General features: G+C 42.3%; 3 protein-coding genes across 6 annotated transcripts in view; 2 read left to right on the top strand and 1 right to left on the bottom strand.

Moving 5' to 3' along the window:
- The first annotated feature begins 11,003 nt into the window (after window positions 1-11,003).
- asb8 (ankyrin repeat and SOCS box containing 8) lies at window positions 11,004-53,568 on the top strand. Its single transcript, XM_039746728.1, has 4 exons — window positions 11,004-11,216; window positions 36,501-36,667; window positions 52,597-52,701; window positions 52,825-53,568. Exons 2-4 carry the CDS (start codon window positions 36,539-36,541, stop codon window positions 53,455-53,457), a joined length of 867 nt encoding a protein of 288 aa, XP_039602662.1. The 5' UTR covers window positions 11,004-11,216; window positions 36,501-36,538; the 3' UTR covers window positions 53,458-53,568.
- Window positions 53,569-57,612: 4,044 nt separating this feature from the next.
- On the top strand, window positions 57,613-237,822 carry atf7b (activating transcription factor 7b). 2 transcript variants are annotated; one of them, XM_039746726.1, is made up of 12 exons: window positions 57,613-60,014; window positions 166,301-166,362; window positions 193,171-193,267; window positions 193,351-193,481; window positions 217,083-217,280; window positions 228,134-228,291; window positions 228,426-228,525; window positions 230,606-230,722; window positions 231,118-231,267; window positions 233,282-233,470; window positions 233,571-233,676; window positions 236,605-237,822. In XM_039746726.1, exons 1-12 carry the CDS (start codon window positions 59,996-59,998, stop codon window positions 236,835-236,837), a joined length of 1,560 nt encoding a protein of 519 aa, XP_039602660.1. In that variant the 5' UTR covers window positions 57,613-59,995; the 3' UTR covers window positions 236,838-237,822. The 2 variants fall into 2 exon arrangements, with proteins under 2 accessions (XP_039602660.1, XP_039602661.1); XM_039746727.1 differs by lacking the exon at window positions 57,613-60,014 and adding an exon at window positions 97,612-97,679.
- A 35,812-nt stretch (window positions 237,823-273,634) lies between these two features.
- Window positions 273,635-276,657, bottom strand: part of gpr84 (G protein-coupled receptor 84) — an 11,717-nt gene continuing 8,694 nt past the window's right edge. For all 3 annotated transcript variants that reach the window (XM_039749896.1, XM_039749898.1, XM_039749897.1), the window contains exon 2: window positions 273,635-275,088. In XM_039749896.1, the coding sequence (XP_039605830.1) occupies window positions 273,949-275,088 (1,140 nt within the window). In that variant the 3' untranslated portion in view covers window positions 273,635-273,948. The remainder of the gene's footprint in view (window positions 275,089-276,657) is intronic.

Below are 276,657 nucleotides of genomic sequence, written 5' to 3'. Positions count from 1 at the left end.
ATGGGAAAAATTTGTTTGGTATAAGTCAAAGGATCTGGAATGGATTAAGGATGTATACTGAGGTACCACTGTGTGTGTGTGTGTGTGTGTGTGTGTGTGTGTGTGTATATATATATATGTATATATATATGTATATATATATATATATATATGTATATATATATATATATATGTATATATATATATATATATATATATATATATATATATATATATATATATATATATATATATATATATATATATATATATATATATATATATATATATATATATATATATATATATATATATATATATATATATATATATATATATACATATATATATATATATATATATATATATATATATATATATATATATATATATACACACATATATATACACATATATATATATATATATATATACATATATATATATATATATATATATATATACACATATATATATATATACACATATATATATATATATATATATATATCCTATATATATCAATCCTCGACTTTCAGCGGTTTCACTCTATACTCAGATTTTAAATGTAAGCATATCTAAATATATATCACAGATTTTTCGCTGGATCGTGGATATCTGCGGACAATGGGTCTTTTAATTTATGCTACACGCTTCCTCAGTTTGTTTGCCCTGTTGATTTCATACAAGGGACGCTATTGGCGGATGGCTTAGAAGCTACCCAATCAGAGCATGTATTACATACTAACTAAAACTCCTCAATGCTATAAGATATGCATCCCGCGCGGAGCTCGATTGTTTGCTTGTCTCTGCCTCTATCTCACCCTCTCTGACATTCTCTGCGCCTGACGGAGGAGATGTGAGCAGAGGGGCTGTTTGCACAGAGGCTGTTTGCTTAGAAGATACTGACGCTCCTCTAAAAAAATGCCGAGGCAAACTTAAAAGCACACGTATTGATTTTTTGATTGTTTTGCTTTTCTTTGCGCAAGCTCTCTCTCTTTGAAATTCTCTGCTCCTGAAGAGAAGATCTATTTGCATTCTTTTAATTGTGAGAAAGAACTGTCATCTCTGTCTTGTCATGGAGCACAGTTTAAACTTTTGACTAAAGGGTGTTATTTCATGTCTAGAGGGCTCCAATAATGTTAACAGTGTGGGAGAGTTTATAAGGGCTTAAAATATATAAAAATAACTACACAAACATATGGTTTCTACTTCGTGGATTTTCATCTATCGCGGAGGGTTCTGGAACGCAACCCCCGCGATTGAGGAGGAATTACTGTAGATAGAGAGAGAGGTATATACTGTAGGTATGACATTAAACTGCATCTGGCCCTGAGAGTGGTCCTCCAACTTGCAGGGAGAAATCATAGGGATTGGTGGCAGGATTGGCACTCCAGCCACCCAAAAAAAACATTCCACGTAGCTCTGAGATGACGAAGAGATCTCCTTTCTGCTCTCCACAGGAGTAGCTCTGCTACAAAGGGTGCTCACATTATGAAGGGGATGGAGGAGCACCATCCCCAGAAGTGTTGGAGTGCCAATAGGGGGGGTTAGACCTGTTGGGTGATCAGAACTTACGTGGTGCTAAAGCATCACTTGGTGCACAGCAGCACTCGGGTCCCAATTTGAGGTTGCCCATCCACGTAGGTGTGTGGAACGTCTTGTCTCTCTGGCTTCCCGAAGCGTGGGACTGGACCGCCTGTCTGCCATTTTACCAACCAGGATCCCGAGCTGTTTCGTCGTGTAGTTGGTGTGACAATGCACTGTATGGCCGGGTTTATACTTCACGTGATGCAACAAGTGTGCCTGTGGATGCTACTGCTACGCAAGTGGTGTACCGTTGATACTTGCGCTCATACTTTACAAAAATCTAGAAGATTACAATAGATGGGCAGTGTGAGATATCATGGTGAGAAAACAACGTAAGGCTTCCCTGTGTTGTGAATTGCCTGAAACATCCATTAAATTCTGAGGACACCCAGCCACAATATCTCTGGAATGGATGGATGTTTAATGATTACATTCATCAATCCAGGGGTACGCCTATTCCTGCAAGGCAGAAACGATCTCTGGACGGGGCATCGGCGCATACCAAGGTGAACGTAAGCATACACATACACTGGCGTCATTTTAGCGTCATGAAATCCCCAAACCTGCATGTCGGGAAAAGTGCAAACTCCAGGCAGGGAATACCAGCGACGTGACTCCTTACTGTGAGACTGCGAACCGAACAGCCAAAGTAGGCAGGGTGAAGGTCAGCTGCATGTAGGGCGACCCCCCTGTTGAGATGCTCAGACGGGGAAAGCAGGGGAGCCGCAACTAAAAAGACACGGGGCTTGTGGTGTTTTTTAAAAGACTGTCGTCCTGCATTATTTTAACCTCGTTGTTTTTAGAAGATTTGTTCTACTTAATTTTCCCCTCCACAATAACACTCGTTTTTATGGACTATTTATTTAATGACTATTTTTGAATGCACTGCACTTTATTATTTGGACCTTGTTTTTCTTGTTTTAATAAAAGCACTTTGCACTTTTTCACCATCCCCTTGCTTTGTTGTTGCCTCACTGCTTATCCGCTCATCCGTAATATTACCGACGGTGACGGGTTCAAGGGCTCCCAGAGGCAAGATGGGAGTGTGGAGCGAAGCCGCGTCGTCACATGTTGTCTGTTCTGTTAATTATTTATTTTATTTCTGTTTGTTATTCATGTTAACTGTATGTTTTTCTTTTATTCTATTATTGTAAAGCACTTTGGCCACAGCATTCCGATGTTGTTTTAAATGTGCTATATTAATAAAGTTGATATTGACATTGACTGTTGTCTTGTCACCAGTGTGACAGACTCTCCCCTTAGCCAGGTAAGCCTGCTTGCTCATTATTGTTAGAGATCGGGCCCACCACAGACGTGGTGACAGGAAACGTGACAGTGACATTAAGAGTCTTGCGCATTCGTGTCTCAGCACACATCCCTGTGGAGTCTCCAGTGTTGAAGGTAAGGGATGATGAGGTTGGGTCGCCCACACAAACTACATGGGCTCTGCTTGTCTGGAAGTTAAAGATTCAGCTGCACATTGAGGTGTTCAGACGCAGGTCCCTGAGCTTGGTGACGTTTGTGGTAAAGTGAGGTCCGCGGCTCATTGCCTTTTAAAATAATCGGCGCACTCATGGCCTGGGCGTTTTATAATTGAGGTCGGGAGCTGCTAATCTCTGGAGGTCGGGAGCTGCTAATCTCTGCAGCTCTTCCACATCCCCACCTATAAAAGGAGAGAAGTGCGGGGTGGAACGAATAGGTTGAGAGGTTAAAAGGCGGCTGAAGAGCAGTCTCGGGTAGGACTATCCGCCCACCTCGAGAAGGCAAGGGCAGCACGAACAGGGGCGTCCTGTGAAGGGAGTGTAGCTTGTGGCGCTCTAGGGGCCGATTCTCACCACTGAACAATGGCGTAGAGTAGTGGAGCGGGCATGGCGGATGACCTCACCAGGGATCCAAAGTACGAGTGTGGCTGTGTGAACAAAGAAGAAAGCCGACCCTGAATGGTCTGGCTGCGCTGGAGTGAGGCAGGGCAGCCAAGACAGCGGTCAGGGGATGGAGTTTGTGGCTGCTGAGTCTCTATAGTCTGTGTTATGGTTGAGCCGGGAAGGAGGAGGAGGTGGGCTGGGATCTGATGTGTTTTTATCCCCCACTAGCAGACCACGTGGGCTTCGCTGCGGTCGCTGGAATAATTATGTATCTATATGCGACTTATAGAGCTTCTTTATATACAACATTTTTGGTTTGTCCTCCTGGAGCCAAAATATGAAAAACGAAGTAGAAAGTAACAGTAAACTGCAACACCGCCGGGAACACCGGCACACCGCGGCTACTAAACACTCAGTAGAAACACTAAAGGAAAAAAATACTATTCAGTAAGTACTGCGTCTAGTAAACGGTAAATCAGTAAAGAAGAGAGGACTAAACACTAAGGAAAAAGAACGGCGAGACCGCGTCCGCAGCGGAGCGAAATGAAGTGAATGGGAGGGGAGATGATGACGTGACTCCCCCACCCGTCTTAACTCTCAGTCTCTCGGATCCCAACTCTCCTTTATATGTATAGATTATTCACTTGTTTTTACAGTCTATTTCTGGACGTCCACTATTTATTAGGACACCGTTTTGTCTTTTGATTCTTTTTAATAAAACCACAACACTTTTTTTTAAATTTTTTACACCATCCCCTTGCTCCATGTGTGATTTGTCCCCATCTGTCAGCTCATTCGGTCATGACGGTCGATGGCGTTGGGTTCGAGAGGCTCCCAAATGTGAAGAGGGAGCATGGAGTGGACCTGCACCGCTGTGTGAAATGCAGAACTGGAGTTCCTAAACAGCATTCACAGAGAATTCCCTGGCTTGTGGGTCAAGTACTTACTGTATGGAGGATCAAGGTGATGGCTTCCTCTGTGGATTTACAGAAGTGATAAGCAAAGTACTGCTGGGTTGTATGGGAAGGATTGCCACATTTTGGTTTACTTTCACTTTGGCACATGAAATTATAGAGTGTTGATAGTCTAAACATCACAATATTAAAGTGAATTAACTGTCTGCCTTTCTACTCTGCCACCGGGAACTAAAACGTACAAGGGGGGTACACAAAAATAACCGGAGTCTGTACCTGCCACACAATCTCGCCTTAGTTGCGAATTTCGCCGCTGGGTGTAGCATACCTAAAGTCTGCCAAGTGGCATTGCTCTGTGGTGTTCAAACGCCTTTCCGTGTCGGGTTTTTCTTGGTGCTTATTTAAATGTGTTCTGCGATTTTTGTGATGGGTGAACATAAAGAACAGCGAATCTGCGTTACATTTTGTTCTCTCTTAGGGACAACAGCTGCTGAAACCGTTGTGATGCTCCATACTGCTTCTAAAGAGGAAGTTTTAAGTAAAACGCCAGTCTACGAGTGTGTTTTTCGCGTTTCAAACGAGGGGAAATGTCACTTGAAGACCAACCGAGATCTGACTGACCTTCCACAAATAGGAGTGATGAAAATCTTGAAAATGTTCGCAATGCAATTTAGGAAGATCATCGTTGGAGTATTGAAGAGATTTCTGAATTGACTTGTCTGTGTGTGTCTTGGAGTTCTTGCCACCTTCTCTAGTTGCCTGATCTTTGCTCCGTGTGACTTTTTCTTGTTCCCACGTATGAAAAACGCTCAATGGAAAGCCTTTTTTTGTACCGTGAAAAATCGCTGCAGGCCTTGGACAATGTTCCTCTTCTGCGATTCCAACAATGTTTCCACCAGTGGGAAAACCAATGGGACAAGTGCACTCATTCACATGGAGAGTAATGTTTCAGTACGTAAAAATTATTAAAACTAAAAGTTACGGCTGTTTTTGGGAAACCCCCTCGCATTAAGGTCCGCGGGAGTGGAGGGAGCTTCAATAGAATTGATACAATAGCATGAATTTGAATAAAGTGGGGCCTTGTGGGCCTAACTACTATTACAGGTCTGAGCAAAACAGAATTAGACATTGAAAAGAATCTGTGCGTTATAGAAAAGGGGTTTAGGGTTTAAAGAACACTGTCCCCAAGAATCTTTTCTCAATAAAACACGTGGTCAGTACACACATACAGGTGCCGGTCATCAAATTAGAATATCATGACAAAGTTGATTTATTTTAGTAATTCCATTCAAAAAGTGAAACTTTTATATTAGATTCATTCATTACACACAGACTGATGTATTTCAAATGTTTATTTCTTTTAATTTTGATAACTAACTGACAACTAATGAAAGTCCCAAATTCAGTACAGTGAACCCTCGTTTATCACGGTTAATCCGTTCCAGACTCTACTGTGATAAATGAATTTTCGAAGTAGGATTCTTTATTTATAAATCGAATATTTTCGCAGTTAGAGTATAGAAAACCTGTTTACGGCCTTCTAAATACGTTTTTTAACATTATTAGAGCCCTCTAGACATGAAACAACACCCTTTAGTCACCATTACGCTCGTATTACTCAATATATTAGACAAAATAAGACATATTAGACGTTACAAATATCATATTACTAGGCGCACTCACGTTTTAAGGCGACTGACTTTTATCCTCAATTTTTGTGCGCTCCATGTGTACATCAGGCATGTAAGTGTAGGGAATGAGAACATCAAAGTGTCCATTCATAACATCTTTTTTTTTTAATCCCCTCAAGTGCCTGTCCAAAGTCGTACAATGTCAGCCCGAATCTGTACCGCTAAAGACGGAGTTTCATGCACTAAATAAGCTATAGATGAGAACAAGCAAGCACCATCTCCCCTGATATTTACTACGCGGTGAGGCATTTGTACTCCATCAACATTAATTATTTCCAGAGACATAATTTTGTCTATTTTTCCAGCGCATCGCGCATAAAAGCAAGGGAACGATGAGAGCACCAGAACTCTGCTCACATCGCGTTGCTTCGTACCTCAAGTCGCAAGTAGTAAGTTTGTAATAAGCAGAATATCACTACGCTTTGCACTCTCGGGACAGAAGGACAATCCCGAACGCTTTTATATAGTAAGAAAGAAGAAGAAGATATCGCACAGTCTGGAGTAGAAAATCATCTGTTACCTGGAAAAACGAAACTACAAATCCCATCGTGCATTGCAAAATGGACGGGGCGTGTGTGAAACTCCGCGCCTGCGTAGCACTCACGGGACGGAAGGACAATCCCGACCGCTTTTTATAGTAGATTATTGTACTGTACATTTAATTGCACACAACCACTAACCTATGAAGGCACGACCTCAGTAGGAGAGTCTTCAGGTGGTGCAGTATCTTCAGCAGGTGCGTTGTGGTCTTCAGTGAAGAAGTACTAGGAGTAGGCAGTGGGTGTCTGGGTGCGCGGCTGAAGAACATCTTGATAGGCAGTTGCTGGCGCTGTCTTTTCATATGCGTGAGGAGGCTTTTGTAGGGTATTGCCATCTTTAATCCTATCCAAGAGTTTCACCTTCATCTGGATAGTAAGCATCTTCCTCCGGCGCTTAGTTTTATTGTCAGAAGGCTTAGAAAAAGCAGCACGTTTAGGAGCCATCGTAGGGCTTAGATAAAAGTTCTCAGAAAGCGCATGCGTAGTGACGTAAGCGTGTATGAGAAAAAAATCGCGATAGAGTGAAGCCACGAAAGTCGAAGCGTGATATAGCGAGGGATCACTGCATCTCGGAAAATTAGAATATTGTGAGAAGGTTCAATACTGAAGACACTTGGTGCCACACTCACTCTAATCCGCTAATGAACTCCAAGCACCTGCTAAAGCCTTTAAATGGTCTCTCAGTCGAGTTCTGTAGGCTACACAATCACGGGGAAGGACTGCTGACTTGACAGTTGTCCAAAAGACGACCATTGACACCTCACACAAGGAGGGCAAGACACAAAAGGTCATTGCTAAAGAGGCTGGCTGTTCACAGAGCTCTGTGTCCAAGCACATTAATAGAGAGGCGAAGGGAAGGACAAGATGTGGTAGAAAAAAGTGTACAAGCAAGAGGGATAACCGCACCCTGGAGAGGACTGTGAAACAAAACTGTGAGGGAGATTCACAAAGAGTGGACTGCAGCTGGAGTCAGTGCTTCAAGAACCTCCACACACAGACGTATGCAAGACATGGGTTTCAGCTGTCGCATTCCTTGTGTCAAGCCACTCATGAACAAGAGACAGCGTCAGAAGCGTCTTGACTGGACTGCTGCTGAGTGGTCCAAAGTTATGTTCTCTGATGAAAGTCAATTTTGCATTTCCTTTGGAAATCAAGGTCCCAAAGTCTGGAGGAAGAAAGAGAGGAGAGGCACAGAATCCACGTTGCTTGAGGTCCAGTGTAAAGTTTCCACAGTCAGTGATGGTTTGGGGTGCCATGTCATCTGCTGGTGTTGGTCCATTGTGTTTTCTGAGGTCCAAGGTCAACGCAGCCGTCTACCAGGAAGTTTTAAAGCACTTCATGCTTCCTGCTGCTGACGAACTTTATGGAGATGCAGATTTCATTTTCCAACAGGACCTGGCACCTGCACACAGTGCCAAAACTACCAGTACCTGGTTTAAGGACCATGGTATCCCTGTTCTTGACTTGCCTGACCTTAACCCCATAGAAAATCTATGGGGTATTGTGAAGAGGAAGATGCAATACGCCAGACCCAACAATTCAGAAGAGCTGAAGGCCACTATCAGAGCAACATGGGCTCTCGTAACACCTGAGCAGTGCCACAGACTAATCGACTCCATGCCACGCCGCATTGCTGCAGTAATCCAGGCCAAAGGAGCCCCAACTAAATATTAAGTGCTGTACATGCTCATACTTTTCATGTTCATACCTTAAAGTTGGCCAACATTTCTAAAAATCCTTTTTTTTGCATTGGTCTTAATTGATATTCTAATTTTCCGAGATACTGAATTTGGGACTTTCATTAGTTGTCAGTTATAATCCTCAAAATTAAAAGAAATAAACATCTGAAATACATCAGTCTGTGTGTAATGAATGAATCTAATATACAAGTTTCACTTTTTGAATGGAATTACTGAAATAAATTTGCCATGATATTCTAATTTGATGACCAGCACCTGTACAGTGGACCCACTAAACCTTCAGACCCCCTTCACTTTCCGCACACTGGGTTGTAGATTTATTTCGAAATGGTTACATTTGCAATTTTTTGCCTGTCAATCTACACTCCATGAACCATAATGACAGGTTATCATAGGACGGGTTAAGACAATGTCTCGAGATCGAGCTCTTTATCTCATTTGCATGTTTGCCAAAGGTTAACTTTCATTTACGTATTTGTCTGACATCCTTATCCAAGACGACTTACAACATTTATGATATAATTCAGCGTTTCTCTGCCTTTAAGTATTTGCGACCCGAGTTTTCAGAACAGTTTTAATCGCACCTCCCCTAACACTTTTTTTTTTTAAAGGAGCCCACTAATACCAATTTATTTTTTAATTAATAATATATCATAGATGCATATTTTATTATACCAACTTAACTTTTATCAACATTTATCTAACTTCATATTTATTTTTCTAGTATCAGAATGTAATTTAAATTCATTTATTTTGGTTTCAATAGATGTATTTTTCATATTTTCGATTCTTGCTTTCTTTTTTCACATCTTGGTGCCCGCCCCACAGTTTGAGAACCACTGATATAATTGGTTACATTTCTATTGGTGTACAAATGGAGCACTGGCAGGTCAAGTGACACAGTGGCAGTAGTGGGATTCGAACCCATAACCTCAGGGTTTGAAGTCCAAAGCCTTAACCACTACCTTCTCTCAAGTTGCACATTAATCTACTAACTTCCAGTGCTGCTCAAAGCCCATTTGGAGTCCTAGGTGGGGTTGACAAATATTGCTGCTCATTGTCCATAGTAGGAAATCAGTATTATTAGACTTCAATGATCTGTGTGTCCCCCTCAATGCCTGGAGCGTGCATCCCTACAATAACACAAAGGGAGCCCCTGTGCGCATATACCATAGACTTTAGATAGATAGATAGATACTTTATTAATCCCAAGGGGAAATTCACATAATCCAGCAGCAGTATACTGATACAAAGAAACAATATTAAATTAAATAGTAATAAAAATGAAAAAATTAAAATAAAATTAATGTTCGCATTTACTCCCCCGGGTGGAATTGAAGAGTCGCATTGTGTGGGGGAGGAACGATCTCCTCAGTCTGTCAGTGGAGCAGGACGGTGACAAAAGTCTGTCGCTGAAGCTACTCCTCTGTCTGGAGATGACACTGTTCAGTGGATGCAATGGATTCTTCATGATTGATTTAAGAAACACATGTCCCTTTGTGTACAGAGCTTGTACACTTTTACCTTCATAAATGGAGCCCACTTATTATCAGCTCCATCTTAATGCATGGGCACGCTGAGCAGTTGCCCAGAGCGCCCACATTTTTTTCTGATGTCTACGTGTGTTTCGGTTTTGCAGTCAAAACAGGGGCCTATGATGCTGTTAAGATGACCCTGCACATTATTATCATAATGTGACAACTGGCTGGGGGTGGTGGTGTGCCTTCCTATGTGTACATATACCTGACAATTATCATCATACTTTTATGACCCGGCCCTTGAGGCCCCCTTAACATTTGTAAATGGTGTCATTTAGATGACGGCACCTAGTGGATTCACTGTCTCTGATAACGCTGCTCTATTTGTGAAACGACGTGAGGAGACTGTCTCAGTGAAAAGGCAAATCTCGTTTAAAAGCCCACCACACAGAGACAGTGCAATAGCAACTTCAATATTAAGAAGTGGACAAGAGAAATGTTTGAAACAGCTTGGCTTTTGGCTAAACAAACGAGCGCAAAATGAACTAAATGGCCCTCTCTTGTTGGTCAAATTCCGTTTGTCCACTTATGTTGTGTGTGTGTGGTAAAATCTCGTGGGTATGGGGGCTTAATCTGGGTAAATGTCCCTCACCTTAAGCCAGCCCTGCCAGGTTGGCTGAGTTATACTCCAGAGTTAAAAATAAACTGAATCCCACTGGCCTTTATTCTGCCATTCTATCCTGAAGTTCTTGGCGCTCAGTATCTTGCGTATCTGTCTTTTGTTTTTCCACCGACAATTTTTCAAAGCAGCACGATTTTCTTTACAAATGATGTATTGGAAATACGGCACAACTCCATAAAAGGCCACCACTTGCGCGTATTTAAACTTACGTTAACAGAAGGGGCAGAGCCATCCGCTCTACTCTCCACGCATACACATAAAGGCAAATGTAATCAATGACAATATTCTAAACTAAATTATTCCTAAAAAGTGTTCTTTTTGTGCGTCGTACATTCGCCAGTATTAAAAATAAAAGTAAGTTTGTCCCGCCTTCCAACGCCCTCATTCCGCCGCCGTATGTCAGGCCTTCCGACCGGTACGTTTCTTTTATATTGACCACGCCTACTAGTCAGCGTTGTCACGCCTATTTGAGTCCGTCATTTCCTTATTAGGACCCTCCACTCGCTTCTCTCTAAGCACGTAACGTATTCGCACAATCCGACTGGCTGTTCAAAGGCTTCACTGCTTTAGCTCCGCCTACCGTACGTAATACTCCCGCCCCTAATTCAGGCAGTCTCTAGCTTGGCGTCGCCTTCTACGAAGCGTCGTCAGAAGCTCGAGTGCGTTCCTGTTTCGGTGGTCACTGGTAATGTTTTACTGATGAAGTTGTCATCTAAACTTGTTGGCAAAGGTCCCTTGTGAAAGGAGAAAAGTCTAATACGGGGAAGACTGCAGGCAGGTTGGTGAGACGTTTATAAATATTACGTCGTTGCGTACAGTGTTGTTATCGATGTTTTTGTTTTGTGGAATTGTTAGGGGCTGTGGCATGTTTTCGTTTCATTTTATTTTTTATGCTTTCCTTTGTGAAGGTGGTGCCATAAACCAAGGTAGAAAAAAAATAGGCCAAGATAGGGGTTCCCTGAATCCTCGGAGTCTCCTCGTAGTTCACGCCGCCGTGCCGTTAGACTGTGCCGGGGTTAAACGTGGTCTGTGACCGTCTTGCAATAGTAAGAGTTTTGGGGTTGTGAGCAGGATGTCCTTGCTTGTCAATTACTACATTGTTATTCAGTATATAAAGGAAGGGATTCTTTTTATTATTTGAGGTAAACAGGAGTGCGCTTTTGACAGAGATAATTTAAACGGGGCTGATAGGATCATTTCTAAGCATTTTAAAGCATAATAGATATTGCCCTTCCGTCCTCCATAGTCATATTTGCTTGTTGTTTTTACGTTTAGATGTCACTTCTTTTTTTCTAAAATGACAAAGTTCAGGAATCGGGATGCATTGCAACTGTTAGCTAATAATTTTTGAGAGTTCAGTAGCAAACAGAAGAAGTGATTTGCACAGGGCAGCTATTAGCCTTGGCAGCCTTGCGATTTGCAGTCTAACGACTTAACTACCATGCCAGCCTACCAGTCTCTTTTTTTTTTTTTTCTTACATCCATCTAACAAATCCGCCTTATCCAGAGGAGGGTTGAGAAGGAGCTGGAGCTCATCCCAACAAGGCAGGATCAATCCGTGGACAGTGTGACAGTAGGGTGAACACATACCAAGACATCGGAGGTGTATTTAGCATCGCCAGTTCAACTAACGTGCATGTGATTGGACTGCAGGAGGAAAACCAGACCGGCACAGGGAGAACACCAGGAACATGAACCCTGGTATCCTCTTCATCCATGTTTCAAGCGTAACATTTATTACTGAACCCCACATTTCATCCCTTGCTGTTTTCCTTTTCTTGTTTCCCCATTTTGAAATTTATTTTCCACAATTTGTGGTTATGTTGTTCATTTGGTTTCCCAATTGTTGACAACTATTTATTTATTTACAAACCGGATTCCAAAAAAGTTGGGACACTACAAATCGTGACTAAAAACTGAATGCAATGATGTGGAGGTGCCAACTTCTAATATTTTATTCAGAATAGAACATGAATCACGGAACAAAAGTTTAAACTGAGAAAATGTATCATTTTAAGGGAAAAATATGTTGATTCAGAATTTCATGGTGTCAACAAATCCCAAAAAAGTTGGGACAAGGCCATTGTCACCACTGTGTGGCATCTCCCCTTCTTCTTACAACACTCAACAGACGTCTGGGGACCGAGGAGACCAGTTTCTCAAGTTTAGAAATAGGAATGCTCTCCCATTCTTGTCTAATACAGGCCTCTAACTGTTCAATCGTCTTGGGCCTTCTTTGTCGCACCTTCCTCTTTATGATGCGCCAAATGTTCTCTGTAGGTGAAAGATCTGGACGGCAGACTGGCCATTTCAGTACCCGGATCCTTCTTCTACGCAGCCATGATGTTGTGATTGATGCAGAATGTGGTCTGGCATTATCTTGTTGAAAAATGCAGGGTCTTCCCTGAAAGAGATGACGTCTGGATGGGAGCATATGTTGTTCTAGAACCTGAATATATTTTTCTGCATTGATGGTGCCTTTCCAGACATGCAAGCTGCCCATGCCACACGCACTCATGCAACCCCATACCATCAGAGATGCAGGCTTCTGAACTGAGCGTTGATAACAACTTGGGTTGTCCTTGTCCTCTTTGGTCCGGATGACATGGCGTCCCAGATTTCCAAAAGAACTTTGAATCGTGACTCGTCTGACCACAGAACAGTCTTCCATTTTGCCACACTCCATTTTAAATGATCCCTGGCCCAGTGACAACGCCTGAGCTTGTGGATCTTGCTTAGAAATGGCTTCTTCTTTGCACTGTAGAGTTTCAGCTGGCAGCGGCGGATGGCACGGTGGATTGTGTTCACTGACAATGGTTTCTGGAAGTATTCCTGAGCCCATTCTGTGATTTCCTTTACAGCAGCATTCCTGTTTGTGGTGCAGTGTCGTTTAAGGGCCCGGAGATCATGGGCATCCAGTATGGTTTTACGGCCTTGACCCTTCGCGACAGAGATTGTTCCAGATTCTCTGAATCTTCGGATGATGTTATGCACAGTTGACGATGATAGATGCAAAGTCTTTGCAATTTTTCGCTGGGTAACACCTTTCTGATATTGCTCCACTATCTTTCTGCGCAACATTGTGGGAATTGGTGATCCTCTACCCATCTTGGCTTCTGAGAGACACTGCCACTCTGAGAAGCTCTTTTTATACCCAATCATGTTGCCAATTGACCGAATTAGTGTTTATTGGTCTTCCAGCTCTTCGTTATGCTCAAATTTACCTTTTCCAGCCTCTTATTGCTACTTGTCCCAACTTTTTTGGGATTTGTTGACACCGTGAAATTTTGAATCAACATATTTTTCCTTTAAAATGATACATTTACTCGGATTAAACGTTTGATCTGTCATCTACGTTCTATTACAAATAAAATATTGACATTTGCCATCTCCACATCATTGCATTCAATGTGTCCCAACTTTTTTGGAATCCGGTTTGTATTTATTTTTGAATGTAGTGCCATTCAATTGATCGGGTGTTAATGATGGAGGCCACAAATGAAATGTTTACTCCAAAGTGGTGGCTCTGTAGCTAAGGTTCAAATCCTGTTACTGCCAGAAGGGTTCCTACACCGTTGTGTCCTTGAGATAGGCCGTTGAGCTGAAAATTGCTCCGGGAACATTGTACAATGGCTGATTCTGCACTGTGACCCCCAAGGGTCATTTGAGAAGACGGTTTGCTCTTGGGGATTAACAAAGTAGATCAAATCAAAAATTAAAAAAAGGTGAGAAAGGTAGATTGTGACCAGACTTGTCTGAAAGGGTCTTATTTCAAGTGTCACCGATCAGACGTAACTTACTGTCAGAATTGCTAGTGGGTGTTTGCCGGTTGTTCTAGCAGTAGACGTATTGCAGCTAGCAAAGTTATGACTTGACGGACGTGAATGAAGAACGCAGCATTGTGTAGACTTTTGTTTCATTGCAGATCTAAAGCTGATGTCGCATTACAAAACGTCTAGTTTTATTTAAAAAAAAAAAAAATTCTGTGTAGTGAAAAGTTAAGCAAAATGACACCATTTATTGGCTAACTAGAAAGATTACAATATGCAAGCTTTGGAGGCAAGTCAGGCCTCTTGATTACATCTTGACGGAGGATCGCAGGAATCGTCGGGTAGAGGGGTCCTTTCATCGGATTGGTGCACACTTGGCTGTGGAATGGCCAAATGGGGGAGGCAGCTTGATGGCCGAGGTCTCCAGAACTCTGAACAAATCCAAATCATATTATGTGATGTCATACTTGTAAAATTTTTATTTTTATGCTGTATTGAGGATTTGTTCTGTTCTGTGTATTGTATTGTACAGTGATCGCGCTTCGACTTTCGCAGCTTCACTCCATCGTGGATTTTAAATGTAAGCACATCTAAATATATATCACAGATTTTTCGCTGGTTCGCCGCTTTCTGCGGACAATGGGTCTTTTAATTTAGGTTACATGCTTCCTCAGTTTGTTTGCCCAGTTGATTTCATACAAGGGACGCTATTGGCGGATGGCTTAGAAGCTACCCAATCAGAGCATGTATTACATATTAACTAAAACTCCTCAATGCTATAAGATATGCTTCCCGCGTGGTGCTTGTTTGCTTCTCTCTATCTTTCTCACTCTCTCTGCCTGACAGAGGGGCTGTTTGCACAGAGGACACGGACGCTCCTCTACAAAATGGCGCTTTATCGCGGTGCTTCTGTATACTTAAAAGTACGTATTGATTTTTTGATTGACATTCTCTGCTCCTGACGGCGCTCCTTTGAAGAGAAGATATGTTTGCTTTCTTTTAATTGTGAGAAAGAACTGTCATCTCTGTCTTGTCATGGAGCACAGTTTAAACGTTTGACTAAAGGGTGTTATTTCATGTCTAGAGGGCTCTAATAATGTTAACAGGGTGGGAGAGTTTATAAGGGCTTAAAATATATAAAAATAACTACACAAACCTATGGTTTCTACTTCGCGGATTTTCACCTATCGCGGGGAGTGTGGAACGCAACTTCCGCGATCGAGGAGGGATTACTGTATTGACCCCCTTCTTTCTGACACCCACCTTACCTGAAAAGGGGTCTCTCTCTGAACTGCCTTTCCTGAGGTTTCTTCCATTTTTCTTTTCCCTACTGGGGTTGTTTTCTTGTCTTCTTAGAGAGTCGAGGCCTGTTAAAGCCCATTGCGGCACTTCTTGTGTGATACAAAAATAAATGGTATTGTATCTTGCCTGAAGAAGCTGGCATATTGTGATCTTTTAAGTTAGCCAATAAAAGGTGTCATTTTGCTTAACTTCTCACTATATCCATTATGACTAACACGAAAGAACACCCGAATACTGCAAAAAGTTCTATAAAATTGTAGGGATTTATTTAGTTTTTTTTTTTAATCACTCATTAATGTTCCTACCCAATTGTACTGTATTTGTTTTTTATTTTCTTGTAACTTTCTCTTTGACATGTTGTTCAGTACTTGGAGTTACTTTCTTTGTGTAAAAGATTAATATAGTTTGGAGGGTGGGGTTCAGATTTGACACAACTAGAAGTTACAATACAATTTATTTCTGTGTAGCCTGAAATCACACAAGAAGTGCCACAATGTGCTTTAACATGCCCTTCCTCTTGACAGCCCCACCAGCCTTGACTCTCTAAGAAGACAAGGGGGGAAAAAATGGAAGAAACCTCGGGAAAGGCAGTTCAAAGAGAGACCCCCCTCCCCTTTTTTCAAGGGCATCAATACAATAGAACAGGGGTCCTCAATCCCAGTCCCGGAGAGCCGCAGTGGCTGCAGGTTTTTGTTCTGACCTGGTTGCTTAATTAGAAAGAAATTCTTGCCAATAAAGCACTAACAAGCTATGAAATTAAATTAACTCTGCTATGTCAGGTCATTCTCATATCCTAGATTTTCTTTCCCTTTCTATCATGCAAATGATTTGAAGGCTAAAATGGACGAGTAATTCTCAGTCCTTCACTTTTTTCTCTTCATTTTTCTTCCAAGTATTTAATTTACACACGGGTGTAAATGTAAATAAGCTAAATGGAGAAGTGCTGCTCTCTCTTGTCATTTGCATGTTATTGATAATAAGGAGCAATTAAAATAGCTGTTTAAGACAGAATTAAGCAATAAGTGAAGCAGAAGTGTTACTTTAGCCATAAGTGCTTTTTATTAAGCAACTGGGTTGGAGCAAAAACCTGCAGCCACTGCAGCTCTCCAGGACCGTGATTGAGGACCCCTGCAATAGACAAAAGAGGATACAAGTAATCCTCTTCTTCTTCTTTCGGCTGCTCTTGTTAGGGGTTGCCACAGCGGATCATCGGTCCGCATATGGATTTAGCAAAATTTTGCACCGGATGGGCGTAGTGCACAGAGGCCTTGAGATACCCCTGAATCAGTCTGTCTGTGCAGCTTGTTTATTTCATCTAACACGGTGCCTGTAGTTTCAAATCAAATTTTATTGAAGTTGTTCAGTTCATTCAATATGTGTTCATTTTACAGTATGTCTGTGTGTAATAAATATTACATAAATGAATGCACTTGATTCTAGATCCTTGTACAGTAGGCTGTATTATGTCAAAATGTCCAGTGATTTTCAGCGATATCGATGAAGTGTAATTTACACTGACGTACTTTAAAGACCATTTCATACTGTGTGCTTTCCCATTCTGTCATAGTGTGTAAGATGTCAGTTTGCAAGGTTCAAAATGGCCGCATTCCTTGTTGCTGCATTATAAGCATTGTATCTTCAATTGTGCATTCATTGGTTTGCCAGCGCTCGTGCATATGGAGCCTGCTCCTACTACTAGAGCCCTGATCAGACCTGTGCGCTCTCTTTATATCCTTGTTTATCTTTTATATCTGCAGTCATGGCCAGACGTTTTGAGAATGAACCCAAGTGTTGGTTTTCACAAAGTTTGCTGCTTCCGTGTTTTCATATCTTTTTGTCAGATGTTTGTTTCTCTGGTGTACTGAAGTAGAATGACGAGCGGTTCAGAAGTTTCAAAGGCTTGTGTTGACAACTAGTAAAATACCTGTGCTTCGCAGCGGAGAAGAAGTGTGTTAAAGAAGTTATGAAAAAGAAAAGGAAAGGAAACATTTTAAAAATAACAGTCTCGTTTATACCTCGTTTCTTCTCATTAAACTTATATGTCGCAAATATCTTATTCGTCGTAGGCATGACAAACGCCAGCGTGTCTATAAAATTAATTTAAACTTACGGTTTACACCGTGTGCTTTGTTTCCGCAGTAGCTGCACTTATGAATATGCTTGTATGCGTCACTCGCTTCATATTCTTTTGCTGCCTTCTCAATTGTGTAATGCGTTTTTTGTTCAGCGCTCTTTGGAGCTCTTGGTGGTTCTCTGCGTACTGCGTTCACAGTCAGTTCACGTGAGCTGCTCGGAGTACATGCATCGAAGGTTCCCAGCTGTGCTTGTGCTCTCTTGTGCAATTTTGCGATGTCCACGGCTTTGTTTAATGTTAGCTACGACCCGGCACTTAAAAGTTTCTCTCACAGTTTCGCTGAGTTTGTGCCAAACACTAGTCTATCCCAGACCATCTCATCTTCGTTTGCATAAGCACAGTCCTTCACCCGCGAATATTTACCTTATATGGGCAGGCACTCAATTACGTGGAAGGCGTGACGATGCGGGACACAACTCTGCCTCACACAGCGACTGAGCTACAGGCTATGGCCGCTATATATGTACATGAGTAGGTTCCAGTTATGACCGTTACGGGTAGAATTTCGAAATGAAACCTGCCTAACTTTTGTAAGTAACCTGTAAGGAATGAGCCTGCCAAATTTCAGCCTTCTACCTACACGGGAAGTTGGAGAATTAGTGATGAGTCAGTGAGGGCTTTGCCTTTTATTAGTATAGATATTAGTGTAGATAACAGGAACTTTATGCCATATTTGCAGTGTTGGCCCTTCTTTCTTTATCAAGCCCTGGCAGGCTGTCCATCAACTTCATGGCCCAATCCTGACTGATGGCAGCCCATTCTTGCAGAATCGATGCTTGGAGTTTGTCAGAATGTGTGAATTTTTGTTTGTCTTGAGGATTGAGCACAAGTTTTCAATGGGGAGTTTCCTGGCCGTGGACTCCAAATTTTGATGTTTTGTTCCCCAAGCCACCTAGTTATCATTTTTCTCTTATGGTGCAGTGTTCCGTCATGCTGGAAAAGGCAGTGTTGGTCACCAAACTGTTCTTGGATGGTTGGGAAAATTCTTTATTCATGGGTTGGGATTGGGGCACCACCAGTGCAGACCTTGTGGTCAGTCCTCAAGAGGCGGGTGGACAAACAAAACACCTCAAATTCTGGCAGAATTTGGCAGATTTTTAGTTGCCATTTCACAACTTCACAACTTGCAACTGACCACCTTAAATACCTTTTACCACTCATGATTGGACACTCCTGTCTATGAAGTTCAAGGCTTAACCAGCTAATCCAACCAATTTGGTGTAACAAGTAACCAGCATTGAGCAGTGACAGGCATTCAAATCAGCACAATGACAAGGGGACCCACATTTGTGCACAGCCAGTTTTTCACATTTGATTTAATTTCATACAACTAAATACTGCGTCACTAAAAATCTTTGTTCGGAAAACACCCCAGTAGTCAGATGTTCCTAGGAAACGAAAGACATACCACTGTTATCTTTTGTGTTGAAAGGAGAGTCAATTATTATGCAGGCTGAGAGGGGGTCCCAAACTTTTTCATATGACTGTAAAGCACATTTAAAAAAAAAAAAACAGCCAATGCTGAACAAAGTGGTGTACAATAATAAATAAATAAATAACATTTTATCATTTAAATTTAAATAAGATAAACTAAAATAAATCTAAAATAATAATCTTCATTTGGATCTTGATCTTTGTTTGTCCGCGAATGAATTAGAAGAAGCAGCACTAGATGGCAGTAGAGAGACAGCTAAAACATAGGCATTGCATTAAGAATCTCCTCCAGGCTTATACTACTGAAGACTGTGGTACTCCAGTCACACTTCAAAACACAGACATTCAAACTAAACAAATTGTTGTGCTTTAAATTAACTAAAGAGATCTTCATTTAGATCTTGATCTTTGTTTGTCCGCAAATTCTATGCATGCGTAGACCACCTTCCAGTTTAGTACGTAGTTGTTACCCACGGATGTCAACAATGTGCCGGAATAACGAAAGGGGTGGTGGACAGTGTTACGCTGGTTAGCTCCTGAGGCCTGGTTAGAGAATGAGATTGCTGAAGATAAAAGGTACGTGCCTACGTAACATATGAATGAAAGAAAGACAGTGGGAAAAATGAATGACAACGTAACGGCACGTTCCGGAAATTATTATTGTTACGTTGTAACCAGCGAGTGCTGCGCGTCTCACAGTTGTATCATGGCTTGGTCACATGTCAGTGAAGTGATCTCTATTTATGCTTTAAAGAGCCTGGATACTTATGTGTCCCCCTTTTTATAACCATTGCTCCGTGTATATTGCCTTACTCTTTGGATTGCCACAAAGCAACCTGCGAGATTGGAGAGAGGTTGAGAAGATATCGTGAGAGGCAACGACAGTGTCGTGAAAACGAGACGGACTGTGAATGGACAGAAGCAGAAATGCTCCTACACCACCACATAATTACTATTCGGACAGTAATTCCGAGTAGGCCGCTCCTATCGAATCAATGTCCAAGGGTTTTCTTTTGTAATTTTGTTTCCGTTATAACAAATCATAATGCTGTGCGACGAAGGCAGCCACGTTTAAACAGGGAGCCCTTCACAGACAGTTTTTAACACGCACAACGTAGTTGGGCGCACATGGCTAGTGTAAAATAATAGCAAGAGGACAATAAAAGAAAAGGACAAAGATGTCTTGCTGACACCTTTTATTCCAAAGCCAGAGTGAAGAAGTAAGTCTTCAGTAATGACTTAAATGTGATTGGGGGACATTCTCATATACTCCAGTAAACTGTTCCACAGTGAGGGAGCAGCTACCCAAAATCCCCCAGTTCCCTCTCCGTATACCTTGATCAAGGTACCACTAGGAACAACTGGCAACAACCACTTTGGGGTGTACATTTTTAAAAAAATCTGAGAGGTCAAAGGCACCAGTCCATTTAGGCATTAAAAACTAGTAACAAAATTTTAAAATCGATTCCAAAATGAATTGGACGCCAATGAAGAGAGGCGAGTTCTGGATAAATATGTTCACGTGTGCGAGTGCAAGTTAAAAAATTGGGAGTGGTCTTTCTCGTATACTCGGATATGGGGGATGGATATTTGAGTAAACCACAAGACAATGATTACATTTCTGTATTCTGTACATTTAAAGAAACATCAACAACACATCAAATTAATAATATATTGAACAATTTATTATCAAAGTAAATTTGTAAAGACTCTGCAGCCGCATAAATTAAAAAAAAAAAAAGTACCACTTCCAGTTAGCGGAAGTAGCTCAAAAGTTGATAGATCTAAATCTAAATTTTGTACCTAATACTTGTATGCAAAATTTGGTTGACCAAAATGAAAGCGTACACCAGTTATCGTGTTTACACACACACACACACACACACAGACATAATTCCAAAAATGGTATTTTGTCTATCAGAGAGGTCTAAATCGTCGAGTTATTAAAATCTCGAAGTCGCATTTTTGGACGATTACGATAATTTCCCTGTTCCTCGTATATATGAGAAAGTAAAAACTGGCCACATCATTCTGTACCATCTGTAGGCGATGTAAAGATGCCTGATGAACACCTAGACACGCAGACTATTAGAGTAATCAAACCTAGAGGTTATTAAAGCATGAACTGCTTTTTCAAGGTAATTTTGACATAAAAAGGCCGTGACCTTTGATAAAAGTCAGGATTGATCTGTTTGTCGAATTTAAAAATTTTTCTCATAAACAATCCCCAAGTTCTTGGTATCAGGCCTGTCATATGATACCAGAGAACCAAGAGCATTGTTTAGAAGAGTTGGAATTTCCGCATTTTCCGAAAACCAATATTTCTGTTTTCTTTTCATTGAGCTGAAGAAAATGTATTGCCTTTCAGGATTCTATTTCATTTAAACACTCGTCTAACAGGTTCGCTAGACCGCCCTGTATGTAGTATTTTTGTTTTAATTGGCAAGTAAAGCCGTGTATCCTCAGCATAACAGTGAAAAGAAAAAAAAAAAACCTTTTTCCTGGAACCTAAAGGTAGCATGTAAAGAGTAACAAAAGTACAGGACCAACAGTGGAGCTGTGTGGAACACCAGAGCTAAGAGGGGCTGAGGAGGATGAAGAATCAGCAAGGCATAAAGGGAAAAATTTGGATTTGTTCAATAGGACATAAACCATTCAAGGGCAATACCATGAACCCACACTTACTGCCTCAGACGTGATAAGAGAATTGTGTGATCCACAGTATCGAATGCTGCAGTAAGATCCAACAGAATCAAGATGGCATCCTCGCCAGAGTCCATTGTTAAAAGATCATTATAAACATGACAAGCTCGAAAACCAGAGTGAAAATCATCTAAAATACCATTTTCATTAAAGAAAAAAAATCTTCAATCTCGATTAGAACGACCGTTTTAAGAATCTTAGCAAGAAAATGCAATTTAGAAATACAGCCTTATTCCAAAATGGATTAAATTCATTTTTTCCTCAGAATTCTACACACAACACCCCATAATAACAAAGTGAAAAAAGTTTACTTGAGGTTTTTGCAAATTTATTAAAATTAAAAAAAAAAAAACGAGAAAGCACATGTCCATAAGTATTCACAGCCTTTGCCATGAAGCTCCAAATTGAGCTCAGGTCCATCCTGTTTCCCCTGATCATCCTTGAGATGTTTCTGCAGCTTCATTGGAGTCCACCTGTGGTCAATTCAGTTGATGTGACATGATTTGAAAGGCACACACCTGTCTATAGAAGGTCCCACAATTGACAGTTCATGTCAGAGCACAAACCAAGCATGAAGTCAAAGGAATTGTCTGCAGACCTCCAAGAAAGGATTGTCTCGAGGCACAAATCTGGGGAAGGTTACAGAAAAATTTCTGCTGCTTTGAAGGTCCCAATGAGCTCAGGGGCCTCCATCATCCATAAGTGGAAGAAGTTCGAAACCACCAGGACTCTTCCTAGAGCTGGCCATCCATCTAAACTGAGCGACTGGGGGAGAAGGGCCTTAGTCAGGGAGGTGACCAAGAACCTGATGGTCACTCTGTCAGAGCTCCAGAGGTCCTCTGTGGAGAGAGGAGAACCTTCCAGAAGGATAACCATCTCTGCAGCAATCCACCAATCAGGCCTGTATGGTAGAGTGGCCAGACGGAAGCCACTCCCTAGTAAAAGGCACATGGCAGCCCACCTGAAGTTTGCCAAAACGCACCTGAAGGATTCTCAGACCATGAGAAACAAACTTCTCTGGTCTGATGAGACAAATTGAACTCTTTGGAAACCAGGCACCGCTCATCACCAGGCCAATACCATCCCTACAGTGAAGCATGGTGGTGGCAGCATCATGCTGTGGGGATGTTTTTCAGCGGCAGGAACTGGAAGACTAGTCAGGATAAAGGGAAAGATGACTGCAGCAATGTACAGAGACATCCTGGATGAAAACCTGCTCCAGAGCTCTTGACCTCAGACTGGGGCGACGGTTCATCTTTCAGCAGGACAACGACCCTAAGCACACAGCCAAGATATCAAAGGATTGGCTTCAGGACAACTCTGTGAATGTCCTTGAGTGGCCAACCAGAGCCCAGACTTGAATCTGAATGAACATCTCTGGAGAGATCTTAAAATGGCTGTGCACCGACGCTTCCCATCCAACCTGATGGAGTTTGAGAGGTGCTGCAAAGAGGAATGGGCTAAACTGGCCAAGGATAGGTGTGCCAAGCTTGTGGCATCATATTCAAAAAGACTTGAGGCTGGAATTGCTGCCAAAGGTGCATCGACAAAGTATTGAGCAAAGGCTGTGAATACTTATGGACATGGGATTTCTCAGTTTTTTATTTTTAATAAATTTGCAAAAACCTCAAGTAAACTTTTTTCATGTTGTCATTATGGGATGTTGTGTGTAGAATTCTGAGGAAAAAAATGAATTGAATCCATTTTGGAATAAGGCTGCAACTCAACAAAATGTGGAAAACGTGATGTGCTGTGAATACTTTCCGGATGCACTGTAGGTCTTTACATTTGGAGAGAGTAAAGTTCTGCTTGACGCTACACCACAACATGTTTAAAAGCTGCTGGGACATTAAATGAAGAGAAGCTGGCATAGGAATGATGAAGAGTAGCACTCTATCTTATTAAAAAAATACAAGGCTTTGCCTGGATTGAAAAAAAAAAATGTTATCCGGTACTTTCAGATTTATTGTCCCATATACACAGTGCAGTAAAATTCCTGTTTGCATGATAGATTGATCAACCAGCACCTCACAGCCAATATCTGAAGGTCCAAATCTTGCTTCTTAGGTTCTGTCAAATAGTGGGGAGCACAATGGTCATGGTTTCAATTCATACACAGTGTAGAAATAATAAATGAGACAGACAGTTGGGCTTCTCTCTGTTGAGGACGGTTATGGAACAAAAAAATGCAACTCTCTTAGATTTCGCTTTTGCTGGTGCTATTTTAACAGTGTTATGTCCCATATACAGTAGTTGAGCAGCTCTTGGGGCTATCATATTACGCCGTTAAGAAGTGCCCCCATTGGCTGTTCACACACAGTGCCAGTCTATCCATAATTGGGGAACCCAGTTATCTTTGTCTCATGATTCAGCACCTCCTTAATCTATTGCTACTAATAGAGGACAATTTATTTTCTTTTAATACCATAGTTTGTTGTTCTCTGTCTCTGTGTCTGTCTGTCTGTCTGTCTCTCTGCCTGCGTATCTGACGTCCACCCTCTCAGTCGTCAGTGTCTGTGTGTGTTTCTTTTTGGTCTGCCCTCTGTCTGATAGATTGATCTGCAGACTGGTCAAGAAAAGCTGTAACCTGGAGTGAACATCCTGGTCTGTTTCAGTGTCTAGTGTTCAGAGTGTACAGTCTTGATTAGTTGTAATGTGTTTTTTAAATAAAGCTGACAGAACACCTGCTTGAGAACATGTGAATATTTTGCCACTTTATAACATATATGGCATTGCCCTTGAAAAGAGAGACTTTCCAGTACCTGTATACCACACAAAGCGTGGGCTCAGGATGTTACGAGTCCAATAAGCCTGGTTTATCCTCTTATGTAGTTGGTGTTGATGTCCGTGAGTTCTTGCTGCTTTCACAATTATAATCATTGGTGGCTTGAGATGAAGGATTTCAGTCTCCTTACAATCTTTGGACGAATCCTCTCCAATTTAAATAAAAAGAAAAAAAGTAAAAACTCAATCCCATGTGATTTGCTTTCCCATTTATGATGTTTACTCATTTTTTTTTTTTGGAGGAAGTATTTGTTTTAACAGTATTTTAGAAAGAAAAGCAAGTGTTTTGGCGTATATTATATCAGATTTTATTTTTCCAATCTTCTTCATGAGATTAAAATTTCTTGGCCTGCTTCATAGCTGTATCACTTGGCATTAATATGACATCTGTGTCAAAACTATGATGTAGTATGTATTACCTTAACCCAAGACTGCAAAGTGTCAACAAAAGTGCAGAAGAAATATTTCCATAACTAGGGGTTGGAGAAAAAGAGATCCAATGCCATTTCGGTTTTATGCCTTATACCCCAATAACCTTTACTGACAACATAACAATACACTTCATAGTTGTATCACTTGGAAATTATATAAAATCAGTGTCAAAGCTATTGTATATACAATGTACTACCTTAACCCATTTTTTTTCCTCAATCACCACTAAAAAATACATGGGGTGACATAAAAAGAAAAAAACATTTGGGTATTCATTAACTTTTCTACTGTATTTATCTGGAATAAATAGTTTAAAAAAAAAATAACTCGTACCCTGCATGGCATACAGTAATCTAATGTAGTTTAACATTTTCCCCCAAACTTTGCCTTTAAGTTCCTTTTTACTTTATTTCCTTTCTAACAACTTGAAATAAATCTGAAGGACTTGAAAACAAACAGAAAGCGACAGAATCCACAAGAGCATCATGAGCTGCCCACTTTGTGTTTGCCTTGCTGCTGCACAGAGCAAGAACGGAGAACAGATGCTGCATATTTGAAACTGGGTGGAGGAAATTGCATTGGAAATACACTGTATTGCCAAAAGTATTGGGATGCCTGCCCTTACCCACACATGAACTTTAATGCCATCCCATAGGCTTTAATATGGAGTTGGCCCTAACTTTGCAGCTCTAACATCTTTAACTCTTCTGGGAAGGCTTTCTACAAGGTGCTCCCCCACACTATGCGACTCTTCAATTCCACCCGGGGGAGTAAATGTGAACATTAATTTTATTTTAATTTTTTTTATTTTTATTACTATTTAATTTAATATTGTTTCTTTGTATCAGTATACTGCTGCTGGATTATGTGAATTTCCCCTTGGGATTAATAAAGTATCTGTCTATCTATTATATAGTATCTATCTATCTATCTATCTATCTATCTATCTATCTATCTATCTATCTATCTATCTATCTATCTATCTATCTATCTATCTATCTATCTATCTATCTATCTAGTGTACGACCGAGTGTGTTTATGGGACTTTGTGACCAGGGGCCTCATGCATAACGCCATGCGTAGAATTCACACTAAAACATGGCGTAAGGACAAAAGCGGAAATGTTTGTATGTACAAAAAAATCCAGATGCATAAATCTGTGTGTTCGCCAACTTCCACGTTCTTCTGTTACATAAATCCCGGTCAGCGTGAAAAGTAACGCACATGCACGCTCCTGCTGTCCCGCCCCAACTCCTCCAAGAATTACGCCTCTTTGAATATGCAAATCAATATAAATAGCCCTTAAGATCAGCGTTCTGTGAAAAGTCAATGGCAAAAGCATGGGTTTGATAGAATTTCAGGGAATACCAAGTTGAGGCAAAATGAAAAACGTACTATTTGTTGGTTTAAACAGTGGTATAAGCAACAAAATGAAGTTGATCGAGTGACAGAGAGTGTCGGAGAAACTCGAAAGCTCAAGTTCACAAAGTCGCACAGTGCCGAAATAAAAAAGTTGTCAGATATCAAAGTTGCTGTAAAAAGGCGAGTCGTAGCCCACCGTCTGAGTGTCATATTAAAGCTAATTAGGGTACAGAGGAAAAAAGCATGAAATGTCAACTTTAATCTCGAAATTTCCACGTTAATCACATAGTTTATTTTGTCATTAAAGTAGAACATCATAAACTTCATCTTAAAATCATTTGTTTAACCGGTTTCTCAAATCCCATCGTAACTAAAGTAGCACGTTAAATGCTTTGTTTTGTATTTGATCTTCTATGTGCTCTGTGTGTGTGAATCACTATGTGCTTCTTTAACCAGCTCTCTTCCTCTAACAGGACACAGAATCCATTACATTTGTGATATTACAGCTCTCTGAATAATTTAAAATACTGAGATGTATACGTGATATCATTTTCATGATGATGGGAGTTAAAGCATGTTATCAAACATGGGAACACGGTGGCGCAGTGATTGGTCATGCCTCACGCAAGATGCGTGCTGCGCCGTGCACGACCTTTGATGAAATAATTTATTACAGCAGTCCTGTCTCTTTCAAATGTACTATCTTCCAATTCCTGTCCTTACTTTCTCCAAATACCCAATCAGCACACAATCAGATCTGTAATAGACGTTAAGCCATCTGTAAGCTTAGAATGCAGATTATTCAAAACTTTTAAGGAACATTGAAATATCTTTGTAGTACATGTTTAATTATTCCATCCACCTATCTTTCCAGTATCACGCCAGCAAGAATACAGCTCGAGGCAGGAACAATCCATGAATGGAGCGCCAGCACCCAGCTAGCGCTGCACCACCTTGTCCTCACATGTTTAATTAGTAACAATACAGATTATTTAAATGAAGTTAAAGTTTTATCTTTGGTTGGTGACTTCTGCACACCTCAGCATGCACTGTGATCTGTGATTTGATGTGGCCTACTACTTCGTGGCTGAGTTGCTGTCATTCCCAATTACTTCCACTTTGTCATAATACCATTGACCGCTGACCATGGAATATTTCAAGATATATGGGCTTATTGCACAGGTGGCATCCTATCACAGTACCATGCTTGAACCCACTGAGCCCCTGAGAGAGGCCCATTCTGTCACAAATGTTTGTAGACGCAGTCTGCATGCCGAGGGGCTCGATGTTATAAACTTGTGGCCATGGAAGTGATTGGACCACCTGAATCCATGATTTGGAGGGGGGTCCCAATACTTTTAGCAATAGAGTGTATATTAAAGAAATGTAGTCCTCAAACTAGGACCTGTTTGAGTCAGGAACCAGGCAGGAGGTAACTTGTCCATTGCATCCTTTATTTCTCTTCAGAAAATGCTGTAGAGTGACCATCATTCATCACAGTAGTCTGTCATAGAATGATCAAAAAAGAAACTGAATTTACATAACAGTACTGAATTAATCCTGACATTGAAAGCAACATTCTATGTATGAAAATGTGCTATATATATATATATATATACACACACATACACATACACAGTGGAACCTCGAGATACGAGTTTAATTCGTTCCAGCACTGATCTTAAATAGCGAATTTCTTGTATCTAGAACAAAACATCCCCATTGAAAATAATGGAAATCCAGTTAATCCGTTCCGCACCCCCAAAAATATCAACATAAAAATCAATTTTCCTAACAAATAACACTGATAAATAAGTGTGGATACACTTTGTTTGCTGAGCGTCATGTGATCATAACTGAGCTGATGGTTCGTCTCTCTCGTGCGCGTCTCCCTCTCCTTATTTCTCATGCTCGCACGCCCCTCTCTCTCTCTCTCTCTCTCTCTCTCTCTCCTCTTGAGGGTAGAGAAAAGTCAAGCAAAATGACACCTTTTATTGGCTAACTAAAAAGATTACAATATGCAGGCTTTCGAGGCAACTCGGGCCCCTTCTTCAGACGAGATGTAATCCTATTCTCCGTCTGCATGTCCGCAATATTTTTGGATACGCTTATACAGTGAACTGATACAGCGAAACAATGAAATCACAAGCGCACAAACGCGTAGATCCTCACGCTACGGGAGAACAAGGAACACTGAGTGAACTGACGGGCTGGCAGCGTCCGCTTGGGTGAATCCCCGACTCGAGGCGGATTGGGAAACGCGTCACGCATAACCACAGCCTGGCTCGTGGCTTCGTTCTACGCTGAGCCAGTGCTCGTATTTAGATCCGAATTTTTCGCTCCTACTTTCCTCTTATCTTGAATTACAGAGGTGATCGTATCTAGAGGTTCCACTGTATTTAATTTTTTTTTAATTGTGCATCTGGGCTGAAATCCTTGTTAGTTTGTCAAAATCTTGGTATGGACTTGCTCAACGTTGTCTCCAGCAGTGTTTATGGAAGGGTATCCTGCTCCTCCTTAGTGTCTCCATCCATTTGTAAACCCTTTGCTGTGTAGAAAGGCTTCTATGATGGGTGGAATTTGATTTGTTTTGAGCCAAGTTTTGTTAAACTTGACTTGCTTGTATGGAATGTCATTTGATTTTAATAACATGTTAAAAAAGTTGATCACTATTCACTTGTCTTCCTTGGCACAAAGAGAGCAGAGCAGCCATGTTTACCTTCGAGTAAAGAACAACTTCAGAACATTTCTCTTAGGCAATATGTCCGGTGGGGCTGGGTGGTCGTTTTGTTTGCAACTGCTGCAGATTTTTTTTTTTCTCTCTCTCCACCCTGGCAATCTGACCTTATCATCGAACTGTCATTTAGAAACTTGAAAAACAATTCTATATTTAAGGACTCATAGGACCCTACTTCTCTTAATTGTATATATCTTAATTATATACTGTAGGGCAGAGTGGATGGCTTTGAGGCTAGGGATCTCCACTGGCAATCGGAAGGTTGTCAGTTCAAATCCCGTAAATGCCAAAAGTGACTGCATTCCATTGGGACCTTAACCTGCCATTGCTCCGTCCTGAGTATGACATTAATCTGCATGTGGGCCCTCCAGCCTGCAGGGAAATACCTGTGGGTTGGTGTCCGAATTGGCACTCCAGCCACCATCAAAAAACCTCCCACGGGTTCCATTCCATCTGAACTGGTGTGGTGCTGAGGTGTCACCAATTGTGTGGCTGCACTCGGGTCCTAATCTGGGATCCTGAGTTGGTTTGTCATGTGGTGGGTGCGGCAATGCGCTGTATCAGCGTGTGCGCCTAACCTCTCCTCTATATGCTGTATCTTTCTTATGCAAGTGTGTAGTATTTATTTGTTTTCTATACAATTTATTCCCTATTATTGTTGCCTAAATTTCATTTATTTTTGCTTGTAACTATTTCTTTTGACATGTTGTAAAGCACTTTGAGCACATCGTTTGCATGAAAATGTGTTATAGAAAAAAAATTGTTGCTGTAGGGGAAAAACAAGATGAGTTGATCAAGGTTGAAACTTCACCACTACGACGTGACCACAGACACCCATTGTGTCCACTTGTGTGCGGGGAAAGGTGTACAGCCAACCCAAAAAAAAAAAACTATCACAAAAATATGGACAATTATTGACCTACCCAACAAGTTTAAGCATATTATAATAATGTGTTTACGCACTTTTTAACATTTAAAAAAAAAATTAGTCACACGAAACTAAACACAATCTTGCTCTAATTACAAACTACTGTATATACTCACGTATAAGTCGGGTCTTGAAACCCGAAAAATCAATCATAAAATCAGATCCCGACTTATACGCCTGTTCAAAATTGCGATGCTTATTTATTTATTTTTTTTATTTATTTTTCATCATCTTGCCTCCTCCAATCTCACACCAGTTTCTCAGACGCATCGAATTTTGTTTCATCAGGCAGTTACCAAATTCTTTCACTACTTCAACAATTAATTTAAAACCAGCTTCATATTTTCTTCAGATTGAACGCTTCATCGTAGATAAGGGATGCTTTTACGATAAAGGTGTGTGAGATACAAAAAAAGTAAAATCGGTGCAAACGTTGCTTCAGAATAGTTTGGGTATTACCGTGTGGTCACGTAGGCACGAGAGACGGAGGTAAAAAGCTTAGGGGTGATTGTTGACTGTAATCTGAATTTTAAATCGCATATTCATCAGATCACTAGGACAGCATTTTTTCACAAACATAAGTAAAGTTAGACCTCTTATATCACTGAAAGATGCTAACAAATTAGTTCACGCGTTTGTTTTCAGTAGACTAGATTACTGTAACGCACTCCTCTCAGGACCACCCAAAAAAGACAAATCGTTTGCAACGAGTGCAGAATGGAGCTGCTAGAATCCTAACTAGGAAAAGAAAATCTGAACACATCTCTCCAGTTTTGATGTCACTACACTGGTTACCTGTGTCATTCAGAATTGACTTTAAAATTCTGCTTATGGTTTATAAAGCCTTAAATAATCTGCTCCATCTTATATATCAGAATGTCTGACACGTTATATTCCAAATCGTAACCTCAGATCCTCAAATGAGTGTCTGCTTAGAATTCCAAAAGCTAAACTTAAAAGAAGTGGTGAGCCGGGCGGCCTTCTGCTGTTATGCACTTAAAATCTGGAATAGCCTGCCAATAGGAATTCATCAGGCTGATACAGTAGAGCAGTTTAAAACACTGCTGAGAACACATTACTTTAACATGGCCTTTTTATAACTTCATTTTAATCGTAATTTAACTTAATCCTGATAGTCTATATGTTCAATCTCCTCAAAATAACTATTCATGGTGGCTCTAAAATCGCTACTGACCCCTACTCTCTTTTCTGTTTCTTTTTCCGGTCTTTTGTGGTGGTGGCCTGCGCCACCACCACCTACTCAAAGCTTCATGATGCTCTAACAATGATGGACGGATTAAAAGGCAGAAGTCTACGTGACCATCATCATCATCAAGCCCTTCTGTGAGAATTCTAAATCCAAAGAGGACTGTTTCATTTATGTGAGGTAGAATGCCCAGAGGGGACTGGGCGGTCTCATGGTCTGGAATCCCTACAGATTTTATTTTTTCGAGTTTTTGTTTTTCTGTCCCCTGGCCATTGAACCTTACTCTTATTCGATGTTAATGTTGATTTATTTTGTTTTATAATTGTGTCTTTCATTTTTCTATTCTTTAATATGTAAAGCACTTTGAGCGACTGTTTGTATGAAAATGTGCTATAGAAATAAATGTTGTTGAGAGAGAGGTTAGGAGGACACGCTGATACAGCGCATTGCCGCACCCACATAGAAAATAAAGGCTGTGTGGTTACTCTCTCAAGGCGGGCGTTAGCATATCATAATACTTTGTACCAATAGAGTGAGTTTTCCACATTCGATTATACAACCGACATTATAAAATACCAGAAATTATACTGTTAAATCAAGTCCCGACTTATCCGCGAGTATATATGGTGTAATAATAGTTCCCCTATTTTCACTGTTAACTGGCCTTTTCTCAGTTTTAATGTTAATGGACTTTGTCACGATTAATTGTTGTTCATCGGGTTGAAATTTGTTTGGCTTTGCTGTGTGTTCATCCATGTAAATGGCGTGTACGTTAATGTAGATTATTGTCGGAAACTTGTGCACCGGCTCTGAGCCGGTATTCCAGCTCATCTTTGTTTAGTGTTCTTCATGAATAGTGCAAGAAAAGCCTGATGGGATAGCCACTTTATGCAAATTTCAGTCAAGTCCACATCACCAATCCCATGAAGACTAAAAACTTGAAGATGTTATATTTGTCAGTAAGATGTTAGGAGCAGAAGAGGGTCTGCCTGAGTTCCTGTCAAAGGGGGTGATGGATGTTAAGGGCTCCTGCTTGATACACCAACTCACTTCAGAAGTGTCTTTATTTGAGTTTATTTGTAGTTGGACATTTACCCTTGTAAGGGATTGTGTGTGTCTCTTTTTTTTTTCCCCAGCTTCACAAATATCTTTCCGTTTTTACTGTTTTATTTTTTATGGCTATTTGAAATGATTTTTTTTTGTCTACATGCTCTGTGGACCCTTTCATATTAATCATTATTCTACAGATGTTCACACATCTCCTTAGGCTTTCTTTCCTCGTGAGCATTTCTGTCAATGGTCCACAATGTATGCAGTGTTTGTCATGTAGAAAGTTCTCAATCGACTTCCCAGCCTCCTGAAGTACAAAGCATGTGTTTCAGAGCTGGCAATGCTTCACGCAGACATCTACTGAAAATAAAGTATGCTGAACTGCTGGCTTACTAATATATGCAAATATTGCACTTGGTATTGTGGGTAAGTTCATTTTCAGATTGATCTGGAGAATCTTCTCGGCCTTTTTCCGAGCTTGAAGTTTTATGCAACGTGCGATGAAGTTTCAGCCTTATTATAGAAGATTTTTGTCAAGTCTTATCTGTGAAGTAAGTGCGTGGTACCACCTACAGTTTGGGGGTCCAGATTTGCTTGGGCTGGCATCAGCTCTTTCTGTTTGGAATGTTTACAAGGGGTTTTTGTCAAATGTAACTTGCGTACTTCAGGACTTGTTTAGCCAGATTTTTAAAAAGGGCAAAACATGTCTGTCTTTGTATTAGACATGTGTTATGTCTTCCATGGGAAGTGCCTTCCACTGTGGAATAAATTGTAGTAAAGGTTAGATTCCTACGACTGTTGTGAAGGATGCTACCACCTTTTTGGGACATTTGCGTAATGCAAGCCTCACAATGGTTTTTGCCAGGACAAAGTTCAGCTTGTTTTCCATCCTGGACGACCCGCCGTTTTCCTTGAAGGTATTTAATAAAACTTCTTCTGCCCTTACTTCCCATCATTCCAAGCAGCCGCAGTCCATTCACCTGCAGCTTTGAGGTCCGGCAGAATTTATTTTGACTTGATGGTAAATCGCATACTCGGACACCAGTGGAAATTAAGGGGTGGAAGTGCATTTAGGACTGAAGCCAGAAAACACTTCTTTACGCAAGGGGTTGTGGGATTCTGGAGCAAACTACCGAGCCATGGAGTTAGTTGAAGCGAGAGCCACGACAACCTCTGAGACAGCTTAGCTATTAACTAAACAAATGAGCTTGATGGACTGAATGGTCTCCTCTTGTTTTGTCAGATTTCTTATTTTCTTGTAGCAGTGACTGCAGAAAGTATTCAGACCTGTTTACTTTCTTTACAGGTTATTCTGTTGTTGATTTAATTTGATAAATTTGCCAGTTTTAATTTTTAATAACCCATAAATAACAAAAGGGAAAATGTTTCCAGAAAGGTGTGCGTATTTATTAAAAATCAAACTGAAATCTCTCATTTATATACGTATTCAGACCCTTTGCTGTGGCAGTCCAGTTGTGCTCAGGTGCCTTCTGTTTTCTTTAACTCTCCTTGTGAAGTGTCTATCGCCCACAAACTGAACAGATTGCCCATTATTTACGATGGCACATGTGTACCAGTGTGCGGACGGTCCCATAATTCACACTGCATGTCGGGATGAAAACCAACACATCAAGTCTAAGAAACTCTGCAGAGCTCCCTGATCAAATTGTGGTGGGGTGTAAATCAGGGCAAGGAGGTGAAACAATTTGTAAACGTTTGAGTTTTCCCAGAAGCACAGTGACCTCAAGAATTGTGAAATGGAAGAGAGTTTGGAACCACCAGGACTCATCGTAGAGATGGCCATTTGGCCAAACTGAATAACTTAAGTAAGAAGAGCCTTCCTTCATTGTGGAGGCAGCCAAGTCTCGGCTGAGATGAGAGAACTTGTAAGAAAGACAACCATTGCAGCAGGACTCCATCTGTCAGGCATTTGTGGCAGAGTAGGTTGTCGGAACCCACTTTTAAGAGGGGTTTAACAAATGGCTTGTACTTTGAGAGCATGAGGAGAAAGATTCTCTGGGCTGATGAGACAAAAAATAAATTTCCTTTGGCAGAACTCCAAGCACTATGTCTAGTGAAGGCCAGACTCTGTTTATCACATTCCTATGGTGAAGCGTAGTGATGGCAGCATCATGCAGTGGAGGGGATGTGCAGGGACAGGGACATTTGTTCAGAACTGATTGTCCAGATACAGATAGGTCTTTGAAGAAAACCTGTTGCATGGTTCACACCCCCTCGGGCTGGGACAAAAATGAACCAAAGCATGCAGCCAAGATGACGCTGGAGTGGGCTTGTGTCTTAGTGGTCCGGACTTAAAACTCCATAGAACATGTGTGAAGGGGACTGAAGATGGCCATTTACAGATGCTTCTCATCCAGTCTTGTACAATACAATAAAATACAATACAATACAGTTTATTTTTGTATAGCCCAAAATCACACAGGAAGTGCCGCAATGGGCTTTAACAGACCCTGCCTCTTGACAGCCCCCCAGCCTTGACTCTCTGAGAAGACAAGGAAAAACTCCCAATAAAAACCTTGTAGGGAAAATGGAAGAAACCTGGAAAGGCAGTTCAAAGAGAGACCCCTTTCCAGGTAGGTTGGGCGTGCAGTGGGTGTCAAAAGTAGGGGGTCAATACAATACAATACACAGAACAGAACAATTCCTTAAGACAGCATAATAATAAAAATTTTAGAAGTACGGTTTAACAGTAGATGATATGACATAATTAGGTTTGGATATTTTTAGAGTCCTGGAGACCTCCTCCATCTAGCTGCCTCCCTATTTGGCCATGCCACGGCTGAAACGTTGTTCATGAAAGGACCCCTCTTTCCCATGATTCCTGTGATCCTCCATCAGGGATGACTTTACCATAGGCAGGCAAACAACTTAGCAGGTGGGCCGTGGCACCAATTGCCACATTTGGGTACCGAGAAAGAAACAGAATAGGTGAGGGTTAGTATCCAGTTATAACTATCATGTTACTTATGTTTTAGTGCTAATGACTAACAACAGAGATGCAGTCTGTACAGTTAATCAGCAGCTCTAGTCAGGGTGTGCTGAACTGAGGTCGTGAGTCTTCAGCTGGGATTTAAAGGCTGAGACCGAGGGGGCATCTCTTATGGAAGCAGGAAGACCACTCCACAGTTTAGGGGCCCTGTAACTAAAAGCTCGACCTCCCACTGTTATTTTATTAATCCTTGGAATCCTAAGCAGACCGGCATCTTGAGATCTTAATGTGCGCTCAGGTTTGTAAGTCATCATAAGTTCAGACAAGTAAGCCGGACCTCAGCCATTTAATGCTTTATATGTTAAAAGGAGGATTTTGAAATCTGCCCTAAACTTAACTGGGAGCCAGTGTAAAGATTTAAGAACTGGAGTTATGTGTTCATATTTTCTTATTCTTGTAATAAGTCTTGCAGCCGCATTTTGGATTAACTGGAGGCTGTATAAAGAACAGTTTGAACAGCCAGTGAACACCGCATTGCAGTAGTCAATCCTACTCTTGTGGAGCTCGCAAGGATCTGCCAGAAAGAATGAGATCAACAACCCCAATCCAGGTGTGCAAAGTTTGTAGAGAACGCTGGAATTGCTGCCAAAGGGGGCTTCTACAAAGTACTGAGTTAAGGGTCTGAATAGTTCCATAAATGAGAAATTTCAGTTTTTGAATTTTTAATAAATTTGCAGACCTTCTGGAAGGCAGGCTTTCACTTTGTCATTATGGGTTATTGAGTATAAACTGATGGGCACAAATGTAAAATTGAACCATTTTCAAATTTGAATCTACAGTGGAATGGAGTGTGCAGAAGGTGAAGTGGTCTGAATATGCACTGAATCTACTGCATGCTCAGACTGGCAGAGCAGTGCACAATGTCATTGCGTATTCGCTGATATGCAGTAATGTGGGCTTGTTACATAGTTTTGGGTGTACTACCATGCTATGAGTTAACGTTTGTGTTATTTTGTACAAAATACAAAGGGATTTAAAGCATTGATTTCCCAGTCAGTCCACTGTGTATGTACTAATGTTCTTACACTTGCACAGAATTTAAAGGATTTATTTTTCCTTTTAGTGGACCGAGTCAACAAGTTACAACATATGTTTTACTTTCATAGGCTACTAAATGTGGTGGATTCAAACAGCGCTTATTTATTGGTGTATCTTATAACCCGGTGCTTAGCTTACTACTTTTTTTTTTTTCCTCCTTTATTCTTTCAGAATCCTTCTTCAGCAGCTGAGATGTTCCACAAGCATTTATGAGTTCCAAAATGTGGTACATAATGCAGAGTATTCAGAGCAAATACTCTCTCTCTGAGCGTCTCATCCGAGCTATCACAGGCATTCGTTCTTTCCCCCATGACAATGTTGAAGAACTCATTCGACGGGTGAGTGTGTTTTTGCTGACCCTTGTCATCTTAAGTCTGTTGCTTTTCTGCTTTATATACTGGGTGAGTCAAAATTATGTTAACATTTGAATGCCGCAAACAATTTATTCACAAAACATACTTCATATAGTCATATGAAAAAGTTTGGGAACCCCTCTTAATTCTTTGGATTTTTGTTTCTCATTGGCTGAACTTCCTTTTAATATCTGACATGCCTTACGGACACAGTAGTATTTCAGCAGTGACATTACGCTTATTGGATTAACAGAAAATATGCAATACGCTTCATAACAAAATTAGACAGGTTCATAAATGTGGGCACCCCAACAGAGATATGACATCAATACTGAGATGAGCCTCCTTTTGCTCCTTTGAGCCTCTCGACGCTGTCCTCCTGCAGCCTTTGATGAGTGTCTGGACTCTGGATGGAGGTATTTCTGACCATTCTTCATTACAAAATCTCTCCAGTTCAGTTCAATTTAATGGCCGCTGAGCAAGGACTGTCTGCTCCAAATCATCCCATAGATTTTCGATGATTTTTAAGTCGGATGACTGACGGCCATTCCAAAATATTGTACTTCTCCCTCTGCATGAATGCCTTTGTAGATTTTGAAGTGTTTTTGGTCATTGTCTTGTTGGAATATCCAACCCCTGCGTAACTTCAACTTTGTGACTGATGCTTGAACATTATCCTGAAGAATTTATTGATATTGGGTTGAATTTATCCGACCCTCGACTTTAACAAGACCCCCAGTCCCTGAACTAGCCAGACAGCCCCACAGCATGATGGAACCTCCACCAAATTTGACAGCAGGTAGCAGGTGTTTTTCTTGCAATGCGGTGTTCTGTTTCTGCCATGCAAAGGAGATTTTGTTCTGACCAAATAACTCCATTTTTTTCTCATCAATTCAAAGCACTTTGTTCCAAAATTAATCTGGCTTGTCTAAATGAGCATTGGCATACAACAAGCGACTCTGTTTGTGGTGTGAGTGCAGAAAGGGCTTCTCTCTCATCACCCTGCCATACAGATGTTCTTTGTGCAAATTGCGCTGAATTGTAGAACGATGTACAGATACACCATCTGCAGCGAGATGTTCTTGCAGGTCTTTGGAGGTGATCTGTAGGTTGTCTGTAACCATTCTCACAATCCTGCTCATATGCCACTCCTGTATTTTTCTTGGCCTGCCAGACCTGCTGGGTTTAACAGCAACTGTGCCTGTGGCCTTCCATTTCCTGATTCCATTCCTTACAGTTGAAGCTGACAGTTTAAACCTCTGAGATGGCTTTTTGTAGTCTTCCCCTAAACCAGGAGACTCAACAATCTTTGTTTTCAGATCTTTGGAGAGTTGCTTTGAGGATCCCATGCTGTCTGTCACTCTTCAGAGGAGAGTCAAAGGGAAGGAAGCACAACTTGCGATTGACCACCTTAAATACCTTTTACCACTCATGACTGGACACTCATGTCTATGAAGTTCAAGGCTTAACCAGCTAATCCAACCAATTTGGTGTTACGAGTAATCAGCATTGAGCAGTGACAGGCATTCAAATCAGCACAATGACGAGGGGACCCACATTTGTGTACAGCCAGTTTTTCACATTTGATTTAATTTCATAAAACTAAATACTGCGTCACTAAAAATATGTGTTTGGAAAACACCACAGTGCTCAGATGTTCCTAGGAAATGAAAGACATACCACTGTTATCTTTATTGTTGAATGGAGAGTCAATTATTATGCAGGCTAAAAGGGGTTCCCAAACTTTTTCATATGACTGTATGTCCAAGATGATTTACAGGAATGTCTCAATCTGTTCGCCATCATGTTCAATGAGCAACAGTACCATTTAAAGCCTGGACACACTTTTTGCAGGGAATAGATGATACCACAGTCTGTATTCTGTCATTCAGGTCATTGATATCATGAACTTTCTTGCTATACACGCGCCCTTTCACCAGACCCCATAACCAGAAATCACAGGGTGTCAAATAAGAGAGTGTGGAGGCCATGGCCATGGCAATGGTCCACCATGACCTATCCATCGACTTGGAAAGGTGTGGTCAAGATAAAAATAACCCATTAGTGTTAACATAATTTTGACTCACCCTGTATTTGTAGATTTAAGTGTTTTTTTTTTTTGTTTTTTTTTTTTAATCTAAAGCTCCTTGTAGATCTCAACATACAAATTCTTTCCATAATTGTACAGGTAGAATAATGTCAGGTGAGATCATATGGTCAGAGTAGCAGTGATTTGAGCAGGCTTTGCTCACTGAAATGCATTCTTTGGCCATAGCCCCATTGTTAAGGACAGTTTAAATCTTTGCGTGTTTGACATTGTCGGATCTCAAAGCAGAGTATGAGCTCACAGTGCTGTAACAAATTTACAAATAAATTTTAGTTTTACAAAATACAAGGGGAAAAATCAAAATGCAAAGGCAGTTAATATAACGAATATAGGCTGACGCAAAATCACATTTACGATGGTTTATATGTAGTTTGAGGGCTCGCAGTGCTGTGCCTCTAGTCTAGTTGAAGCCAAGGTCAAATGAACACGGACACTCGACAGTGGGTCTGCACCATTATTAAGCAGTGTACCATGATGAGATTTCTTTGGGCAGAGGGAGTAAACTCGGTGAGATTCACCAAAGGATTTTGGCTCAGTACAGAAGTGAAAAAGGAATGACTCAATAAAAATGTTTGTGAATAGGTAGAAGGTTTTAAAGCGGGAAGAACAAGTTTAACTGATTAAGCTTGATCTGGTCTCACACGCCCACACACACTCACATTGACTTGATGCATGCCTTCCTCAGAGAGGACCAACTCTAATTATTCCTACACATCTGTATATCAGCTATGGATCTGCACATGCTATATTGTATGACGACTTGGGGTACCATAAAGTTTGAGCAAGATGGATATCCAAACAGCTAACTGATATATGCATAAACCAACTTTTGGTGAACTAAAGCATGTTTCACTCCCTCTGCCCAAAGAAATCTCACTATGGTGCGCTTTTCAACAATAGTGCAACCCTGCAGTGGTGCGTCCATATGCATTTGACTTTGACTACAAATTGATTTGACAGCAGAATGCTGCGTTGTGTGTTCAAACTACCCATAAGCCATCGCAGTTATGTTGTATTGCATCCACCTCTGTCTGTCGTAGTTACCACATACTTTTCAAATTGCCTTTACTTTACAATTTACCCTTGTACATAACATACTCACACAAATACAGATTATTGTTAAATCCATCCATCCATTGTCTAACCCACTGAATCCGAACACAGGGTCACGGGGGTCTGCTGGAGCCAATCCCAGCCAACACAGGGCACAAGGCAGGAACCAATCCTGGGTAGGGTGCCTACCCACCGCAGGACACACACACAAACACACCCACACACCAAGGCCAATTTAGAATCGCCAGTCCACCTAACCAGCATGTCTTTGGACTGTGGGAGGAAACCGGAGCGCCCGGAGGAAACCCAGTCAATTTCACATTGATTAACATAAATGAAACCTAACCCTATGATTGCCATAAATTTTATTGTTGAGGTTCATAGATGGTGGAGGAGAGGAAAAGAAAAACTCCAGTCAGCAGCATCTAGGGAGATTTATAAACCTCTGGGGTCCTTGATCAGTTAGAATAGACAAAGTAACAGATAAAATCGGACATGTCTAAATTGAGGAGACTCCGCCAAGTGGTTACCCATTGCCCTCCGAGATAAGGATTATGGTGAGGGTAATGTTTTCAGAACTGAATGATTTTAAGAGGTCTCTGTTGTGGCTGCTGGTATCTCTCTATTATATAAAAAAAAAAAAAAAATCCTGAGACAAGACGTGACTTTTTCAGAGAGAGAATTTTACGTCCTGCGAGATGAGACTTTGTGCCAAGAGATTTAACCATACCCAGGGCCAAAAATCAAAGACAAAGAGTAGAAGACAAAGTAGAACGTCATCCACCAAGCTGTCAGGATGCTGAACTCTGTCCACTACGTTTCCCCCTGCCCCTGCACCATAACAGGAGTCACTATCTACATAATACCCTGCCTCCTCTGGTATTATATAAGGACTCAAAATTACATCTGCGGCTAACTGTCTGTCTTTTTGTACATCTCATAAGCTACTCTATAATACATCTCATTTTTTACTGTAATTGGCTTTTGTACTACTGACTATTGCACATTGTACACAGGTCTACTTTACAAGTTCTGTTTTTTATCTTATGTTATACTTTTATATATTTTATTGTACTACAAAAATGAGAGAGAAACAGTATTTTGATTCTCCTGTATGTTCTGCACATACAGTGGGTACGGAAAGTATTCAGACCCCCTTCAGTGTTTCACTCTTTGTTATATTGCAGCCATTTGCTAAAATCATTTAAATTCATTTTCCCCCTCATTAATGTACACACAGCACCCCATATTCACAGACAAAAAAAAAGAATTTTTGAAATTGTTGCAGATTTATTAAAAAAGTAAAACTGAAATATCACATGGTCCTAAGTATTCAGACCCTTTGCTCAGTATTTAGTAGAAGCCCCCTTTTGAGCTGATACAGCCATGAGTCTTCTTGGGAAAGATGCAACAAGTTTTTCACACATGGATTTGGGGATCCCCTGCCATTCCTCCTTGCAGATCCTCTCCATTTCTGTCAGGTTGGATGGTAAACGTTGGTGGACGGCCATTTTTAGGTCTCTCCAGAGATGCTCAATTGTTTTAAGTCAGGGCTCTGGCTGGGCCATTCAAGAACAGTCACAGAGTTGTTGTGAAGCCACTTCTTCGTTATTTTAGCTGTGTGCTTAGGGTCATTGTCTTGTTGGAAGGTAAACCTTCGGCCCAGTCTGAGGTCCTTAGCACTCTGGAGAAGGTTTTTGTCCAGGATATCCCTGTACTTGGCCGCATTCATCTTTCCCTCGATTGAAACCAGTCGTCCTGTCCCTGCAGCTGAAAAACACCCCCACAGCATGATGCTGCCACCGCCATGCTTCACTGTGGGGACTGTATTGGACAAGTGATGAGCAGTGCCTGGTTGTCTCCACACATACCGCTTAGAATTAAGGCCAAAAAGTTCTATCTTGGTCTCATTAGACCAGACAATCTTATTTCTCACCATCTCAGGTGTCTTTTAACAAACTCCATGCGGGCTGTCATGTGTCTTGCACTGAGAAAAGGCTTCCGACAGGCCACTCTGCCATAAAGCCCTGACTGGTGGAGGGCTGCAGTGATGGTTGACTTTCTACAACTTTCTCCCATCTCCTAACTGCATCTCTGGAGCTCATCCAAAGCGATCTTTGGGTTCTTCTTTACCTCTCTCACCAAGGCTCTTCTCCCCCGGTAGCTCAGCTTGGCCGGACGGCCATCTCTAGGAAGGGTTCTGGTCGTCCCAAACGTCTTCCATTTAAGGATTATGGAGGCCACTGTGCTCTTGGCAACCTTAAGTGCAGCAGAAATTTTTTTTGTAACCTTGGCCAGATCTGTGCCTTGCCACAATTCTGTCTCTGAGCTCTTCAGGCAGTTCCTTTGACCTCATGATTCTCATTTGCTCTGACATGCATTGTGAGCTGTAAGGTCTTATATAGACAAGTGTGTGGCTTTTCTAATCAAGTCCAATCAGTAGAATCAAACACAGCTGGACTCAAATGAAGGTGATCAGAAGAAATGGAAAGCACCCGAGTTAAATATATGAGTGTCACAGCAAAGGGTCTGAATACTTAGGACCATGTGATATTTCAGTTTTTCTGTTTTAATAAATCTGCAACAATTTCAAAAATTCTTTTTTTTGTCTGTCAATATGGGGTGCTGTGTGTACATTGAGGAAAAAAATGTATTTAAATGATTTTAGCAAATGGCTGCAATATAACAAAGAGTGAAAAATTGAAGGGGTTCTGAATACTTTCTGTACCCACTGTATAGTGAATTGACAATAAAAGGCTAATTGATTTGATTGAAAAAGGTTAAAAAATGTTGCTGCAAACAAACGGAAATTATTACTCAGTGAAATAACAGAACCGAGAAAAGAGATTGAATATAGGGATATATAGGTGATATGACATATTATTCAGCTTTAAAGTTTAAGTCGGAGACTTGTAGATCGTCTAATTCGTGTTGCCATCAGGGAAAAATAGTGTTTCTTCCCAATGAAGAGGCTTTCCATGAGAAATAAAAGATTTATTTGGTGAAATTGAAATCCACAAACACTACAGGCAAAATATCCAAATCGACAATAATCTTGCTGCGTTCACATCATTTAGTGCTCAAAACGTAGATTTGCATGATTTCAGAACCATCCGCTATGAGAATAATCTGTGGTCCTGCAACAATTAAAGAAGTTTAATTTTTAAAGTAAACACAATTCAGGCAGGTTTATAATTATGATTATAGAGCAGCGATGCAACAAAGAATCGAAAGAGTTGAGCGATCAGACGTATTAGAAATTCTATAGCCAATAATGGATACAAATCCATACGTCAAAGTATCGCACTTTGCACGAAATTAATCTGAAAAGTACAAAGAAGTCTTTTTGGATATTTATAGGAGATAATTTCAAGTCACGCAAGATGAGACTTTGTGCCAAGAGATTTGAAGAGGCGTATGCACGAGAATTAAGATTTGTTGTTTGGTGAAAGTAAAATCCACATACACGAGCACAAGAGACGTGAAGTGGCTGGCAAGCGAATTAAGCAGGGGGCAAAGCCCCCTAGTTTTTAATATACATAAATGATCTTGATAAGAGAATAATCACTAGGGTGGTACACCTTAAGAGAAGGATTATGGACTCTCCACTTTTTATAACCAGACCAGGTACAGAAGTGATCAAGAAGGCTAATGGCGCTTTTCCACTGCATAGTACGGCACGACACGGTTCAGTTCAGCTCACTTTTGGGGGGTTTTCCACTGGGAACAGTACCTGGTACCGGGTCCTTTTTTTAGTACCACCTCAGCCGAGGTTCCAAGCGCGCCGAACCGTTACCAAAACGTGACGTGTAAACTGCTGGTCACTGATTGGCCGGAGAAAATCGTCATTACTGCGTCGCTGAACTTGCGACACGAGACACAACAGACCCACTAGATTTTTAGCACAGCCAGCGAAGGTTCGGACGCACCATTTTGTTTTAACCAAAAATGGCTGTTTCGTGGTCTATTGAGGAAGTACAGGCGTTCCTCTTGTTGGTAGCCGAGGAGCGGATCCAGCGAGCTGGATGGGCGCGCTGAATGAAAAGTTTTTCAGGAGGTCGCTAAGCTCTTGGGCGCACATGGCTACCATCGGACTTACAAACAGTGTAGGGACAAGTTAAAAACAATGAAGAGCGACTACAGGAGTATAAAGGACCGTGGCGCGTTTACGATGATGTCACGGCAGTAGAGGCGGCGCAACTATAACGACACGTGAATAATCCCGCCCACTCTAAAGCGGTACTAAACTGCAGTCGAAACGCAAAACCGAGCCGAGCTGTACTGAACCGTGCTGTGCTGTACTATGCAGTGGAAAAGCGCCATAATAGGATGTGGGGTTATATTTAATGAGGCGTGGAATACAAGTTAGAGGAGGTTATGATTAAGCTTTATAACAAACTAGTGAGGCCTCACCTGGAGTACTGTGTACAGTTTTGGTCTCCATATTTAAAAAAAGATACAGAAACATTAGAGAGTGTAAAGAAGAGCAACCAAGCTGATTCTAGGATTACAGGAGATGACGTATGAGGAAGAATGTATCCTTTTCCGTGTAAGCTAATGCTGATTAAGAGATGCAATGATTAAAGTGTTTAAAAATTTATGCAGTGGATTTGTTGGACTTGAAGGGATGTATTTTAACAAGAACAAGAAGAGTTTAAACTGAGCCACCTTTCATTTTTTTTTTTGATGTTCTTAGCATATGACCAGGTGTCAGACTCCCAGATATCTTTCATTGCATTTTGGAGTTGATTCTCTGGTTGAAGTCCTATCAGTTTTTTTATCCTTCCATCAGTTTTCTGGTCAATACACGGCCATGATGAATAAGAGCGTAATACATAAAGCATCAGGTATAAGACAGGAACCAACCCAGCTTTGCTATTCTATCGCAAATGTATCCAACAGCTGGTACCAGAGCTGTGAAATTAGCCAAAACATAAGGTTGAAATATTCAAATTACATACATTCAAATATATTCAAACTTGCATGTATGTTTCCTTGTGTGCTGTTTTTATACTTATTATGGTAAAGGGTGCACTGACGGCCACATCAAGGACAAACACAAACGGCAAAAAAAAAACTGGTGGTACTCGGGCAACAAAATACAAGATAAATATACAAGGCATCAAAATCCTGAACATCTAGTACTGGCGGCTGGGGGCCAGATTCCTTTTCAGGAAAGCAAGCCATAAAAGCAGCCACGAGAAAGAATTGAAATCTGTGCGAGCTATACATACTGACACCACTGCGTTATTACTATTAATAATAATAACAATAATAAATGATCAAAAAATATACCGTAATATCTGCAAATCATGGATTGCTTATGTCACTGTTGCATGGGTTCCGCTTGCAACACTCGGCTGGAATGACGTGGTGTAAATGTATTGACATGCCTCCAAACGGGCACAGGCTGAACAGTTTTAGATCAGGAGCAATAGTTAGTTAGTTAGACTGCGATAGGGCGAGAGCAGCAAGCAAAATAACAAAACAGATGAGAGGCAGCCAGGTCGAAGGTGGACTTGTTTTATTATTTTGGAAGTGTCCAGCGGGCAGCAACAGGAGTGTACAGTTCATGTCTGAGATTTAGAATAAAAAGCTAGTCCGCACCTATGGACTCGCCTGGAAAAGCAGGATCGTCGCAATACCAAATCAAGGTCTACCTGGTGTGTCTAATTTTTTTCTTTTTATCCTTTACAGAGGCTGCAATATTTTTAGAAAAGGTGGCCTGAATATTTTTCATTACACCTCATTGTTTTAGGCATTATATGTTAAATCAGCAGGCTTATAAGACGGAGGAGGCTAATTGTGGGAGAAGTGGTGTTGAGCATTTTAAAGTAAAATCTGAATTTTAGCAGTTATTTTCCATTTGCTTTAATGAGAGAATGTCTTGGCATTAAACAACAGTCAAAGATCTCTAGTTTCAGGGTGACTCGGACATATTTAGGGCAAAGGCAAAAAAAAACTGCTTCAAATACTTAAGAGTTTAAAGTACAGAGAGCACCCACCACACGGCAAACCAACTCAGGATCCAGATTAGGAGTGTCGCCATGCAATTGGTGACACCACAGCACCACACTAGTTCAGATGGAGTGGAACAATGTTAGGTTTTTTTTTATGGTGGCTGGAGTGCCAATTCTACCACCAACCCCTCAGTTTTTCCCTGCAGGTTGGGGGGGTCCTACATGTGGATGGATGCAGATTAACATCATACCCAGGACAGAGCAATGGCAGGTTAAGGTCCTTGCTCAAGGGCTCAACAGAGCAGAGTCCCTTTTGGCATTTACGGGATTTGAACCGGCAACCTTCCGATTGCCAGTGCAGATCCGTAGCCTCGGAGCCACCACTCTGCCCAGATGGAGTGGACGAAAAAAAAGTTAAGGGGTTTGGCAGTCTGCTTTGGTATGTGCCTGAGTACTTCCATCAATGAGAGATTTGTTTTTTTGTATTTCTAATAAATTTGCAAACATTTGTAAAATCTTTCCAGTTTGTCATTCTAGTATATTGAGTGTTTAATGAGATATCTTCCTCTTCTGTATTTAACATGAAATAAATGGTACAAGTGTGTATATACACTCACCTAAAGGATTATTAGGAACACCTGTTCAATTTCTCATTAATGCAATTATCTAATCAACCAATCACATGGCAGTTGCTTCAATACATTTAGGGGTGTGGTCCTGGTCAAGACAATCTCCTGAACTCCAAACTGAATGTCAGAATGGGAAAGAAAGGTGATTTAAGCAATTCTGAGCGTGGCATGGTTGTTGGTGCCAGACGGGCCGGTCTGAGTATTTCACAATCTGCTCAGTTACTGGGATTTTCACGCACAACCATTTCTAAGGTTTACAAAGAATGGTGTGAAAAGGGAAAAACATCCAGTATGCGGCAGTCCTGTGGGCGAAAATGCCTTGTTGATGCTAGAGGTCAGAGGAGAATGGGCCGACTGATTCAAGCTGATAGAAGAGCAACTTTGACTGAAATAACCACTCGTTACAACCGAGGTATGCAGCAAAGCATTTGTGAAGCCACAACACACACAACCTTGAGGCAGATGGGCTACAACAGCAGAAGACCCCACCGGGTACCACTCATCTCCACTACAAATAGGAAAAAGAGGCTACAATTTGCACGAGCTCACCAAAATTGGACAGTTGAAGACTGGAAAAATGTTGCCTGGTCTGATGAGTCTCGATTTCTGTTGAGACATTCAAATGGTAGAGTCAGAATTTGGCGTAAACAGAATGAGAACATGGATCCATCATGCCTTGTTACCACTGTGCAGGCTGGTGGTGGTGGTGTAATGGTGTGGGGGATGTTTTATTGGCACACTTTAGGCCTCTTAGTGCCGATTGGGCATCGTTTAAATGCCACGGGCTACCTGAGCATTGTTTCTGACCATGTCCATCCCTTCATGACCACCATGTACCCATCCTCTGATGGCTACTTCCAGCAGGATAATGCACCATGTCACAAAGCTCGAATCATTTCAAATTGGTTTCTTGAACATGACAATGAGTTCACTGTACTAAAATGGCCCCCACAGTCACCAGATCTCAACCCAATAGAGCATCTTTGGGATGTGGTGGAACGGGAGCTTCGTGCCCTGGATGTGCATCCCACAAATCTCCATCAACTGCAAGATGCTATCCTATCAATATGGGCCAACATTTCTAAAGAATGCTTTCAGCACCTTGTTGAATCAATGCCACGTAGAATGAAGGCAGTTCTGAAGGCGAAAGGGGGTCAAACACCGTATTAGTATGGTGGTCCTAATAATCCTTTAGGTGAGTGTATCTGTTGCATACTATGTGTACTTCATGTGTGTGTTTAGGGGTCTTGTTATTGTAAACCGTTTAGAGAAGAAGTGCAGGTACAAGTGTCATTGCACTGAGTAGACATGAAAACAAATGCCTTAACTTGAATATTCAGATTTGTACTTTATTTAGAAAAGACGTCCCACCACCCCCAAAGACCAGTATTGTGTGCACTAGTCTTCATCTCTTGAATTCTTCAACACTGCACTTGGTTTGTCCTGGGAATAAACAAAATCCAAACAAGGTGTTGCTAGGAGCTCCTCAATGCCAGCTGGGAGCAGACTCGAGGGATGTTTACAGTGTGGTCTATGGTGGGTCAAGCACCTCCACAAATCCTGATCAATTCTGAGTCTCTTGAAATTCTTACTTGGTTTTTATCCTTTTTTTTATTAAAGATGCAGCAACTTTACTTTTGTTTTTATTTATGAAATTAATAAATCTGGGGTTGAAGGCCTCATTAAAAATGGCCATATACAAGGGCATGATATATTTAAGGGTACATTTTGCAAAAACATTAGGAGGTTTCTCTTCACACAGACAACCACAGACAGTTGGAATAAGTGACCAAGTAGTGTGGGAGACAGAAGGACTTTACAATACAATACAATTTATTTTTGTGTAGCCCGAAATCGCACAAGAAGTGCCGCAGCGAGCTTTAACATCCATCCCTCCCCACCGCGCCTTGACTTTCTAAGAAGACAAGAAAACAACCCTTGTAAGGGGAAAAAATGGAAGAAAGACCCCTTTCTATTCAAAGAAAGACCCCTTTCCAGGTAGGTTGGGCATGCAGTGGGTGTCAAAAAGAAGGGGGTCAATATAATATAATATAATATAATACACAGAACACAAGTAATCGTCAATAGTGTATAAAAATAAAAATATTACAAGTATGGAGCAGAATTTAACAGTAGATGATATCACATAATGCGATTTGGATTTAGGGACTTTCAAAACTCAAACGTGATGTCATTTTAGAAAAATTAAGCAGATAGGACTGGCGAGCTTGCTTGTTTAGATTGCTCTAATGTTTTAGTGCTTAGGCCGTTACATTATCGCGTACATTAAAAACAAAAGCCATTCAAAATTGATAAGAAGTGTATCTTTTCAATTTCAAGGCACTTACTACCATTAAAATCAAGGGATGGTCAATTGCTGATTATAAAGCTTTTAGAGGGAGTAGTAGCAATACATACAGTAGAAAGCTGATCTGATATTCTCACATTTAACATTTATTTAGATACTGTGGCTGGGGGGGGGGGGATGTCTCTTGTCTGGGAAAGCCTGCGTTAATAGGGTAGCAAAAAGTGATTTATTAGGGAAAACCTTCTGTGAGTTGGAGAGCGATTTCTGAGTTTGCCCGGCCTGTCTCTCTCTCTCTCTCTTTCTCTCTCTGTCTGTCTGTCTCTCTCTCTCTCTCTCTCTTTCCCTCTGTCTCTTTCTTTTTCCTTTTTCTCTCTCTGTCTCTCTCCCTCTCTTTCTCTCTATCTCTTTCTTTCTCTCTTTGTGTCTCATTGCGTGTCCCTCTGTTTTCACTTTTATGCTGATGACACGCAGGTTTCTGCTCCTTTCTGCAATTAATTGGTTGCCAAATTGTCTTGAAGAACTAAGGCCCTGGATGGCTGACAGCTTTCTTGGTCTAAATCTAAATAAAATCGAAGTGATGATAGTTGGTCCTTCAGCCGAAGCTCAAATTGGTTGTGAACTTCTTGGCTCTTTTCATGGATTTTTTTGCAAACCTCAAGTTTGGAATCTTGGGGTTATTTTTGATAGTAATCTCTTCTTGCCTGAAGACGGGACCCGAGTTGCCTCAAAAGCTTGCATATTGCATTATTTTTAGTTAACCAATAAAAGGTGTAATTTTGCTTGACTTCTCACTACATTCATTCATGATGGCTGACACGGTACAACGCCCTAGTACTACAGCTTGATTACTGTAACTCATTGTATTCTGAGATCAGTAAATCCCTGATATTTGGGTGTAGTTGGTTCAGAATGCTGCAACTTGTTTTTTGGTTGGGGCAAAAACATTTGCCTCTGTATCTCCAAGTTTAGCCTCTTTACCCAGGCTGCCAGTTAGCTTTAGAATTGATTTTAAAATTTTGCTGCTGGTTTTGAAATGATTACATGGGTATACTCCTGACAATTTATCTGAATTGTGTTGTTATACACTTGGCCATCCAGAGAGCTTAAATCTACCAGTCAGTTTGATGGACCCCAAGAGACCACTAAAGGCAAAACTAAGGAGAAGCGGGCTTTTGTAGCTGCTGCACCTTGTCTGTGGACGTCTTTACCTTCTTACATGAAGGAGTCCCCTTCAACTAAACTGTTTAAAACTAACCTGAAGATGCATTTCTGTTCTTGCTTTCTGTGACCTTCAGTGATACTGATGGTTCCCTCCTCTTAGTCATCTGTTTGTTTTATTTTACCACCGGTTGTATTGAGTTTTATTCTATTAATTTTATGTTTATTGTATGTTTTAAGGGTGGCACGGTGGTGCAGTGGTAGCACTGCTGCCTCACAGGAGACCTGGGTTCGCTTCCCGGGTCCTCCCTGCGTGGAGGTTGTATGTTCTTCCCGTGTCTGCGTGGGTTTCCTTGCACAGTCCTAAGCCATGCATGTTAGGTGCATTGGCGATCCTAAATTGTCCCTGGTGTGTGTGTGTGTGTGTGTGTGTGTTCTGTGCTGGGCTGGCGCCCTCCCCGGGGTTTGTTTCCTGCCTTGTGCCCTGTGTTGGCTGGGATTGGCTCCAGCAGACCCCCCGTGACCCTGTGTTAGGATTTAGCGGGTTGGATAATGGATGGATGGATGGATGTTTTAGTGTAAAGCACTTTGGCTACAGCATTACTGATGTTTTAAATGTGCCCTATAAATTGACATTTGACCAATTTCTGTTACGATTAAGGATATTTAAACTTTAAATGTTTGAATTGAAGCACACATTTTATACGATCAAAAAGTATGGTGAATGTTGATGCAGAGCACAATTCAATGCCGGTTCTGACAGGTCCACCCTAGAGCCGAATTTGTGACATGTTTTAACTTCTTTGATACTGTCAGTCGTTTGAGAGCCACTGTTGAATTGAAGTGTGTTTTTCAAGTTTGTCATTTAATAGTAGATATCGAGCAATTTTTTTTTTCATATTGCAAAAAGCTCAGGAACCCCATCAGATGTTAAAATCGGTTTATAGTGACACTGCACCGACAATTAAGACTGTTGACAAGTGGTTTGATCGATTTTCGTAATGGATCTGACTTGGTTAAAAACGAGAAAAGATCAGGATGTCCTTCAACATCGATAACCGAGGAAAATGTTGAAAAGGTTTCATTCTTCATCATGCCAATGCTCCTTGTCACAGATCCCTTCTAGTACGACAGTTTCTCTCGAATTAAAAACTTTACGCTGTGTCTGCATCCACCTTATTCGCCGCATCTGGCACCGTCTGACTTCTGGCTGTTCCCTAAATTGGAAAAAATGACCATGAAAGGCAAACGATTTCAATCTATTGAGGACATCCAGGCCGCCACAACAGCCCAACTAAAGACACTCTTGAAAAGGAAACTTCCAGAACTGCTTCGCAATGTGGCAGGAGCGCTGGGATAAGTGCATTCGAAGTAGAAGAGAGGATTTTGAGGGGGACTAGTAGTTGTAAATCTTTTACTGCAATAAATGTTACTTTTTTTAACAGGGCTGTGGAGTTGGAGTCTTGAGACAATTTTGGGTACTCGAAGTCAGGGAAAAATGTATTGACTCCGACTCTTAATAAATTTTAAATTGTAATGAAAAAAAAAATCCAGCAAGTTCAAATGTCCCATTTAACAAACAGTAGTCCTAATTAAGTACTTCTCTGACGTAAGAACAAAGCCCAGTGCACAGTTGTGTTACTACTAGTGTGAAGTTCAGCTGAGCGATTACACAATCTGACATTCATATATTGTAATCTGGATTGTGGTACATTACAGAAAGGGTTTTCATTTTATTTCAGATATAATGTGTTTAACAAGTTGAGTGTAATGATGTAGGTAGGTGGAGGTGTGTGCTATGGCCTGATGTGTCTTCAGGGGTTCTCGTCTTTTGTTTAAACTGGCCAATATGGTAGAACGTCGGCTTCCTAGCCAGTTGTTCTCTGGTTAAATGACGTGTATGTTGCCTTCCTTCAGTCCAAAAATACACTAGCATATTAAATACAGAGGAGTCGGAGTCAGAAGTACTGGAAACAATTAAGGAGTTGGAGTCAAAGGATTTATTTAGGTAGATAGGTTTTCTATGGTAACTAATGTCTTATTTTTGCAGCCGGAACTGATCCTTGCTTAGTAAGTGGGTTTCCTGTAAAAATACTATTTTAGCATTTAGACCTGTTAGGTGAGAAAGAACTTTCTTTCTCTTTAATTCGTGATTCAGGCCTTTAACATTCCAGCTTACAAAGTTAACTGTCCCATCATGGAGACACTGATTCTGAGTTTTTGATGTCATTTTATAGTCTTAACTGGAAGTGAAATAGTTTAGGTCTTAATTTCCTGTTTCCCCAAGAGTTGTTGCCATGCAGCTTATTATTACGTTGATAGTTATAATTATAAAGATTGAGATGATAGATTAGGTATAGATCAATCCTGCTCTCTTTCTCTTCGTCTTATTTTGTCTTTTATTTTTCTTTTCTTCATTATGTAAAGCACTTTGAGCTACTTTTTGTATGAAAATGTGCTATAGAAATAAATGTTATCTGCCGCCTCCAGAGCCCTGTTTTTTTTTTTTTAAAACATTACTGTATTTTTTGATCACCCCTCAGGTGTCTAATATTTGATGCAACTGTTCTAGCGTTTATTATTCTATCTCGTGAAGTAAGTCGTTGCGTAACTTGAGACTACCCTGAATTAGGGCATCTTATGCTAACTCGGACTGTTTTCTGATTGTTGTTCCCCGCTTTTTGCCTCTCGTTTCATAGGGAGCTGATATCAACTGTATGCATGGCACCCTGAAGCCGCTGCACTGTGCCTGCATGGTGTCCGACGCCGACTGCGTGGAGCTTCTGCTGGAGAAAGGTGCCGAGGTATGGGGTGTTAACTAATCTCTTAAGCAAATTCTGAATGGTGAGCTCCTGTTCTCAGAAGGGTGCATTTTTGAGGTGTGCTTGTTAAAGAAATCATTTTCCTTGTCTGTCTTGCTTACCCAGGTGAATGCCCTGGACGGGTATAATCGCACGGCTTTGCATTACGCTGCGGAGAAGGATGATGGGTGCGTGGAGCTTCTGCTGGAGTATGGAGCTGATCCCAATGCCCTAGATGGTAATAAAGACACTCCACTTCATTGGGCCGCATTTAAGGACAATGCAGAGTGTGCACGGACCCTGCTAGAGAATGGAGCGGCCGCTAACAGTCGGGACTACAATGAGGACACTCCTCTGAGCTGGGCAGCCATGAAGGGCAACTTGGAGAGCGTACGCGTGCTCCTCGACTATGGAGCCCAAGTGCACGTGACAAACCTCAAGGGCCAGACGCCCATCTCGCGCCTCGTGGCACTGCTGGCTAGAGGTCTGGGCACCGAAAAGGAAGAGGCCTGCCTGGAACTGCTATACAGAGCAGCTGGACACTTTGAGCTGCGCACCAATGGAAGCCTGCCTCGGGAGGTAGTGCGGGACCCCCAGCTGTGTAGTCGGCTCATGGCTCTGTGTACATGTCCCGGCAGTCTGCGGACCTTATCCCGCCATGCAGTCCGCCAGTGTCTGGGAGTACAGTTCCTACCGGAGGCAGTCAAACAGCTGCCCTTACCCGAGACTGTCAAGGACTATTTGCTTCTGTTGAGCTGATGCCCTCTGTGGCTGACTTTGCCAGCCTGTACTCTCAGGTGGAAAATAAAAGTCTGGGAACATTTGTTCCAGTGGGCTGCTTAATAAACACTCCTCTAGCATTTTCATTCACTTTCAGACATTGATTATAGTTCAGAATGTGAGGGTTGTGTCCAAGCTGGAAACGACTAGCTGCTCATTTCACCTTTTAGTACGGCCTTCTACAACTGCACTTCTTGTGATGGCCTCGTGTGGAGAGTTCGCTGCTTTCAGTTTCTGAGTGGCATTGTGCTCATCCATCCATTGTCTGAACCTTCTTATCCAGAGCAGGATCGTGGGGAAGCTGGAGCGAATCTCCAAGAATCGGATGCAAGGCAGAACAATACAGTTACTGATTTTTATGAATATGTGCAAATGTGAGGGCACATATGGCTTTGATCTTCAACACCTTAGATTTCTTGACCACCAGTTACAACGTGAACACCGACGTCCAAGGGATTGGGAATTGAGAGTCCGTAAATCAATGGGTCTCCTTGCAGACCTGCTGGTGGATTTCAAATTCATTGTCATGCATAACGAGTGCAATGAGTGTGTGTTATGCATGTGACCGCAGAACACTAACAATAAGGTATACATATAGTGCAACTCATAGATATACACAATCGCATAACGTGTGTATGTGTATATACGCTAAATTGCCAAAAGTATTAGGATGCCTGCCCTTACCCACACATGAACTTTAATGCCATCCCATAGGCTTTAATATGGAGTTGACCCTCCCTTTGCAGCACTAACAGCTTCAGCTTCTCTCTGAAGGCTTTCCATGAGGTGTAGGACTGAGTGTGTTTATGGGAATTTGTGACCAGGAGATCATTGGTGAGGTCAGGCACTGATGTTGGGCGAGAAGGCCTCACTCGCTCACAGTCTCCCAAATGTGGTCTGTCAGGTTGAGATCTGAACTCTGTGCAGCCCACCAAACTCGCTCCTCCATGTCTTTATAGATCTTGCTTTGTGCACTGGTGTGTGTGCCCAGTCATGTTGCCATCCCCAAACTGTGCCCACAAAAATGAGAACCTGAAATTGTCCAAAAAGACTTTGTATGCTGAAGCATTAAGAGTTCCTTTCACTGGAACGAAGGGGGCCAAGCCTAACCCCACACCATAATCCCAAAAACGTTACACTTGGCACAATGCAGTCAGGCGAGTCCTGTTCTCCTTGTCAGACTCGTCCATCAGATTGCGTGATTTGTCGCTCCAGAGGACACGTCTGCACTACTTTAAAGTCCAGTGGTGGGCTTTACACCACTGCATCCAACGTTTTGCATTGCACTTGGTGATGTCAGGCTTGGCTGCAGCTGCTCGGCCATGGAGACCCATTCATCCCATGAGGCTCTCTCTCTACGCTGCACAGTTCTTGAGCTTTTGGGGGTCTGTAGCTATCGACTCTGACTTCTGTGCAGCTCAGCATGCTCTGTCTCTGCTCGGTGATTTGACATGGCCTACCACTTTGTGGCTGAGTTCCCATTGTTCCCAATGGCTTTTACTTTGTTATAATACCGCTGACTGTGGAATATTTAGTAGCGAGGACATTTCAAGAATGGACTTACTGCACAGGTGCCATCCTATCAGGGTACCAGGCTTGAACTCGCTGAGCCCCTGAGAGTGACCCACTCTGTCACAAATGTTTGTAGAAGCCGTCTGCCTGCCGAGGGGCTTGATGTTATACACCTGTGGCCATGGAAGTGAATGAATGATTTTTTTTGGGGGTCCCAATACGTTGGCAATGTATGTACAGATGTATACACACATTTGCCCAGCTGCCTAAAATGCAGTTTTCCTCCATAAACATTTTCTCATTACTGTTTTCATTACATTTTGCAGCACTTATTTGTGTAAACCGCTTTGTTTTACTGCATTAAGTAATGTGTGTGGAGTGGGGTGGTGGAGAGGAGTGCATTTGCATACTGAATTGCAAAGAAGAAAAGTCGTCGCTCGCAGGCTGACCTCCTGTGCACGCGTACGGTGGTCAAACTGGGAAGTTCCCCATGGTTAAGAGATGTTTGCCAGCAACGTCCTGTTACTCCTTACCTCTTTCTGGTAGTTTTGCTAACTCTTATGGTAGACTTTTTGAAAAAAACAAAATCCCTGATATTTGGGGTCGTCCTGCAGTAGGCAGATATTGGATTCTGTGTTGTTTTTAAATCCACCAGGGTGATCAAGCAGTTGTCATTGGCCACAGGCAGTGGCAGACCTAGACGTTTGTATAGGGAGTTGCAGGAAGTTTTTGCAGGGTGGGGAAGACATGCACAGAATCCGCTTTGGGGGCTGCACATAATATGTATAAGGGGCTTGGCAGTGAAAGTGAATATTGTATCTACACCGAAGGGAGAAAGGATTCAGACCCCTTCCTTTTCTGCACACTTTATTGTGTCAGTAGTTCAAATTCAAATGGGTACATTTTCCATTTTTGACCCATCGGTCTTATGTAACCCATAAGGACAAAGTGAAAACATTTTAGAAATAGTTGAAATTTTTTAGAAACCAAAAATCTCTTATCCCTTGAAGTATTCAGATCTTTGCCGTGGATCTCCAAATTGTGCTTGGTTACCTCCTGTTTTGCTTTTTATTCTCCTTGAAATGTTTCTAGAACTTGACTGGAGCCCACCTGTGGTAAACTGAATTGACTTGACTTCATTTTGATAGGCACATGTGTACCTGTGGATGGAAGGTCCACAATTCACACTGCATGTCAAGACAAAGAAAAAGCCATTGGAGTCCAAGGAGCCCTCTGTAGATCTCCATGATCAAATCCTGGTGAGGCATTGATCAAGGCAAAGAAAGGGCTTCGACCACAGACGTCAAAGTCCAGTCCTGGTGGGCCGCAGTGGCTGCAGGTTTTCATTCTAATCAATGGCCAGGTTTCACTGCTAATGGACTTCTTTTCCCTTCATTTTCATAGCCCTGTTTTTAAGGATTCAGTCCTCTGAATTGGTTTGTTTCTTCTTTAAATGGCAGCCAAATGGAAATGAGACGTGAAACGAGCCGACAGATGACCAGCTAAACTGGGACTTCAGACTCCAACCAGTTTCTTAGTGAGAAGCCAATTCTTACTGTTAATTAAACCCGTTATTTCATTCCATGGCTTGTTGCTGCTCTCATTCTGCTACAGCAGACATTTCCAAATCTGTTGATTTTCTGTTTTTCCTAAGAGCACCGTCAAAATGTTTTGGTGACCTGAGAGATCGGCCTTACTGAGACCTTCACCTTTCTTTATTTTCAGAAATTGTATGATTGTCACAGGTGAGCTGGTCTTGTGGCGGCGGCTCATTTTGTGTCTCATTATTGTTTGGCTGCTAATTAAGGAAAAAGAAACCACTATTGGCGCTTTTCCACTGCATAGTACGGCACGACACGGTTCAGTTCAGCTCACTTTTGGGGGGTTTTCCACTGGGAGCAGTACCTAGTACCTGGTCCTTTTTAGTACCACCTCAGCCGAGGTTCCAAGCGCGCCGAACCGTTACCAAAACGTGACGTGTAAACTCTGCTGGTCACTGATTGGCCGGAGAAAATCGTCATTACTGCGTCACTGGATATTCTTTTCTTTTAGGTACACACACGCGGAAGTTTGTGTCCCGTCTCTCCATCGCTGGACGCAGTTTGTTGCATAAGTGGATGAATGTTTCTTCAGACATTCGAAAGTTCTCCAGCCACTGAGTGTTTGTAAAACCGGGAACAATCACATCCCACCACTCTGAAGCACGGTTAAATGTCCAAACAGATGGTCTGTTGCGGCGACTTTTTGTAAAATGTGGAAGATCTGTAATATACAGAATCAGCATTTTAATGTTACACTGGCAGTTAAGTTCATTTTATGCTTTGCAACAGTGATAAAAGTTAGCTAGTGATGTGCTTTTTTTAGATGCTTACCCTTGCGCGTCGTCGAGCTAAAGTGTTGTCGTTGTCTGCGTGTTGTTGTAAAGTTCCACGGTGTCACGGCAGTAGAGGCGGCGCAACTCTAACGACACGTGAATAATCCCGGCCACTCTAAAGCGGTACTAAACTGCAGTCGAAACGCAAACCGAGCCGAACCAAGGTGAGCTGTACTGAACCGTGTCGTGCCGTACTATGCAGTGGAAAAGCGCCTTAAGGGGCCTGAGTCGAGATAATTAAAGAAGTTAATTAGCCAAAACTGGTCACTAATTAAGAAGATGGTTAGAATGAAAACCTGCAGCCACTGTGGCCCAACAGGACCAGCGTTTGACACCCCTGAGCCTTAAACCATTGATAAAGCTCTTGAGTGTTTACAGGAGCACAGTGGCCTCAAAAATTTGTGAAATTGAAGTCTGGAACCACCAGGACTCTTGGCTGTATGGCCAAATCGTGTAAATGAGCAAGAGCTCAATTGTCACACTAACAGAACTTCAAAGTCCACTCTTGAGATAGGAGAGAACGTGTTGGAATGAGGAAGCATCTCCGCATCAATGGAGAGTTTATGGTAAACTGGCTAGACGGAAGCACTCGGTTTAAAGGACTCTTGAGAGCGCGAGAGAAAAGACTCTGATCTGACAGGACAAAATATGAACTCACTGGGCAGAGCTCTAAGCACTATGTCTGCCAAAGGATAGGCCCTATTCATCACCTGCCTAATCCCATCTCTGTGGTGAGGAGCTGCAGGAACAGACAGACTGGTCAGAACTGAGGGAAGGATAAATGCAGCCAAACACAGAGACGTCTTTGAAGAAAACCTGCTCCGGAGTACATGCCATCCATCTTGGACTGTGTATAAAAGTTCAATGACCTAAAGGATGCAGCAAAGACAACACTGAAATGACTTCAGGACAAGTCTCGAGGGTGTCCTTGAGTTGCCCAGCCAGTGATCAGACTTAAACCTCATAGCACATCTGTGGAGAGACAATTCCCATCCAATCTAACGGAGCTTGACAGGATCTGCCAGGAATCTTGGGATCAACTGCCCTAATTCAGGTGTGCAAAGCTTGTAGAGACCAAGAAGACTTGAAGCTGAAGTTGCTGCCAATTACTTAATGAAGGGTCTGGATACTTGCTGTCACTACTATTACTTGTTTTTTGCCTCAAGTCTTTATCCAAGGTGACTTAAGACATTGAAGATATTTCTTTTGTTCTTCCATTTGCAGCTCAGACAGGTGAAGCAACTTGCTCGTGGTCGTTGGGTGGCAGTAGCGAAATCTGAACCCACAACCTCAGGGTTTGAGGTCCAAAGCCTTAATCACTGTACTACACTGCCTGCCTATGAAGGATGAAATTTCATTTTTTTTTTTTTTTTGAAATACATTTGCAAAGTTTTCAGAAAATAGGTTTTTACTTTGTCATGCATTATTTGGGGGGTATATGTGTCTATTTAAAATGAAATGTACAACATAGTAAAGCGTCCAGAAAGTGAAGGGGATGGTGTACTTTGTGAAGCCACTGGATGTTAGACCATAGAGGTACCTGGGGATACCATCACAGTTATTTTACCATTCCTTCCGCAATAGTTCTTTGCAGTTCTGGCTCTAAAGCCCACAAAGACCCCTCTTCCCCTCTACGATCTTCCTAAAGCCGATGAGGCGCCGCTTGTCACACGTCATCCAAGCCCAGTGCCTTTGCTTCCTCTTAGCGGTGAGCGGAGGGACTGACTGTCTGCTCAGCCACTGACTGGCACAGGCGACTGACTAAGGTACTCGCATTCAGCTCTCCCCTCTAGCAAAAACAACTCCAATCTTAACGCAAAAAGATGAGACAATTACATTTGTCAGACCCACGGAGGTTTTCTTTTCCACTTGCCCCATTTGTTTCAGATAGTATTGTTTTTAGGTGCGATCGCATATAATACTCGAAGCAACCTACTGCTCTAGCCATGTCTGTCTGAAACAACTCGGCCACTCACATAATGGGACATTTGGCACATTTTTGGCTTATGGAAATTTGTTGAGACAGTTCAATTATCGCGTCGCACACAGTTATTACAATTTCAAAATCTCAAATTTAAAAGCATTGGCGAATCTGCGAGCCCGTGATCATCCATCCATCTGCAAACAGAGAAACTGCAAATTCAGCTACGAATTCAGTTTAAATTTTACCCTGAGGGGGACCTACACCAACTTGTACGTTTTGTAAACTCTTTTTCACATCAAATAGCCGCCAGTGCCGGCGAACAGGTCTGCAATGCTAGTTATTGGAGCGCCGAAAGACTGCGCGCGCGGGAAAGAAGTCCAAGTCACTGCCTGGTGGCGCGCGCGGGAAATAAATCCAAGTCGCAGCCTGACCGAGTGCGCGCGGGACTGCAAACCTTCACCCGCAAGTCCCGCTCGACGCTCGCGGATAGGAAGCTGCAGCCCCTGGCTGCTTGCGAGCGTGAGACTGTAACCTTGTGGCTGCGAATCCAGCTCGAAAAACGCGTGGTAGGAAGTCGCTGACTGCAACCATCCATCGACACTCTCAGCTCGGCGTACGCGGATAAAACACAGCGTCACCAGGTTGTTTCTGCTTTATGAAGTCGGCCCGAAAACGAGAACGAATGCACCGGCATTTCCCTCCTCCCGATGCTTTACGTCGGATCAGGTGAGTTAATTGATTTGATCTTCTTCGCGGTAAAAATATGAAGTAAAAGAAAGTTTATACAATGCAATACAATATAATTGATATGTGTATAGCCCAAAATCACGTAATGAGTGCTGCAATGGCCTTTAACAGGCTCTGTCTCTCTAAGAAGACGAGGAAAAAACTCCCAGAAAAAAAAAAGAACTTGTAGCGGAAAATAAATGGAAGAAACCTCAGTAAAGGCAATTCAAAGAGAGACCCCTTTCCAGGTAGGTTGGGCGTGGAGTGGGTGTCAAAAAAGGGGGTCAGTAAAATACAATACACAGAACAGAACATAAGTCATCCTCAATACAATCTAATAGTGCAGCAGAAATATTACAAATACAGAGCAGAATTCAACAGATGATATCCCATAATAGGATTTTGATTTGTTCAGAGAGTGCTGGAGACCGCGGCCATGAAGCTGCTTCCCCCTATTGGCCATTCCAAGCTGAGTCAATGCTGGATCAGCCAATCCGATGAAAGGACCGCTCTACCCGACGATTCCAGGGCTCCTCCGTAATCATGATGCGACTGAATTTCCCTTTTGGCATGTAAGCCGTTAGTGAAAAATCAACATTTATTTAGTGTTAACCTTACAAGAAACCAACCTCACAGCACCATTATCAGTAGATTATGAAGACTCACTATTTCACTGTCTCTCTAAGTTGCTGGGGTGAGCAGACATCCAGGTGGCAAGGACAATCCTGGTTTCAGGCTATGCGTCCCAATAAACAACTGAACAATATCAAAAATGTCTGGGATTTAACAGGCTGTCCGTCTAATAAAACAGAGCTCTGCAGACACACAAACCTCGTCATACTGGATTTAGAACTGCGGGTACAAACCTCCATGGCAGACCCTGCATACTTCTGATAGGTAATGGATGAGTAATATGTAAAGGCGTAAACCTTTTATCAAGAACTTGTGTTAAATTTCAGCCGCATCACAAAGATGACCAAGAAGAAGACCAAAACAGAGTCCTACCATTTATTTGTTTCCAGGTCAAGCACCGTGTGGAGTCACACATTTTCTTTTCTGAAAATGCTTTTTGTTCCATTTCCTGATCCCTCTCTAAAGGATGATGAGATAAAGCAGCCATTAAACAAATGAGGATGTGTGGGTCATACACGCTCCACAGTGTCCATCAGAGTATCACATTCACCTAATATCCGCAATGGTCACTCGCCGTAATAAAAAAGTTTGTTATTTCCTAACATCCAACTTAACATAAGGACAAGGGTCTGTATGTGTGTCCTTCTGGTTGCTATGTCTTTGTTCTATGCCATTTGGTATGGGGTTCACAAAAGCAAGACTAGTCTTTGTAATGCGCCATCTGTTGAAATGACAAATGCAATACATGTTATATAGAAAAGTGTATTAAAAGCATATTTTTAAATTTGATGATTTACATTTATTGAAAGAGAATCATATATGAGTATGTATGAGAACAAGCATTATATGTCTTAATGCACGTTAGTATAGCAGGGGTTAAATCATAAAAACTGAAAAAGCTGGAAAATGTACCAATATTTCATGAGTAGAGGTCAAGTTTGAAGAGAGGGACTAATAAGGAAGCCCCCCTCTTCTCCAGGTGGCGAACATGAGCCGAGGACTAGAGATAATGGTCACGGAAACTGGACGGGTTCAAGGAGAGTAGAAGGCCTGCCAGGTAGCCATCTCTCTCTCTCTCTCTCTCTCTATATATATATATATATATATATATAGTGAAAGATAGGGGTCGCTCTCGCTCCCTTGAACCCTTGTCCAAGACGCCAGACACCAGATAAAAGTCCAAAAGTAGACTGTATTAATTCTGCACAGTGCACAAAGCACCCTCCTCTCCACAATACTCATTAAATCAATCACAAATCACTAACAATAAACTCTCCTCCACTCCCAGACGCGTTGCCACCCTTCCACCCAGCTCAGCTTGCCGTCTGGGAACTCCCACAATCCTTTTATTATCCCTGACCCGGAAGTGTTCCAATCCCCAGTCCATGTCATCTCCTATCACTTCTGGGTCAGATAAAAAGTCCCTTTTTTCACCCTGGAAGCACATCATTCCCTTTGTCCATGTGACTCGGACGTACTTCCGGGGCGTAGGGTAAATAGCCATCGTTCCTCCCTGCAGCGTCATCTAGTGACCCTCACGGTATCCAGCAGGGCTGTGGATAAAGACTCCAATGTCCATGATGCCCTGCTGGTCTTCGGGGCACCTCCCTGCTGCAGGGAGAGCTCCACCTGGTGGCTTGGGGGTATTGGCCGGGATGAACGGCCGGCCATACGCCACTATATATATATATATATATATATATATATATATATATATATATATATATATATATATATAGGGGGCGCCGCCTGTTTGCTTTGCTCGCCAACCCCCATGTTTGGTTAATCAGATATACAATTTTGAAAGCTTTGTTTTTTCTTTGGAATTGTTTCAATTTCATTATTTCCACTTTGTCTTTAAACCGTCAGTAAATACAATATTTGGAATTACCTTTTCTTCAAGATCACATTGGATTTTTATTCTGTGTTTGGACTTTCATTGTCACAACGTGACGTATAACTGCCCGTGAGTGAATATCGTTTCTTTTTCTCTAATAAATAATCCAACTTTTTCGGATGTTTGTCCCTGTGATATCCTAATTGTCATAGGAAAAGCTCTTCTAACAGGAAACTGTAAACATTTTAATACAAATGGCATATCAAGATCTCCTTTGGTGTCCAATGTTATTCACGGAATATATACTTCATTACCTGTCTTGTCGCCTGTTAAAATTTGCATCGCTTCTCCATGATCATAAATATACACCTGACCGAATTGTGGTTTCTTCGAAATTAAACTTGTCGTAGCTTTAATTGTTGCGGGACCACAGATTCTCATAGCGTACGGTCCATTATTGTGTAAATCTACGTTTTGAGCATTGAATGATGCGATTGAGAAAAGTTTATTGTAGATGCAGATATTTTGCCTATAGTGTGTGTGTGTGCCCTGCCCGGGGTTCGTTTCCTGCCGTGCGCCCTGTGCTGGCTGGGATTGGCTCCAGCAGACCCCCGTGACCCTGTGTTCGGTTGGGAAATGACGGACGGACTGACTGACTGTTTGTGGATTTCACTTTCCCCAAACATCAAATCTTTTATTTCTCACGGAAAGCCTCTTCATTGGTAAGAAACACCACATTTCCCTGATGGCAACACGAATTAGACGATCTGAAAGTCTCTGACTTAAACTTCAAAGCCTTACAGTATTTCCATACTTCTGACATATCATCCATCCATCCATTTTCTAACCCGCTGAATCTGAATACAGGGTCACGGGGGTCTGCTGGAGCCAATCCCAGCCAACACAGGGCACAAGGCAGGAACCAATCCCGGGCAGGGTGCCAACCCACCGCAGTCTGACATATCACCTGTGTCCAAATATTCAATCTCTGTTCGCCTTTCCGTTATTTCACTGAGTAATAATTTCTCTTTGTTAGCGCTAATGCGTTCTTTGCTATCATTTTTTTGGATACTTTCAAATTTTTCTGCTTACAGGTGCTGGTCATCAAATTAGAATATCACGACAAAGTTGATTTATTTCAGTAATTCCATTCAAAAATTGAAACTTGTATATTAGATTCATTCATTACACACAGACTGATGGATTTCAGATGTTTATTTCTTTTAATTTTGATGATTATAACTGACAACTAATGAAAGTCCCAAATTCAGTATCTCGGAAAATTAGAATATCAATTAAGACCAATGCAAAAAAAGGATTTTTAGAAATGCTGGCCAACTGAAAGGTATGAACATGAAAAGTATGAGCATGTACAGCACTCAATATTTAGTTGGGGCTCCTTTGGCCTGGATTACTGCAGCAATGTGGCGTGGCATGGAGTCGATCAGTCTGTGGCACTGCTCAGGTGTTATGAGAGCCCATGTTGCTCCGATAGTGGCCTTCAGCTCTTCTGAATTGTTGGGTCTGGCGTATTGCATCTTCCTCTTCACAATACCCCATAGATTTTCAATGGGGTTAAGGTCAGCGAGTTTGCTGGCCAATCAAGAACAGGGATACCATGGTCCTTAAACCAGGTACTGGTAGTTTTGGGCACTGTGTGCAGGTGCCAGGTCCTGTTGGAAAATGAAATCTGCATCTCCATAAAGTTCGTCAGCAGCAGGAAGCATGAAGTGCTCTAAAACTTCCTGGTAGATGGCTGCGTTGACCTTGGACCTCAGAAAACACAATGGACCAACACCAGCAGATGACATGGCACCCCAAACCATCACTGACTGTGGAAACTTTACACTGGACCTCAAGCAACGTGGATTCTGTGCCTCTCCTCTCTTCCTCCAGACTCTGGGACCTTGATTTCCAAAGGAAATGCAAAATTGACTTTCATCAGAGAACATAACTTTGGACCACACAGCAGCAGTCCAGTCCTTTTTGTCTTTAGTCCAGTCAAGACACTTCTGACGCTGTCTCTTGTTCATGAGTGGCTTGACACAAGGAATGCGACAGCTGAAACCCATGTCTTGCATACGTCTGTGTGTGGAGGTTCTTGAAGCTCTGACTCCAGCTGCAGTCCACTCTTTGTGAATCTCCCTCACAGTTTTGTTTCACAGTCCTCTCCAGGGTCCAAGCTTTTATCCCTCTTGCTTGTACACTTTTTCTACCACATCTTGTCCTTCCCTTCGCCTCTCTATTAATGTGCTTGGACACAGAGCTCTGTGAACAGCCAGCCTCTTTAGCAATGAACTTTTGTGTCTTGCCCTCCTTGTGCGAGGTGTCAATGGTCGTCTTTTGCACAACTGTCAAGTCAGCAGTCTTCTCCATGATTGTGTAGCCTACAGAACTCGACTGAGACACCATTTAAAGGCTTCTGCAGGTGTTTTGAGTTCATTAGCTGATTAGAGTGTGTGCACCAGGTGTCTTCAGTATTGAACCTTCTCACAATATTCTAATTTTTTGAGATACTGAATTTGGGACTTTCATTAGTTATCAGTTATAATCATCAAAATTAAAAGAAATAAACATTTGAAATACATCAGTCTGTGTGTAATGAATGAATCTAATATACGAGTTTCACTGTTTGAATGGAATTACTGAAATAAATCAACTTTGTCATGATATTCTAATTTGATGACCAGCACCTGTATATATTCTGTAACTTGCTCTGCATGTGTATCGTGCCTTCGTTTTTTTGTGTCTTTTGAATTCCAGTTTTCATTTTCTCTAACCTGCTCTGCGTGTGTTTCGCCCCCTCATTTTTGAACCTCTTTATGACGTTTTACTTTGTTTTCTACTCTTTGTCTTTTCTTTCTGGCCTCGCTTTGTCCTGCTATTTTTTCAATGACACCTGGTCCATGATGATTATTTTCCCTTTTATCAAGTAATAATGTCCGTTTTTTTGCGCTAATGCAATCTTTACTATCTTTTTTCGATACTTTCAAAGTTTTCTGCTTTCATATTCTTAATAGCTTTCTCCGCATGTGTATTGCACCATCGTTTTTTTGTTGTGCCTTTCGAATTCCACTGCTTTCATAATCTCCTCTTCTCTGCATTTTTTTCTCTCCAACACATTTGCTCTTTCTGCTTCACTTAGTCATTGACGTTTCATCTAGAACGTATTGTCCTTCTACGCTTTATATGAGCTGAGAGCACAGGATCTGTGATCTGTGTCTGCTAAAATCCTTTACACGACTGAGAGTTTTGATGACCGTTGTCTTTTCTGAAAATGGTTGTAAGTAGTGCGTGACTTGCAAGACTCTCATGTTCCACGTCCCCACGAGTCTTTCCTGCGACAATCTCTTGGCACCAAGTCTCATGTTTAAGGTCCCCTCAAGATGCTCCTTGGCCAATCTCTTTAGTCTCGCGTGTCTTTTAAGTGTCTTCTGAGAAGATCACGTCTCATCTCCTGGTCTCCCTTCCAAGATTTTTTTTAATAATAGATATCTAATAGATAATCTTGGGAGGGAGACGAGATGTGATCTTCTTGGAAGAAAATTTGACGTCCCACGAGAGACAAGGCAGTGAGACAACATTTAAAACAAGTTCACGGACATCTAACCTAGCAGTTGTTGGAATGCTTTTGGCAGACACACTTCATGTGCTCCCAGCTCTTAAAACAGCGACAAGCAGAAGACACAGCTCGCCAGCAGCAGCAAGCCAGCAGATGATCAGACCTGCTTCACCCTTCACAATGTGAGCGGCAGAGACACGACGTGGCAAAAGGACAGCTGCTGTACAGGCTTTTTAATGATCGACGTGCAGCGTGACAAAAAGAACACGCAGCTCGTCAGCAGCAGCAGAAAGACAGCATCTGATCTGACGCCATCTCCTTAGTGTGTACATATAAAAGGCAAAGCCCTCACTGACTCATCACGAATTCTTCCACTTGCCATGTAGGAGGGAAGCTGAAATTTCGCGTGCTCATTCCTTGCAGTTTACAGTAATCCCTCGCTATATCGCGCTTCGACTTTCGCGGCTTTACTCTATCGCGGATTTTAAATGTAAGCATATCTAAATATATATCACGGATTTTTCGCTGGTTCTCAGATTTTTGCGGACAATGGGTCTTTTAATTTATGCTACATGCTTCCTCAGTTTGTTTGCCCTGTTGATTTCATACAAGGGACGCTATTGGCGGATGGCTTAGAAGCTACCCAATCAGAGCATGTATTACATATTAACTAAAACTCCTCAATGCTATACGATATGCATCCCACGCGGAGCTCAATTGTTTGCTTGTCTCTGCCTCTCTCTCACCATCTCTGACATTCTCTGCGCCTGACGGAGGGGCTGTGAGCAGAGGTGCTGTTTGCACAGAGGCTGTTTGTCTAGTGGATACGAACGCACCTCTAAGAAATGCCGGGCACTTTATCGCGGTGCTTCCAAAAGCACACTTATTGATTTTTTGATTGTTTGTTTTAATCTCGCTCTCTCTCTCTCTGACGTTCTCTGCGCCTGACGGAGGAGATGTGAGTAGAGGGGCTGTTTGCTTAGAAGATACTACACGCTCCTCTAAAAAATGCCGCGGCAAACTTAAAAGCACACGTATTGATTTTTTGATTGTTTGCTTTTCTTTGCGAGCGCTCTCTCTGTCTCTCCCTCTGAAATTCTCTGCTCCTGAAGAGAAGATCTATTTGCATTCTTTTAATTGTGAGAAAGAACTGTCATCTCTGTCTTGTCATGGAGCACAGTTTAAACTTTTGACTAAAGGGTGTTATTTCATGTCTAGAGGGCTCTAATAATGTTAACAGTGTGGGAGAGTTTATAAGGGCTTAAAATATATAAAAATAACTACACAAACATATGGTTTCTACTTCGCGGATTTTCATCTATCGCGGGGGGTTCTGGAACGCATAACCCCCGCGATCGAGGAGGGATTACTGTACTTACAAAAGTTAGGTATGTTTCATGTCCTATTGCAACACTCAAGGGGGGGAAACGGGTGTACCCCATAAACTGTATATATAGATAGGGGAAACCTCTCCTCACTATTTCTGCGACTTTCAATATATGTAGGAAGCCCACATTTCCCATTCTCATCCTTTACACTGTATTTACAAATGTTAAGTATGTTTCATTTCGCGCCGTGCCCCGTAACGAACTTTCGAAAACGTCTTCTTTTTTTGCGGTTCTCACCATTATACCGTAAGGAACTTTAGGAACTGACCTCTCCTTTTGGCGGTTTCATTCCTTATTTCCGTTAACGGAGGATTTATTTCATGGCAGAGACCCACAACGGCCGCCCCTGGTCCCCCTTCCTTGTTCCGTGCACCTACCACGTGGTTGGCTCCCTGCCTATATACATTAACGACATCTAGCGCTCATGTGCCTCCTCACTCGCTTCCTTACTTTCCCCAGCTGTTTGTCGTGCTCTCTGCTCCCTTCTTCTTTACTCCATCACTTCAACAACAACAACAACATTTATTTCTATAGCACATTTTCATACAAAAAGTAGCTCAAAGTGCTTTACATAATGAAGAATAGAAAAATAAAAGACACAATAAGAAAACAAAATAAGTCAACATTAATTAACATAGAATAAGAGTAAGGTCCAATGGCCAGGGTGGACAGAAAAAACAAAAAAAAACTCCAGACGGCTGGAGAAAAAAATAAAATCTGCAGGGATTCCAGACCATGAGACCGCCCAGTCCCCTCTGGGCCTGTTATTGTTGGCCTTGCGTCATGTCGTCTTGCTGGTGACTCCTGCCTTTTTGTTTACTCCACTGCTTTACTATGTGACGGACAGCCGGGTCCCATGCCTGGCCGGGACGCCTCTGATGCATACGTCCCGGGGGAGCCATCATGGACTTTGCAATACCTCCCCCGGGGCGCTTGGGGGCACTCTCCCTGGCAATGGATTCCTCCTCAATCTCCCCCGTGGCTCCATGGGACATGGAGTCCTACACATCAGCCCGGTTGGGAGATGGGGTGGCCGCTACGGGGTGCTGCAGAGAGCCAGCCACCACACTGGACGGTTTATCAGCCCCACCTGGAGGTGCAATTAAGACCAGCTGGTCAGGCACCTGGATCACTTCCGGGTGGGGTATAAAAGGGCCTGCCTCCCAGCAATCGAGGCCAGAATCGGGAGGAAGAGGACGAGGTTGCCTGGGAGGAGTGGTGGAGCAGGAAAGTGTGGGTTTGTGTTGGTTTCTTTGTGTGTTTGTGCTTTGGACTGTGTTGGGCCGGTGGGACACGGGGAAGACGTGTGCCCACGGCTGAAGAGGAAAAAATAAAAGACCTTGAGTGTGAACACGTGCCTCTGCGTATTCTGTGCCAGGTCGGGCGCTATAAAGCGCCTTGTTTACAACTACGAAACTTACAACCGACAAAACTGCGTAACAGCACCAGGCTTCAGATCAAATCTCTGCACAAGAACCTCATTGAGGCAACTGTCTTCACTGGAGACTGGATTTATTCCTCGCATCCCTCTCATACCCTCTGACCTCCCATTCCAATTCAAATACCTCCAATTTCTAGAGAAGGGTCTGCTTCGCTATGACAATAAATAAGTCACAGTTTCAGACTCTAAAAAAGGTCGCCATTGACTTGACAAGATTGCTTCTCACATGGCATACTTAACGTTACATGCTCAAGAGTAAGCTCAGCAGACAACTTGGTCATTTTACAGCAAACATCATTTACAAAGAGATCCTTACCTTCTCATACACAACATTTACAATCAGAAATGAAACTCTTTACAATCATCAAATTCACTCTCAAAACTAAAATAAGCCTACAACAATTACATTGACAATCATGTTGCGTTATTTTTAAAATGTTTCCTTTTCTTTTTCATAAATTCTTTAATGAACTACTTCTCCACTGCGAAGCGCGGGTATTCTGCTAGTATATATACTCAGCAAAAAAAAAGAAACGTCCCTTTTTCAGGACTGTGTATTTCAACAATAATGTTTTAAAAATCCAGATAACTTTCCAGATCTTCATTGTAAAGGGTTTAAACAATGTTTTCCATGCATGTTCAATTAACCCTAATCAATTAATTAACATGCACCTGTGGAATGGTCGTTAAGACCTTAACAGCTTACAGAAAGTAGGCATTTAAGGTCACAGTTCTAAAAACGCAGGACACTAAAGAGACTTGTCTACCGACTGTGAAAGATGCCCAGGGTCCCTGCTCATCTGCGTGAACGTGCATTAGGCATGCTGCAGGGAGGCATGAGGACTGCTGATGTGGCTAGGGCAATAAATTGCCATGTCCGCACTGTGAGACGCCTAAGACAGCGCTACAGGGAGACAGGAAGGACAGCTGATCATCCTCGCAGTGGAAGACCACACGTAACAACACCTGCACAGGATCGGTACATCCGAATATCACACCTGCGTGACAGGTGGTACAGGATGGCCACAACAACTGCCCGAGTCACACCAGGAACACACAATCCCTCCATCAGTGCTCAGACTGTCCGCAATAGGCTGAGAGAGGCTGGACTGAGGGCTTGTAGGCCTGTTGTAAGGCAGGTCCTTACCAGACATCACCAGCAACAACGCCGCCTATCGGCACAAACCCACCTTCGCTGGACCAGACAGGAGTGACAAAAAGTGCTCTTCACTGATGAGTCACGGTTTTGTCTCACCAGGGGTGATGGACGGATTCGTGTTTATCGTCGAAGGAATTGAGCACGTCTGGGACCTGTTGGATCGCAGGGTGAGGGCTAGGGCCATTCCCCCCAGAAATGTCCAGGAACTTGCAGGTGCCTTGGTGGAAGAGTGGGGTAACATCTCACAGCAAGAACTGAAATCTGGTCCAGTCCATGAGGAGGAGACGCACTGCAGTACTTCAAGCAGCTGGTGGCCACGCCAGATACTGACTGGTACTTTTGATTTTGAGCCTCCCTTCATTCAGGGACACATTGTGAGACATTTTTAGTTTATGTCTTATGGTGTTGACTCTTTTAGTGTTCATACAAATATTTACACATTAAGTTTACTGAAAGTAAAAACAGTTGAAAGTCAGAGGACGTTTCTTTTTGCTGAGTATATATATATATATATATATAAATATATATATTTATATATATAAAATCCAGCATCTGCCTGTCTGCCTGTGTCTGTCCGCTTTCACAGGAGAACTACTTAACGGATTTAGAGGCGGCACGGTGGCACAGTGGGTAGTCCTTCCTGCGTGGAGTTTGCATGTTCTCCCCGTGTCTGCGTGGGTTTCCTCTCACAGTCCAATGACATGCAGGTTAGTTGCATTGGCGATCCTGAATTGTCCCAAGTGTGTGCTTGGTGTGTGTGTGTGTGCCCTGTGGTGGGCTGGCACCCTGCCCAGGGTATTGTTTCCTGCCTTGCACCCTGTGTTGGATGGGATTGGCTCCAGCAGACCCCCATGACCCTGTAGTTAGGATACAGCAGATTGGATAATGGATGGATGGAATTATTAAGGAGAAGACTGAGTAGCACATGGCAGGACTGAACAGTCAGCGTGGAGTCAGAAGAGGGAGGTCGTGTTTAACTAACATGCTGGAATTCTATGAGTAGGCAACAAAAGGACACGATCAGAGTGGAGCAGATGATGTTATAGATCTGGACTTTCACAAAGCATTTGATAAGGTGCCATGTGAGAGGCTGGGCATCCAACTGAAAGAACTGGCAGTTCAGGGTGATGTTTTTAGATGGGTGAAGAACTGGCTCAGGCTCAGGGTGATGGTGTGAGGAGGAATCTCATCAGAATTGGCTGATGTTAAGAGTGGTGACCAGCAGGGGGCAGTGAAGGGCTGCTGCTATTTTTAATATATGCAAATGATTTGGATAGGAATATAAAGAGCAAGCTGGATGATACCAAGACAGGTGGATTGGCAGATAATCGAGAATCCATTGAATCATCACAGAGGAACTTGGGCAGCAGACAGACTTGGGCAGATTTGTGGCAAATTAAAATTGTCAGTAAATGTAAAGAATTCCACATAAGAAGTAAAAATGTGAGATTTGAATACACAATAGGTGGTCAGAAAATCAAGAGTACACATTTGAGGAGGATTTAGGAGTCGTAGTGGACTCTAAGCTATCGACTGTCAGACAGTGTTCAGAAGCCATTAAGAAGGCTTACAGAATGTCAGGTTATATAGCGCCTTGATGTGTGGAGTACAAGTCACAGGAGGTTCTGCTCAAGCTTTATAACACACTGGTGAGGCCTCGTCTGGAGTACTGGGTGCAGTTTTGGTCTCCAGGATACAAAAAGGACATAACAGCAGAAGAGAAGGTCCAGAGAAGAGCAAACAGGCTGATTGAGGGCTACAGTGAGGAATCATTTTCTGTAAGGGTAAGTTAATGGCTGCAATAACAACAGCCTTGTGTCTCATAAGCAACTTGAAGAGGCTGTCAGGGTCCTGACACAAGCATGCCACCAACTACCAGATTTGATGAATGGCTTTTAGATGTGCTCCAGGCCATGTGGGAGGTCTGAAAATCAAGAGTCCACGTTATGAGAAGGATTTAGGAGTCATAGTGGACTCTAAGCTATCGACTTCTAGACAGTGTTCAGAAGTCATTAAGAAGGCTAACAGAATGTCAGGTTATATAGCGCCTTGATGTGTGGAGTACAAGTCACAGGAGGGTCTGCTCAAGCTTTATAACACACTGGTGAGGCCTCATCTGGAGTCCTGGGTGCAGTTTATGACTCCATAAAGACACAGCAGCACTGGAGAAAGTCCAGAGAAGAGCGACTCGGCTGATTGAGGGTTACAGGGGATGAGTTATGAGGAAGCATTTAAAGAGCTGAGCCTTTTACGGTGGCCCTAAAGTGCAATGCAGAAAAACAAATCAGAAAACAGAATAACAAACTGGAAACACAAACACAAATCAGAAAATGCATATATGAATTGTATGTGCAAAACCAAATCACAATATATAAAAACAAATTGAACACACAAAAGGAAAACAGAAAACGAGGAGACCTGACTGAAGTGCTTAAAATGATGAAGGGAATTAGTCCAGTGGATCGAGATGGTGACTTTAAAAAGAGTTCATCAAGAACACGGGGACACAGTTGGAAACTTGTGAAGGGGAAATTTCACACAAAATATTAGGAAGTTTGTCTTCACACAGAGAGCCACAGACACTTGGAATAAGTGACCACGTTGTGTGACAGACAGGAGGACTTTAGGGACTTTCAAAACTCAACTTGATTTTATTTTAGAAGAATTAAGTGGAGAGGACTGGTCAGCTCTGGTAACCCAGCCACAGGGGATACACAAACCAGTGTGTTCCTTCATGCCAGTCCCAAACTTGGATAAATGGGGAGGGTTACGTCAGGAAGGGCAACCGGTGTAAAATTTTGCCAAATCAATATGCGGACAACAGTACAAATTTCCATATCGGATCGGTTGAGCCCCGGGATAACAACGACCGCCGCCTGTACTGTTAGGAAGGAGGAAAAGGAAACCTGGTGGTGGAATAAGGAAAGTACAGGAGAGTATACAGAGGAAAAGGATGGCAAAGAAGAAGTGGGAAAGTCAGAGAGATGCAGAAAGTAGACAAGAGTACAAGGAGATAAGGCACAAGGTGAAGAGAGAGGTGGCGAAGGCTAAAGAAAAAGGGGATCATGAATTGTATGAGAGGTTAGAAACTAAGAAGGGAGAAGAGAACCAACTGGCTAGACAGAGGGACCGAGGTGGGAAAGATGTGCAAAAGGTAAGGGTGATAAAGTATAAAGATGGAAACGTACTCACAAGCGAGGAGAGTGTGTTGAGCAGATGGAAAGACGACTTTGAGAGGCTGATAAATTAAAACAATGAGAGAGAGAGAGAGAAGGTTGGATGAAGGATGGAGATATTGAATCAAGAAGAGCAAGGAGGAAGTAAGGACAACTATGGAGGATGAAGAATGGAAAGGCTGTTGGTCCAGATGACATACCTGTGGAAGCATGGAGGTGTTTAAGAGAGATGGCAGTGGAGTTTTTAACCGGATTGTTTAATGGAATCTTGGAAAGTGAGAGGATGGCTGAGGAGTGGAGAAGAAATGTACTGGTGCTGATATTTAAGAATAAGGGGGACGTGCAGGACTGTAGCAACTACAGGGGGGTAAAACTGATGAGCCACAGCATGAAGTTATTGGAAAGAGTAGTGGAAGCTCAGTTAAGAAGTGAGGTGATGATTAGTGAGCAGCAGGATGGTTTCATGCCAAGAAAGAGCACCACAGATGTGATGTTTGCTCTGAGGGTGTTGATGGAGGAGTAGAGAGAAGACCAGAAGGAGTTGCATTGCGTCTTTAAGTCACCCTGTCGTATGCTTTCTCCAGGTCCACAGAGAGGAGTTGTGGTATTGTATGAGGAAGTCGGGAGTGGCAGAGAAGTACGTAAGAGTGGCACAGGATATGAACGAGGGGAGTGTGACTGTGGTGAGGTCTGCGGTAGGAGCGATGGAGGTGGGATTACATCAGGGATCGGCTCTGAGCCCTTTCTTATTGGTAATGATGATGGACAGGCTGACAGATGAGATTAGTCAGGAGTCCCCATGGACTGTGATGTGTGCTGATGACATTGTGATCTGTAGAGAGAGAAGGGAGCAGGTTGAGGAGACACTGTAGAGGTGGAGATCTGCTCAAGAGAGGAGAGGAATAAAGGTCAGTAGGACCACCACAACAGAATACATGTGTGTGAATGAGAGGGAGGTTAATGGAGTGGTGAGGATGAGGGAGTAGAGTTGGTGGATGTGATGAGTTTAAATACTTGGGATCAACAGTACAGAGTGATGGGGATTGTGGAAGAGAAGTGAAGAAGAGAGTGCAGGCAGGGTGGAGTGAGTGGAGAAGAGTGTCAGGAGTGACTTGTGACAGACGGGTATCAGCAAGAGTGAAAGGGAAGGTCTACAGGATGGTAGTGAGACCAGCTGTGTTATATGGGCTGGAGACGGTGGCACTGACCAGAAAGCAGGAGACAGAGTTAAAGATGTTAAGATTTGCATTGGGTGTAACAAGGATGGACAGGATTAGAAATGAGGGCATTAGAGGGTCAGCTCAGGTGGGACGGTTGTGTGACAAAGTCAGAGAGGCGAGATTGCTTTGGTTTGGACATGTGGAGAGGAGAGATGACGGGTATACTGGGAGAAGGGTGCAAAGGATAGAGCTGACAGGGAAGAGGAGAAGAGGAAGGCCTAAGAGAAGGTTTATGGATGTGGTGAGAGAGGACATGCAGGTGATGGGTGTGACAGAACAAGATGACGAGGACAGGAAGATATGGAAGAAGATGATCCGCTGTGGTGACTCCTAACGGGAGCCCGAAAGAAAAAGAAGAAGAAGGCTGGTGAGCTCTGGTAGGCTGAATGGCCTGTTCTCATCCAGGTTGTTCTCATGTTCACTTTTTCTGTTTATCTTTGTATAAACGGTTTTGCTTTGAATTTTAACTTTTAAAATGAAGACACCCGAACTGTGGAATTATTTGCATGCATGTGTGCCCACGAGTCCCACTCCTTGTCTGAACCCCCGAGAAAGAAGCAGCTGTGGAATTTTGGGTAACCAGACGGATGCAGTTACACAGCGGTCTCTTCCATCTTATTTTCAATTTGTAATTCTGGCCATTTGCATTTTTCCTTTTCTCTCCGTGAAATAAGCCCAATCTGATAGGAAGGCCCATCTGTCAGCTTTGTTCTATCGCAGTTTGCTTCCCCTCACGCTGACCATCAAACAGCTGGCCTAGTCAGCGGTGTTGCCGGACAGCCTGGAATGTCCTGTGGGCCCCAACCTCTGTTGTTTGTGAAGATGTACGCTGAACGATGTTTTTTAACTTTGTGTTAGAGGAAGCAATAAAGCATACAGTCATTAACCCAGGAAGTGCAATCTTTAGTTGATTATTAGCTGATTATTTGGACAAAGAGAAAGCTCGGAGAGAAGGACGTGACAGCCACAAGGTGGCAGCAGAAGAGCTTTTATTAAAAATGAACGAGCAGAAGGGCCGGGCGACACTACAGAGGAGGAATGGAGACCAGCAGATATGGGAGATCAGGGGGTCGAACTCCGGGCCTGGAGGGCCGCAGTGGCTGCAGCCTTTCATTCGAACCACCTTGTGGCTGCGTTTTTCCAAAATTAACAAAGGTCAGCAGCTCTAGCATAAAAATGGGATTCAACAAAAGCCTGACATGCTGAAATGATTCCACAGACAAAATGTCTTTGTTTTTAAAAGTTTTAGTTAAAATTCAAAGTAAAACAAACAGTTCACACAAAAAAGAGAAAATTGAAATAGCAAAAGTTCTTGTTAAGAAAAGTTCAGTTCAAAGCTTAAATCTTGTCACATTTCAAATTGTTACAAATCACTTCTAAACATTTCTGAATCATTTAAGAACAGTCAGAAAACTGTATGCCTGTCCCATTTCTATGTTGACAATGGGGTCTTTAAGTCCCTGTGCACCGGGACCACCTGCTCTAAACAACAACACACGGGGCGTCTCAGTTACAGCAAGAAAGTTCAACTTACCATACAAAGTTACAGCAGTGTCTACAACTACTGTACACTACAGAAATGTATATTATAATAATACATATATTCAAATTAAACAAACACTAATATGGGTTTAACTCAAAGCTTTAATAATAATATTTAAAATACAAATACAGTGGTACCTCAGTATACATCCTTAATCCATTCCAGATCCTTTGACTTATACCAAACAAATTTTTTCCATAAGAAATAATGGGAAAATGATTAATCCGTTCCCATGAAAAAAAATCCTATTGCTATTGGCATATTATACATTGATGGGGTTATATAAAATAATTTAAACACTGCTTAATACTAAAATACATAAATACAAAAGCAATTAGATGAAATAAATGAAAATTTAACCTCACTTTACTTTTTAATAACGTCTTTGTTTTTCACAATCGTAGATACCGTCGTTCTCGGCAAACGGTATGCAGCAGCCATGTCCCGGATACGCATGCCACCTTCATACTTTTCAACAATCAATTCAAATTTCTGTGAAAAAACACAAAATCACGTTGTGATGATGCGGGTTTGCTGTTTGCTCCCATCTGCTGTTGGGGAGCCCTTGAACCCTACACCGTCGGTAATGTGCCTCACTGCTAACCTCATCGGTAACAACAAAGCAAGGGGATGGTGGAAAAAGTGCAAAGTGCTTTTATTAAAACAATCAACAAAACAAGGTGTTCAAATTAAAGTGCAGTCTCCAAAGTTCCAAAAAATAATCCATAAAAACAGAAGTGAAACGTGGAGGTTAAAAACAATAAAAAAAGTCTTCTTAAAAACAACAAAGTTAAAATACAGCAGGAAGCATTCTTTTAAAAAATAAAAAAAAAGCCAAGAAGAAGCCCGGTGCCTTTTTACCTGGCGGCCCCCTGCTTCCCAACAGGGTAGTCGCCCTACTTGCAGCTGACCTTCACTCTGCCTACTTCAGCCACTTCATGCATGCGCGCACGTACGCTCGCTCTCTCTCTCTCTCTCTCTCAACCTCCCGTCCATTCTTTCTTTCTTTCTTTTTCTTCCCCCTCCCCTTCTAGCCGACTCGCGCTTCTATTTATCAAGATAAGCAGCCCCAGGAACAACCACAAATGCGGATGGTCTCTCACCTGTGCACTTAGGTGAGAAACGCCCACATCGCGAAGCGCCCTGAGAACCGCTTCAGCCACAAAACTACCATGCCCCCTCACCAAGCTGTGAGCGCGGTGATTATTTATTTTAAAACTGGGCTTTGACAGGAGCTGTGGACCCGCTATACCACACACATGAAAATTCACAGAGAGTTATAGCGCGGGTTGTTCACTGAATGCTAGCAACTGGCGCACTGACGCTCGTGGGTAGTCGTGGCTTTGTCTCGAGAGAGGTAAATAAAGGTAGCACGTGAGTCGTATACCAAGTTGGACTTATTCCAAAGCAGACGTATACTGAGGTACCACTGTAAAATAATAAAATATGAATATTTAATAATAATATACATAATATATTCAAATTAAGCAGACACTAACATGAGTTTAACTCAAAGTTTTAATAATATTTAATAATAATATTTAAAATATAAATAAAATAAAATAAAAATATTTAAGAATATTTAATAATAATATTTAAAATATAAATAAAATATAAATATTTAAGAATATTTAATAATATATATAATATATTCAAATTAAGCAATCACTAATATGAGTTTAACTCAAAGTTTTAATAATATTTAATAATAATAATATTTAAAATATAAATAAAATAAAATATTTAATAATAATATATATATAATATATTCAAATTAAGCAATCACTAATATGAGTTTAACTCAAAGTTTTAATAATATTTAATAATAATGTTTAAAATATAAGTAAAATAAAATATAAATATTTAATAATAATATTTAAAATATAAATAAATAAAAATAACAAAATCTAAATATTTCAAATATACATATTTAATAATAATAATAATAGTATAATTCTAATATTAATATATAAATTCTAATAATAATATATAAATATATATATTCTGTTCAAACTAAGCAAACACTAATGTCCGTTTAACTCCGAGTGTTACAGTAACTTGCTCACATTGCCTCTTACTCATCTTCTTCATGTGACCAGATTTGGCTGCTAATTACCTTCTTTTGCTTAATAGTTTTAATTATCTCGATTCAGTCCCCTCAGTTGTTTCTTTTTACTTAATTAACAGCCAAACAATAATGAGACACAAAATGAGCCACCGCCACAGGACCAGCTCACCTGTGCCCACCACACAATGTCTGATAATAAAGAAAGGTGAAGGTCACAGTAAGGCCGATCTCTCAGCTAACCAATACATCTTGACAGTGTTCTGAGAAAAAACAGAAAATCAACAGTTTTGGAAATGTCTGCTGTGGCCGAATGAGAGCAGCAACAAGCCATGGAACGAAATAACGGGTTTAATTAACAGTGAGAATCGGCTTCTCACTAAGAAAGTGTAATCGGTTGGAGTTTGAAGCCCCAGTTAGCTGGTTATCTGTTGGCCCGTTTCATGTCTCATTTTTGTTTGGCTGCCATTTAATGAAGAAACAAATCAACTCAGAGGACTGAATCCTTAAAAACAGAGGCTATGAAAATGAAGGGAAAAGAAGTTAATGAGCAGGATTAGAAAAGGGTTCAAATGAACAGCTGCAGCCACTGGAGTTGGACACCCGTGTGACAGATAATCAACACTTTGAACAAGCAGACACATCTTAATATTTAGGCTCCACACTTGACTGGACAGGAAGTATAAATGTTGAAAAAAGGGAAAGACTAGCAGCTGCCAACAGGTCTTACTTTATGCTCCAGAATATCTGTACTAATAAAAGGCAAAGCCCTCACTCACTCACTCACTCACTCACTGACTCATCACTAATTCTCCAACTTCCCGTGTAGGTAGAAGGCTGAAATTTGGCAGGCTCATTCCTTACAGCTTCCTTACAAAAGTTGGGCAGGTTTCATTTTGAAATTCTACGCGTAATGGTCATAACTGGAAGCTATTTTTCGCCATATAATGTAATGGACGTTAGCTCGACAGCCGTGGGGGGGCGGAGCTGCGTGTGACATCATCACGCCTCCCAACAATAAAACAGCGGAGAACCCGTGGATTAAATAAAAAGGCTGCTTAGTTGGCGAAGCAAGGAAAAACGACGGCCTTATATGGTGTTTGTTTATAAAACAGCGGAGAAGCTGTGTAAACGCTGCTTCACAAAAAAACAGCGGAGCGCCTTATATGGGCAGGCAGTCAGCCAAAGAAGGGAATCAATAAATAACTACAATCGTAATAAAGGAACAAAAAATAGCGGAGAGCCCGCTGATTAAGTAAAGGAAATGGGTATCTGAACAGTAAACTAAGTCTAAAATAGCTACACAATAACTATAACAATCGTAATAAACGAACAATAAAACAGTACAGAACCACAAAGCAAGGAGAAAGGACGGACTTCAACCAATCAGATTTTGTGTTGGTGTCAGTAGGGCCCTTTAGCAGGCGTACGGCAACGTCACCGTATTCAGACCCATTGATTGGATAGAAGCCGATATGAGGAAGTCTACGACGCCATCGAACGCACCACACAAACGAAAGATCGTCGCGTGTACTACGGACAACTCCATGGCAGGATTCTGGACAATATCATTTGCCAGACACAGACCAGATTTCAAGACCATGAAAACCTGATGTTTGCCACGCTCCTCGAGCCCCAAAACGTTCGGGAATACAAGAAAAATTTCACACATGCAGCCTTCTACACTTTAACACAAGAGCCACTGAGCGCTTTTTGATCTGTCTCGGCTAAAAACAGAACTGACTGTAATGTATGCCATGGATGATTTTGCAGGAGAATCTCCCACTGATCTCCTTGACTTCCTTCATCCGAAAAATCTGAATGAGAGCATGGGGCGGCTGTTCACATTGGTATATTTGGCGGTGAGCATTCCTGTGTATGCTGCTTCTGTCGAGCGGACATTTTCAGCCCTAAAGCGCATTCAAACTTATGCCATGAATACCATACGGCGGGTTCGCCTTTCAGCATTACCTTCGATGGCGATAGAAAGGTAAGGTGAGGTTTTGATGGAACTGAAGCGCTCCGATAATCCGTACGACAGAGTAATTGAACTGTTTTTGAGGAAAGAGAGGACGATGGATTTTGTTTACAAATAATCTGAATTTTTGGTGAGTAAAATGTTGCGGTTTTCCTAAATGATATTGCACGTTTATGAGTTATTATTGATGTTTTTTTATGTGTGTCACGGCTGTGGCTGCAGTAGAAAGGAACTGGTTCATCCCTGGTTTGTCTATAAAATAAAGGCATTTATTGTGGCTACAGGAGTATATACAGTGATCCCTCGCTACATCACGCTTCGACTTTCGCGGCTTCACTCTATCGCGATTTTTTTCTCATACACGCTTACGTCACTACGCATGCGCTTTCTGAGAACTTTTATCTAAGCCGTACGATGGCTCCTAAACGTGCTGCTTTTTCTAAGCCTTCTGACAATAAAACTAAGCGCCGGAGGAAGATGCTTACTATCCAGAAGCAGGTGAAACTCTTGGATAGGATTAAAGATGGCAATACCCTACAAAAGCCTCCTCACGCATATGAAAAGACAGCGCCAGCAACTGCCTATCAAGATGTTCTTCAGCCGCGCACCCAGACACCCACTGCCTACTCCTAGTACTTCTTCACTGAAGACAACAACGCACCTGCTGAAGATACTGCACCACCTCTGAAGACTCTCCTACTGAGGTCGTGCCTTCATAGGTTAGTGGTTGTGTGCAATTAAATGTACAGTACAATAATCTACTATAGAAAAGCGGTCGGGATTGTCCTTCCGTCCCGTGAGTGCTACGCAGGCGCGAGTTTCACACGCCCGTCCATTTTGCAATGCACGATGGGATTTGTAGTTTCGTTTTTCCAGGTAACAGATGATTTTCTACTCCAGACTGTGCGATATCTTCTTCTTCTTTCTTACTATATAAAAGCGTTCGGGATTGTCCTTCTGTCCCGAGAGTACAAAGCGTAGTGATATTCCGCTTATTACAGACTTACTACTTGCGGCTTGAGGTACGAAGCGACCCGATGTGAGCAGAGTTCTGGTGCTCTCATCGTTCCCTTGCTTTTGTGCGCGATGCGCTGGAAAAATAGACAATTATGTCTCTGGAAATAATTAATGGTGATGGAGTACAAATGCCTCACCGCGTAGTAAACATCAGGGGAGATGGTGCTTGCTTATTCTCATCTATAGCTTATTTAGTGCATGAAACTCCGTCTTTAGCGGTACAGATTCGGGCTGACATTGTACGACTTTGGACAGGCACTTGAGGGGATAAAAAAAAAAAACTTTCGTGAGATGTTATGAATGGACACTTTGATGTTCTCATTCCCTACACTTACATGCCTGATGTACACATGGAGCGCACAAAAATTGAGGATAAAAGTCGGTCGCCTTAAAACGTGAGTGCGCCTAGTAATATGATATTTGTAACGTCTAATATGTCTTATTTTGTCTAATATATTGAGTAATACGAGCGTAATGGTGACAAAAGGGTGTTGTTTCGTGTCTAGAGGGCTCTAATAATGTTAAAAAAACGTATTTAGAAGGTCGTAAACAGGTTTTCTATACTCTAACTGGGAAAATATTCGATTTAAAAATAAAGAATCCTACTTCGCGAAAATTCATTTATCACAGTAGAGTCTGGAACAGATTAACCGTGATAAACGAGGGTTCACTTGTATATATACTCCACATACTGAGGAGAGGCAAGACACATGACAGTCCGCATGGAGTTTGCTAAAAGACACCTGAAGGACTCTTGAGATGGTGAGAAATAAGATTCTCTGGTCTGATGAGACCAAGATAGAACTTTTTGGCCTTAATTCTAAGCGGTATGTGTGGAGACAACCAGGCACTGCTCATCACTTGTCCAATACAGTCCCCACAGTGAAGCATGGCGGTGGCAGCATCAGGCTGTGGGGGTGTTTTTCAGCTGCAGGGACAGGACGACTGGTTGCATTCGAGGGAAAGATGAATGCGGCCAAGTACAGGGATATCCTGGACAAAAACCTTCTCCAGAGTGCTAAGGACCTCAGACTGGGCCGAAGGTTTACCTTCCAACAAGACAATGACCCTAAGCACACAGCTAAAATAACAAAGGAGTGGCTTCACAACAACTCTTGACTGTTCTTGAATGGCCCAGTCAGAGCCCTGACTTAAACCCAATTGAGCATCTCTGGAGAGACCTAAAAATGGCTGTCCACCAACGTTTACCATCCAACCTGACAGAACTGGAGAGGATCTGCAAGGAGGAATGGCAGAGGATCCCCAAATCCAGGTGTTGTGAAAAACTTGTTGCATCTTTCCCAAGAAGACTCATGGCTGTATCAGCTCAAAAGGGGGCTTCTACTAAATACTGAGCAAAGGGTCTGAATACTTAGGACCAGGTGATATTTCAGTTTTTCTTTTTTAATAAATCTGCAACAATTTCAAAAATTCTTTTTGTCTGTCAATATGGGGTGCTGTGTGTACATTAATGAGGAAAAAAATGAATTTAAATGATTTTAGCAAATGGCTGCAATATAACAAAGAGTGAAACACTGAAGGGGGTCTGAATACTTTCCGTACCCACTGTATTTATTAAATAGATGAAACAGTTCAATGCAGGTAAACGGTGTGCACACATTAAAAAGTTATACAGTGGGGGAGTTAAGTATCTGATCTCCTGCTGAATTTGTACGTTTGCTCACTTACAAAGACATGAACTGTCTCTCATTTTGATGGTAGTTTTGATTTAATGCAGAGAAATAGAAAATCAACCACAAATCCAGGAAAATGTTGTGTGATTACAATAAAATAAAGTGTGAAAGGCACTATATTATTTGGCTGACATCTTTATCCAAGGCTACTCACATCATTTGAGTTACACTCAGTTCCATTCCTGTTGGTTTTCTATTTCAGATCACAGGCAGGCGCAGTGCTCTTGGTCACACTTGTGTCAGTAGTGGGATTTGAACCCATAACCTCACGTTCTGAAGTCCAGAGTCTTAACTGCCGCCCCACACCATCTTCATTAAACCCATCATCCTGTCTGCTTCAGTTTGTCCTCCATCTCCTGGAGTCGCCGCTGTCTGAATTACAAACCAGCAGTGCCGTGACACCCGTGTTTGAGTCACGCTGCGTGTGTCCCCTGTGTGTCCTCTCTCTCTGTTTGTCCTCATTCGTCCTTTGATCACAGGCTCCAGGTTATGAAATGGACTGTGGATGCACATTTTATCAAAGTAGGTTCAAAATAAATCCACTGTCTGCCACAATGCTGTGTGTTTATGGTATGACAATAAAGCCACTTGACCACATTAGTGTGATGTCCAGGTAATCTGTGCCTTTTAGACATTTTGTTTTCTTTATTGCCTTCTGCTAAAATCATTGAAATTCATTTTTTCCCTTAACAAGCAACACTCAATACCACCGAATGACAAAGGATATTAAGAATTTTTGCAAATTTATTCAGAACTACCTCTGGTCCTTAAATAATAATGGTGGTTCATAAAGAGAAAGTCAAACATTTCCACTTTGGCCAAACGTTCTTTTGTTTTCAGGATGAAGAAATGACAGCCGATAGCGAGCACATCGTTGATGGAACCTGCATAAGTAGCGCTCTTCAACCATACATCGATGTAAGGATGTGAAAGCGATGTTTCCACTTGAGAAGAAGTTGTTTTGGTGTGAAGCTCAGGAGATGGACTTCTTTTTAGCACCATCATGGTGTTTAGCACTGCATTTTGAGATCAGTCTGCTTAGTTTGGTGTGAGGTCAGGAGTACAGGTCAGTTTGCAAAGGCCTGCCAGGTCTGTCTTTGTTTTGTACACATTGTGTTTACCATACTTGACTCTCAGCAGATGGCACTGCTGTTCTTCTTCTTCCTATGAGTGGCCTCAGCAATGCGCTTCATGCTCAGCAGATGGTGTTGATGATCTTCTTCTTCTTCTGATGAGTGGCCTCAGCAATGCGCTTCATGCTCAGCAGATGGTGTTGATGATGTTGTTCTTCTTCCTATGAGTGCCCTCAGCAATGCGCTTCATGCTCAGCAGATGGCGCTGCTGTTCTTCTTCTCCCTATAAGTGGCCTCAGCAATGTGGTTCCCGCTCAGCAAATGTTACCACTGTTCTTTTCCTTTCTGCTGTGTCACCACCTCGAACGGTTTGCTGTAAGAAAGACACAAACCCCAATAACTTGGGAGAGGTTACCACTACCTCAAAGAGTGTATGACATTATAAGCTTCTGATCAAGATCAAGGTTCGAGCCCCAGTGGGTCGTGGGAAACTGGATGTTTGCCCATGAAGTGCCTACTGGGTTAACTGTAAGCTAATTTGGTAATTCCTACAGCATCCATTCTTTCACAGGTTATAAATGATTTATAACAGGTTTGTGGTATGTGCTTGAGGAATAAAATTATTGAAAAAGACGCTGACTGGAGCAAATGCATAAATTACAAGTAAAATACCAAAGGATGCTTGCAATGTCTGTAAGTCCTGAAAATCCACTTCATCCTGGTTAATTTGGGCAAAAATAACTAAATTGTACTATAGACAGTTTGCAGCTGAAAATGTTGAAGATTTTTAACCCCAGAACACTAAGTATGATCTGTAATGTTTTTCATTTTTAGAAACGTGATCACAACTTTGGATAAAATCATGAAGGAAGGACAGAAGCAAAAAGCACAAGATATTATGGCAGGGATAAAAAGAGTTCACGATATTAATGTCTGCATTCACATCTCTCTATTATAAAAGAAAATCTTGAGACAAGACGATTGCCGAGAGATGTCTTCAAGTCCCGCCCTCCTCTCATTCTTCCACGCCCACAGTCCTCTCAGCTCTCATTGGTGAGAATGTTTTTGTCAGACACACTTCCTGCTCTCTCAGCTCTTATACATTTTTACGTTTTCCTCACTTTACGTTCCCAATAAAAGAAGACTTATTGTGTCCAAATCTTATTGAAGAATTTCATCACGAAGGGTTATCAACAGAAGAAATGAGTACACGGGCAATCCTAGCACCGAGAAACGATGAAGTCAAATAAATTAACGTGAAAATTGTCAATCGGTTACACGGCAAATTGGTTAAATGCGTATCAATAGACTCTGCTGAAACAGTTGGTGGTGATGGTGCGGAAGATGAAAACAGCAGCTTACAATATCACGAAGAATATCTACAACCGTTAACACCATGCGGTCCTCAACCGGCTGAATTACTGTAGAAAGAAGGATGAATCGTAATGTTATCGCGTAATTTATGTCCAAGTGATGGGCTATGCAATAAGACAAGATTAGTTGTATTGAAAATTGGTCGAACAATTCTGACAGGCGACAAGAAAGGCAATGAAGTCCATCATCAGGGGATAACGCGAGACACCAAAGGAGATCTTGATATGCCATTCGTATTAAAACCTCTACAGTTTCCCGTTAGAATAACGTTTGTTATGACAATTAACAAATCACAGGGACAAACAATCGAAAAAGTCGTTTATTTATTAGAGAAAAAGAAACGAAATTCACTCACGGCCAGTTATATGTCACGTTGTCACGATGAACGTCCAAACACGGAATCAAAACTCAATGCGATATCGACGAGAAGTTAATTCCAAAAATTTTTTTTTTTCCTCACGTTTTACAATAAAAGTGTAATATTTGAGTGTTCATTTCAAAGCCAAACAGAACGAAAACGGACAACGCAACGTGAAACATAATTTACTTTCAGTTTATGTTTTATTATTTTTTTACTATTAATTACTCGCTATAATATAAAATAGTTCTATTATGCATATGTAAGGATTCCCGTGAAAATAACAATCTGTTTAAATTGTACATCCGCTTCCCCATACGCTAGCGGCAGAGCTGTGAAGTGGGTAGTGCCCACCGGGGGGGTTGGCGAGTGACGTGCGCAGGTGGCAGAGCCCCTAAGTCGTAAACAAATATAGTGAGAAACTTGGGTGGAGAGTGTTTGACTCCGGGTAACTCATCTCAATGTCGGCAGCAAACTAAGAGTGACTGTGTGTTACCACAGCTATGGCCAGGCTTTCTGTGTATTCTCCTGGTTGTTGTTGTTATATTTGAGTTATTTTTCATGTTTTAATATTATTCAATATATGTTGAAACCACGAGGAGGCGTTGCAGCACCTCAGACACAGCAACAACCGCCGCGACACAAGTGCCGACATCGCACAAAGGTTTATTTGCACCAGCTACCTTACCAAGGTCCTGCCACTCCTCCAGGCAGGCTTCATCCTCTGCCCGCCGACTCTGACTCTTCTGCTTCTTTTATTGATGACCCGGGTGTTCTTCCAGGTCAAATGGAAGTCCCTGAAGTCCCGGCATCTCCCTGCAGAACACTGCAGGTGTCAGTGTGGGCATCCCAACCTCAGGATGCTGGCATCTACCACGCAGGAGGAGGAAATATTCAGGAGTGCTCATTTTACCCTGGACCTTTAACTGCACTGCCCTTCCAGCCAGGGTGCCAGTCCATGTGTGCCATCCATTACAATGTATATATACTAGCAAAATACCCGCGCTTCGCAGCGGAGAAGTAGTGTGTTAAAGAAGTTATGAAAAAGAAAAGGAAACATTTTAAAAATAACGTAACTTGAATGTCAATGTAATTGTTTTGTGACTGTTAGGAGTGTTGCTGTCATCAAGGATTTGATTATCATTATTTGTTTCAATCAGGTTCGTATTTAGAGGACGTGTTGTGTTCAAGTTACATTCCGTGTTTGTCTAGTCTATCCCTGACCATCTCATCTTCGTTGTCAACCGTTGTAAAGATAACAGGTTTCATTCATCAAAGTGTTCACTACCCAAATCGGTACTCGTGAATCTAAGACGTTTAACAGGCATTCCCGGTATTAAGTTGTGGATTTGCCTGCGAATATTTAGCGGCAGCGTGTCTATGAACTTAATTTAAACTTCAGCTTTACAACTTTCTTTCCTATTGACATGTCTACAAAGGCTTGTTCAGCGTCAGAGGGTTGTTCCTTTCTTACTGCATCAATAAGCAGCTCGTCTTCCTCTTTATCTGAGACATCACACACCTCATGCATGGGTTTACCTTTCCCAGTCCTACAAACTTTAGCGAAGTGCTTCAATTTACCACATTTTTTACTGTCTTCCTTTAGCTGGACATTGACTTTTTCTGACTTTTTCCACAGTAGCTGCACTTATGAATATTCATGTATGCGTCACTCGCTTCATATTCTTTTGCTGCCTTCTCAATTGTGTAATGCATTTTTTCCTCAGCGCTCTTTGGAGTTCTTGGTGGTTGTCTGTGTACTGCGTTCACAGTCAGTTCACGTGAGCCGCTCGGAGTACATGCATCGAAGATTCTCAGCTGTGCTTGTGCTCTCTCGTGCGGTCTTGCGATGTCCACGGCTTTATTTAATGTTAGCTCAGACCCAGGACTTAAAAGTTTCTCTCGCACTTTCGCTGAGTTTGTGCCAAACACTAGTCTATCCCTGACCATCTCATCTTCGTTTGCATAAGCACAGTCCTTCACCCGCGAATATTTAGCGGCAGCGTGTCTATTGGATGGCTGCTGACAGACGGCCTTATATGGGCAGGCACTCAATTACGTGGGAGGCGTGACGATGAGGGACGCAACTCCGCCTCTCACGGAGACTGAGCTGCAGGCTATGGCCGTATATATGGTCGAAAGTAGGTTCCAGTTATGACCGTTATGTGTAGAATTTCAAAACCTGCTTAACTTTTGTAAGTAAGATGTAAGGAAGGAGCCTGCCAAAATTCAGCCTTCTACCTACACGGGAAGTTGGAGAATTAGTGATGAGTCAGTGAGTGAGTGAATGAGTGAGGGCTTTGCCTTTTATTAGTATACAGTGGGTACAGAAAGTATTCAGAACCCCTTCAATCTTTCACTCTTTGTTATATTGCAGCCATTTGCTACAATCATTTAAATTAATTTTTTCCTCATTAATGTACACACAGCACCCCATATTGACAGACAAAAAAAAAGAATTTTTGAAATTGTTGCAGATTTATTAAAAGAGAAAAACTGAAATATCACATGTCCCTGCAACTGACAAACACCCCCACAGCATGATGCTGCCACCGCCATGCTTCACTGTGGGGACTGTATTGGACAAGTGATGAGCAGTGCCTGGTTGTCTCCACACATATCGCTTAGAATTAAGGCCAAAAAGTTCTCATCAGACCAGAGAATCTTATTTCTCACCATCTCAAGAGTCCTTCAGGTGTCTTTTAGCAAACTCCAAGATAGAACTTTTTGGCCTTAATTCTAAGCGATATGTGTGGAGACAACCAGGCACTGCTCATCACTTGTCCAATACAGTCCCCACAGTGAAGCATGGCGGTGGCAGCATCAGGCTGTGGGGGTGTTTTTCAGCTGCAGGGACAGGACGACTGGTTGCATTCGAGGGAAAGATGAATGCGGCCAAGTACAGGGATATCCTGGACAAAACCTTCTCCAGAGTGCTAAGGACCTCAGACTGGGCCGAAGGTTTACCTTCCAACAAGACAATGACCCTAAGCACACAGCTAAAATAACGAAGAAGTGGCTTCACAACAGCTCTGTGACTGTTCTTGAATGGCCCAGCCAGAGCCCTGACTTAAACCCAATTGAGCATCTCTGGAGAGACCTAAAAATGGCTGTCCACCAACGTTTACCATCCAATCTGACAGAACTTAAGGGGATCTGCAAGGAGGAATGGCAGAGGATCCCCAAATCCAGGTGGCTGCAATATAACAAAGAGTGAAAAATGGAAGGGGGTCTGAATACTTTCCGTACCCACTGTAGATTCAGGTCAGGAGGGGGAGCAGGCACTGGTACAGCTTGGGATCCCAGTTGACAACCCCTACCAGGCAGACACGCGGTCCAGTCCCACCCTGTGGAAATGACCCCTCTATCTGCTGCAGCCAGGTGTCATGTGGATGTCTCCTTGACCTGGCCCCAAAAATGAGAATCCTGTGTTCCAGATCACCCTCGGGTAATCGCACCACATGGCCGTAGTGCCGTAGCTGACTCTCCCTCACAGTGCAGGTCATGTGCCTCATTCGGGACTCCATGAACAACACAAAGTCACACTAGCAGGACCCAAGGATTCTCTGAAGAGACACACGTGAAGGAGTCCAGTCTGCATTTCAGGTCACTGGAGAGCGTCCATGTCTCACAAACAGGGAGCACCAGGACTCTAAAGACTTGGACCTTCGTCTTATTGCAGATACCAGAAGCACCAAACACCCCTTTAAAGTGACCTTGTGACCCCCCCCCCATGCTGTCCCAATCCACCTAGTGACTTCATAGGAAGAGTCACCTTACTCAGTCTCTTGAGAGCCCCAATCAGAGCCTCCACTGACTCCATGAAGATCACAGCATCGTCCACAGAGTCAAGATTAGCGAATCTCTCCTCACCAACAGATGACCCCCAGCCGCTGGATCCCATGACCCTGACCAACACCCAGTCCATACAAGCATTGAACAGAGTTGGAGCAGAACACACCCCTGACGGACCCCAGAATCAACTGGGAAAAACGCAGAGGGTCTGCCTCCACTCTGCACAGCACTCCCAGTACCAGTGGACAGGCCATCCAGGATATCCAGCAACCTCAAGGGGATCCTGCAAAGTCACAGGATGTCCCACGTAGATGAATGCTTTACGAAAATCGACAAAGGCTGTAAAGAAACTTGTCCAATAATCGTGTTTGCACTCCATGAGAAACCTCAGGGCCAGGATGTGGTCAATGGCAGACTTCCTAGGCATAAATCTTCTCAATAAAATGAAAGGACCACTTTGAGAACACCTCAGATCTCAATGGGAAAGAAAATCCTGCTGGCTCTCTCTACTGCTATGGATTGATATGGTGATGTGTTAGGAACAAAAGGATGGAAATGAAAATGATGAACCTACAGAGAGAGGGCCGAAATCAAAGACACCCCGAAAACCAAAGGGAAGCAATGATGGGGCAGGCAGGCGAGTCCATTTGGCCAAAATGTCATTGCAGCAACTCAACTCAACATTATACCCAGACAACGTCCAAATGAGACGACAGATGGTGTCCTCCCAGATCTGGACCAGGGCATCACCAAGCTCCTGGACAGGCTGAGGTGTCAGATGGACCGAAACATAATGTCACACCCAGAGGTGGTCTATTGGATTGAGGTCAGGCGACTGAGCGTGGAGGGGGGGCAGTCAGTGGTATCAATTCTTTCATCCTCTCGCCACGTGAGGCCAGGAGGAACCCAGGAGCCACTGCACCAGCATAGGGTCTGACAATGGGTTCAAGGATTTCATCTTCATAGCTAATGGCAGTCAAGGTACCGTTGTCTAGCCTGTAGAGGTCTGTGCGTCCCTCCATGTATATGACCTCCCCACCAGACCACCAAACCAGTCATGCTGAACAATGTCACAGGCAGCATAACGTTCTCCACGGCTTCTCCAGACCCTTTCATGTCTGTCACATGTGCTCAGGGTGAACCTGCTCTCATCTGTGAAAAGCACAGGGCGCCAGTGGTGGACCTGCCAGTTCTGGTATTCTATGGCAAATGCCAATTGAGCTCCACGGTGCCCATTAGAGGACATCGGGCCCTCAGGCCACCCTCATGAAGTATGTTTCTGATTATTTGGTCAGAGACATTCACACCAGTGGCCTGCCTGCCTGCCGGAGGTCATTTTGTAGGCTCTGCCTGTGCTCATCCAGTTCCTCGTTGCCCAAAGGAGCAGATACTGGTGGGTCCTGCTGATGGGTTAAGGACCTTCTGTGAGGGACCCTGTCCAGCTCTCCAAGAGTCACTGCCTGTCTCCTGGAATCTCCTCCATGCCCTTGAGACTGTGCTGGGAGACACAGCAGACCTTCTGGCAATGCCACGTATTGATGTGCCCGCCATCCTGGAGAAGTTGGACTACCTGTGCCAGCTCTGTAGGGTCCAGTATGGCCTCATGCTACCAGAAGTGACACTGTAACCAAATGTAAAGCGAGTGACAAAACAGATGAGGAGGGAAAAATGTTAAACCTGTTATACCATTCATTCCTGTTTTGGGGGTCGTCTCATTGTTGTCCCCCTTCTAGTCACCAAAGCAGCTGAAAGTGATCAACAAGCCCCTCTGCTACTTAACTGAGCAGATCGATAGTCCAGAAGTGTCATTGACTTGATGCTACTCTCGGATTAACAAAGAGCTCCTTTCCTTTTTTTGAGCAGTATGTGTGTGTGTGTATACATACATACATAGCCACATTCTTAGGTCTGAATCGCAATCTGATTATTTGCATGGTTACCCCCAGGTAACACTTGTGGCTGGTCGGCCATTCGGCAAACATCCTCCACGCCCTCTCAGCTGCAAGAAGATCACAGATATGTGATTAGTACCTGCCAAATAATGCCAAGAGTACACCAGGCATGTTTCTCTCTAACTGGGGCTCATCAAGTATACACACCTTTGCTTCACCTTACGAGGACTGAACCTCAGACATCAGCGCCTGAGGCACAGCCTGTGATACTGCACCACGGTGGCTGGCTCACTTACTTAACAGGGTGAAGGTTGGAGTGTTACATGCATCACAATCTGATTATTTGTATGGTTACCTGCCAGGTAACGCGTGGGGTCAGTAAGCCAGTTGGCAAACATCCGCTGTGGCACAACGTCAGAGGCTTCGCCTCATATGCCAACATCTGATGTTTGATCCCTGTAAGCAGAACCAGAGGTGCGTACACTGATGAGCCCCAATTAGTGCAAAACATGTTGTGTAGTCTTTGAATTGTTTGGCACACACACACACACACACAGTGTACATGTATGTACGGGTGTTTCAGGGTGGGGGCTCGAAGAATATTTACAGGATGATTTTGATGTATAAAAGTGCATTATGTGCAAATGTGCGTATTACATTAGTTTGGATAAACATTAAGAAGAGGCCTGAGTTGCCTTGAAAGCTTGCATATTGTCGTCTTTCTAGTTAGCCAATAAAAGGGGTCATTTTGCTCGACTTCTCACTACATCCATAATGGCTAACACGGTACAACACCCGAGTACTAATCCCATGGGGAAATTCAGAGTATGCCATCTTTTAAAAATCAACATTTATTTGTGGTGTATGCGTGTTGCTGTCGTTTGCCGTACACATTTTAAGACTCAAGTCCATGGAAAATGTTATAAATGAGACCACCAGGAGATGATGTTAATTAAAGAAAGGAACTTTATTATTATTATTACTTATTTATTTGGAATGACATCAATTACAACATTTGAGATGCAACTTTTTTTTATTTTGAATTGGAGCACAGGCAGGTGAAGTGATCTGCTCAGGGTCACACTGCAGTGTCAATGGTGGGATTTGAACCCACAACCTCAGGGTTGACCAGCCAAAGCCTTAACTACTGCACCACACTGCCTGCCTCAGTTGATCGATAGATATGAAAGGCACTATATAGAATAGAGATGTGAAATCCACTAGAAAGTTGACAGATCTAAAAGGCAATAGACAGTAGATAGATACAAAATTAACCATATAAACAGATAGATATGAAGAGCACTATGCAGTAGACAGATTAGAAAAGGCGCTATATAGCAGATTAATGATTGTATGTATATATATATATATATATATATATATATATATATATATATATATATATATATATATATATATATATATATATATATTACATAGCTGTCAAAAAATGCAGAGTACGTGACACGTGTTTCGTCCTAATTTGGGCTCATCAGGTGTACACACTCCACTGCACCCCGCATCGGGGATCGAACCTCGGATGTCAGCGTTAGAGGCAAAGGCTCTTTATGTTGCGCCACGGCATGTGGTTCATTTACTTGACAGCCTGGAGATCGGGGTAATTACACACACAGCATTCGAAGTCTGAATCACAAGCGTTACTTGATAGGTAACCACTTATACAATCAGATTGTGATTTAGACTTCGAATGCTGTGTGCGTGTGTGTATATACAGTGCATCCAGAAAGTATTCCCAGCGCATCACTTTTTCCACATTTTGTTATGTTACAGCCTTATTCCAAAATGGATTAAATTCATTTTTTTCCTCAGAATTCTACACACAACACCCCATAATAACAAAGTGAAAAAAGTTTACTTAAGATTTTTGCAAATTTATTAAAAATATAAAAACTGAGAAAGCACATGTACATAAGTATTCACAGCCTTTGCCATGAAGCTCCAAACTGAGCTCCGGTCCATCCTGTTTCTCCTGATCATCCTTGAGATGTTTCTTCAGCTTCATTGGAGTCCACCTGTGGTCAATTCAGTTGATGTGACATGATTTGAAAGGCACACACCTGTCTATAGAAGGTCCCACAGGTGACAGTTCATGTCAGAGCACAAACCAAGCATGAAGTCAAAGGAATTGTCTGCAGACCTCCAAGACAGGATTGTCTCGAGACACAAATCTGGGGAAGGTTACAGAAAAATTTCTGCTGCTTTGAAGGTTCCAATGAGCTCAGTGGCCTCCATCATCCGTAAGTGGAAGAAGTTCGAAACCACCAGGACTCTTCCTAGAGCTGGCCGGCCATCTAAACTGAGCGATCGGGGGAGAAGGGCCTTAGTCAGGGAGGTGACCAAGAACCCGATGGTCAGTCTGTCAGAGCTCCAGAGGTCCTCTATGGAGAGAGGAGAACCTTCCAGAAGGACAACTATCTCTGTAGCAATCCACCAATCAGGCCTGTATGGTAGAGTGGCCAGACTGAAGCCACTCCTTAGTAAAAGGCACATGGCAGCCCACCTGGAGTTTGACAAAAGGCACCTGATGGACTCTCAGACCATGAGAAACAAAATTCTCTGGTCTGATGAGACAAAGATTGAACTCTTTGGTGTGAATGCCAGGCGTCACGTTTGGAGAACCAGGCACCGCTCATCACCAGGCCAATACCATCCCTACAGTGAAGCTTGGTATTGGCAGCATCATGCTGTGGGGGGCAGGAACTGGGAGACTAGTCAGGATAAAGGGAAAGATGACTGCAGCAATGTACAGAGACATCCTGGATGAAAACCTGCTCCAGAGCGCTCTTGACCTCAGACTGGGGCGACGGTTCATCTTTCAGAAGGACAACGACCCTAAGACACAGCCAAGATATCAAAGGAGTGGCTTCAGGACAACTCTGTGAATGTCTTGAGTGGCCCAGCCAGAGCAGAGCCAGACTTGAATCTGATTGAACATCTCTGGAGATCTTAAAATGGCTGTGCACCGACGCTTCCCATCCAACCTGATGGAGTTTGAGAGGTGCTGCAAAGAGGAATGGGCGAAACTGGCCAAGGATAGGAGTGCCAAGCTTGTGGCATCATATTCAAAAAGACTTGAGGCTGGAATTGCTGCCAAAGGTGCATCGACAAAGTATTGAGCAAAGGCTGGGAATACTTATGTATATGTGCTTTCTCAGATTTTTTATTTTTAATAAATTTGCAAAAACCTCAAACTTTTTTCACATTGTCATTATGGGATGTTGTGTGTAGAATTCTGAGGAAAAAAAATGAATTGAATCCAGTTTGGAATAAGGCTGTGACATAACAAAATGTGGAAAAAGTGATGCGCTGTGAATACTTTCAGGATGCACTGTAGATTGATACTTTATTAATCCCAAGGTGAAATTCACATACTCCAGCAGCAGCTTACTGATAATAACAATATTAAATTAAAGAGTGATAAAAATGAAGGTACAGGTGCTGGTCATAAAATTAGAATATCATGACAAAGTTGATTTATTTCAGTAATTCCATTCAAAAAGTGAAACTTGTATATTAGATTCATTCATTACACACAGACTGATGTATTTCAAATGTTTATTTCTTTTAATTTTGATGATTATAACTGACAACTAATGAAAGTCCCAAATTCAGTATCTCAGAAAATTAGAATATTGTGAAAAGGTTCAATATTGAAGACACCTGGTGCCACACTCTAATCAGCTAATTAACTCAAAACACCTGCAAAAGCCTTTAAATGGTCTCTCAGTCTAGTTCTGTAGGCTACACAATCAGGGGGAAGACTGCTGACTTGACAGTTGTGCAAAAGACGACCATTGACACCTCGCACAAGGAGGGCAAGACACAAAAGGTCATTGCTAAAGAGGCTGGCTGTTCACAGAGCTCTGTGTCCAAGCACATTAATAGAGAGGCGAAGGGAAGGACAAGATGTGGTAGAAAAAAGTGTACAAGCAAGAGGGATAACCGCACCCTGGAGAGGATTGTGAAACAAAACTGTGGGGGAGATTCACAAAGAGTGGACTGCAGCTGGAGTCAGTGCTTCAAGAACCACCACGCACAGACGTATGCAAGACATGGGTTTCAGCTGTCGCATTCCTTGTGTCAAGCCACTCATGAACAAGAGACAGCGTCAGAAGCGTCTCACCTGGGCTAAAGACAAAAAGTACTGGACTGCTGCTGAGTGGTCCAAAGTTATGTTCTCTGATGAAAGTCAATTTTGCATTTCCTTTGGAAATCAAGGTCCCAGAGTCTGGAGGAAGAGAGAGAGAGGCACAGAATCCACGTTGCTTGAGGTCCAGTGTAAAGTTTCCACAGTCAGTGATGGTTTGGGGTGCCATGTCATCTGCTGGTGTTGGTCCATTGTGTTTTCTGAGGTCCAAGGTCAACGCAGTCGTCTACCAGGAAGTTTTAGAGCACTTCATGCTTCCTGCTGCTGACGAACTTTATGGAGATGCAGATTTCATTTTCCAACAGGACCTGGCACCTGCACAAAGTGCCAAAACTACCAGTACCTGGTTTAAGGACCATGGTATCCCTGTTCTTGATTGGCCAGCAAACTCGCCTGACCTTAACCCCATAGAAAATCTATGGGGTATTGTGAAGAGGAAGATGCAATACGCCAGACCCAACAATTCAGAAGAGCTGAAGGCCACTATCAGAGCAACATGGGCTCTCATAACACCTGAGCAGTGCCACAGACTGATCGACTCCATGCCACGCCACATTGCTGCAGTAATCCAGGCCAAAGGAGCCCCAACTAAATACTGAGTGCTGTACATGCTCATACTTTTCATGTTCATACCTTTCAGTTGGCCAACATTTCTAAAAATCCTTTTTTTTGCATTGGTCTTAATTGATATTCTAATTTTCTGAGATACTGAATTTGGGACTTTCTTTAGTTGTCAGTTATAATCATCAAAATTAAAAGAAATAAACATTTGAAATACATCAGTCTGTGTGTAATGAATGAATCTAATATACAAGTTTCACTTTTTGAATGGAATTACTGAAATAAATCAACTTTGTAATGATATTCTAATTTTATGACCAGCACCTGTACATCCACAAGAAAGGCACTATAGGGTTCATAGATGTGAAAGGCACTATAAAGGTAGGCAGACAGATGCAAAAAGCACTAAATTACTATTAGGCTGACATCTTGCTACATTTAAGACATTCAACTGGTTATATTTGTTTTCTGTTTTTCCAGCTGGACAGGCAGGTGAAGTCACTTGCTCAGGGTCACACAGTGTTGGGATTTGAACCCACAACCTCAGGTTTTTTCAATGCCACACTGCCTGCCACAGTTACTAGATAGATGAATGGGTATGAAAGGCACTATATAGAGAATACAGATGTGAAAGGCCCTAAACAGTTATGAAACTCACTATGCAGTAGATAAATGAGAAAGTAACTGAATAGATAGATGTGAAAGGCACTACATAATAGATGGATTGACAGATGCATATGAAAGGCACTATATAAGTAGATAGATATGAAAGCAACTAACAGATAGTTAACAGATAAATGTCTCTATATAATAGATATGAAAGGCACTATGTAGACTGAAATGAAAAGCACTCGAGATGTATATGAAGGTACTATACAGGTAGATAGATAGATAGATAGATAGATAAGTCACTAAATTATTATTAGGCCGACACCTTTACCCAGGGTACCCTACTACATTTGAGACATACAGCTGGTTCCATTTCTTTTCGTTTTTCCCGTTAGAGCTCAGGGTCAAACAGGGTCAGTAGTGGGACTTAAATCTCCAACTTCAGAATTTTAAAGTCCAACGCCCTAACCACTATGCCTATGTTTATTTGGTACTCTTCGTAATACAGTAATAAGTTTCTTTCAACGTCAATATGATTCGTTTGACCGCTTTAAGGTAATAACGTGTCCACACCACTCATTGTCTATCCATTTATCCAATTCAGAATCATGGAAGGAAAACTGCTTAGATCGGCAGCGGACACATGAGGTGCCAGGTTAATCACAACACCTTCTGCAAGTCCAGAAGCACTTATTAACCTGATATGGGTTCCTTTGCTGTCTTGGAGGTAAAACCGCAGAGCCTGGAGAAAAACCCACGTAGGCACAGAGAGAATGTGCTGGCTTCACACCGAGTCCATGTTTCAAGAGCCTTAGTGTCAGTCCCTGAACCCCTTTAATTATTTAGCCTGCGAATGCTGAAACAATAAGATGATGATTACAATCCTACCTGGTGGTTTCTTTAAACGTGCCATAAATGTGCAATTCATCACATCGTGCAGTTACAAAACGCATGACGGTTTCAGGCGCCTGAGAGGGCAGCCTCAGCGTGGGTCCTGACGCAGCCGTCGGAGACTCCCCGCCCTTTTTGGCCCCGCCTCCAGGTCTCGCCCCGAGCCGCTCTCGCGAGATCGCTCCGCAGCGAGTTGGATTCCAGGGCAGAGGGAGCTGAGCGGCTCGCGGGGTGAGTTTGTAAACATTCCGTTAATCAGCCACTCGCCAAGGCAAAGGGCGTCGACAAGGAGAGGTGGCCGGGGCAGCCGAGGAGCGCCGTTCGTGTACGCAGCCCGCTGAGAATCGAGCTTCTTGTTTGTTATGTTTTCTTTGCGCGACCGCTGCTGTTAGGTCCCCTTCGTGTCCAATCTTGTGCTCGTCCTAACTTTTCCTGCAGTCTTTTGGCTGACGCGCTCAAGTTTGGAGTACTTTCTAGTCCTTGTCGCGGGCACCCTCGAAGTGTTTGTCGAGTTTGAGCGGAGTTGTTCGCCTCACATCGTGCATAAGCGGGGCCTGTTTGGCGGAGTCTGTATGCCTGCTGGGAAGAGGGGGGAGGAGGAGAAGGAGGGTGGAGTTGATTTTCCATTTATTGAGGGGCGGGCTGATTAGCTAATCAGCATTCTCAAACAGGTGAATTGACAGAGAGCGGTCCAATAGGATGGTCGAGCGCGTTGTAATGACGCGGCGTTAGGCCAATCAGTGAATTCAGAAGGTGGGTTATTGCGGGAAAAAGTCACGCCTTGAAATTATTACAGCGGCTCAAAAACAACAAAAAAGGCAACAACTCATATTTAGCATTACGAGAAAAAAGAAGTAGACGATATTTTGAAGCCAGAACAGCACTAAAATATTACATTTTGAATAATTCCAGATTTAACCGTTCTGTTCTGTTGTGTTGGTTGCAATTTCAATCACTTGACATATTTAATGTGTTTGTAAAGGTGTAATCCGGGGAGGTTAACATCTGTTAGCCGTTATTAAGAAGCAATTCATTTAAATTTAGGGGCAATTCATGGTCAAGGTTGACTCATTTGTAGTTCCAGATGTTGGCAGATTGACACACACACCTCACTCACTAGGGCACAGAATGAGGTGCTTGAACTTCATGGGGGCCACAGCGGCTGGTCGGGAGTGCAGGGTGGCATTTAGTTGGGGGGAGTATGGACTTCCTCTAATAATAATACCAGTGCCTGTTGTTGGGGTTTGCACTAGAAATATTTTCCATAATTGCCCTTTGTGCACGTTGTGCCTCCATCTGTCATGGTCATGTTGTCAGACCTGTGCATAATGCCTTCCAGAGTAAGCACATTACTAAAACGAGTCCAACTTACATGTCATTGCAAGCATGGGTCGTACTGCATGCAGTATTCTACATAAATGCCAGCTGTAATTTGTTTGGATTCCATGTGTCCTCATGATGCGGTCAGTCTTGTTTATAGTGCCTTTCAGAGTATGTTCTTAGCAAAACTAATCCAGTTGAAATGCAAGTGCGAATAGGGTGGATCACACCCTGTACAGTATTCTCGATATATGTCATTTCTAGTGTGACTTCCATCTCTCTTGACCATGTTGTCAGTCTTTTGTCTAGCACCTTTCAGAGTAAAACACATTAGCAAAAATAATTAATTTCCTATTATGGTGACACATCCAAAGGGGACATTAACATTAGGGACCTATAGGTATCTATCCTCCACCCCCACTTAGTATGTGTGGTTGGGGTAGGCCAATTTAATCATTTAAGACAGTGGGGGCGGTGGTTCCACCAGTTTGCTTCACGATAATAGGAAAGTACCAAATAATTAACTTTACATGTATTTGCCTGCGGTGGGCTGGCGCGCTGCCTGGGGTTTGTTTCCTGCCTTGCACCCTGTATTGGCTGGGATTGGCTCCGGCAGATCCCCGTGACCCTGTAGTTAGGATATAGCGGGTTGGATGATGGATGTATTTGCTAGTATGTATAGGCTGGAACACTCGCTATACCAGGGGTGGACAATGTCCATCCTGATGGGCCACAGCGGCTGCAGGTTTTTCTTCCAGCCCAGTTTCTTAATTGAGAAGTGAGTAATATGTGCTTCATTAGCAATAACTGAAGTGACATTTTGAAGCGTGATTTTAGTGGTCTGGCTTGATAAGGTGGTTATTATTTCCTTCTTAAACAGCTTCATTCACGGTTTTTAATGGCCACTTGTTAGCAATATGACGCAAATAACAAAGGAGCCAGCAGTTCTCCATCTTATTTGTTTCCATTTCTACCTGTGTGGATTCATCATGCACTATTTAGTTTAATAAAACAATATGTGCATCGTTTGCAGTAATTGACTTCTCGTTAAGAAACTGGGTTGGAACGAAAACCAGCACTACTCTCCAAAAACGCCAGTGGTGTTTGTTTGGCTTCTGTTGCTCTTGGCCATGCTGTCAGTCTGGTGTATAGCGCCTTTCAAACATCCAGTTTGCTTATGAGTGTAGGAATGCATAGGATGGATCACACCCGATAAAGTACTCTCTATTAGATTAGTCAGAAGTATTGATTTTAACATCTTAAAAGGACTCATTTTTCATGGTATCGATTCTACAGCCTACATTACGAATCCACTTCCGGTTTGCCATGGCTTGAGTTGCAGCCTTGTTTCCACTCACTCACAGGCTTCATTTGGAGCCTTAATTGTCGACGATGTCAGCCGGAGTGGTGTCGGGAAATACTTGAGCTTTGCACCATATGGGGACAGAAAACCACAAAATATGTGCAGGTGTGTATGCGACATTTGTCACCACACAGTACCAACTTAAAGGGATGCTAATGCAACCAATTCAGCCAGAGGCGTAAAAGACTGAAATGACAGTTAATACAGAGAATTTCGAGACGTCTCTTATTTTTAAATTATAGAAACATTAATAACCTGGAAGCTATTGCGTTTTAAAGTTTGTTTGTTTTTTTTTTGTAATCATTTTAACATTTTATGCATCAAGACAGGGGTCTGACAATATTTTTCTTTCCAGGCCAGTTTTATTCTGCACTATTCATTTAGGGCTCCCACGATTTTTAAAACCTTCACCATGAAGTGCATTAGTTTCTTTTACTGTATTTTATTGCATGACAGTTCATCACATTGACTTTATCATGTAAGCCCTTTAATTTTTTTCAGTTTTCAATTGCACAAGCAATGGAGCTCCTCCTCCGTGTGCTCTGAGGCTTCACCACTTCAGAGTGTGTGTGTTTTGTACGCAGAGGCTCGTTTTCTGTCCCAACGTGGCCGCACAGAGGGTGCAAAAAAAATGTTTAAAAGACATGATTGAAAAATGCAGTGTGCACTACACAAAGCCTTTAGGTGCCTCAGTTGTCAGTTTTTGTGTGTTACATGAGCTGGTCTTTTAAAAACAAATGTATGTTTAGTGTTTGTGTTAATATTTTTATGTAGTGCTGTTTACAGTGAGACGTCAAGCAAAATGACACCTTTGATTGGCTAACTGCAAAGATTACAATATGCAAGCTTTTGAGGCCTCCTCTTCAGGTGAGATGTAATCAATATTGACCTAACCCCAATCCTAACCCTACATCTTACCTGAAGAAGAGGCCTGAGTTGCCTCAAAAGCTTGTATATTGCATTATTTTTAGTTAGCCAATCAAAGGTGTCTTGTTGCTTTATTTCTCACTACATCCATAATGGCTAACACCCTAGTACTGCATCTAATGAATGCAATTTTTTATTTGTTTTTGTAAATGTGAAGATTTTAATGCATATAGAATTTCAATTTGTTTAAGTACATTTTTTTATTGACTTGTATTATATGCTGTATTGGTTGTTAAATATGGTATGAAATTTCAATACTTTTCTTTGTATCTTATCAAAAGTGTGAAATGTTGGTATTGTGACAGTCCTAGTCTGCGCAAGTGCCAGTATTGCTTGTATGGCTTCCATCCCTCATGATTGTGCTGTCAATCTTGTCATTTCAGAGAAGATCGATTAACTCAGTAAATGCAAAGAAGTATTATTAATTATACTATATTTGTATTCAAGAGAAAATGTATAAAACTTTACAAAGTCAAGTTGGGGAGCATGCATTTTACAGAAGCTTATTAAAAAAAAAAGTATAATAAAACAAACAACTGCCTCCCTAAGCACACATACGAGATTTCTGCTTTGGACATTGCAGAGCTGCTGCTGTCAATAACAGGCTTGTCGGTTGGAGTACAATGAGGTCTGACCAGCTGAGGTTATATCTGAAGGAGCAGCTCCAGGTTGTAGTGTCCTCCTTAGCACAGCTAATCCAGTTTACATGTAAACGTAGGTGTGTAAATGGTGGATCACACCCTAGGCCAGCGTTCTCAAACTCCAGTCCTGGAGGGCTGCAGTGGCTGCAGGTTTTCATTCCAACCTCTTTCTTAATTAGTGACCTGTTTTTGCTGCTAATTAGCTTCTTTTTTGTTAATTTTAATTGACTTGCTCTTAAAGAGTCAGACCCTTTAATTCAGGGGTGGGCAAACTCATTCCTGGAGGGCCGCAGTGGCTGCAGGTTTTTGTTCCAATCCAATTGCTTAATAAGAAGCACTTATGGCTCTAGGAACACTTCTGCTTCATTTAACTTGTCTCCCTCATTTAGATTTTGAACTGTTATTGCTTATTTAAGTCTTAAACAGCTGCATTCTTGGTTTTCAATTGCTCCTTATTAGCGATAAGATGCAAATGACAAAAGAAACTATCAGTTATCCATTTTGCTTGTTACCCTTTAGATAGATAGATAGATAGATACTTTATTAATCCCAAGGGGAAATTCACATAATCCAGCAGCAGCATACTGATAATAAATAATATTAAATTAAAGGGTGATAAAAATGCATGTGAAAGCAGACAATAACTTTGAGTAATGTTAGCATTTACTCCCCTGGATGGAATTGAAGAGTCGCATAGTGTGGGGGAGGAATGATCTCCTCAGTCTGTCACTGAAGCTGCTCCTCTGTCTGGAGATGATCCTGTTCAGTGGATGCAGTGGATTCTCCATGATTGACAGGAGTCTGCTCAGCGCCCGTCGCTCTGCCACGGATGTCAGACTGTCCAGCTCCGTGCCTACAATAGAGTCTGCCTTAATCACCAGTTTGTCCAGGCGTGAGGTGTCCCTCTTCTTTATGCTGCCTCCCCAGCACACCACCGCATAGAAGAGGGCGCTCGCCACAACCTTCTGGTAGAACATCTGCAGCATCTTATTGCAGATGTTGAAGGACGCCACCTTTCTAATGAAGTATAGTCGGCTCTGTCCTTTCTTACACAGATCATCAGTATTGGCAGTCCAGTCCAATTTATCATCCAGCTGCACTCCTGGTATTTATAGGTCTGCGCCCTCTGCACAGTCACCTCTGATGATCAAGGGGTCCATGAGGGGCCTGGGCCTGCTAAAATCCACCACCAGCTCCTTGGTTTTGCTGGTGTTCAGTTGTAGGTGGTTTGAGTCGCACCATTTAACAAAGTCCTTGATTAGTTTCCTGTACTACTCCTCCTGCCCACTCCTGATGCAGCCCACTATAGCAGTGTTGTCAGCGAACATTTGCACGTGGCAGGACTCCAAGTTGGTTTGGAAGTCTGATGTATGTTTGCTGAACAGGACCAGAGAAAGTCCCGTCCCCTGCAGTGCTCCTGTGTTGCTGACCACAATGTCAGACCTGCAGTTCCCAAGACGCACATACTGATGTCTGTCTGTAAGTTAGTCCACGATCCATGTCACCAGGTATGAATCTACTCCCATCTCAGTCAGCTTGTCTCTAAGGAGCAGAGGTTGGATGGTGTTGAAGGCACTAGAGAAGTTTACACCTGTGTGTATTTATCGTGCACTATTTGGTTTAATTAAATACTTGGAAGGAAAGAGAAGAGAAAAAAGAGAAGGATTGAGAATTACCCATCCGTTTTACACTTCAAAGTATTTGCTTGATATCCTTAGAATGGAAAAAAAAATCTAGGATATGAGAATGACTTGACATAGCAGAGTTAAAGCACAAACAAGCCATGAAATGTAATTATTGGAAAGGATTGTTTTCTAATTAAGCCACTGGTTTGAAACAAAAACCCGCAGCCACTGCGGCCCTCCAGGAATGACTTTGCCCACCCCTGCTTTAATTGTTTCTTTTTCCTTATTAATTAGCCGCCAAACAATTACGAGATACAAAATGAGCTAAAACATGACCAGCAAACTGTTACCATCATACAATATCTGAAAATAGAATTGTTGATCTGCTCAGGTCCACAAAACGTGAACAGGAAAAAAAAATTCTAAGTGTCTGCTATTGCACAGTGAGATCAAGCTGTGAAATTAAAGAACGGATTTAATTAATGACAAATCTTGGCGCCTGGTTGGAGTGAAATTGGTTGGAGTTTGAGGTCCTGACTTAGTTGCTCTTCTGTTGGCTCACTCACTTCATATTTCATTTCTGTTTAAGGAAACAAATGAAGCAATTCAGAGGAACGATGAAGACGTGAAGAAATCTAAAAAAAAAAACAAAAAAAAACAAAAACAAGTCAGTTAAAATGAACGGAAAAAAAAAGTTATTTAGCAGCAAAAACTGGTCACCAATTAAGAAGAGTTAGACTGAAAACCTGCTGCCACTGCGACCCACCAGGACTGGATTTTGAGACCCCTGCCCTAGGCAGTACTCTCCACAAATGGCAGTGGCGCTTGTTTGGCTTTCATCTCCGTTGGTCACGCTGCCAGTCTTGTATGTAGCGTCTTTCAGAGTTAGCAAAACTTCACGTATTCACTTAGATTTTATTTTTTTCTTCATTTTATTATTTAATTTTTTTTTTTGTTTTTTTCTCTTCCTGGCCATCGGACCTTACTTTTTTCTATGTTAGTGTTCCCTTATTCGAATTTTTATTTATTTTGTCTTTTTTTGTCTTTCTTCATCATGTACAACACTTTGAGCTGCATAATTTGTATGAAAATGTGCTACAGAAATAAATGTTGAAGTTGTAAAGATGTAAGTTGTGTGCTGGGTGGATCACACCAAGCAGGCTGGAGCACTGAGTTAATTAAATGGTTACACAATAAGAAGTGTGTGCCTAATTCAATGTGAAATATGTATTTTTTTTTGGTATTTAGTTTTTTTATAATGTGATATGGACGTTTTTGTATTTTTCTTTGTGTCGGGTGAGAACACATCTGGATTGAACAGTAAATGGCCACCTTATTGATTTATGTGACCTGCTAAAAGCTTTTTTTCCCCCCACCTCCTTGACGCTCAAAGACGACAGCAGCACCATCTGTTTTGGTCTCGTACTCTTTGGTTAATTTCTGGGGTCAGATTGCAGCAGTTGGATTTTTAGATTTCTGGGGCTCTGGTGCTGCCCAGCATGGTTCTGCTTTGACTGTTTAGCCGTGAGCTTCTTAAAGTGCCACCTTTGTGCCACTTATCTCATTGGCTGCCTGGCCAGCACGGTCCATCATAGCACCTGAATTCAGAGCTGGTAAGCTGTTTGGGCCTGACCAATACTTGGATGGGAGTCCAGCTAAGACAAGTGTTCCCAGTTTCAGTCTTGGGGGTGCCACTATAGCAGGGGGTTATCATTTCAGCCAGTTTTGCAAATGAACGGTTTAATTTTACTTCTTAGTGATCTCATTATTTCATTAGCATTTTTATTCTCTTATTTTGCATTCAGAAATGTGTGCTAGTATATTTAACATGTAAACAAAATTGAGAAATTGTCATTTTTCCATTTCTTCAAATGTTAACTTTCTTTTGCGTTATTCTTTTTAATTCACCTTTTCCTGTGTAGTTTACTCCCTTACTCGTACTCAAATACTGATAATTAGCGATGAGCAGTACAGACACAGGTGTAAATGACACTAAATACTAAAGGGAAGCAGCTACTTGTGTATAAAATTCCCTTGTGAGCTAATTAATAGCAAAGATATCAAAGGAGCAAAGAAAAAGAACAATTAGTTATGGCACACACACACAAATGCTTGCTACATTCCCCTAAAAATGTAGCCAATCCATTTTGTAATTTCTGGCGCGAGCAAGTGAGAAATAACAGCGTGTTTAATAAAGGCGGGAGAGCGGGTGGTGGTTGTGAAGAACACCTGCAGTCAAGGGTGGTCCGCGGGACTGAACTTGAGGACCACTTAATGAAGCCTTTTATTTCTAACGTAACATTGAAGTAGCGGCTCTGCTTTAACCTTCAGGGTCATTTGCACCCGTGTCTGCCCTGCCCATCACTAATTGTCAGTAATTGTTTGGATAAAATTAAGGGAGTAAACATCACAGAAATTTAAAATTGTAGAAGAAAGTTAAGTGCTTTAGATCCATGCAATCTGAAGAAATTCAGTAATGTGTTTTTTCTTTGCCAAATATCTTGCAAACTTCAATTTGCTAATGATTTCTAGCCTGATATTTATTGCACTATATGGTTTTTATTGTGCTCTCTTGCACTGTACGTACTGTATTTTCCTTTTTTTATGTTTTTATTATTTTGCTGCAGTATGCAAATGAATCGCCTCTCTGGGATTAATAAAGCACATCTAATCTAACCAGAGCACTTCTCTGAATGCAGAATACAAAACGTGAAAGGGCCAGCAGAACAATCGGAGGCTGAGGAGACGTGCGAGTGGCCCACTGATTTGTGAAGCCGGTTGGAATGAAAGCCTGGAGCCACCAGTGGAACTCCAGGACTGAACCTGGGAGCCCCTGATCTACTGTAGAATAAGCTTGGGTCGCTGGCGGAAGAGGAGGTGTTGGCGACATCAGCTTGATACGTGAAGCTCTATTTGTGAATCCTAGTGCCCCGGTGCAGTGATGGGGACACTGCGCTGTAAAAATGTGTCAGATGAGACGTAAGAGTGAGGTCCTGACCTTCTGTTGTCATAAAAGATCCTTGGGCGTCAATCGAAAAGAGCAGCGTGTACCCGTATATCATGACTAAATTGTCCACTACGGCTTTTTCATTCTGGCCCCCTGTCCTTTATTAGGTAACTGCACTGTGAAAAATGCATGTGCAGAAACTTGAAATGGGAGTTGTTTTGCTTTTATTTAGCTTGGCAAGACTTCTTGTAGCATCTTCTTCTATAATACGCTACCATGGCTTGTCTGTTTGTGTGTCCAGGATTTAAAATCACCTGTAGCTCTCAAACCGTTTGAACCATTGACCTGAAATTTGGTACACATATATTACATGACGTCGTCCATACGCTTTCGGGGTGATGATTGACCTCCAAGGTTATTCCTCATTTTATTTTTATTTTTTTTATTGTAGAATCAACTCTTGGCAGCAGCCAGCATGGTGGCCGTGGGGCGCGTGCGTACGGGTGCCGTTCTCATTCCCTACCACCTTTGCCGTCACTTCCTCTACTTCTTCAGGTCTTAAATCATTCTTGAGGCAGATTGAGGACTTAAGTGCCAGCTTAAGTGAAAAATCAAAGAAAATGTACTAAGTAATTGAGACGCAAACACTGACTTAATCAGTTTTAATGCGAAAAGATGCCGACGGAAGAAGAGCTGAAGAGGGCCGCTAGGGTGGAGAAAAGAAGAGCAAGTGAATCATCCTCTGAGCTCACGAATGCTAAACCTACAGAGAAAGAGGCAGAAAACTAGGAATGGTCAAGTCAAGTGCATTACCGGTGCTAAATAATTGTAAATGCAACTTTTTTGACATGTCAGTAGTTCTTACAATAAGGAAAACAAGACTTAATGTCATGATATAAACACTTCTCACTTGTTTAGATTTCATTTTTTTGCATTGTGTCTCTGTCGCCCCTTTGCCACCTAATGCACGGTGAAGGTACTGACACATGAATGGCTGCTGTCGCATCCTCCTGGTTGGTGCCGTTTAAAGTGGCTCCCCACTCTCTCTGTAAAGCACTTTCAGTGCCTAAACAAGCACTATATGAATATAATTCATTATTATTAGGCTTGGGTGTCCCACATGATAGTACTTCTTTCTGTTCTACTGTCTGTTCTGCGTCAGCTAGTGCCATGTTGTCTACTGCTCTTTGCAGTCTTTAGTCCGGTGGGTGCCTCTTCCTGCCTGCTTGTCTGTTCCACCTCTTTCCACCTCCTGCTTTTCTGAATGCTACCATGTTCTCTTGCCATTTATGCCCGTGTCCTGCTGAGATGCTCCAGCCACCCCCAACTAAAGTTGTTGTCAGACGCTGTCTCCAGGTTTATTCCTGGTGGCCTCTGTGGCTATTAATACAGCTTGTTTAGTTCGTTTCCTAGCAGGGTCCTAAACGCTGGAAGCCAGCTGAAGGTTACAGAGTTGCGTTTCGGGAAGCCAGACTTGCTGAGCTCGGGGGAAACCGTGTTTCCAAGAGCTGAAGCCGCCGAGGAAGAATTCTTTCTTTTGTTTCTTGGCCTCGGAATGTCTCGTTTCAGATTCCATGTGGTCTTTTGTATTTTGCAGAGTAAACAGGCCTGCTCATCGAAGTTGGCTTTCTTTCTTTTCTTTCTTTTTCTGTTTTTTTTTTTTGGCTAAGATGCAATTTTCTTGCTGCTACTTGTCGTCTGAGACCAGGATGTGAACGCAGTTGTAAAAGAAGTGCATTTTGTCTTGAGGAAGTGAAGGACAGGGGAGGGGAAGAAGCCCCAGAAAGCTCAGCAGTGGCCGTGACGGTTAATGTGTGAGATTGCTGCTGACCTCCAGAGCACTTGGCACATTTCTCACATGTTCTTTATATGCCACTGAATTGAGTTGAGGCAGCACGGTGGCACAGAGGTTAGAGTTGCTGCATCCCAGCACAGGGCGAATTGGTTCGACTCCTTGCTGACTGTGTGAGGGGAGCAAGTCTTCTGTGTGCCTATGTGGGCTTTTTGCAGTCGAGCTGGTTCCTACAGCCTATCAAGAACATACATTTAAGGATTAATTATTAACCCCCACCAATGGAAATGGAACAAAACAGTTAGTTTTACTAAGGAATTGACCAGTACCATAAGTGTTTATTCCTTTGGAAGTAACTACTATCTTGTAAAGACAAAATCCCCAAGAAGTATTAGGAAAAACATTGAACAAAAAATGAAAACAAAAATGACTGCCAACATGATTAGTTAGCCCTCTGACAATTAATAGTCAATATAGTGTACCTGCTCTGACACACAAGTGACCGCAACCTCCTGCTGTAATTTATAACAAGATTCGCTCCTGCCTCTTGAGTGATCCTGGCCCATTTCTCCATGGCAGATTGCTCCAGCTCACCTAAAGCAGGTGTTTTTCAAGCATGGACCTTAACCTTGAGCTCCTGCCAAAGATTCTCAGTCGGATTGAGATCTCCGGTTTGAGAAGGTCACTCTAGGACCTTGATTTTGTGTTCCTTTAATAAAGACCAACTTTGATGTTTGCTTCAGGTCAGCATCTTGTTTCTGACAGAATTTGTGTCCTTGTACTTTGTGATTATCCAACATACAGCTGTTGTGGAAACTGTGAAACGCTTGGAAATGGCAGTACAGCAAAACACAGGTGGTGGGCATCCACTACCTTCGCCCTCAGGTCCAGACTTATTTGTTTGCTTTTCAGCATGAGGAAATGACTTCTTACAAACAACGTAAGAGCGGTGCTTCTCAACCCAGCCTTCAGGTGCCACTAGTGTGTCTTCTTCGAGTCCATTTAGTAGAGTTCATTGCTGACTGATTGGGACAGTCAAGTCATGTGGGGTTCAGGTGTGGTTTGAGACCTGAAAACTTCAATTTGCTACCCTTTTTGGAATTCACAAGGGGACTAATAATTTTACAGGCATTTGTCCAACCAACTGCTTTTAATTGGGCTCTGACCTTAATTAAGCAAGCTGCTGTATTCCCAGTTTCTAGATAGATAGATAGATACTTTATTAATCCCAAGGGGAAATTCACATAATCCAGCAGCAGTATAATGATACAAAAAAAAACCAATATTAAATTAAATAGTAATAAAAATGAAAAAAAAATAAAAAAGCAGACAGTAACTTTGAGGAATGTTAGCATTTACTCCCCCGGGTGGAACTGAAGAGTCGCATAGTGTGGGGGAGGAACGATTGTCTTCAGTCTGTCAGTGGAGCAGGACGGTGACAAAAGTCGGTCACTGAAGCTACTCCTCTGCCTAGAGATGACACTGTTCAGTGGATGCTACTGGTTTTGTAGATCCATACTGGAGTGCAGGCAGCAATTGTTATAATTCTTACGCTTCTGTAAAGAGCCATTTGTCCCACTTGGGACAAATATCCTATCTATCTGTCTGTCTGTCAGTCATTATATAGTGGCTTTCAGATTTGTGTGCCTATTGATAAACAGGATGAGACAGAGCATAGGAGTTAGGTGGACAACTTTGTTTCTTGGTATAGAAAGAATTGTCTGCAACCAAACATCATCAAAACCAAGAAATGGTTATTGACTTTTGATCACACCAAAGAGCCTCTATGTCCAGATACTATTCAAGGAGTAGATGTAGTCCACTCCTACAGGTTCTTGGAGTTCCACATCAGTGTCGCAAGTGACATCCTCCACATTTTCTAGTGGTCAAATCATTGAGCTAATTTAAAGGGCAGGCTCAGTTATGGCAGTCTGGACCCCCCTGAGGTTGTACAAAAGGAGAGGACTAAAACAAAACTGAGTACCATTATGAACAAATCTGCACATCCTCTCCGTGACACACTAACACTGAGGACTTGGAGCCAATGAGTCATTCAGCAGACGTGTGTCAGGAAAGATGACTGGGAGTCCTTTATACCAAGGGTCTATAGTGCCTCACTCTGTCTGCCAAGTCAGAGGTTCTCTTTCTGTTTAATTATTCTGGTATGTGTTCAGACCATAGTGTGCACATCTGTATATTCATTTATTTATGTATTTATTTAAAGAGTCTCTCTAAAAAGCCAAATTTACCCCTGAGGATAAATAAAGTCAGCCATCCAGCCTGTCTGTCTGTCTGCCACATTATATAGCGCCTTTCCTATCTATCACATTATGCCTTTTCTATCTATCTATCTATCTATCTATCTATCTATCTATCTATCTATCTATCTATCTATCTATCTATCTATCTATCTATCTTATCTATAAGAAGTGAGATGCCTTTGGAAGTTGTCACATTTTACTGTTCTACAACTTTGAATCAGATTGCATTTAATTTGGCTTTATTGACATAGATCAACAGAAAAGCAGTTCTTCAATGTCAAAGTGAAAGCAGATCTCTGCATAAAAGGTCTCTACGAAAAGGTCTACAAGTATACAACACAAAGTGATTGATGTGATAAGCATTCTCCCCCTTCAAGTCCGTATTTAGTAGGTGGCAGCAGCGACAGCCTTGGGTCTCTGTGCTCAGGTCTCTCTTTTTATCAGCTTTGCCATTTTGTCTCCTTCCTTCTGCTCAGGCTTTCTCAAGTGTCATGGAGAGCAGAATGTGTAGAAGTGAACAGCCTTCATTAAGTCCACTCACAAATGCACTGTTGCATTGTGATCTGGATTCAGACTGACCCACTCCAGGACATACGCAATGTTGTTTTGAAGCCATTCCTGTGGAGGTTTTGCAAGGGCTAGGCAGAATATCACATTTTTGATTTGATATTTTAGACAAATAAATATGCAATAGGCGATATTGTTGATGTTCAGTACTTTTGATTTTCAAAACAACTTCTGACAGTTAAAGTCTCCACTGCTCTTACTTATTGTGCCTGTGTTGCCTGTTAGCAGTGATGAGTATGAAAAAAAATGGAGCAAAGATCAGAAAAGGTTGGGTTTAGAAGAGGTACAGTTGTGTTAGCTCTGCTGTTTGGCAGTGGGATGACAGTGCAGACAGTACAACATCTAAACGTGAAGTGAGTGTCTGGGGGCCTGTAGCACCTGCAACATAAATAAAATATTTGCCATTTATGTTGCATAGTGTATGAACAGACAAGCTGCAGGTGGAAGGAGATGGCAGCGTATTGCAAAACATTCATTCGACCACTTAACCTAAAAATATCCCACCTATTCCAGTGGTTAGATTAGTGCACTAACCACTAATTGACACCAACAGTGACACATCTGCGCAGTGCAAGCCCTCATCCGTCCATTTCACTTAAAATCAGGAATGAAAATGGCAGTATTCCTAGTTTTCTCTAGTGTGAATTATTCAGTGTTTGGTCTGTCAGTTATCGTTAACTGCATCATTGACCATTCATTTCCAGTTTGTATTTACTGTTTAACAAGAGAACTGAACTTCATAACAACAACAGTTCTAGATATTCCACGTTTAGTGTGTTCATTTTCTAATATGTTTTATAAATACTTAGTTCTTGTGATCTTTGAGTTTGTTAAGGTTATTGCCAATTAGGGGAGGTCAAATAAACAACCATACAACTTGTTTTATTAGAATTTAGTAATTGGCAAAAAAATGATCTATTTTATTATTGTTACTTAGCATGTGTATTTTATACTGATCTCCAGGAATTGTCATAGTGACAGTATCATTCAATATCAAAGCATTAACTAAACTCTTTATGATATTATAATGGAAAATTGTAATAGCAAGATGTTACTTTAGGGGTCAGTGGGATTGAAAGTGAAAGTAAATTTTTGCCAGTTGGTTGCAGCGACTCCTCAGATTCTTCTCTGGCACTTCTCTATACCTTAGAAAAAGAAGGACTCAAGGAGCTATTAAAGAGGGTGGATGGGCGCCGGCCATGTAAGGTACCCATCTGTACTGCGCAGACCAACCGATTCAAGGAAGCTGTTAAGAACGCAAAAAGACATGTTCTTTGGTGCACAGCTATTTATGACATTGTTGCATTTTGAAAATACTTTCAAAATAAGTTCAAAAAGTTTCCACACTTTTATATTTTCGTTGGAAACTGTGAAGGCAAAAACATTTTTTGCTGATGGCATTAAGAATTATGTTGACACTAACGGTACTGCTATGTATATACTTACAGTATATACAGTTTTTGTGGACAATTTATGTGCCACATATGGTATGTGTGTTGAACATGATGGCGAACAGGCTTTGCTAGAGGGCTCTGCCCCTGCTCGCTTCACTTGCCCAACCCTCGGGCCGACGCTACACACAAGCCACCTTGCGGTTCTGCCGCTCACATATGGGGATGCGGATATACAATTTACACAGATTGTTATTTCCATGGGAATTGTTACATATTCATAATAGAACTAACTACACTGCTCACAAAAATTAAAGGAACACTTTAAAGAAACACATTAGATACATCAGATCTCAATATGAAGTTGGATATCTATACAAATAACGACAGGGCAATGTCTTAGGAACAAAAGGATGCCAAGTCTTTTAATGGAAATAAAAGTTTTCTGCCTACAGAGGGCTCAATTGTGTAGACACCCTAAAATCAGCGTGAAATGAAGATGTGGCAGGCTAGTCCATTTTTTCAAAAACTTAATTTCTGCTACTCAAAATGCTTTTCAGTATCTTGTGTGGCCCCCACGAGCTTGTATGCATGCTTGACAACGTGGGGGCATGCTCCTAATGAGGCGACGGATGGTGTCTTGTGGCATTTCCTCCCAGATCTGTATGAGGGCATCCCTGAGCTGTTGTACAGTCTGAGGAGTAACCTGGCGCCTAATGGACCGAAACATAATGTCCCACAGATGTTCTATTGGGTTTAAGTCAGGGGATCGTGAAGGCCATTCAATTGTTTCAATTCCTTCATCCTCCAGGTACTGCCTGCATACTCTTGCCACATGAGGCCGGGCATTGTCGTGCATTAGGAGGAAACCAGGACCTACTGCACCAGCGTAGGGTCTGACAATGGGTCCAAGGATTTCATCCTGATACCTAATGGCAGTCAAGATGCCGTTGTCTAGCCTGTAGAGGTCTGTGAGTCGCTCCATGGATATGCCTCCAAGATCATCACTGACCCACCACCAAACCAGTCATGCTAAGCGATGTTACAGGCAGCATAATATTCTCCACGGCTTCTCCTGACCCTTTCCGTCTTTCACATATACTCAGGGTGAACCTGCTCTCATCTGTGAAAAGCACAGGGCGCCAGTGGTGGACCTGCCAATTCTGGTATTCTATGGCAAATGCCAATTGAGCTCCCGGTGCTGTGCAGTGAGCACAGGCGCAGTAGACATTTGGGCCCTCAGGCAACCCTCATGAAGTCTGTTTCTGATTGTTTGGTCAGAGACATTCACACCAGTGGCCTGCTGGAGGTCATTTTGTAGGGCTCTGGCAGTGCTCATCCTGTTCCTCCTTGCCCAAAGGAGCAGATACTGGTCCTGCTGATGGGTTATGGACCTTCTATGGCCCTCTCCAGCTCTCCTAGAGTAACTGCTTGTCTCCTAGAATCTCCTCCATGCCCTTGAGACTGTGCAGGGAGACACAGCAAACCTTCTGGCAATGACACGTATTGATGTGCCATCCTGGAGAAGTTGGACTACCTGTGCAACCTCTGTAGGGTCCAGGTATCGCCTCATGCTACCAGTAGTGACACTGACTGTAGCCAAATGCAAAACTAGTGAAGAAACAGTCAGAAAAGATGAGGAGGGAAAAATGTCAGTGGCCTCCACCTGTTAAACCATTCCTGTTTTGGGGTCATCTCATTGTTGCCCCTCTAGTGCATCTGTTGTTAATTTCATTAACACCACAGCAGCTGAAACTGATTAACAACCCCTCTGCTACTTAACTGACCAGATTAATATCCCATAAGTTTCATTGACTTTATGCTATACTCTGATTAAAAGTGTTCCTTTAATTCTTTTGAGCAGTATATTTTACATTACAGTGAGTAATTAACCACAGTAAAAATAGTAAAAGGTACTAAATTGAAAGTAAATTATGTTTCATGTTGCATTATATTAGACTTTTACTGTAATACTTTAGAAAAAACAATTTTTGAATTTACTTTCGTAAATATCACATTGAATTTTGATTCTGTGTTTGGACTTTCATTGTGACAACGCAATGTATAACTGCCTGTGAGTTTCTCTCTATTAAATGACTTTTTGAATGTTTGACTCTGAGATTTGTTAATTGCCTTTGCAAAAGCTATTCTAACAGGAAACTGTAAATGTTTTAATATGCATGGCATATCAAGATCTCCTTTGTTGTCTAATGTTATCCCCTGAAGATCTTCTACATTACCTTTCTTGTTGCCTGTTAAAATTTTACATGTCATTGCCGTGTAACCGATCGACAATTTTCGTGTTAATTCGTTTGACTTCATTGTTTCTCAGTGCTAGGATTGCCCGTGTACTCATTTCTTCTGTTGATAACCCTTCGGGATGAAATTCATTAATAAGATTTCGACATAATATGTAAAAATGTGTAAGAGCTGAGAGTGTAAGAACTGTGTCTGACAAAAGCATTCACACAAATGAGAGGAGTGAGGACCGTGGGCGTGGTTGTAAATAGTTGAGAGGAGGGCGGGGCTTGAAAAAATCTCATGCCCAAAGTCTTATCTCGCTGGACTTGAAACAATCTCTTGGAAAAAGTCTTGTCTCAGGATTTTTTTATATAATATATATATATATACACACGCACACACACTAATCAGCCCCAATATTTAAACTAGTGACAGGTGAAGTGAATAAACTTGATCATCTCGTCACAATGGCATCTCTCACAGAGTATGAGATTATTAGAGAGCAAGTGAGCAGTCAGTTCTTGAAGGTGATGCGTTGGAAGCAAGAAAAATGAGCAAGTTGGCAGCTTGCTCTGTAGTTACAGGCCAGTTAGTGTGACCATGCTCACCAATTTCCAATATGGAAAGTCCCTCCAGTGAGGATACGAGCATCAGAACTGAACCAAGAAGCAATTGTAGAAGGAGCCCTGTTGTTTTCTTTTTGATCTTGTGGATGGCCAAGTGCATGTGCATCGTTTACCTGGGGAATCTACAGGAAGAAGGCAAGCCAGCAGTAGCACTGTGGTACTCTGGACAATGTTCTACTGGGAAACCTTAGGTCATTGAATTCATGTGGATGTCACTTTGACACTTAATACCCAACTAAAGATTGTTACAGACCACGTGCACCCCTTTGTAGCAATGCAATTCCCTAACGGCAGCAGTCTCCTTCAACAGGATAATGCAACCCGCCAAAGTGCAAAAATTGTTCAGGGAGTGGTTTGGGAAACATGACAAACAGTTCACAGTGTTGACATGGCCTTCAATTTTCCCAAATCTCAGTCTGATTGAGCATTTGCAGGATGTGCCAGAAAAACAAGTCCCATCTATGGAGGTCCCTCCTTAAAACTTAAAGGATGTGCTGCTCATGTCTTGGTGCCAGATACCAAAGGACACTTTTAGTAGTTTTGTGAAGTCCATGCCTCAATGGGTCACCACTAGGGGGACCTACACAATATGGGGCAGGTGGTTTTAATGTTGTAGCTGATAGGTCTGTTTGTGTATGTATGTAAGTATGTATATGTATTATATAGATATTTATATAACATATATATATATATAATACTAGCCATGTGCGCCCAACTATGTTGCGCGTGTTAAAGTTGTCTGTGAAGGGCTCCCTGTTTAAACGCGGCTGCCAGTCGTGAACTGGACCCTTCGTCACACAGCTTTATGATTTTTTATAAGGGAAACAAAACGATAGGAGCGGCCTACTCGGAATCACTGTCCGAATAGTAATTATGTGGTGGTGTAGGAGCATTTCTGCTTCTGTCCATTCACAGTCCGTCTCGTTTTCACAACGCTGTCGTTTCCTTTCACGATCTCTTGTCAACCTTTCTCCAATCTCGCAGGTTGCTTTGTGGCAATCCAAAGAGTAAGGCAATATACACGGAGCAATGGTTATAAGGGGGACACATAGGTATCCAGGCTCTTTAAAGCATAAATAGGGATCACTTCACTGACGTGAGCAAGCCACGGAACAACTGTGAGACGCGCGGCACTTGCTGGCTACAACGTAACAATAATAATTTCCGGAACGTGCTGTTACGTTGTCATTCATTTTACCCAGTGTCTTTCTTTCATTCATATGTTACGTAGGCACGTACCTTTTACCTTCGGCAATCTCATTCTCTAACCAGGCCTCAGGAGCTAACCAGCGTAACACTGTCCACCACCCCTTTCGTTATTCCGGCACATTGTTGACATCTGTGAGTAACAACAACATACTAAACTGGAAGGTGGTCTATGCATGCGTGGAATTCGCGGACAAAGATCAAGATCTAAATGAAGATCTGTTTAGTTAATTTAAAGCACAACAATTTGTTTAGTTTGAATGTCTATGTTTTGAGGTGTGACTGGAGTACTACAGTCTTCAGTAGTATAAGCCTGGAGGAGATTCTTAATACAATGCCTATGTTTTAGCTGTCTCTCTACTGCCATCTAGTGCTGCTTCATTCATTAATTCATTCGCGGACAAACAAAGATCAAGATCCAAATGAAGATTATATATAGAGATTTTATATGCATACACAGACTAGTTTTATTAATTGCCTTCACCCAGGAATTTTTCTGAGACAATGAGCCTAAGTTGTTGTACCTTCGGTTCATTAAAGTACAATGTTATTAATGGAGTCCTCTTTTTGTATACAATATGTAGCTTATTTATTTTCTTTATACTGGGACTAATATGATTTAGTTCACTGGATCTCCCCATTCTTGAATATGCTACATACATTTGCCCAGGAGTTAAACTTTATTTCATTCTAAAAACATTTTTTCAGGAAACTGTATTCTTTTGAATTCAAATAGGTAATAAGTTGAATAATGGGAATTTGGGATATAAATTTCACTTTGTGGCACAGTCGTCAGTCAGTTTTGGGAGTAACGCTCTGGTTTGTAATCTTGCACCATTACCGAGTTAAGGAGGATTTTGATCAAAAGAAATAACACAAAAGTGAAACAGGCCTAGTTAGTGTATGGGAACAAACTTGAAATAAACCTCCAAAACTCTTACAAAATGGAAAACGGTGGAAAGTGAAATAAACAGCAGAATGAACACAAATCCCTAACCCTGCAATGAGCACTACACACGTATCACATGACGGCAGCAAGTGAACTGAATTAAAGTTGGCTTCTTATGTGGTTTTTATTTTGCTCACTCGAGAATTTGTTTTCATATTTATCACCAGTTGTATGTTCCCTGGTGAAAGGGCACATAGCACTATAGTATTATTTATTTTTAATTTTATTATTATCGCTTGAAAGCCATGGTAAAGCTCTAACACTGAAATGTGTTTTATTTTAGCTCCATACAAGTGGTAATGGTGTTTACAGGCTACACATTTATGTGACGCTTAAAGCATTCAATTCAGTTCAAGGGTTGTATGGAAACGAACAGGTGAAAAGAAACAATGTTGTGAACTATGTGGAGCATGGAACATGGAAAGCAGCCACCAACTGGGGCTGGGGGTGTTGGTGTGGAAGAGATTACAGTTGAATTTCGTATGGCAGAACCTCACAGATTGTTGATTTCAAGTTGATTCATTTAAAGGTTGACTCTTTTCTGGTGTCAACCCCTATAATTAGTCCTGCATCAACATACAGTGGGCTTGAGTAAATGTCTACGAACAAAAAAAAATGTGACTAACTACTAAACTTTTACTCACTCAAAAGTTATAGGAAGAAAAAAAATCTCCATTCAGTTCCATCAAGGCTTGGCTTCATCGGTTAACTTGCTATTTTTAATTTCATTTTTTTTTTTTTCTCTCCAAAAAGCAGTTAACACTGATTTTTGATTGGTATTACATACTTGATGATGATCTGTGGGGCTTGACATTCAGCACAGTATTGTCCGTATTCCACACAAAGTCATGTAATACATGTAAATTCTAAATTTTTATGCACATATTTTCCCACACATATTTGTTTCCTAACACTTTTTCTTATTTCTTGCAAGAATAGCAGCATTTTTTAAATCACTATTTTATAATTATGCCAGATTTGTTACTTAGGAATTAATTTAATTGTTTCATTGCTTACATTTTATATTGCAAGTATGCAGCGGGAGCTGCGGGCACAGGGGTTTATGGTGCTTTGTTAAAACTTCTTCTTCTTTTGGCTGCTCCTGTTAGGGGTCGCCACAGAGGATCATCTTTTTCCATATCTTCATGTGTGTCTTGCTTCATTACCCCTGCCACCTTCTTCTCTCACCACATCCATAAGCCTGCTCTTAGGCATTCTTCTTTTCTTCTTACCTGGCAGCTCCATTCTTATCCGCCTCCTCCTCCCAGTATACTCGGTGTCTCTCCTCTGCACATGTCCAAACCAACGCACTCATGGCTCCCTGACTTTGTCTCCCAACCGTCCAAACTAAGCTGACCCTCTAATGTCCTCATTTCTAATCTTGTCCGTCCTCATCGCACCCAATGCAAATCTTAACATCTTTAACTCTGCCACCTCCAGCTCTGTCTTGTGTTTTTTGGTCAGCACTACCATCTTCAACCCATCTAGCATAGCTGGTCTCACTACCGTCTTATAGAACCTCCCTTTCATTTTTGCTGGTACCCATCTAGAGTGCGACCTAATTTCTCAGTGGTGCGACTAAAAAAAATCAAAGGTTGCACCGGTGCGACCAGCCGTTTGAGGGGGAAAAAAAACGAAACTCCGTGACTCTTAAAGTCTTTCTGTTGTTCAACAACAGACACACATTAGGCCCATATCGTGGTCTAAACCAATCAGAGATAGTGAACGGCGGATCCCGCCCCCCCTCTGATTGGCCGTGGTTCAGATTTTCCTGTACGTGTGTGCACGTTTGAAAATGCATGTGATGCAGTCAGACAGAGAGAGGTGAGTAGCCCATCAGGTAAACAGTGGATGTAGCCGCGGATTATGAGAGAAGATGAAAAGAACGATTGACAGCTTTTTCGTTAAGAATGTTAAGTTAGGGCCTGGTCCGTCCGAAAATCATAACCAATGCTCTGACAATGCTCAAGTTATAGCAAGTCCTGGTCCGTAGACGGCATTAGATAATGAGCCACATACGATCGAGTCCGAGCCCACTGAAATTAAAAGGGGTAAAGTGTATACATTTCGAAAAGAGTGGCTTGACCAGTTTCCCTGGCTAAGGTACAGTAAAGCCGATAATATAATGCACTGTATTTACTGTAAAGAGTGTGGGAAGACCATGGCCGGCAGTAGTGCATTTGTGACTGGTTCTAATACATTTAGAATTGAAACGCTGAAAAAGCACAATGCATCTATAAAACACATTACATGCCGCGATAAATGCACTGCTCAAGTGTCCCCTCTCCCGCTGCCTTTCAGCGGCAGGCAGCAGCAAACAGATCATCAGAGGAGGCCGAGATGATAATTAAGTTTAACGTTGCCTACAATATTGCAAAAGAAGAACTTCCCTTCACTAAATTCAAGTCCGAAATAATTCTTATGAAAAAAAATGGCTTGAATGTAAACCCGACGTACAGCAATGATGTCGCGTGCGCCCAATTTATAAGAGTCTTCGCAAATACATTGGAAAAAAAAGACGTCTGTACAAATTGCGAACAGTGCGTACATGGCATTCCTGATCGACGGAGACACAGATATCGCCACAAAGGAATGCGTCATTGTGTACGGTCGTATCTTGCGGAGAGGAAGACCCGTGAATATACTTATTGGACACATTGAGGTCGAGCATTCTCATGCCCAAGTCTGGAAGATTTTGATGCTAGAGAGAGTGTGGCCAGCTGGTTTAGTCAAGGCCAACGATCAAGAAGGCCAAACTACAGGAGTTGGCCATCCGAGGGGCATGTGACTGCAATGGAGGATAGTCCATAAGACATTGAGCCATGAGATGTTCAGTTTGAAGCCCTTAAAACACTTAATTTAGATTTTCTTTTTAGTTAATTTATCTTGAGATTTTTTAAGTTTAAATTTCAGCTCAGTAAAGCACTTTAAGCACCAACACTTTTTCAGTAAGTTACCTTTCTTGTAGAATTGTACTTGCCTTCAAATAAAGAACTTTATATTGACCAGATTGTTAGTTAATCATTTACAAGTCAATATTGCCTATATGGACAGCGATTTCAAAAAAAAAAAAAAATAAATAAAGTGAACGTATAAAACTGTGGTGTTAAATGTGATGCGGTTGAAAATTTTGGTGCACCTAACTTTTGTGCTGGTGCACCTAAGAAAAAAAGTTAGGCGCACCAGTGCAACCAGTGCAAAAAGTTAGTCTAGAGCCCTGCCCATCTGTCAGAAATCACTCCTGACTCTCTTCTCCACCCACTCCACCCTGCTTGCATACTCTTCTTCACCTCTCGTCCAAATTTCCCGTTACTCTGTTCTGTTGATCCCCAAGTATTTAAACTCACCCACATTTGCCGACCCTACTGACCTTTATTTCTCTCCTGTCTAGAGCATATCCCCACTTCTCCAGGGTCTTCTCAACCTGCTCCCTACTATCGCTACAGATCGCAATGTCATCCGCAAACATCATAGTCTTTGGGGACTCCTGTCTAATCTCGTCTGTCAGCCTGTCCATCACCAGTGCAGATAAGAAAGGGCTCTGAGCCGATCCCTGATGTAATCCCACCTCTGTCACTCCTACCACAGACCTCACCAAGGTCACACTTCTCTCGTACATATCCTGTGCCACTCTTACGCACTTCTCTGCCACTCCCGACTTCCTCTTACAATACCACAGCTCCTCTCAGTCACCCTGTCATTTGCTTTCTCCAGGTCCACAAAGACACAATGCAACTCCTTCTGGCCTTCTCTAAACTTCTCCATCAACATCCTCAGAGCAAACATCACATCTGTGGTGCTGTTTCTGGCATGAAATCATCCTGCTGCTCACTAATCATCACCTCACTTCTTAACTGAGCTTCCGCTACTCTTTCCCATAACATCATGGTGTGGCTCATCAATTTTACCCCCCTGTAGTTACTGCAGTCCTGCACATCCCCTTATTCTTAAATATCACCCCAGTACATTTCTTCTCCACTCCTCAGCCATCCTCTCACTTTCCAAGATTCCATTAAACAATCTGGTTAAAAACTCCACTGCCATCTCTCCTAAACACCTCCATACTTCCACAGGTATGTCATCTGGACCAACAGCCTTTCCATTCTTCATCCTCCATAGCTGTCCTTACTTCCTCCTTGGTAATCTGTTGCTCTTCCTGATTCACTATCTCCACATCATCCAACCTCTTCTCTCTCTCTCGTTCTCTTCATTCATCAGCCTCTCAATGTACTCTTTCCATCTGCTCAACACGCTCTCCTCTCTTGTGAGTACGTTTCCATCTTTATACTTTATCACCCTTACCTTTTGCACATCTTTCCCACCTCGGTCCCTCTGTCTAGCCAGTTGGTCCTTTTCTCCCTTCTTAGTTTTTAACCTCTCATACAATTCATGATCCCCTTTTTCTTTAGCCTTTGCCACCTCTCTCTTCACCTTGCACCTTATCTCCTTGTACTCTTGTCTACTTTCTGCATCTCTCTGACTATCCCACTTCTTCTTTGACAACCTCTTCCTCTGTATACTCTCCTGTACTTCCCTATTCCATCACACGGTTTACTTATCCTCCTTCCTCTGTCCAGATGTCACACCAAGCACACTTCTAGCTGTCACCCTTACTACTTCAGCTGTACTTACCCAGCTATCTGGTAATGGTTCACTGCCACCCATTGCCTGTCTTACTTTCTCCCTGAACTCAACCTTGCAGTCTTCCTTTTTCAACTTCCACCATTTGATTCTTTGCTCTGCCCTCACTCTCCTTCTCTTCTTGATATCCAGTGTCATCCTACAGACCACCTTCCTATGCTTTCCCCTGCCACCACTTTGCAGTCTCCAAAATATTTCAGACTGACCTTCCAGCATAGGATGTAATCTACCTGTGTGCATCTTCCTCCACTCTTGTATGTCACCCTGTTCTTAAAGTACGTATTCACCACAGTCATGTCCAACCTTTTCACAAAATCCACTACTATCTGCCCTTCTGCTTTCCTCTCCTTGACACTATACCTACCCATCACCTCCTCATCTCCTCTGTTCCCTTCAAAATCTGCTCCAGTCACCACTCTCTCTTCCTTGGGTACACTCTCCATCACTTTATCCACCTCACTCCAGGAGTCTTCTTTCTCATCCATCGCACACCCAACTTGTGGAGCATATGCAGTAACAACATTCATCCTCACACCTCAAAATTTTATTAGCTTCATAACCATCACTTGGTCCGACACCATTTTCAGCTCCAAAACACTCTCGACTTCAGGATCACCCCTATCCCATTTCTCCTCCCATCAACACCACACTGTAGACTAATTTGAACGCACCTCTGATCCACCTGGCCTTACTCCCCTTCCATTTGGTCTCCTGCGTGCACAATATGCCAACCTTCCTTCTTGCCAGCATTTCAGCCAACTCTCTTCCCTCACCATACTTCCACACTCTTTATCTTCTTCCTCTTCTCCTGCCTCTGAACACGCCTTTCCCGTCTTTTTCTCCTCCTTCGGCTAACAGTATCCCAATTTCTGCCAGCACCCTGTTTGCTAATAGTATTGGTGGCGGCCTTTGTTAACCTGGGCCTTGACCGATCCGGTATGGAAATCTGTATTGTTTTTGTCACACAAACTTTACACTGAGTGCTCTTCCTGATGTAACCCTTCCCATTTATCCAGGTTTGGTGCTGGTGAGAAGAAACACTCAAGTCTGTGCATCCCCTGTGGCCGGGGTGTGCTTTGTTTAAAACTCCCCTTTATAATTTGGACCGTCCAGTGGGTTAGTTTTACACCAGGAAGTGGCATAAAGTAATAATGTACCAGAGGACCTCTGTAATGTTTAAGCTGTATTTGGACAAGATTAGTCCTTGTATAAAGTCGGTGCTTGAAATGGGGCAGTGATATGCTGTTATTCTGCACCCACACCTACCTGTTTCCCGTAGTTAAGGTATACTTACTGTGAGTTTATTAGAGCGATATGTCTTTGCACCTCCAAAGGGGAGCAGCACCTCACCCACCTGCTTTTCTATATAAATTGTATATATTAGTACGGCCTTGGGCTTCCGAGGGGATATAATAGCCCCTGTTATTCAGCGCACGCAAAAAAGTTTATTTTCTTTGGCCTGTTTGTCTTTCTGTGGATTTTCTCTTGAATTACTCTACTGATGCAGTTATTTCCTTAGCAAGTTTCTTTTTTCGGCCAAAACAGGAATGGAAATCTCTATATGCAAAATTAAACCGTTTTTAAAAAATTAAAATAGCAGAAATGACAAGTTATACGAATGACTGATAACCTTATTTATTTTTTTATAGACATTTGTAAACTTGGTAATGAACACTACTGGGAGCAGCAAGCTGCAGGTATTGCCACTCTTGGGAGCTGCGTGTGAGAGGACAAGTACTGGAGACATTGATAAGCCTTGCGCTGATTACTGATTCAGAAGTAGGGATTGATCACCTGTTTGACCTCTCACGGGGAGGATAAAAATGGTGTTGAGTTGCCTCCATTTGTGCATGACCTGCCTGACCGTGGAGTGGTGGAGTCCAAACTCTTTTACAAAGGGTGTTGTAAACGTTTCCAGCCTGATGAAAATCAACCAGTGTTTTCTGAGGTTCTAAGAACTCTCTTTTGATTGAGGTGATTGAGCACATGTGGTGCTCATTCGAGTGGCGCCATGCTCCGAGCATAGCGATGCTCGAGCCGAACACATGTTCGGCCGAGCATACTCGCTCATCACTAGTGGAGACGACATTAAGAAATGACAGCATCGGGTTTGTGAAGGTTCGTTCTGATAAATCCCATTTTCTAAATTCAGCTAGGCTCCCCCTGTTCCCGAAACACACACGTGTGACAACCTCAGTCTGAAAAGTAAGTGACGCACACAAACCGATTACAAACAGCGCTGAAGTATAACTTCAGCCTTATAAAAAATTGTCTGCAGAAGGCAGCCCACCTCTCCAACTTTGACAAGAAGGATGATCTACTAGAAATATGAGGACATTATAGGGCGTCTTTCTTCTATGATGCTACACTTCTGATTTACGTTTTCTTATGATCTTCTAGAAATGTTGTTTGATTTTGGCAGCAGTTTCTGATAATCCTGAAGTAAATATGTTCACTAGCATACTAATGATCATTTTTGTCATTCTGAAACTCACTTCTCCAATTCGGCTAAAAAGCAGAGACACACACAAAGAGAACATGCAGACTCCACAGAGTCAGTCAGGTGCTGGAGTTGAACCAAGTGTGCTGGATCAGTAACGTGGCAGTTCTAGTCAGTCAGCACCTTCTGTACCTCCAAGCTTAGAACGTGTTAATTAAATTTGAACTAAATATCTCAGGTTTCTTAAATTAACAACAGTCACACTTACAGCCTCGTGCTGACTGCTCAACTGTCTTAATGCTGCAGAAAAATTACACTCTAGCAAGAAAAAACAGTAGTTTATGGATAAGAAAATAAAAAAAAAATACTTCTACTCACTGGCCACTTTAATAGGTACACCAGTTCAACTGCTTGTTAACGCAAATCTCTAATCAGCCAATCACAGGGTAGCAACTCAATGCATTTCGGCCTGTAGACGTTGTCAAGATGACCAGCTGAAGTTCAAAATGCGCATCAGAATGAAGAATAAAGGGGACTGAAGTGACTCTGAACGTGGCATGGTTGGTGGTGCCAGACGGGCTGCTCTGAGTATTTCAGAAACTGCTGATCTCCTGGGATTTTCACACACAACAATCTCTAGGGTTTCCAGAGAGTGGTACAAAAAAGGGAAAACATCCAGTGAGCGGCATTTCTCTGGGTGAAAATGCCTTGTTGATGCCAGAGGTCAGAGGAGAATGGCCAGACTGGTTGGAGCTGAAAGAACGGCAACAGGAAGTCACTGCAGAAGAGCATCTCTGAATGCACAACACAGTGAACCTTGAAGCAGGTGGGCTACAGCAGCAGGAGACCACACCGGGTGACACTCCTGTCAGCTAACAACAGGCAATTGAGGCTACAGTTTGCACAGGCTCAACAAAATTGGACAATTGAAGATTGGAAAAATGTCACCTGGTCTGATGAGTCTTGATTTCTGCTGCAACATTCAGATGGTGGAGTCAACAACATGAAAGCAGGGATCCATCCTGCCTTGTGTCAGCGGTTCAGGCTGGTGTTGATATTTTTTGGCCCACTTTTGGCCCCTCAGTACCAACTTAGCTTTGCTTAAATGCCACAGCCTACCTGAGTATTGTTGATGTCCATCCCTTTATACTTCCAGCAGGATAACGCACCACGTCTCAAAGCTCAGATCATCTCTAACTGGTTTCTTGAACATGACAAGGAGCTCATTGGACTCAAATGGCCTCCACAGTCAGCAGATCTCAATCAGGTAGAGCACCTTTGAGATGTGGTGGAATAGGAGATGCACATCATTGAAGTGCAGGTGACAGCATCTGCGTGATGCTGTCATGTCAATATGGACCAAAATCCCTGAGGAATGTTTCCAGCACCTTGTTGAAATGATGACATGAAGAATTAGGGCAGTTCTGAAGGCAAAAGAGGGGTCCAACGTGGGACTAGCAAGGTGTAGCTAAAAAAGTGACTGATGAGTATTATTTTTTTTATTCAGCTAGTTTTTCATTCTCTAGATTTTCACTTGAATTACTCCACTGATGTAGTTCTTTCCTTAGCAAGTCTTGTGTTTTGGGACAAAATAGAAATGGAAATATCTATGTGCAAAATTAAACATCTCTCCATTATATAAAAAAATCTTGGAACGAGATGTGACTTTCTCAGAAAGACACTTTCACGTCCCGCACGACAAAGAGTAGATGACAAAGTAGAATGTCGTAAAGAATTCAAAAACACTGGCGTGATACGCATGCAGAGCAAGTGAGAGATAATAGAAGTACGAAAATTCGAATGTCTCAAAAAAATGATAGTAAAGATCACATTAGGACAAACAAATGGAAATTATTACTCGGTGAAATAACGGAACAGCGAAAAGAGATTGAATGTATTGTTCGGATTTAAACTTTAAGTAGGAGACTTGTATATGGTCTAATTCGTGTTGCCATCAGGGATAAGTCGTGTTTCTTCCCACTGAAGAGGTGAGAATTAAAAGATTTGTTGTTTGGTGAAAGTGAAATCCACATACGTTGTCACGCTTGGGTCTCAGAGTGGCACAGATACACAGGAGAGTTTAGAGACAGAAGCCTCGGGAGTGGGACCCCCAACAGGAGCAGAGGATGTCTGGGGGAGAAGAGAGACAAGGCAGTGAAACAAAAGGACAGCTGCTGTACAGGCTTTTAAATGTCCAAGGCACTGCATGAGATGCAGATCACGCGGCACAGCAGCAGCAGCTAGCAGCTGATTGAGCAAAGAGGAGGTAAAAAAAAAAACTATTTGTTACCCATTTTATCACCATTTAAGAAGGGGTCTCGGAGGAGCAATCACATCTCCTTGGGGTACATTCTGACCCCCTCTTCACAATTTGAGTGGCAGAGACGCGAAGTGGCTGTGGCATAGCGCAGGCGGGTTGGCGAGCTAGGGGCGAAGCCCCCTAGTTTTTTTAAAATTTGAAATAGTAGAAACAAGTTATATGAATGACTGACTGAAAACCTATACTGTATTTTAATATTTTATATGCTACTGTTAAGTTCAGCAAATTCTACTGGGAGCAGCAAGCTGCAGGTATTGCCACTGTCGGGAGCTGTGTGTGAGGGGACAAGTACTGGAGACATTGATGTGCTTCACTCACGCTGATAGCTGATTCAGAAATAGGGAATGATCACCTGTTTGACCTCTCCTGGGGAGGATAAAAATGGTGTTGAGTTTCCTTCATTTGTCCATTACCTGCCTGACCGTGGAGGGGTGGAGTCCAAACTCTTTTACAAAAGGTGTTGTAAACGTTTCACATCAGCTCATCTGTGCTATGTCACGTCTTTCACATCTATTGATATCTATTTATTATACAGTGCCTTTACATCTCTCTTTTTTATAGTGCCTTTCCGATCCTGCTACCTACCCATCTATAAAGCTGTTTCTTTGTCTATTTTGTATAGTGCCTTTCACATCTATATGTCTATTATATAGTATCTTTCAAATGATCTATGTATCTGTCACTTACATAGTGGCTTTAACATTGATTTATTTGTCAGTCTTTTATAGAGTGCATTTTGCATTTGTCTAGCTGCTTGTTATTTTTATAGTACCTTACAAATCTATGTAGCTGTCTGTCTAAACGATTATATTGTGCCTCTCACATCTACTATGTCTGTCATGCATATGTAGTGCCTTTCAAGTATATCTATTTATTATGTAGTACTTTTCACAGCTATCTATCTGTCATACAGTGCCTTTCACATCTGTCTATCTATCTACCTACCTACCTATCTAGGTATTTATCTGTTTGACTTGTAATTATATAGTGCCTTTTATATCTGTCTGTCTGTTATATAGTGATTTTCATACCTATACTATTGTATAGTTCATTTCAAGTCATACAGGTCCTTCTCAAAAAATTAGCATATTGTGATACAGTTCATTATTTTCTGTAATGTACTGATAAACATTAGACTTTCATATATTTTAGATTCATTACACACAACTGAAGTAGTTCAAGACTTTTATTGTTTTAATATTGATGATTTTGGCATACAGCTCATGAAAACCCAAAATTCCTATCTCAAAAAATTAGCATATTTCATCCGACCAATAAAAGAAAAGTGTTTTTAATACAAAAAAAGTCAACCTTCAAATAATTATGTTCAGTTATGCACTCAATACTTGGTCGGGAATCCTTTTGCAGAAATGACTGCTTCAATGTGGCGTGGCATGGAGGCAATCAGCCTGTGGCACTGCTGAGGTGTTATGGAGGCCCAGGATGCTTCGATAGCGGCCTTAAGCTCATCCAGAGTGTTGGGTCTTGTGTCTCTCAACTTTCTCTTCACAATATCCCACAGATTCTCTATGGGGTTCAGGTCAGGAGAGTTGGCAGGCCAATTGAGCACAGTAATACCATGGTCAGTAAACCATTTACCAGTGGTTTTGGCACTGTGAGCAGGTGCCAGGTCGTGCTGAAAAATGAAATCTTCATCTCCATAAAGCTTTTCAGCAGATGGAAGCATGAAGTGCTCCAAAATCTCCTGATAGCTAGCTGCATTGACCCTGCCCTTGATAAAACACAGTGGACCAACACCAGCAGCTGACATGGCACCCCAGACCATCACTGACTGTGGGTACTTGACACTGGACTTCAGGCATTTTGGCATTTCCCTCTCCCCAGTCTTCCTCCAGACTCTGGCACCTTGATTTCCGAATGACATGCAAAATGTGCTTTTATCCGAAAAAAGTACTTTGGACCACTGAGCAACAGTCCAGTGCTGCTTCTCTGTAGCCCAGGTCAGGCGCTTCTGCCGCTGTTTCTGGTTCAAAAGTGGCTTGACCTGGGAATGCGGCACCTGTAGCCCATTTCCTGCACACGCCTGTACACGGTGGCTCTGGATGTTTCTACTCCAGACTCAGTCCACTGCTTCCGCAGGTCCCCCAAGGTCTGGAATCGGTCCTTCTCCACAATCTTCCTCAGGGTCCGGTCACCTCTTCTCGTTGTGCAGCGTTTTCTGCCACACTTTTTCCTTCCCACAGACTTTCCACTGAGGTGCCTTGATACAACACTCTGGGAACAGCCTATTCGTTCAGAAATTTCTTTCTGTGTCTCACCCTCTTGCTTGAGGGTCTCAATGATGGCCTTCTGGACAGCAGTCAGGTCGGCAGTCTTACCCATGATTGCGGTTTTGAGTAATGAACCAGGCCGGGAGTTTTTAAAAGCCTCAGGAATCTTTTGCAGGTGTTTAGAGTTAATTAGTTGATTCAGATGATTAGGTTAATAGCTCATTTAGAGAACCTTTTCATGATATGCAAATTTTTTGAGATAGGAATTTTGGGTTTTCATGAGCTGTATGCCAAACTCATCAATATTAAACCAATAAAAGGCTTGAACTACTTCAGTTGTGTGTAATGAATCTAAAATATATGAAAGTCTAATGTTTATCAGTACATTATAGAAATTAATGAACTTTATCACAATATGCTAATTTTTTGAGAAGGACCCGTATATTACCTTTCACATCTATATCTGATATTTCTATCTATCTATCTATCTATTATATAGTGCCTTTCATATCTATCTATCTATCGTAAAAGGTGCTATATAGCACCCGACCCGGCACAGACTCACGCAGAGGCACTCCAAACAACCCTTTCTGCCACCACCAGTCCTCCCAGGCAACCTCGTCCTCTTCCTCCCGATTCTGGCCAAGAATGAAGGGAAGTTGGCCCGCTTTATAGCCCACCCGGAAGTGCTTCAGGTGCCTGACCAGCTGGTCTTAATTGCACCTCCGGGTGGGGCTGGTAAATCGTCCCTTGTTGTGGCTGGCTCTCCACAGCACCCCCTAGCGGCCACCCCATCTCCCAACCGGGCTGTGGTGGACTCCATGCCCCGAGGAAGGTATTGCACTGTCCATGGTGGCTCCCCCGGGACGTATTCAGCAGAGGCGTCCAGGCCGGGCATGGGACCCGGCTGTCCGTCTATCTATCTATCTATCTATCTATCTATCTATCTATCTATCTATCTATCTATCTATCTATCTATCTATCTATCTATCTATCTATCTATCTATCTATCTATCTATCTATCATATAGTGCCTTTCATATCTATCTACCTATCATTGTTATATAGTGTCTTTCATATCTATCTATTTATCTGTCTATCTGTCTGTCAGATTGGTAAAAACAATACATATTTATTGCTGAAGGACAGCATTCTAAACATTGTCACCTTCTGTATCCTCCCCCTCCCAATCTCTACACCGCTCCATACATATCTTTCATTGATTGAAACAGTGCTGGATGTCTTCTTGCTTGGCGCACTTCAACAGGCTTGCCGCTTCTGTCTTCACAAAATGTGCTCCCTTCAGGTCACTTTGATTTTTTCGGATCAAGTAAAACTCACAGGGAGCTAAACTGGGCAAATAGGGAGGATGATTGAGGACAGGAATGTTTTTGTCAGTCAAAAACTGCTTTACGGAAAAAGAGAAAATTTGCGAGAAATTTTGATGTCGATTCGCTGTTCATTATTTTTTTTTTAACCTGACATTATCGCTCTTTACAGGATATACCTAGCTGGTCGGTGATTTGAGAGCGTGTGTAGGAAGGTATATAGTTCTATGGTTCACGTCCGGCTGACCTCTCAGACGGTTTTCCAGGAAAGCCCCAAGCTTAGTCCGGTTATTTCTGTGTCTCGCCTCGTACATCTGTCTGCCTTTCATTCATATAGTGCCTTTCTTCTCTGTCTTTCTATTCATCTGTATCATATAACGCCTTGCTTTTCTGTCTCTCTGTTTGAGCTTTTTGTTGTGTTGTCTGTTCTCCCTCCATGTTCATTGCTATTGCTTTCAGTTTTCATCTCATGCTCATTTATTTTTAACATTAAGTAAAAGGAAAATGTGATCAGTTCCTGCCTCATTATTTGTGCTAATTATGGGTGGTGTCGGTGAGAGTCGACTAAAGAGACAACTGTTCCTTATTTATGAGGCTTTGCTGAGCTTTCTCAGATGTACCTTTGGTGTGTGGCACTGTGTGGTCCCCTTCTGTGGCCGTCACTTCTACAAACTCCGTAGGTCCCACAGCAGCACATGCGTGGAGTGGGATTAAATGAGACAGGATTACAGAAGTCGCTTTGACACAACAAGCTTAGGCACATCACCCCGTTGGGCCTTGTGGCTTTGCTTAGTCTTTGGCACACATTTTGCAATATTTTGTTACTTAGAAGAGCTGTGAAAACACCAGGATGATCAGGTAAATAAATAAAATGAAAGCTATCAAAAACATTTGGGTCTCCCTGAAGTGAGAACCTAGTTCAGAAATTCAGCTCGGTCAGAACCCTGAGGACGGATTTCCTGGTGTACGTGGCATCATGGAATCGTTGCCCTCCAGTATATGAATACCCACCCTGCCGTGTCCACAAGCAGTGAGCTGGCATGGAGTGTGAAGGTTCATCCAGGGTTGTGATTCCAGGTGCTCCAGCACTGTGAACGGAGAAAGGAAGTAGGCCATGTCAGTTTGTTTGGTACAGCACTTTTCTTGGATTACAAACTCAGAGCACCATATTGGACACTGTGTAAATGAAAGGGGTTGTGTGGCCAGGACTGCCCCGTGTACAGAGCCCACTGGAATTCTTCCCAGCCTTTGCTAATCAACATGTTTGTGACAAGGACTCTCTGGCACCATCATTAGCAAGTAGTGCTGTGTTCAGTTTGGTCTTCATATTAAAAAAAAAAAAAATACACAAAGCAGCGAAGAAGAGCGACTAGGATTATTAAAGGGCCATGGAGAGCCAAGCCAGTGTGGAGGAGTGCCAGAAGGAGCTTAAGCTTTGTAGCTTAAGAAAATGAACATCAAGTGGTGATGCAACTGAAGTGGTCAAATGTATGAAGGGACTTAGTCTAGTGGGTTGAGACTGTGACTTTAAAATGAGTTCAACAAGAACACGGGGGGACACAGCAAAGTGTGAATTTCACACACGTGTTTGGAAGTTTTTCTGCACACAGTGATCTGTGGAATAAGTAGTGTGGTGAGCAGTAGGAACTTCAGAACATGTTCAGAACTTGACTTGATGTTATTTTGGAGAAATTCGGTGGATTGGATGGATGAGCATCTTGTGCTGAACGGTCTGTTCTCATCACAGTTGTCCCAATGTCCAGTTTGTGCAGTCAAATGTGATGGCTAATGCTGAGTTAGCGTTCAGGCACAGTCAATAGCAAAGTCTGGTCATTGATGTGCAGTCGCATGAAGACAACAGAACCAAGGATGTTATTTAGAAAAGTGAACATGGGAAATTACAGTTTCTAGTCTTCGGTTGAATCTTGGATGTTGGATGACGATATCAAAGGCTTCATTAAAGTCCAACAAGTCTGCTTTGCTTTTGTCATCTGTTGCAGTAACGGATTTAGATCGGGTTTTTTTCAAACATTTGCTTGAGCATTCTGGTTGATTTTGCGACTTCTCTCATTGCACTATTATAGTTTGCTTGTGGTAACGATTTATTTGGCTGCGGGCTGTGGGGAGGGGAAAGCGTAATGTCAGGCATGAGGCGCAGGGCAGGGGGCCCTCCTCACTTATGTACCAGCCTCCATTCAGGTTGGTCTGCCTCTCACCACGTGTTGGAGTGCACCTTACCTCAGCTTAGCTAGCGATACCTGTTTGTTCAGCAGACATTATCACCTTGAGATTGTTAAGGAGTAACGTTTGACGTTTTTGAGAGAGAGATCAGAGCTCCAAGTGTTTTAGAGGGTAGCTGCTCATTGGCCACGTGGTCTTCTCCTCACGCAGGGGACGCTCTCCTGTCAGAGCTGAGCACAACCAGATACATTGCCAACGTCTATTGATTTTTAAAGTTTGTCTTGTTTCACTACTACGTGGGTGTAGCCGCGGGGGACAGCTAGTTAAGAATCAGCTAAGAGAGTTTACTATTAGGACACTGGTGTAATAATAATAATAATAATAATAATAATTCTTTACATGTATATAGCACTTTTCTCACTCCTCAAAGCGCTTTACGCTGTGTGAGCGGGGAGCCACTTCAGCCACCACCAATCTGTGGCATCCACCTGAATAATCTGAAGGCAGCCATTTTTGCACCACACATTAGCTGTTAGGTAGTGAAGTGGTGAGAGAGAGTGAATCAATTAAGAGACGGGGGACGTTTAGGGGACCAAAATGAGTAGGCCGTGGTGGGCAATTTAGCCAGGATGTGGCGCCTGAAGATAATATTTTGCAGTCCTAAGTAAATAAAATTAGTAATTTCAAGAAGTAATAGTCATTGGAAACACTAGGAATGTCTTGGCTGTATTTTTAAATTTAATGATATCTTGATAAGAAAAGGTATCAATTTCTATCAAAAATAGGAACATTCATACTTGTATCCAGGTCTTTAAACGCTAGTGTATGTGTACATTTATATAAGCATTTGGAAACTGCGAAGGCCAACTGCTGTGTTTCTTCAAGTGAAATGTTGTCCCTGGCTCGCCTGATCTTGGATTTCAGCTGCTCAACTGTTTGGGGGTCTCCTCTGTCATATTTTTCATGACATAATGCGCCAAATGGGTGACTGGTCTGGACTCCTTTATGATGGAGCCATGCTGTCATTATACGTGCAGAATGCGGGTTGGTGTTGTGTTGCTGTAATCAGCAAAGATGTCCCTGAAAAAGACATCATCAGGATGGCAGCACTTAGATATCTGTAGATATCGTTCAGCATTAATGGTGCCTTCCCAGATGTGCAAGCTACCCATGCCATCACATATGCTGGCTTTTGAACTGTGCACTGAACACAAGCCAGATGGTCCCCTCTCCTCTTAATCCCAGGGGACGTCCTTATTTTGCTGAAAGAATTTGAAACTTTGCTTCATCAGACCACAGGACGGTTTTCCACTTCACCTCAGTCTATCTTAAATGTTATCAAGTGCCGTCTTTGTCATGTTTCTATGTGTTTTCTTCTTTGCATGGTAGAGTTTCAACTTGGGGGCACAGTGACGAGCTGTATTCACCATCAGTGCTTTTCAGAAGTGTTCCTGAGCACGTGCAGCAACTTATTTTACAAGGCATGCTGGGCTGTGATTCTGCATGGTGACGTAACACCACTTTGAGGACTTCGATTCTGTTGTCCTACTCTCGTGCGTAGTGTTTAACATGAGTCTGGCCTTAATAGTATGGAAGTGCATGAGCCTGAGGACTACGGGCTTCCACCTTAGGTTTATCTTACAAACTGACTGCAAACTTCTCCTCAGCCTGACTTAATTGGTAGAATTATTCATTCAGCTTCCTGGGTGGGTCACAAGGAATGGCAATGCAGAATGGCAAACCGGGCCACATGGGCTGCATGCCAGGTGGCTGTCTATTGAATCAGATGTTGACCTCCCCTCCAAGTGAGCAGGTGTGGGAACAGTCATGTGAAAAAGTAAGTACACCCCTTGAAATGTGTGTTTTTTTTTTTTTTAAACATTAGCTGTACTACCTGTCTAAGATGGGTAGAAATCTAAACAATCAATGTAGACCTCAGCGTTAATTTTTGATTTGGGATTCATAAAAGCAGTGCCCATGTTTGTGATGCGCCATCTGTTGGAATGACAAATGCAATGCATATGTCTCTTCATGTTTTTAGTATGCCATCTTTCGGAATGACTAATGCAATGCGTATGTCTCTGTTATGCCACATGGTTTGGGATTCGTAAAAGCAGTGTTCATGTTTGTGTTGCGCCATCTGCTGGAATGCAAATGCAAAGCAGATGGCTCAGTTATATGCCATATGGCTTGGGATTCATTAAAGCAGTGTTCATGTTTGTGACGTGCCATTTGTTGGCATGACAAATGCAATGCAAATGTCTCTTCACGTTTGTAGTATGCCATCTGTTGGAATGACTAATGCCAATGCATGTGTTATATGCCAAATGGTCTGGGATTCATGAAAGCAGTGTTCATGTTTGTGATGCGCCATCTGGTGGAATGCAAAGCGTGTGACTTTGTTATATGACATTTGGTATGGGAATTATAAAACCAGTGTTCATTTTTGTGATGCAGTGTTTGTTAGAATGACAAATACAATGCATTTTTTTAATAAAAATGTTTGTGATGCTCGATCTTTTGGAATGACAGACATAGCAACTGGACAGACACAGAGACACTTAGCTTTTATTAAGGTGGATTTCATCTTCATTCAAACAACATGTTTAGATATAAAGGTAATGTGATTGAAGAAAAAGAAATGAAAAAAATGCTTTGTAAATATGTATTCAATAAAAACAGACAGTGTTGTTTTATCGTCAAAAGGTTTTGCCAAATGGCACTTTAACCTCTAAGGTTCTTTTTATAGTGGCGGACTTGCATGAATTATTAGCTTTAGTTTACATGCATACCCCACAATACTTGTCTCTGTGACATTTACTCGTCACTCATTCCCAAACACAACAGTGGCCAAGGATCTGTCGCTGCTCCTGCTGGGTTGCAGAGCAAATACAAAGCAAGAATCCCACAGCAGAGGCCAAGGGCCTTTCACTGCCCTCACCAAGCTACAGATATGGCACTGAGCACATAGGCCAATTCCCCTGAAAGGGCTGCACATCAGAGCCTCTTCAAGAGCTGCGCTTCTGCCAGGATTCACAGATGGTGGCACTCCATTCCCAGATAGTCACTTTTGGAAGGGCTGCACAGATTCCCCCAAAGGCGCCCATGGGCCTAGCTGAAAGCCTTCCGTTGCTTCGTCACAGATATAGCAGTCTGCCCTCCGATGGTTACCCCTGAACAAAGACGTCCCACTATATTAAAACTCGTCAGTCATTGCTAACTGTTGGTAAACAACGAGACGACTTCAGAGAGGTGATACCCCAAGATTATTTCAGGAACTACTTGTGTTTATTTGCAGAACAGCCAGGCCCACAATATTTGATATGAAAAACATACAACCTGGACGGTCCAGATCAGGGTTTGTATTATGTGGCCACAGTTTTAGTCTTTGCCTTCTTAAGCCGGGTGTGATGCTGGAGAGTGGAGGGGACAGTCGATGGCAAATCTCACAGAGTTGACTTCACACTCTGGCACTTGTGATGCTTTTAAATTCCTTTGCTTTTTTGTAAGGTGCGTTTGATGGCTGTTTTAAAAGAGAAAAATTAGACCACTGATAAATTCCTGTGGTCTGGTTACTTGTCAGTGAAGTTACTTTTAGTTAACTGCGAGAAACACGTGGACTTACAAAGTAACAATCCCCTATTTCACTTTGGTTAGTTTTCCTGAGCTTAAGCATATCATCTATATATATATAATTCACTAAGGCAAGACACCCATGGAAAGCACGCCGGAAGGGGTGTGGATTCACTAATCCGCCGACATGTAAGACGCCCATGGCGCATGCAGGAAGGAGCCACGCCCACCAACTCTAAGACCATTGGATACGACGACAACTCGCAGAACCACGCCCACCAACTCGGACGCGACGACACAGGAAAAACGGCGTCATTTATGTTCGTCTGTCGTGGAGTCCACGTGCAGCTCTGAGCCACGTTGACTGTTCATAGAGGCATGTTTCTCGCGGAAGTGAATCACTATATGCAGCGTGTAAAACAGTTTGCGAGGGGTATCCCATGGGATCCTTAAAACAATCCTTTAAAACTGAGGTTAAAACACAATGAAGGAAGCAGTCTTTAAAAACCAATAAGCCCTGTGCCTCTGTTTCATTACCGTCTCACCTGCTTTACCAATGCAGGCCCTGCAACAGTCGAGACGCTCTCTCAGCAGCTGACCTTCTCTGTGCCTGATCGGTTCACACAGAGGCACCACACGACGCGGCAGGGCTATCTAAGAGGAGGCATGTTTGTTGCGGATGTGAATCGTTGTATGCAGCGTGTAAAACAGTTTCCGAGGGGTTTCCCATGGTCTTAGACTCGGTGGACGGGTCTCTGTCAGTTGCTCTTGCGAGCGGGCACATGACCAGGCAGTGTGTGTGCTTCGAGAGCGTGGGTGGACGCGACAGCACCATCTAAGAAGATTCATATTTGTCGCGGATGTGAATCGCTGTATGCAGCGTGTAAAACGCTGTATTGTATGTTGCCCTCTCCAGAGTTACATCTTTTCATTCACCTACAGTTGTATACACAATGAAGTAAGCAGTCTTTAAAATCCGAGTTTTCGGTTACGACGCACGACCGCGTGTACCATAGCAAACTGTTTTACACGCTACATACAGCAATTCGCATCCGCGACAAACATGCGTCTTCTTAGATTCTCCTGCACTTTGTACACACCCCCCTTCCACCTCGCTACTACCGTGGTCGGGTGTCTTGGTTGATTATATATAGAAAGGCAGTCAAAACCGCACAGAGCAATGAAAAGTCTACGTGAGTCACAGCTGCATCTGGGCTGTGCAAAGACGACAACGACTCGAGTGACAAGTTGAAGGTGGGCACATGAGCAGGCAGTGTATACTGAACGAGAAATCAGCAGACTGGCATGACGGAGGGAGCGGAGTGGACGTCCTTCTCCTCTCCTCCCGTTCCACCCCGATCGCCGTCCACCCCCATCCCTCCGTCTGGCAGGAGAAGGCGCGATTGTGGTCCGCCAGTTTTCAGTCACGGACGATTTTGTGTTGGTTTGTTCCGTGCATTGTTACAATGTTGCTTTTCTTGCTGATTTATTACATTATCGATTTTTCAAATGTTAATTTTCTCCCTGTGCTTAAAAATCATTAAAAAACCGGCCTGATTATGCGACGTATGGTATGCACAACAAAGGAGAGCGTTACAGCCCTTCTAAAGGAGCCACTTCAGGCGCTTGTGTAGCACTGCCATTGTTCTTCTTCAATGCAAATCCCTAAAGCAGATTCCATCCAGACTACTGCCTTATTACATCCACTTACAACTTGTTTTGCACCCTGGTTAAAAGGACACTGCGCTTGGGCACGGCCCCTGAAGCAGTAGCAGATCGTTTTGGAGCCATAATGAAGGGCTTGACTATGCACAAAGATAAACACAAAAGAGCACAACTCTTTACACAGCGAAACACGTTGATGCTGAATGAGCGAGACGAGACTTCCTGGTTAACACTGCATTCAGCACGCAGGAACTTAACTGCGTGCTCTGATTGGTTAGCTTCTCAGTCAGGAGAACTTAACTGCGTGCTCTGATTGGTTAGCTTCTCAGTCATCCGCCAATAGCGTCCCTTGTATGAAATCAACTGGGCAAACCAACTGAGGAAGCGTGTACAGGAAGTAAAAAGACACTATGTCCGCAGAACCCGCGAAGCAGGGAAAAATCCGCGTTATATATTTAGTTATGCTTTCATATAAAATCCGCGATAGAGTGAAGCCGCGGAAGTCGAAACGCGATATAGCGAGGGATTACTGTATAATGTATACAGTACTTGGTGTACCAATGGTCTGGTTATTCTCTATTATTCTCCGTTTGACATATTTTCCAATTAAATTGTAAAATGCAATTGCTGTTTATTAAAGAAACCAAAGAAGCGTTTAACAAATTACAAACTTTCCAAACAGCACAGCCGCTCGGTCATGTGGTGGTGTCAACATATCCCACAATATCCGACAGCCAATCAAAATCTGCACTGCACGTCAGCTTTTAAATGGGGTCAAATGAATAGACAAGAGCCAGAATAAAAGGTTTGGGGGCAGCCTCCCGTATGTTTGAAACCCACCTGAAAAATAGTAAATTGGTTGCAGAATTGTGTACAGATTCGAGTCCAGAACAGAACTGATTAGGAGGATGTAAAGATGGCATTTTTTAATGGAAAGGCAGAGGAAGTGACATCATCAGGGTTGGGGACCGGAAGTGATGTCATCAGGGTCGGGGACTGGAAGTGACATCATCAGGGTCTGGTCATTGGAAATGGGTGGAAGTGACATCATTGGGATCGGGACTGGACATGGCGTCATCGGGGTCTGGTCATGGTTGGGGTTTGGGGTTGGTGGAGATGGGTGGAAGTGACATCATCTGGGTCAGGCGAAATTTCCCGTAACGCGTCTGCAGAGGAAAGAGAGAAGGGGTGAATGCACTCTGCCTCTCCCTGATCTGGCATAAAGTTATCCTCATTTTGAGCCCTTTAGCTGCCTCCCAGCGCACGTGAGTGACAATAGGAATAAAGCAATCTAGAAAATGGACCCTTATAATGCATGCTTAGACCCCCTTGCACCGAGCATGAGCATAAGCGCCTCGAGCTTACATTGGTTCTAGTCTCTCCCATGAAATTCTGAGCCAATGGAAATCGTCAGGAAGTCTCACCACTCATTTTGTATGTGCTGTGGTCAATCACTTGTTACTCTGTTTTGCTCAGTTGCCCTGAAGCTTGTTAGAAAATAGTAACTTTTAAGTAACAGATAGATTGTCGGGTCAAGTGAAAATATACCTAAAAAGGAAAATACTGTATGGTGACAGCTATGTAGAGTTCTCAGCACTGTTTGCTATCAGGACAAAACACAGGGCACATCTGCATCTGGAGGAAGATCTCAGAGTCTTCCTGTCAACCATCACTCCCAGAATTGAGAGTCTATGTAGTCGGAGACGAGCACACCAGTTTCACAAATTTATCGTTGAAAGCAAGTGCGCAGGTGAAAAGGTGTTTCGCTTTCAAGCCAATACTTGGATGGGAAGACCATCTAGAAAAAGGTTTGGGTTGCCACTGGAAGAGGTATTGGTGAAGCCAGCGCTTACCCTTGTGGTCTGTATATGAATCTCAATGCCCCAGTGCAGTGACAGGGACACTGTGCTGTAAATATGACACCGTCCTTGGGATGAGATGTAAAACTGAGGCCCTGACTCTCTGTGGTCATTTAAGGTCCCTGGGCATCTTTCTAAAAGAGTAGGGTGTATCCTAGTGTTCTGGTCAGTCTGTCCTCCTTAGACATTGCAGCCTTTTGTTCAAAATTTGCTCTATCCATCTGTCCATTATCCAACCCGCTATATCATAACTAAAGGGTCATGGGGGTCTGCAGGAGCCAATCCCAGCCAACACAGGGCGCAAGGCAGGAAACAAACCCCGGGCCAGGCGCCAGCCCACCGCAGCAAAATTTGCTCTGCCAAAGTCAAAAATTTTAGTCTTAGCCTCTTCTAAAACACAGAGAATTGTGTTATATTCTACTCACTTGACCCTAGCAGTTCACTCACCTCTACACCCTCTGTTCTATCCTGATTATTACAAAATGTACAGATAGGCTTCACCTCACGTTGGTGCTTTAACAAACTGTATTAAAAAAACAGACACTGATTACTTTTAAAAACTGTTGTGCTCCGTTATTTGCAAAGTTATCTCAGTTAATATTCGGGTAGTTAACTGCTGTATCCTAACTACGGGGTCACGGGGGTCTGCTGGAGCCAATCCCAGCCAACACAGTATGCAAGGCAGGAAACAAACCCCAGGCAGGGCACACACACACACGCCCACACACCAAGGACAATTTAGAATCGCCAATGCACCTAACCTGCATGGGACAATTTAGAATCGCCAATGCACCTAACCTGCATGGGGAGGACATGCAAACTCCACGCAGGGAGGACCCAGGAAGCGAACCCGGGTCTGCTAACTGCGAGGCAGCAGCGCTACCCACTGCGCCACCGTGCCTCCTTACTATATATCATCCCCCTGTAAATGTGCCTTTTTAATTTTACTAAAAAGATGGGTGTTGAAATTACTGTCTACATTGGATGGTCAATAATACACTCCTAAAATAAGGCTTTTTTTTCCCTAATGCTTTCCAGCCAGATCCAGACGTCCTCACTAAGTTGGTACTCATCATCCAATTGAATAGGACCTGAACAGTAACCTCACTCCTTTTCTGTTCTGTCTATCCTTTGTAAAAATGTGTATCCCTCTTTGTTCTTCTCATCCCCATCTTTGTTATTTAGCCAGGTTTCTGTTATTATTATAATGTCATAATTATGTTCCGCTACATAGAACTCCAACTCCCTCGTTCTATTTTTGATATTTCTAACATTAAGGCAAGCTATTTTTTATTGAGTTACTTGTTTTACTTTTACTTTAAGCTTTAAACTTAAACTTGCCATTGCTTTGTGGAAATAGTAAGTCCTATCCTTGGTTTGACTTGGCGTCTCCTTTAACTGTGCAGCACTCTCTGACGTTGACTGGTCGACGGTTTTTCCCAATTTTTCAGCTGTGTGATGTTTGAGGGGTCGGGGGTGGTCAATAACACACTCCTAACATAAGGCCTCTTTCCCTAATGCTTACCGGGTGAAGCCAGATGTCCTCACTAAGCTGGGGCTCATCATCCAACTGAAGAGGACTTGCTTTTAAATTCTGTTTGACTTAAACAGCAAAAACCTCATTTTCTGCTCTGTTTATCCTTCCTGAAAAATGTGTATCTCTCTACGTTATATTCATCCCCATCATTGTTATTTAGCCAGGTTTCTGTTATTACTATAATATCATAATTATGTTTTTCTACATACAGGTCCAACTGATTTAATTTTGATACTTCTAGTATTAAGGCAAGCTATTTTTAATGAGTTACTTGTTTTACATTTAAGCTTTAAACTTAAACTTGCCTCTGCTTTGTGGAAATAGTAAGTCCTATCCTTGGCTTGACTTGGCGTCTCCTTTAACTGTGCAGCACTCTCTGACATTGACTGGTCGACATTTTTTCAGCTGTGTGATGTTTGAGGTGTCGGGGTCGGTCAATAACACACTCCTAACATAAGGCCTCTTTCCCTAATGCTTCCAATGGTGAAGCCAGATGTCCTCACTAAGCTGGGGCTCATCAGCCAACTGAAGAGGACTTGCTTTTAAATTCTGTTTGACTTAAACAGCAAACCCTCCTTTTTTTGCTCTGTCTATCCAACCGAAAAAGTGTATCCCTTGTGACAGATATTGGGTGCTGTTGTCCCCTTGAACCCTTGGACCAGACAGCAGATAAAAGTCCAAATGTTGACTTTATTATAATATACTTAAATAAACAATCAATAATACAATCCAAATAACACAATCCTCCACACCTCCCAGCAGCTCAGTCACCCTTCCTCCCAACTCAGCTCGCTGCTGGGATCTCCCACAGTCTTTTTATACTTCTTGACTCGGAAGTGTTTCTGTCCCTCAGTCCATGTGACTTTATAACACTTCTGGGTTGGAAAAACTCCTTTTCTTCAGCCCGGAAGTACGTCATTTCCTCTGTCCCCTCAACTGGGAAGTACTTCCAGGCTATAAGGCAAATAGAAGTCGCTGGGCATCCCTGCAGCGTCCCCTGGCGGTCCCCATGGTATCCAGCAGGGCTGTGCATTAAAACTCCAAGGTCCATGAGGCCCTGCTGGAATTCGGGGCACCTCCATGTTGCAGGGAGGGCTCCATCTGGCGGCCTGAGGGTATTGGTCAGGATAACCTGCCGGCCATATACCACACCCTCTTAGTTATGCTCTTCTCAATCTTTTTTATTTTAGCCAGGTTTCTGTTCTGTTGGAATAACATGCAATGCATATGTCTTTTCGTCGTCCATTCTGGTTTACTAATCATCCCCTGTCTCTATTTGTCTCTCAGTCTCTCACCCCTTCTCCACCTAACAGATAATGTGTGGTGAGTGTACTGGCACAGTAATGGATGCCATCGCATCATACAGGTTGATGCTACACATTGGTGGTGGCTGAAGCGGCTCCCCCCTCACTGTGTGAAAGTGTTTTAAGTAGTGAGAAAAGCGTTATATAAATGTAAGGAGTTATTATTAGCCCCTTGCTCTGAAAAAGTTTGAGAACTGCTCTTATATACGATACTTTTTAGCAGAAGTTGTACTTTTCAAAAATGACGTAATAGAGCCATGATTACATTATAGTTTACCTAAAAAAAAGAGTCATAAATAGCCAAAATTTGGGCAAACGCATTTCACATTTTGAGTTCTCCATTGCAAAAAATACCAAACGCTGACAGATCCATCAGTTCTGGGAAAATAAAATTGCAAAGACACGCCTTTTAGTGTTTCTCTTTTTTTTTTTTAAACATTTTTAATTAAGTTTAACAAAACTAGGTTCAAAAACAAATCAACCCCCACCCATGAGAAAGAGAGCTAGGCCAACAGAGTAAAACTTTAAAGTAGTAAAAATCAGGAAATAGATACATTAATAAATGAATAAAAATAAATAGAATGATAAAGAGGAGAGAGAATCCCCTTCCTCAATGCTTTAAGTCAAGTTTGGGAGCAGGCACTGGTACAGTGCGTTGCCGCACCCACCACACAACGAAACAGCTCGGGATCCCGGTTGGCAACCCACCAGGCAGATACACAGTCCAGTCCCACCCTCTGGAAATGACCCCCTATCTGCCGCAGCCAGGTGTTATGTGTGCGACCCCTTGGCGTGGTCCAGCCACTCGGGTACTCAACAATGAGCTGGATCTCCCTCGGGTAAACGCGCCACATGGCCGTAGTGTCGTAACTGACATTCCCTCACATTGCAGGTGATGTGCCTCATTTGAGACTCCGTGAGCAACACAAAGTCAAACCAGTGGGACACAAGGATTCTGTGAAGAGACACCAAAGGAGTCCAGTCTTCATCTCAGGTCACTGCACAGCGTCCATGTCTCAGGAAGAACCAGGACTAATGACTTGGACCTTTGTTCTTTTGCATAGATATCAGGATTTATTTGAAAAGCTTATTCTGAAATGTTATTGATTAGATCCTGACAGGATCTGAAAACGTTTTGTACAGATCCTCTAAGTGAGAATTTGATTTTTTCCAATTTCAGATAATATATAACCTCAGTTATCCACTGACTTAACAGAGGTGGGTTAGGATTCTTCCAGTTGAGCAAAATAAGCCTACGTGCCAATTGTGAAGTAAAGGCAGTCACGGTTTGTTTTTCCTTCTCCACTTTAAGCCCCTCTGCGAGCCCACCAAACACAATTGTTAGAGGATTAGGAGGGATTGTGACACCAAGGCTGTCTGAGAGGCATTTAAAGATTTTGGTCCAGAATTATTGTGAATTTGGAGCAGGCCCAAAACATGTGGCCCAGTGAGGCTGGAGCTCAATTGCAACGTTCGCAGGTTGGATCTTACCCTGGAAACATTTTGAACAATTTTAAATGAGATAGATATATTATTTTGAGTTGAATAATTGTATGCTTTGCATTTATGGAGCTTGAGTGAATTCTGTGCATGGCTACCTTCCATTCCATTTCTGAGATGTTGAGTGAGAGATTATTTTCAGTGAGTTTCTCAATGAGACTCAATATTTTCCAGTTAAAAGTCAATGAATTATAGGTATTTATTTCTAGAATGAGAGATTTTTTCAACCCACTTAGCCTCTGAATTGGATTGCAGTGGTCTACTGGAGCCTATCCCAGCTAGTATAGGGCACAGTGCAGGAACTAACCCTGGATGGGCAGCTAGTCCATTGCAGGATGAACAGACACACGGGCCAATTTAGTGTCACCAGTCCAGTAAACTGCATGTGTTTCGATTATGGAAGGATAATGGAGCACCCGGGGGAAAGCCACACACGGGTAGAACATGCAAACCTGGGACACGAATCCAGGATGAAACGAAGTGGCACCTTCAGTTTCTTGCATTGCCACAGAGTTTCCTGCCTGCAGTTCACCCATGTCCTCCTACCAGATGTGGCCTTTGTACTGGGATCAGGGATGGTAGAAACGCCAACAAACACGTGAACAGAGTGTACCCAAGTGAGAGGAACCTGCAGAGGTCTGCACCACGTCCTTGAGCTGCCAAGTACTCCACACAGTTGTTGTGTTTCATTGGCTCTGTGCCCTTTGCTTTACAGATCACGTTGTGAAGAATGTAACAGTTTGTGTTAGTAATGTCAATAAAATGTACAAGTAATGTGCAGTACCGTATTAGAAACTTGTGGTGGCTGGAGTTGTACTAAATAAATTTATCCAAACTATCAACCCCTCTCATGTGCATTTTGTGCTGAAGTACTGGTTTGTGGCATGGATTGTCTTTTTATAGCTCACTGTCAGTCATCGCCCTTCACTCTCCTTTGCACGGTGTCCCCTGAATGGCACTCGTGTATGGTATTTATAAAATTGCAAATGCAAACGAGTACCTAATTGGAAACAAAACCTTTCAGGTATTCACTTATCTTCAAATAGATCCAAACCACCAAAGACTAACCCCCCAAAAGACAGTTGTTTATTTAATGCCTAGCCATGTAAATGTCTTCGTCATCATCACTAGTATCAAATAGCACTTTATGTTTGGTGGTGAAGGCCTTTCAACACACTTATTTCACTCTGTGTATGAATGAATGGTGATATTTTTGCTCTGTTTAGTAGTTTGTGCCCATTTCCTGACCTCTTAAAACATGATGACTAATCAAAGAACAAGGCAGGGCTGTGCAGACGCTAATTTTACATGAGGACTTTACGGTTTGAGAGTTCCTCTTACTTACACTCATCCATCTTAGCCTCTGAGGGTCCTTGTGATTTGTTTGATTTCAGCCTGTTTAATCTCAGCAGCACTTCTCTCTCCATAATTTCCAGATCCCTCAGTACCTCCTTAGTAGTCCCTTTAACCAATAGATGGTTATCCATTTCCTCACTTGTGAAGACCTCAGAAGAAAGTGAGCTTAGAGCATTTTAAATTCTCCTGTTACTATTCGTGATGCACTTCACCTCCTCCTTGACTGACCTTTTACTATTAAAATACCGGAAGAATCTCTTAGGCCCGTCTTTCAACCTGTCTGCTGTTTTCCTCTCTAACTACTTTTTAGCCTCCTTGATATCCTTCTTTATGGTTGCCCTCTGTTCTCACGCACCCTACGATTCACATTGGAGTTATTAGTCTTATACGCCTGTTTTTCTTGTCTGTTTTTCTTTTTTTCTTTTTCAGTTTCTTTTTCAACTCTTTATTAACCCACTGCAGTGAGAAGTCAAAATGACACCTTTTATTGGCTAACTAAAAAGAAGGGGCCAGAGTTGCCACGAAAGCTTGCATATTGTAATCTTTTTAGTTAGCCATTAAAAGGTGTCATTTTGCTTGACTCACTACATTCATAATGGATAACACGATACAACACCCTAGTAGTACAGACATACTTAACCCACTGCAGAATTTTTTAAAACCTACTATTAATTCTAAATGCAGGTATGTACCTGTCCTGCATTATTTGGAAAATGTTTATAAACCTGCTCCACTGCTCCTCCACTGTCTCCACAATTGAAAGCTTATCCCAGTAAATCCCCCTTAGATTTTGACACATTTGCTCAAAATTTGCTCTACCAAAGTTACATTTAACAGTTTTAGCATCTTAGCATCCGCACTCTTCCAAAATACTGAGAATTGTATTATATTCTGCTCACTTGACCCTAGCGATTCACTCACCACCACACCCGCAGTTGAATCCTCATTATTACACAATGCTAAATCCAGACAGGCTTCACCCCGCGTTGGTGTTAAAAAACAGCCACTGATTACTTCTAAAAACTCAGCTATTTTCAGAGTTATCCCAGTTAATATTCAGTTAGTTAAAGTCCTCCATGACTGTAATATCCCCCTGTAAATTTGCATTTTTAACATTACTAAAAAAGATGTGCTTTGAAATTACTGCAGTCAATAAGACCTTTTTTCCCCTAATGCTTTCCACCGAGATCCAGACGTCCTCACTAAGATGGGACTCATCATACAATTGAATAGGACCTGAACAGTAACACCCCTCCTTTTTCTGTTCTGTCTGTTCTTCCTAAAAAATGTGTATCCCTCTATGTTCTACTCATCCCCATCTTTGTTATTTAGCTGTTATTGCTATAATGTCATAATTGTGTTGTGCTACATAAAACTCACTTGTTTTATTTTTGATACTTTTAGAATTAAGGCAAGCTATTTTTAATGCGTTGCTTGTTTTACTTTTACATTTAATCTTTAAACTTAAACTTGCCATTGCTTTGTGGAAATAGTAAGTCCTATCCTTGGTTTGACTTGGCGTCTCCTTTAACTGTGCAGCACTCTCTTGACGTTGACTGGTCGACAGTTTTTCCCACTCCTCCGTGCAGAATTCTTTCATCTGGGTAATGTTTGAGGTGCATCTTGCATCTGTTGCAAATCCACCCCACAGTATCTCAAATCCAGGCTGTGACTTGGCCATTCCAGAACCTTCCATTTCTTTCTTTTACAGAAATTTCTTAGTGGATTTAAGGCTATGTTTTTAGGGTCATTGTTATGTTGCAAAGTCCACTTTCGAGTGAGTTTTAGTCTTCTGACAGGAGGTCTCCCATGATCCTCAAGCTCCCTGTGGTACAATGAACAATTCTTAATGGATTCCAGGCCCTGATAGAACAAAGCAGGCCCACACCTGAACAGTTCTACCACTATGACTTACAGTTGCTTTCGGGGTCTCTTCTGGTCAAATGCTCTCTTTGGTTTTCATAAAAATTTTCTTCTAGTACTGTGGTCAGATAACACCATCTTGGCCTCATCTGTCCAGAGCACTTTGTTACAGAGGTCCTACTCTTTGCTTTTGGTGTTAACGTTTGTTGTCCTATCTGGTTTCCTCCAGGCACACATCCCATGTTTGTCTCATTTGTGTAGACTCGTGCACTTGAACATCAACTGGGGCAAGATCTACCCAAAGGTCCTGTGATGATATGCTATCATTGCTATGATAGCTAGTGACCTGGGTGCTGGGGGACTAAATTTTGGATTCTTAGACCCCCGTCTTACTGTTACCCACTCGCCCTGTGGCTGAATTGGTGCTGCTGATTTCGGCCTCGCACTGACTACAGTGGGACCTGGAGAGACTGAAGCCGAATCAGATGTAGCCGAATTGTCTAAACAAACCGAGTCGATCCAATTTTCAGTTTGCCTAATCGCTATCAGATTCCTAACGCGGTCCTCCAATTCGCGTATTTTCCCGACCAACTCTAAATTAACTAAACATTTTTGGCAGGTGAAGCTATCTGCACTGTCGGCCGGAAAACCTGAGCTGTACATACTGCAGGACACACAACATATAAACGTGCCCTCGATGGGCAGAGAGCAGATAGAACTTACATTAAATGTTGAAGTCATCTTTGCCGTTTTTATAGGTGCTTCTGCGCTTTCCATGTTGAGCTGAATCACCGTCGCTTTAAGTTTCCACCACCCGCTGAGCGATCGACTTTAATTTCTCACTGCCGGTTATTTCTACTGGTCAGCTGCCGGCTTTACCTCAGGTGAACTTGCCCGGGTGCTTTCGAAGGGCTACGTGCCTGTGGGAGACGCCGCCGCTCTCTGCTTCCGCTCGCTGATCCAATATTAGAGTCCTTCTTCTTTATCTGCAGCTGGGAATAATTGTAGATGTGAGTGGTGTTTTGAAACAATTGAACTGGAAATTCTCTGATCTCAATGGATAAAAGCTGACACAGAAAACGCTGGCAAATCTGCCTTATTCGTACCTCATTGTCACTTGATTTTTTTTTTATTCAGTTTTACTGAGTGTTCCTGCTTACGCTGAATTAGTATGCGCCTTATGGCCCGTGATGTCAAAGCCGCACTGACAAAAAACAGAGACATAGGTATATATGATATTTGGAATTATTCATGTTATGACCTTTGTGACAGATGTCGCTGTCGGCCCCTTGAACCCACTGATAAGACACCAGATAAAAGTTCAAGTTATTATTTTATTTAGACTACACAGTGCAGAAAGCACCCTCCACTCCACTATACTCATAAATAATAAACAATCAATAAACAATAATCCACAATCCTCCAACTCCCAGACGCGTTGCCACCCTTCCTCCCGACTCAGCTCGTCCGTCTGGGATTTCCCTGACCCGGTAGTGCTACTGAACCCTCAGTCCATGTGACTTCCTTGCACTTCTGGGTTAGATCAAGAGCTCTTCTTTTTCATCCCGGAAGTACGTCATTTCCTCTGCCCCTGTGACCAGGAGGTAATTCCGGGTTATAGGGCACATAAAAGTCTCTGAGCCTCTCTGCAGCGTGCACTTGCGGCCCCCATGGTATCCAGCAGGGCTGTGAAGGAAAACTCCAATATCCATGATGTCCTGCTGGAATTCGGGGCACCTCCATGCTTCCGGAAGGGCTCCATCTAGCGGCGTGGGGGTATTGGCCGGCTATATCTCACACCTTATAGTACATTTTGGAAAACATTGTGGCACGGATGCAACATTATTCATATTCATTCGCGTTCCTTCTTGAGATTGTAATCAATGACCGCGTTTAACCCCCCCCCTGCAACCCCCCGATCTTGCCCAGTCTGCAAAGGACTCCAGGACATGCAGAGGAAAGAATACCCCTCTGCTAGGTGTGCCATGAATGCTCTTCTTTTCTCAGTGGACCGCATACATGCCTTGCACAGTAGATGTGCTTTGATTGCCACCAGGTCAACTTGTTATAGCACAAGCAACCGGCCACCTGCATGCTGCTGCTAGCACTGAATAAGTTCACGCCTTCTGGTGTCAGCGCGCAGCACCGGGGGAAAAAAAAAGAAAGAGACAAATACTTGTGACATTTTGAAGAAATCATTGTGTGACCTGAATTAGTACCAATCAGAAAACATCATCACACTAACGCAATATTATTTGAAAACGAACAGATCTGGTGTAAGTTTGTTAAAAGTTAGCTTTTTTACTTTTATTTTCTGTCTCGTTCACGCTCTCCCTCCCCTCCTGATCTGACCCTAACTAACTAACAGCGGCAGCATAAATTCTCAAGAGACGGCGGCATCACCGCTCCAGGATGCTTTCGTTTCTGATTCCGTGAAAAGAAAGCTCCACTTTACATAATCTGCATTCAACTTTTTTTTTTTTTTTCAGTGAAGTGCTCCCACACTTTAGAAAGTTTCTGTCTCAATTTTTTTCCATCTTCTTCCCCCTCCTCTATCCGACTCGCCATTGCAACCACGTTTATTTTCCTCTACATTCTTCTTCTCCTCAGACGTTCTACTTCGTTGGTAGAACTGTGTGCGGTCTTGACAAACAATAACAAACGATACGGCCCACCGACGTTCATGTAGTGCATTGCAGTTACAAAATCCAAGGTGGTTCTTTGTGACTGGAGCCTCTATTGAAGGTTCTGTTTATGACGCGCCGACAATAAAAATCCTTGTTGACGTCGTCAATTATGTTGACTAATCGTTGCAGCCCTACCTGCCATTAGACCAGCGTTTCTCAACTTAACAGTTTTAATCGCGCCCCCCTAAGGTTTTTTTGAAAGGAGTCCACTAATACCAATTTGTTCTTTTTTAATTAATGATATATCATAGATGCATATTTTATTACACCTACTTCACTTTTATTGACATTAGTTAATTTGTTTTGGTTTCAATAGATGTATCTATACTAATAAAAGGCAAAGCCCTCACTCACTCACTCACTGACTCATCACTAATTCTCCAACTTCCCATGTAGGTAGAAAGCTGAAATTTGGCAGGCTTATTCCTTACAGCTTACTTACAAAAGTTGGGCAGGTTTCATTTCGAAATTCTACACGTAACGGTCATAACTGGAACCTATTTTTTCGTCCATATACTATAATAGACTTCTGCTCGATGCCCGTGGGAGGCAGTTTCCTCCCACAGTCCAAAGTCATGCAGGTTAGGTGTATTGGCGATTCTAAATTGTCCCTTGTGTGTGTTTGCCCTGTGGTTGGCTGGTGCCATGTCCGGGGTTTGTTTCCTACCTTGCACCCTGGGGTTGGCTCCAGCAGACCCCTGTGACCCTGTAGGTAGGATATAGCAGGTTGGATGGATGTTCAATATATTATTAATTTAATTTGATTTGTTGTTGATGGTTCCTTAATGTACATAATATAAAAATATAATCATTGTCTTGTGGTTTACTCCTCAAATATCCATCCCCATATCCGAGTATACAAGAAAGTCAGGGGGAGACCACTCCCGGTGTTTGAAAATAAAACGGCAGTAATCGAGAGACTGACTAGGTCATCATACAAGATCAACATATTGTTGCTGACGAATGACTTTTGTTTTAAAAACATCGTTTAACAATGAAGTGATACAAACAAAGGTAGGTAGGCAAAGAGAGGCTGCCAAGTGATGAAAAACTAAACATACTAATGGGTTTTTGTATTTATTCTATATTTATTAATTTATCCTTTTTAGTTCATATTCACAACTCAAAATACCTGATATTGTGAAAGTAACCCATTAGCAGAATTATATTTTAAAATAGTTGTCTCCCTTTTTTTAATGTTTTTCTCTCTCTCAAAATAGATTGTTGAAATATCATATTCTTTTTGTCCTTATACATATTGCATACCAGGGATTTTTCCTGCCTTACATCCAAACCTGCTGCGGTAGGCTCCAGGTTCCTGTGATCCTGCTGTGAATAAACAAGTTTAGATAATGTATATATTGTTCTTAATCTCACATGCTGTCTCTGTCATGTTATGCCTGTCTGTACTCCTATTACCTGCTCTTGCTCTGCTCATTATAGGTTTACTGTTCTTTATGTTGGGCTATTCAAGTCTCACTGCCCCTAACCTTGACACTTGTTTTTCTTTGTTTCCCACAAAACAGCTAGGTGGGGTCTGCACACTGAGTCAAGCCTAAGAGCCCTGTTCTTCCTAAGCCCCCGTGATTTTCATGAGAAAATATTTTAAAAATTATAAAATTGTGTAAAATTGTTCATATTCAGTATCTAGTTTTGATTATGCTTGTTTTTATCAGACAAAAACAAAACCAGATAGTTAACCATGTACTGTAGTAAGCTTCCACTAACGTTAAACTCGTATCCAAATCTGTTAAGTGTACAGATCTGTCTGATTGTGACACAAAACTAAACTTTGTAGGAGCTCCATGCCATAATTACTAAAAGTAAAACTAATAAATATAAAAATAAAATAGAAATGTCTTTGTGATATAAAAATTAAACTAAAACTAAAAATATACGAAGAAGGAAATCTAAAACTAAACTCAATTTCCAAGTAAGGGCAGAAAAAATATAGAAATAAAAACTAATATAAAAAGGCAAAACTATAATAACCTTGGTGTATATGTGTATATGTATATATGTATGGATATGTATGTATATATATATATATATATATATGTTTATATGTGTGTGTGGGTATATATATATATATATATATATATATATATATATGACAGCAACACTCATCACTCACAACAGTGACAAAACAATTACATTGACAATCATGTTACGTTATTTTCAAAATGTTTCCTTTTCTTTTTCATTACTTCTTTAACACACTACTTCTCCACTGCGAAGCGCAGGTATTTTGCTAGTTTTTCATATTTTCGATTATGGTTTTCTTTTTTCACATCTTTGCGCCCCCTTTTTTGTTACTTCCTGCCCCACATTTTGAGAACCACTGCATTAGACGTTGGTTCAGAATTACTCATCGTTCTGTTGCTGAGTTTTAAAATAAATTGAACAGGACGGTGCATCCGCGCCTAGGCAGTAACGTGGACAAATTCAGTGCATTCCTCAAAGTCAGGATCACACTTGGCAGCTTTTATTGTGATGTGCTTGCATCTCCTTCGTAAGTCTCCAGCCCCTCTCTTGCTTTAACCACTCTGTCTGATCACATCGGATGAACACTGTCTTGCATTAAATAGCATCTTAAATACATTTAAGCCGCTTCTCTGCAATAAACAAATGCCGCAGTACCAGGAACGGTCCATGACTCGTCACATAAAATCCAACTTATTTAAAAGCGATTAAACATTCCACATTCAAGGAGACAGGCCGGTTTTTACTTTTATCTTTGCTTCGTATTCTTTCCATGTATGGAGGAGCTGCTTCTGCAATAAGGTGCAACAGTCAGCAGTGATGGTAGAGCTAGCAGCTGAGTAGGGGAACATTTCATATTTCCGTCTTGACGTACTCAGAATTTCCTACCTTCTCCAATGTTACAGACATGGGTCGCCATCACTTCAACAGCACCAGAGCAAACCAAATTGGACGTCTGATGTTTTAATAAGTCTGGTTCAGACGTGGTCCTCTCTCATGATGCTCTGATCATTGGCACCTGATTTTAGTTTGAGCTGTTTGACAAATGTCAGGGTGGACTTTCTTTTTCCACATGTGAAATTTGTGTTTATTTTTAATGGAACTATACAATGAACTACAAAAATTAAGCACATCGTAATGTTTATTATATTGTATCATCTTTATGTAAAGTTTCTGTTGCGTTGGTTTGGACATGTGCAGAGGAGAGATGTTGGGTATGATGAGAGAAGGGTGCTAAGGATAGAGCTGTGAGGCAAGAGGAGAAGAGGAAGGCCTAAGATGAGGATTATGGATGTGCTAAAGAGAGGACATGTAGGTGATGGGTGTGACAGAGCAAGATGACGAGGACAGATGATCCGCTGTGGCAACCCCTAACGAGAGCAGCCGAAAGAAGTAGAAGAAGCAACATTTATTTCTATAGCACATTTTCATACAAAAAATGTAGCTCAAAGTGCTTTACATAATGAAGAATAGAAAAGTAAAAGACACAGTAAGAAAATAAAATAAATCAACATTAATTAACATTGAATAAGAGTAAGTTCCGATGGCCAGGGTGGACAGAAAAAACAAAAAAAACTCCAGACGGCTGGAGAAAAAAAAAATCTGCAGGGGTTCAGAGGTCACGAGACTGCACAGTCCCCTCTGGGCATTCTACCTCACATAAATCAAACAGTCCTCTTTGGATTTAGGGTTCTCATGGAAGGACTTGATGATGATGGTCACGTAGACTTCTGGCTTTTAGTCCATCAGTGTTGGAGCATCATGATGCTTTGAGTAGGTGGTGGTGGACAAGAAGACCGTTTAAATGAAGATCAAATATATTATAACAAGAGAAAGCATTTCAAGGGGTGTACGTTCTTTTTCACATGACTTGAGCTGTGTGAATGTGAGGCCTGGCCCGCTCTTGAGACTCACTCCTAGTGATACACCAGTCAACCCCCGCCCCACCACCACCACCACCCACGTCTGCACATTCAGCAGATGAAATTGTGCTTTAGGCTCAGAGGTGCGAAGGGCCTGTCAAATATTGCAGAATTAAGAGGAACCTCACTGTGAAACATTGAACTTCTCATAGGGGGCTTCCTCTTCGGCTCTGTGGTGGAGGTCAAGCAGCCTGGCATTACCAACTGTGTGGGCGTGTGATTTCTATTACAGTTTGGCAAGTTTGGGGCCTCCTCGGTATCTTCTGACTAAATGACATTGGCATGTTGTGAGCCTTCCCCAAAATGCTAGCCGTCTGACGTCTGGATTTAACCTGTCGTGTTGTGGTCATCCTGTCTTGTTGTTGCACTGCTGTCACTTGTCTGTGTGCAACACACAATGAGATTTCCTTGTATTGTGGGAAATAAATTTGAACATAAATATATCCATCCATCCATCCTCCAACCCGCTGAATCCAAACACAGGGTCACGGGGGGGTCTGCTGGAGCCAATCCCAGCCAACACAGGGCACAAGGCAGGAACCAATCCTGGGCAGGGTGCCAACCCACCGCAGGACACACACAAACACAACCACATACCAGGGCCAATTTTAGACTCACCAATCCACCTAACCAGCATGTCTTTGGACTGTGGGAGGAAACTGGAGCGCCCGGAAGAAAACCACGCAGACACGGGGAGAACATGCAAACTCCACGCAGGGAAGACCCGGGAAGCGAACCCAGGTCCCCTAACTGCGAGGCAGCAGCACTACCACTGCGCCACCGTGCCGCCCACATAAATATATATTTGTTTTAATTTTATGTAATGTAAAACATTTTTAAACCTGTTCTACTGCTACTCGGCTGTCTCCACACAAGCTCCTAAGACTTTGCCACATCTGCTCAAAATTTGCCCTACCAAAGTTAAACTTTTTTTTTTTTCTGCATCCATACTCTTCGAAAACACTGAGAACTGCATTATACGGGGTGAGCCAAAATGAAGTAGCACATTTCTCAAGGTCATCGTGCGTGGTGTTGGCAGCCGAGTGGGTTGTTGGGGTGGGGGGTCCTTTGATAGACTGATCCCTTGTAGTTTTCAGTTGGCAATATGTCCGGTGTGCACCATGCTTTCTCTGTCAGAAGCGTTCTTCAAAAACATCAAATCCATCATCACTACGCAACGCATCTTCTGACTGCACTTCAGCTTTCAATCCTAATGGTGACGTCCCAAATCGGAAAACAGTTCTTCAGCGGGTGGCTAAATTTAGACAGACGGGTACAACATCAAATAGAAAATCTCCAGGCCAGTCACGGACTGTATGAACGCCTGAAAGCATCCAAGCTGTAAGGGCATCAGTTTTGCAGTCTCCTAGATGTTCAGTGCACTTCTGCTTTAAGGATTTCCAACCCGTCTTGGAGGAGGATTTTGCATGACGACCTTAATTTCCATCCATACAAAATGATGGCAGTGCAGGAACTCACTGAGAGAGTCTGGGAGAGCCGTAGAGAGTAGTGCGCCAGCATTCTGCAAACCGTTCATTGAGATGCTATTGTCATGTGAATGGGAACGTAAATAACCAAAACTTTTGCTTTTGGGCTGAAACCAACCCTTGTGAACTTCATCAGAGACCACTGCACGGCGAGCGTGTTACAGTTTGGTGCAGAATTTGGCATTGTAGGCCCTTACTTTGTTGACGAGGGGGGAGCAACGGTCACCGTCACTTCAACACATTACATTGAAATGCTAGAGAACTGGAAGAAATGGATGTGGTGGATGACTGGTGTCAACAGGATGGAGCAACAGCTCTTATGGCCTGTGCAGAGATCAATGCAGGTATAACGGTAGATGTTTACAGGGAAGCTGATCTCCCTGAGCCATGATGTCGGGTGGGATTCATGTTCGCCTGATGTTGCTTCATACGATTTCTTCTTGTGGGGCTCTCTCAAGTCGAAGGCATACACACACTGACCTCAAAACCTTGAAGCCCCCCAAGAAAGCTATTCGCCACTAAATCGCCGCCATTCCCCTTGAAATGGCTGAACGAGTCATGCGAGCATTCATAACTCGTCTCGAAGAGTGTATCGCTAGTGATGGCCACCACCTTGAAGACATCATTTTTGAAAAAATCTATTTTGTATAACCTTTCTTTTGTCGTAATGACTTTTATTTTTATCTTGTAGCGTTTTTGTATAATGAATGTTTGAAATGTACTTGTTTTTAGCTCACCCTGTATTATGGCTACATCTTATACTTTTTCACTTGATGCTTTGAGGGGAAAAGAAACGAAATGTTTGCTATGACAATTCCACCCTTGGCGGTCTTTTGCAGTAGTTTCCTCGCAAGCAGCATTCATCGTATTAAGTAATGACATCAGTTTGTATAGTTCAGGGGTCCCCAACTCCAGTCCCAGATAGGGCCGCAATGGCTGCAGGTTTTCATTCTAACCCTTTTCTTAATTCGTGACCTGTTTTTGCTGCTAATTAACTCTTTTAGGGCTAATTTCTTTTCTCCCAGGGCTGAATATTTTTCCAAAAACTAGCTTTTTTTAAAAAAAAAAAAAAGAACACAAAGAAATGGTTTAACATATCAAATCAACAAAAATATTTACTTTTTGACAAATGTTGCTGTCTCGCATGTTGTATGAGCCTGCATACTCTATGATTTCACATACGTGTTACACATGCAAAGTATGTTCTCACTCAAAGCAACCAATTGCATGCATGGCCACATTGCACTGCGTACAATTCGTGTTGCACTGGTGTTTCCTTTTCAATTGTCTGTTGCTGCACTTTCTCACATATATCGCTAGTGTGTACTGTAGAGAGACAAGTCACCCATTTGACATCGTGCCATGCCACTGCCACCAAGTTTTCCGCTCTCATGAAAACCGTATTGTCGCTTCTTTTCATCTTCAGCCTGTCTGGCTTCAACTGTGAAGGCATGTGTCTCCTGTTCACCCTCACTGTGCCACAAGCTCCAGTTCCCCTGCTGTGTAGCTCCATGAACAATTCTGGGCATGTATTAAAATTGTCCATGTACACAACATGACCCAAATGTTCATAGCCCTGAAGCAGCTCCAGCACAACCTGACTTGTCAAGGGACAGTTCTCTCTTTGAAAGAAATACTTTGCTGTATATGTGATTACTTTCAGGCAGAAACCAGTGTTGGCTTCTGCCAGTACAAAATCCTTTATGCCATACTTTGTGGGCTTGTCTGGCATATATTGGCAGAAAATAGGCGTCCCATGTATTTTATCATAGATTCATGCACAGACCAATCACGGCCAGGCTGATAAAATTGTTTATATGTTGGTTCCACAATGTCAAGCAGGGGCTGAACTTTATACATGGTGTTATAGCCTGGCTCACCCCTTGGGATTTGCTTCTGGTTATCACAGAAGTGAATAAAACTTTTCAGTAGCACGTACCTATCACGTGGTATAACCTGTCCAAAGCCACCGGGGGATAAAGCACATTTGGACCAATGCTCCTTAAAGCTATATCACCAAGTCTAGTCCCATCTTGATTTGTAATGTAACAAAGCCCTTCATCTCGTCTGTTGTTGTGGGTTTCCACTTTGAAAAACGAGAATGCAGTGTGATTCAAAAAAATTGCTCTGCATACCTGTTTGTCTCGCCTGACAGCAGCTGAAAGGCAGCCTCAGGAGAGAGCAGCCTGATGTAGTCCAGCAGCTGGTAATCTGTCGTGTGCAACAGCAAGCCATGCTATCTTGTGAAGTCCGGTAGCCAGTTTGGCTCCCACCGATCAATGTCTGGGTATTCCTCCCACACAAACCTTGCCGTAGGTGCATCGCATGTGCGAATGTGCTCAGCTGGCAGCCGATTAGCTGGGGCGGCATTGGCTGGTGTCTGATCAGCTGATGCCGGCTCCTCAATCTTTTGCTCGATCTCCTGATCACTGTCAACAAAATCAGATTCTGAAAAATCAGATTCCCACTTCGCGATAATGCGCAAAACATCGCCTGCTGAGTATTTTCTTTTCTGCACTCGCTTCGCTCCCTCATGAGATGTCGATGCCATCTTGCCTTTGTTTACATTTGTTTACATTTCGTAACTTCTGCACACGCAAGGATTAGATGCCGAGTCAATGAGTCTAACAGTCCTCCAAGCTGAGAGGGAATGCCTGTGACGTAACAGCTACCATTAACAGCTGATTGTCGCCCTCAACCCCTCCTGTCGACAAAAGTCGACATCCGCCCTAAAACAGTTAACTCCTCTTGAATTGATTTGGATTCAGGAAGGAGGGTGTGGTATTTTGGGGGTATGGTAGTAAGAACTCCATGTCCACACACAGGTGTGCTTCAAATCATTTCCTGATGCAGGCTGACTTGATGGAAGCTCACATTGTCCTATTTGATGACAATATTGGGTTGTGTTGCATTTGCCTCTTATTGGACCACAAGTCTCCAATGCAATTACATATAAAAATGCAACAAGGCATTCACTGTTGTATGGTCCAATTAAGAGTATGTGGGCAATGACACCATTCATGGAAATGGCACAGGGTGATGTTTGGTACTCGTCCACTCTGTGCCCAGTTTAGTCCCTCCCTGTCCTCCTGACTTTCCTCAAGTTGAGACCACCTTCTTCAACATAAACAAATAGCTGTGGTGTGTCACTGCCTTCAAGCTCCAATTGTCCATCTGTTTTGGCACAAAACCTTCAAGCATTTGCTAGGAAGCTGCAGATGAAGAGGAATGTCACCTTTCAGCAAGGCAAATGACCCAAAGCATACTGTACATCACAGTCAACAAAGCAATGGCTTCCTCAAAGGAGGAGCAACGTTCTGGAATGGCCCAGACCTGTGGGGTGACCTGAAGAGAGCTGTGCACACGAGATGCCTTCGGAATTTGACAAATTGGGACATTTTGTTTTGCAAGGAGGAATGGGCAAAAATCGGCAAGTCCAGGTGTGCCAAAGTGATAGGCTCTTACCCAAAGAGAGTCCTGTAATAAAATCAAATGGGGCTTCAACTAAGTACTAGTTTACAGGATGCATACTCATTTTTTATTTTTGCTTTTCACTAAACAGATTCTGATTTGTTTTCACCGTCTTTGTGTAGATTGCAATTTTGCAGTAAAGGTGGAATAAGTTCTGACAGGATTTATCTTGGTTTCAATTTTTTTTTATTACACAAAATCTGTGATTTTGACCAGGGGTGTGTAGACTTTTTATATCCACTATATAGCAATCACCAATTCAACAATGGCCCTTTTTTTTCAGTTCTTCTATGAAGAGTTTTCCTCTGCCATCCATTGGAGGTCTTCACTGCCGTCTATCGATGAATGTGTAGACAACATTCATGCTACACAGCAATTGCTTTCATGATAGACAAAACAGTGATTGCTAACACTAGAATCCCTGAAGCCTGCAAAAAACTCGTAATCCCGCGACACCTTCAATTCCTTCGCACCTCTCCTCATCAGCGTCTTTTGTTTACAGCAGCCTGTTATCCCATAACCCCTTGAATCCCCCAATGGGGTAAGTCAGTTGCAAAGTTTTCCCAAATCATGGTGTGAGGTGCCCGGAGTTGTATACGGTAAATAATATATCGTTATTTGGAACCCATATTGTTCATGTTTGTTCCGTATCTACAACGATCTGTGCAAGAAATGCATGACAAGAAATGCTGAACACATACCTAAAGCAGAAACTTTTTCCATGTTATACTAATGATGACGTGAAGTGTATAATGTGTGAAGCCTTTAGTCCAAATATCAAATAAACACGTGTGCTTTAATTCAAGAACTAGCTGTACCCCGTGACTGCGCCCACATAGTAATGAAACAGGACAAACTTTAAAAATCAATAGATGTCGGGACTGTATCTGATCGTATTCCACTCTGACAGGAGAGTGTTCCCCGCGTGGGGAGAAAAGCACGTGCCCGTGATATGTCTGGCAATCAGCAGCTACCCTGTAAAACACATGGAGCTCTGATATCTGTCTCAAAAACGTCAAACGTTACTCCTTAACAATCTGTAGATGATAATGTCTGCTGAACAAGCAGGAATCGCTAGCTAAGCGGAGGCAAGGTGCACTCCCAACACGTGGCGACAGGTAGAGTAACTCGAACAGAGGCTGGCAAGTGAATGAGGAAGTCCCCGCCCTTCTGCTCTCCGCCCACAGCCACTCTCTTGCATTTGCATAAATACATCGGTACCGCCAGCGAACTATGGTATACTTAGCACGATGAGAAAAGTCGCAAAATCAACCGGAAAGATCAAGCAAATTATAGAAAACAACCCGATCTAAATCTGTTAAGTAATTCTCTTGTGAAAAGCGGACAGACTTACAGACGGAACGCGCTTGGACCACAAAATTTACAAAACCGTTTCTTAGCGAGCACCTATGGGTCAAGGGTAACCTACATTCCAAATTTCAAGTCCCAAGTCCTCATGGTTCGGGAGATTTCCTGATGAGTGAGTCAGTGGTATTTGGCATTTATATATACATAGAGATTACCAAAGAAAAAACAAAAAATCATTCAATTTGCATGTTGCTGTCAGTGAGTTAAAAACCCAAGTTCAGGTGTCAATTGACGGAAAGTTGATACGTCGTCTTGGATAGTGCAGAGGTAAGAACTGCTGAGTCTGGGTGCTCCGCATTTTGAGTAGTGAGCTGCTATTATTATTACTATAATATAATAAAAACCTGCATTTGATTGGAGTCTGTAACACCTGGTGTAAATTTTGGCTACTTGTAAAAGTTAGCCCTTGTTTTTATTATTTTATTACCACGCTTTATATTAACTTCACCTGTTTGTTGTCTGGTACAAATCTTGTAATCGATATTTAACCCGCTTCCTATTGTCTAAATGACTTGACATTTTGCACACTTAATTCCCTTCCGATAACTATACATGAATCAGTTTCACTAATTGATCAATTAATCCATATTAATTAAGAAATAAAATTGTCATATGAAGAATAGTTCAAGATTTCACCAATAGATGGTGCTAGTAACGGCTGGAAATATTAAAGGAAGTGTTAAGATATTGACTATAAAATTATACTAAAACAAATATATATATATATTAAGTTAAAAAGTGTACTAAAAAGTAAAAAATAAGTCTCTCATACATCACTCATAAAATAAAAGAGTGGGTGTTTTTCATCAGTCAACATTCAAAAAACACTTCTTAAAATCTTAGCAAAAGCGCCCACCTTTTATTTTACGAGTTGGTTTTTAAAAGTATTTATATATATATATATATATACAGTATATATAATATTTTTATTGTTCAGTTTTATTCTCTCAGTGATGTTCACGTGGTACAACAAACTTGCCTCTTTCTGTCTGAGTTGATGCCGTTTATCTCCATTCTTTTGACAAGAGCAGCGATGACCACAGTTGGTGCTGTGGCTGACACCTGCTCAGAACTGTTTGTTGTACCGGCAATCAAAGATACAATGTCCCCTGACTGGACAAAGTCAGAACCATAACAACAGACAGCTTCTTCACAGCACTTTTGCTGGCCATTAGACGGGCTGCACTGCAACGCACTCCGTTTGGCACCATAAGTGAAATGGGACTTCGGCCTGCAGCTAAAGTCACTTCAGTACGTGAGCAATTTGCCACACTAGTGTTTAGGTCTGGCAGTGCCATGCTAACGGTGATTCATAGCTTACCAGTACTCATAGCTGTAAGTCCTTATGACTGACACAACAGGGGAATCTACTGAGGTAGGGTTGTACCCTCTGACCTGCCTCTCTCATTGTAGGGCTATGGCTTATCTGAATTGCCCCATGGGATCGATAAAGTTCATCTAATCCAATCAAATCACATGGGTCCACCAATGTTACTAGATCTCTAACGAAATAAGTGCACGCCTAGATCTTCCACTTCAGCTGCCACGCATTCTGACACCTCTTCCTCTTTCTTGCCTAACTCTCACTCTTTCTCGCTCCACGTTCACTGGTGACCATCCTGTATATGATGTGGGGATGATTGGTTGATGAGTACGTTAACCGGGATCATTTGCACATATGGCCGTTAGGAGGATGACCTCTTTCTGTTGAGAAAACATTGCTTGTGTTTTATTTACTGATACTCAAATGGCTGAGTTTTGTGTTTGAATGTACAGATGTGCCTTTATAGTTTTGACAGAATACTTTTCACATCTGCTTTTCGTGTGAAATGAATCAAAACAAATATACACTTTTGCATCATGCAGTCCAGTTCTGAGAAATGTATTACTGGTTTTGAGAACATGAAGTATATTTTTCAGATATTAGTGTTGAATACTTTGGCAATGACTTTTTTTTTTTTTTGTAATTAATTTCAACCACTTGGCACAGATTCGTTTTCACTTTGACCATAAAGAGTCATTTTCTGCTGTTCAGTTTCAAAAAAATCAAATGAAATCCACTGAGATTCAATGTTGACAGTAAAATGTAAAAACGTTTGTAGGCATCTGTACATGTCACTATTATATGGAGCCCCATAGGTGCTGGGCAGAAACAAAAATCATTCGTAGTCCATTTGAATTAATTAGTAACTCATTTGAACAAATTACTTAACTTGTTTGAACGGGTCTGCGGTGGGCTGGCGCCCTGCCCGGGGTTTGTTTCCTGCCTTGTGCCCTGTGCTGGCTGGCATTGGCTCCAGCAGACCCCTGTATTTCTGTGTTAGGATATAGTGGGTTGGAAAATGACTGACTGACTGTTTGAATGGGTTATTTTGTATTTTTTTCTTATTTCAGTAGCTATTCGTTGTCCTTGGTATGCAGTTTAGTGAACTGGAAGAGTATAGGCAGCCAATAGTTTCAGTTCATTCTTTGCTGTTCAGTGCCATTATTGACTAGATTTTAAACTGACCTTCTCATCTATTAATATTTACACCAGTGACTCCAGAATATCACGTTCTCGGGGAAAATTCCATTAATCCATTTTTGTAATTTGCATTTGAAACTCATTTCAGGACTCCTCAAAAGAACACAATACAATTTATTTTTTTTTGTATAGCCCGAAATCACACAAGAAGTGCCACAATGGGCTTTAACAGGCCCTGCCTCTTGACAGCCCCCCAGCCTTGGCTCTTAAGAAGACAAGGAAAACCCCCTACCAATAAAAAAAAAAACTTTGTAGGGAAAAAATGGAAGAAACCTCAGGAAAGGCAGTTCAAAGAGAGCCCCTTTCCAGGTAGGTTGGGCATGCAGTGGGTGTCAAAAAGAAGGGGGTCAATACAATACAATACAATACAATACACAGAACAGAACAACTACTGAATAAAAAATAAAAATTTTAGAAGTATGTAGCAGAATTTAACAGTAGATGATATCCCATAATATGATTTGGATATGTTTAGAGTCATGGAGACCTCATCCATCAAGCTGCCTCCCACTTTTGGCCATTCAACAGCTGAAATAGCGCTGGGTCAGCCAATCCGATGAAAGGACCCCTCTTTCCCATGATTCCTGCGATCCTCCATCAGGATTGACTTTACCACAGGCAGGCAAACAACTTGGCAGGTGGGCCGTGGCACCAAGTGCCACATTTGAGTACCGAGAAGAGAAACAGAATAGATGAGGGTTAGTAACAAATTCTAACTATGATGTTACTTATGTTTTAGTGCTAATGGCTGACAACAGAGATGCAGTCTGCACAGTTAATCAGCAGCTCTAGTCAGGATATGTTAAACTGAAGTAGTGAGTCTTCAGCCGGGATTTAAAAGCTGAGATCGAAGGGGCATCTCTTATTGTAGCAGGTAGACCACTCCACAGTTTAGGGGGTCCTGTAACTAAAAGCTCGACCTCCCACTGTTATTTTATTAATCCTCACAATCATAAGCAGACCAGCCTCTTGAGATCTTAATGTGCGCTCAGGTTTGTAAGTCATGATAAGTTTAGACAAGTAAGCCGGACCTTGGCCATTTAATGCTTTATATGTTAAAAGGAGGATTTTGAAATCTGCCCTAAACTTAACCGGGGGCACCAGTGTAAGGATTTAAGAACTGGAGTTATGTGTTCGTATTTTCTTGTTCTTGTAATAATTCTTGCAGCAGCAGTTTGGATTAACTGGAAGCTGAATAAAGAACAGCCTAAGCATCCAGTGAACACTGCATTGCAGTAGTCAATCCTACTAGAGATAAATATAATATGCATGAAATTGGTCTTCCAACTAGTTCCTTTTCCAGTTCAGTGATGTTAATACACACCTTACAGTTCACTGACCGTATGGGGCTCCGTAATAAAAACTGGACTGCAAGGTGGAAAAATAATAATCTGGTCAAACAAATTAATACAGAATGGACCTCTGCACTACTAAAAAAGAGGGGAATAAAATAATCCATTCTATATATATAATATATATATATAGAATATATAATAATCTGTTCAAACAAGTTAATTCATTCAAACAGTTTTTTTTTTTTTTGGCTTGACACCTCCAGGGCTCAGTACTATTAACATAAGTTTATATACTTAAAATATTAATAATATTTAAGGTGATTAAATCATTGGTAACTTAACACAGAATTTTGATTAGCAAGCTAGCAGATTGACACCTAAGTCTGTGGTGGACCAATCTGAGTCTTGATGTTTGTTAAACTCTTTGTCTTTGCTAAACTGGCCATTCTTTTTGCCAGAAGGGGTGAGTACTTTTTATAGACCCTGCTGATAGATCCCGTGCACAGGAGAAATTTAGACTTTACAAAGACTCAATAAAAATAGACCCACCACTTACAACGGTGAACCCCCAAGCAGAGGTGCACCATCTTTATTTCAAGAGAATCTCTTGGTTGTTCTAATTTGGGGTCTGCTTAAGAGGACCCTTTCTGGTCACAAATGCCAAAGATGCCAGAGTGTGACCACCAGGGTGATCTAGTGCAGTGGTCTCAAACTCTGGTCCTGGAGGATCACCGTGGCTGCAGGTTTTCATTCAAACCCTTTTCTTAATGAGTGACCTGTTTTTGCTAATTAACTTCCTTTGAATTCATTTTAATTAACTGCAGACTCCGGCCCCTTAATTGTTTCTTTTTCCTTAATTAGCAACCAAACAATCATGAGATACGTAATGAGCCAAAACAACTAGTGTCCATCATCCAATATCTCAAAATAAAAAAAGGCGAAGGTCTCGGGAATGTCCATCTGCTCAGGTCCACAAACCATTTGAATAGTGCTGTTAGAAAATAAAGAAAATCAACAACTTCAGAAATGTCTGTCATTGCACAATGAGAGCAGCAACAAGCCATGGAATTAAAGAATGAGTTTAATTAACAACAAGACTCGGCGCCTATTTAAGCAAATTGTTGGAGTGAAATTGATTGGAGTTTGAGACCCTGACTTAGGAGGTCTTCTGTTGTTCTCACTCACTTCACATTTCATTTCTGTTTAAGGAAAGAAATGAAGCAATTCAGAGGAACAAATGTTAAAAAAAACAAGACAGCTAAAATGAACGGAAAAGGAGTTAATGAGCAGCAAAAGCTGGTCACCAATTTAAAAACAGGGTTAGAATAAAAAGCTGCAGCCACTGCGCTTCCCAACCCCCAGGACTGGAGTTGAAGACCCCGCCTTAATTTTTTCTTTTTCCTTAATTAGCAACCAAACATTAATGAAATAAAATTTAAGCCAGAACAGGACCAGTAAACTGTGACCATCATAAAGTATATGAAAATAAGGAAAGGTGAAGGTCTCAGGAATGTCCATCTGCTCAGGTCCATAAACCATTTGAAAGGTGCTGTTAGAAAATAAAGAAAATCAACAATTTCAGAAATGTCTGTCATTGCACAATGAGAGCAGCAACAAGCCGTGGAATTAAAGAACGAATTTAATTAACAGCAAGACTCGGCGCCTATTTAAGCATCTAGTTGGAGTGAAATTAGTTGGAGTTTGAGGCCCTGACATAGTTGGTCTTCTGTTGGCTCACTCACTTCACATTTCATTTTTGTTTGAGTGCCATTTAAGGAAAGAAATGAAGCAATTCAGGGGAACAATCAGGCAAAATAAAAATAAAAGGAAAAGGAGTTAATTAGCAGCACAAATGGATCACTAATTAAGAAAAGGTTTAGAATGAAAACCTGCAGCCACTGCGGCCCTCCAGGACTGGAGTTGGAGAGCACTGATCTAATGGTGTTGACAGTAGGCTCTTGTTAGCTAAGATAAGAGTAGGCAGTCTTGTGTTGTTCATCTTGCTTTAAATCTCAATCAGTTTTGTAGCCTTCTTCTGTATCACTTGTCTCAAAACAGTCCTGATGGCTCCACGACTTCTTTTGTATGTTGCTTTAGATGAAAATGTCTGCTGAGTGAAACGTGATGTCATGAGTGGTAACTTGCCCCAATGCTAAGACATGAGCTTGTGGCTTGTGGACTTGTCTCCTTTTTTTGTTCTTTATTTCGACTTATATAATTTCTTGTATTAGGAATTTGTTAGTTTTCACATACCACTTGGGGTCAGAGCGCAGGGTCAGCCATTGTACAGCGCCCCTGGATCAATTGAAGGTTAAGGGCCTTGCTTATGGGCCCAGCAGAGTAGGATCTCTTTTTTTTTTTTTGGCAGTGATGGGGTTTCGAACCGGCAACCAGCGCAGATCCTTAGCCTCAGAGCCACCACTCCGCCCTCATTAAAACTTTTCTCTCTTTTCTATTTGCAGTCAAGCTTGGAATCATGGGGGACGACAGGCCTTTTGTCTGCAGTGCACCCGGATGCGGACAGGTAAGTCTGACGTCTTGAGTTTTTTCTACTTCCTCTCGGTGGGCATCCTTTGGTAGATAAAGGCTCTCTTGTATGGGATTCCTCTGATAGCTTTGCCAGCTGCTGATCTCGTTTCTTCCTTTTTCACTCAAAGGCCATTTCCTAAAGCTGTGCAATATCTGAACATCCTGCAATGACAATGCGGTGGAAACGGCCCCAGAAGTGGCCAAGTCTGGGCTCCCATGAACCACAGGAAAAGGCAAAATTAGAACATCAGACATTTGACAGACGGGTGTGGGGGGAGGCCATTCAGTCTGTTTTGTCGTGCATTTGGTCAGTTAGTGGCTAGACTGTGGCTGTCCCGAGGTCTCATCCAAACACTTTTTAAAAATTGTCGGGGTCCCACTGTAAACACATGACTCAGTAATTTGTCGCAGGTCCAAATGACGCCTTGTATGAGGAAGTGCTACCTGAAAACACCTAATTCAGTCCTCGACTTATATTTTAACTAGCAAAATACCCGCACTTCGCAGCGGAGAAGCAGTGTGTTAAAAAAGTTATGAAAAAAAAGGAAACATGATTGTCAATGTAATTGTTATTGGCTTATTTTAGTTTTGAGAGTGAATTTGATGATTGTAAAGAGTTTCATTTCTGATTGTAAATGTTGTGTATGAGAAGGTAAGGATCTCTTTGTAAATGATGTTTGCTGTAAAATGACCAAGTTGTCTGCTGAGCTTACTCTTGAGCATGTAACGTTAAGTATGCCATGTGAGAAGCAATCTTGTCAAGTCAATGGCGACCTTTTTTAGAGTCTGAAACTGTGACTTATTTATTGTCATAGCGAAGCAGACCCTTCTCTAGAAATTGGAGGTATTTGAATTGGAATGGGAGGTCAGAGGGTATGAGAGGGATGCGAGGAATAAATCCAGTCTCCAGTGAAGACAGTTGCCTCAATGAGGTTCTTTTGCAGAGATTTGATCTGAAGCCTGGTGCTGTTACACAGTTTTGTCGGTTGTAAGTTTCGTAGTAAAGCAGTGGAGTAAAAAAAAAAAGGCAGGAGTCACCAGCAAGACGACATGACGCAAGGCCAACAATAACAGGCTTGAACCGGTGGAGTAAAGAAGAAGGGAGCAGTGAGCACGACGAACAGCTGAGTAAAGTAATGAAGCGAGTGAGGAGGCACATGAGCACGGGATGTCATTAATGTATATAGGCTGGGAGCCAACCACGTGGTAGGTGCGTGGACAGCGGCTGTGTGGAAAAAGGAAGAGGGGCCGGGGTGGCCGTTATGCGTCTCGACCGTGAAATAAATCCTCCGTTGACAGAAATAAGGAATGAAACCGCCAAAAGGAGAGGTCGGTTCCGAAAGTTCCTTACAGCATAATGGTGAGAACCGCCAGAAAGAAGACGTTATTTTTTGAAAGTTGGTTATGGCGCACGGCACAAAATGAAACATACTTAACATTTGTAAGTACGGTGTAAAGGATAAGAATGGGAAATGTGGTCGTCTTACATATATTGGAAGTCGCAGAAATAGTGAGGAGGGGTTTCCCCTATCTATATATACAGTTTAGTGGGTACACCTGTTTCCCTCCCTTGGGTGTTGCAGTAAGACATGAAACCTCCCTTAATCTTTTGTAAGTACACTGCAAAGAATGAGCATGTGAAATTTCAGCTTCCCACACGAATGAAAAGTGCGTGAATTAGTGATGAGTCAGTGAGGGCTTTGCCTTTTATACAGGTGCTGGTCATAAATTTAGAATATCATGACAAAGTTGATTTATTTCAGTAATTCCATTCAAAAAGTGAAACTCGTATATTAGATTCATTCATTACACACAGACTGATGTATTTCAGATGTTTATTTCTTTGAATTTTGAGGATTATAACTGACAACTAATGAAAGTCCCAAATTCAGTATCTCAGAAAATTAGAATATCAATTAAGACCAATGCAAAAAGGATTTTTAGAAATGTTGGCCAACTGAAAGGTATGAACATGAAAAGTATGAGCATGTACAGCACTCAATATTTAGTTGGGGCTCCTTTGGCCTGGATTACTGCAGCAATGTGGCGTGGCATGGAGTCGATCAGTCTGTGGCACTGCTCAGGTGTTACGAGAGCCCATGTTGCTCTGAAAGTGGCCTTCAGCTCTTCTGAATTGTTGGGTCTGGCGTATTGCATCTTCCTCTTCACAATACCCCATAGATTTTCCATGGGGTTAAGGTCAGGCTAGTCAAGAACAGGGATACCATGGTCCTTAAACCAGGTACTGGTAGTTTTGGCACTGTGTGCAGGTGCCAGGTCCTGTTGGAAAATGAAATCTGCATCTCCATAAAGTTCGTCAGCAGCAGGAAGCATGAAGTGCTCTAAAACTTCCTGGTAGACGGCTGCGTTGACCTTGGACCTCAGAAAACACAATGGACCAACACCAGCAGATGACATGGCACCCCAAACCATCACTGACTGTGGAAACTTTACACTGGACCTCAAGCAACGTGGATTCTGTGCCTCTCCTCTCTTCCTCCAGACTCTGGGACCTTGATTTCCAAAGGAAATGCAAAATTTACTTTCATCAGAGAACATAACTTTGGACCACTCAGCAGCAGTCCAGTCCTTTTGTCTTTAGCCCAGGCGAGACGCTTCTGACGCTGTCTCTTGTTCAAGAGTGGCTTGACACAAGGAATGCGACAGCTGAAACCCATGTCTTGCATACGTCTGTGTGTGGTGGTTCTTGAAGCACTGACTCCAGCTGCAGTCCACTCTTTGTGAATCTCCCCCACAGTTTTGTTTCACAATCCTCTCCAGGGTGCGGTTATCCCTATTGCTTGTACACTTTTTCTACCACATCTTGTCCTTCCCTTCGCCTCTCTATTAATGTGCTTGGACACAGAGCTCTGTGAACAGCCAGCCTCTTTAGCAATGACCTTTTGTGTCTTGCCCTCCTTGTGCGAGGTGTCAATGGTCGTCTTTTGCACAACTGTCAAGTCAGCAGTCTTCTCCCTGATTGTGTAGCCTACAGAACTCGACTGAGACCATTTAAAGGCTTTTGCAGGTGTTTTGAGTTCATTAGCTGATTAGAGTGTGGCACCAGGTGTCTTCAATATTGAACCTTTTCACAATATTCTAATTTTCTGAGATACTGAATTTGGGACTTTCATTAGTTATCAGTTATAATCATCAAAATTAAAAGAAATAAACATTTGAAATACATCAGTCTGTGTGTAATGAATGAATCTAATATACAAGTTTCACTTTTTGAATGGAATTACTGAAATAAATCAACTTTGTCATGATATTCTAATTTTATGACCAGCACCTTTATGTATAGATTGAAAGAATTCTGATTGGTCAGAACATTCATACCCACAGAATTCTGATATAGCAGAGGGGAGGGGGAACCCCGGAAAATGGCACTGGTCTAATCACTTGACCATTTCATTTATAGTTTAGTGTTTACATTTAGACATGCTTGTTAGGTAGATTGGTGGTGATAAAATGGCCAGTGTGTATGTTAACCCTGCTTTGGTCTAGCGCCTCGTCCAGGGGCTATTCCCGCCTTGTTGCCCGATGCTTGCTTGGGTGAGCTTCAGCCTCTCTGCCACTATGCCCAGCATAAGTGAGTTTCTAAGATGTATGAAATTACATTTTTTTGTTGTTAATTCATACTTATTTTTACGTCCTTAATGGTTGTGATTGTTAGTAGTATTTTACATAGTGCTTAATCTGGGCAGTTTAAGAAATGAAGAGAAGTGAACTTTATTTTTTTAATAATGTTAATAGCAAACAATTAAATAAAATAAATAATTTAACAAGTAACGAGTAAAAACAATTTAAACTTTTAAAAAGCAAGCAGGATTAGCAGGCCATCCTACACCCTTTACACATCCCTTTACTCACTCTTCTTCATTGCCCACTTTCACTAGTAGAATCAGAGACAGCTTCTACCTACAAGTGGTAAAGTTACTGAACAATCAGTCATGGTGAATGCAGTAGTTCTTTTCATTTTTTTTGTTTTTTATTAATTTTATTGATTTTATTATGACACAACATTCCATACAAATAGATCAATTTTTACAAAAATAGGATTGAAAACAAATCAACCCCCACCACTGAGAAAGAGAGCATGGCCAACAGAGTAAAACTTAAAGTTAGTGAAAATAAGTAAATGGATAAATTAATAAGTGAATAAAGATAAATGGAGAAGAAAAAGAAATGGGGAGAGAAAAAGTTCTGCACAGATCCTCTAAGTGAGAATTTGATTTTTTCCAATTTCAAATAGTATGGAACATCAGCTATCCACTGACTTAGAATAGGTGAGTTAGGATTCTTCCAGTTGAGCAAAATAAGTCTACGTGCCAATAGTGTAGCAAAAAGGCAATCACAGTTTGTTTGTCCTTCTCCACTTTAAGCCCATCTGAAGACCACCAAACACAGCTGTTAGTGGATTAAGAGGGATTGTGACGCCCAGGCTGCCTGATAGACATGTAAAGATTTTGGACCAGAATGATGTTAATTTGGTGCAGGCCCAAAACATGTGGCCTAGTGAGGCTGGAACTCGATTGCAACGTTCACAGGTTTGATCTTGCCCTGGAAACATTTTAGACAATTTTAAGCGAGACAGATGTGCTCGATATATAATTTTAAATTGGATAATTGTATTCCTTGCGCATATGGAGCTTGAGTGAATTCTCTGCATTGCTCCCTTCCACTCCTTTTCTGAGATGTTGAGTGAGAGATCTTTTTTTCCAGTGTCCTCTTGGATCTTTGAAAAGGAGGGACTGTAAAATGGTTTTATATATTATGGAGATGCTGTGTGAGTCCACGAAACTTAGCAATATTTTTTCCAGCATAGAGTGAGGTGGGAGGTGAGGACAATTGGGCAGGTTCTGTTTAACAAACAAAAAGGAGTTTGTTTCATAATAACAAATATATAATACTGCAAACACAGATCTTGCATGTGCTCTTCCACAAATACTTAGTATTGTATATAATTTTATCTATCTATCTATCTATCTATCTATCTGTCTGTCTGTCTGTCTGTCTGTCTGTCTGTCTATCTAAAATAATATACCATATATATTTGCGTTTAAGTTCTCCTGCTGATAATTCGGCTCGATTTTACCATTTAATTCCCCATATTTTAAATTGTTGGTTATGTAAATCGAATGTGGAAAACTCACGCTATTGGTCCAAGAGATTATGATATGCTAACACCCACCTGAGAGAGTAACCACGGAGCACACAGCCTTTTTTTCCTATGTATTGTGCCTACGTAACAACACGGTAATATTCCAAAGAGATCTTTGCACTGATTTGTGTTTTTTGTATCTCACACCCTCATATACCTTTATCGTAAGAGCATCCCTTATCTACGATGGAATATTCGGTCAGAAGAAAACATGAAGTTGTTTTTACATTAAAAGTCATTGAAGTGGCGAAAGAAATTGGTAACTGTGCTGCTGCAACAAAATTCGGTGCGTCTGAGAAACTGGTGGGTGTGAGATTGGAGGAGACAAGAAGATATATAAAAAAAAAAATAACCTAAAAAAAAAACAAACTTGAGTGTCATATTTTTGAATGGACGTATAAGTTGGGGTTTGATTTTATGATTCATTTTTCGGGTTTTAAAGACCCAACTTGTACGCCAGTATATATGGTACTTAATGGATTTAAATAGTTTTTTTCCTATAATTTGCTTGAACATTGTTTTTGATTTTGTGACTTCTCTCATCATGCTAAGTGTCACAGTTCACTTTCGGTACTGATTTATTTGCACGATTCTGAGAGAGGGAGGCTGCGGACCAAGGAGTGGGGGAAGTGGGCTGTCACGTGCCCAGTCACGTGCCAGCCTCCGTTCGAGTTGCTCTACCTGTCACCACGTGTTGTAGTGCACCTCACCTCTGCTTAGCTAGTGATACCTGTTTGTTCAGAAGACATTATCATCTACAGATTGTTAACGAGTAACGTTTGACGTTTTTGAGAGGGAGATCTCAGCTACGTGTGTTTTAGAGTGTACCTGCTCACTGGCAGAGATTTCATGGCTATGTGGTCTTCTCCCCACGCGGGGGACACTCTCCCGTCAGAGCTGAACACAATCAGATAAAGTTCCTACGTTTGACGATTTTGTATCCCTACCAGTATTTTGAGGAGACATGCATGTAAGAATTTCTTTATACGGTCTACACACGACAGTAAACACGAGTTTGTAGTGAAAAGTGTTAGAGGACAGTCACAGAATAGATCTTTCTCAATCCCACTTTTTGCAGTGTGGAGTTCGGGGCCTTTCTTGGTAGCATTGGGTGCTAGGCAGGATTCGACCCTGGTTGGCCACATGCCTTCATGAGGCCCTCATCAGTAGGCTCATCAGCATTTCCAGTCAATGAAACCCTTGTGCTCCTGGGGATATTGAAGAAAAATCCCATTCAGCCATGGGAGAAGGTGGACTCTGGAACTCCGCATAGAAAGTGACTAGGGTGTGACATTTGATTTCCGGAGTATTAACCACTGTGCATCCATGCCTGAATTACTCCCCCAGACTATATTTCATGTAGTGCCTTTCACCGAGATTCCATTATAAAGAAGTTTGTTAAACTGGACATTATTTTGCATTGAGGTTTTCATAGTAAGCTGCAAAATAAAGTTGTGCCCGGAGCTTGTACAGCGCACTCTGTCTGATATTAGTGGTCTTACTGTGAATTTCATCTTTGCGTATAATTTCACAGAGAACATAATAAGGTTCATCATAAACCTCATATTACAAACAAAATCTTTTGATAAATAAACCGACCATTAAGCCCTCTATCTGTTTTCACCTACCTCTTGAAATATATCAGAAAATTTGAGGGCTGAAGGTCCCCACAGTTTCCTTTTTTCCAGTTAATTCTTTTACAGTACACTTCCACTTGAAACCCAGAATACAACAAACATTTTACAAAGAACATTAAACACAAAGCTCCATAGCAAGACACACATTGTATTCTGCACATATGCCTATAGGTTATTCTTTTTTCCTTTGGTCCTTTACGTTTGTAAATAATAGTAAGTGAATATTAAAGTATGAAGTGTCAAGCTAATGCTCTAGAGAAAGGAAAACAAGCTTTGTAGCCTACGTGATGTATGTCTCTCTGTCACAGTGCAAGGTCACTTACTCAGGTCAAGTTTATTGTCATGTGCACATGGCACCTGCTGAGACCAGTTGTCAAAAATAAAATGCCAGCTAAGATAAACACACACACACACATATACATTGTCGTAGATGACACTCTTGTCCACCTCTTCAACCCTTAGGTATCACTCCAGACACCAGATAAAAGTCCAAGACTTCTTTATTAAATGATAGCGTGCACAAAGCACCCTCCACACTACTCATAAATTACAATACTAGAACAATGCTTTCTCCTCCTCGCCCAGACACTTCACCCCTCTACCTCCCAGCTCAGTCTCAGGGCTTTCCCACAATCCTTTTATACACCTTGACCCAGAGGTGTTCCTGCCCAATCAGTCCACAGTTCCTTATTCGTTCCGGGTCAGGGTAAACAGTCCTTTTCTTCAACCCGGGAGCACATCGTTCCTTCCTGTCACGTGACCGTAACGTACTCCCGGGTTATAGGGCACATAAGATCCCACAAGCCCTCCTACTGCGACTTCCGGTGGCCCCCAAGGTATCCAGCAGGGCTGTGTATAAACACTACATAGTCCATGAGGCCATGCTGGAACACGGGGCACAACCATGCTGTCGGGAGAGCTCCTCCTGGCGGGCCCGGGGTGAGGACCGGAGTAAGAAGCCGGCAATCCTCCACAACATGTATACATTCATTCACTGCCCTTAGAAAGTCTTTAGACCCCTTCACTTTTTGTTTATTTTGTTACGTTGCTGCCCTTTGCTCAAATCATTTAAATTAATTTTCTTACACAAATTATACAATACTCGATACCCTAGAATAACAAAGTGAATACAGGATTTAAAAAGATGTACTGAAATAAAAAAATGAAATATTCAGTTGACACAGGTATTCAGATCCTTTACATGGTACATCATTGAAGCCCCAACGGAAACAATTTCAGCCTGGAGTGTTCTTGTGTCCAATGCCCAAAGCTTTGAACACCTAGATTTGGGCATTTTGTGCCATTGTTCACTGCAGATCCTACTCAAGCTGTTTCAGGTTAGATGGTCACTGCCAGTGTTCAGCTATTTTCAGGTCTCACCAGAGATGTTCAGCTGAGTTCAGATCTGGGGTGGACCACTCAAGAACATTCTCAGAGTTGTCCCTAAGCCACTCCTGTGTTGTCTTTGTTTTTTTTTTTTAATCCTGCAGTACTTCTTTATATTCCTTGATTTGTGCCCCAATAAATTCAAGTTATCACCAATATACTAACAACCCAATAGTGCTTCACTCACTCAGAATATGGAACCAATGTAGGAAGCATTTTAAGTCAGAGAAGCTCTTATCTGTGACACCTCTGCACGAGAACCACCTTTTCTCAAACGTACGCAGTTTTTAATGTCTGGAAAACATTTGGGATTAAATCACTTAGAGATCTGTGCATAGACAGCATCTTTGCATCCTATGAACAATTACATTCCAAATCTAACTTTCCAGCAACACATTTCTTTCACTGCCATCAAATCAGAAACCTTATCAAACAGAACCTGCCCAATTTTCCTCACCTCCCACCTCCCTCTATGCCGGAAAAAATATTGCTCAGTCTTGAGGATTCAGACAGCATTTCCGTAATATATAAAACCATTTTACAGTCCCTCCTTTCCAAAGATCCCAGAGTACAGTGGGAAAAAGATCTCTCGCTCAGTATCTCAGACAAGGAGTGGAAGGTAGCAATGCAGAGAATTCACTTGAGCTCCATATGTGCAAAGCATACAATTATTACAACTTAAAATTATATATCGAGCACATCTCTCTTGCTTAAAATTGTCTAAAATATTTCCAGGGCAAGATCCAACCTGCAAACGTTGCAATCGGTTTCCATCCTCATTTGGCCACATGTTTTGGGCCTGTACCAAATTAACATCATTTTGGACCAAAATCTTTAAATATCTATCGGACAGCCTGGACATCACAGTTCCTCCTAATCCACTAACAGCTGTGTTTGGTTGGCTCACAGAAGGGCTTAATGTGGAGAAGGACAAACAAACTTTAAATGCCTTTTTGGTACTAAGTGGCATGTAGACTTGTGTTGCTCAACTGGAAGAATCCTAACTCTCCTCTTTTAAGTCAGTGGGTAACTGATGTTATATACTATTTGAAATTGGAAAAAATCTTATTTTCACTTAGAGGATTTTTGCAGAACTTTTTCAAAACCTAGCAGGATCTGATCAATAACATTTTACAATAAGCTTTTCAAGCACTGAGGATGCAGATTCTCTCCCCCTTTTTTTCTTCTCCATTTATCTTTATTCACTTATTAATTCATCTATTTACTTATTTTCACTAGCTTTAAGATTTACTCTGCTGGCCTAGCTCTCTTTCTCAGGGCTGGGGGTTGATTTGTTTTCAATCCTATTTTTGTAAAAAATTATTTATTTGTACGGAATGTTGTGTGATTTCAAAAAAAATAACAAGATAAATAAAATAATTAGTGTCATTGAACCTCAGGCCCAGTCTTAGGCCCAGCGTGCTCTGAGCAGCTTTTTTTAAAGGATATCTATGTATTTTGCTCCGTTCTGCTCTCCCTCAACCCTGACTAGAGTCCCAGTCCCTGATGCTGCCACCACCATGCTTCACTGTTGGAATGGTATTGCACAGGTTAGGAGTGGTGCCTGGTTTCCTCCAAACATGATGGTTACATTTGAGGCCAAAACATTCCATCTTGGTCTCATCAGACCAAAGAATTTTGTTTCTCGCAGACTGAGAGTTTTTTAGATGCCTATTTGCGGAATCCAAGTGGGGTTTCATGTGTGGTCTGGCCGATCTGCCATAAAGCCCGGATAGTTCAACTGCTACACAGTTTCTCTCATCTCCACACAGGTGCTGCAGGAAATTGTTTTGTCACCTTTCCCAAATCTCTGCCTTGACAAAATCCTTTCTGTAAGCTCAACAGGCAATTCCTTTGACCTCATGACTTGCTTTTTTCTCAATTGTGGACCTTCTATAGACAGGTGTGTGCCTATCCTAATCAGTCCAGTCTATTGAATTGACGACAGGTGGGCCCCAAACATCTCAATAATGATCAAGAGAATGTCTGTGAGTCTACCATTGTGAGTATCAATGGGGGAGGATTGAGCAAAGGGGCTGTAGAGGATGTCTGATCTCTTTAATCCTTCTGTACATGAGACATTCAGCAAACACGATTACATAAATACCTAGGGTCTTTAGAAACATACAGTATATGTATATAAATCAAACTGTAAATAACCATAACTGTCTAAACGTTTTCTGAAACCTATTCCCTGAACACTTCTCTTTTTATATTAATTTATAATACTTAATTACTTTTACTTTTTATATACAATCACACTGTCTAGTCTGCTACTCGGCATAATAGTCACAGATCACAACTGTATTTTTATGATCAATGCAACATGACTCCAGGCACATTGTTTTGCAGTCTAGTCCAGTGATACTGAGCTCGTTTGGCGCTTTCTGCGAGTTTTTGTCCACTTTTGTAAGAACCTATTCAAGGTGTTATGACTTGTGCTATTTCCTTCACTTTCAACCACATTCTCCTCCTTGTCTGAGCTGTACACCTCTAAAACTCCCTGCCCAGAATTCAGGATCTGTTGGCATCAGACGTTTCACTCTGCACTGCCTTACTTTGTTGTTCATCATTTGCCTCCCTGCTGCGTGCCTCTGCGTCTCTCCCTGACTCGTCATCTACCAATCAACGACCGTAGTCTTTTAAGAGCTTCCTGTGCTGATAAGCCTCCACGGCATTTCTTTTCTTCTCTTAACTCTCTAAATTCATAAATATCTAAATGATAAGCAACAGGATAGGAAAAAGCGCAAAAAAACATAGCAACAAAGAAATCCTGAGAAAAGCACATTTTAGATAGATACTTTATTAATCTCAAGGGGAAATTTACAAAATATTTTTTGAGTGTTTAAAATGTGCATGTAAAAACACTGACACTTTACCACATTCGGATCTGCAAGTGACCCTATACGTTTTAGGCAAATAAATGATCATAATAAAATAGTTTTAAACTATTCTGGCATATTCCTGGAAGTAAATTAATACGGATGAAATGAACGAGGCGTACCTGGGGAACTCCGTCCACACTATATCATATAATCCCATGAGAGCTGTAAATGTGACATCACGGGTCGCTAGCGACCTGAAGTATGTATACAGGGGTCAATAATCCTGTTTGCCTTTCTGAGTAAATGAGTGTTATGTATGCCCTTAAAATAAGGCAGCTGGGTACCAGTCATATTCTGTGCCGTCTTCCTCTCCCTCTTGCACTGAGCAAGTGCCGTAACAGCAAATGATACGACCGGTGATGTTGGACTCCATTATGCAGCTGTGCAAGTTCATGAAAACAAGTGGAGAAATGTAAGCTGTCCTTAAGACGTCTGAGGAAGTAGCGGCGCTGATGAGTCTTCTGGATTTCATGCAGTGCATCTTTTATAGTGCCTTTTCTTTCAGTCCTATTATTTACTGCCTTTCTTATCTATCTATGGGGCCTTTCTTTTCTATCTGTGCATCTTGTCTATATCTGTTGAATGGTGCATTTCACCTATCTGTATTTTATGGTGCCTTTTCTATCCATCCATCTGTCTGTCTATTTGTCCCCAGTGTTTTCTTACGAATGCTTCTCTGAATACTAGACTGGGTGTGGTCGTATCAGGTAGTGGGAGGAGTGGAATGCGTGATGGTCTGTGTAAATGGAGGTTCATGTCTGTGTTTGGGGGGGTATGTTCAGTTGTAAGGGCCTGAAACCGAGTTTGTGCAAGAGAAGGGACACATAAGGATACAAGGAAGTCAAGAAGAAGAGGAGGTTATGAAAGCTTGTAAACTCAAGAAGTGTGGATGGAAATGGATATGTGCGGGAGGGGGTAAGGGGTAATGATGTTTTGGGGTGGACATGCTGAGGTGATGGCTCAGTCAAACCCTGCTGGGATGGCCTCTCTCAAAACTGTCAGTCTGGCTTGTGTTTGAGGAGTTCACTATCAGGCACTGACACTGGCACTTCTTGAGAATGACGCCGGACAGTTATTGGCGCCTGGGCAGGTCAGGCTTATGCAAGAGTGAAAGTGTGGAGCAGCAGAAGCATAAGTGGGAGGCTCAGCCAGCCTAGCAGACAAAGAAGAAGCGTGAACATTCTGTACATGGGTACTGGTGGAGACACTGGCAAAAGCAGAGACATTTGCATGGCGAAGCCTGTCAAACTGCGCCAGCCCGGTGTGCTCCCTGCACACTAGAGATGGACACCCCAGTGCCATTGTGGCGCCTTGCATTTGCACCAATTTTAAATATTCACTTCTGCAGGAAGTGCTGCTTTAAACCCTTTGCTTCCTGAGCAGCGCCACGTTTCTTTCAGAGTTGATAACCCACCCCCACAATGCTGCCAATTCCCTGTGCTCTTAAAGGGGCCGCTGCCTTCATCTTTGTGGGGTTAAAGAGTGTCATTCAAGCCAGGGATGGGTTACAGCTTAAGCTCATCCACTTACTAATGTTGAGCTTCATACGCCTCAGCCATGTCTTCTTTTGTGGAAGGTGGCACATGCAAAAGGCTACAGTGAGCTTATTATTAAGTTATTATTATTATCATTATTAATATGGAATTCAGCAGGGTGATTGTGGCTCCAGCATCCTGGACACGTGATAAGAGATTAGAGGAGTTTGGAGGCTTTGAGGATTATTTAGGCTTGTACCAGGCAACTGGGAGGACCTTCGAGAGAGAAGGTCAGGTGAGGTTGGGCAGCATGCACTGGTATAGTGTGTCGCTGCACCCACCAAACAACGAAACAGCTTGGGATCCCGGTTGGCAACCCCCCAGGTAAACACGTGGTCCAGTACCAGCCTCCGGAAATGACCCTCTATCTGCTGCAGCCAGGAGTTACACGGGCATCCCCTTGGCCTGGTCCAGCCACTTGGGTCCTCAACAATGCGGAACCTGTGAGCCGAATCAAATTGCACCAAATGACTATAATGCCGTAACTGGCGGTTCCTCCCAGTGTGCCTCATTCGGGACTCCATGAGCAACACAAAGTCACACCAATGGTACCCAAGGACTCACCGAAGAGACACACATGAAGGAGTCCAGTCTTCATCTCAGGTCACTGGATAACGTCCATGTCTCACAAACTGGGAGCACCAGGACTGTAAAGACCTGGACCTTAGTCCTTTTGCAGAGATGTCAGGAGCGCCAGACACCCCTTTCCAGCGACCTCATGAACCCCCATGCTGTCCCAATCCATCTACTGACTTCATAGGAAGAGTCACCAGAGTCACATGGATGTTACTGCTGAGGTAAGTAAACCTCTCGACGAGGTTGACACTGTCTATCCAGACAGACACACTGCCGATTGCCGCGCCTAACAGGTCATTAAAGACCTGGCTCTTGGTTTTTATCAGGACCCTTGCCAGCCCAGACCCACAGACTCCTCAGTCTCTCATGAGCCTCCATTGCCTCTACAAAGATACAGTAACAGCATTGTCAGCAAAGTCAAGATCAGTGAATCTCTCTTCACCAACAGATGCCCCTCCAGCTGCTGGACCCTAAGACCCTGCCCAACACCCAGTCCATGCAAGAATTGAGCAGAGTGGGAGCAGAACAGACCCCTGAAGAATCTGAGTCAACTCGGAAAAGGGCAGAGGTTCTGCCTCCACTCTGTACAGCACTCACAGTACCAGTGCACAGGACGGCAATGATTTCCAGCAATTTTGGGGGGATCGTGTAAAGTCTCAGGATTTCCCATAGGATGGCTTGATCGAATCGTGAACGCTTTACAAAAATCGGCAAAGGCTGCAAAGAAACCCTGAAAATTCAAGAGGGCAATTGATTGAAATTGTAACACAACATTCTCACTGCTCAAAGTGCCTTACCTAGCGAGTCTGGAATCACTTGAGACATCACCAGTGTGTAGCGTCCACCAGGATTAGGGAATCCGATTACCGGGAGCCCGGGATTCTTGGACATTTTTCATTCCTGCATTTCCAGGAATGAAACTGCTGTAATTCCCGGGAAACCGGGAACGGCCAAGCTCGCATATATAGCATGTAAAAATCGATCAAGAAATACCAGAGTTATAGATGAAATTTAAGTGGCACGGTTTTTTGGCCCACGGTATAATGTGTTGCATATTAATTCAGTCAACCAGCAGCAGTCGTCAGTCTCCTGGCTCCGACTAAGACTGAGTATAGTGGACTGGGAGGAGTCTCTGCAGCTCATGAATGCCGGGACAGGGTAGATTCATTGACGTCTGTCACACAACAGCTTTGAACAGCAACTTGAAATTGCAATGCGTCAGTCTGTTGCATCCGCATTATGTGTGCCAAGAAACTTGCCATCACAGAATAATGACAAGAAACTGGATGCATCAGTAAAATCTGAAATGGCGGTGTTTCAGAGCAATGGCAAGCGCGGGCATTGTTTAGAACAAGTGTATCAGTATCTGATCAAGTAGATCGCGTTGCATTCAAAAAAATGTTTTTTTTAAACGTTAGTCTCCTCCCTATGACATTTGCCACTTGATTGACATACAGGGTGGCCAGTCTGAGATCTCTTTTCTTCTAACACACTGGTCATCCCACATGCACCCATACAATCAGATTGTGATTCAGACTACGAATGCCATGAATGTAATTACCCCGATCTACATGCTGTCAAATAAACGAACCACACGCCGTGGCGCAACGTAAAGGGCGAAATACGTGTTGCGTACTCTTTGCATTATTTGACAGTAAAACTATGCTCTCTCTCTCTCTCTCTCTATACATATATATATATACAGTATATATATAAATATATTGTGGTCCCCGGCCGGGGCTGGAGCCCGGCCGGGGACGCCCAGGAGGAGGAGAGGAGGGCTCGTGCCTCCTCCAGACTGCGAGGGGGCGTCCGTCTTGGTTGTGTAGGGGACCACGGGTACAGGGCTTGGAAGCCCAGCCCTGTAGAGACCCGTGGACACCGCCGGGCGGCGCCCCGATGCCGGTTTACCCTGTGTGGTCTTTGGCGGGATGGAGCCCGGCGGGGCGCTGGAAGACCGGAGGAGGGCGTGTGCCTCCTCCAGACTGAGTGGGGGCGTCCGTCCTGGTTAGGCAGGGGGCCTCGGGTTCAGGGCTTGGAAGCCCAGTTCTGTAGGGACCCGTGGCCACCGTCAGGCGGCGCCCCGGTGCCTAATTATCCCGGGAGCCCGGCACTTCCGCCACACCAGGAAGTGCCGGGGGGAAGACTTTGGGTGGCGCCCGGAGAGCCGCCAGGAAAGCAGCCGACACTTCCGCCATGCTGGGGCGTGGCTAAAGAGAAGAGGCCGGAAACACCTGGGGCTCATCCGGGGCATTATTTAAGGGGCCGCCTCCCTCCAGTCATTTGGTGGAAGTCGGGAGGAAGCAGACGGAGCTGGAGAGAGGACAGGAGGCGGCCAGAGGAAAGGCACAGTGACTGTGGGCCCTGGACTTTTGGGGGATTCGGTGCTGAAGGCACTGGGGTTTCGTGAGTGCACGTGACTTTGTATATTATATATAGTGTAAATAAAAGTGTGTGGAGCAAAATATGTCGTCCGTCTGTCTGTGCTGGGGCCAGCGTTCACAATATATATATAGTGAAGGCTGCTCTATATAGCGCCTGACCCAGAACAGACCACACAGAGGCACGTGTAAAATCAACAGGCTTTATTGCACTTCTTCAGCCTGTGGACGCATGTCTTCCCCGTGTCCCACAGTCCCAAAAACACTTACAATAGAGCACCAACAACTCTTCCTGGCACCTCCACTCCTCCCAGGCAACCTCGTCCTCTACCTCCCGATTCTGGCCTCGAATGAAGGAGGTTTCGCCCTTTTATGGTCCACCCGGCAGTGCTCCAGGTACTTGACCAGCTGGTCTTAATTGAGCCTCCGGGTGGGGCTGGTAACTCGTCCATTGCGGCGGCTGGCTCTCCGCAGCATCCCGTAGCGGCCACCTCATCTCCCAACCGGGCTGTGGTGGATTCCATGTCCCATGGAGCCACCGGGAAGACTGGGGAAGGACCCATGGTCAGGGAGGCTGCCCCAGGCGCCCGGGGGAGGCATTGCACTGCCCATGGTGGCTCCCCCGGGATGTATGTAGGGACCCGGCTGTTTGTCACAATATATATATATATATATATATATCTCATTTTTAATGTAGGTAAATCATTTCGACCTGGTCATTTTAAAAGTAGCTCGCAAGCCGAAAAAGTGTGGGCACCCCTGAACTAGATACATGTACTTATATGACAGCATGAACTGCTTGTAGATAAGTTTAGTCTTTTATTGGTGTCAACATATTACAGTAGTTTTATTAAAAATAAGTGTCGGTCGTTCTAAAACCGTTCACATGTGAGATGCCCGTGCAGTGTGTCATCCCCGGGAGCCCGGTATTCCCGAATTCCCGGGAATGGATAAACCTGTCCGGGAATGGATCCTCTAACCAGGATGATGTGACAATACCCATTTCTGAGCCAGTGCACTCTTTGTACATTAGCTATTAGGTGGTGAAATGGTGACAGAGATTGATAGCTCATCGTGGACAGTGTACGATTAAATGGCCAGAATGGACAAGAACATGGTGAGCAATTTAGCCAGGACATCAAGGTACACCCTTACTCTTTTGGTAGGATACCCGGGATCTGTTATTAGCATAGAGAGTCAGGACCTCACTTTTACATCTCATCCGAGGGATGTGGAAATTTTTACGGTACAGCATCCCAATCATTGCACTGGGGCAGTGGGATCCACACACGGATCACAGAGCAAATGCCCCCTGCTGGCCCCACCAACCCAAGCTTCTTCTAGCTTTTCCCTGATCCAAGTGCTCGCCAGGCACAAACATGCTTAGCATCAGGTGAATTTCCTGTGATGAAGTGCAGCTGGTATGGCTGCAGGTGTGAAAATGAGACCTGAACGCCAGCCTGAAACGAAGACCATAAATAAAGAGGGCAGAAGCCAAAGAACGTCCGCTAACTTGGTCTGACAAGCTGATGGCTCTACTGTACTGTGAAATGTGCTGTGTTCCTTTAATCAAATCCAACACTAGGATACAGAAGCTGTGTGCTGCCACACAGTAAGACTTGATGTTACTTTAGAAGAATTAAGCTGATAGGACTGGCTAGCTGTGTTGAGATGAATGGCCTGCTCTCGTCTCCATTGTTCTAATGTGGCTTTCAGGACATGTGAACGGCAATGGGTATGGTAAAAAAAAAAAAATCTGTAGACATTCTCTAACCCAATGGGAAGTAGTGTCACTGCCATATTATTAAAATAACAAATAAGGAAGAATACACAAATGGAAATGCCAAATGAGCAGGCCAGCTGTAATATACATTTCTTTCTTTCTTTCTTTCTTTCTTTCTTTCTTTCTTTCTTTCTCTCTCTCTCTCAGCGGATCATCTTCTTCCATATCTTTTTGTCCTCATCATCTCGCTCTGTCACACCCATCACCTACATGTCCTCTCTCACCACATCCAAAAGCCTTCCTCTTTTCCTCTTACCCCAGTTATTTATAGAAAGCTAGTTTCCAAAATGGCGTGTATACCCTTACTATTCCCGTTAGATAAACTGGGATATTAGTCTCTGAGATACCTGGTTAACACATAGATTTCTCCACGAGTAACCTGGTGGCCATGTAAAACCGTAACTAGGTTACGGTTAAGGATTTTGTAGTCTGGGCGTGCCAATTGCACTCTATCATCCTGCGCATATCTTTGCTTAACACAAAAGGCAAACAGTGGGAACGTTCACAAAGATAATGTTCCTCAGTCAAATGCTTGGGTAATTGTGTTATTCCTTCTCCTGGCTGAAATAGCCTTGTCTCAGTATTTCAGAAATCGCTTAGCTGAACATGCAGTGTTAATAAACAAAAATATGCCAATAACAAAAATCCTTTTGTTATTGGCATATTATACATTGACTAGCCATGTGCGCCCAACTACGTTGCGTGTTAAAGTTGTCTGTGAAGGGCTCCCTGTTTAAACGTGGCTGCCTTCGTTGCACAGCATTATGATTTTTTATAAGGGAAACAAAATTTCAAAAGAAAACCCTTGGACATTGATTCGATAGGAACGGCCTACTCGGAATCACTGTCTGAATAGTGATTATGTGGTGGTGTAGGAGCATTTTTGCTTCTGTCTATTCACAGTCCGTCTCGTTTTCACGACGCTGTCATTTCTTCTCACGATCTCTTGTCAACCTTTCTCCAATCTCGCAGGTTGCTTTGTGGCAATCCAAAGAGTAAGGCAATATACACGGAGCAATGGTTATAAAAGGGGGACACATAGGTATCCAGGCTCTTTAAAGCATAAATAGGGATCACTTTACTGACATGTGAGCAAGCCACGGTACAACTGTGAGACACGCGGCACTCGCTGGCTACAACGTAACAATAATAATTTCCAGAACGTGCTGTTACGTTGTAATTCATTTTTCCCACTGTCTTTCTTTCATTCATATGTTACGTAGGCACGTACCTTTTATCTTCAGCAATCTCATTCTCTAACCAGGCCTCAGGAGCTAACCAGCGTAACACTGTCCACCACCCCTTTCGTTATTCTGGCACATTGTTGACATCCGTGGGTAACAACTACGTACTAAACTGGAAGGAGGTCTACGCATGCATAGAATTTGCGGACAAACAAAGATCAAGATCTAAATGAAGATCTCTTTAGTTAATTTAAAGCACAACAATTTGTTTAGTTTGAATGTCTGTGTTTTGAAGTGTGACTGGAGTACTACAGTCTTCAGTAGTATAAGCCTGGAGGAGATTCTTAATGCAATGCCTATGTTTTAGCTGTCTCTACTGCCATCTAGTGCTGCTTCTTCTAATTCATTCGCGGACAAACAAAGATCAAGATCCAAATGAAGATTATATATAGAGATGGGGTTGTATAAAATAATTTAAACACTGCTTAATACTAAAATACATAAATACAAAAGCAATTAGATGAAATAAATGAAAATTTAACCTCACTTTAGTTTTTAATAACGTCTTTGTTTTTCACAATCGTAGATACCGTCGTTCTCGGCATACAGTATGCAGCAACCATGTCCTGGATATGCAAGCCACCTTCATACTATTCAACAATCCATTCAAATTTACGTGAAAAAACACAAAATCACGTGAAAATTCACAGAGAGTTATAGCCCAGGTTGTTCACTGAATGCTAGCAACTGGTGTACTGACGCTCGTGGAGAGTCGTGTCTTTGTCTCGAGAGAGGTAAACAAGGGTAGCATGCGATGTTGTAGCACGCGAGTCGTATTCCAAACAAAGGTCGTATGCCAAGCAACATTTTTCATGTCCAAACAGGACATTTACCAAGTTGGACTTATTCCAAAGTGTACGTATACCGCGGTACCATTGTATTCGCTTAGTTATACGATTTTGTTCTGTTTGGCTTTGAAATTAACACACAAATACTTTTTAAACTTCTTTCTTTGATATCTGTATTTTGAAACTATTATCGCTGACAATTCATCACATTTTGGTTTATTATAATTGCAACCGTGATATTTCGGATTCAAATAGAAATCTAAGATAACTTCTTTGTCCGTGTTTTGCAGATAAAATTGTGTAAAGTGCGATACTTTCGGACGTATGGATTTGTATCCATTATTGGCTGTAGAATTTCTAATTTGTCAGATCGTTTAACTCTTTTCATTCTATGTTACATCGCTTCTCCGTAATCATAAATATAAACCTGACCAAATTGTGGTTTCTTCGAAATTAAACTTCTCGTAGCTTTAATTGTTGTGGGACCACAGATTTTCATAGCGTATGGTCCAGAATCGTGTAAATCTATGTTTTGAGCATTGAATGATGCAAATGCAAACAGATTATTGTAAATTCAGATATTTTGCCTGTAGTGTTTGTGGATTTCACTTTCACTGTCTGAGCCAATTCTGCACTTATCTAAAAACATCACCCAAAACTCCCACTTCTTTTAATTTGATGCCCAACCTCTCATGTGGCACCTCATTAAATGCTTTCTGAAAGTCCAGATAAATAATATCATAAGCTCCACTCTGATTGTATCCTTTTGTTGCAACCTCATTGAATTCCAGCATGTTAGTAAAACACGACCTCCCTCTTCTGATCCCATGCTGACTGTTCAGAATAACTCCTGTCCTTGCCATGTGTTGCTCAATCTTATCCTTAATAATTCCTTCCATTAATTTTCCTGTGATGCACATTAAGCTTACTGGCCTATAGTTGCTCTGATCTGCCCTGTCACTCTTTTTATATAATGGGATGATATTTGCCATTTTCCAGTCCTTCAGAATCTCTCCAGTGTGCAGTGACTTCCTTATAAGATGTGTCAAGGGTTTATATATGTACTCATTAACCTCCTTAAGAACACGAGGATAAATATGATCTGGTCCTGGTGATTTGTTTGATTCCATCTTATTTAATCTCAGCAGCTCTTCTCACTCTACAATTTACAAATCCCTCTGTACCTCCTTAGTAGTCGTGTTTACCTCTGGGAGGTTGTCCACTTGTGTCCACCAGATGTGTGGATACAAGAAAGGAGCCAGCAAATGTTGGGACGCGTGACTTTTGTTACGGCTGTAGCTCTCCTCTGTTGTTGTTTTTCCACACAGCCAGAGCTGGCTGATGACGAGAGCGCTCAGCCCATGCTTATAGGCGGGGAAAAAAAATGACACATGAATTCTAATCTGGCAGTTCTCTTTCATGTTGCACGGCCACGGATCGTTACGACCACATACTTGTAAAAAAAGGGACTCAAATCTGATTTGAAAAGATCTGATTTCTGCATCCATACAGCCCTAATCTCGAGAAGTCATGTCTGGGGACAGCCCGTTAAAAAAGTGTGTGGTGAATATCGCCGAAATCCTGCACTGCCAAGGCTTACACCCACAGGGCTTCTTCCTAAAACACCCACCGCCAATTTATCCACTCCATGCATTTTAAAGACTTGACGCTGAGAGAAAATAAAAAGTTAAAATTGCTGTCATCCATTCAGGAGCTCAGTAGCACATGGTAACTGAAAGATTAATAGTTAATTAATGTTGTAATGAACACAGATGTTTTTTGATCCTTTATTCACTTCAGTACTTCTTTTTTATTTTTTAAAATTTTTCTGAACTGTAGCTGTCATATCTTTCCCTTGGATGTTATAAGATTGCATTGAGTAAGTAAAGCTGGAAAAAATATTGGTTTCTGTGTTTTCATTTAATGCTGTAAAGCAATAAAAAAGGGAATATTTCAAAGGGGGGGTTCTTTTCTATACCCACTGTATATGTGTGTCAGGCTTCAATGAGACATAAACACAATCCAGAAGACATCACGTTAAGACAAAAAATCAGATCTGAGTCACTTTATTCTGTTAATGTCAATGTAGAATAAGAAAACTAACATTGGCATTCATAAATATTAAAACACCATTTTAATGTGTGATGAACACAAGGATCTGTCCAGTGTAGCAGCAAGTACAGTTGAGTTAGTAAATTCAAAGACAATTCAGTATTTTTTTTTTTTTAATTCTAGCAATCTCTTTAAAGCTGTTTTTGTAATCACATACTTTTCATATCCATCTGTTAAGTTTGTGACATTTGCATCATTGACAAGTTAAAGAAAATTAAAGTAGTATTTAGTGGATCAGTCAAATTGATTCAAATCTGAAATGTCACAAATTCCCGGGGCTGTTAATTTTTCAAACCTCTTCCTCCTTTTTCACATTTGTCCCAACTTTAAGGATTTCTGAGTCAGAGTCAATCTTGTCAGTCTGACATTACTCCATTATTTAACAACTCCTGTCAAACAGCCTTTGCTTTGCTATTTTCTAGGCATCTTGCACTTGTTTTATTTCTTACTGCTTACTGTTTATCCTTGTACAAATCCACAGTTAGAAAATTAACTTAACGTATTGTCAGGTTTCTGAACTCTTTTAAGACCCCACCCCTAACGGGACAACATGTTGCAGTGGAAACAACAATGAGCTGACCGCAGTCGGGCTATAAGCGCCTGTCGTTGATGGGTGATGCAAGGAACAGTATGAATGCAGGGAGCAGTATAACTGGGCCACTGGCCTGGCCAGCACTCTGCCTGTTTTCTGTGTCTGCGTACAGGAGAGTGGTAGATCCCACTACAATAAATAACCGTGCTGTTCCTGTTTTGAATTTAATAAAGCTGGTTTTTCTAAAGTACTGAAACTCAGCCTCCTTTTTGCGGTACAAGACAGCGACTCGTGCGTCACAGTTTCTTGTATTCAGCTGCTCCTTATGAAAGACTGCATCCCATCAAATATATGGCATACGCGCTTTTTCACTAAGTTCATCATGTTTTAGGGATCATGCTCATGAACATTCGTTCGTTTTCAGAAAACAAAAAAATGACACACATTTACCATTAGCAGAATCGCATTCAGCCATGAAGTGTGCTGCTTTGGCAGTCCTGCTGACTGTGTGTGTGTGTCCGTGTAATTAGACATTGCTGTTAACACAGTGCATGTCATTTCATACCACATTCCACGTTCTCATTATGTGTGAGGTTCCACTGTGACCCTGAACTGTATACACTGGTTAAAAAATGGACATCTGTATACCTGAACATGACAATTTAGATTGAATGCAAAACCTTTGTTCCTTTTTCAGGACTGTGCATGACAAAGTGATTAAATCTTGCCATAATTTCATGGAAAGATTACAATTAATGTTATCAGTCCCATTACTGATATCTGTTTCTGGACTTAACTCCAGGGTGTTGTACCGTGTTAGCCATTATGAATGTAGATAGAATTCTTTATTATCATTATGCATACACATAACCAAATTTTATGTTGGTAGGACTCGGCTTCAAGGCAGAAAAAGTACTGTAGGCCTCCCTGTCGGGGAATCGAACCCGGTCTCCCGCGTGACAGGCGGGGATACTCGCCACTATACTAACTATACCACCACTATACTAACGAGAAACGAGTGAGAAGTCAAGCAAAATGACACCTTTTATTGGCTAACTAAAAAGATTACAATATGCAAGCTTTGGAGGCAACTCGGGCCCCTTCATCAGACGAGATGTAATCAATACATCAATACATGTAATCATTTACATCTTGTCTGAAGAACGGACCTGAGTTGCCTCAAAAGCTTCCATCCATTTATCCAACCCACCATATCCTAACACGGGGTCACGGGGGTCTACTGGAGCCAATCCCAGCCTACACAGGGCGCAAGGCAGGAAACAAACCCTGGGCAGGGCGCCAGCCCACCGCAGGACACACACACCCACACTAGGGACGATTTAGGAATGCCAATGCACCCAACCTGCTTGTCTTGGGAAACCCACACAGACACGGGGAGAACATGCAAACTCCATGCAGGGAGGACCCGGGAAGTGAACCCAGGTCTCCTTACTGCGGGGCAGCAGCGCTGCACTGCGCCACCGTGCCGCCCTGCCTCCAAAACTTGCATATTATAATCTTTTTATTTAGACAATAAAAGGTGTCATTCTGCTTGACTTCTCACTGGATGTAACTCCATAATGGCATAAAAAAGAAAATACCAAAAGCCTCTGTGTGTGTTGTACCTTTGTTAATAAAAAAAAAAGCATCTCCACAGTCGCATACTGAAGTTACCCTGGCTGAATCACAAAACATTTCCAGATATGACCTCTGCTGTTTTTCTTTTCGACACGTGTTAATGCGGTAGTGTTGCATCACAACTGTGAGCTGTTTTCGTTGGTTTTCTCACATATGACTTTGCTTTTTTAAAGTAATTCATCCACGTGCAGTCATGCCTGAGTGCAATGCTGACTTTCACTCAGTACTACCGATACTATAAAAAGCTGTTACCGTTACATTTTCAGAATTATGGTATCTACTTCTTCTTTTTGTTTTTTATTTTTGATATCTCAGATTCATGCAAGTGCCCTGTGACAGTTCAGGTTAGCCCCACCCTCCCTGGTTGCTTCCAAGGGACCTCCTGAACTCTTAACCGTCAATAGTCATGAACCGAGATGAGCTGGACAAATCAGGACTGAGATTAATAAAGTATCTATCTGTCTATGTCTGTCTGTCCGTCCATTCAGCAAGAGGATATTAAAGGTAGTCAGGTGCTTTTATTAAAAACAAAGTGTTCAAAAAGTGCAGCACCCCATCCATTAAATAAATAAATAATCCATAAAATCGGGATGTCTGTGAGTTAAAATCAAATCAATAATTCCAACAATTAAAAACAGAATAAATCCATGTAGTATCCTTCCTGGGCCCATCATATCTTCCTTTCTCCGTCTCCCCGACTCGCCTTCCTCAGGTTTTGCAGCTGACGGAGACACCAGCAGCTGTGGTCACAACCTCCAGCTCTCGACATTGCTGCCTCCGTCATCATCTACAGTGCATCCGGGAAGTATTCACAGCGCATCACTTTTTCCACATTTTGTTATGTCACAACCTTATTCCAAAATGTATTAAATTCATTTTTTTCCTCAGAATTCTACACACAACACCCCATTATGACAATGTGAAAAAAGTTTACTTGAGGTTTTTGCAAATTTATTAAAAATAAAAAAAAAATGAGAACTCACATGTACATAAGTGTTCACAGCCTTTGCTCAATACTTTGTCAATGCACCTTTGGCAGCAATTACAGCCTCAAGTCTTTTTGAATATGATGCCACAAGCTTGGCACACCTATCCTTGGCCAGTTTCGCCCATTCCTCTTTGCAGCACCTCTCAAGCTCCATCAGGTTGGATGGAAGCGTCGGTGCACAGCCATTTTAAGATCTCTCCAGAGATGTTCAATCTGATTCAAGTCTGGCTCTGCTCTGGCTGGGCCACTCAAGGACATTCCCAGAGTTGTCCTGAAGCCACTCCTTTGATATCTTGGCTGTGTGCTTAGGGTCGTTGTCCTGCTGAAAGATGAACCGTCGCCCCAGTCTGAGGTCAAGAGCGCTCTGGAGCAGGTTTTCATCCAGGATGTGTCTGTACATTGCTGCAGTCATCTTTCCCTTTATCCTGACTAGTCTCCCAGTTCCTGCTGCTGAGAAACATCCCCACAGCATGATGCTGCCACCACCATGCTGCACTGTAGGGATGGTATTGGCCTGGTGATGGCGGTGCCTGGTTTCCACCAAGCGTGGCGCCTGGCATTCACACCGTAGAGTTCAATCTTTGTCTCATCAGACCAGAGAATTTTGTTTCTCATGGTCTGAGAGTCTGTCAGGTGCCTTTTGGCAAACTCCAGGCAGGCTGCCTTTTACTAAGGAGTGGCTTCTGTCTGGCCACTCTACCATACAGGCCTGATTGGTGGATTGCTGCAGAGATGGTTGTCCTTCTGGAAGGTTTTCCTCTCTCCACAGAGGACCTCTGGAGCTCTGACAGATTGACCATCGGGTTCTTGGTCACCTCCCTGACTAAGGCCCTTCTCCACCGATCGCTCAGTTTAGATGGCCAGCCAGCTCTAGGAAGAGTCCTGGTGGTTTCAAACTTCTTCCACTTACGGATGATGGAGGCCACTGTGCTCATTGGGACCTTCAAAGCAGCAGAAATTTTTCTGTAACCTTCCCCAGATTTGTGCCTCGAGACAATCCTGTCTCGGAGGTCTACAGACAATTCCTTTGACTTCATGCTTGGTTTGTGCTCTGACATGAACTGTCAACTGTGGGACCTTATATAGACAGGTGTGTGCCTTTCCAAATCAGGTCCAATCAACTGAAGTTACCACAGGTGGACTCCAATGAAGCTGCAGAAACATCTCAAGGATGATCAGGGGAAACAGGATGGACCTGAGCTCAGTTTGGAGCTTCATGGCAAAGGCTGTGAATTCTTATGGACATGTGCTGTTTCAATTTTTCTTTTTTTAATAAATTCGCAAAAACCTCAAGTAAACTTTTTTCACGTTGTCATTATGGGGTGTTGTGTGTAGAATTCTGAGGAAAAAAATGAATTTAATCCATTTTGGAATAAGGCTGCAACATAACAAAATGTGGAAAAAGTGATGCGCTGTGAATACTTTCTTGATGCACTGAATGTTCTCCTACCATATTAGGGATCCCTGGTTGGGTACCTACACCATCATGCCCGCTCCTCCATCCAAATTCACCCCTGCATCACCAATCACTCACTTCACATATTGGCTCAGGCCTCCGATACTTTTCTCTCATTCACAGTTCTTTGTTTTTTTTCCTCATTTCTCTGTTGTTCTCCCTCTTTGCCGTACAGACTCCATTGTATCCTAGCTGATTCGGTGCAGGTGTGACCCACCACACACTCCGAGGTGTGAATGGGGCCCCTGACTGGTCTGCTCGCATTTGCACATTAGTGTGCAGTCAGTCAAGCGCCCAAATCAAACCCGGAGTGTTGTGTGCTTGTACACACCTGCAGCCCGCTCAGGTCTGGCACACTCCTGGACTAGTTATTTAAAAATCGCCCTTTGCCACGGACCTCATATCACATGCCCACCTTATTGAATGCACAGACCACAGAGGACATCAGTCTTTATGTGTTCTTGTTGCTTTTCATGGTCAATGATCTTTTTGTTTGCCGGTCGTGTCTCTGACTCAGCATTTTACGTCTAGACTGGCCGCTCTTAATTAAATTGCAGGCCGCTTGTGCTTATGAAGCACAAAGTCAGGTAGATGGCGAGGAGGATGACTTTTTCATCAGTTACTTTTTCTGCAGGTTCAACTCTGTTCCCCGGTTGCTGAAACATTGCTTATGTTTTTTTTTTGTTTTCTATCTTTAGCGGTTTACTAATGAGGACCACTTGGCTGTCCATAAGCACAAGCATGAAATGACCTTGAAGTTTGGACCCGCCAGGACAGATTCGGTCATCATTGCAGGTGAGGCGACGCCCATGGTGTCACAGGGAGTTAGTAAAGGTCGTATTTGGGAGTTAACGTTTTGTTCCCATAATGCCTTGCAGATCAGACACCAACTCCTACTCGGTTTCTGAAGAACTGTGAGGAAGTGGGGCTCTTCAATGAGCTGGCCAGCTCCTTTGAGCCAGATTTCCCACGATCTATTGAAGATGATGATAAACGCTCCAAAGTCACGGTGAGTAATGATAAGGGGTGGTTTGAGGAGCAGTTACTGGGCCAGGTTAATAGTGGTGGGGTAAAAGAACCTGCTTAGCAGCTGTCTAGGGTGTCATGATAGGATGTGCAGGTCAAGTGGGCAGGTACCTGTCATCAGGTTGGGCGGAGACCATTGGTGGTGGTCAGCTATTTTCAGATCTTTCCAGAGATCTTCGATTGGGTTCAAGTCTGGGCTCTGGTTTGGCCACTCAAGGACATTCACAAAGTTGTCCCAAAGCAACTTATGTGTTGTTCTTGCTTTGTTCTGTTGGATGCTGAACCTTCATCATAGTCAGAGGTCCAAAGTGCTCTGATTAGGTTTATTAACAGTAGAATTACCAAAACCGAGTTTTTTCGTAGGCTTTGGTAATTCTGGTGTTAAGGATATCTCTATACTTGGCTCCGTTCAGCTTTCTTTCGATCCTGACTGTCTCTCACTCCCTGATGCTGCTACCACTATGCTTCACTGTTGGAATGGTATTTCAGAGGCAATGAGCAGAGCTTGGTCTCTTCCAGGTACGACTCTTACAGCTGAGGCCTAGCAATTTCATCCTAGTTTCATCAGACCAGAAACTGTTTATTCTTACAGTTTGAGAGTCATTAAACTCCTAACGGGCTTTCTTGTGTCTTTTACTGAGCAAACTCTGGCATAAAGACCAGATCGGTGGAGTGTTGCAGTAATGGTTGTCCTTCTGGAAGATTTTCTTATCTCCACACAGATTCTCTGGATCTCCTCCAGAGTGACCATCGGGTTCTTGGTCACCTACCTTAGCAAGAACTCCTCTCCCTGAATTGCTCAGGTAGTAAAATGGTGTGGTTGTTCCAAACTTCCTCCATTTAAGGATGATGGAAGCCACTGCACTCTTGGGAACTTTCAATGCTGCAGACATTTTTTGTTGCTTTCCACAGATGTGTGTTTTGACACAATTGTGCCTTTATATTTCCTTTGACCTGAGTGCTTGGCTTTTGACCTTCTGTAGACAGGTTTGTGCCTTTCCTAATCAGTCAAGTCAACTGAATTGACTGCAGGTGGGTTCCAAACATCTCAACGGTGATCATTAGAATGGGATACCCCTTAGTCACAGCTATGGGCCTGAATGCTTGTGTCAATGTGAGATTTCAGTTTTGTTTTTTTTTTTTTAAATAAATTTAGAAAAATTTTCAAACTCCTGTTTTCGCTTTCTCATTGTGGGCTATTGAGTATCTCTTGATGAAAAACTACATTTATTTAAATAATTTTAACATAAGGGTGCAACATAAGAAAATGTGAAAAAAGTGAAGAGGTCAAAATACTTCATAATGCACTTCAAGTACTGCAACACCTTCTGTTTAATATACATAAGAGATACGGTATATTTATATATTCACATGTATTTGAACTTCCTTGTTTGCATAGTTTGGTTCCTTTTTTTCTTTTTTTAACCAAGCTGAAGCAGTATATCGAAGTTTGCTGCCGTTTTCTAGTAGAGGCCTTAAATTTAAATGTGAAGAGAAGATTAGCAACACCGCATTTCATAGCTACCTGGTGAAGTGGGTATAGCCGTTACCATTTTTCCTGTTTGTAGATGCATGCTGATTTTGCCCTTTGCTCAATAGTTTTTGAACAGTACTCCTCCAAAGGTTTTTAGCCCCTGTAAGATGAACACCTAACAGGTGAAGTGTTTTGGGGCACCTTGTGGCCAACCCCATATAATTAAACTAGTGGAAAAAATGAAAATACGTGTGTGGTAAACACAAAAAATTAGTCGTGCTGATGGTTGAATAAGGTTGATTGTTCAAAATGTCACATCTTCCATTTACAAAGAATTCTGGGAGAAAGAGGTGGGTCCAGGTGGTCGCACCTTGAAAGTGACATCATGGATTGCTTGGTGTCCGTCTTCATGGTTATTAGACAGCATTAACTCATGCCTCGGTGGAGAATTACAGTCACTCAAGCCCTTAAGCTGTTCCCCATGCACATGTGTGTGACACCCACAATACTTTTGCCACAAAATGATTGTTACAACCTGGGGTTTTGATCAGTTTGACTAGGAATTTTTATTTCTAACTCAAACACTTTCTTTTACAGTGCTGCCGAAAGAAAATTATAAACTGTTTGTTTTGTCTTGGAAGAGTGATATATTACTGTACTTTCCCCTTTTGTATTCTTTATTGTGTAGCCTTTGTCAGAATGCCTCAAATCTCACAGACTTACCACTGTTTATCAGGTATTGTACCATATAACCTCTCCCCACCTTCCCTTCTACATCTATAACCTCAGGCAATTAGATGTACTGTAGAAAAAGACAAACAGGAGTTAAGTTACAACATTAAATAATATATTATTGATAATATTCATAAATAATAACAATAAGCAGAGTACATTTTTTATATTGGCAACCATACAGCCTGATAAATGTTGATGTGTAGTTTCTGGTGGCACACAGACTTGTTACTTAAGACGTCTCTAGTTAAGTCCTCATTTGTGGTCAGCTTTCTTCAGACCACATGCCCGTTTCAATATGGCTGCCGATCTGTGCTCTTCATTGTGTTGTCCTTTTCAGTTCATGGTGTGAGATGCTCCTTCCTCAGTTGGTTGTAAGAGAGAAAGAGTGAGGTAAAGCAAGCAATTTTATAGGTTTTCTATCCAACCCCTACAGCCAGTAGGGCGTCACGGTACTTAAAGGCTTCTGATATAAGCCAGTTCCAAACAGCCTTACTTCAGACCAATGGTGGGGCAGAATACCTTCATACCTACCCTCCAAACCATGTGTTAAGGTAAAGTTTGGCAGTTAGGCAGCCTGGCTTTCCTGTGGGGGCTGACTGAGAGTCCTGCAAAGAGAATCACTTACCAAACGTGTTTGAGGCACGGCCCCCAACCCTGTCGTAAAATTACAAAGAGACTCATTCCTAAAAGGGGGGAAAGGGTTCTTAATCCATTGCTGTTATTATCAATAATGTAACACTAATATTACATTGCTTTGTCTAAGTTACAAATAAAGACATACAAAGTATTTATGAACTTGTATGCAAAATTTCATATCACAACACCGTTAAAAAAATAAATTCCAAAAATTGAGATGTCAACAATTTCAAGTTCATTCCCCTTTCATTAAAACTTTGGCCCATCTCTCTCAGCCGCAACAGCCAATCGGCAAACACACATACAGTACACACAATAGTTAGCCTTTCAATGTAGCATAGGTGAACCAAAATAACAAACAAATGTTGATATTCTACAACAATACAATTGGCGTAGTCGACAGAATTTGCAGTGTGGATGGGTGGGGTGTAGTGGTGATGCTACACAAAAGTTTGGAGCTGAGTGAGAGGGAGAGAGCTCGGCTGACATCACAAGGAAGCACTCCACTTGCAGTGCTTGGTGCTGTCCCTTTGCACACATGTGTCGAAGTTCTCCTATTGTTTATTGCATAAAGGAGTTGCTTCTGAGGGCCTGTGTAATCCAAATGTTAATACAGCTAGCATAACCTCTGCTTAAGATTGGGGTAGATTCTCATCAGTGAACTGGAGATCTCCAACACACTGGGGGAATAGGGCCAGATGATACACAGGACTGAGCTAAGGGAGCTTTATAATTAGAAAGAGGGGAAGACTTTTCAAATGTGACAATTTGGGATTTTTCCTTTTTTCCAGATTGTTGAATGGTTTTCAGTTTGTTTCTTTTTATATGGCATAATGGACACTGTTTTGTAGATCAGCTGGAAAAAAGTTTAGTAGCTGAGACAATAAAATGAGAAAATATCCTTGGATGCTGAGTACATTTCCAAGGGACTCTATGTTGTCATGTTTTAAATATTAATGATATTATCAAAAAGTTCTTTTCCTTTCTTGTTTGGTTTGGCACTCAGTTGCCATACCAGTCAGATATCATGCAGCTTGGGCAGGCTTGCCTTTTAAGTGGCACCCCTGCAGATGGCCCTAAAGCTGCTCATTTGTAGATCTACTTTCACTTTGACATTAAAGAGTTGTTTTTCTGTTGATCAGTGTATCAGAAAAGCCAAATTATATTATTATATTTTGCATAGCAATGAAATGTGAAAACTTCCAAGGGAGGCAAATACTTTTTACAGGCACTATATTTTTCTCATGTCTTCGAGTTTTACGCTAGTTAATTTCCAAACAGAAGGAAGCTGTTAGCTATCAGCTCAACTAATCATTTCAATTCAGTTTGCTTTTCTATAGCACTTTCCATTGAGTATCGGGTTAGGGTGCTTGAACAAATTTACATTGCGGTGCTCCCCACGAATTGGCCAAGTACAGTGGTGTGAATTGCATTGTGGGAAGGCAGGTCAGCTGACAGTACTGTCACAAAGCCCCAATGGTTTCAAAATAACAGCAAAACCAATGACAACACAAATAATCATGATATGCTGAACTTGCTTTGAATTTTCAGTCGGCATACAATCCACGTCAGGCTCTGCTGAGCAGATGTCATCAGAATGCAGCTACAGTGCATACAGGATGCTCCGATCAGGTTTTATTTTAGGGCCACTCCCAATCACCGATATCATGTTACTTGATTTCTGTTTGCAGCAAAAAGACACTCGTTCAATGCCTTGCGTAAAGGAGTACTTCAGCTAAATTATCGTATAGCTTAGAAAAGCAGATACTGAAAAAAAATTATTTTTTGTGGTCGAACAATTTTCCTATCACCAATCAACTCTTCTGTTGTGAAAATCGTCCAGTTTTGATTGGCTACAAATCAATTGGAGCATCACTGATTAGGACACTTTCTCCCTCTTTGTGCTGTTGGTCCTTGTCTCTTCCCAGTGCTGTTGGTTTCTGAAGACGTTTGGTGAGTGCAAAGTCACAAAGAATGCAAGTTCATCAGGCTTGTTTGTTTAGCTAATAGCTGAACTGTGTTATTATCTCATCCAGATGCTTCTTAAAGGTTGTCAATTCCTTTGCTTCAACTCTATGCCTCGGTAGTTTATTCCAGATCTGTACAGCTCCTTGAGTAAAGAAGTGCTTTCTGGCTTCAGTCCTTTTCGTTTGGTGTCCTCGAGTGTGTGGTTCACGGCTTTATTCAAAAGAACTCGTCTGGAGCTACAGTGAAACCTTGGATTGTGAGTAACTTGGTCTGCGAGTGTTTTGCAAGACGAGCTAACATTTTTAATAAATTTTAACTTAATAAATGAGTGAGGTCTTGCAATACAGGTAGTACGTATATGCTTTGTCCGCCGAGCGTCACATGGGGATTATGGGTAATCATCTCCCATGCTCATTCTCAGTCGGTGTGCCTCACTCATATAGTCAACATCCATATGAGCATATACTGTTTACTATAGAATGGTGACCACGTGTGTGTGTGCTGTAACGTGCGAGTCCCTGTCATGTACCCCAAAACAGTACTTTAGCAAAGGCAGCTTTATTCAGCGTGAAACAGGAACCAGCATGGTTATTTATTGTAGCGGTATCTACCGCTCTCCTATACAGAGACACAGAAGTCAGGCAGGATCGTGACCAGGTTAGAGGCTAAGTATTACTGTGCCCTGCATTTATAATGTTCCTGGCATCACCCATCGACAGCAGGCGCTTTTAGCATGACCGCGATCTTTTCTGATTCACTTTTAACTGCTACAGCGCTGTGAGCCTGCAGTTGCTTCGGACGCTCTTCCACGTGTCGTCCCATTAGGTGGGGGGATCCCAAAAGAGTTTAGAAACCTTACAGTGCGCAAAGCATTTTTTTTTTATTTTGTGTCCATCATAACAACCCAAAAACATGAAACTGGTTAATAGCGACACCCACATGTTTTATCCATGTCACATTTCCAACAGATGCTTTATTATTTTCAGCTGACCCTTTTTTCTGAAACATTTGTGGGTACCAAAGAGGAGCAACAGTTGCTTTCCACACCCAAAGAAAAGCTCCAGAAAACATCTTTAAAAAATCTTTAAAAACTGCAAAAACTAAAGTTTTAGTGAGCTTAATGTTTCACAATTGCAAAAACACATGCAAAACAAATTTCATCATCATTTTTCTCGAAAACGTATCTTAAGTGAAACTCTGCTGTGTTCTGTATCACTAGCCTGGTGTGACTTCCTGTGGACAGGGGCTGTCGCGACTTGACAGTGTGGCAGATAGCAAAAAGAAACTGAATAAAGGAAGGCCAATAAGTAACAGGTCACGAAAATTTGATCAGATGACTGAAAGAAAGCATTGCCTAATGAGCAGCTTTTATCAAGGTGGGCTGAGGAGTTCAATGCTGAGACCAATAGGATAGGCACTGGCAAATTGTCTAGAAAATGATCAACGTTCTCTGCAGCTTCAGCTTCAGATTAGTTTACTGTTTCAAATTTCCCTTGAGGAGAGGTCTCCTCAGCTTGTATATTGTTGTAGATTTTTATCTTTTACGTGTTGATAATTGGCAGCAGAGCAGAGAAACACCTGCAGGGTCATTGGCGTTGCAGTGGCTTCTGCTTGCTATGCTGCCTGACCCTCAGCCACTGCAGCCCTCCTGCTCCCTTAAATTGCAGTGGGTAAGTGACATGATGTTAATAAGTGTAAAGGTGAGAAGGCACAACAACACCACTTATATATCACGTTTTAATACAAATGTTGGCACGAGCATCTTAACAGATGTAAAAATTAATGAAAGGGCAAACAAGCTCTCTATGTATGGTTTGGTGACGCTTTATGAATACGTACAGTGAATAATCGTGCACTTAGAATTTCTGTTACACTAAATGCAACCAGACGGCTACATTGTCTGCACGTCGTAAGTTACTCAGTGTTTCTCTGACACTATAGTTTAACAACAATGCGGATGAATGTATTAGTAGTTGGTTAGTTGGTCAGCTCACTTGCTTGTCCATTTGTTCGTATGTATGTCCCAAGGGGGAAAATTAACATTTTTATAGAAGGGATATTGAAATATTATAACTAACATCAATAGCAACCTTAGCCCCCTCAAACACATGCAAGACTTACAAATATGCTAAAACAGGAGTCTCAGTGAGGCACTATAAAAGTTTATTACTGTAGGCATGAAGGTCCCCCAGTAGCAATTCTCTATACATTTCTGTTGTCTAAAAGTTCTGGTTTCCAGTTTATTTCCATGGGAAAGATATAAGATAATCTGTCCTGTTAAGAATACCTTCAGGGTTTCCCAAGGTATTCCTGCAGAAACCTCTGAGGATGTATTTGTCTCTAAAAATATTAATTTGTTTGGATATAAATTCTCTGCAATTCTTGTCTGCTAATAAAAGTGGATTAAGACGTCATCTGCGAGATGTGTATGTGGGGCATAATGATTTTAGCTCCAAAATCAAAGGGGCATGGTCGTACATAACAAGATTTAATCTTAGGCAAGAAATTGTTATCTACAAAGAAATAATCAATTCTTGAGTAGCAGTGATGCACTGGTGAGTAGAGGGAATTTGCTCTTGAGTTTGGGTTTAGAAATCTCCAGGGGTCTGATAAGTTGTGATTAGTTGCAAACTGTGTAATTGTCTTTGCAGTGTTAGATGTCATCGCCCCTGTGGCAGGAGACCTATCTAGGTCTGGATTTAAAACACAATTAAAGTCCTTAGTCATTATAATTTTCAGAGTGTTCACATTGGGAATGGATGCAAATACATTTTGGATTGATTCCCTATTATTGACATTGGGCGCATAAATATTTATCAGAATCACTACAGTTAAATAAGTTACCCATGACAATCACATAACTCCCTTCCGGATCAGATATTGCATCTGATACTACAAATGAGACTGTTCTATGTATAAGAATTCCTACACCTCTAGTTTTCTTTGTAAAGCTGGAATGAAATATTTGGCCAGTCCGGTCTTTGTGCAGCCGAAACTACTACTACTTCTTCTTTCAGGTGCTCCCATTAGGGTTGCCACAGCAGATCATCTTGTTCCATATCATTCTGTCCTCTGCATTTTGTTCTGTTACACCCATCACCTGCATATCCTCTCTCACCACATTCATAAACCTCCTCTTAGGTCTTCCTCTTTTCCTCTTTCATGGCAGCTTTATCCTTAGCACCCTTCTCCCAATATGCCCAGCATCTCTCCTCTGCACGTGTCCAAACCAACACAATCTCGCCTCTCTGACTTTGTCTCCCAACCGTCCATCCTGAGATGACCCTCTAATGTCTTCATTTCTAATCCTGTCCATCCTCGCCACACCCAATGCAAATCTTAACATCTTTAACTCTGCCACCTCCAGCTCTGTCTCCTGCTTTCTGGTCAGTGCCACCGTCTCCAGCCCATATAACATAGCTGGTCTCACTACTGTCCTGTAGACCTTCCCTCACTCTTGCTGATACCCGTCTGTCACAAATCGCTCCTGACACACTGTCCACCCACTCCACCCTGCCTGCACTCTCTTTTTCACTACTCCTCCACAATCCCCGTTACTCTGTACTGTTGATCTCAAGTATTTAAACTCATCCACCTTCGCCAACTCTACTCCCTGATCTTCACCATTCCACTGACCTCCCACTCATTCACACACATGTATTTTGTCTTGGTGGTCCTACTAACCTTCATTCCTCTCCTCTCTAGAGTAGATCTCCACCTCTCCAGGGTCTCCTCAACCTGCTCCCTACTCTCTCTACAGATCACAATGTCATCAGCAAACATCACAGTCCAATGGGACTCCTGTCTAATCTCGTCTGTCAACCTGTCCATCACTATTGCAAATAAGAAAGGGCTCAGAGCCGATCCCTGATGTAATCCCACTTCCAACTTGAATGCATCTGTCACTCCTTCCGCAGACCTCATCATGGTCACACTTCCCCCGTACATATCCTGTACAACTCTTGCGTACTTCTCTGCCACTCCCGACTTCATACAATACCACAGCTCCTCTCGAGGCACCCTGTCATATGCTTTCTCCAGGTCCACAAAGATGTAATGCAATTCCTTCTGGCCTTCTCTACACTTCTCCATCAACACCCTCGGAGCAAACATTTCATCTGTGGTGCTCTTTCTTGGCATGAAACCATACTGCTGCTCACTAATGGTCTCCTGTAAAAATACTATTTTAGCGTTTAGACCTGTTAGATGAGAGAATTGTTTCTTTCTCCTTTATTCGTGATTTAGGCCTTTAACATTCCAGCTCACAAAGTTAACTGTCCGGTCTTGGAGACATTGCTTTCGAACTTTTGTTGTCATTCTGTAGTCTTAACTGAAAATAAGACCACTTTGACCTTAATTTGCAGTTTTCCCAGGAGTTATTGCCATGAAGCCTATTGTTATGTTGGCACTCATAATTATAAGGATTAAAAGGATAGATTAGAGATAGCTTGCTCTCTTTATCTCACCCCTAGTCCCCCCTCCACCCATTTTGCCTCCCCACGTGAGGCTAGACCACACTTCACACGTCCCAGTCTTCTGACATACCTAGAGACAGAGTATGTCCAAAATAAACAGCTCCCCAGCAGCAGCATATGAGGAATAAAATTGAGATATCTATTGTTGGCTAAAAGTCCTCAATACTGGTATGTCACAGAGAGGATGTGCAGCATTGGTCAGAACAACCATCAGTTTTCTCTTCCTCTCCTCCATGACTACCTCCTGAAGGTCCAGTAACTGAGCCTTCTTTCTTAATCAGCCTGTTGACTCGGGGGGCCTCTTCTTCTTGTTTCGGTTGCTCCCGTTAGGGGTTGCCACAGCGGATCATTGAAGTGATATTTCCATTCCAGCACATTGTAGACTAGCTAAGAAAAATATTTTATATATGACCTCTGCATCACAGTCAGATAGCAATTTTAGCTTTAGATTCTAACATAAAATTCAAATCTCTTATCTTTGAAGTACTTTGTCTAAGAGATTTGAACTGTAATTAGCCACAGACCGTCCACAACATAACATTTACATCATTTAAGTTCTGTTTCTATTTAAACCCTTCCAAAAGCCTCGTTGTAAAGTACCATTAAAAACAGATATTTTTATCATACTGACACATGAAATTTGCAGACAATACTAAAATTGCAGGAATGGTAGGAGTAGAAACAATTCAAAAAGACCTGGACAAGCTTCGGAATTGAGTGAACACTTGGAAAATGGTGTTTAATGTAAGAAAAATATGCAAAGTGCTACACAAGGGCCAAAATGAATGCCAATTATAAATACAAGATGGGAGACACTGTCCTCAAGGAAGCAGCCTCTGAAAAGGATTTAGGGGTATACTTTGACACCCCATTTTCATTATCTAAGCAATGCGCAGAAGCGATTAAAAAGGTAAATAAAATGCTAAGTTATATCCAGTGCTTGAAGTGGTGGTTTCTGTTTATGGTGATACATTAACATTTGATCAAAGAGTGTTTGGGCACTGGTTATGTTGTAAAAACTGTTGGCTGTAAATCAAGGAACATTGTGCTCAGACGAAATAACACGCGTGAGACCACATCTGAAGTGTTGTGTGCAGTTCTGGTCACCACACTACAAAAAAGACACATCAGCATTTGAAGCTGTGCGGAGGAGAGTACCAAAGTGCATTCTGGGACTGAAAGGGCATGTCTGACTCTGACATGTTTAAGGAATCAAACCTGTTTAGTGTCAACTAGAGCAGGAAGTCAGGGGATCTTATTCAGGTGTTCAAAATTCTGAATTGAATTAATAAAGTTGATCCCTTGGAATCCTTTTAACTAAATCATTTTAAAAATTTAATTAAATTTTAATTTAATTTAATTTTAACAATGATGGACTGAAAGCCAGAAGTCTACGTGACCATCATCATCAAGTCCTTCCATGAGAACCCTAAATACAAAGAGGACTGTTTGATTTATGTTAGGTAGATTGCCCAGAGGGGACTGGGTGGTCTTGTGGTTTGGAACCCCTACAGATTTTTTTTTTTTCTCCAGCTGTCTGGAGTTTTTTTTTTGTTTTTTTCTGTCCACCCGCCTTCAGACCTTACTTATTCTATGTTAATTAATGTTGACTTATTTTTATTTTTTATTGTGTCTTCTATTTTTCTATTCTTCATTTTGTAAAGCACTTTGAGCTACATTTTTTCTTGTATGAAAATGTGCTATATAAATAAATGTTGTTGTTGTTGTAAATAACATACTGCATAGTCGAGGACACCTAGTGGAGATTAAGGGGATAGATATTCCAGACCAAGGCTAGGAAGCCCTTCTTCACAAAGTTGTGGGATTCTGCAGCAACCTTGCCAGTAATTGAGTTGAAGCAGAAACCTTGACAACCTTTTAAGACGTGTCTAGGTGAAGATATTGGGACAGTGTAGCTGTTAGCGAAGCAAATGAGCGACACATGGATTGAATGGTCTCGTTTATCAACTTACTTAATGTTCCTATGTACATGTATTTGCATTTTATTATCAGTCTTACATTTGAATATCATTCACTGTTTAAGGAGTGTTCAGAATATGTGTTGCATAGGAGCTCTCCTGAACCACTAGGGAACCCCAAGAATGTCTGTATGCTTACGCCAGTCAGTGCCCCTACCCCAGTCTTGGAGCAATGCTAGAGAAATGTCCTGATTGTAAATATTATTTGAAAGTCCATACCCACTGTGCTCGAGTCTTACGTGTTGCTATAGCCCTCTGAGGCATCTTTCAGACCACACTTAAAAGTGACGCAGTTCTGAAATCTGGCTCATATCTGATTTTTTTTTTTTTTGTTTTTATTTGATTGTTCAAATCATTTTTGCAAATGGATCAAATTCAGTATAACTGTGTATAGATATCTATCTTGAATCTGCAAAATAAATTAATCAGACAGGTGTGACCTAACAGATAAGCAAGAATAGCAGCGACATGCTGACTTCTGACTTCAAATTGTTTGCGGCACCGGACGTCCACTCACAAGTGCACAGAGATGCTTTGAGAGGTATCATCTTTGTCAGATCTGTACATGGAAACCTGAAGACACAAGAGAGGAGCTGTGACTAATGGTTGGAAGATGGAGAGGGGTTTGATGCAAAAATAATAGGTTGACAGTATTCGAATGTTGAGGGCAATGCCTGACTGCAAGACTCCCTTTACTACATGCTTGAGGCGTGACATTTGAGAAAACATGTGACTTATATTGGCAGACTTTCCTTTTTTCTTCTTTTTTTTTTTGGTTTTGCACTTTACATTACTCTAGGCTTCACAGTTGCGCAGTGGTAGCACTGCTGCCTCACAGTAAGGAGACCAGGGTTCGTGTCCCGGGTCCTCCCTGCATTGGAGTTTGCATGCTCTCCATGTTCTTGCATGGGTTTCCTCCCACAGTCCAAAGACATGCAGATTAGATGAAAGGCAACACTAAATTTGCTTTAGTGTGCGTTTGGGGGTGTGTGCATATTCACCCTGTGATAGACTGGCACCCTGTCCAGGCTTTGTTCCTGTCTTCCATCTTTTAATAGCCACGATGGGCTCCACCACCAACCCACACGACACTGTTCAGGACTTAGCGCAGGGGTCCTCCGTCACAGTCCTGGAGGGCCGCAGTGGCTATATGTTTCCATTCCAGCCATTTTCCCAGTTCGACCTCAGTCCTTGCTGATAATGAAACTTGGTGTTTAACTATATGGCTTGTTAGCACTTTCATTCATCAAAGACATTTTGATTACATTGTAGATCAGAGTTCAACAATTACAGTCCTGGGGGGACCACAGTGGCTGCAGGTTTCCACTTCAACCAATTTTTTAATTAGAGCTAATTTATTTACTACTAAAGCAATACATTTTTGGGCTTAGTTATCTTGCCTGTTACAATTCAGAACCCTTAATTGCCTGGTTTAGTTTTAGCAGCTGCATTTAAAATTGTAATTGTTGCCTGTTTTGTTAATCAGACATTAGTTAATAATAAAATGCAGATAGATAACGTGCTTCCTTTTAAACCTGTGCATATACTCCATTAAAAGTGTCTTGTGTTTGAAATAAATGAGAGGGGAATGGAAAGGAGCATTAAGTTTAATTCTGTTCTAGTCCACTAAAGGCATGGATAATGCTCTCAGGTAAAGAAACTCTACAGCGCAATTACAATTTCTCTTGGATGAATGAAAGCACTTACAAGGCATACAGTTAAATACTAAGTTTCATTATCAGCAAGGCCCTCCAGGACCGTGATCAAGGACCCCTGACTTAGTGGATTAAGAAAACTGATGCTCAAAAATAATCAAATCAGTGTTACATGAGTATAAAGAAAAAGATTTTTAGTAGCTATATAAATACAACTGATTGTGGGTAGTTCTCTAGTCAACCCTCAAGTGTAAAGGGTGTAGCCTGCAGTGATACTAACAGTACAGCCATAGTCTTAAAATGCAACCCCATAAATCATAGAAATAGAAATTGGATTCAGTTCTCTAAAATGAATGAACTACATTGTTCTGCTCAAGTCAAGTGGCTTTATTGTCGTACCATCCATACATCGCATTGCAGTGTATTGTGGCACAAAATCATGTTTCCATATATAAACCCAGGAGAAATGGAAGACAGGTAAAGAACTATACTATACTATAATAGATAAATAATATGCTAGTATAATCAGAAGATTCAATGAAATTGAAGTCTAATAATAATCTTTAAACATTTGCCAAAGAATCGCTTATTATATACAAATCTACGTATGCCAATAACACAATATCACCATTCAGTCCATGCATGACCGCAATCACTATGGTGAACTTTTCAAGCTGTCTGGGAGAAATGTGATGTGTGAATTGCATATCAAGTCCAAGATGGTGGTCAGAGCAAGATGACATTTTGTGGAGTTTTTACATTGGCCCATGTACTTTGAATCAAATCAGCCGTTAGCAATGCAGTCAAAGCCGAGAGTGCTGTTGCCATGTTGAGTTTACTTTGCCGCATCGGTGTCTTCTATGCTATGTCACTTTGGTAATTTTTATAATTATTGCTGGTGTGGAACTTGAACCCCGAACTCAGACAGACACGGACGCCAAATGTCCCAAAACACACACTTTTTTTTTTTCTACAGTTCTCCACACAATATCCACAGTGCTCAAATCACCACCAATATTCTCAGTCCCTTCTCTTCTATCTCTTTTCCTTCTGTTCTATGGTGGAAGTGCCACATGAGCACCCAAAAGCACTCCGGGTGTGCCTGGAATCTCTGCCGGCAGCACTTCCAGTTGTGGCAGAAGTGCTATATTCCAAGGCTTCATGATCCTCCGGGTGGCCACGGGCCCTAACAGTGATGAGCTTCTAAGCTCTGATCCCGTGGCCCTCATGCAGACCAGGGCACCTGCCTTCTCATAGAGTCCGGATAAGTTGCCCCCCACATTTCGCCTCCAACTCATTTTGCCCCCGGTAAATTACAAAGATATTGATTTAGTAAAAAATTGTATTTCACGTTTTTTTTTCATGTTTTTTGCAACAGCATGTGATAATAATTTTTGTAAAATAGTTTGGATTCGTTTAATCAAAATAATAATTGATATGTTTACAGAGCATTTCATTTAAGTGATTCACTATTGCTAAGTTTTTTTTTCATTTTGCTACAAAAATGTTTAAATTAGGAAAGTCAGTTTTGTACGCTGACAACAATTTATTTTTTCTAGAACCTTCCAACACTCAAAACGTCTGGTTGTGGGAATTAGAAGTTACTGGGGTGGGGGAGAAATATCATGGAGGCGAGACATGCTGGGGTGAAATGTTAGGGGTGAAATTTCTGTAGACCCCCTCTCATGGCCCAGGGAAGGTATTGTCCCGGCTGGGCAGGATCCCCAGCCATCTGCCACACTGGATTATTGTCGATGTTGTAGCCTATGAGTCTTTGCCCCTTCATGTCTATATAATGAGTCAGTGTCCATAACTCTACGTACAGTTTTTGACTCCTTTAGATATTTTTCTCTATAAAATAGGTACAGAATGGGGATCAAAAAAAAAAATCTTGCATATCCTCTCAAAACAGCTAGTTGCACCCCTTCTCACTGTTGGAAAAATATTTGATAAACAAAATGTGATAATGAAATCACTAGAAACTTTCTTAAGTTTCTGAACCCACCTGAATGTTATGCCATGCAGACAGGAAAACAATAAGCCATTCTGAAGTGGTTATGCAAGAATTTGTTTGGGCCCCATAGTGATGTACCTCAGTCAGCAGGACACGTTTTGGCCGCCCCCCTTTGAAATAAGAGCAATGTGTGTTCGTCCACGGTGAACATCCCCCTTTGGAGAAGGAGTGGAGTCTTTTAATCCTCCACGAATCTTCTCCCTGAAGACTAAGGCAGAGTTTATACTTCACACGACGCATGCTGTAGCGGAATCTGCTGCGACGCAAGCGTTTTACTGTTTATACTTGTGCGCTTACTTTACGGAAATCTGGAGAAATCCACCAGAGATATTATCACGGTGAGAACAGGTTCGGCTTCGCTGTGTTGTGAATTGCCTGGAACACCCATTAATTCCGATGACATCTTACCGCAGTATCTTTGAAAAGGATGTTTAATGATTAAATTCATCAATCCAAGGATTTGTCCATTCCAGTAGGCATTGGGCACGAGGCTGAAACAATCCCTGGATGGGCATCAACTCATCGCAAGGTGAATACAAGCACTCACATATACTGGCATCATTTTAGTGTCACCAAATCTGCATATGTTTGGAACAGCGACTTCACTCCCTGCGAGAGAGCAGTGCTACCGCTCTGCCACCTTGTCACCCCCATGTGTGTAATTATTAACAGCATTCATTATTTACACTAAATTGACGTTTTATCTGTAAAATTTAACATGCATACTTTAATGAATTTCATCATGAAAGTGATATCAAGTATAAATCTTAGGATTTATAGAGAGTTGGAATATCATACATGTAATGTTGGGATTAATAAAGTATCTATCTATCTATCTATCTATCTATCTATCTATCTATCTATCTATCTATCTATCTATCTATCTATCTAATGTGTTCTGTGTGGTGATCTATTGCTGTTTGCTGCTGCTGTGAGAACCGGAGGAAGCCATAGAAAAAAAGACAACACAGAAGACGGTATGTGAGACTTTTAAAATGTGTCGTATCATTGCGATCGGGAATATGCAACGCTTGAATATAAAAGCACCACGAATACATTTGTATGTCGGCTTTTTGCTTCACCTCATCGAACCATTCATCAAACATTGAAGCTCGCAGATCGATCTCATAGGATCTTCAAAGCGGCTTTCTGTCACATGTAGATAGTAACCAGAGACTCTGACGTCACGTTCCAACTTTTATCACAGTACCAACGCCATCACCTACCCCCCCGCGACGTTTTGCTAGTACTGCAAACCGTGCACGCGTCGCGTTAATTTCTGAGGACCTGATCAGAGGGCACATCAAATGAACGCTGGGAACGCATGGCAGCCATGATGCGGGCACATACGTGTTCTGAGCATGAAGTATAAATGAGCCCTAAGAGATGCAGTAGTAGTGGAAGGAGGGTGGAATTTTGGCATTGAAAACAAAGCAATATAATTTTGTTCACTGCAATGACTAAATCACTAAATAAATAAGCATGGGAATTTATGTAGGTCCTCATCTCCCCTTATTTACACCACTGAATGCAGACATATTTTCTTACTTGTTTTTATTTGTTGTGCTGCAGTAGGGGAGACTGTTCTTGATTGTGAGGTGGGTTGCCGAGTGATTAGTTTTAGTGCTGTTACACTTAAAAAGCTGTGTGTCGTGGCATCTCAGTAGGAGAAATAACGTCTGATCAAACTGATGCTTTAATTCCAGGGTACTTCTGTCTTCACCAGCTGCATCATCACACCGAATAAATTGTAATTACAGCTTTATTAATATTTTTTCTTGTGACTCGCCAGCAGTTATTTTGAGGCCATCGTGCTTTTCTTTCAGAACTCATTAAGTGAACAAATATACCCTTCCCTCCAATTTGCAGCTGACCCTCACAATTACAGAGTAAACAAATGCAGATTGTTGGAAGCTATTTATCCATACCATCATTGTATTTATCTTTAGACCATGTGACAACAGTTTTCATTGGGAACAAGCTTTTTATAAGTCATATCTGATGTGTCGAGCATATGACCTTCCTACATAAAGCTGTTATCTAAGCTGTAAACTAATACAGGCAGTGTGTGCAAAAACAAAAAATGTCATTATGTGTGGGGAGCAAAATTAAAGTCAAGAGGTTCCTGGTATTTTACAGTTGTGGTTGACCTTACTGGCACTGTTGCATTTCATATCATGTAAAATAGCTTAGAAATGCACCAACGTTTAATTGAGGAAATTTTAAAAGAACATGCAGATTTATTATAATAAAAAAAGTCTGTTTCACTTGCTTGTTGTCTTGTTTGCAGAAGGAAATGAGATTTATGTAGTCTAATAGTGCATTGTTGCAATTACTGGCTTTCTAAACTAAGAAACTGACTTTACTTTAAAAACCAGGCTGACAGAAAAAGGAAAAAAAAAGTTCAACCTGGACCTAAAATCAGAAAGCAGGCTTCAAGGTCTGTGTAGGCCAAAATGGACCCAACTTTGGGTGAGACGGGGGTGAACATTACATTAGGGGAAGGAGAACCGTAACACCCCTGGTGCCCAATAACAAAACTGAGTTCCTTTAATATTTTTAAAGATTGTGTTACAAAAAAGACAATTAAAGCAAAATCGTTTTCATGATTGGGTCATCATTATAGCTCTGAGGTTCAGAAAAAAATCCAACCTTACTGAAAACTTAGCCATGGAAAAAACTTAACTAGAAAAAACCGTGATGATGGTTCGCATTTGTGGTCGACTGCAAGTCTGCGTCATAGTGTTTGAGTGCCTCTTGTACCCTGCAGTGTGGCATAATGCTCCATAAACACATCATGTGTTCTAGAAAGTTCTCTTGATTCTATATGTGCTTTCGTGATATCTGTGTTATCCATTCCTTGAGAAAAATCAGCAACCTGCAGGATACAAACCCTCACTTCTTCTATTTTACATATAACCTAGTGTTGCTTGCAGCTATGTAGAACACTGGTAAAGAAAACGAGACTACAGACCCTGTCAGCTACGGTCCAGTGAACAAAAAGGTTAAAATGAACACCAAGGTTCTTTTGTCCTTAATGGCATACTATATATATGATTCAGTTCTTTGAATGTTAATATTGAGGTGAACAGCCTCCAGGCTCTACAGTTTCCCAGATTCATACAGGTAATTGTTAATGTGCCATAACAGAGGTGGGAAGCACCGCTCAGCATTAACGTGTCTGTTCCCCAACAATGAAGGATCGCCTTTCAGCAACAAAGCATTTCACTCAGGGAGGACCTGATACACAAGGATGTGGCTGTTATTAGATTTCATTCTCATCATGGTGGCAGGCGAAATAGCTCTACTTACTAATCGTGGCACTGGAGGGTGGTGAGGTGTTGTATGTTCATTAGCACTTGCAGGTAAGGATTTTCAAAGGACTCTGTGCATAGGACAGTAATGACCCTGTAGACATATAAAGTAGAACACCACTCAAGTGCAGATTTAAAGCATGTTTGCCATTTTAAGCCTATTAGTCTGTTAGTTTGTTTTCATGTGTTTACATTACATTATGTTTGTTGATCTGTGTTCATAGTACAATGAAATTCTTACTTGCATATTTCCTTAGAATAGTGATGGGGATACAATGCTGATAAAATTATATAGTGCCTTTCATATCTATCTTATCTTGTCAGTAGTGTGTGTGTGTGTGTGTATATATATATATATATATATATATATATATATATATATATATATATATATACACACAGTGGTAGGAAAGTATTCAGACCCCTTCAATTTTCACTCTTTGTTATATTGCAGCCATTTGCTAAAATCATTTAAATTAATTTTCTCCCTCATTAATGTACACACAGCACCCCATATTGACAGAACAAAAAAAGAATTTTTGAACTTGTTGCAGATTTATTAAAAAAGAAAAACTGAAATATCACATGGTCCCAAATATTCAGACCCTTTGCTCAGTATTTAGTAGAAGCACCCTTTTGAGCTGATACAGCCATGAGTCTTCTTGGGAAAGATGCAACAAGTTTTTCACACCTGGATTTGGGGATCCTCTGCCATTCCTCCTTTCAGATCCTCTCCAGTTCTGTCAGGTTGGATGGTAGCGTTGGTGGACAGCCATTTTTAGGTCTCTCCAGAGATGCTCAATTGTGTTTAAGTCAGGGCTCTGACTGGGCCATTCAAGAACAGTCACAGAGTTGTTGTGAAGCCACTCCTTCGTTATTTTAGCTGTGTGCTTAGGGTCATTGTCTTGTTGGAAGGTAAACCTTCGGCCCAGTCTGAGGTCCTTAGCACTTGGGAGAAGGTTTTTGTCCAGGATATCTCTGTACTTGGCCGCATTCATCTTTCCCTCGATTGCAACCAGTCGTCCTGTCCACACACTGAGGAGAGGCAAGACACATGACAGCCCGCATGGAGTTTGCTAAAAGACACCTGAAGGACTCTGAGATGGTGAGAAATAAGATTGTCTGGTCTGATGAGACCAAGATAGAACTTTTTGGCCTTAATTCTAAGCGGTATATGTGGAGACAACCAGGCACTGCTCATCACTTGTCCAATACAGTCCCCATAGTGAAGCATGGCGGTGGCAGCATCATGCTGTGGGGGTGTTTTTCAGCTGCAGGACGACTGATTGCAATCGAGGGAACGATGAATGCGGCCAAGTATAGGGATATCCTGGACAAAAACCTTCTCCAGAGTGCTAAGGACCTCAGACTGGGTCAAAGGTTTACCTTCCAACAAGACAATGACCGTAAGCACACAGCTAAAATAACGAAGGAGTGGCTTCACAACAGCTCTGTGACTGTTCTTGAATGGCCCAGCCAGAGCCCTGACTTAAACCCAATTGAGCATCTCTGGAGAGACCTAAAAATGGCTGTCCACCAACGTTTACCATCCAACCTGACAAACCTGGAGAGGATCCCCAAATCCAGGTGTGAAAAACTTGTTGCATCTTTCCTAAGAAGACTCATGGCTGTATTAGCTCAAAAGGGTGCTTCTACTAAGTACTGAGCAAAGGGTCTGAATACTTGGGACCATGTGATATTGCAGTTTTTCTTTTTTAATAAATCTGCAACAATTTCAAAAATTCTTTTTTTTGTTTGTCAATATGGGGTGCTGTGTGTACATAAATGAGGAAAAAAATTAAATGCTTTTAGCAAATGGCTGCAATATAACAAAGAGTGAAAAATTGAAGGGGGTCTGAATACTTTCCGTACCCACTGTATGTGTGTGTTGTATATATATGTATATATATATATATATGTATATATATATATATACACACACACACACACACATACTAACTGGGCAAATTATTAGGACTACTCATTAGTAGTAATACTGCATAGGGCCTCAGTTCTTCATGCCATGATTTCCACAATATACTGTACTGGAAACATTCCTTTGAGATTCCGACCCATGTTGACACGATTGCATCATGCAATCCCTACGGATTTATTAGTTGCAATCTCCCATTCTGCCACATCCCAAAGGCGTACTATTGGATTCAGATCTGGTGACTGGTATGGCCAGTGAAGAACATTGAACTCATTGTCATGTTTATGAAACCTGTTTGAGACGACTTTTGCATTTGTGACGTGGTGCATTATCATGTTGGAAGCAGCCATTAGTAGATGGGCAAATAAGCAAGGCTCTTTTTAGGCCCCAATCGCTGCGCAACACACCTGCTGCACTGCTTTGTGACATGATGCATTATCATGCTGGAAACAGCCATTAGAAGATGGGTCATTTGTGCCCATGAAGGGAGGCATGTGATCAGCAACAATACTCAAATAGGCTGCGGTGTTCAAGTGATGATTCCTATACTGTCTCTCTCATCAACAAGACATTTCTGTCTGTATCAGTACCACTCATGGGCTGTCTTTTGTATCATTCTTAATTAACTCTAGAGACTGTTGTGCATGAAAATCTCGGGAGATAAGCAATTACAGGAATGCTCAAAGCAGCTCATCTGGCACCAGCAATCATGCAGTGGTCAAAATCACTGAGGTTACTTGTGTGATGTGAACATTAACTGTAGCTCCTGACTTGAACATACAGGATTATATGTATTGCACTACTGCCACATAATTGGCTCATTAGATGATTTGATGGATAAGCAAGCGTACAGGTGTTCCTAATAATTTGCTCATTGAGAGTATCTCTCTTTCTTTTTATGTATGTATATATATATATACTGTATGTAGAGTATCTATGTATGTGTGTGTGTATATGTATGTATATATATGTATGTATGTGTATATATATATATATATACACATACATACACATATATATACAGTGTGTGTGTGTGTATATATATATTTATATACACGCACACATACACTGTATATATACTGTATATATATATATATATATATATATATATATATATATATTTATATTTAACAAGGGTTCAATACCTGCATCCCCATTAGTCATGACTGGATGGAAATATTTGAATAAATTAATTAAAGGTGAAACAAAGAAGTATTTCTTACAATATTCTCTGTAATTACTTGCATCCATTTTTTGACATAGTCACAAGATATCTGTATGCCTACTTACCCATGATAAACAAGTTATGTGAAGCTCTCATGGCAGAAGTCCGCACTCTGTTTCCACAACCATGTCCTGGCTGCATTCTCAGTTTCTTCACTGGAGCTGTACTGATGTCCACGAAAGTCTTCTTTCAATTATGGAAACAGAAATGGAGGTTGCTGAAAGACAAATGTGTAATGTATGGTGGATGTGGTAGGGTGGTGAGATTCAGCCTCTTAATTTCTTCCATAGTGGGATGTAAAATGTGTGACCTAGTTTTGTTGTGATGCAGGATAGCCTGGATTTGCATCTTTTGGCCCAGCAGCAGAGCATAGTGCTAACATCAACATAGCTACCACCCTGAATTTACATTGGTGAATTTAGATTTCGAGCAACACCTTCTGCCATCAGGAACTGAATCACAGCACATTGATTAAATCGCACTGATGAGGGTCCAGTGCAGGGTTCTGTTTCACCAGTTGGGATGCTAGAGGACAACCTACAAAACTTGTCAGCGCTTGTCGCATATCAGTGCTGCCATCTGTTGATGAGAAATGAAATTGGAGGGATTATTTTTCATTCTGCTCATATATATATATATATACATACACATACATACACACACACAGTACATACATAACACACAGGCCGGTCTTGGTTTGCAGTAAATTTGCAGATACAGACGAGCACAGCTTATGTTGATTATGTCCTGTGTAATCTTCCCTGCCCTCTGTAAAGCTTGTACCATCTTCAGCCATGCCACGATGTTTTGAGGGACAGTTGCGATGGACTCCATTGTGCAACCGTAAAGGTTTGTGAGAATAAATGGACAAATGTGAGCTGCCCTCAGCCATCTGAGGAAGTACAGGGGTTTGTGGGATCTTTTGACAGAAGGTGAAATGTGTTACGCCCGCTCCAGTTAACCACTAGGGGTCACAAGAAATTTGAAGCTGCTCACCCTCACCACAGCATCCCCTCCAATATAGGTTTTCAGTGTAGTCTGCCTTCTGCTTCCTGAAGACTTTCAGTCTGCTGTTTTCTCATCCTGCACAGTGTATAACTTCTGGATATTTTGCAGGGTGTTGTTTTTAAAAACCCCTTGGATTTTCTTGCCTGGGCCATTTACTGTCCCTATAAATTGTATTGATAAATGAATAAATGAATTTCCGTCCCTTTTAGAAGGGCCATGAACAGGTTGGAAGTGGTTTAGGAGAACCTGAAGGTGGCACTCCTTGAAGTCCCTGCTCAGGTGGTTAGCAGTGGTGGTGTAGCTTGGGGGGAACATCTGTTCCCGAGTGCAGCATCCAGGGGGCGCCAAATTGATGTTACGAAATTTTAGAATGAAATGTTTTCCATTCATAAATGCACTAAAAAGTAAATAAAAAACATTTGCATACTCAGTCCATCACTCCATCAGTATGAGGATATCTTTTTCCTATGTTTTTTGTCTCTTTCTGATTTCGAAGCACGTATTAGTCCTGTATACCCAACAGACAATAATTTATCCCCTCCACTACTCTTAACATGCTTGACTCCCACCCAGAAACATTTTTAACGTTGTTAAACAGGTTGCGCGACTGACATGAGGCATTAGTGTATCATTGTCATAAGTTGTTGCAAACGCCATTTCTGTGTGCCATGTGATTTGTGTTTTGATAGAAAATTGATTGGGCTGTGGTGAAGTATTCTAGTAGATGGCTGCAAAAGTGTAGACGTTTCCCCATCATATTTTCATGCGAGTAATTCGTAAGTAATGCAGTTTTTATAAATATATAATTATTTTGCTTTATAATTTGCAATATACTTTCTTTAAGATCATTTTTAAATACAGGAAACGAATTTTTTCTTACAAAAGCTAATGACGTATTTGGATTATAACACGAGGCGGCGTTATCATTTTCGGAGATTTAAATGAAATTTTTTTCTTAAAATACTATTATTTTAAATACATTTTTTTAAATTTTCTTTCCCTTCCCCATTGCATTTTGGCAAACAGGAGGGGGCGCAAAATCTTCAGTTGTCCCCGAGCGCTGAAAACCCTAGCTACGCCTCTGGGGGTTAGAGACAAACTTGACATTCTTTTCACAAGCAGGCTTTTGAAGGACTTTGTTTCATAAGATTATCTCCTTTTTCAACAGCCGGGTTCTCAGCCTGGAGTGCTGGACATGTCTCTTTCATCAACCCCAGATGTGAAAGTGAAAGAAGAAGAGCATCTGGATGTGGATTCCACCCCGCCGGACAGCCCGATTTCAAGCTGCAGCATTGGTGACAACGAGGAGACCAAGGTGGTCCCACTGGTCTATCGGCATAAGAACTCAGCTGGGCATCCACAGCATGTGAGTACCGCCCCGTTGTGGGCTTCCTTGCCTCGTTACTGTTGCTACTCACTTGACCACTGCTGCTGTTGTGTTAATCATTGGCACTGCTGGGGCAGCTGGGACTGCCATCAAGCATAGCAATTATATGTTTATAACCAGGAAGCTCTTTCTAAAGCTCCAACAGGGAGTTTAAAGATGAACATGTTTTTTTTTTTTTCCACCAGAAGTCTGCAACCCCCTGGGACATTGTCACTAACATGAAAAACAATCACACACAAGTCCATGTTAAATTTGGGAGTCTGCGTGATGACGTGTCTCCATGAGGGCCTCTTAAGGCCAGTAATAACAGGGGGAAGCTCAGTCTTGCCATCTCATGCCAAGGGAGACTGAGCACTTCTCATTAACAAAATATACGCCTTAGCCAACGACATCTTGAAGTGGTTAAGCACTCGGCTGGAGGTGGGATTGGAAGCCGTTAGTCCTTCTCATGAGCTGTTAAAACTTTTTCTTTTCAACTTAAAAAAAAATAAATAAACAAATTAAAAATAAACAAACAGAAACGTTGCAAGCAGTTGAAATGCAGACTGTGCAGTTAAAAAAAAACAAAATCCGACGAGATGTTCCTTGAGAATTGGACAGTCATGTAAAAAAAAGAAAAAAAAAGTAAGTATACCCCATGTATACCTCAATTGTTTTTTGTGGACATATCAAAATTTGATCTTCATTTAAACAGGATCAAATGCTAGTGTAATTGAAAATAAAATACAATATGAGATTGAAATAATTTATTTGATGAAAAACAGACATGCCTATGGAAAAAGTAAGTCCACCCCCACCCCTTAGCTCTAATAGCTGTCCTCACCCCCTCAAGTCATTGTTTCCTAATACTTTCTAGCAGTTGCCCAACATTGACTAAGAGAGAGTTTTTTCCCACTCCTCTATGCAGAATTCTTTTAGCCGTGTGATGTTTGAGTGGTGTGTTGCATGCACAGCCCATTTCAAATCCCCCACCTCTGAATCTTGATGGGATTCAGAGTCAGGTTTTGACTTGGCCATCTTGGAAACCCTTTCTTTTCATCCATTCCCTGGTGGATTTACTACACCTTGTTAGGGTCATTCTCATGTTGCAATGTCTGCTTTCAGTAGCGCTTCAATTGTCTGACAGATGTTCTCATGTTATCCTTAAGCACCCCTTCAAATATTAAAAATTGCTGCCATATCTCCGGCCCACAATAACAGCAAAAAGTTTTGTTTTTCTACAATTAAAGAATTTATTTAAAGAACTCAAAATTATGAAGCACAAAACACAAGGTAGGGTAGATGGAGCAAAAATAGAGCCTGCAGCAACCAAATTCAACATCAGAAAACTGACAATCTATTAAAAACTAGACCAGGGGTCAAAACACATGAAATGTGAAGATCAAAACCAGAAGCACAAAGCCAGAACTTAAAATCAAAACGCAATGTCGAAATTGATGCTGGGGCTGTCCAGTCACCCAGCTGCATCATCAGCTGCCCCCATCCCATTAGGCTCTATATAAGTGGGACATGGCAGATAAAAAAAATTAAAAGTCCAATATTAACATAACCCAAGATGACAAAGGTAAATAATAAACATATTATTCAAAAGCATAATATGACAGAACTAGAACAAAGAACAGACAGCACCAAAAACTGAATTATCAAAATATACGGTGTCCTCCTTAATGTTTTTGACAAAGACCCATTTTTCCATGATTTCTCCCTCTGCTCCACAGTTTAAAATTACAAATCAAACAGTTGAGACTTGTGATTAAAGTGCATATTCCAGACATTTCGGTCTCCCAATACTTCTTCTACATAGTCCCCCTTTTCAGGGTGCCATAATTTTTCAACACAGCAATGACAGGTCCATTTAAGCCTTTGTCATATTTAGTACTTTGTCGCATATCCCTTGCCATCAATGACTGCTTGAAGTCTACAATTCATAGACATCATCCGGTGCTGAGGGTCTTCTCTGGTGTTGCTCTGAAAGGCCTCTAATACTCCCTTTTTTAGCTCCTGCGTGTTTTGTCTGGCTTGTCCCCTTTGCAAAATTAGATTGAAATCAAGTGACTGGCTTTGCCATTCAAAATTTTTCCCTTTTTTAGCTTTGACAAACTCCTGTGTTGCCTCAGCAGTCTGTTTGGCTCATTTTCTTATAAGGATGAAGTGCCGTCCACCGCATTTGGATGCATTTACTAGAACTTGAGCAGATCAGATGTTTCCCTACACCTCAGAATTTATTTTGCCACTGCTGTCAGCAGTTCGTTCCATCATCAATGAAGAAAAGTGTGCTGGGACCTGTGGCACCCATACATGCCCAAGCCAGAACACCCCTAGCACCACCATTTTTACCAGATGAGGTGGTCTGTTTTGGATCTCGGGCAGTTCCTTTTCGTCTCCACACTTTCCTCTTGCCAACACTCTGTTGCAGGTTCATCTTTGTCTCATCTGTCCACAAGACATTTTTCCAGAATTCTGCAGCCATTTTTAAGTCGTTTTTCAACAAACTGTAATTTGGCCATCCTGTTTTTTTATGGCTAATTAGTGTTTTGCCTCTTGCTGTGTGGCCTCCACATTTCTGTTCATGGAGTCATCTACAGATTGTTTTCTCTGACACACACACATCTGCCTCCTGATGTTGTTTCTGATCTTTTGGACTGGAGTTTGGTGCTTTTTCTTGACCTTAGTGAGGATTCTTCTGTTATCAGCTGTGGTGGTCTTCCTTGGCCTACCAGTCTCTTTGTGATTACTGAGCTCACCAGCGTGTTCTGTCTTCTTCGTGAATAGTCCAGACAATTGATTTCAGTCATCCTAAGGTTTTACCGATGCCTTAAATGATTTTATTCTTGTTTTTCAGCCTCATAATGGCTTCTTTGACTTTTATTGACACAGCACTGTTCTCATTTTGAACAATGGCAACTACAGACTACTAAGGGTAGAAGCAGCCCGAGGTGTCTTATGAAGCCATGAAACCCGCTTGAGGAATCGCACACACCTGGGATACCAATTGTCATTATGGTGCACTGAAATGGGGGGACCACACAAAAAAAGTGTTATGTGTCTGAATTGTCTACAAATCCCATTAAATGAAATTAATTACACTTGAAATGTTGGATTTGTAATTTTTGAGGATCAGAGGGCTTGACCAACAAAAAAAAAAACGCCCCTTCCAAACATTAGGGAGGGCACTGTAAAAAATAACATTCAAAACAACAACATTTATTTCTATAGCACATTTTCATGCAAATGATGGAGCTCAAAGTGCTTTACATGATGAAGAAAGAGAAAAAAGACGAAATATAAAAAATAAAATTAGGCAATACTAATTAACATAGAATAAAAATAAGGTCCGATGGCCCGGGATGACAGAAAAAAACAAAAAAAAACTCCAGACGGCTGGAAAAAAAAAAAACAAATCTGCAGGGGTTCTGAGGCCACCCAGACCCCTCTAGGCATTCTACCTAACATAAATGACCTCAATCAGTCCTCATTGTATTCAGGGGTTGACATGGAAGAACTTGGATGATGACGGTCATGTGGACTTCTGGCCTTTAATCCATCACTGTAGGGACATCACGATGCTTTGACCAGGTGGTGGTGGCGCATGCAGATCACCACCACAGAAAACTGCAGAAAGAACAGAAGAGAAAGTAAGGGTTAGCATGGATTACTGAGCCACCAGGAATGATATTGATAACTAACTGCATATACAGAGTATGAGGATTAAACTGAAATAAATCTCTGAGAAAGCCATGTTAAAATAATGAGTTTTTATCAGTTTGTTAAAGTGCTCCATTGTATTAGCCTGGCGAATTCCTATTGGCAAGCTATTCAGATTTTAGGTGCATAACAGCAGAAGGCCGCCTCACCACTTCTTTTAAGTTTAGCTATTGGAATAATAAGCAGACCCTCATTTGAAGATCTAAGGTATGATTTGCAGTGCAAGGTGAGAGGCATTCTGGGATATCGGAAGGAGCAGATTATTTAAGGCTTTGTAAACCATAAGCAGGACTTTAAAGTCAATTCTGAAAGACACAGGTAACCAGTGTAGTGACGCTCAGACTGGGGTGATGTGCTCAGATTTTCTCTTCTAGTTAAGATTCTAGCAGCTCCATTCTGCACTCATTGCAATCGATTGATGTCTTTTTTGGGTGGTCCTGAGAGGAATGCGTTACAGTAATCTAGCCGACTAAAGACAAAAGCGTGAACTAACTTCTCATCATCGTGCAATTTTATAAGAGGTCTAACTTTTGCTATATTTCTTAGGTGAAAAAATGCTGACCTAGTAATTTGAGTCATATGTGATTTAAAATTCAGGTCAGAGTCAATAGTTACCCCTAAATTCATTACTTCTGTCTTGACTTTTAATCCTAATGCATCAAGTTTATTTCTAATAACCTCATTATATCCATTATTGCCAGTCACTAATATTTCTTTTTTCTCCTTATTTAGTTTGAGAAAATTGCTAGTCATCCAAAAGACAACAAAACTATTAAACAGATAAAAAATCTAACTTGAACCAGTGATGAGACCCTAGCACATCAAACTCAAGAGAACTTTAGGCTAGATTTGCTGCCAAAGGGGCTTCGACTGAGAACTGAAGAAAGGCACTAAATACTCGAGTCACAGGGATATTGAAGTCTTTTTTATTGTAATACATTTTCAAAAGTTCACAAAAATCCTGTTTCCACTTTGTCATTCTGGGGCATTGAGTGTTATTTGATGAAAGAAAAACGAATTTAAATGATCTTAGCACAAGCCTGCAACATAACAAAGTGTGTAAATTGTGAAGGGGTCAGAATTGTGTATATTGGCATTATATTCACCCGCCCGAGGCTGAGAGCAAACGTGAAGTCGGGTGCCGGGTTGAGTGCAGTTCTGTGCTGCTCAGAAATCAAATGGATGAAAACAAAGCCTCGAATGTATTTGAACAGCATAATTGAAAACCTGTGGGTTAACTCAGTGCTGTACTTGCATAGTTAGGAGTAAAGCAAAATCTTCCTAATTGTGCCTTTTAGCGAGGGAGGAAGCCCATGGGGAGACTCGAGACGTAATGGGCAGGTCTGTAGCAATTAGAGGTAACAGAGCGGCTGCTGTTTGCAGTGTGTTTATTTACTGATTTAGAGTCACATGAAGAGGCTGGCAACTGTCAACTGACACACCATTTGAGCCCAAATGGAGGTGCCCCCTGTCAGTGAGTAATGAGCCCTGCACTCAAAAGTGCTTCCTAGAAACTGTGCTAATTGCCCCTTCATGTTCTCAGTGGGCTCCACGTTAATATAAACCCCATTCAGTTGCCCACACTTTATGGTACTGCTGTACCCCGCTGAACTCAATACACTGCTTGTACGTACAGGGGATTCGGAAAGTATTCGGATCCCTTCGTTTTCTGCGCACTTCGTTGTGTTGTAGATTTAATTGTATTTGCCATTTTTGCCCATCAGTTAGTACTCAGTAACTCCGAATGACAAAATGAAAACTTGTTTTCAGAAAGGTTTGCAAATTTATCACATATCAAAAACTGAAATTCTCTCATGCAGTCGTTTACGTTTGCAGACCCTTTGCTGTGGCACTCCAGATTGTAGTTCACCTGTGACAAATTGAATTGGACATTGATTGGTGTACTTGTGTATAGAAGGTCCACCATTCACACTGCATACCTTTTTTTTGCTCATCGTGGGTTGTTTTGAACCATTTGGAATTTCCAAAAGACAGTTTTTGCTCATTTATTTTCAGCTTGACACTTTTCTGAGAAATACAAAGGGTAGTCAAAAAGTTCCCAGAATTGCGATATAGATGGAGAGTGAGAGATCAGATTACGCACACATTGTTTTTTGTAGACCAGTTGCAACATGTCTGGATTGGTTTCGGCATGTTTTAATTACCATTTGAGTTAGACACATGCATAGTCATTCGGCGCAAGATCGCAGTTCAAACAACATGCTAACACCAACTTCATGTGCAAATTGGGGAAATCAGCTTCAGATACGTTAGCGGCACTACAGCACTTAGCATATGAGTCCCCAATGTGCACACTGATGTTAGCACGTTGTTTGAACTGCAACACTGCAATATTGCACCGAATGAGTATGCACGTGTCTAACTCAAAACGGTAATTAAAGCAATACTACATGCCAAAACCAGTCCAGACCTGTTATAAATGGTCCACAGACGTGCTGGGCTCCCCTGTACCAAAATGTGTGTGTAATCTGATGTCTTACTCTCCTGCCATATCACAATTAAGGGAACTTTTTGACTGCCCCTCGTAATACGGGTCCAATATGGTTGTACAGTTGTTGAGAATAGTAGAACAAGCTAGACGAGAACAGGTCATTCAGCTTAAAGCTCGCCAGTGCTATCCACTTAACTCTTCTGAAGTAACATCAAGTCGAGCTTTGAAGGTTTCATAAGTCCAACTGTCCACCACACTACTTGGTCAGTTATTGGATGTTTGTGCAAAGAAAAAATCCTAATGTTTGTGTGAAATTTCCCCTTCACAAGTTTCCAACTGTGTCCCCGTATTCTTGATGAACTCATTTTAAAGTCACCGTCTCAATCCACTGCACTAATTCACTTCATCATTTTAAACACTTCAGTCAGGTCTCCTCTTCATCACTGTGTAGGCTCAGCTCTTTTAATGTTTCCTTATAACTTATTCCCTGTAGTCCTCAATCAGCCTAGTCACTCTTCTCTGGACCTTTTCTAGTGCTGTTATGTCCTTTTTGTACCCTGAAGACCAAAACTGCACCCAGGACTCCAGATGAGGCCTCACCAGTGTGTTATAAACCTTGAGCAGAACCTCCTGTGACTTGTACTCCACACATCAAGGCGCTATATAACCTGACATTCTGTTAGTCTTTTTAATTACTTCTGAACACTGTCGGGAAGTCGATAACTTAAGAGTCCACTACGACTCCTAAATCCTTGTCATAAGGTGGACTCTCGATTTTCCAACCGCCCATTGTATATTGAAACCACACATTTTTACTTCCTGTTGTAATTCTTTACATTTATTGACATTAAATTTCGTCTGCCACAAATCTGCTCAAGCCCTGTGTGCTGTCCATGTCCCTCTATGATGATTCAACGGATTTGAGATTATCTACCATTATCTAGCTTGTTCTTTATATTCCTATCCAAATCATTTCTATATATTAAAAACAGCAGCTGCCCCTGCACTGCCCTCTGCTGGACACCACTCTTAGCATCAGCCACTTCTGATGAGGTTCCTCACACCATCACCCTCTGCTTCCTGTGTGTGTGCCAGTTTTGCACCCATCTACACAGCACACCCTGAGTTCCCACTTCTTGTAGTTTGATGCCCAAACTCTCATGTGGCACCTCATTAAATCGTTTTGGTGTCGCCAAATCGTTCTAGAGCAGTATGTTCCTTTCTTTATAATACACTTCTATAACTCCAAAACACCCTTTTTAGTGAGTTTGGCAGCTGGAAAATCACATTGCAGTGTAAATTTTGCAAAACCGTGCACAAAAGGAAGCTCAGCTGCTTCACTTAGCACCACCTGTTATTTTGCGATGTTGCCCTGCTAAGTGACTTTAAGGCACAACCAATTTTAATAAATGTGTTTGTAGTTAAGGCAGCAGCTCTGGTCCTTCTGTCTGCCAGTCTGGCTTTTGTCTTCTTCTGGCTTTTCATGTCTGATTTCTCCTTTTTATGATATTTCCTTTGCTCTTTAAATGAACATCCTTTTGGCATGCAGAAACACCCTTTGCCAACTGATGTCCTTTTCTTAGAAGGCATAGTTTTGCCAATAGAATTATTTAAACAGTGATTAAATGAAAATGTTTAATCAAGTGTAACATATCACTTTGCTGAAATACAGGATAATGTCATTTTCCTGGATTTTGAGCCCTGAAATAAACTGAATTAATTTCTGGGTTAAAAATCCAGGCAATGACAATGTCCTCAAAACTCACTGTGGTTTAAAGGAATCCCCACCCCCTGATATGGTACCCCCAGGGTCAAAGTTTTGGGTTCCAAAGTAGTCTACCGGCCTATTCCTGGCAAAGTGGAATATCTGTGCAAAACTTCGTTGAGATTGGACCATGGGCGTGGAATTATATAAAGAACAGACAGACCATTGGACCAGTGGTGTAGAATTATATAAAAAGCGGACACACCCACATTGAGCTTTGTATATCTGATACGCAGGTTTAGGGAATGGATGGATGGATAGATAGTATAGATAACCAACGGATCAAGATTCGGACACTGGTGGCCTCTGTTGGTCAAATGAGCAGAAAGGAATTTCTTTGCACTGTAACCATGTGACAGTAATTCTGAAATGAGTTGATGACACCAAATTTTTTTTTATCAAATCAAAACCTAAATAATGTTGCATTTTTGAAAAAGCCAGCACTGTCATACACACATGCATATCATTACCAGGTGCGATAAAGATAAGTCACGATGAAGCATAATGAAACTCAGTGGTTTGCCATTTAGGTTCTTAAACCTTGGGTGTGTTGTGTGTTATCTGAATTTGGGTGGCACATACTGTAGTTATGATTCACAATAGTAGTCAATGGGTGACGATTGCATACGGTTTGTACAGTGTGTTGCTATGGATCACCGCAGACAATTTAAGCAAACGCCATTGCTGGCTATGACCTGTATCAATGATTCTCTAAGGGGGAACTGGGATTTGTGCCAGCAGATTCTCCAAGGGGGAAATAAAAACCAAGATATGTGCTGAACTCAATTCTCCATGGGGAAACGGAGTGACAATTGGTAGGGATTCTGGGTTCTCGAAGACATTAAAAAGACCAAATTTGGTCAGGAGGAAAAAAAATGTTTAAGAAGCACTAGGTTTAGCACCTGGCGAATCGCCGTTCAGAATACAGTGATCCCTCCTCGATCGTGGGGGTTGCGTTCCAGAACCCCCCGCGAAAGGTGAAAATCGGCGTAGTAAAAACCATACGTTTATATTGTTATTTTTATATTGTCACGCTTTGGTCACAGATTTGCAAGGAAACACAGGAGGATGTAGAGACAGGGACTTTAAAACACTGCAGACAAACATTTGTCTCTTTTTCAAAAGTTTAAACTGTGCTCCATGACAAGACAGAGATGACAGTTCTGTCTCACAATTAAAAGAATACAAACATATCTTCCTCTTCAAAGGAGTGCGCGTCAGGAGCAGAGAGTGCAAAGCACCGTCGGACAAAGCAGTTGCAAGGAAGGGAGCAATGTGAAGGTAGTCTTTCAACATTTTTTAGAGGAGTGCCTATATCCTCTAGGCCAGTGTGCGAACGACCCCTCTGCTCACACCCCCTCCGTTAGGAGCAGAAAATGTCAGAGAGAGTGAGAGAGACAGAGAAAAGCAAACAATCAAAAATCAATACGTGCTGTTCGGGCTTTTAAGTATGCAAAGCATCGCAGGGGAAGCATATCATATATCATTCAGAAGTTTTATTTAATATGTAATATGTGCTCTGATTGGGTAGCTTCTCAGCCATCCTCTAATAGCGTCCTTTGTATGAAATCAACTGGGCAAACCAACTGAGGAAGCATTTACCATAAATTAAAAGACCCATTGCCCGCAGAAATCCGCGAACCAGCAAAAAATCTGTGATATATATTTAGACATGCTTGCATTTAAAATCCACGATGGAGTGAAGCCGTGAAAGTCGAAGCACGATATAGCGAGGGATCACTGTATGGTAGAAGGAAAATGACAGTGGGTAGCGTAAGGAACATTCACAGTTTCTTCATGGCAGACATTTATTCAAGTCCATGTTATGATGAGGCACTTAGAATGTTCGACTTTGGTGCCAGTACGGTGTCATGAATTGTATCAGTTTAAATCAATGCTGAACTAATGAATTTTGAATGATCTTTTTAACATTATTGACTGCTGCCACTGATACCATCTCCTACAGTAGAATGGAGATAGATGCAATGGTGTCGGTGAACCTCCTTCTGTTGATGTTTTCTGTGTTCCATGAATTCAATTATCTATCTAGCCATCCAGTTTATTAATGTCGGATTAGACAGCCGTTCATAAAGCCACCGTAAACCAGGAAATGCAGAGAAAGTAGTGTTTGTGGTGCCAATCCGTCAAGAAGTTATTGCAATCTTGGAATCCAGTCAGACACAACACGAGAGCAAAGACGTTGATAGAGAGGTATTGGAGATGACGGTGGGACAAAAAGTGTTTACATTTCAAAGACACATTGATATTTGCTTTCTTACATTAACCCATTGTACAGATATATATTGGCAAAGCTGGATTACCTTGGCTAGTAAATACAGTTTTGTGTGCAGCCCGTGTCATCTGATTAATGGTGCCACTGAGCCACTAACTTTGAAAGTTATGTAAGGTCTTGCCTCAGAATGTTACTAGATCAGCATTTCTGGAATCCTTTACTACGCTTTTTGCACACAGGCTCTTGACCTTGTAATTTACCAGCAGATTTGTAGGATGGTTTACCTGTGTGAATCCGGTTGGAATTTCCAGTACTTTCCAGAATAGTCCAACCGGAAATCAATGATGGAAGAGCAAAGTACTGATCCTCTATAATTTATTAAAGCTGTTAAGAAATGTGTCAGCACTAGAATGACCACTGACTGGGCCAAAAATGACTGCAAGGCAGATGGCAGGGCGGACATGTGGTTTGATGGCCACAGGGGGCTTGTAGAAGAGGAGAAACAGATGGGGTAAAGACTGCAAAACATGAGTAGTACATTCATTGACAAGTTAGCGTACTTTCAGCCTTTAAGGGGGAGTTTAAGGGTGTGATGGTGGGCTCCATATTCATTTTCCCATTGGTGGTGTTCTTCTCCTGGATGAATGTGGCTGTGTTTCTTCTTTCCAACTCTCCAGGAAATTCCACCCAAACCTGTGGCCAACTCCGCCCCAACTCCTGCCATAGTGCGCCCTGGCTCACTTCCCCTGCATTTCAACTATGATCCTCTGCAGCCAACGCTGCCCTCGCCAACCTCCGTCATCACGCAAGCACCGCCCTCCAACCGACAGCTGGGGTAAGTGTTGTTTTGTTGGTGGGCTTGTGGTTTAGAGTGGCTGGGCCTTGTGTTATGTCCGCACCATTGGCTCTTGCTTTGCTGTTGTTTACAGTCTTGTTTCTTTCCCTCTCTGTGTTTCTCTTCCTCTCCAGATCACCTACCACCACTTGCTCTGTGCTGATGCAGCTACCCAGTGGCCAGAGTGTGCCGTGCCTTCCTGGACCTCATATGCCAATGACGTCTGTCATATCTGTAAGTTTTCCAGAGGGAAGGCTGAGCAGTAGAGGTTGTAGTGCATGTCTGGATCCTGATGTTTCCTCATAACTTAAGTGGCAGGGCTCTGAGCATGTTCCTCTATACTCATGTGTAAGGCCAGTTTTTGTGTTCCACAAATGTTTTAGTACAACCTTAGTTCTTAAAAGCAAAATATATAACAGAAGTGAAAAAGCCTTCGGTTATAGCTCCACACCAAAGATTCATTTTGAAATGAGGAGCCTGTTGGCAACTCAGGATTTCAAGTTGGTGAGTTGGAGGGAGACAAAGACTACAGATAAGGGGGGAATGGGGTGAAGCCATCAGTGCAGTCCCTGGGGGCTCTATCCTTGGACCCTTACTCGTACTTATTTATAGTTAAGACATAGGTTGTGCTAAAGTTAGCATAGTGGCGAAATTTACAGATGTGACTGAAATTAGAGGGACAGTAGATACCAAGAAGGCTGCACAAACAGAAAATGTTCAGAACTTGTCGAACACTTGGAAAATGAAGTTTAATGAAGAATCGACCCTCTGTGTCCTTGGTTATTTTTTCTAATTTATATTCATGAAATACAGCAATCTATAAAGTTTTCACATTAACATACATCACCTATAAAGTTTTCACATTTTATTGTTATACATGATTGAATCATAGTGGATTTAATTTGGATTTTTTGACATTGATTAATAGGAAAAGGCCAATCACAGAGCCAGGGAAAGCAAGCAAAATCCACACAGGAATGACCAGGGCTGTGAATCCTGGTCTCCTTACTGTGGGGCAGTATCTCTGCCACTGTACCACCCTTAAGAGATGAAACAGAGTGAGGAATAAACAAAGATCAAAACCAGCAAATCAGTTTATTGAGGTGCAAAAAAAAAAAAAAACGCTAAACAAAATCATGGTCATAGATTGAAAGAAGGATTTACAGTAGAGGCAGAATGTTAATCAAGAAAAAAGTACATAAGAAGGTTTGTTTGTATCCGCAGTCTTGGACAATCATGAAGTGCACGTTCCTGACCTTTGCAACATATTTTAGAGACTTTCACAACTTGGCTGAATGTCTGGAAAAATGAGGTGAATTGGATTGGTGAGCTTATTGGGCCAAATGATCTGGTCTCATCAAAATTCAACCTTGTGAAATTCGCAGATGGTACTAAAACTGGAAGGTTAGCAGACACTGAGAAGGTAGCAAAAATAATTTAAAAAGACAGTTTCAGGATTGGGCAAACATTTGCAAAATATGAATGTAGAAAAGTACAAATTGCTACACCTAGCCAAAGGAAATGTCAATTATAAATACAAGATTGGTGATACTGAAATGAGATTAAGGTTACATTAAAACAATTTTTATTGTCTAAGCAATGTGTACAAACTATTAAAAAAAGCAAATTAAATATCAGGTTATATTGTAAAAACTGTTGAATAGAAATAAAAGGTCATCCTACTCTGACTGTAGGTGGTACTAGTGAGCTGCATCTGAAGTGCAGTTCTGATCACCACATTACAATAAGAGAGAGAGCAGAGCTTGAAGCTTGGCAGAGGAGTGCAAACCAAGTGCATTCTGGGACTGAAGGGCAGGTCCAGTTAACATATTCAGTAAGTCAAACCTGGGAGTGGGTTTTTGGGCTTCTAATTCAGGCCTTCAAAATTCTCTAGAGAACAGAGAACAGCCAAGCAAAATGACACCTAGAGAATAGATGAAGTGAATCCACTAGGATTGTTTTAACTAAATAACAGATTGCATCATTGAGGACACCTAGTGGAGATTAAGGGGAAGTGTATTTCAGAGTGCAGCTAGGAAGCCCCACTGCACACAGAATTGTGGGATTCTACAATAAACTAATGATTCTTAGAGTTGAAACAGAAACCTGGACAACCTATCAGAAGTATCTGGATGAGCTTTTGGGACAGCTTAGTGATTATTTAACCAAACAAACCTGACAGACTCTTGTTTGTCTGACATGTTCTTTTGTTTTAAACTTTCTTTTGCAAATGTCACACAAAGGACCGAACAGCATAAGTCTTTTCAGCCTGCTTTCATACTGAGCCTTTGTCATGTTTTCTGTTATCTTGTAGCTGGCCCGCCCGCTCTCGATGGTGCCCAACATTCCTGGCATCCCAGGGCCCCCCCTGAACAGCAGTAGCGGATCCACCTCTCCCTCCAGCCTCCACACACAGTCTGAAGCAAAAATGGTGAGTAGTTGGCTTGTGTTTCTGCTTGACGTAGTGCCATTAAAATCTTCTGCTGGAGTGTTCTTTGTAATGTAATACCTGTCTGACGGTAAGATGGGTTGGAGGATGGTGGTCCTGGAAGTGTGTTGTGAACCAATGGGGAGCATGTGAGTGGAGGCAGTAGAAGCAGACTGCCTTTTTGAGCCCCTTGTTGCAGCCAGCAGAGGGCGGAGGAGTTTATAAGTTTTACTGCCTGTTTAATTTTGAAATGTGCGGCTTTGGGATCTGCTCTTTTAATCTGGCTGCCCACATCTCTCTCTGTCTCTTTCTGAGACTGCTTTTGCCCTCACTTGCTTATCCTTCCTTACTCTGATATCCCCCCATCTCTCTCTCTCTGTCTCTTAAATGTCTCGCAGCGTCTGAAGGCTGCACTTTCTCACCAAGCCCCGGGCGGTCTCAACGGAGCCATGATGATGGGAGCTGCTAGCAGTATGGTGGCTTCACGCCAGGAACAAAGCCAGTTACTGGTGCAGCAGCCTGACGCACCCTCTCCAGCACAGCCACAGGTACGGACGTGCCAGCTATGACTACCAATCCCAAAAATAGATTTATGCAGTTATTATTGTCCAGTGTGCAGAGCCCAATTAAATTCTTACACATACTGACCAACAAGTAAGATGGTGCCACTCTCTCTTGTACCATGTATAGTTAGTAGAACAACCTGACCTCAAAACTTCTGTCTTCCCTACCTGAAAATTGTCAGGACACGATTGTCATATTTGCACACACCATAAATTTGTGACAAAGGAGAAGGAAGGGTATTAAAAATGCAAAAGACTGGGTGGTCCAGTGAAATCCTTACTTGCACGTGTTAATCAACATTTAATACCTCATCACTTTTTGGAGTCATGATCAGTGAGTAGAGTGACCTGACATCAAGACTTCTGTCTTTCTTACCTGAAAAATGCATAAATGTATATAACATAAATTACTAGTAAATTAAACTGAAGAGGAGGAGGCGGCGGCAAAGAAGATCAGCTGTTAGTAATGTGAAAGGCTAGGCATTGTAGATAGTTGACTGGCAGTCCTCATACATTTACACGGATTGTTGTAGACAACGAAACACGCATGAAATACATGTATTCCAAATGACAATGTATTATTCACCCTATACTGTTCTAGACACCTCACACCCAGATAAACATACTTAAGCTGGGAGAACTTCAGCTGCATTGGTGTGGGGGATGGGATAGCAGGCTGCTTGCTGCTTGAGCTGATTGACACATTTGCAAAAGGTGCAAGGGAATTTAAGGTGGCCCGGGATTACAACTTTTTTCGTAGACTTCAGGGATTCTAATGTTAACAGCCTCAGCTAATAGAAGAACTCCTGGCCTTGGCCTAGCACATACTGCTTCTGAACACCCCAAGCATAGTGCTTTATGGTGACGTAGCTGAGTTGTCTACTCGTTCCCCACCATCCTGTGAGGCACTGCATCACACTCCACCCATCTACCAGTGCAAGTCCTCAAAACTGATGTGCTTCGTAGTGTGAGACCATGGCAACTCACTTGGTGATGAGGATGGGATTTGCACTGAGGATGGATAGAGTGTAGTGGTACTGCTGCATAGAAAGGTTGTGTGTGGGGGGTTGAGAAAGAGAGACAGCTCAGCTGAAGTTAGCAGGAAGTGCTTCACTTGCAGTGTTCAGAAACAGTCTGTGCGACTAAATGAAGAAGCTCTGTTGTTAGCTTACACTGCATGAAGACCATTTCTGAGTCAGATGTTGCAGGTTCACGACTGACCGCCCAGCACATATCTTCAAATTGAGATTCTTCCTGGTGTGAGTCAATGGCAATTCAGTAGCAGACTGCATGGGGCCAGATAGGTTTAAAGTGGTCCTATTTGTCCTGTGTACAGAGTCCAGCGTAATTATTACCTGGATGCACTATTCAATCACTACTCTCCAGCACTGGGATGAGTGAATAGAATGACCTGACCTCAAAACTTCTGTCTTCCTTTCCTTAAAAATCTCCGATAATACTTGTCATAAACACATACCACATAAATCATTGTTAAATTTTCAGGAAGAAGAGCCTTTAGTAATTTACAGCACCAGGAGGGACAAGATATTTGTGGAAGTTGGTTGGGCAGGGCTACATGTTTGATTGGCAGCCATTTGAGAGCGGCTAATTGTTTGAGTGGCAGTCACTTGGGCATGGTTAGATGACTAAATGGGAACTGTCTGTACACGGTTACATGTTTTAGTGGCGGACATCTAGGTGGAGCTAGATAGCTTTATAGGTTTCTTATTATCAGGTGAGGAGACTCCAGTGAAATTCTTACCTGAATGTGCTAATCAACATTCAGTACCTCATCGTTATCCAGCGCTATGATTAGTGACTCGAACTGCTTCTTATTGCTGCTTTCTTGAACTGATAAATCCGAAAACATGATTGTCGTATCCTAAAATCTGACTCCTGTGTGTGTGCTCCCTAGTCCCCGTTACCAATCATTATGCTTGTGTATTTGTGAGTGAGCTGAGCTCTTCCTATTTGTGCTCTCTTGTGTGAATTCCTGCAGGTGTCTCCAGCCCAGCCAACAGGTGGACGGCGACGGCGAGCTGCAGATGATGACCCAGACGAGCGAAGGCAGCGTTTTCTTGAGCGCAATCGGGCCGCTGCCTCTCGCTGTCGTCAGAAGCGTAAGCTGTGGGTGAATTCCCTAGAGAAGAAGGCGGAGGAGCTGACAAGCATGAATGTGCAGCTCTCTGTGAGTCCCACTATCCAGCCATCTACCTGTACTCGCTCTACCTGAACGGGCTGTCCAGTTGAAATTACTTCATTTTTTTTTCCTCTCTCTCATATCCCAGAATGAAGTTTCCTCTTTGAGGAACGAAGTGGCTCACTTAAAACAGCTGCTTCTAGCTCATAAAGACTGCCCCGTCACTACACAGCAGAAGAAGACTGCCTACTTGGGTAAGAGGGCATACTTGGGGGCTTGTTCTGTTTGCGATCTCTCCATAAGGAACATTTCTCCTCCTACTGATATATATACAACAACAATATTTAATTATGTAGCACATTTTCATACAAATGGTGTAGCTCAAAGTGCTTTACAGGATAAAGAAAGAGAAAAAAGACAAAATATAAAAAATAAAATTAGGCAATACATAGAATAAACATCAGATCTGATGCCCAGGGAAGACAGAAAAAACAAAAAAAAAACTGTGGCTGGAGGAAAACTATATAATCTGCAGGGGTTCCAAGGCCATGAGACCACCCAGCTCCCTCAAGGCATTCTACCTAACATAAATGATCTCAATCAGTCCTCATATATCAGCCACAACATTAAACTCATCTGCCTCATATAGTGTAGGTCCCCTTTGTGCTGACCCACAAGGCATGGACTACACACAACCCCTGAAGTTGTCCTGTTATATCTGCACTAACAGCAGATCATTTCAGTCCTTTAAGTTTTGAGGTGGGGCCATCATGGATCGGACTGGGCTTTTCCAGTATATCCCACACATTGAATTGAGATCTGGGGAAGTTGGAGGCCAAGGGCGCATTATCCTGCTGAAAGAGGCCACTGCCGTCAGGGAATACTGTTGGCATGGGGGTGTGTATATGGTCTGCAGCAATCTTTAGGTAGGTGGTACATGTCAAAGTAACATCCACAGGTTCCAAGGTTTCCAAGAAGATCATTGCCTAGAGCAGGTGTGGGCAAATTCAACCCTGGAGGGCAACAGTGGCTGCAGGTTTTAGTTCTAACCCAGTTGCTTAATTAGAAACCAATCACTCCCAATAATTTAACTTCATGGCTTGTTAGTGCATCAACTCTGCCATGTCAGGTCATTCTCATATCCTAGATTTTTTTTTTCCTTTCTAAGGATTTCATCCAAAAGATTTGAAGTCTAAAATGGATGTGTATTTCTCAGTCCTTCACTTTTTTCTCATCACTTTCCTTCCAAGTATTTCATTAAACCCAATAGTACATGATAAATATACACAGTTGTAAATGGTTGCAAGCTAAGTGGAGAAATGCTGGTTTCTTTTGTCATCTGCATCTTATTGCTAGTAAGGAGCCATTAAAAACCAAGAATATGGCTGTTTCAAGAGTAAAATAAGCAATAAGGGTTCAAAATCTTAATGAACGAGACGACTAAAATGAACCAGAAGTGTCACTTGAGCAATACGTGCTTCTTGTTGAGCAACTGGGTTGGAACAAAAACCTGCAGCCACTGCGGCCCTCCAGGAACGACTTTGCCCACCCCTGGCCTAGAGCCTCAGACTGCCTCCTGCCAGCTTGCCTTCTTTATGTAGTGCCTCCTGCAGCCATCTTTTTCCCCAAGTGTGAGCACTAGAGGGCACTGTTGCTTCCCCAACCCAACTCAACAGACACAGGGCACAAGTTAAAAGTACAAGGATCATATTTTATTAAGAGAAACTCTTCACAAAGTGTTCTCACCACCACAGCCACAAGTAAACACTTGGCACAATACTAAATTCTTCTTCTTTATTTGTCTCTTTCTCCTCCACTCCTGCCAGCAAACTTTGTACACCTACCACACAACTCTGGCTCCTTTCTGCAAGGTCGGTCCAGTAATTTTATATTGGCTAACCCGTCATGCCACGTGCCTCTTCCGCAGCACCCATGGTGCCCTGAGAGTCGATTCTACAATAAAGTAAATAAAGTAAGATAAAAATAAAAAGAGTAATAAAAATCATCACCATAGAAGTCACGTAGTATATGTGTACCAAATTTTAGCTTAATAGGTCAAACGGTTTTCGAGCTAAAGGTGATTTAAAATCCTGGCAAGACAAACAGACTCACGGTAGCATATTATATAAGAAGGAATTAAAATCCAATGTTTGTGTGTCTGTCCGTTTTTCACGAGAGAACTACTTAACGGATTTAGATCGGGTGTTTTTCCATAATTTGCTTGAACATTCCAGTTGATTCTGTGACTTCTCTCAGTTTGCTATGTATCATAATTCGCTTGCTGCACCAATTTATTTGTGCGAAACCAAGAAAAAGGCAGCAGGCTGAGGGTAGGGGCCTTCCTCACTCACTTGCTAGCTTCGGGGTGTGTACCTTAACTCAGCTTAGCTAGCGAACGAGAGAACAATTGAATTCAACTTTATTTGATATTTAAAATAAAGAGTTACTTAGATCTTGATAAGTTTGAGTCCAGATATTCTCTTAAGTGTATGCCACATTGAAAAAATAGATTGCAATTCAGATTGTGGATCTTGATTTTTTGGAACGATCGCCCACCCCTAATTTGACTAATCATGTTTTCAAATTTATGTAGGATTCATTAACCCTTTGGTGAGCTACTTGGAAAGGGTTTGCGAGCTACCGGTAGCTCGTGATCAACGTGTTGGAGACCCCTGCCTTAAAGGCAATCCTAAATAAACAAGTCCATATCCACAGTCCATAAATCTGAACCTTTAAAACACAAGCAAAGAGTCACAAAAGGCAAGAATCTCAACAAGAAATAGCAATGCGAAACTCCAACAAGTGAATGATTTCCAATACCTGAGCCTTCTCAGTCCATTGAAATAGCCTGACGGAGGAGGGGTTCTGGAGTGGCTCCACTCACAAGAACTATAACTACATTTAAGAGACAGTACACAATTACAACATCACTTACAAAATCAACAAAAATAACATATAGGAGTAGGAGGACATTAGGAGCAAAAACAACAACAAAACATAAAATACACAGAACTTGGAACCAATACATAACACCATCCTACAACTGCAGTGATGCTGAGATTCTGCAGCTCTCTATAAATGGATGTTGTCATCGTTTTTTGCTTTGTTGGGAGGATTTCGATTGGATGCAGGGCCCCGCTGATGCAGAGACTACCATTAACATGTGTTCTGTTCTTTTCCAGGAGAGGAAAGCCCAAAGGACAGCACAGAGCCGATCGGATCCCCAGCCGCTGTGATTCAGCACAGTTCCCTGACTGTCGGCACCGCTGCACACAACGGGCTGAACACCCGCGCGGCCGCTGAGATCATGGCCACCTCGGTTTTGGCTGGCATGGGCAGCCAGCGCACTGAACTTGGTGGCCCCATTCCAGCTCACGTCATCATAGCCCCACAGTCGCAGTCTGCAGGCAGATGATGCTCTCACGACGTGACCTCCTGACAGAACCCCCGAATGCCACCAATGGCCAGAGACTGTGGCGTGGCAATAGGGGTGGGACAGATGGCCCGGATGCGGGCAGAGCCCTGTGGCACACAGCTGAAAGTGGCCTGCTGTGGGGGTGGGGGTGGGGTCAGCTGGGCAGCCATGGAGCTTCCTGTTACTATTTTAGCGGAACACATCGAGCCATAAGACGATGATTTTCATTACTTTTTGGTTATCTCTCCTAATCATGATGACTCTAAGACGATCGTATCGATTTACTGTGGATTTTTTTTTCTTTGCTTTATGAAATATGTATTTTGATTTTATTTTTTTTCCACAATTGGCAGTTTGGGGGAAATGTTAAAGCTCCTTTGCAGTTGAGCATGTAACACTTCTAATTGTGGCCTGTTGGAGGTGCCCTCTGTTCCTCTCTCTTTCACTTTACCGTAATATTAAGAAAACTTAAGGCACTTTTTCTTTTTTAAAAAACGTATTTATGGAGATTTTTTTTAGCCAGGAGTTGGTCCTGATATTGAAATTCCCGGCATTGATTCTTGGAGGACTGGGCACCACTGAGCTGGTCTCAAAAAGGCCTGCTTCCCCTCAGCCGTACTGAGTGGCGCTGCTGGACCAGGATGCCATGTTAGGTTTCTCACTCCATTTGATATGCCTCTACGTGGGCTGGAGGCCACTTAACTGCTGCTGCTGTGCTCTCTTGCATAGCACTATATGAGGTGGACACTGTCTTGATGTCACAGTGTCAGTGCTTTTGGAGTGTGTGGCCCTGTAGCTCCCAGGAGCGGGTTGTCCGCTTTCTCGTTGGCTTTGTGAATTGTATTTATGGTGGTGTGGGTTCAGTTGGCAGGGTTGAGTTATGCTGGTGATGGTGGTGAGTTTGGGGTCAGGCAGGCACTGGCATAGCTTGGCTGCAGGCACCCGAGTTGGATTGAGCAGCGTCAGCGACTCTTTGCTGTGTTTTTCAACTGTGCAAAAAGCATTTGCCCCCTTCCTGACATCCTGTGGTTTTGCATATTGTACACACCGAGTGGCCTTGGGCGTTCAGACAAAATGTAGCATTGGAGAAAGGGAACCTGAGTGAACACACACTGCAGTTTAATTAATTCAAGGGGCAAAGTTATCCAGCACCCCCATTCCAAAAAAAAGCCATTGCCCCCAAGATTTCAGTATTTGGTTGCAAAAACTTGAGCAGCAGTAAATTCATCTGAACACTTCCTCTAATTTAATGCCAGTCCTTCACAGCACCGTTTTAGCCCGCCATCCTTTATAGATTTGCCCTAATTCAGCCCTGTTGGTAGATTTGCGAATGCCAACTGCTGGCTTCAATATCTCCATTGGATATAAGTCAGGACTTTGACTCTGCCACTCCTGAATTTCTGAGCCATTCAGTTGTTGACACACTTATTTTTTTGCCTCTTTGTCCTGCTTCATAACCCAGTTACGCTTCAGGTCACACACAGCTGACTGGACATTCTCCCTTAGAATATTGTGCTCGAGTGCATAATTACTGGTTGCTTTAATAATGGAAAGTCTTGTAGGCATCCTTGCCCCATCACACCAGCACCTCCGTGTTTTATTGTAAGGCAGCTACTGTATGCCAGACATTGTGGATCCTGTGTGGTCCAAAGAGTTCAGCATTTGACTCATCCTTGTTATTCTACAGGGTTTGAAGACCGTCCAGGTGTTTCTTTGCATTGATGTTCCCCCTTGCATAGCAGAGGCTTCCATCTTGTTGCTCTCCCATTCTTTTCCCCTCCGTCACTTTCTTATTGTGTGTGTCCACACCGCTGATCCTAGCTGAGGCTTGAGTGTTTTTTGGATTTTCTTCTGTGATCCTCTGTGATTTCTTAATTAATTTATCGCTTGTTCCCATTGGGGGTCATTTGGGCAGGCCAGACATTCCTGATCCAAATGTTCTCCATTAATGGCTGTCATTGTGGGGGCTTCTCCCACATGCTTGATCACTCTTTCCTAACTGGTAAATGTCAACAAATTTTGTTTATCATTTCTTTTTGGTTGTGTCATCATGTTCTTGTGGTGCCCACCTCACTCTTATGATGAGGGTTGGCATATGCTGAGGTTTAAATTACAAGGACTGGACGTGACTCTAATGATTAGTGTGCTGATTAAGAGAGTATCAAAGGGGATCATTACCTTTTCACAGCTTTTGGATAACTTGATGACCTATTAAGCAGCAATTTAGAAATGGCGTCATGTTTACACAGTTCCCTTTGTCTAATATTACATTTTATCTAAAGATCTGAAGCCATTAATTGTCACAAATGCTCAAACTGGAAGATAGCAGGCAGGGGCAAATACTTATTTACTGCACCATATATGGCTGTTGTAGCAAGTGGTCCACTTTTAAACTCGGGCCCTTTTAACATTTGATCCCCTTTTTTGATATCAAGGATTCAAAATGCTGACGTCTTAACAGGTGAAGCAAATAAACACCACTCGGTTACAAGCCAACTGGGATGGCAGTTCTTGAAATTCAAAATGCAGATTTTAAAATGCTGATTGCTTTTCAAGATATTCTGTGTCTGTAGTGAGCAGGACACAGGAGAAAGGACTAGGGTACCAGCCCGACGAACCTTATGTATTAATAACACAAAACGATCATCCTCATAAGACAAAAACGACTACAGTTGCCCCCTTGAAAATGAAACAGTCCTTCTCCTTCTAATGGCTCCTTCAGAGTGAAAATCTTTATCTTCTGTAGGCGTCCAAATTTATTGTGGTCGTCCTAGAAGGGGAGGGGCTTCCTAAGGTGGGGCGTGGTCCTAGATTCCGCTTAAGAGTTGCAGGAAAATAAAGGGAGAGATGGTTAACAACAGTGCCTTCCCTCGTCCCGGGGTGGTATGGCTTACCTCCACAGAGCCTTGAAGGTGCCTACCCCCAAAAGCTCATGTCTGTCACATTTTTAAATGTTAGATAAGAATTAAGAAACACATGATATTGATGACTGAACTTTTGATATCAAAAGGGCACAATTGCTTAAAAGACTCTCTCCTTTGGCCCGTTAATAGATGGTATAAGCATCAGGTCAGTTCTGTGTTGGCGCTTCTGTGGGTGTGTCCATGTGATCAGATTGCCCTGTGAAACCACAGACAGGGCACCACATGTCATAACATGGCAGTGTGAGTGTGCGTGTGTGTGAGTGAGTGAGTCCGTCGGTATGTGATGGTGGTGTACATGCCCAGTTGTAATGGCTGAAGTGGCACCACCTTTTGGGAAGATTTTGGCTTCCTCTGGACTACCATGCCTGTGGGGTTCCAAGGGATTGTGTAATTCTGACTTGCATGTGCTGAGGGTGCCCTGTCTGTAGGTGGGAGTGCACTCCTTTCGGTGTCATTGTAGCCCCTCTGACATTTCAAAGACTTTGTTTTCTCCTTGCCTCCGGATTGCAGATGTACTCTACAGAGAGGTGACCCCCCACACTATTGGCCCCACTGTCTGGATGGTCCGTGACTCTCATTTGCACTTCCTGCTGGAGGTTGCTCTAGCAGTCAACTGTGAGACCTTTGACCTTCCCCCTTTTACATAGTTTTTTTTTTTTTTGCACTTGCTTGACCCCCCCATCCCCCCATAAGGCACCCCCCTTCCAACCGGAAGCTTCAGTCCAACTTTGTACTCCAGTATGGATGATGAAGTCTGAGCTTTTTAAGAAATGTAATAAAGCCAGACAGACACAAGTGTACGGTCTCGGCGATAGCAGAACCGGAATTTCAATTTTTTTTCCCCTTTTTGTTCGTATCTGCCCCCCAACTGGAATTCCCACCAATTTATTTTCTTTGTGTGTTAGTTTTTTTTAAAAGATAATAAAGTTATATCTATCTTACCGCGATGATGAGTTATGTGCAATGATGAACTTTAGCCTTACCTCTGCAGCAAACATCTTATTTCTGTATCTGTAAAATAAAAAATATATATTCTGCTTCTGATCTGAAATCATGTAAATACCGGTCTCCACATCAAAATATTTTTACTACAGCCTTTCAGGATTCTTTTTTTTTCCTTATCTGAAGCATCATTTTTTAAAACAACTGTTTGTCTTGTCTTAGCTGTTATTATTTTATTTTATTATTATTTTTTGTTTTGTTTTGTTTGTTTCAAATAAATAAAATGCTTTTTATGAGACTCTCATTTCACATGTGGTGGGGGCCCTCTACTGGCCACAATGGGAAATAGATAGATAGATGGATACTTTATTAATCCCAAGGGGAAATTCACATAATCCAGCAGCACTACTGCTACTGCTTGTGTGTACGCGGGGCCGTAAACCCCCAAAGCACACATATTACGCAATCCAGATTGAAAGATCTGATGTGCCTGTCTGGTCCAACATGCTCAAGATGCTTGAGGGTGTGTGCAAGGCGCTATAAAAAGACAGTGCTCTCTGTAATCAGCTGGATTTGGACAACAATTGGGCTGCTTTGAAATCTTTTTTCCGTTTGAACAGTTGGGTAGAAGAGAATGTGGGCACCAAAGTGAAGGTGATGGGCATATAAGGTGGGTGGGTATTGGGCCATGACATCCTACATACTAAATCCAGCCACACACTACACGACTTCTAGTCTAGGTGTGACAAGTTAGACAACGCAGCTCTTGATCTTGTTGCCCGAGGGTGTCCGGTTACACGACTAGCGAGTGCAGGTCATAACAAGTTACATGACTGCATGCCGACTTTGTGACACAATATTGCAAGTTCATCCCTTTTTCTAACAGCCAACCATGGGCTCCCAGATGGAGTTGGTGCCTTTACAGTGTAATCTCAGCCCCTTTTTGTTCTCTTTCTTCCACTCTATTGTGGGACATAAAACACGAGGCATTGGACAGACGAGCTTCTCTTCTGTTTTGTGAGGTCCAAAACACCCACGTTTCTTACTCCTTGTAGTCACGTTGTGTGTTCTACTTCCACCTGAGTGCTCATTGGTCCTCAGCTGTCGTGCACACAGAGCCCGCCCCAACGACACCGATTCACAGATTGGTTGGGCCGAGTCACCAGGTATGTCAAACTACACGACTGCTGGTTATGCTCAGGTTATGTAAATGAAGTCCGCAACAGAAAATTAATGAAAAAGTCGTGTAGTGTGATGGGGCCGTAAGCTGATGTCCGTCGGCTTCATTTTAATTTAATTAGCACCACCACTGTAAAGTGTGCAGAAAGCAGGTACCTGGCAAGTGTGAGCCCCACGTGGAAACTTCTCAGGTATGTACGAATTCACTTATTTATTTATTAATTGACCTCTTGTATTTCATTTTAATTGTTTTCTTTGTGATCCCACTGGCAGATGCAGACGAGTAGACAACAGCCAATCAGAAGGCTCGGAGAACTTGTGAGTCCAGTGTCTTGCGTTCAGCACCCAGTTGAAACTCGGGAATCACTAGGGCCCACCCTCTCTGCTCTGATGGGTGAAAATGACAGCTTTAATTTTTTCCATTTGTGTGAATGAAGGAACATTTTGGACAACATAAAATACTTGTATTGTGAAATGTGACGATACATCGATTAAAGTACAACAAAATGACAACATAATTTTATGCCCGACAAGGTAAATATACAAATACACAAATAAAGCAAAGTACAGTGAAATGGCATGAAATATCAGTGTATATATATATACACAGTGGGTATAGAAAAGAATGCCCCCTTTGAAATATTCCTATTTTTTTCCTTTACAGCCTTAAATTAAAACACACAAAAGATATTTCTTCCCAGCTTTACTTACTCAATGCAATCAATAACATCCAAGTGAAAGATATCACAGCTACAGTTCAGAAGAATTATAACAAATCCAAAACAAGACCTACTGAGATTAATAAAGAACCCCCAATGTCGATGTCATTTTGTTGACCCAACTTTTGCTTTAATGACAGCCTTGAGTCTGTTGGGATTCTTCTCTATCAGCTTTGCACACCTAGATTGAGTAATATTTGCCCCCCACTCTTCTTTACAGTTTAACTGTTCAAGTTTGATGCAATTGAATGGTGAGTGTTGGTGGTCTGCTATCTTCAAATCTTTTCACAGATTTTCAGTGTGATTTAGGTCTGGACTCTGACTGGGCCACACCAGAACATTCACTTTTTTCCTCCTTCTGCCACTGCGTGGTCCATTTTGCTGTGTGCTTCGGGTCGTTGTCGTGTTGAGAGGTGAACATTCTTCCCATCTTCAACTTTCTGGCAGAGGGTAGCAAGTTTTCCTCAAGCATTTGACGATATTTTGCCCCATCCATTTTTCCTTCTACCCTAACGAGAGCCCCAGGCCCTGCGGCAGAGAAACACCCCCCACAACAGGATGCTGCCACCTCCATGCTTTACTGTCGGTATAGTGTGTTGTGGATGGTGAGCTGCATTGGTGTACCGTTTGGTGTTGAGGCCAAATAGTTTGATTTTGGTCTCATCTGACCATAAGACCCTTTTTTTCCCACTTGGCATCAGAATCTTCAAGGTGCATTCTGGCTAAGCTCAAACGAGCCTTCATGTGGCCTTTCTTGAGAAGTGTGACCCTCCCAAACAGGCCACCGTTGTGGAGCGCTTGTGAAATTGTTGTCACATGCACACCATTAATGACCATTCTTTGCCATAAAATCCTGTAACTCCTTCAAAGTGGCCATTGGACTCTTGGTAGCCTCTCTTACCAGTTTCCTCCTTGCTCTTCCATCCAGTTTGGATGGACGGTCGGACCCAGGGAGGGTCCTAGTAGTACCAAACACCTGCCACTTCTTTATTATGGACTTCACTGTGCTCCTTGGGATTGATAAAACCTTTGAGATTTTTTTTGTCTCCATCTCCTGCCTTATGTCTGTCCACACCTCTATCCCTGAGATCTTCTGAAAGTGGCTGGCCACCCATAGTCAGTTGTTTGCTGTCAGTTGCACTACCAAGCACGGGAATGAATGGACAAGGAACAGCTTCACTAATCACACTCATTACAACTGAGCACAGGTGGAAGGAAGCCAGTAACCAGGGTCTGCAATGGAAATGGTGGGCACTTACACTTGAGTGAGTTGGGGTTTCCTTTATTCATCTCAGTATTTCTTGTTTTTTATTTTTTAAAATTCTTCTGAACTGTAGCTGTGATATCTTTCACTTGGATGTTATAAATTGCATTGAATAAGTAAAGCTGGAAAAAATATTGGTTTGTGTGTTTTCATTTAATGCTGTAAAGCAAAAAAAAGGGAATATTTCAAAGGTTTGCTATACCCACTGTGTATGTGTATATATGTATTATGTATGTATGTGTGTGTTTTCAGAAATCAGCTTTTTTGTGTGAAAAAATAAAATCAGTTTTCTAGGTAAATAACATTAAAAGTGTCCACTGAATTGAATTACTAATTTTTTTCATTGCACAGTTACACAAGAGGTAAAAATAAATGTTGTGTTTCTCACATGATTACGAAAAGGTTTGGGGCCTCAGAGTGTCTGAAGTGCTCGGATCTGTCGGAGCCATAAAAACTGTCCTGACTGCCGCTGGATACTTCTCGAGGACCCTGTGAGTCCCACTCCTTCATCAGGCTTTAGCAGGAGCCCACTTAGTGCTACTTGGGTGCAGGGCCAGAGTGACCCTGGCCCATAAGCGCCATCTGCTGGGGTCACCCCTGACCACGTCTTCTCGCTACCACACCTCTCTGTCACAACTCTGCTCTTCTCTTTCCATCTGATGTAACCTTCTGCCTTTCTTTTCATTTAATCATTTTGATGTCCCTGACCTCCCACCTCCTCTGTCCTACTCACGCTCCTTTTATCCTTCATTCTGCACCCCAGGGTCCTACAGAGGAAACTGGCTGAACCGCAGACGTCTGCATGTGAACGTGGGCTCCGCCAATTCCCCCATCATTACCCCAGGGCTGCTCGTCCATTCTGGCGCATGCACCTGAAAGGTTGTTCAGTACAATTGCAGGTTATAACTCTTGACGTTGAAGAATTGTTTGATGGTGCTGCTTAGTGTATGTGTGTGTTCACCCTGCGATGGGTTGGCACTCTGTCCAAAAATTGTTCCTACCTTGCACCCAATGCTTATTGGGATGCAATGCAGCTTCCCCACAACCTCAAACCGGTTAAGCGAGTTTCAAAATGGATGGTCATATTTAGTGTGTATGTGTGTGTGACGGGCTGGTTCCCTGACCAGGCGGTTGTTCCTCCCTTGTGTGTGATACTTGTTGAGGTTTAGCTCCAGCTTCCTCACAACCCTGCTCAGGATACACATGTATGGATGGTAATGTTGAGCCAGAGTTGATTACACCTGAACAGCAGAACGTCACCCCAGTGCTAGTGAGCTGGGAGCTTAGTGGAGATGCCTATGGGTGTGGGCGGGTGTTGGGTGCCCCCTGTCTTCACTCCTGACTTGGTTGGTTCCATTCCAGGCTGGAGATGAATTGTTGCATGATGTCTTCAGTTGTTGTTTACACTTCAAGTTTGTGAAGGCAGACATTGAGATTGAACTCGTGAATGATGCCACCAGTCCTCTTTCCACTGCAAGTTTTTAACTTTCCATATTCTGATCTCACTTTTGTATGAATGCGTGCATTTCTGGAAGTTTCTGCGCACGTGCTGATCGCACTGCAAACCTCCTACTCCGAAAACGACAGGTTGATGCCTGCTGGTTACGTTATTGTTATGAAATGAATGTTTATATATACTATATGATTATTTTGAAGTGAAGGAACAGTCGAGGAGGTGAAGTGCATCAGGAATAGTAAAAGGGTTTAACAAAAACACAGACCGTGAAATAGCAGACGCTCTAAACGTGCATTTTTCTGAGGTCTTCACAGGTGAGGAAATGGATAACGTTTCAGCAGTAACAGGGACTACTAAGGAGGTACTGAGGTATTTAGATATTGTAGAGAGAGAAGAGCTGCTCAGATTAAAAAAACTGAAATCAAACAAATCACCAGGAGCAGATAATACATACAGGATGATTCAAAAAGATTCATCCGATTTCAAAATGATAAATTTCACTTGTAAATCATTACAGAACAATGGAGTAAATTGTAAATGGTGAGCATAACGTTTATTATGTAATTTTACATGTGCTCAATATGACCTCCTGCAGTTGTACGGACAACATCAACGCAATAGTCAAATTCATCCCATACTCGATTGACCACGTCAGGTGTCACTGTGCTCACGGCTCTTTCAATGCGATTTCTGAGATCATCCAGTGTTGTTGGGAGTGGTGACAGTCAGAAGCTCTATGACCCCCTCTTTCAATTGGTATGTGATTGGTTCCTTTGCGCCTCACGGTTCTAAAAATATGGTGCTTTGAAATCGGATGAATCATTTTGAATCACCCTGTAATTAACCCTTGAATGTTTAAGGAGGTTAGCGAGTTCAGATATAAACCCTTGACGCATATTTCTAGGGAGTCACTGCACACTGGGGAGATTTCAAAGGACTGGTAAATGGCTGATATTATCCTGTTATATAAAAAGGGTGACTGGGCAGATCCAAACAACTACAGGTCTGTAAGCTTAATGTGCATCACAGGAAAATTAATGGAAGGAATTATTAAGGAGAAGATTAAGCAACACATGCCAAGGACAGGAGTTATTTTGAACAGTCAGCGTGGGGTCAGAAGAGGGAGGTCGTGTTTGACTAACATGCTGGAATTCTATGAGAAAACAACAAAAGGATACAACCAGAGTGGAGCAGAGGATGTTATTGATCTGGACTGTCAGAAAGCATTCGATAAGGTGCCACATGAGAGGTGGGCATCAAACTAAAAGAAGTGGCAGTTCAGGGTGTTGAATTGGCTCAGACACAGGAAGCAGAGGGTGATGGTGTGTGGAGCCTCATCAGAATTGGCTGATGTTAAGAGTGGTGACCAGCAAGGGGCAGTGCAGGAGCCGCTGCTATGTTTAATATATATGAATGATTTAGATAGAAATATAACAAGCTGGTTAAGTTTGCTGAAGATACCAAGAAAGGTGGATTGACAGATAATTTGGAATCCGGTATATCATCACAGAGGAACTTGGACAGCAGATTTGTGGCAGATGACATTTAATGTTCGCAAAATGTAAAGAATTACACATAGGAATTAAAAATGTGAGGTGTGAATATACAATGGGTGCTCGGAAAATGGAGAATCCACCTTATGAGAAGGATTTAGGAGTCATAGTGGACTCTTTAAGTTATCGACTTCCCAACAGTGTTCAGATGCCATTAAGAAGGCTAACAGACTGTCAGGTTATATAGCGCCTTGATGTGTGGAGTACAAGTCACAGGCGGTTCTGTTCAAGCTTTATAACACACCGGTGAGGCCTCATCTGGAGTCCTGGGAGCAGTTTTGGTCTCCAGGCTACAAAAAGGGCATAACAGCACAAGAAAAGGTCCAGAGAAGAGCAACGAGGCTGATTGAGGGCTACAGAGGATGAGTTATGAGGAAAGATTAAAAGAGCTGAGCCTTTAGAAGATGAAGAGGAGACTTGACTGAAGTGTTTAAAATGATGAAGTGAATTAGTGCAGTGGATCGAGACGGTGACTTTAAAATGAGTTCATCAAGAACACGGGGACACAGTTGGGAACTAGTGAAGGGGAAATTTGACACACACAGGAAGTTTTTCTTTAAACAGAGAACCACATACACTTAGAATAAGTGACCACGTTGTGCGGCAGACAGGACTTTAGGGACTTTCAAAACTCGATTTTATTTTAGAAGAATTCAGTGGAGAGGACTGGTGAGGTTTGGTGAGCAGAATGGCCTGTTCTCATACAGATTCTTCTCAAGTTCTAATGTGGACTTTTTCTCTTTTCCTGCATAGTAGCACGTCACATAAACGTGACCAATGAGACTCCTTCTCTGCTTGTGCCAGGCCCATATCATGCAGTCCACTCTCCTTATTTCTTTTTGTATTTCGGTGTGATTGGACAGGCGAGGGTCACAGTACCTTCCTATCAGGGAATACCACAGCAAAACTCCTTTTGGTTTCCAAAGGGACCATCCATATGATGACTCCAGAATCTTTATTTTGATCTGTCGCAGGCTTCATAAGTAACCAAGACGAGATGGTGACCATTTTGAGGTGTACCTGTAAGCTCCTAACATTAAAGGGACCCTCGCTGTATACCCCCTCGGGGTGAGCGGGGCAACTGAAGTCCAAGCCAGCAAGCATCACGCAAGGTGGGAGCAGCCCCTGAGATTCATCACCCACGCTAGCAAAACAAAGGCTGACGTCCCACAGAAGTCGTGTTGCGCTCATCACAGATGAACAAGAAGGACCGAGAAACGGACCCGATGGAAAGCTTTGCTTTTTTTTTTCTACCTCAATTGCTGATCATGATATGCTGTGGACACGTGGGGTGTTTATAACGTGTGCTGAGAGGGGCTTGGGAGCCTCAACACCATTTGGGGGTCTTTGGGCTCTTACTGGCCTTGATGACGCCACTTCTGATTGAGTGAGCTGTGATGAAACTGTGTGTGATGCTTTGAAAACACCGGCATGATGTGAGCCTGATGTTCGTCATTCATTGGACAGGCGCACTTCACATAAAACGTGGTGCTGCAAAGTGAGAATGTCCAACAAATGTCCAGCGTCACCTTGGCGTTCAACGCCACCCACTGTCCATTGATCTCCAGGGTGCAAGGAGAGTCTATCAGGAGGGAAAGATAGGAAAGGCACTATATGACAGATAGTTGTGAAAGGGGCTATATGATTGATAGATAGATGTTAAAAGTGCTATATAATAGATTGATATGTATGAAAGACACTATATAATAGATGTGAAAGGCACTATATGATTAATAGATAGATGTGAAAGGGGCTATATGATAGATAGATAGACTGATGAGAAAGGCACTATATGATAGAAGCCTTCAGGACATTGGAAGTATTTTTGGAGATTAGTTAAAAGGAGCTCTCTGGCAATACTCCGGCAGCCAAAGTCAGGAGGGAGAGGAAGAGGAGGAGAGGAGGTGGAAAAGCAGAGAGGAGAAAGAAGAGCTGTTTGCAGTAAATATTGTGCTTGGTGCTTATTGTACTCTGCATTGGTGAAAATAGTTGGAAAATGTTTTCCACACACTGAAGAAAAGCCTATGTTGTGCTGGAAGTTATGCATGATATCTTTCTGTGTCGGGTTTGGGAGCTGGTGCACCCCCTGGTGGCCATGATAGACAGATAGATAGATATGAAAGGCACTATATAATAGATAGGTAGGTAGATATGAAAGGCACTATATGATAGATAGATAGATAGAAGATAGATATGAAAGGCACTATATAATAGATAGGTAGATATGAAAGGCACTATATGATTGATAGATAGATAGATAATAGATATGAAAGGCACTATATAATAGATAGGTAGATAAGATATGAAAGGCACTATATGATAGATAGATAGATAGACATATATGAAATGCACTATATGATAGATAGATAGATAGATATGAAAGGCACTATATAATAGATAGGTAGATAGATATGAAAGGCACTATATGATAGATAGATAGATAGATAGATAGATAGGGGTGAAAGGCACTATATGATAGATCAATAGATAGATGTGAGAGGCGGTAAATGATAGATAGATGATGGGCTTTCAAAATGTTCCTAATGAGGACCACCAGACTACTTTAATGTTTTGTGGTGATCAAGAAAATGTGAGCTCAGCCTTTGTGATTTTATACAGCAGAACTCCCAAGTTATTTGAATGAGAATTCCAAGGTCATGAAACACAACAATCGGGATTGATTTTGGGGTCTTTTCTGGGAAATGATGGGCCATTTGGTTGTAATGTCACTGGATTGGCTTTGAGTCTCTGAAGACTTTAAACTTTTAACGTCTGTGAAGTTTTCAGTATAAAAAAAAATCTGTTGGTCCCAGTATGTAGCATATGATGTAGCAGAACTGTCCCAGTTTGACCCAGCCTTCCACTTTCCCAGTTGTATTTCCTCATACCCGAGTTTGAAGACTTCTGGCTCATCAGGCTTAGATTCTTCATCATGTCACACTGCAAACTGCACGGACCCCCATAGCCAGAGACACCCACCTCTTGTTGATCTGACTGGAGCTGAGAGTCGGAGCTTATCGGTCTTGTGTTGGGAAGAAGAATAAGAGTGAAACTGAACCAGGAAGGCAAAATGGAGTTGGAATTGGAGCTTACTGGTCTGAAGTCTGTAATGGAAGAGGAATGAGAAGAGGAGTCAAAACTGGGAATAATAATAGTGACCTGGGACTGGGAGTCTTCTGGTCTGAAGTCTTGTTTTTGGAATGAGAGTTTGGGAAGTGGGGATTGGGATTTACTGGTTTCAAGTCTTTAATGTAAAGGGAATGGAAGGAGGCGCTGGAACTGGACATGGAAGTTCAATGTGAAGCTGGAGAGTGGAGGCTTATGGCTGTGAAGTCCAAACTGGAAATGAGAAGAAGAGTCAGAACCAGAACTAGGACTCCAAAATGGGGCTGAAACTGGGGAGTTTACTGGTCTGAAGTCTTTAGTGTAAAAGGAATGAGAATGAGCTGGCACTGGGAGTTTACTGATGACGAAGTCTTGTATTGGGAAGGAGGAGAAAAAGTCTTAACAGCATGGAGCTGGGATTGGAAATTTACTGGGCCTGAAATCTTTTATGTAAGAGGAATGAACAGAGGAGTCAAAAGACAAAGGTTGGAATCTGAGCCAGAGGAGAGACTGGGAGCTTACTGGGGTGAAGTTTTATTGGGAATGAAAGGAAGACTTTGAAATGGAATTGGGACTTCAGTTTGAAGTTGGGCTTTGAAGCCAGCGGACCTAAAGTCTTCTTTGGAAGAGGAATGTGATGAGGAGCCAGGAACAGCACTGGGAGTCGAACGTATTGGGACTGTACTGGTCTGAAGCTTGTCATGTAAGGAAACTGCAAGTGGAATCAAAAACAGAACCAAGTGGAATGTGATGGAGAGCCAACACTGGGACTGGGACTGAGACTGGAGGTGAACTGGTCTAAAATCTTTTATATAAGAGGAGTGAGAGGAGGAGTCCGAAATGGACATCAGGCTCTGGGATGAGGGGTCTTACTGGTATGAAGTCCATCCTGGGCATAAGAAGAACAGTCAGAAACAAAACCGGGGAGCCAAAATGAAGCCAGAGTTTACTGGTTTGATATCTTTAAGTAGAATGAGTGGAGTACTCACAAATTGGACTGGAAATTTAAAGTGGAGCTAGGATGGAAGTTAACTGGTATCTGAGAGGAGATGTCAGCACTTCAAGTTTACTGGTTTGAGGTGTGTATGGAGAAGGTGAGGAAGAGCCAGTGTCATGCTGAGACTGGGATTTAACTGGTCTGGTGCTTAACAGAAGGGAAGTGAGAGGAAGAGTTGGAATGGGATCTGGGATTCTGACATTGGGCTGGGACTTGGGGGGGTCTTACTGGTATGAAGTCCAAATCAGAAACAGAACCGCGAGTCCAAAATACAGCTGGAATTTGGAGGTTACTGGTTTGAAGCCTTTAATGTCAGAGGACTGGGAGGAGAACTGGCAGCCCAGTGTCAAGCTGGAACTGGGAGTAAACTGGTTTGAAGTGTTTTTATGTAAGAGGAAAGAAATGAGTTCAAAATAGACCTGAGATTGTAAAGAGCAGCTTGGGCTTGCAACCTTACTGGTATAAAGTCCATACTGGGGATGAGAAGAAGAGTCAGGAACAGAACTGGGAGCCCAGTGTCGTGCAGAGACTGGGAATTAACTGGTTTGGAGTCCTTAACATTAGAGGAGCGAGAGGTGAAATTGGACCTGGGATTCTGATCTGCAGCACACGCCAGAGCTCTTACTGGTACGAAGTCCCAGTCAGAAACTGAACTGGGAATCAGAATTTACTGGTTTAAAGTCTTTAATGTAAGGGGAATGTCAGGAGGAGTCGGAATGAGAACTGAGAGCCATCAGCGCTATAGAAAGGGAAAGAATTATCATTAATTACTAGCCGACCCCGGCTCTGCCCACATAGTAGTGAAACAGGACAAACTTTAAAGAGCAATAAACAAACATATTGCTAGCTAAGCAACAACAACAACAACAACATTTATTTCTATAGCACATTTTCATACAAACAGTAGCTCAAAGTGCTTTACATATTAAAGAATAGAAAAATGAAAGACACAATTATAAGATAAAATAAATTAACATTAACATCGAATAGGAGTATATCTATTATATAGTGCCTTTCATATCTATCTATCTATCTATCTATCTATCAATCATATAGTGCCTTTCCTATCTATCTATCTATCTATCTATCTATCTATCTATCTATCTATCTATCTATCTATCTATCTATCTATCATATAGTGCCTTTCATATCTATCTATCTATTATATAGTGCCTTTCATATCTATCTATCTATCTATCTATCTATCTATCTATCTATCTATCTATCTATCTATCTATCTATCATATAGTGCCTTTCCTATCTATCTATCTATCTATCTATCTATCTATCTATCTATCTATCTATCTATCTATCTATCATATAGTGCCTTTCCTATCTATCTATCTATCTATCTATCTATCTATCTATCTATCTATCTATCTATCTATCTATCATATAGTGCCTTTCCTATCTATCTATCTATCTATCTATCTATCTATCTATCTATCTATCTATCTATCTATCTATCTATCTATCTATCTACAACAACAACAACAACATTTATTTCTATAGCACATTTTCATACAAACAGTAGCTCAAAGTGCTTTACATATTAAAGAATAGAAAAATAAAAGACACAATTATAAAACAAAACAAATCAACATTAATTAACATCAAATAAGAGTAAGGTTCAATGGCCAGGGGGGACAGAAAAAACAAAAAAACTCCAGACGGCTGGAGAAAAATAAAATCTGTAGGGATTCCAGACCATGTGACCACCCAGACCCCTCTGGGCATTCTACCTAACATAAATGAAACAGTCCTCTTTGGATTTAGGGTTCTCACGGAAGGGCTTGATGATGATGATGGTCACGTAGACTTCTGCCTTTTAATCCGTCCATCATTGTTGGAGCATCATGAAGCTTTGAGTAGGTGGAGGTGGCGCAGGCCACCACCACAAAGACACCAGAAAAAGAAACAGAAGAGAGAGTAGGGGTCAGTACGGATTTTAGAGCCACCATGAATAGTTCTTTTGAGGAAATTGAACATACAGAGTATCAGGATTAAGTTAAAGTGAAGTTATAAAAAGGCCATGTTAAAGTAATGTGTTTTCAGCAGTGTTTTAAACTGCTCTGCTGTATCAGCCTGGTGATATTGGCAGGCTATTCCAGATTTTAGGTGCATGACAGCAGAAGGCCGCCTCACCACTTCTTTTAAGTTTAGCTTTTGGAATTCTAAGGAGACACTCATTTGAAGATCTAAGGTTATGATTTGGAATATAAGATGTCAGACATTCTGATATACAAGATGGAGCAGATTATTTAAGGCTTTATAAACCATAAGCAGTATTTTAAAGTCAATCCTGAATGACACAGGTAACCAGTGTAGTGACATCAAAACTGGAGAGATGTGTTCGGATTTTCTTTTCCTAGTTATGATTCTAGCAGCTCCATTCTGTACTCGTTACAAGTGATTTATGTCTTTTTTGGGTAGTCCTGAGAGGAGTGCGTTACAGTAATCTAGTCGACTGAAAACCAAACGTGTGAACTAATTTCTCAGCATCTTTCAGTGATATAAGAGGTCTAACTTTACTTATGTTTATTAAGAGAAAAAATGCTGTCCTAGTGATCTGATGAATATGTGATTTAAAATTCAGATTACAGTCAACAATCACCCGTAAGCTTTTTACCTCAGTCTTGACTTTTAATCCTAATGTATCCAGTTTATTTCTAATAATAAGCTAAGCTAATAAGCTAAGCAGAGGCGAGCTGCACTCCAACACATGGCGACAGGTAGAGCGATTTGAACGGAGGCTGGCGCGTGACTGAGGAAGGCCCCGCCCGGCTCCCCACTCCTGACGTCACACTTTTCCCCTCCCCTCGGCCCGCAGATTCTGTCTCAGATTAGCGTGAATATGTGGCTCCTGAAAGCGAACTAAGATACTTAGCGCGATGAGAGAAATTGCAAAACCAACCTGAATGTTAAACAAATTCTAGAAAAAAAAAGATCTAAATTTGTTAAGTAGTTCTCTCGTGAAAAGCAGACAGACAGACGGATATTCTATAGAGAGATATGTAGTTATGAGTCATCTTCCTAATCAGCTGACAGATGGCACTTTACTAAACGTTTCGATTGTCAACTGGATGATAACCTAAATACAAGACCGCACGATTGTCACAGTCTGCTTTATATAGAAGATTAGAAGAGGAATGAAAGGAGGAGGTCAAGATGGACCCGAGATTGTGAAGTGCAGCTTGGGCGAACAGCCTTACTGGTGCAAAGTCCATACTGGGAAGGACAAGAGGAATCCGAAACAATACTGGAAAGCTAAAAATGGAGCTGGGAATTGGAACTTAGGGTTATAAATAGGAACTGGGAATTCAAGCCAAAGCTACACTAGAGTTGAGCCTACTGAGCTGAAGCCCTGGTGGTTAGTGCGGCGGCCCGGGAGGAGCCTGGTGGGTTCCACCGCACACGTCCTGTGCGCCATGCGACTTTTCTTGGTTGGGTTTTTCCCTATTATGTCATTTCTTCTTGTGTGTTACCAGCCTGTGATGATTCCATGTGCCCTTTAGGGCTCCTGTGGCCGTTTCCTCCTTTTTGAAATCCACTGACTGGCATTGACACGATGGGCGCTGCTCTCTGGTTGCCCAATCAGCTTTACGTAAAGCCCGTCTTATCATACAGTGCTGTGAAGCAATCGGAGGGGGAGGGGGTCTGTGCGGGGAGCGAGCGGACGCGACATGAAAATAAGCTTTTACTATAAAGAGGACTGTAGAGTGCAACAAACAGACATCGCAGGAAAATGAACACTTTTGACAGCACCGGTTAGGAAAGGCGCTATAGAAGAATGAGCTTTGTGCGTGTAGGACGGTCGTGTATGGCAAAAAAGGGCAACATAAAAAGACTTTGCTGTGTTCGGCGCTTTGTGATTTTGCTTACTGTGAAAGGCGCTATATAAAAGAGGATGGCATGTTCTTCAGTGCGTGCTATGACAGATCCTACATAAAATAAGACTTTTTTGTAAACTCTTTCTTCCAGTGCACACCATGAAAAATGCTGTATTAAAAAAGATTGTTTTGTACATCAAATTTTTATAGTTTGGAGTATGAATTGTGCCGTACATTATTAGCTTTCCACCTAAAATAAAAATAAGCGTCCTGCTTCAATCATCGAGGGAGTGTGTGCTGCTCAAGATGCTATAAAAAATTAAACTTTGTGCAGGAGCGGAGGGGTCTCAAAACCTGCCCAGGCCTCCTTCAGCGAGTGAGGTGACGAGGTCGACCCACTCGGCCCATTATTCCCTGGAATTTTCTTAAAATTTGTGATGAGTACGCAGCTCGCTACTTGCTATGAGCCTATGATATGAACTCTACTCGATCATCAGACTGCTCATGTACAATGATATGAAAAATTCCTATCCTGCGCTTTATAATTTTATTTCATCATACTGATAATCGCAGCTGAAAACCACTAATTATCGCTCACGCCGACGACCAGAGAACAATACAATGCATAATACATAATCTAAACTAATTGTTAGTCTTTCTCTCTCTCTCTCTCTCTCTCTCTATATATATATATAAACTGCTCAAAAAAATTAAAGGAACACTTTAAAAACACATCAGATCTCAATGGGAAAAAGAAATCCTCCTGGATATCTATACTGATATAGACTGGGTAATGTGTTAGGAACGAAAGGATGCCACATCGTTTGATGGAAATGAAAATGATCAACCTACAGAGCCCTGAATTCAAAGACGCCCCAAAAATCAGAGTGAAAAATTATGTGGCAGGCTAGTCCATTTTGCCAAAATTGAATTGCAGCAACTCCAAATTTTACGCAGCACTTTGTATGGCCCCTGTGTTCTTGTATACATGCCTGACAACATCGGTGCCTGCTTCTAATGAGATGACAGATGGTGTTGTGGGGGATCTCCTCCCAGATCTGGACCAGGGCATCACTGAGCTCCTGGACAGTCTGAGGTGCTACCTGGTGGCATTGGATGGACCAAAACATGATGTCCTAGAGGTGTTCTATTGGATTTAGGTCAGGAAAGTGTGGTGGCCAGTCAATGGTATCAATTCCTTCATCCTCCAGGAACTGCCTGCATACTCTCACCACATGAGGCCAGGAATTGTCGTGCACCAGGAGCCACTGTACCAGCATAGGGTCTGACAATGGGTCCAAGGACTTCATCCTGATACCTAATGGCAGCCAAGGTGCCTTTGTCAAGCCTGTAGCGGTCTGTGTGACCCTCCATGGATATGCCTCCCCAGACAATCATTAACCCACCACCAAACTGCTCATGCTGAATGATGTTACAGGCAGCATAATGTTCTCCATGGCTTCTCCAGACCCTTTCACTTCTGTCACGTGCTCAGGGTGAACCTGCTCTCATCTGTAAAAGCACAGGGCACCAGTGGTGCATCTGCCAATTCTGGTATTCTATGGCGAATGCCAATCGAGCTGCATGCTGCTGGGCAGTGAGCTCCGGGCCCATTAGAGGACATGGGGCCCTTGGGTCACCCTCATGAAGTCTTTCTGGTTGTTTGGTCAGACATTCACACCAGTGGCCTGCTGGAGGTCATTTTGTAGGGCTCTGGCAGTGCTCATCCTGTTCCTCCTTGTCCAAAGGAGCAGATACTGGTCCTGCTGATGGGTTATGGACCTTCTATGGCCCTCTCCAGCTCTCCTAGAGTAACTGCTTGTCTCCTAGAATCTCCTCCATGCCCTTGAGACTGTGCAGGGAGACACAGCAAACCTTCTGGCAATGACACGTATTGATGTGCCATCCTGGAGAAGTTGGACTACCTGTGCAACCTCTGTAGGGTCCAGGTATCGCCTCATGCTACCAGTAGTGACACTGACTGTAGCCAAATGCAAAACTAGTGAAGAAACAGTCAGAAAAGATGAGGAGGGAAAAATGTCAGTGGCCACCACCTGTTAAACCATTCCTGGTTTGGGGTCCATCTCATTGTTGCCCCTCTAGTGCATCTGTTGTTAATTTCATTAACACCACAGCAGCTGAAACTGATTAACAACCCCCTCTGCTACTTAACTGACCAGATTAATATCCCATAAGTTTCATTGACTTGATGCTATACTCTGATTAAAAAGTGTTCCTTTAATTCTTTTGAGCAGTATATATATATACAGTAGTGGTGTGAAAAACTATTTGCCCCCTTCCTGATTTCTTATTCTTTTGCATGTTTGTCACACAAATGTTTCTGATCATCAAACACATTTAACCATTAGTCAAATATAACACAAGTAAACACAAAATGCAGTTTTTAAATGATGGTTTTTATTATTTAGGGAAAAAAAAAATCCAAACCTACATGGCCCTGTGTGAAAAAGTAATTGCCCCTTGTTCAAAAATCACCTAACTGTGGTGTATCACACCTGAGTTCAATTTCCTGATTACTGCCACACCTGTTTCAATCAAGAAATCACTTCAATAGGAGCTGCCTGACACAGAGAAGTAGACCAAAAGCACCTCAAAAGCTAGACATCATGCCAAGATCCAAAGAAATTCAGGAACAAATGAGAACAGAAGTCATTGAGATCTATCAGTCTGGTAAAGGTTATAAAGCCATTTCTAAAGCTTTGGGACTCCAGCGAATCACAGTGAGAGCCATTATCCACAAATGGCAAAAACATGGAACAGTGGTGAACCTTCCCAGGAGTGGCTGGCCGACCAAAATTACCCCAAGAGTTCAGAGACGACTCATCCGAGAGGTCACAAAAGAGCCCAGGACAACGTCTAAAGAACTGCAGGCCTCACTTGCCTCAATTAAGGTCAGTGTTCACGACTCCACCATAAGAAAGAGACTGGCCTGCAAAAACGGCCTGCATGGCAGATTTCCAAGGCGCAAACCACTGTTAAGCAAAAAGAACATTAGGGCTCGTCTCAATTTTGCTAAGAAACATCTCAATGATTGCCAAGACTTTTGGGAAAATACCTTGTGGACTGAAGAGACAAAAGTTGAACTTTTTGGAAGGCAAATGTCCCGTTACATCTGGTGTAAAAGGAACACAGCATTTCAGAAAAGAACATCATACCAACAGTAAAATATGGTGGTGGTAGTGTGATGGTCTGGGGTTGTTTTGCCGCTTCAGGACCTGGAAGGCTTGCTGTGATAGATGGAACCATGAATTCTACTGTCTACCAAAAAATCCTGAAGGAGAATGTCCGGCCATCTGTTCGTCAACTCAAGCTGAAGCGATCTTGGGTGCTGCAACAGGACAATGACCCAAAACACACCAGCAAATCCACCTCTGAATGGCTGAAGAAAAACAAAATGAAGACTTTGGAGTGGCCTAGTCAAAGTCCTGACCTGAATCCAATTGAGATGCTGTGGCATGACCTTAAAAAGGCGGTTCATGCTAGAAAACCCTCAAATAAATCTGAATTACAACAATTCTGCAAAGATGTGTGGGCCAAAATTCCTCCAGAGCGCTGTAAAGACTCATTGCAAGTTATCGCAAACGCTTGATTGCAGTTATTGCTGCTAAGGGTGGCCCAACCAGTTATTAGGTTCAGGGGGCAATTACTTTTTCACACTGGGCCATGTAAGTTTGGATTTTTTTTTCTCCCTAAATAATAAAAACCATCATTTAAAAACTGCATTTTGTGTTTACTTGTGTTATATTTGACTAATGGTTAAATGTGTTTGATGATCGGAAACATTTTGTGTGACAAACATGCAAAAGAATAAGAAATCAGGAAGGGGGCAAATAGTTTTTCACACCACTGTATATATATATACACATATATATATATATACATCATCACGAAATCTCCCAAACCATGAGGACTTTGGACTTGAAATTTGGAATGGAGGTTACCCTTGGGCCATAGATGTTCGTTAGGAAACGGTTTAAAAAATTTTGTGGTCCAAGCGCATTCTGTCTGTTAGTCTGTCTGCTTTCCACGGGAGAATTACTTACCAGATTTAGATCTGGTTGTTTTCTATAATTTGCTTGAACTGTCCAGTTGATTTTGCGACTTCTCTCATCGCGCTAAGTACCAGAGTTCACTTGTGGTATCGATGTATTTATGCAAATCCAAGAGAGTGGCTGTGGGCGGAGAGCAGGGGGGCGGGGCCTTCCTCACTCACTCTCCAGCCTCTGTTCGAGTTGCTCTACTTGTCGCCACGTGTTGGAGTGCACATCATCTCCGCTTAGCTAGCAATAACCTGTTTGTACAGGAGACATTATCACCTTCTTTTTCTTTCGGCGGCTCCCGTTAGGGGTTGCCACAGCGGATCATCTTCTTCCATATCTTCCTCTCCTCTCCATCTTGTTCTGTCACACTCATCACCTGCATGTCCTCTCTCACCACATCCATAAACCTTCTCTTAGGCCTTCCTCTTCGCCTCTTACCAGGCAGCTCTATCCTTAACATCTTTCTCCCAATATACTCATCATCTCTCCTCTGCACATGTCCAAACCAACACAATCTCGTCTCTCTGACTTTGTCACCCAACCTTCCCACCTGAGCTGATCCTCTAATGTCCTCATTTCTAATCCTATTCATCCTCGTCACACCCAATGCAAATCTTAGCATCTTTAACTCTGAAACCTCCAGCTCTGTCTCCTGTGCCACCGTCTCCAGCCCATATAACATAGCTGGTCTCACTACCGTCCTGTAGTCCTTCCCTTTTACTCTACCCATCTGTCACAAATCACTCCTGACACTCTTCTCCACCCACTGCACCCTGCCTGCACTCTCTTCTTCACCTCTCTTCCACAATCCCCATTACTCTGTACTATTGATCCCAAGTATTTCAACTCCTCCACCTTCACCAACTCTACTCATCCTCACCATTTCACTGTCCTCCCTCTCATTCACACACATGTATTCTGTCGTGGTGGTCCTACTGACCTTCATTCCTCTCCTCTCTAGAGCAGATCTCCACCTCTCCAGGGTCTCCTCAACCTGCTCCCTACTCTCACTACAGATCACAATGTCATCAGCAACATTCACAGTCCATGAGGACTCCTGACTAATCTCATCTGTCAGCCTGTCCATCACCATTGCCAATAAGAAAGGGCTCAGAGCCGATCCCTGACGTAATCCCACCTCCATCACTCTTACCGCAGACCTCACCACGGTCACACTCCCCTCGTTCATATCATGTATAACTCTTACGTACTTCTCTGCCACTCCCGACTTCCTCATACAATACCACAGCTCCTCTCAGTCACCCTGTCATTTGCTTTCTTCAGGTCCACAAAGACGCAATGCAACTCCTTCTGGCCTTCTCTAAACTTCTCTATCAACATTCTCAGAGCAAACATCACATCTGTGGTGCTCTTTCTTGGCATGAAACCATCCTGCTGCTCACTAATCATCACCTCACTTCTTAACTGAGCTTCCACTGCTCTTTCCCATAACTTCATGCTGTGGCTCATTAATTTTATTCCCCTGTAGTTACTGCAGTCCTGCACATCCCCCTTGTTCTTAAATATCGGCCCACCAGTACATTTCTTCTCCACTCCTCATCATCCTCTCACTTTCCAAGATTCCATTAAACAATCTGGTTAAAAACTCCACTGCCATCTCTCCTAAACACCTCCATGTTTCCACAAGTATGTCATCTGGACCAACGGCTTTTCCATTCTTCATACTCTTCGTCACTGTCTTTACTTCCTCCTTGCTAATCCATTACACTTCCTGATTCACTATCTCCACATCATCCAACCTCTTCTCTCTCTCGTTCTCTTCATTCTTCAGCTCTCAGTCCTCTTTCCATCTGCTCAACACACTCTCCTCACTTGTGAGTACGTTTCAATCTTTATCCTTTATCACCCTAACCTGCCGCTCATCTTTCCCAGCTCAGTCCCTCTGTCTCACCCACTGGTCCTTTTGTCCCTCCTTAGTGTCCAACCTCTCATGCAATTCATGATCCCCTTTTCTTTAGCCTTCACCACCTCTCTCTTCACCTTGCACCTTTTCTCCTTGTACTCTTGTCTACTTTCTGCATCTCTCCGACTATCCCACTTCTTTGCCATCCTCTTCCTCTGTATACTCTCCTGTATTTCCTTATTCCGCCACCAGGTTTCCTTTTCCTCCTTCCTCTTTCCAGATGTCACCCTTACTACATCTGCTGTAGTTTCCCAGCTGTCTGGTGACTCTTCACTGCCACCCAGTGCCAGTCTCACCTTCTCCCTAAACTCAACCTTGCAGTCTTCCTTTTTCAACTCTCACAATGTGATCCTTGGCCCTCACTGTCTTCTTCTTCTTGATCTCCGTCATCCTACAGACCACCATCCTATGCTGCCTAACTACATTTTCCCCTGCCACCACTTTGCAGTCTTCAATCTCCTTCAGATTGACTCTTCTGCATTGGATGTAATCTACCTCTCCATTCTTGTACGTCACCCTATGTTCCTCCCTCTTCTTAAAATACGTTTTCACCACAGCCATGTCCATCCTTTTGGTAAAATCCACTATCCTCTGACCTTTTATTCCTCTCCTTGACACCATACCTACCCATCACCTCCTCATCTCCTCTGTTTCCCTTCACCAACATGTCCATTGAAATCCACCCCAATCACCACTTTCTGTCCCTTGGGCACACTGTTCATCACTTCATCCAACTCACTCCAGAAATCTTCTCTCTCACCCATTGCACACCCAACTTCATCATCATCATCACCCCTCCAATTTCCAGCTTCATAATCATCACTCTGTCTGACACTCTCTTCACCTCTAAATCACTCTTGACGTGCTGTTCCTTCAGAATAACTCCTACTCCATTTCTCCTCCCGTCCACACCATGATAGAACAATTTGAATCCCCCTCTGATCCGCCTGGCCTGACTCCCCTTCCATTTAGTCTCTTGCACACACAATATACCAACCTTCCTTCTCTCCATCACATCTGCTAACTCTCTCCCCTTACCAGTCATACTGCCCACATTCAAACTTCCTACACTGTAAAAAATGTCAGTAAATTTAACAGTACAAATACTGTAAATGGTGAAGGTAAAAGAGCTTTTCTGAAAAAAAGGAAAGTTACCTTTTGTTCTACTGAAAATTACCTGTATATCTTAAACAATACATTTCATTATTTTTTATAGCCAAGTTCTGTACAATCAATATTTATCTACCTTCAAAATATGCTAAATACCGTTTATTGATGCATTACAGTTATACTGAAAAAAATCTGTTAATTTTAGTGTAAAACTGTTAAATAACGAAGGTAAACAACCGTAAAATGTAAAACGGTAAATCACTGTTTCACTAAAACTGGTTACGATATTTACATAAGGACACGCCCCTTTTTTTTACAATATTGTTCCTGGTGAACCGCAGGACACCGCAGGTGACTGAAAGAACGAGATCGCGAATACAAGCGGCTGAAATGAGTTTCCTCCGCAGGGTGTCTGGGCTTTCCCTTAAAGATACGGTGAGGAGCTCAGTCATCCGGGAGGGGCTCAGAGTAGAACCACTGCTCCTCCGCATCGAGACGAGTCAGATGAGGTGGCTCGGGCATCTGATCAGGATGCCTCCTGGACGCGTGCTCTGGTGAGGTGTTCCGGGCACGTCCAACCGGGAGGAGGCCCCGGGGAAGACCCAGGACACGCTGGAGGGACTATGTCTCTCGGCTGGCCTGGGAACACCTTGGGATTCTCCCGGAAGAGCTGGAAGAAGTGGCGAGGAGGGGAAGTCTGGGATTCTCTGCTTAAGCTGCTACCCCCGCGACCCGACCTCGGATAAGCGGAAGAGGATGGTTGGATGGATGGATGAACCGCATACCTTTGAATAGCAGGGAAAAAACTTCACCTAAGTCAGCAGACTTATTTTTCCCCACGTGCTGAAGGTTTTTTGAGGTTATGGAAGCTGATTTATGGTGGGTTGTATTTGATAAGTAGGACACCACAAAAGAGAAAACTTTACTTCCCTACCAGGCAACGCGCCGTAACATCCTTAAATATTGAATTGTTTTCAGTGTGTATAATTCAATGGCACATGCTTGCTATTGGTTGTTGTTAACTAACTGATGCAAACTGTATACTGGGGTTTGACTCTGTCCATGCATGTCGTTTATTGATTGTCATATTTATTACACAACACGAATATCTGGTTATGGTTAAACATTCACTTCTGTTGGAGTTTGTTGTGAAGACCAAATAGTTTTTGCTATAATATAATTATCATGTAGCCCCAAAAATATTGTCACCTTATTTATTACAGTAAAATTTTGGCAACCCAGCTGCCAGTATTAAACTGTAAATTTAACATTATTTTTTAAAGTGTACCGTAGACCAAAAAATATTGTTACCTTCTTTTTTACGGTAAAATCCTGGTGACTCCAGCTGCCAGTTTTTTTACCGTAAATGTAACATTTTTTTTTTTTTACAGTGTACCCTCAGTTCCACTCTCTTTACTTTCTTCCTCTCCTCCTGCCTCTGGACACGTCTCCCCAGAGGTGTGACCAGAACATCATGTGTGGGTGGGCATTTGGCTTGTCTGGGGGGGGGGGCAAAAATATCCATCCACCCATCCCCATTTATGTAGGGGGGGGTCAAATTATAATAACAACATAGTTTTATATAACATATAAAAGCAAAAATTGCGGCATAAATCATAACCTATTGTTCAATAAAATTAACAGAGGCAATGGAACTTGTATTATTATTTTTTGTGAACAAATATAGAATTAAATCTACCAGGTAAATATCAATCAAGTCAAATGTATACAACATATGAGAGCAAGAACAGAAACGTGGCTCATTGTAGTCATTAGGAAGGCTATCGGATATCATAGGATATCAGTTTCCAGTGTTTAACCTGGATATTATCCACAGGACCGGTCTGCGGTTACTCTTGGCAAATTCTGAAATAAATTCATTCATGTCGATTTTCTGTGATGTTTTTCTCATGTGCCCAGAATGACTAAATTTCTCTTCCTTGAATGCAGCATGGTTTGGCGGAGTGGAGTGAGAATGGGGTTCAAAGTAGAGAAAGAGCTTTCGCATGCAGCTGAAGACACACCAATGATGAGTGCTGTGACACGTAGCGAATGCAACATAGGGAAGGCCTCTTTGTACTGCTGAATGCGTTTGCTTGCTTCGGAGAGATTAGTGTCAGCTGGCAGTTTATTGATCAACGTGGCTTTTGCCACAGCCGTTTCATTTTTCAAGCTCATGCTGTTTTGCTCTGTGCCTGCAAGTGTCTGAAGAGGTTTCAGGAGAGAATGATCACGAAATAATTCTGATTTTGGCAGGAGAGGCGAGGTGGCCCTCGATAATTCAACATTTCTCTGAGAGAATCTTGTCTCCGTTTTTACAATAGCTCTATTAAGAATGCTGATCATAGCCATTTTAAAAGTCTGATCAGGAGCAATTTGTTCGTCAGAGTCACCATGCCTGAGCGTGGACACGACAATACTGTCATCAAGCTGTGAATTAACTTTCCGTTTCCTTTTGAATGAATTGGTAGGCCTACTTTCACACTGAGAGAAGTGCTCCTACCAGAATGAGTCACATGTCATCTCCTTCAGTGTGGCCAGTGAAGCTGTCACCACCTCCCCTCCCCAGCCGGGCACAAGTCCACTGCATGTGCCTGTAGAATTGCATTGGCTGCTTTCAGCACACCAAGCACATGAAGGAGGAATTGTCCTGTATTGAAGAAATTCTGCTTTTTTCATTGGGTCAAAAGACCACATTCCTCTGTGCAAATGTCAAAAGGGGCAGTGCCAGCCTCTGCTACCTCTGAGAGAAGCCCCCGTATAGCATCCTCATTGTTGACAATGGACTTTGTGACATCATAATGACTGGTCCATCGTATTTCTAGAAGTCTTTTCAGTGTGGGTGTATTATTGTATGTGTGTGAAACAGAATGTCTGTGCCAAAATGTGTTCAATGAATTGGACCAGTCAAAGAACTTCTCACCAGAGGTTCTGATTCCATTGCATGTATCGCTGCTAAATGGAGCTGCTGGTTGTAGCAGTGTCCATATGGGATGTACTTGTGACAAAGCCTGGACACCACGCCTTGCCCCAGACATGACATCAAAACACGGACACACTAAATTGTCTGGGCTGTAACCGAGCTCAGAGAGATGCGACTGAATCTGGTTACAAAAATATTCAGCATCAAGCTGATTCAGTTGAATTGAGCTAATCAGGTGTTCTTCAGGGATGGAGATCTGGACAAATCTAATCACTACAGACACATTCCCAGTGTTACAGCGATCCCTGCCACCATCACTTTGAATGCAAAGTCCAGGAGAGTCAACTTTTTCATATTTGGTCCTGATATCTTTTACGACCATTTGGGCAAGAGCCTCCATTATTTCATTCTGACCTAGCAGACCACGTGCGCTTCGCTACAGTCGCTGTAGTTGGAATAATTATATATCTACATGCGACTTATAGAGCTTCTTTATATACAACATTTTTGGTTTGTCCTCCTGGAGCCAAAATATATAAATTCTCTCTATGACTAATTCGTGAATATGCTACATACAAAATAGAAACAGGAAAAACGGCAACACCGCCGGGCACAACAGTAAATGAGATGAAGTTAAAGTCTACTTAACACTAAAGTACAAAAACGAAGTTGAAAGTAACAGTAAACCGCAACACCGCCAGGAACACCGGCACACTGCGTCTACTAAACACCAAGAGACACTAAGTAGAAACACTAAAGGAAAAATACTGTTCAGTAAGTATTGTGTCTACTAAACAGTAAATCAGTAAAGGAGAGAGGACTAAACACTAAGGAAAAAGAACGGCGAGACCGCGTCAGCTGCGGAGCTCGGAGCGAAATGAAGTGAATGAAATGAGGTGAATGGGAGGGGAGAGTAAACACGTGACTCGCCCACCCACCTAAACTCTCCATCCCTCCACAAACACACAAACACAGTCTCTCGGATCCCAACTCTCCTTTATATATATCAGTAAAGGAGGGAGAACTAAACACTAAAGAAAAAGAACGGTAAGACCGCGTCAGCTGCGGAGCTCAGCTCGGAGCGAAATGAAGTGAATGAAATCGGGTGAATGGGAGGGGAGATGATCACGTGACCCGCCCCGCCCCGCCCCGCCGTAACTCTCAATCCCTCCACAAACACACAAACGCAGTCTCTCGGATCCCAACTCTCCTTTATATGTATAGATTACATTGGATGTGTATTTTGCGTTATCTGGGATGTATTTTACAATTTCTGCAAGTTTGGCATCTTTTTTGATTGTGTAATCCGAAAATTTAAGGAAAAGTCCGTCCTCCCCACCTGCGTGATTGTGACCATTGACTGCAAGGAACTGAACGGCCTCCCCGATGCTTTTCGCATAATATCTATTCTTTTCTATCTGGGTTGGAGCCCAGAAGTTGAATTATGCTTTCACTCGATACTCTTGCCATGCAGACATGGCTCTGGCGTGCGGGATACAAGACGCGTGTTTGTGGAAGCCACCACCGTCTCTTTCTAGAGCTTTTTTTCCAATTAGTGTAGCCGTATTTGGTGAATATGTCCTCGCGGTCCGAATTTGAAACACTAAATTTGCGGCAGGCAAAGCAAAAGCTGGCATCACGGACAACAGGATATTCAAACCATGGTCGAGACTGATAACAGCTTGCACTAAAACATATGAGTGTCTTGGGATAATTAATTAAAATGAGCGGGGATAGGCTATCCATATTTAAGTCAGGCAGACCGGACTGTATATTTTGTTGAAGGCAGAGGTTTGGAGTACCCGACACGGGCGCAGAGCTGGAGGATTTTGTAGGCTTATCTACATCTTTTGGAGTGTCAGTTCCCGACGTGGATGCGCTGTGCGCTGCGCTCTGTGTTGGTAGCAGCGGTGCTGGGCTTAACCGTGGAGCCAGCAGCTTGCGGAGGGACAGAGGTTGAAGATGTCTGCTTTTTAATAAGTAACCTATGCATAGTCTTTGGTGTTACCAACCAGAAAATAAAAGAAGAATGGAACGTAAACGCTGTTTTAATTAAAGAATGCGGTCAACAAGTTCAAAACGTGCTGCAAAATGTGCGGCGAAGTAAACTGTGAGCAGCACGGTGCCTGTCTAATTGGAAAGCAACTCAGCTTTGAAAATCAAATGTTATCCTTCTTCAGAGTTTTCATTGAACAGACAGAGCATTTCGCAGGGTGGGCACGGCTTGTCTCGGGGGGGCATGCAGTGCCCCCCCCAGCCCAGCCCCCCCTCCCCCCGTGGTCACGCCTCCGCTTCTCCCCCTCTTTCTCTCCTTCTTCTTCGGCCAACAGTAGCCCAATTTCCGCCAGCACCCTGTTGGCTAACAGTACTGATGGCGGTCGTTGTTAACCCGGGGCTCAACCGGTCCGGTATGGAAATTTGTATTGTTGTCCGCATACTGATTTGGCAAAATTTTACACTGGATGCCCTTCCTGACGTAACCCTCCCCATTTATCCGGGGCTTGAGACTGGCACGAAGAACGATCAGATACAGTGCCAACGTCTATTGATTTTTAAAGTTTGTCCTGTTTCATCACTATGTGGGCACAGCCACGGGGTGCAGCTCTAGATATGAGATAAAATAAATTGCAATAATGTATAAGCTAACCGAGCGGTATCGAAACACCCATCCATTTTCTAACCCGCTGAATCCGAATACAGGGTCACGGGGGTCTGCTGGAGCCAATCCCAGCCAACACAGGGCAGGAACCAATCCTGGGCAGGGTGCCAACCCACCGCAGGGCACACACAAACACACCAAGCCAATTTAGAATCGCCAGTCCACCTAACCGGCATGTCTTTGGATTGTGGGAGGAAACCCATGCAGACACGGGGAGAACATGCAAACTCCACGCAGGGAGGACCCGGGAAGCGAACCCGGGTCTCCTAACTGCGAGGCAGCAGCGCTAACCACTGCGCCACTGTGCCACTCGGTATCGAAACAGAAATCGGCAAAAGGCAGTTTTGACCAAATTTTTCGCTGCAACGCTGTGTACTGACAGCTAAAACCACTTGACTTGATGACGTAATACGGTATAGTTTATAGGTCGATATGAATCACAGTACCGGAGAGCTAATGTTTAGTAGTTTAGAAAATTGATTTTAATGTCAAACAGTACGTAAGATTTACTTCATGAAATGGTCCGCAGGCTCAAGTCCGTAGCCCACCGGGCATTGCCCAAACGCCTTAACGGCCAGTCCACCCCTGACTGTCTGTATAAACCACTTAATGACAACGCATAGAATGAAAGGCGCTCGCCGCTGTAAAAGCAAATCTTCTGTTTATAGAATTCTGTGACAGGGCGTATTGTGAAAGGCGCTATACACACATAAGCATTCTGTATACAGTAAAGCACTTTTTTGACAGGGCAGATTTACGCATCATCTTCGAGTCGTCACTAACAAATTTCCACGCTACTAAAGTCCAGTTTTTTGGGTTTTTTTTTGCCAACCGAGACAAATTTCTAAACTAAAATCCTTTCTTTCACAGAAGGACATAGAAACCAATTATCCATGCCTTTATCACATCTCGGCTTATATGTGGGACCACCCAAATCTGCTCTGTCGCGCCGTCAGCTGCTTCAAAACGCTGCACCGAAATAATGAATTGGGTGTAAAAAATAAATCACATCTTAACCCCAACCACCAGCCTCCGTCCACTGGCTCTCGCTGAGGGGGTGGCGTTGATTTTAAAAATCGTGTTGTTTGATTTGAAAGCCTTGCACGGTCTGCGACCCTCTTCACCGAGAGCACTGAGGTCATGTAGCACAAAATCACACAAGGGGTTCTGCAGGGGGCTTTAACAGGTCCCGTCCTTTGACAGTCCCCGGGTCTTGACTCTCTAAGAAGACAGGACCACCCCCCCCCCTCCAAAAAAAAGGGGAAAAAATGGAAGAAATCTCGGGAAAGGCAATTCAATGAGAGACCCCTTTGCAGGTGGGTGTCAATGCAACACAAGACACGGGAAAGAACTCGTCTGTCATCTGGACCACCTACTCCTCGCGCAGGTCCAAGATGTCGGCTGAAGTCCTGGGGGGAGGCCGAGCTTTCTCCCGTTTTTACCCCCAAACCAGGCTTTGGAGTGAGCCGCCTTTCCACATCAGCTCTTATGGAGGTTTTTAAAAGACCTGCCTTTCACTGTGCATGATGGGATAGCGGTGGAGGTTTTCATTGATTGTTTGCGTTGCTTGTACAGGACTTTGGCGCAACTTCTGCCTTTAAAAAATGTGCTTTTATAAATGAATAAATAATCCAATCTAAGCTCACGTGCATACCGTGAAAGGCGCTATACACAGTAAACTGTAAAACTTTCCATTGAGAGCGCTTTGTGACAATGCGCAGTACGAAAGGCGCTATATACACGCCGCGCACACTTCTGACGGTGCCCATCACGATGAGCATCATTTACAACGGGACAGATTGTATGGAGGCTTAAATGGGATGTACAAAGAAAAAAAAAACAGAGATTTTGTGCCAGCGCACATCGTGAAAGGGCAGTCATGCAGCCATTACCCAACTCGGGGGGTGCCGAGGTCTCCAAGCCAGCACAAGGCAGGAACAAACCCCGGATGGGGGTCAGAGCACAGGGTCAGCCATTGTGGAGTAACTGCTGTTAGTAATGTGATGGGAGGAAACCCACGCAGACACGGGGAGAACATGCAAACTCCATGCAGGGAGGACCCGGGAAGCGAACCTGGGGGTCTCCTAACTGCGAGGCAGCAGCGCTACCCACTGCGCCACCGTGCCGCCCTATCGTGAAAGGTGCGATATATAAAAAAAAAAAACAACTTTCTGTGTGAAACGCTTCATGACAAGGCACACGATGACAGGCGCTATACACTGAAATGTCAACTTTCTGTTAGCGCATATTGTGAAAGGCGCTATATACACTCAAGCTTTCTTTATAAAGCACTTTCGACACTGAATACTTTGAAAGGCAGTATTATAATACATGTTTTTTATTAGAGTACCACACACAATGAGACAATGTTGTGCCATTGCCTGCTGTGAAAGGCGCTTTATAAAACTAATATCGTCTTAGTGGCTCTGAGGCTAAAGATCTGCCGCCAAAGAGGATCCTACTCTGCTGGACCCCCGAGCAAGACCCTTAACCTGCTGTTACTCCAGGGGTGCTACACAATGGCTGACCCTGTGCTCTGACCCCCCAAGGGGAATGCGAAAACTAACGAGTTCCTAATACAAGAAATTATAAAAGGCGAAATAAAGAACAAAAGGAAAAAATCGAATTCATTGTTTGTCCCAGTTTATGGGTGCTAATCAGGAGGAAGTGCTTGAAAGGCACCTGAGGAGGAGGAGGAGGAGGAGGAAGAGGAGGAAGAATCGATTCCTTTGGAAAGGTTCCGTTTGCTCTGCTGAGTAAGCGATTCTGTCGTGAACATTAGAACATTAGAAGACTCTGGACGAGAACAGGCCATTCAGCCCAACAAAGCTCGCCAGTCCTATCCACTTATTTCTTCCAAGTTGAGTTTTGAAAGTCCCTAACGTCTTACTGTCTACCACACTACTTGGTCTCTTATTCCAAGTGTCTATCGTTCTTGGTGTAAAGAAAAACTTCCTAATGTTTGTGTGAAATTTCCCCTTAACAAGTTTCCAACTGTGTCCCGTGTTCTTGATGAGCTCATTTTAAAATACAAGTCTCGATCCACTGTACTAATTCCCTTCATAATTTTAAACACTTCAATCATGTCACCTCTTAATCTTCTTTTGCTTAAACTGTAAAGGCTCAGCTCTTTTAATCTTTCCTCATAATTCAACCCCTGTAGACCTGGAATCAGCCTAGTCGCTCTTCTCTGACCTTTTCTAGTGCTGCTATGTCCTTTTTGTAGCCTGGAGACCAAAACTGCACACAGTACTCAAGATGAGGCCTCACCAGTGCATTATAAAGGTTGAGCATAACCTCCTTGGACTTGTACTCACAGATCGGCTATATAACCTAACATTCTGTTAGCCTTCTTAATGGCTTCTGAACACTGTTGAAGTTGATAGCTTGAGTCCACTATGACTCCTAAATCCTTCTCATAAGGTGTACTCTCGATTTTCTGACCGCCCATTGTGTATTCAAACCTAATATTTTTACTTCCTATGTGTAATACTTTACATTTACTGACATTAAATTTCATCTGCCACAAATCTGCCCAAGCCTGTCTGCTATCCAAGTCCTTCTGTAATGATATAACGGATTCCAAATTATCTGCTAATCCACCTATCTTGGTATCATCTGCAAACTTAACCAGCTTGTTACTTATATTCCTATCTAAATCATTTATATATATTAAAAATAGCAGCGCCCTAGCACTGACCCCTGTGGAACACCACTCTTAACATCGCCAGTTCTGATGAGGTTCCTCGCACCATCACCCTCTGCTTCCTGTGTCTGAGCCAATTCTGCACCCATCTAAAAACATCACCCTGAACTCCCACTTCTTTTAACTTGATGCCCAACCTCTCATGTGGCACCTTATCAAATGCTTTCTGAAAGTCCAGATAAATAATATCATAAGCTCCACTTTGATCGTATCCTTTTGTTGCCTCCTCATAGAATTCCAACATGTTAGTAAAACACGACCTCCCTCTTCTGAACCCATGCTGACTGTTCAGAATAACTCCTGTCCTTGTCATGTGTTGCTCAATCTTATCCTTAATAATTCCTTCCATTAATTTTCCTGTGATGCTTGTTAAGCTTACTGGCCTATAGTTGCTTGGATCTGCCCTGTCACCCTTTTTATATAATGGGATGATATTTGCCATTTTCCAGTCCTTTGGAATCTCTCCAGTGCACAGTGACTTCCTAAAAATGTGTCAAGGGTTTATATATGTACTCACTAGCCTCCTTAAGAACACGAGGATAAATATTATCTGGGCCTGGTGATTTGTTTGATTTCATCTTATTTAATCTGAGCAGCACTTCTCCTCTACAATTTCCAAATCCCTCAGTACCTCCTTAGTAGTTGTGTTACCTCTGGCAGGTTATCCACTTGCTCACTTGTAAACACCTCAGAAAAATGTAAGTTTAGGGCATCTGCTATTTCATTGTCTGTATCTTTTAATTCCCTTTACTGTTCCTGATGAACTTGACCTCCTCCTTAACTGTTCTTTTACTACTAAAATACTGAAAGAATCTCTTGGGGTCTTCTTTCGCCTTATCTGCTATATTCCTCTCCAACTGTCTTTTAGCCTCTCTGATATCCTTCTTAATGGTTGCCCTCATTTTCTCATACGCTACGGTTCTCTTTGCAGTCATTAGTCTTATATGCCTTATACAGCAGTTTTTCCTTTGCAACTTCTTTTTAAATCTTTATTAATCCATCGTGGAGATTTTTTAGTTTCCTATTACTTCCAAATTTAGGTATGTATCTGTCCTGCATTACATGTAAAACATTTTAAACCTGTTCCACTGCTCCTCGACTGTCTCCACATTTAAAAGCTTATCCCAGTCTATCCTACTTAGACTTTGTCACATCTGCTCAAAATTAGCCCTACTAAAGTTCAACTTAACAATTTTAGTCTTTGCATCTGTACTCTTACAAAATACTGAGAATTGTATTACATTATGGTCACTTGACCCTAGTGGTTCAATCACCTCTACACCCTCAATTCTATCCTGATTATTACAGAATACTAAATCCAGACAGGCTTCACCCCTTGTTGGTGCTTTAACATGCTGTGTTAAAAACAGTCGCTGATTACTTCTAAAACTCCTGCTCTTGTGCTCCTCCATCTGTAAGGTTATCCCAGTTAATATTTGGATAATTAAAGTCCCCATGACTATAATATCCCCTGTAAACTTGCCTTTTGATATTACTAAAAGATGTGTGTTGAAATTACTGTCTGAATTGGGTGGTCTATAACACACTCCTAAAATGAGACCTTTTCCCTAATATTTTCCAGGTGAAGCCACACGTCCTCACTAAGATGGGGCTCATCATCCAACTGAAGATGACTTACATTTAATCCCTGTTTGGCATAAACAGCAACCCCACCTCCTTTTCTGTTCTGTCTATCCTTCCTAATAATGTGTATCCCTCTATGTTACACTCATCCCCATCTTTGTTATTTAGCCAGGTTTCCGTTATTGCTATAATATCATAATTGTGCTCTGCTACATACAACTCCAACTCACTTACCTTATTTTTGATACTTCTAGCATTAAGGCAAGCTATTTTTAATGTGTTAATCCTTCTATCTTTACGTGTTTGCTTAAAATTTACATTACTATGCATTTTTATTTCTACACCATTGTTTGTTCTTCCATGTATAGATCTAAATCTGGCCTGTCCTAAACTCCCTGCCCTCCAAATCCTCGACTAGCCTACACATACGCCTCCCCAATACATTGGTGCCCCTCCGTTCAGATGTAACCCGTCACGGCGGAGCAGGTCCCATCTGTTCCAAAAGGAGTCCCAATGCCCCATAAACCTATACCCTTCTACCCTGCACCAAGATTTGAGCCACGCGTTAAGCCTTCTAATCTCCTCAATCTTACCTGGACTGGCGCGTGGCACAGGCAGAACTTCGGAGAAGACTACCTTGTCAGTTCTGCTCCTCAGCTTGGTACCTAACTCTTTGAATTTGGATCGCAGAGCTGACAGACTACCCTTATGTAGGTGAAGGTTTGGTATGTAAGAGAATTCGCTGTCATTATGACGGGGCCAGCAGGGGGCGCTGTGTTCCATTAAGGTCAGCCCTCTGACTGAAGAAGGTGAAAAGGCGCTATATGAGCGAGGGGACTGCACTCCTTTTTTTTTTGTCACGTCACCCGATCCTGGATGTGTGGTTTCTTTTTATTCATGGCAGAATTTAACAACAGTCCACACTGCAAAAGGCGCTATATACATCCATATACTGTACATATACACACACACACACAGGCGATGCGACATAACAGAGGGGAGTAGAAATGTCTCTTTAGAAAAACAGACAGACCATTGCATTTGGAATCCACTATGAGAAAGGCGCTATATTACAGAAAGGCTCAGCTTTAAGACCGGCACTGGGGATTTGGGGTCGCTTGCCATGTCAAAGTCTGTCACATTACGGTCCAGTCAAGACCACCTGCCCTCGGTGGTCACTTCCTGGGCCAAATGGCCACCAGCGGCTGGACCAAGCGGCCGAGGAGGCTGCGGTAGGCCTGGCTGAACTGGCGGTTCATGGCGGCGTACAGGATGGGGTTGATGCAGCTGTTGAGCCACGTGAGGTTGGCGCAGAGCATGTGGACCACCTGCGGCGCTTGGCCTTTCTTGTCGAAGATGTTGAGGAGGAGGAAAGGCGCGAAGCAGAAGACGAAGCAGAGGAAGACAGTGAAGCACATGCGGTTGACCCGGCGGAACTCGCCGTCTGAGTCCTTGGAGGCGGGTGGCACCACCGTACCACCGACTGCCATGCTTCTCTTGGGCCGCCCGGTCCACGTCTCGCTGCTATTGGGCCGCCCGGTGGACATCTCGCTGCTCTCGGGGGCGTCCGTCACGTTGGTGCTGATGCTCTCCAGCCCACTGTCGGCATCCACCACGGGCGTCTTGGTAGGCGCTGCCCGCGGCAGCTTGTACTGCTCCAGGTTCTTGGAGGCCAACCTCACCTTGCGGTGGATCAGAAAGTAGAAGACACCCACGCAGCTCTGGGCGAAGATGAAGTAGAAGAAGAGCAAGATGGTGGTGTAGGGCTGCGCTCGCACGCGGTGGAAGCTGCAGGTGCACACCTGCTTGGCGAAGACGTAGAAATTCCAGAGCGGGCTGAAGCTGGCGAGGCCCAGCGCCCAGGTGGACAGCAGGATGAGCACCAGGCCGGAGCGGCAGAAGATGCGCTCGAAGGTCTGCCGGTGAGCGATGAGCAGGTAGCGGCTGGCGGCAATCAGGCACAGCGTGAGGACGGACACCGAGTTGGAGAGGAAGAGCAGCAGGCCGAAGAGGCGGCAGAAGCTGGGCCCGCAGCGCCAGCGCAGGTGCAGGTACGAGTCCACCGAGATGGGCTGCAGGAAGGTGCAGTAGAGGAGGTCCGCCACGGTCAGGTTCAGGATGAGCGCGTTGAAGGGCGTCTGCAGCTTGCGGTCCGTGGCGAAAGCCAGCAGGGTCAAGGAGTTGCCCACCGTGCCCACGAGGGTCACCGCCACCCCCCAGAGGACGCCAAAATAGCGGTAGCCCTCCACAGAGGGGTCATAGCAGGTGAAGTTATCCACAGTGAAGTTCAAAGGCATGCCGGGCAGAGTCCCTTCCTGAGAAAAAAAGAAAGAAACACGGGGGGTTAATGGAGAGGCCATCGCCGGGGTGCCCAGCTGGCACCTCCACACCAGACCACAGGCTAACAAGCACCATCTGTATACACTGAAAAAAAGTACAACACTGATGTTGTTCATTCAACGTACATTTTCTCTTTCAAGCAACTTCAGATTAGTCATTTAGTGTTGTAGCTTAAAATATTTGGTCTCAGATCTCAATCAAAGTAAAATAAAATGTGTTTGTACCAAAGTAAGTTACGGTGGAGGGAATTAACACAAAAATCCTATTTCAGTAAACTTAATATTTTCGGTTGTTCGTGTGCTGTGTTTGAGAGGCCGTTTGTATTTTTTTCCAGTCGAACTTCCCAGCGTCCTGGCTTTCCAACTGCCAGAAGAACAACTTAACAAATAGATTAACTTCAGTAAAAAAACAAGTGAATTACACCCAGTCACTCTAAATGGTTCGCCTCAACTGAAAAATTGTGGGATCAATAAGCTAAAAAAGATTTATATTGGTTCAGATTGAAAATATTACGTGTGAATCATTACCAAACTTTTTTCAGTGTATGTGGGGGCTTTGGGGAAGTTCCAGCGGCGGGTGTACTTCCTCTAAGTCGGCTGCATTTCCTGTTACATGTATAGCGCCTTGTGGGCTCTCCTCACTTTACCAGAATACGGACCTCAACGCGTGAGGGCATCGAGTAACTTCCACAGGGAATTTACCAATGCTGGGCGCAATGCTGGCACTAGTGAGTCACTGACCACAAAGCAGAAGCCGGTCACCTCTCTCGATCTCTTTGTTTTATTGTCACCCCAATGAGAACCGCATCGTCTGAGAAGGAATTCACGTCTAGGGCAGCGAGCTTTTAACATCGCAATTCACCAGGATTACCTTCTTTAACAGCAGCCCATCCTTGAAAGGGTGAGGTGCTTGTAAGCGATTCCCACCACACAGTACTTCCCACCGGAGTCTTTAATGCACCTGCGGTGGGCTGGCACCCTGCCCGGGGTTTGTTTCCTGCCTTGAGCCCTGTGTTGGCTGGGATTGGCTCCAGCAGACCCCCGTGACCCTGTGTTAGGATGTAGCGGGTTTAATAATGGATGGATGGGTCTTTAATGCACAACGTGCCTTCTGCAGCAATTCCCACCACAAACGTATTCCACGTAACAATCTTCAATGCACAAGCGATTCCCACACACACAGTACTCCCCACCGGAGTCTTCGATGGTCTAAAAATGGCCTCTGCTGTGTGCCATCACCCACTATAGAGTTCCAATCTGCCACTGGGAGCCACATCAGCACAAGTAGTGAGCATCAGGGGCTTCACGAAGTGGGTGTCCATGACGGGGCCTAAGACCACTAGAGGAGACGCAGTGTCAGTTGGAATGGCACAGACTCTGGAGCGGTGTGCAAAAGGAATGGCAGTCTGATGGACCAGTCTGGGTTTGGTGGATGCCAGGAGATCACTCAGGGTGGCATTGTGCCCGCTGTAAAGTGTGGTGGAGGGGGGCTAACAGCAGTGTGGGGAGCCTGGCCCCTTGGGTCCAGTGATGGGTCCTCTTGGT

This window comes from Polypterus senegalus, chromosome 3, assembly GCF_016835505.1.
Source record: "Polypterus senegalus isolate Bchr_013 chromosome 3, ASM1683550v1, whole genome shotgun sequence".
Lineage (NCBI taxonomy): Eukaryota > Metazoa > Chordata > Cladistia > Polypteriformes > Polypteridae > Polypterus > Polypterus senegalus.
This window is presented reverse-complemented; position numbering and strand designations above follow the sequence as displayed.

Excerpts from the sequence above, each read along its gene's own strand:
- asb8 (XM_039746728.1), top strand. The coding sequence starts at position 36,539 with ATGAGTTCCAAAATGTGGTACATAATGCAGAGTATTCAGAGCAAATAC. Across the intron at positions 36,668-52,596 it reads TTGAAGAACTCATTCGACGG|GGAGCTGATATCAACTGTAT; the intron begins GTGAGTGTGTTT and ends CTCGTTTCATAG. Across the intron at positions 52,702-52,824 it reads TGCTGGAGAAAGGTGCCGAG|GTGAATGCCCTGGACGGGTA; the intron begins GTATGGGGTGTT and ends TTGCTTACCCAG.
- atf7b (XM_039746726.1), top strand. Across the intron at positions 193,482-217,082 it reads ATAAACGCTCCAAAGTCACG|CCGGGTTCTCAGCCTGGAGT; the intron begins GTGAGTAATGAT and ends CTTTTTCAACAG. Across the intron at positions 231,268-233,281 it reads CCTCTCCAGCACAGCCACAG|GTGTCTCCAGCCCAGCCAAC; the intron begins GTACGGACGTGC and ends GAATTCCTGCAG.